Source organism: Corvus cornix, chromosome 1, assembly GCF_000738735.6.
Source record: "Corvus cornix cornix isolate S_Up_H32 chromosome 1, ASM73873v5, whole genome shotgun sequence".
In the NCBI taxonomy this organism is placed as follows: domain Eukaryota; kingdom Metazoa; phylum Chordata; class Aves; order Passeriformes; family Corvidae; genus Corvus; species Corvus cornix.
In genome coordinates, this window is record NC_046332.1 from 41,519,978 (window position 1) to 41,808,335 (window position 288,358).

At 40.2% G+C, this 288,358-nt stretch overlaps 1 protein-coding gene and 1 long non-coding RNA gene across 6 annotated transcripts; one reads left to right on the forward strand and one right to left on the reverse strand.

Moving 5' to 3' along the window:
• Positions 1 to 54,628: 54,628 nt before the first annotated feature.
• On the reverse strand, positions 54,629 to 200,811 carry PDGFD (platelet derived growth factor D). Of its 4 annotated transcripts, none has more exons than XM_039563961.1 (8): positions 200,260 to 200,811; positions 118,745 to 118,931; positions 114,801 to 114,981; positions 114,091 to 114,132; positions 89,938 to 89,997; positions 84,463 to 84,664; positions 71,454 to 71,668; positions 54,629 to 60,142 (listed from the first exon to the last, which is right to left on the reverse strand). In XM_039563961.1, exons 1-8 carry the CDS (start codon positions 200,387 to 200,389, stop codon positions 60,008 to 60,010), a joined length of 1,152 nt encoding a protein of 383 aa, XP_039419895.1. In that variant the 5' UTR covers positions 200,390 to 200,811; the 3' UTR covers positions 54,629 to 60,007. The 4 variants fall into 4 exon arrangements, with proteins under 4 accessions (XP_039419895.1, XP_039419889.1, XP_039419903.1 ...); XM_039563955.1 differs by having other exon boundaries at positions 118,745 to 118,949; positions 200,260 to 200,810; XM_039563969.1 differs by lacking the exon at positions 114,091 to 114,132.
• Positions 200,812 to 245,533: 44,722 nt separating this feature from the next.
• LOC120410710 lies at positions 245,534 to 253,734 on the forward strand. 2 transcript variants are annotated; one of them, XR_005603030.1, is made up of 3 exons: positions 245,534 to 245,588; positions 247,011 to 247,166; positions 253,502 to 253,734. It is a non-coding gene; the product is annotated as an uncharacterized LOC120410710 (long non-coding RNA). The 2 variants fall into 2 exon arrangements; XR_005603032.1 differs by lacking the exon at positions 253,502 to 253,734 and adding an exon at positions 248,009 to 248,127.
• Positions 253,735 to 288,358: the final 34,624 nt, after the last annotated feature.

The following is a 288,358-nucleotide window of genomic DNA, read 5'->3' on the forward strand; positions in this document are numbered from 1 at the left end:
TTCATGCAGAAAACATTTTACCTTAGCAGAAAACTGAGATCAGTGCTTGGCATCATAATGATAGAATCATAGAATTCTTTGGATAGGAAGGAACCTTACAGATCATCCACTTTCTCTGCCATGAGCAGGGGCACCTTCCACTAGACCAGGCTGCTCAAAGCACCATCCAACCTGGCCTTGAATAATTCCAGGGATGGGGCAGCCACAACTTCTCTGGGCAACCTGTCCCGGTGTCTCACCATTGTCATAGTGAAGAAATAATAGTTTATTTTATTAAGTGATACTTAAATTAGCTCCATCAGTGTCAATATTTTTTTTCTCATGAGTCCGAAAGAGAGTTTAAAAAAAAAGAGAAAATGAGAGGTAAATCAGATAGGTAGACATTTGTGGTCTGGCTTGCTTGGTGATTGATTTCTCTATGCATTTTCCAGGTTGAAATAGAGTTTTCTGGTCAATGTCATTCTTTCATGCAGCAGCACATTTTTTAGTGAATTATGTATTTGCAGAAAGTACCTATGAGTCATGAATGGTGAGCTTAGTAGTCAGGTGCTTCTTTTTCCTATAAACTGGATAATATGTAAATGAAACAAAGACTGTAAAATTTCATCATCAATCTGTTTGGCTGTAGTTTATGGCTCCTCTACTATTGATGTGTATTTATTCTTTGCTGGTTTTTTGCTCATCTTTTTGCGTGCAGGTTTTATGATATCAAGTTCCCTTTCCAGGTCCTTATGAAGCATTATTAAGCTTTCAGTTCAGAACTGCTTGCATAGGCAAAACTTGACTTCACATAGAGATTTTCTTCAGTGAGACACACTCCTAGTACTTCATTTTCCCCTGCAAGAAGTTAGAGGGGGAATGGAAGAGTTTAATTTCTTTTAAGAGAAGTGAGTCTAAGACAATATGATTAACAACTGCTTACAGAACACACTTAACACCGTAATAGAATATTTTTACACCAAAAGATATCTGTGTGTATTAACAAATACTAGCTGACTTGTTTGCCTTCCAGATCTGTATGCTGACTTTGTACTACTGTTAATTTTGTTTCCACTGTAAATCTAAAATATAGGTCGCATTGTACAAGCTTTAATTAGCATTTGACGTTGCGACTACAGGCCTTTTTTGTTTCCTTTAATCTCTTTGAGCTTTCACTGTAATTTCAGGTTAGTATGTGCCTTGTTTGCTTCTGTCTGTAAAACTCACTTCAAGTCAAATGATACATATATTAGAAACTGAAAGAAACAGTTTACTACCTGAAAGAAGAAAATTTGAAGCCAACATAGGATAACAGCAGACAAAGAGGATCTTTTTTTCATTTTGATGCCTGTAACCTGAGGAACTGCAAGGAAGTTACAAATCCACATTTCCAAGTCCATGCTTGCATATTCAGTAAGTTCAGTACTGACAGTGGACTGGAAATAGCCGGTGTTCCAGGGTTGTGTCTAAAAAATCTTTAGCAGAGGGATATAAGACAAATAGCATAAAGGATGGGGTCTTGTTCTAGCATCTCAAGTGTGGAAAGATATGTGTCCCACAATGTTTTGAAAACTCAGTGGTCTCCATAAGTGGCTGATTCTAAGCTTTAGAAACCCCTTATAGAAATGGATTTCATAAATATATATTTTATGACAAACAAAACTAACCTGTTTTACCAGCTTTGTGTTTCCCTCTCTGTAATACAAGCTGCATTGTTCTATAAGACAAGGCTGAAGAAGCAACTGAAGCTCCTTTGGTATTCTGTGTTTGGTATTCCATGCAGAAATAAACAATTTTGGTAAAAAGATGCAGGAGTTGCTAACTTTAAAATGAAAGATTCACCCAAAGTGACTTCCCCTATTACTAAATTATATCCAAAACAAATTTTGTTTTGATGTGTTATGTTTACATATTTTTCTTTTCAACTTATTTAGCCTGCTGATGGACCTGAATCAGACTATTAAACTAAATTTCCTTGTGATTCAGTGGGCACAGGTGGCATTGTGCATGACTTGCAAGTCATCCTGCCAGAGGAGATGCGTACCCTGAAGCTTTTGTGTTGCAGGTGGACAGCAGCACTTTCTTCTCCTTCCCAGTGAAGCAGAACAGCATTGCCTCCCCTTGCCCAAAGAACAAACAAATGTTCTTTTGCACATTCTATTCTTCTTTGTGCTTGAATTAAAAATCAATGGAAGTTGCATGACTGGCAGCTTAAAGGCAAGAGCATCTTGCTGGCTATAAAACAGCATGTGGAGCACTGTTGGAAATCCCTCCACCCCACTGTGAGACTTTCTGAGAAGCTCCTCTACTGGTTCCCTACAATGACTGCCAATTATTTTTCCAGTAAAGGCTAGTTTTAGTGTTACCTTCTGTAAAGGAAAGCCACGAGACTCCTTTCAATGAGCCATTGAGCAGGTTTTATGCACCTTTTCATTTCTGTCACTGTCAATAGGAGCTGACTCCAGTAATGACCTAACTTGCTGTCATTCAGATATTACTGGCTGTGTCCCAGGCACTCCTTGTGGTTACTGAGGTGTTGTTCAGTTCCAAGGGAACCTAAGGCTCATCTATCACTTTAATATTGCTCTGCTATTATAATTGCACAGATGACTCATCGTGGACTATAACAAAGTCTTCCAAGACAGTTAATGGGAACAATAAGGACTAAAAGACATTGGCTGCTGCTCACTCAGTGGATAAGTTCCACTTTGTTGTTATGCAGGGTACGACACTGGGTTCTGGCTGCCCCCTATTCTAGATGTGAAAGCCTCGGTATTCAACCAGGATAGACCAATGCACTGAGATTGGGATGGATCTCAGTTCTTGAAATCCAGAACTTGCTTCCAACAAGACTTTGCCCATGACACACTTGCTAAATCTTTTCCTTTGAAGCTACTTCCTAAGCCTTCTTATCACTATACATTTAGATACAGGCATCCATCTTGAGTCTTACCTACTCCCACCTATGTTTAGAAAACAGTGGGGGCCATTAAACCAATTAAACACACTGTGCAATTGGTTAATAAAGGAATAATTTTTTGGGTACTGGACCCTATATGAAGAGTCACCCGTCTATTAGTCCTAAAAAATAGGGAAATTCAGATACATTCCTGTTGAAGAATTTCCTATTGCTTAGTATGTGTCTTCTGCTGACTACCTGAGTATAGCAGATTACTTTTCTGAGGTATTCTGTTCATAAAAACAGTGGCCTTTGGGTTTCCCATTGGTGCCAACCATATAAAGTATTTGTACTATGATATCCAACTTAAAGGTAAGTAAAACCATCCTGAGGCTTGTTCTGAAGTCTACTTCTTTTCCCAAATCAAGTGAGCCAATAAGGCAATAAGAAAATATAGTGCATAGAACTGTGGTTGAATCTTTATCACTTCTGAGATCCTAAACAAATATAGCAGTTAGGCTAATGAAGAGCTTATCACTGAGACAATGTATCACTTTTTCTTCCATTGATATGTTGACTTTTACTTCAGCCTGATGGTCAGGAAGCCTGAAGAGACGATACTGTGATAGCAGCTTGGCTCTGTCTTCAGTGGGTCCTTCATGGTGGCTGAATAGAGGCTTGTCACAACGAAAATGAAACTTTTTTTTCAAGAGTTCTTGTTAGTAGAAAATTTGTGGATAAAATTAAACCTGAGACTGAAAAAAAACCCCCTCTTAACTAACTGGAGCTGCACCAACTTAATTTTTCTCCATACTGCATGCTGAAAAGTGCCCAAAGAGTTAATGTATCTTTTTCAAGGCAAGTATTATAGGCAAAGTTTTAACACTTTTTCCTTATTCTGTCTCCTAAAATATTCACCTGAAAACTCATTCTTCCAGCTAGTTCTAGCTCCCTGCCTTATAATTTGTTCAGTACATTTTTTTCCTGCTAATTTTGTATTGTCCCTCTTTGCTGAAATATGAAAGAGACCTACCAGCAGAAACAATTATTGTAGCTTTTCCCTCCAACTTCACAACATAATTGTTATTCTTTTGTTTTGTTTGGGTGCTATGGAAACTCTTAATTGACTTTTAATTAATAACCAAGCCAGATACAGTTGAATACTGTTTAACTGGCATATATACCTTTAGGATTTCCAAACCACCACTAACCCACTTCAAACTGTACTTGAGCGTGCTAAAGATTATGCAAAGTTATTCAGAGAAAGGAAAGCTAAGAAGGGCAAAAGTTGCAGCCATATGCTTCCTGGGAACTTATCAAACAGAAACAAAGTCTATTAAAAAAAGTCAAGGTTATTCCTTTGCCCGGACTAATCTGTTGTGCTCTGACAGATCAAAACTTGAAGGCACAAACACAATTTTGGAATAGAGAACTGCTGTAAGCCATGAATTTGCAAAAGTGGAGCTGGCAAAGAGGGGAAGGTGAGCAGGCTGGGCTTAGCTTTGTGTGTGTTTTTAGACTACCTTCCTCACCTTCAGTTTCTTCTGTAAAATTGTATCTGTAGCTGTGGAATTTTTGCATAAAGGACATTGCTTCAAAGCTTTGCATAATTTACGTTCCTCTCCCTCTGATCTTCTGTTGGCTGCTTACAAAAAAATCCATAATAAATTATCACTGGACTAACCAGGAAAATGCAAGGATGCCAATGCTAAATTTTGACATTTACAGTATCTCCTATGCTTATATTCAGCAATCTCAGATAATTTCAAGCATTTTCATATAGACCACCTACAAAAGTGTACCCACAAAGCAATTACGGAAATACTTATCCATTCAGAAGCTGTCAACTTCCATTCGGTGTACTGGATCCAGACTTCCAGAAAAATTTATCTCCATAAGCCTGTTCCCTCCTGCCTTTTTATTTCAGAAGCCATCAGACATAGGTAAAAGGGTAAAGCGATGGCTCTCAAGTTTTGGCCATGTGACAAGCACTCAACCTGTTATGTGATGTGCTTGAGTAGAGGTGTTCTGAATAGTGCTTGTCACAGGTAAATGCCCTCTGTTTGTACAGTTATTTAGCCAGAGAAAACTGAATTTGCAAGAGAAATTTATGAGTTCTACTCCCATTTAAAAAATCTGAGTGGATGACTAGAAACCCTTTGCCCTTGGGAATCTCTCCCTCTAAGTTGTGCACGGCCATATGGTGGCTCAGCAGCACGATGCAGGACCAAGTTCACACACTTCCTGTGTCCTCTTTTCTTCAACCATATAGCTTCCCTATCACCTTTAACTCTAGTCCAGTATCTCAAACTTGTTTTGGTTCATAGAACTCTTAGGAACTTAAAAGAGTCTGGGCAGTATTTGTGAAGTCTGATGTAGTACACAAAAAGCCAGAGGGTTTGGTCATGCCTTAGAAAATCATTCTGATGACTGTAGAAATTTCTTTTTGAACCTTCACGGAAAGGGAAATAAGGTGTATTAACTTTTATGAAATGATCAGTTTCTTTGATAGTAACACTTCAGAAGTGTTGTTATCAAAGAATTGGAATAACCAGTTGATATCTTGTACTTTCTACACTATTTTAAATGCTTTCATTACATAGGTTAATCTGCCAGTGAATGATTATTAATATAAATTGATGTCATTTTTTGGGTGTGAACTTTGATTTCATGGCATGCTAATTTCCCTGGAATTACTTGCAATTTAAACTGGTGAAAAAGGAAACCAGAATGAGTCAAAAGTTTTTATGAATCAAAGAGATTTTCTTTGATTTTGATGGGTCATGCTTATATATTCATAGCAGAATTGGTTGTGCAGCAATCATCCAGAATTTTGCAGCTCTCACACTACCTGAATACAGAAAATGAGAAAGAAGTTTCTGTAACTCAAATAGGTCTCATTACTAAGTGATGCATGAACACTCTTGTGTGCACAGCCTGCAGCACCTAGGAGATATGAAAAATTAAGAATGGCATAAAATTAACACAGAGCTTGCTGTTCCTGTATCTCTTAGGATGTAATTTAATGATTAATTCTCCTGCGAATAGACTGTGTCAACTGATCAATGCAAATGAAAGCTGTCGAGTGGCTAATACCTGCAGTGATGGTTTGGAAAGTGGATGGAGCTAGAAAGTCTTAAGCACCAGAAGTAAAACTTGTATTGCATTAAGAGACACAAAGGAAGTCTAGTGTGCCCATGGAAAACCAGGAACACACTTATTGCAAACAGATATCCTGTGTAAACAAGGTTAAGTCAAAAGGGTGTGATGGGACACCAAACCATGTTGAGTATGCCCCTATGTCTTCTGTAAACTGTCTTATCCATTTTTTCCTGTGAAAATATAATTTTCTGTACCTGTCCCTGTATATCTTCTCTCTACCTTGTTTCTGAGAGCCTGGAATTGTCAGTTTGAACTTAAAGCAGGATATCATAAGGATCTTGATATCTAAATATCTTTCACTGAGATACATTGAGAGACACACAGCAAGTAACTCAAGTTACTTGTCTAAAAATATCTGCATGTTGTTTTGTGTTTGTACTGCACAGTGCTGTTTAAAGAATTTCTTCTTCAGTAAACTTTCATATACAACGTCATCATGATGCATATTGACTTGAAATCCTAAAAAATTAGCATAGTGGTGGCCATCATTTAATAAAAAAAACCCCAAACAACCAAAGCCCAACAAAATAAGGGGAGGTTCAAATATGTCATTAAGAAACATTTCTTTACTGAGAGGGTGGACACACAGTGGAACAGGCTTCCTGGAGAGGTGATAGATCCCCAAGCCTGTCAGGCATCAAGAAGCATTTGAACAATGGCAATAATAATGTGCTTTTATTTTTTGTCAGCCCTGAAGAGGTCCAGGAGTTGCATCAGATGACTGTTGTAGGTCTCACAACTGGAACTATTCTATCCCATGTTGATCTTAAGTTGATCTGAGAGCACTTGGTGAATCTTCATTAGGAAATTTTCTTGACTGATATTGCATTATTGGTCATTGTTGCTCTTGTCCTTTATTAGCTTGTCTCTGTCAGTTGATGTGACTCTGAATCTGCAGCTGCCTATGTCTCATTCCACTGTTTTCTATTTTTCTTCTGTGATCTTTATAGTTTTAAATTTCACTGATTCACATTTCACAATTTTCCATTTATTTCCCTACATTTTTTTCATGGACCATTTCTAGCATAAGTTTTAAATGACTCTATGGACAAACATCTTTCTTGGATGAAGATTGGCAGTAAACCATATTCATTCAGAAAGTCTTATCAGATATTATCAACTTATTACACCCCTTTTTTTCTGAAAAAGCCTTCCTTGCTTTTAGACCGTTAATGAAAAACTGCATTCCTTATTTTTTTATGCTTAGGAGAATGAGGGTGAATTTAAAATTAACTATAAAGACGAAATAGAATTAAGAGCAGAAAATGTACAAGACCTTTTCACTGAGATTATGTACTCACAAGAGCAAAAAGTAGAGGACAATATGGTGTGATAGAGTGTGGTGTGATATATAACTATCTTATGAAAAATCTGCTGAGAAATGGCATCCTGTTGATTTTAGCTTTGTCATAAATACTGAGATTTCTCCTAAATTGGGCAACCTACTGAGAAAGCAGAAAAGATTGCCTGATGCAGATTTCATTTGTGCTACAAGAACATTGTGCAACCATTATAAGCATTTAGATGTCATTTACGGTGGAATTCTTAGAGCAAATCAAAATATACTACCTTGAGCTCAGTGACCTCTTCAGTTGGAAGCTGAAAGCTTGTTTGACTTTTACATTTGGCTACACATATAAACCGAGATAAAACTCCCTGACCTCATGGGATGGACAGCACCACAGCAGCGCTATATGGTCCTTTGTGAGTTTGGTTATTTTTTTAAACAGATGAAGACCAGAAAGGGATTTTAAACACATCTAAGCTTTTTTCAAAGCTACCTTAGCAATATAATCTATGTTGGAATAACCTCTGGCACTTGTGATTATTGCTGTTGGATGGGTCACTGAAGCACTTAAAACAAATCTGCATCCAAAAAATCAACCCAATAGTGCCTAACAGCTGCAAAGCAAATGGCGAGACTAGTTTTGGCAAAAAATTACAGGACAGGAAATCATAAAGAGCTGGTTTGATGCTCACAGCTGTTGCATCTGCTCCTGAAACTCTTTCCAAGAATTATTGTATTAGGAAGAACAGAAAAATTTATATTACTTTTTCTTCTTGCTCCAATCAAATTCCTAGTTTAAATTATACAAAAGTTGTTTCAGTTTAACAATTACTTAAATAAGAACTATAGATTGTGTTAGGTATTGTAGACTCAATCAGCAACAAGATGGCTCTTGTGAAAGTTTATTGTTGAACTATAATCTGGTTACTTTGTATGAAAAACCCATAGTTTTGTGTCAAGGCTGATGAATCGAATGCATAGCCTGACAAGAACCATATATGCACAGGTGGAGGCAGTTTCTGGAAAAGCTCTGGTTGTAGGGAACTAGCCAAGACCACAGATCAAAGGTTGTGAAGACATATGTCAATTCTTAAATATACATGCTGGGTGTTTTGGTGTTGCTGTGACGGCCAAAAAGTGCATGAATTTGAGGAGTCTGTTGCCATTTCAAACAAGCTAGGACAAACGGGGTTCAGCATCCTTGTGATAACCTGGAACGATGCCTAGAGATTTGATCCAGGCAGCAGTCTCCCAACTACATGACTTCATTAACTTCTCTATGTGATTGATGTTGATGAATGTTGTGGGTTTGGACTTTATACACTTTAAGTCACATCAAAGACTTTAAGGAAGAGGGGAACCTGACAGTAGCTGGCTTGGTCTTCTCTTAGATGCCCTAGTGGTGCTCTTGTGGAAAAAAAGACTCCTGAAATTGCAGTGTCATGCTGGATAAAGCGCAAAAAAACAAGCACCATTTTTTGGAAGTGTATCCAAGGCAATATCTAAAGATCTGAGCATTTGTAACAGATTTGTTGACATTTGGCACAGTGGCCCAATAAGCCAGCCTGGATTTCAGAGCATCATGCTAAGACTGTCCTAGACAAAAAACTTCTGTTCGGTTTTGAGACCGAGAGTTCTGTGCTAGTAGAACAGACCTTTCCAGTAAAATAATAGTCAACAGTAATTAAAATGAAAATTCAGTTTCTTATGTGAAGATTCAGAAATTATTGTGGATTGTTTTCTAGTACCAAAATCAGCTTGAGAGTGTTAAAATCCTTTCTGTATTCTTTTGTTTTTCACTAAAACTGTTTTGAGTCCATGTTGTCTCTCACACAATGAAGCTCCAGCTCAGCAGATATTTCTGATTATTTCAGCAAGCCATATCAGCCACCTCAAGTAATGCTTATCAACCACACTCAGCTATGAAATTCTTTTACTTCCCTTGTTTCAGTCACTACCAGTCAGTAAAAACCACGTATGTGAGAAATTTTTTTCAAGGAGGGCCTACCTAAATATGGATAGTTTATGGTTTTGGGAACCAGTCGTGTAAGTTTCATACACACTACTGGAAATCATATACCCAAACATTCCCTCCAGCATAAATTTTGGCAAGATCCTACCAGTTTATTATATCAGAAAAGTTGAATTTGCATGTACAGGTTTACATTATGTTTACTTACATCATATTGCTAAATATCATATGATCCTGCTACAGCCATAAGAAGATAAAGGCCAGTTTTTGAGATGTCTTCAATGGAATTTTCCCATATTGTCATTGGTCATTTCTTTGTTTGCTAAGTTTCCCTCAGCTTCAAAATAAACAAAAAAAGTTCTCGATTGCGCAGAGAAGTTGTGGCCACTGAAAAATAATGTTTATACGAATATAGTGAAAATGCTCATGCTAAAAACTTCTTTCAGACTTCCTGCTTTAGCTGCTCATACAATGTTGGATGTGTTATATTTGTGATCTTATGGCACTGAAAAGCATGTTCAATGCTTTCCAAAATGCCTCAGTTCACGGTCACTCTGACTCCAAGACAAAAAAAAAAGGCTCAGATATTTACACTTGAGGATTTGAAATAATTCTGTATTGCTGTATAAGGACCCAGTTGGTAGAGTCAAGTAATTGCATATAAATGTATTGGTCTTATAGAAAAATTTTCTTAGATTTTACTATTACAAAGATATAAACTCAAGAGCCAAATGTAGATTGAAAAATATAAGAGAAATATTTGTTTCTTCAAGGAGTTCTCTCCGAATATGTAGGCTTAAGTGATGCTTTTTTAAACACTGGGGTGTTTGAGATTATTAAGAAAGGATCATACAAAATATTTAGCCTGACTTGCATTTTCCCAAATATTTAATGGGTGTTAACCCATTTTTGCCCTGTGTATTTTGTGATCAAAGGTGATGTTATTGAGGAAGAGGGAGATTATTCAGTCAAATGCATCTGGTATGATCATAAATATTTTCCAACAAAATTTGCAGTAATACCTAAAATGTGCACTAATTATTGTCCTCTTATTCTGCAATGCTCCAGCATATTCTTGTGTATATTTATAACATTGCTATACACTGAGTCTTCTTCCTTCTTTTATCTGAATATTCATTGTTACCTATTAAAAGGCATAAGATCAAAGGAGCTCCCTCTTGCAGGGCTTCAATTCATTGTGGGAGAGCTGCCTGGCCTATTTGATGTCATTCATCAGAAGCACAGGAGGGATTCATCCTAACTAGCTGTAGACATCCCTACTAATAGCTATAGCTGAGTTTGTGTCTCTAGTGTGTTCATAATGACTGGAGGGAAATGGTAATCTGTGGTGTGCATCAGCTGGTCCATTCTAGACATCTACTCAGGATAAAATCCATCAGAGAAACACTAGGCACCCTAATTTCTTCACTGATTATGAGAAGAGTCTGAGGCCTCTACATGTCTGAATTCAACATATTGGCATTCACTCAGATGACTTATTAGTCCCTTGGTGCATGTTGTCAGCCGATAATTTGTTCTGCTGCTTAGGGTAGAGCAAAGTGATACTCAGGATGAACATCTTCAGCAGACAGGCAAATGTCCCACACAGCATAAAACACTGGTCTCTCAGAGCCATAGATGGATTGGGTTTGATTGACAAGGAAGGCTGAGAGAAGGGTTTTGTTTGGAGAAGTGTTAAAGCAAAAGATGCAAATGTCATTTCTTGCTATATGTGTGAGCAAACTGTCAGCTAGCCATACTTTTGCTTGGTTTTGGATATTCTTCAGTAACCCAAAATAAGGATAACCATAATTTTCAGAGTGCTGTGAATTTCCATTACCTTGTCTGACATACCTAATTAGCATTTAGGTAAAAGCAGCCTGACATTTTGATATATGCCAAGCACCTAAACCTTCTTCACATTTTAATGGTTCTTGTTAGCCAGAGTCTCTAATAGCCAGGCAAAGAAGAGATTTAAAGACTAACTTTAGGCACTAAAGACAGAGCCTGGGCCATGAGAATCTGTAGCATTTCTAAACTAATATAGCTATCTAGGATGAGAGACATTAAGTGACCCTAGCCAGAACTGATGCAGTAATCCAAGGCTTTCAGAGGGACTTGGCCAGCTTTCTGGCCTTTTGACAATGGAAACTCTTATTCACATATTTCAGCATCAATGTCTCTAAGACCAGAACTAAGAATCTGTAAGAACTGTAACCATGGAACTCTAAAGGCCAACACACCTGTAATATCCTATGGTAACATACTTTAAAAAAAAAAAATAAAATATAACATTAACCTGAGGTTGGAAAAAAAAGAATTCAAGCACTTTCCTGGACTAATACAAAACTTAAAAAATGCAAATGATTTACAGCAGAATTTTGCAGACCCCTTGTCTTCCACAGAATCTAGAATACAATCTTGCACATGTCTAGAACACAGGTTTACTTAAGAGTTTACATGTGTCTCAATGCATCCTTCATAAGCATTGATGTAATAAAGATTAAGTAATAAATATGCATTTTATGAGGGGTTTGTATGAGCTGATAAGAGAATTTTTTAATCCCATTTTACCAGTGTCCTGGTCACAGTGAGTACAATGTGCCTTAACATGGCCTCAGGGAGGTGTCTATTTGTGGTTCATTAATAAGGGCTGTTTTCCAAAGAGCTATCTGTTATATAATTACAAAGAACTCTGAAAAATGACCTCCCAATTTCTGTGGTGGGGTTGTTCAATGTTTCCTGATCGCATGAGTACAGATTAAAACCTCTGTGCAGTCCTAGCTTCTTGCCTAATTAGGCAGCTCTTGTATATTTGTTTTTTCTTAAACCATGCAAACACATTTTGCAATTTCATTATCTCATTTATAGTCTGTTGGGTGTAGAGATGAGATGTAAATTCCTGTAGTTAACCCTTTTTGTTTCTGCAGAGAGGTAGTAATTCTCCTTTTACGTGCCTGTAAGTGATATGCTGGGTGTTTTCTGTGGGACCTCAGGAGGTAACCGTGCCTGATATATCATTAAGGGGAATAATATGCATCAGGACCAGCAAATGAGAGACAAAAGTTCTTTCTTTTGACATTTGCATCACATCTGAGAAAAGAAGGAGACATGCCCTTAGGCTGGGCAGGAGCTTGCTCAGTAGATTCAGTGAGCAGGGTGCATCCTACTGATCTTCACTGGCATAAAGCACTCCATTGTCTGTGTGACTCTAAACAAGGGGGTGGATTCCTTCACCACTGTGTGAAATATTAATGCCAATATATAAACACCCTGCCTGCTGTGAAAGGGTAATTATGTTTGTAATGGGCTTTGAGCTTCCGGAACACAAGGTGCCCCAGCAAACAAAATATATGATGGCTCTGAGGTTGAATTATATTTCAGGCTGGGTAAGTGAAAGAATCCCGCTGTAGAATGCATAGTGCTTCCAAATACTCATTTCTCTGTGGGTTTTCCAGGAGAATTTGTTTTAAAATTCCTTGGACAGATGTAAGAAACAATGAGGTGACCAGGTCTTGTGTTGTTTGTGCTAGTAGGTGATTGGATTATCCAAAAAGGAGAAAGCCCATCTTCTTCCTCCTAGCTTTCCTCCAGATTCACAGTGTACTTCTCAGTAATGGAAAATCAACACAAATACCACCACATCGTGTTGTCTTTTTCAGCTCTGTAAAACAAATCCTTAGACTCTTCAGATCATCTTATAACATGTACTGCACTGCTCCATAGTAAACATTATTAAATAGTATTGCAGGCTGTGTTCTGAGTCATCACTGCATGAGAAGGAAAGGAGGCATTTTTTAAACCTTCATATATAAATTTCTGTATAGGGGTTTAATAGATGGTTAATAGATATTTCAACAAATAATGAATTATTACAGAGTTTATCAGGTCATTATTTTGCCAATTTCATGTATTTATGTACATGATGCATTTATAACCATTTGGTACATGTGCAGCATAGACCTGTTGCATGCTCTTCACATCTATTAATTATTATAAATAATTTTAAATTTTAATATTTTAATGATGTGTGGGTTTTAGCATATGAAAAACAGCCATTGCAGGTTTCTTAAAAGGAAAGAATCATTTAGTTATTGGTTGTGTGTTCAATATGTTCAGCATCTAATTTAAATTTTTGCTTCTCTTGGTTTATGACAACATGATCTTTTCCTGACAGCTTTCCTTTGACAGTGCCAATACTTGCAGTTGCTTGTTCATGTGTGAATACTATTTGATAAGTCTCTATATTCATATGCTGTCATTATTCTGCAGTAAAATGAACCACCATGCTTTTCAGACATGGGTAGAATTGGATCAGAGCTTTTCTTTTCACATGATGATAAAGTGAAATGCTGAAGGACAGTATTGCTGTGTTTTGGGAGCTTTGTGAACTGAGCTGATGAGGAAGCAATTAAAGACAGGAAAAAACAGTCCCACTGAATCCATCTCATACAAATTACAGGAATCAGAATATCTTTCTCTATGTTGGAGCCTGATTTAAAAGCTCTGAGCCGTGAGGAGTGAAAAAACTGTATTTGTGAGCAATGCACAAAATGCACTAGTGTAAACAGGCATTAGCTCCTGGAGCTTGGAAACTGTGATTCACCTCTACTGTGTACTAAGTGTTTTGGCGAGCTAGATGTCCAAGTCCTTCCAGGTTTGTTCACAGAATCTGAACAATAAAGAAGAATTCTATTATGATTGCAAAATATTAAATATTTCTTACTTACATTTCCTTCAGGGTCTAAAGGCCAGCTCTGCACCCTTCCTGACTGAGACAGAAGGCACAGGTTTAAAAAGAAAGTTTAATTCCTTGCACACTGGGAGCAAGTAGGAAGGGATAGATCTTCATATTAAGGACTACAGATAATACTTCAATCTGGCATTTAGGGACTCACATATGATTTGCTGTGAGCCAAAGTCAGGCAGCTGCCTCTGAAGGTACTTATTGCCCAACCTGTTCCCAGGCTCAGGCAGACTCACACCACCAGAACTGCTGCTGCTGAGGATGTTACATATCTTATACAAAGGTTTGCAGGGCCCTCCACAGCCACACAGGGAGGCTAATGCAGTGCTGGCCAGCACACTGGGTAGGATTTTACTCAGAAGACTGAAAGATGGAGCAGGGGGTGATAGAAATGGTATTTTAGCAATTTTCTGTGTAGCTAAGCCATGTGTAGGAGTCCATTTTGCCTTAAACAGCTTCCACAGGGTTGTAAATTCTTGCAGCTTCCAGGGTAAGGATAAAGGAACCTCCAGTGTAATGGAATATTACAAAAATATAGTAGATGCTTCTCTTCCCTTCCTCCACCACAGATGACTGTGGATTAAACAGTGGTGAAAAGATGTTCGTGGGCACAGGAGCTAATCTGACCTGTTAGTAGCGTTTCCTACACGCTCTTCATTCTTGCCAGTACCCTCACCCACACTATTCCAGGATATGACACAAGGGCTATTTCCAAGGGGCTGCCTGGATACAGCCACTCAATGCTGGAAGCTCTGCGAGGTAACTCTGTGGGCACAAGCTCGTTCAACCCTGTGGTTCTCAGGGCCAAAGAAAGACCCTGGGCACATTTAATTTACTCATACATGTGCACACTCTGTGCTTAAGTGGTACATTAATGAGTCAGGTCCCTCTGTAACCTCTCAAGATGGGAAATATGGAACTCAAGATGGGGAGGACTGTTACCCTGGCTCTCCCAGCCCCAGGTGGCTTTGGCAATGGGGGTGCTATGCACGGCTGCGTAAGTGGGATCCTCACCTGCCTCTTTATGCTCTCATTAGGGACTGTTCTTGTCAGTCCCACTGTCAAGACATGATTGTGTAAGAGTAATGAAAGCAGAGAATAAAGCTCCTGATCATCACCAAATTAGCACAAATCAATGAAAAGGTGATCAGCAAAATGTTTTGTGAAAGATGATATTGAGTGCATTAATCTTGTTAAAGGATAAATTATACACAAACTGTTGGAAAGCAGTGCAAAACCAGGCATACAAGAAGTAAATCCTGGAAAAAGATGGGGGAAGTCAAGGGGCAAAATGCCACACTGTGATACACAGAAAGGAATGCCACTGTGGCATTGATGGGGCACTGCATGATAGCACAGGGTTGCACCAGACGAGGAGGATGGAGGTGGAGAATGCTGCAGCTACTGCTGTCCCCTCCAGCAGAAGCACAATATGGGTAGAAGAGGCAGCTCCCCATGACAGGACCAGATTGCTTCAGTTCATGATTTCGTCAGGGCCTTGGTGCATGGACAGACTCCTAGGCATCTCCAGTTTCAAGATTTGTAAAAGCACAAAAATATGGAGTAAATTGATGTCTAGAGGTGAACAGCACTAAGTATTCTTACAGTGTTTAGTGTGAGGATCTCGATACCATGGAAACTCGTCACCATCCAGAAAAGCAAGATTTTTTTTATGCCCAGATTTTTTCTTGAACAGATAAATGGCGAAATCTAAAGACTGATCAGATAGCAAAATCTAAAACACAATAACTCAGTACACCATCACAAATGAGCACCTATTTACAATCCTAGTCCAACAAGTCATTTTTCAGCTTGTTTTAAAGTTTTCTTTCTTCTTATACACATGATATTGGCAAATAAACTTGATAGGATAATATGAAATCAAGCCTATTTAATACAGGATACCATATACATGCTAAATACTCTTAATTGCAAACTATCTCTACTTTACAAGATTACTTACAACCATAATTTTCCATTGCAATTTCTTCATTTGGCCTGCCTATGGGATCGCTTATCTGGGACTGATCTGGTGATCTTGCATTCCTGTGGCAAGACCAATTAAGTAAGTGAAGATCAAGCCCAGCATTATTTCATTTAAAGGATGAAGTTCTCTCTATCGCTTACAGGAGTCCTAGGTAGTTAGTGTACATTAGATTCTGAATTTACAGATATCTAGACTCATCTGTACTTCCTCCCATTCTGCTTGCTTGGTTTTTCAAATGCATCCTCCTAATGATTCCCCATTCCTTCAAGATGAGTTTCACTCTCTCAGTTGAAACAGCTTCGCCAGCATCTGGATGTTTCTGACATCTGGAAATTGGCAAAAAAGTAGAGATTTAAAAGAATTACATGCAGTTCTCTCTTATAAGTAATTGCCAGCTCTGAAGGCCTTTTTTCAAGATAATCAGTGATGAAGGAATTTATACGGCATGTAATTAACTGGGTTTGTTTTATGGAACTAAGGATAGGCACCTGAAAAAAAGTGCATTAGCAGCGATTCTGCTTCCACAGAAATGGGCCCATCTAGTGCACAGAATTTAGTTTACCTGGGAATAGCACCGGTGTGTAGAAGGACTTGAAATGACACTGATGTAAAATATGGAGAAAAGAATTCTGAGTTCAGTTAAGGGGTAATGTAATAGTAAAAAAAATCAGGCAAACAGAATACTTTGTGCACGCAAAATATATTGCTTCAAATTAATAGCATAGCGCAGACATAGATGACAATGAGCACAGCCAAGTATTTGTCTTTGTCATAATTGTGTATTGAATACTAAATTAACTCAAAACCCAAAACAAGTCAGGGACATAGAAAGCTTGTGCCTAAGTCATCAGTACAGGAGTGCTGCTGTAGAGCCTGAGTAATATAGTTAGAACTAGGGACAGTGGTTAAATCAATTGTCCTGAGATGCTGTAGTTCTCATAAAGAAAATAATTTATTACTCTTCTGTGGGTCTCTGAGTAAAGACAGAGAAATGCAGTGGAGTTGTAAGCTAACAAGCTTGGATGCAGCAAAACTGTAGCCTGATCCTTCATAATTAATTATAAAAGAATTATAAACTCTCCCAAATATTGAAAGATAATGAAAGAAACAGTATCTGATTCCCCTATTTGTCTTTCCTGTTCAGTTTTGGTCATATTCATGTTTACTTTACATATAAACAATGATAACATCAAGATCGTAAAAATGGAGGTAAGGCAGGCCATAGACAGACCTGCCTCACCTCCATTTGTGTAAACAGAATGTGGACCTCTGACAGCATCAAGGAAGAAATTGTCTGGGGGAAATGATAAAACACAAAGAAGACTGATTTTCCCAGGGTGGAACCAGACTTCATCTGAGAAGAGCTGCTTGACACAGTATGGTCAGCTGCTTTTGTCTGTGGTTTAATCTCCCTAGAAGTCAGGAGATAGAGGTCAGGATTCAAAATGCTAATAGTGAAGGAAATTAATTTCCTCCCTCATCCTCCAGAAATTAATTGGAATGTCTTCAAAAACCTGACCAGAGTGGTGGGATCCTGCCTGGTTCAAGAGCAGTAAGCAAACTTCAGCGTGGGTGGTTGTGGAGGAAAGAGCCAAACATGGTACAGGAACCAAGTGCCCTTCTGCTGCTTGGAGACATTTGAAGTTTTCAGGGTTGGTGTTGAAAAAGCAAAATAAGCTGTGAAATGTAAAGTGCTCTCTCAGCCTAGATGTTGCAACAAACAAAGAATTGTGAAGACATGAACAAACTGTGTTGGCAGTCATCTAGGGGGGCGGAATCAGCTCCCTTAACTCCAGGTGTCCAAAGTGTCTTATTTCTGGTAATCACAGTTTCCTTTGGGATGACTATAGGGACAGAGGACTGTTAAATAATACCACAAATTGCTCTCTGGATGCACTTTTCTTTTTCACTGACTAAAGGAACTCAGACAACCAGCTTGGGCCGGACACTCAACTCAAGATGCATGGAATTAGGTAAATCCTACCTTTAGTAACCCAAAGCACACCAGAAGCTTGCCAGTCAAAGAGGGTGACAGAGACATGGGCCACAGCAGGCTTGCAGCTATCATCAGGAGCTCCAGTATTTCTGTGTAAGAGTGGATTTGGGACAAAACCAGCTCTCCATGTCAGCCTATAGTGAGACAGCTCTACCAGTTCAAAAGCAGGTTTGCACAGCTGCGTGAAAGCTGGTCAGCCCAGGCTCCTACAACATGGCTGGTACTCAAAATTAGTGAGTCAGTGCTGTTTTGAGTGAGGATGGTAAAGCCATTCTGCTAAGAGTTTACCAGAGCTGGTAGAAATTTTTAACTTCTGGAAAAGGAGATTTGAAAAAGGGGTTTCAAATATAAAATCTGTTTTCACATGAACAACTTTTCCACAAGGCCCCACAATACATGTTCTTCACATCCCCTGCACATCACAGAGTATTCTATTCATTTGATTCTTCATTTTAAATTGTGATCTTCTGATACAGACTTTGTAGTATACTTTAAGCTCCATGGACAAAAGATCCAGGGATGGTTATCCTCACTATTATTCCTTAATCCCCCGAGAAGTTTGCTGAAATGACTATTGATTACTTTTGGATGGTTTTGACTTAATATTCCTGTGCACACATGTGAAGAGACAGGTACCACATCTTGACTACAATATCTGTATGATCAAAATTAGTAACCATTGTGCAATATTTGTTTCATCAGCACTTTGAACGTATAACTCAGAAGCTGACTGTTGAGCACTGGCTGCCATGAATCTTGGCAGCGTGAAGAAGAAACCTAGAAAATATTTAATTATGAGTCCAACACCTCACTAAATGAGGGACTGGAAAGAGGTAGAATGAAACAGCTATGAGGCTGAAAATAAAGAAAATGTTTCACAAGTTTGTCCATACTCCAGGGAATAGGTCTAGTTCAAAACACAAAAAGGATGCTTTGACTTACAAGCATATGGCATGCTTGTTCAACTCACAGTCATTAAATCTGCAAAAATGAAGTAAATATTCTGGCAGTTTTATTAGGCATTCTTCCTACTCTAGAAAATCATACCCTGGACTGGATTCAGTTCAGAGAGAGGTTCTCAGGCTTTACCAAAGGCACAAAATGCAGCAATTATATCACCCAATGGTTGGAGCTGCCATCCCTTCCCTTGGGAGGCTTTTCACAGTCTGGTGGACCTCACTACAAGAAAAATCACACTAAAATGTCAGGTTGAGATCCAATCTATTTTTTTTCCTTTTTAAATTTTTTTTTTTAATATATCTTCCTCCCCCTTCAATTAATGCCAAATATTGTTACAGTCATCAGCACTGAGGCATAAACCCTTCAACTTCTGACACTTAGTTATCTTTTTCTTGATTTTTGAGAATTTTGGGTTAAGTTATAATAATTTCTAGTGTATTTCCTTTGACAGAATCAATCAGGACCTTAGCTGCTGTAGTGACCAGCTATTACTGCCAGCCAGGAAAACTCTCTACCTTCAGGGCAGCCTGTGGACTTCTCTGTGCAATGCAAGGAGACATATAGGCATGTAAGCAGGGCATTTTCAGAGAATACAGTGAACTAATTATGATGTGTCTCGCAGGAGTGGACCCCTCATGAATCCCTGCCATTTAAAAGTAGTGTATATCCACCAGCACTTGGCATTCCCAGTCAATGTATACAGGTCAACCCTTTGCCATGAATGACCTCAAAGTCTCTTGCCAATGTGTTCCACAGCTGAGGTCTGTGTCCTCTCTTCTTTCCCATCTTTTCTGTGGAGTGTATTTGGATAACTCATAGCTCAATCTCTGTCCTGCTCCTGTGTTTTCTTCCAGACAGAAGGAATTGTCACATCCCTGAGCTCTTGGATTTAACCTGCTCCAAGAAATGTATTTCTCTGTCTTCTGTGAGGACAGAAAGGGCAATGACAATGTTTAACCTCAGGTGGGGTCAGTAGCAGAGGCTGTGATGGGAGCTCTGAGCAGTTCAGCAGGGACACACAGTTGGTGGGCTGGAACGACCATGCAGACATGAACATAAGCACCTAATGGGCATTGCTGTCTGTTTAGGCTCTCAGATACTGTAAAATTAGTCTGTAGTTGGGCAGAGGGCTTGAGAAGTGAAATGGTACTCAGACAGTCAGTCCATGATGTCTCTGGAGAGACCTGAAACCTGTATCTGCCATGGTGTGGGTGTTCAGTTTCCTGGAACTGAGAAATTGTTCCTTGAGCAGAAAGGAAACACACCTTTTGAGGGAAAAGGGGGATTAAAAATGATGCAAGAACTTTAAATTACGTTTTTTTTCCCCAAAAGGATTGAAACAATAGCTGAGTAGGCTTTGACAGAGGTGAGAAGCCTGTGTGACTGTGGTACAGATTTATTCTTGGAGCTGAAGTGGGTTTTGCAGCAAAACAGCACTGTCTGTGGTGACACCTGGCCTCTGTGAAGTCAGTGGGAAAACTCCAATGACCCCAGAAGATGAGAAGCCTTGAATGTAGGAACCAGTGAGCAGGATTAGATCTGCTGTCTGTCCTGTCTGTTTCTGAATCTCTGACAGGTGGGTCCTCAGTTACAAGTACTTTGGAAGAATACGATAAGTATAAAATACTCAACTCCTAGGCCAGTATCTTGTAGCCAAGATATTGTCACGGCTTTTTGTCCTTAACCATGATTTTAGATTATTTAGATATGTTTATCTCATTGCATGAGATATTACATGGATTCTTTGGACATGGAAAAGCCACAGCCTCAGCCTTGGAGACAAAACAATTTCACATTTCAATTCCTTTTTCACTGGGATTCAAGTGACAATTTGGGCTCTCTCTGGCAGAATGCATTTTTTCATGGTCCAGACTACAGTTTTGTCCTATGCCTTCTGAACCAAACAGCTTTTCCCTTCCAAACCCCAAGGACTCATCATCCAAACCCACAAGATACCCAGAGCACTATGAAGTTTGCTTCTTTCCATTTAGCATTTAACATGAGTTGGACAGGGAAATAGAGAGTATGCAGAGCCCCAAGACAGCCTGGCACAGTTGCTGAGACATGTCAAGTGCAGTAGTGCATGTCAGCCCGTGCCAGGTTCTGCACTGGTTGGGAAGTAACGCAGCTGCAGTCCTAATCACCACTGCCCTCCCAGGGGAATTCCGTGCATGTTTGTGAAACTTTTCCTAGGGGATGTCGCTGGCTGGGAGGGTGTGAGAATAGAGCAATGGACACAGCTGTTTTCCTCATTCCGTGTGCCAAATGTTTTCCCTTCTTCTTTACAGTGCTATAAATTATTTTTTAGTTGAACCTTTGTTCTGGGCGCAGCTTAGCCTTGAGCTGGGCTTGCTTGTTTGTTTCCATTCCTGCTTAATTTCCTCTGCCTGCCTCCCAGCATGACTAACACTGTCTGTGCTGCTTCCCTTGTCTCCACAGCTTCCCCCCCAGTTCTCTGTCCTGGACACGGGCAAATGCCATGCTGGTACTCTGTGTGCTGCCAAAGAGCGACCTGCTCAGCGTCGAGCAGCGGGAAGTCTGCTAACAGCGGCAAAGAGGCAATGACTTCACAGAATCACAGAATTTTTTAGGTTGGGAAAGACCTCTGAGATTGCTGAGTCCAGTAATTGACCCAGTGCTGCCAGATCCCCCACTTAAGCATGTCCCTAAGTGCTACATCCACACATCTTTTAAATACCTCCAGGGATAGTGACTCCACCATTTCCCTGGGCAACAGACCTTTGTTTCTTGTTAAGAAAATGAAAACTTTGCTAGTTTGCAAATGAAAACTTGCACTACGTGAGCAAAGCAAGATGGATGTGTAACAAAGAGAAAGAAGTCCTGTGTTCCCCGATGTTGCAGCCTAACCCCCACCAGCAACTAATCCCCACGCAGCCACTTGCTCACTGCCTCCAGAGGAATGGGGGAGAGAATCAGAAGGGTAAGAGTGAGAAAACTCCTGGGTTGAGATTAAAGACAGTTTAAGAGGCAAAGCAAAAGCTGTGCATGCAAACAAAGCAAAACAAGGAATTAATTCTTCCCTTCCTATGGTCAGGCAGGTGTTCAGCCATTCCCAAGAAAGCAGGGCTCCATCACACGTAACAGGTTTTTTTTTGGAAGACGAACTCCATCACTCTGAATGTGTTCCCCTTGCTTCTTCTCCCCCAACTCTGAGCATAATTCCACAGGGTCTGGAATGTTCCTTGGATCAACTGGGGTCAGCTGTCCCAGCTGTGTCCCCTCCCAACCCCTTGTGCACCCCCAGCCTCCATGCTGGTGGGGTGGGGTGAGGACCAGAAAGCCTTGGCTCTGTGTAAGCTCTGCTCAGCAGTAATGAAAACATCCCTGTGTCATCAACAGTTTCCAGAACAAACCCAAAACACAGCCCCATAGTAGGTACTAGGAAGAGCATTAACTCTGCCCCAGCTAAAACCAATACCTGATATACTTTTTGATGGATTAATAGGAGTCTGGGAGATGAAAAGCGGCACCTGCCTTCATTTGATCATTCATATTCATTTGAACAGATATGTATTTTTCTTCTTTCTCATTGTCTTATATTTTGCTGGTCTGGGACAAGCTTTTTTGCTCTCCTATAATCGATATGATACATCTTCATAGATGACAACTCACTTTATCATTTCAAGCCTGTTAAGCCTCCCTGCAGACCACCACAGTCCTTCAGACTTTGCAGTGCCTTTGCTGCCTCTGCAACTGCTGGCAGCCTCTGAGCTAACTTCTGGTTCATGGGTTCTCAATGCTTCTCAGAAAGTGCAGACACCCCCTTAGCACAGGAAAGGCTTCATGCAATCATGGGTGACCATGCACTGCAAGCATGGACCTGGTGAGCTGAATGGCTTGAGCAAAAAGGGTTGAACTGTCTTCCTTATTTATTACTCCTTTCATACCTTTTGCGAGTTTAAGTGAAAGTGAACTTGAACCAAATCCCACTGTGGTTGGTGAAAAAATTCCTGCCTATTCCTGAAACGTACAGCTCCTCAGGGTACCTATCTTGACCAGCTTTGTACCTCAAGTTATCCCACTGACTTCAGGCAAGTATTTAAAAGCTTTGCTGAATCCATTGGGAGCTCACAAAGACCATGCCTCAAAGCTTGTCTGGCAATGGAGCGATGACAGCTCAAAATGCAGCAAAGTAATGGGAAAAGCAAGAGTTCTATTCCTTAACAGGAATGATTCAACAGAAGCAAAATGAGTCAGTGTAATTTGCGAGTGGATTTAATGAAAGTTTTGCCAAACCTAGCACATTTTGCAATGTAGAGATTTTTCCAAAAGAGAATGTTTTATCTCTGTTCTATTTATTTCTCTGATATAAATTAAGATGTTGATGGCAGTATTTTTTACTCTGGACTGTTACCTGTGTCCTCTCAAGACTGAAAAACATTTCTGTGGAGTGATTGTATCCAGGGCCTGGGACGCCTGTTGGGACTCAAAGGATCTGGATCATTCTACAGCTTCATCATGGACATCGTAGATGGTCTGTGTCAGCTACTGCATCTCATTTCCTTGTTTATAAAATATGGATTGCAGCGCCTCTCTGTTTAAGAGAATGCTGTCAGGATAATGCCTTCTAATGATTATGATACACCTGATAGTGATTGAAAGCACATATGCAGATAGATGAAACCTGCTGAGACAGACTGACAAAAATAAATGGGGATAATCTGAATCCAGAGAATTGTTTTCTGCTGAACTACACTGTAGCCAATCTGTTATAACACACACCACCCGAACACAAAAATACATACATCGTATACATCCTGTATAGAAATCCTTCTGAATGTGTATACAAGGTCCCAACAAACAAGGGAAAGTATTTTAGGATATTCTCTGTGCACAATCTTAGTCATTACTCATTGGCAGGAAGCAAGCCAGCTAAGCATTTCCCCAGCTTGTCAGCTTTCTGGGAAGCTGAAGCCAGGCCCTATTGCTGGGCAGGACTGCCAGCTGCAGGCTTGTCTTTCTTGTATTGAGGAGCCCAGCACTGGACACAGCACTCCAGATGTGCCTCACCAGGGCTGAGTAGAGGGGCAGGATCACCTCCCTCAACCTGCTGATAAAGCTCTTCAATGCACCCCAGGAACCCTCTGGCCTTTTTGGCTACAAGGACGCTGCTGGCTCAGGGACAGCTTGTTGTCTACCAGGACCCCCAGATCCTTCTCTGCAGAGCTGCTTTCCAGCAGGTCAGACCCCAGCCCATGATGGTGCCTGGGATTATTCCTCCCCAGGTGCAGGACCCTGTATTTGCCTTTGGGTATCAGTCCCTCCTCACAGTTCTGTACCATCAGCAAACTTGTTGGGGGTACACTCTGCCCCCACATCCAGGTCACTGATGAATAAGTTGAACAGCTTGTTCAGTTTAGGCAAGGCTGTGCAGCCTGCTGACCATATATAATGTATTTCTGATTGCACATTTCATTTCTGGGTAAGTCTGTTAAAATGCTCTAGCATGGAGGCACAGGAGCTTAAATAAGTAGTAGAACAGTGTGCAAAAACTACTGGTATTTTAAACAATAAGTTCACCACGCTGTAGGGCTCTTTTATGTATCATTCAACAAAAGGGATAAGGAACATTTATCCTTATCAATTTAAAATGAACTACAATTTAAAATTAAAAAATAAAATTTAAAATAATATTAAAATTTAAGTAGCAATGGCTGTTACCCTTCCTGGCCTAAGCCCAATATTTTGCATGAAGTCCAGTTGCCAATTATAAATTGTGTAGTGCAATGCAAGTTCCGGGTACTGGAACATTGCATTGCCAAAGTGTTTTATTCAGAGTGTCAAACAACATGTTAATAACTTATTTAAATGCCAGTGCATCCAGTAATTTTATGATATTAGGATTTAATTTATTCCCTAATTAAACTGAGAAAACTAAGGCAGGAGAAGAAAATAAAAAGGCAGAGAAGGTGAGATGAGATTTGAATGTAAATGGAACTCCAGCAATGATTTGGGGCTGGAAAGAAAGTGTGCATCCCATAATCCATATTCTTTTTAAGAAAAATAAGCATAAAAATATGGTTTACCTAAAAAAGGTACCAGCAGGACAACTCATTATATAGACAACATGGAGTGAGACAAAAACTCTGGCTTGCTTGAAGGAACTTGTTCAGGAAAATAAGTTTCTGAGGTCCCAAAGAGAACAGAACAAAGCCAAATAACTTGGAATTAAAAAAAAAAAAAAAAGAAAATTTATAAAAATGGCACCATGTACACCCCAAGACAGGACAACTATCCAACCTCTCCTGAAGAAAAGGAGGAAGACATGTCTGCTCCCAGCCCTTCTCTGTGCAAAGACTCCAGGATGCTGACACCCCAAAGAGTGACTGTCAGCATTAGCACCCAGGACAGCACTGACAGGGTGAGCATAACACCAAAGAAAAGGAGGACATACTAAGAAGGCTTTTCTATATAAAATATTTTAAAGATATTGCAGTTTTTCTGTATTAATTTGGGTTAGTGTATAGTGTGGAGAGATGGATTTGATGGGTAGATTGTGAGATGGATAGGAAAGTGGTTGGATGTCACATCCAGAGGGTGGTGATCAATGACTCAGAGCCCCAATGGATGTCAGTGACGAGTGGTGTCCCCCAGGGGTCCATACTGGGACCAGTGTTATTTAATATCTTCATTAATGACACAGATGAAGGGATTGAGCACATCTTTAGCAGGTTTTCAGAGGATACCAGGCTGAGTGGTGCTGTTGCCACACCTGAAGGATGGGATGCCATGCAGAGGGACCTGGGCAAGCTCGAGAAGTAGGTTCATGGGAATCTCTTGAGGTTTTACTAAACCAAGTGCAAGGTGCTGCACCTGGGTCAGGGCATCCCCCAGTATCAGCAGAGGCTGAGGATGAGCAGATGGAGAGCAGCCCTGCTGAAAAGGACTTGGGGATGCTGGTGGATGAGAGGCTGGACATGAGCTGTCAGCACACACTGACAGCCCAGAAAGCCAGAGGTGTCCTGGGCTGCATCCAAAGCAGCGTGGGCAGCAGGGCCAGGGAGGGGATTCTGCCCCTCTGCTCTGCTCTGGTGAGACCCCACCTGCAGTGCTGCATCCAGCTCTGGGGTCCCAGCACAGGGAGGACATGGAGCTGTTGGAGCGAGTACAGATGAAGCCACAAAGATCATCAGAGGGATGGACCTCTTATATGAGGAAAGGCTGAGAGAATTAGGATTGTTCAGCCTGGAAAAGAGAAGGCTTTGGGGTGACCTAAGTGCAGCCTTTCAGTACCTGAAGGGAGCTTACAAAAAAGACAGACACTCTATTTACAAGGGCATGTAGTGACAGGACAAGGGGGAATGGATTCAAGCTGGAAGAGCAGGTTTAGATTACATATGAGAAAAAGACTTTTCATAATTATTCTTTACATTGTAAATGATGTATCTGAGTTTCTGAAAATAGCTTAGCTGTTCAGCAAAGCAACTAAAGTTCCTCAGACCATGGGGAGCCTATCCCTTTCTATATGACTGATTCACACATTGTAATCATTCTTCTTCGCAAGGCTATGATGTGTTTTCTTTCTCACTGGTAGGATTATATACTATGATATAATCTTTGGAGTACAGCATTTCAGTTTAAGTAAAACTTTTTTCTCTGAATCATTTGCAACAAAGCTTTTTTCAGTGACTAAATTACAATTCTGTTAGTAGCTTCCTGTTCTATTTTATTTTTATAAAAAGAAAATAAATGAGCTTTAAATAATAAAAAAATAGGGTTTACTTAGGAGTCCAGCTGCATCAGAATGGATTCATTTTTGACAACTTGTTCCTGAACAATTAGTTTGGCTGTTTAGAGGGTTCACGCAGAGGTGAGGTTTTCAGGTACTTCATATTAGTCCTGTAGGTAGAAACATGATACCACAGGAAATACATGTACTCTGCAGCAGCATTTTTATGAAGAAACCCACTTAAGCCCGAGAGCAGGTTTTAGGAAATGAGGACCTAAGTGACTTTCTCCAGATGAGTATTTTCAAACCTAGTTTTTTTTTTTATCAAAATTTTGGTGACTGAAAATAGGGCTAAGTTTTTAAAAGGCCTTAAACACTCCAAAGATTTAAAGTGAAGTATGACCCACTGTAATTGCACAGCCTTTAGGAAATCAAGTAATAGTTTTTGTGCTAGGGTTTGTAGCATGAAGCTGGTCCCCACACATAGAGAAGCCCTCAGAATCGGTGTGGGGAACCCCAATTACATCCCAAGTGGCTGCTCTTTGGGCATTGAAGGAACTCCCCAAAGGCTTGTTCCCTACTATGAAGGACCCTAAGGCACAGAGACATGTAGACTCCCAGTGTCCCCATCACTGACATGAGGCCCAATTCACTCCTCTGGGCTGTCCTGGGGAGCCTCAGGCCCTGGGCTGGAGCACCCCATCACCACAAACCAAAGGGAGAGTTTCCATCACCCCACAGACAAAGAGGTCACTGCCAGGGATGTAAGGATCATCACTGGGGGGGGGCGGGGGCGGCAGAGAAGGGGTATTCTAGGATTGCACAGGACTTAATGGGATGTTCTGTGAAGGATGGGAAAAAGGGGGACCAAGGTGTTTTGGAGAAAGATGAGTGGGAAAACAGTAGGATACAGGAATGCAATATAAAAGTATGGGCTGGTCAGTGCATCTGCCTGGCTGTGCCCCGTGTGTGACCAGTGTAGTCCACCCTGGACTCTGACTGAACCCCACTTCTAGCCATTTGTCCAGGCAAACAGCCCTGATCTCTGTGCAGAAGGTCTCAGTGGCAGCCCATGGATTGAGACCAGGGGCTGGAGGCCCCTGCATCTCTGGTGAAAAAGACACTGGTGTCTGGAGAGACCAAGTTGGCTGCTGGAGGGACCAGAGTGTAATGCTATGGAGCAGTGAGGAGTCCCCACGTGGGTGCAAAGAAGGAACTTTATTTACAAAAACCTGGCCTTTTTATGCCATTCATTGATTGTTAGTTTACACAGTTCTAAGGCACAGCAAACCCAATTTAACCAACCACCATACACCACGGTGCAGGCACGAGGCATTCCCGCAGCAAGCCTCACTTCCTCTATTCTACATGAGTCCCTCTCCCACAGCCCATTTCTACTTAGGCTAAGTAACAGGTCAGAGCCATGATTTTACCAGGCCTTCCCTTTACAAACCTTTACCTACCGGTCACACCACAGTGTCCAGGTCAGAGAGACTCTGGGATTTGGATGTCAGCTGAGACCCATCTCTGTGTGTGTGTGTCGTTTTGCATATCAGAGAGTTGTCCATAGCAGCAGCTGCAGGGTTGCAGCCTCAGAGGCTCGTATGTCCAAGTGCCAGCCGCTGGGGAGACTGGGAGCCCAGGGCAACTACTGAGACATCTGAGTGTCTGAGCCCAGCTGCTGTAGGAATTCACCTTGCAGGATCACATTTCCCAGCAAGGAACATTCTGCCTGAGCTAACAGACAGAGGACAGGATGAGGCCACCGGTGCATTTCGTGTCTTTTGGAGTGCCATATTCTCTGTCGATCTGTGTGGCCAGCTAAGTATGTATGCACATGTACATATGTGTTGTATATGTGTGCTCCAGGCACATGTGCCTTCTGGGGACACCAGTGCACCCTCACTGATGGCTGGAGCTGGGGCTATGGAGGTGTGGCAGCCTTACCTCTGTCAGGCCACAGGATTTAGCAATCCCCTAACATCACACGTGGCTTCACCTGTAAGTGTCAGTAGCAAGGCAGTCCTCCATCCTCTCACATACAATCAAAGTTCGAATTAAAGAAGTTTTCCTTAAACAATTTTTTACTTAGAGCAAAAATCTGGTGTTTAAAAGACTCAAAACAATCTATGATTCTGTGATTGTGCGGTCTCTGAGCTGAGCTGAGCTATGAGGCCAGGCAGTTCAGGTGAATAGGGAAATTACCTGGTTTCCAGGAATGGGAGTACAGAGCCAATCTCAATGAAATCACTTGGAAACTCAGGTAGAGACTGAACCATGAGGAAGTTATGGCTATTGGAGTCCAGTCTTTTTTATGCAAATTGAAAACCTAAGTTGTGTTAATTTCCTTATCTGTGTTGTGATTTTGTTTCATGAGTCAGTGCAAATAGTTGTCTTGAGAGTTACAGTAATTGCTGGGAAACAAAGCTGAAATCTTAGACGGTGACTCTTGGGTCAATGCAGCCTTGACATTTATCAAAGATTTTTTTTTGGTCCTGTACCTAAGCTGTACAGATGTGACAGCTTCCTCTGCACCAGACAATGGGGCATGATTCCTGGGACTGAAAACACCAGACTTAGACAATGACCAATTTTCAGTTTCTTTTTTTCCTTGACATAAGAGGGTCATTTTCTATTTCGTATTTCTACCCATGTCTTGCTGCCGAATGGCAAAAACATTACTGACATGAGAGACAGATTGCTGTGATGGATTGCTTGAGCAACAGAGCCAATGTGGGGAGAATACCAACAACATACAAAGAGAGAGAAAACAAATAGAGGAGGAACCAGCAGATGGCTGGGATACGCATCTATAAAAAATCTTTGTCAAACACCAAACAGAAGCTCTAGAGGGTCATTTTATAGGCACATTTTATGCATTGTTTGGTGCTAGTTTGAAGACTCACCACATCTCTTTCCCAGTAAAGCCAGGTTGCTGAATAACATACCATGCAGTTATATGTGAGATTTGGCCCATGGATTCTGGTTTAATTTGTACTTGGTGTCTAATGGGCAGTGGAAATTCAGTGATGTAATAATAAGTATTAAAATTAAAGGACAAGGATTTCCTGTTTCTCAGGGCCTCACAATGCTGTGGGGTGTATCGCCCTATCTTTGCAATCCTCATTTCTGGATAATTTCTGTCCCCCATAACAAGAAAATCCTGACCTGACGGCATCACTTTGACATTCCATATTCTTAATTATTTCTCTGTATCTCTCACAAGCACTATTTTTCAAACTTGTAACAATGTGCTTAGACATGCCATTTGATTACTCTGTTGTGGTTTTCTTATTTAATTACAGAGCCCAGAGAAATCCAAACCCATGAAACCTTTGTTCTTCATTCTAAACTATGGACTGAAGAAAGGTGAAGGGGCTGGTTGATAGACCCTTTTGAAGACAAATGCAGCAAGGGTCAAGTAAGCAATATATTCAGCTTATTGCTGAGTAGGATGCTGTTTGTGGGAAAGGCACTTGGACTTCCCATGCAGTTCATGCCACATGCTGCTTGGACAAGCCAAAAAATAGAAAAGGTGTGGCAGCTATGGGCCTTTTATGCACCCAGTGGTGAATTTACTGTATAGTGGTGCAATACTGCAGTGCTCAGTTATAAGCATAGGCAAGGGAATGAACAGGAGCCAAGGACCCTCATGTAGACAACACACTTTATAAAATGTACTTTAACATTTAAAACTTAAAGCAATTTCTTACAACCCTGCAGATTTTTGATGCAATATCTTTAAGAAAAATGCTTTGCCGCAGAGCGCAGCCATGCTTGCCTATCCTTGTCCTGACTTCCCAGAATCTGTACATTCCATGAGAGAAGGTCACCAAAGCTTTCTCTTCTCTGGTGTTAGCTACTCAAACCTAAAAACAATATACAGGTTGCAGCACCTAAAGGCCTTGGGTACCACAATTCACACAGAGCTGTGTTACAGGATAGATTTGGGTCCAAAATGTCATTCACGGAAAAAAAAAAAGATTGAATACATCAGTCTCAGAGTCTTTGTTTTTTGGGTTTTTTTCTCAGAGGGGAACATGAGCTGAATTTCAGCAGTGTTTTTCCTCATGATGACTCCTCATGACTGCCAGAGCTTTGAGTTTAGAAGGTTAAAATGGGTTAGTAAAAGTGGCACAAGGTTAATCTACCAATCCCCATCCTGCAGTAGAGTGACTGGACTAACTGTGCTGAGTATTGCTGACTGCTGCAACTTGTGTGGGTCCATGCTCATGGCTGCGTTTTTTTTCCATGCATGTGCACTTCAACAAGGGCACAATGATACGTTAATTCTGCAGCTTTTTCAGTTTGGGGAGTTTCCATGATGTTCTCAGTATTTCAGGTGAGGAGGGTTGCCCTTTGTGCACACCACCAGTCTCTCCAGCCCCCACTGTGCTGCCCCCAGCCCCATGGTTTGGCCACCCACAGACAGCAGCAGGGGCAGTGGGCTCTGCTGGCACCAACAAGGCCTCTGCAGTTGAGCTTGCACTGCCACGGCTGAACTTGCATCTGGTTTAGAGCAGGGCAAGCTGTGAAAATGCAGACTGTGATATTCTTGGGTTTAGATCACCTTTTATAGAGAGGCAGGGACTGCTTTGCACTGGTAGCTGTTGGGGATGAAGCTTATGTAGTCACAAAATCTTAGCTCACGGTATTGGCATTGCCACGATGGGCACTCTCAGATTTGTTATTAGATGAAGGTATATGACCCTTAGAGACAGAGAGACTATACAGTGACAGTGATTTAGTGCCTGGGTGTCCAGATGCATAGAGCTCACTGAAATCAATACCTGTTAGTTATCTGACCAGCTCTGAAGATCCGGGCCAATAGACTCTAAAGCTTCATCAGCTCAGAAAGCACAGCTTTTGGTCTGAAAAACAAGGACAGAGGCTCCTGCTGAGTGTCTAATAATGCCTCATTATGCCTGCTGATTTTACATAAAAGGTGCTCAGACCATCTGCAGATGGACAGCAGCACAAATCTTTCCAGAGCTGCCTAGAAAACTCAGTGTTGGTGTTCGGCCCATTGGATGCTGCTGTTTCACATCGATGCTGCTTTCGCTTCTTCTTATTACAGCAGTGATAAACTGCCAGGCTTATCAGCAAGTTCTTGCCAAAGGTGTGACTTGCATGTGCATTCAGAAGTCTCTTTTTTCAGTTCTACTCCAGAGTTATCTATCAGCATAAATTTTAATCATTGTTATCTCAAGAGGAAATGCTATACTGCAATTAATGGCTCAAATAATTGTGCTCAGTATGTGATTTGGCTGACAGTCACAGCTCCTGTTAACTATATGATCGCTGTTTCGGCGGGTACTGGAAAATCATGTTATTACCATTCCAAGATAATCAGCATTAACTCTGTGAATTCAGAGGCTGAGCAGGGTAGAGTGGCAGAGACCAGAGTTACTCGGTGTGACATACTGCATTGCAGCAAGGCAGCTAATAACAGTGCAGCAAAGCACATTAGCTGTCAAGCAATACACTACGCTGTGGAGAACAGACTGACACCGTGTCATATTTTGTAATCATGCATCCACTGGGGGATTTTTTAGGAGCTGAGGCATATTTCTAACAGGGATGCTAATATAATGAACACTCAAATGCATTTCTTTCACTTCTGTTATTTGCAAAATATTATCACTCTGCTCTTTGTAGATGTTGGTGAGATAATTCTTATCTGTTAGAGTGCACTGTTTGTCTGATGGCACATCCCACTGGGGACAGAGAATGATGTGATGAGCCTGTTGTAGGAGTTATACCCTGGTTTAAAGCAAAATCCAACAGCAAGGGTTATAAAGACACAATATTTTAGGATGATAAGACCTTTTCTGTGAGGATTTTTTCAGTCATACAAACCAGAGCTGGACATTTGTTTTCCATTAAGTATCAGTTGTTCCTCTAGAACAAGTGGAAATTTCACTGGATAGTAGTAACTGCTGTGATGGTTGTCACTGTTCTGCCCCATAATTGAGGATGCTTGCAGCAGAGAAAATATGAGAACTAGACCTACTCCTGTGAGTAAAAAACTACAGACCACACTACACTTTCCCATGTCTTTGCAGGTGATTTGGGAACCTCCTGTTAACTCAGCTGTCCTAGACTTTCCCACTGGCCAGTGCATTAAGGGTGGTGGTGGGAAGAAATATAGGCCAAGTCTGATGGGTGCTCAAGCACCCATGCACCTCTAAGCACAGTAATCACACTTTGCAGCGCCTTTAAGACTGTGAGGTGACCTGCACCTGCAATTTTTGCTTTGCAGCATTTCCTTACAGAAAAATGTGTGCCAGTCCCAAGAACTGGAGGTTTTTCCTCCCTAGGGCATGTCACTGTAGCCTATTAGTAGTTACAGGTGCAAAAGGAGGGGCTAATAAATTGCTCTCAGACAAAATATCCCTTAGCCTGTCCTTTAAAATCTGTCCTGAGAAACTATCCTTCCACTTTTTACACATCCAAATCACCTAGAAATGCACTGGTAGATAAGATTAAGTAAAGGCTGACCATTGCTTTACTGCATAGTTGTACACTAGCACATATTTAGTGTTACTTGGAGAAAAATCTGCTAGTTTTCCATGCATACCCGGAGGAAAATGTTCAAAATACCTTCAGAAACATTAACAGAGGATGCTATTTAAGAAATGGGACATGAATTAGGTGGCAGAAGTTTGCAGATTTGATTTCATTATGACAAATAAATAAAACAACTTTCAGAACTTGTGCTGAAATACTGAAACTGCTTTTAAAGAGCTCACATAACCTACATAGAGATCCAAAGAAATAATCAGAAAATTTTACTAGAAACACTGCAGCCAAGTTTAGTAAATTCATGAGGACATATATAACAAAAACACCCTCATTTATTGGACAGAAGAATAGTTAAGAAGAAAACTGAAGAAAGGAAAGCATCTTTCTGTATTATATATGCCAATATATGGTTGCATCATATATATACAAGTTAGGTATACCAAATTCTAGTGCAAAAATAAAGAAAACAGAGAAAAGAAAGAGACAACTGCTGCCTGGCTGGCTTCTAAATTTCTGATGAATCAGAAGTGTGTTATTGTGGAGAGGAATTAAACTGGTCTGTAGTCTATATGGTCTTTTAAACTTTGTCATGAAACAAATCGAGAATCATGCCTAGAAATGTTGATCTCTTTAAAAGTGCTTTATATGAATGGAATATTTTAATAATATTTTAATAATATTTTAATAATAAAACAAAACTAGTAGCAACAGCTGTTTAATGACCTTGAAGTGATTTAGCTCAAACTCTCTCCAAATACCCCTCTTGTCAGAGATAAATACAGGAAGCTCCAGGTTCATAGACAGCTTTTTGAGAAAAAATGAGGAGTGCACGATAATTGTTTCCCCAGGTTCATAACCTCAAATACAGTGGCTTTTTTCAAGAAATTTGGACTATTTTTATTTTGAAAATACAGATTTGCCTTTGCATCTTTGCATTCATAACTTCTATTAATATAATTATATTTTTATTAAGGTGATTCCTGAAGTTGATTAGTCTTTATCAAACACATTTTAGGTTATGGGTAATTTTTGAGTGTTTCTCTGCACTATTTCTTCAAGTGGGTGACAGTTTTAAGCCATCATGATGCTTGTTTCACTACTGATGAAGACAGAAGGTGAAATTAGTTGGGTGCAAGGAATCCATGCACATTATTTATCCCTGCCATGAATAAATTGATCCTGATTTCCCCAGCAGTGTATCTTGAAGTATGATCAAGGAGACTGGTTTTTTATGCTACTGCTGCCATTTGTGTCTTTGCAATGGGCTTCTGTAGCATCTATGAATATTTTGTCTCTAATTATTTTGTTAACAAGGCAACCTGCTAATCAAAGTGTATTCTGCTCCATGTTCAGGGAGTTAATCTTTCGGGATCCCTCTTGCTGACCAGTTAAAAAATCTCCTGTAAAGTATATGTGAGAGGAAATAATAAGTTAGCTAAAAAATATGGAGATGAACAAACCACCCTTTATTTAACAGTATTGATTTCCTGAAGTGTTGAGTTGTAGAGCTCTGTGCTTCTTATTTTAGCCTCAGAGTGAGGTTTTTATTATCATTTTAACAATTCTTTAGGATTTGGTTCAGAGAAGAAACAATACAGCTCAGCTAGGAAACACCCCTTTCCCCCCAGTAGCCTTGAATATTTTATCACCAAGTAGCTAACAAAATGAAAAATACTGAGACAATATTCTCTTTCGTTAAAGTCATTTGGGCAAAAGAATGGCCTCAAAGAACCGTTTTCTGCAGAGGATAACAGGCTTCTGGGCTGGCTAGTTGCTAGCAGAGCTTTTTGTGCTGTTTTGGGGTCCATTTTGGCTCAGATTTAACAAGCTAATGTCCATCTGGACCGGAAAATGAAAAACCATCATGGTCTGAGAATACTCTGGGCTCCATCTTCTCTGTAATATTCCATCAGATAACTGTAGATGACATCACCTGTTTTCCAGTCTCTTTTCAGGGTGAACAGTGCCAGCTCACTCAGCTTCTCCCAGTATGACAGATACTCCAAAACAGCTTTATTTCCCCTTACTTTCAAGAGCTGCACTCTGCAAAACTTAGTCAGAACTACCACACCAATGGATCTAAGCATTGGCTGAAGAAATGAAGGATTTGTGTGTTCAGCATTGATCTCCACTGTCATAGGCCTGAAAAGTAATAATTTTAACAAATTCAAAATGATTAGCATCTCTATTTGAAAAAAAAATATAATGCAACTAATTTTGAAAATGGTCTTGACTCTCTTTTGGTCATAGACAAAGCAAGTGTGGCTTTGATTCACTTAGCCATTCTTGTGACTTATGAATTTCTTGTGTTCTTGTTTACACAGAGGCCTGTTAAGGTTCATTTTCCACCTGCTCTGATTGGAAACAGGTGCTGAATAGTTACCTACAACAGAGACAATGTCTCCTATGTACTTCTGCAAGTTGCTTTCCTGGGCACAGGTAAGATGAAGCATCCACAGATTAATTTGTTCCGTGCTCAATGAAAGAGTGTTAATCATTATGAACTAATGTGATTTTAATGGGAATGTCATAAGTACCCCAATGCAAATTCTATTTTAATGTAGCCATTAATTGCACTGTAATTTCATCAAATGAGATAGCTTGCAACGCAGCATTTTGGCTGGTGCACTGAAATGATGCAGACCTGTGTTACTGACAGGATCTTTCTACATAAGCCTTGAAAACAGAGTGGGGGTCAGGTGGCTGGAAGGGGGTATGTACAGACCAAATTTGATTCTCTACTCTTGTTTCTTACATAGTAATTAATCCAGCTGAAAGAATCAAGAGTAGGCTACTAGAGGATGACTGGCCAATATCTGTGATGGAGAAACTTAGTTTATAAATCATTTAAAACAAGAATTCCTAATTCCCACAAAGAAAAGGACCTCTGTCTCCACTGACCAGCATGACTTATTCCTTTGCACTCACTCACGTCTACTGGCACTTTTCCCATTATTGTAGTATTTCCAAGAGGCATAGACAAAAGAATAGACCTTCCCATTTCACAAAGAAATATAAAAATTCCCTCTGTAGTGCTGCTGAAAGAAACGGCCGCCTTCCCAGTGAGCTAGGACAGTAACAAGGTTACATAGCCCTCAGTATCTGCATCAACAGCTGAGAAATAGGTGTTTGGAGAGGTATTTGGAGGCTGACATGCTCTGTCCCACACTTCTATGACCACCTTATACTAAAGTGTTCGTCTCACACCTCCCCAGCTCGTGGGATATCAGTCATAGAACTACAGTGACCTTCAAAGAGAAGAGAGAGAGGCGTGTTAACTCTTCACAGCTACTGTTAGACACAGGTGGTTGTCCTGACTTTGAGCAACAGTCTTCCTTATCAGTGGGTAAGGGAAAGGCTGATGTTCAGGTCACTGGATACAAGCAGGAGTCAGGCTCTCTCCCAGACATATTCTGTTCTGTCAGGAGTAATTTTACTTGCCTTCTTGTGTAAAACCCCCAGTTCTGCCAGCGCTGTGGCTTTTTTTTGGTGAACTTAGGGCACATTCTGGGAAGGGAATGGAACCAAGAGCTAGGAATTCAAACCTTCAAAGCCTGAGAAGGAGAAAAATCTCAAACTTCTTTTCCCTAGGCAGCAATCTGGTTGATAAGTAGTCTTCCAAAGCAGACCTCTTTGGAGGAGATTTTGAATGGTCAAAGGTGCTACTGTGTATGAAAAGGGTTTAAAGGTAGGCTGCAAATTAATTGATGCTGGCTCATTGTAAAAACATGGGTAATATTTCTGCAAATTGGTTAAGAGTCACTTGAAGTCTAGGATTTCTCTGGCAGAAAAATTAATTGGTATAAATCAGTTATAAATAAAAATAGGTTAGAATTTACAAGAAATTTCCTAAACTTCCAAAGACTGAATCTTTGGTAGACTTTTCCAAAGCTCTTCCTACTGGGGAAAGAAAGTCAACACTCTTTAAGGCAGAGTTTGTTAAAGATAATTAGGAGAATCTTATAACTTGGCTGAATGTAACATCAAGAGACTGGACTGAGTGAATCAGGAAGACTTTTTGGTTTATATTCTTATAGCTATCATCTTAGCAAGTGCCTTTGGGGTAAGACTAGGCAGCCTACATGAGAAGATTATGAGGGAATTGCTATTTTTCATCCAGTCACTTTTGCCTCTTGTTTCTGCCATTTCATTTCCACTTTTCATCCAAAGTGATACCAGTGATCAGGTTTTGTTGTTCTTGTTTTCAATCAGGATGAACAGAGGCAATAAACACCTGAGATAATCCCACAGCTGTTAGCAATTGGATTTTTTTTTTTTTTTCTTTGGGAAAGCCTTACAGCTACTGAATTGGAATCAGAAATGAATTTGGAAGTCAAACAGTTTCCTGACTGATGCACATTCCTGTTTTCTAGATGAGACTCCCGCCCCCCAGAGCAATGAGAACTACACGCAACTCATACAAAACTTGAGCCTTCGCTTGTGGCTGTTTCCTGCAAAATGTTTTCAGAGTAAATTCATTCTGCAGCATATATCTCAATTACACTTTTATTCCAATTGTTAGATGCATTGTCAGGAGGATAATAATGATACTGGGGACAGGGAAGATTTATCTGGCTAGGAAAAATCACATTGTGTTCAGACTCCCTGTAAAGCTTTTATTGACTCTGCTGCCAGCACAGATTAGTGCAATGCAAAAATGTTAAATACAAAACCAGCATTTCCCATTTAAATGGTTCAAATAATTAGCAGTTCTGAGCCATTCCACTTACATCTTTTTTAACAGCTGGCAGACTTCATTTTCAAAAATATATCTATGTGGATTTCTCTGCCCCCTTAACATTTCTGAATTCAAAGTCTTTTACTGGGCAGTCAATAACTTTGGATAAACATCTTGCCCAGTGCAACATCTTCAGAAGAATAATAAAGGCCTTAAGTCACTGCCTCTTCACAAAATTAAAGAAGCCACATTTCATATGTAAATTAATTTATTCATTTATATCAGTCATATAACTCCTGTACCTACAGGGTTTTACATTTTGTGGTAGCATGAATACAATAAATTGCTTTCTGATTCTCTTTCAATGAAATTTCTTTCCACTGACAATAGAGAGACCCTGAAGGTATTCAGTCCTATCTTGACTTCAGTATCTAATATTTTATAGAAAGGTCTCAATGTTTGCTCTCAGGTGTGAGGCAATGCACCCTTTCAGACAGCCTGGTATTTAGCACAGGGTGGGAAGGAAGTGAAGGAAAGATGAGGCTAACTCTCCAAAGTGTATTACAGTGTATTGAGTTTTCATGGACAGGTTTTGGGATTGGGAGGGACTACAGGTGTGATTTCTGTGAGAAGCTCCCAGAAGCTTTACCCATGTCTGAGAGAGCCAATGACAGCTGGCTCCAAGATGGACATATAGCCACTGGCCAAGGCCAAGCCAATCAGCAATAGTGGTAGTGCCTTTGGAATAATAGATTTGAGAAGGAAAGAAGAGTTATTGCACAGATGTAATTGTTGCCAGAAGAGAGAGGAGTGAGATTATGTGAGAGAAACAGCCTTGCAGACCCCAAGGTCAGTGGAGAAAAAGGGAAGGAGCTGCTCCAGGCACCAGAGCTGAGATTCTCTTGCAGCCCCTGGTGCAGAATATGGTCAGGCAGCTGTGGCCGTTTCCCCATGGAAATATATGATGGAGCAGCCCCTGGAGGAGCCCCACACTGGAGCAGGTGGATGCCCAAAAGAAGGCTATGACCCTGTGGGAAGCCCACACTGGGGAAGGCCACTGGCAGGACCTGTGGCCCCATAGAAAGAGGAGCCCACACTGGAGGAGATTTTCTGGCAGGACTCATGATCCTGTGATGGACCCACGTTGGAGCACCCTGTTCCTGGAGGACTGTGCCCTGTGGAAGGGATGCATGCAGGAGCAGTTCATGAAAAACCGTAGCCTGTGGGAAGGAGTCACGTTGGAGAAGTTCACAGTGGACTTTCTCCTGAGGGAGAGATCCCACACTGGAGCAGGGGAAAGAATCCTCCCTTGAGGAGGAAGCAGCAGCAGAAACAACATGGTATGAATTGACCATTAACCCCGCTCTCATCTCCCTGCACCACTGGAGGGAAGGAGATAGAGAAATGGGAATTAAGTGAAGTCGAGGAAGGAGGAAGGGGTGGTAGAAAGGTGTTTATAAAATTTGTTTTACTTCTCATTATTCAATTCTGATTTTGATTAGTAATAAATTCAAGTAATTTCCCTAAGTCAAGTCTGTTTAGCCTGTGACAGTAACTGGTGAGTGATCTCTCCCTGCTCTTATTTTAACCCATGAGAATTTCATTATAATTTTTTCTCTCCTGTCCAGTTTCAGAGGTGAGTGATAGAGAAGTTTTGGTGGGCACCCGGTGTCCAGTCAGGGTCAACTCCCCACATTCAGCAATCTTGTTCTCAGCTCTATCTCAGATCCAAAGGGTTTTACTTCAAGACAAGGATGGTACAGGAGTAAATTGGTTTTGTGTGCTCTTGGGTGTTTCATTATATTGTGTATGAGCAGCACTTTCTCTGCATTGGGCACTTTCTCTGCATTGGTTTGTGCAGTGCCATATAAAATTTTCCTTCTGCTGCCTTCTTCTTGTCTGGCTGAATGATACTCAAGGTTCACAGTAGAAGAGGCTCAGCATTTCAAAGATATGTGGAGAAAACCGTGATGGAGAGGAGGTGCTGTGTATAAATTGTCTACCTAAGAGCAAGTATTGCTTCAGAGAAGGTGGGACCCTGAGAAAAAAAATGAGAAATGAGACTCTGAAATATTCTTAAAAAAGAAGATACCAATGTGACCCTGCCAGAAGCCTATCCACCACACAGGCCAACTTCCTTTTCTTGTTTGCATAAGCTCACTTTCCCCAAAAAGCAACAGCAGAAGGACTAAAGAGAACAGCATATACTTTGGCTGTAGCATGCGACAACTGCAGATCCAGCACTAAGTGTGGTGGTAATTTTTTATCAGTTTTGATTTATGCATTGTCTTGTGCCAGACTCTTTTGAGTCTGATACTTGACTTTAGAGAATTGTCCCCATGAATTTGCAGGGACCACTTTGCTTAATCTGTTTTGAAATTGCAGGTGACATCAGGGTGTAAAATGGGAGACATTAATTGGTCATAGTAATCACCACATGGCTGAAGTCCAACCCTGTAAAAGTTGCTGCCGTTCAAATCCTCTGACCTTGGTATCATTGTATGCTCCCAGGCAAAAGGTCTTTACACTGGTAGCTGTGGAAAATCGATCTCAATTCCCTAAAGATGGAAGCACTGTTGCTAAATGTCACTGAGAGTTGGCAGCCGCTTTTCACTGGCTGTAGTTTTGAAGAGAGGTATTAAAAAGCAAACACTGGTTTGGGGATTGTATACAGGTTCAAGTGTTTATGTTGATGTTTCAACTGTGATTTTTAATTTTTGGCATCCCTATCTGAAGAGATTTCACCTCAGTGTACACTGTTGTCTTTTCCTCTCCTAAGTTTTTAGTGTCTTTTGGGAGTCATCCATAGAGCTGTGCGTGTTGTAGGTTCTCATTCCAGGCAATGAAACTGAGTGGCTTGACATTCACGTAATTTTGGTCCAATAAATTCTCCATGAATACTTGGTAAAACAAAAGACCTGAGTTCATGAGAATATCTTCTTCTATTTAATTTAACCAAATCAACTCAGAACCAAAACAGCCTGGGAAAAAGACCCCAGAAAGACAAATTAGCACGACTGACAACTAGAACTTGCAAATGTACACCAGTGTATCTGCATTTGTGCTTCCTGCTGGGTATAACATGCAGTGGCTGAGTTAAATTTTTATGTCTTTGTTTGTTTCTGGATGACTAATATTTTAGAAAAATAAATAAATAAATAAATAAAACAAAACCCGAATATGACCAAAGGAAGAAAAACAGTACAGGTGTTTAAACATGGAATTAATAATGAAAAGTTCCAGAAGTCCCTAGACTCAGCTAAATCCCTATATTTCCTCAGTTTCTTTGGCAACTCTTGAATCCTTTTTCTCTGTGGAGCATGGGCATAATAAGAGCTATTTGTCTAATTCATTGTGAATTTGAGGCTTTCATAATAAATATTTTTTTATGTCTTAACTGTTGTTACTCCTGTTTTTTTAACGCTCAAAACTGCTGAAGCAGCCTGTCAACACAATATCTTGAAAACAAATAGCTATGCTTGTCTTCTGTTTTTCTGTGGATATTTCATTTCTCCTTCAAATTCTGAGTTGCACACCAGCAAATTATAACCCTGTCCAGATAATTCTGTATCTTTCTTTTCTTCCCAAATTTGTAGTATTATAGTTACTAATTTGGATGACTGTTATTTATAATTACTGGTGTTAATCTTGAATACACAGATTGCAGGGTTAAAGGAAAATAGTGGTTAAAATGTAGTGCTCTCCAGGATATTCACAAATCCTTTTCAGTGTGTTTGATGACAAATACTTGAAGGAAATACCCTAAGACCCTGAATTTTTTTTTAAAGGAGATATTGCAATTTTATGTTTTAATATGCAATATCAAATTATTGCTAGCATTAACTATCTGCCACAACTGACACATTTAAAGAAAAAAGCTTCACTGAAATGCTGGTCTAGCCATGCTGCCACTGTGCTTTCTCAGAATTACAATAAATTATTTCACTAATAGGGTGGGATGCAGTCTTCTAAATACAGGTTTCAATTTGCCTTTCCAGAAGGGCTTGGGACTCTATAGACCCTGTTTCATATCTTCTGGTCCCAGCTGGGTGTGTCAGATACCACAGAGATCTGAAAAATGTGGTTCTGAGTATCAGCATTCAGGCAGCTGCTCTCCTCTCACCATGTGTCTTATCTAGCAGTTGATCTCCCCTGGGGGAAGGAAGGTAGAAAAAGAGGAAGAGGATAGAATTTAGTTTCTATTTCCAAAAGTGGTACAATTTTAAAAAACCTTGAAATTATTTAACTAATTTCTGAAAATTAAGTTCTCAGTCATTTCTACTTTTGCTATGCATCAGGACTATGTGGAAGTCTTGGAGAGTCACTTAAATGGTTGGGAGGAGGTCCTGGAGTCTTCTTGTCCAACCTCTTGTTCAAACCAGGATTGTTGCTGACACTAGATGATGGCTCTGTGGCTTTAGTGAGATGAGCCTTGAAAGCCTCCAAGGATGGAGGTTTGAAATACTCTCTGGGCAGCCTGTGCCAGGGCAGCACTGCTGCAAAAAAACCCCTTTTCCTCATGTCCATGCAGAATGTCTCATCCCAGGAACTGTGACCGTTGGTCCTTCTTCCACCATCTGATGCCAAAATGAGTTTCACACTGCTGCTTCTCTAAGGCTCCTTCAAGCAGCCACTGACAACTATTAGCTTTTCTTTCACTCTCCTCTTCACCAGATCAAACAAGATCATCTTCCTCAGCCTTTCCCTATGGGCCATGAGCTCAAGGTTTCTTCACCATCTCGTGTTTTCTCCAGCCTTTCAATGCTTTTCTTGCACTAGGGGGACTAAATCTAGACATGGGATTCCTGATGTTGCCTCATCAGTGGTAAACATGGGGGAACACCACCTTCTCTTCAGCTGATGGCAGTAACCCTAATGTATCTCAGGATGCAGTTTGCACTATTTGCACTGAGAGCACACAGCTGGCTGATGTTCAGCCTGGTGCCAACAGTAATTGTCCTTTGATCATGGCTGCTACTCAGCCAGTCATCTCCCAGGTTGTACTGGTGGACGGAGTTAGTCCACCTGGGCACAGAGATTTGCACTTCTCACTGCTGAAATCCACATGATTTCTGCTGGCTCAGTTCTCAGGGTCCTTTTGGACTGAGACTTTATAATGCACTGTCTTCACAGTGCCTTCCTTTTTTTCGACTCCTATGTGTTGTCATTTAAAGATATGCTAAAGTTTTTACTTCTCCACATACAGGACAATGATGAAGACACTAAACAAGACTGCCTTCGTACTGGCCTTTGGGTATCATGTTTACAGTCTTGCAGAGAATTCACAACTGTTATCTGGTTTACATTTTATCCCAGTCAATACTTTGCTGTTTGTTCACATGTATCAGATTTCACTGGCACTGCATATTCTTAAACTCAATAGACCTCTTAAAACCAGACAGTTAAGGTCTAAGTGCTGGGAACATATGCTTCCTGCAGAAAACAAAGACAGCTGGGTGAACTCAGCAACTTTGAAAGAGTAGAGAAAACACTAGTTTAAATATGGACTTAGGTACTAAATTTTTTGCAATTAAATGTCATATTATTCATGAAATTTATGGCTTGTACAGTCTCCAGATAATGCACTAATTTCCACAGTCAGATACTTAGCAGATGTCTAAGGCAGAAGCTGTATTGCATTGCTAAATTCAGTAAAGGAAGATAGGAAGACAGGAACAGAGAACCACACCTCCAGCCACACACAACTTTGTCCAGCAGGTACTTCGTCCCACCTCAAAGGCACCTTTGAGTCCAACAGTGGGATCCATCTCACCTGTTGTTAGAGCTCTACAGTGCAGATACTGAGCATGCTGTTAAAATTGCCATAGGGAAATAAGCATTTTCGAGGTATTATTCTTCTAACTATCTCAGTTATACATGGGGTGTTCTTATTGTTGATTTACTTGTGGAGGCTTACTTGTGGATCTACACCTGGTCAACTGAATCTCACCCTTGTCGACTATAGAAGGATCTTGTGGTTTACACAAATTCCAAACTTCCATGCCTAAATGTAATTTGAATAAATATGTTCCTTCTTTATGTTCTGCAATGAAATGAAAGCTGTCTCTTACTGATTTCCTTGACCTCAGATAAAGTAAATTTCATCTGTTGCTGTCAAATATCTCATCTAAATGCTTTGTAGCAACTTAGAAGATCCATCTTTGCTGTACTCATTTCTGTTCTACATTTTGGTCATTGTAAGAATGGGAGTACCTCCAAATACCAGTTATCCTTCCTCCTGTACAGCCCTGATGAGAGGACACCTCTGGAGATTATCAATATGCAACCTAGAAAGACATGTGGTTTATCCAAACTATAAAATAAAGAGTGAGCTAATAGTAGTTGAAACTGCAGGTGATGAAAAGAAAAATCTTTTACAGAATCAGAAAGGAAAGCAGTCAGGAGGAACCTCTAGAGGGATGACAGAACTCAATAAAATTCAGTATCTAAATGGAAAATGAAATGAACCTTGCTTTTACTCAGGCAAGACTGGCTCCATCACAATGAATAAGCCAGTTACATAGCTGTCATTTTAGCATTAGAACACATGAAAAATATTTTAATTTCTTGTAACTGTACACAAATGAATAGAGACCTTGAATCACTGATATTAACAGGATTGAAGAAGATACCTGCTGGTATTGCCATGTGGGAAGAACAATAGGCTGTCTCTAGAAACAATACAGTGCAATACCATTAGTAGCATTAAGTAATGACTGGTATCAAAGAATCACAAAATCATAGAATATCCTAAGTTGGAAGGGACTCATCAGGATCATTGAGTCCAACTCCTGGCCCTGCACAGGACACTCCAAGAGTCACACCATGTGCCCAAGAGTATTGTCCAAATGCTTCTAGAACTCTGTCAGGCTGGTGCTGTGACCACTCCCCTGGGGACCCTGTTCCAGTGCCCAACCACCCTCTGGGTGAGAAACCTGTTCCTGGTATCCAACCTAAACCTCCCCCAACTCAGCTTCATGCTGTTTCCTTGAGTCCTTACTTTTTCTCAGCTATTTCCTGTTACTTTGGATCTGCTACCCAAAAAAACTTGCTTTTGCTTGATGTGGAACTTCTTTTGCAATCCTCAGCAATGTTCTAGTATAGAAGAGCCCTGACACAATCCTGAGAGCACTCAGAGGCCTTTTTGTGTTATGGAACCACAACTTTGGACTTCAGTGGGGAAACAGGATCCTTCACAAGGCAATGTCAGACACTAGCTAGAAATCATAATTTGTTTGAAGTAAAACTATTTTCTACTTTTTCATATTCTGTTTATTACATAGAATTCCTAGTCTGGGAATTGGGCAGTTGCCCAATTGATCTTAGTGGGATTTTTTTCAGTGAAAAAAGAGATAGTTTATGTAGTGTTGCATATGATGAAGTTCCTTAATGAAATCATGCTTTTATTGGCAATAAAACACACCACTCCTAGTGTAGTAAAATTCTGTAGGTTCTATGGAAGGCTCTGGTGTGTACTGCTCAGATAGTACTTCTTCTCTGGCAAGCTGTTGAATTCTGCCTCAAAATCTAAAGTGGTAATTTATGTTTTTGGCAACTAATAAGGTGGTTAAAGTTACTACCTCTTTGAAAGACTGTGTAAAATTTACAGCATATTTGTTCTGACTGCAGAGTTTTAAGAATCATTTGCTGACTGCAAAGCATTACTCAAAAAAAAATTGTTGAGAAATTGGCACTATTTACTGTGCAGTCAGCAGGGGTGGCCCGTAACACTTAATTACATATTTAAATGCCTGCATGTTCTGCTGTGAAAATTCAAACAAGAAAAAATACCACACTTTATTAATAACACTAATTCCTGGCCTGGCTATTGTTCCTCATGGCAGGTGGTTGCTCAAATCACAAATCTGTAATCAAAAGGGTATTAAAGCAAGATTGATCATTTTCAGAACACTTTTTTCAACTTGCAGGATTTTTACAGTTTTTCAGAAGTGCCTCACTTTGTACCATTGCAACTCCATGCAATGCATAATTTCCTGCAATTGCAGCTCTTTCCTTAGGCATTGGATTTTAATTTTTTTTATTTACGTGTTTCCCTCTCCTTCTAAGCAACCAACCTTCCTTCCTACCTTCCTTCCTTCCTTCCTTCCTTCCTTCCTTCCTTCCTTCCTTCCTTCCTTCCTTCCACTTTAAATGGTTACCAGTAAACTTGAGTTTAGCTGGCTAAAACAATTAATTATTAAAATTACCTTATTTATGATAAAGAATTTACTTCCAACTGCAAAAACATGAGGTTGACTAAGCTCTGCACTATGCTGTCAGGGAACAAGGTGATACTGCCTTCCCCAGCCAGCCTTTCCTAACAGCTTAAAGTGGTGATTCTGAGTTTTTTGTTTTTCTTTCTTTTCAGTTAATTTTAATCCAGATACTTCCATGGTGTAGCTCATTTCATGACTATGTAAGTGTTAGCAACAGTGGAGGTGAAGCAGAAGAAGCTAAAGGCCACTAGACTGATATCAAAAATACTGGAACTTAGCTTTTTGGATGAAGTACAAACAGTCCTAAATCAAAGTGACAACATTACCAAACCTCGTTACCTTCAAGAAATTAACTTAAGCATGCACACACAAGCTTTGCTGAAATTCCGTTGTGAACGAGTCTCTTTGAGATTCAGAGGTTGAAGCTGCAGCCTCTAGACATACTCAGATCCATGAAACCAAATCAGAATTAACAACACACAAATTAACCTGTTTTCCAGCTTATGATGAATTTTCTTCTCAGCTTCCAGCTTTGGAACCCTTCTACCCCTCTGATGCTTCTCTTTTTCTTTAAAGGTATACCTTAAACCCAATATCTTTTTAAATGCAGAAAGCTGATGCTTTATATATTCTGCATATAAATAGTGTTTTACTATTTCTATCTCATTGTGGAACAGTTCTTGCAAGTGGTCTTTCTGGATAATGTTGTTTTCTGTCTCAAAAACTGCACAGGTAATTATTTTTAAGCTCAGTTATGATATGTCTATAATTATAAGAGAATGTTTTGAGAAATAGACTGTAGCACAAATTGGTTTTAGTGTTTAGAATCTGTCTCTGTTTACTAGATCAAAACAAAATTAATCCAGACTTTCTCTACAGTATGAAAGCAGCACTAAATTAAACAGTATCTTCTCTATCATGCTGCCAGTGCTGCTAAGAAATACAGCACTAGAAATAAGATGGCACAGTAACTCTCTTGCACTTTAATTCCTGCAAGGCTTCTATAATTTGTTTCTCTGCAATCTAGGATTTCTTTAGCACAGTAAGAAACACAGAGAAGATTTTTGAGAGAGCAAAAGCATAACTTATAGCATGGTCCTTGACCCATTCCTCAACTAATAAGATCAGTTTTACCCTCTGTGATACCTGAATGTCATGGGGAGTTAATCATCAGAGCTTTTGGTTGTTGCACAGTTCCCATCAGGCTTACTGCACCATGGTTTCTCAGTCTAAAATTTCTTCTCAAATTCATGTTGCTTACCCTGTCCATATTATCCCACTGAATTATTTCTTTGGGCTTTTTACTAATGCATCGCACTCTCCAGCGGGCCTGATGCCATGATGATTTTTTGTCTTTTGTTTTATACCCCTGTTATACCTTTTTACAACTTCTCTATTCCCAGTGCTTTTTGCCTACATTCTTGGACTTGTTTGTTCAGCCAGGAGACTAAACATTTTAGAAGCTCCATAGCTAGGGATCAGTGTGCCCCAGACCCCAAGGTCCTCTCCAGAAGTCTTAGTCTCTTAGTCTGTAAGCTAAGATAGAACCATCCAGGGGAAGGCTCCCTGGGGAGGGGGGCTCATTTGAGCCTCTCATTGGGGAATTTTTGGAAAATATGCTAATTAGTAAGACCTATAATGTAATACCAGGTCTTTGGTGTGGTGTGCATTGCAGTGGGCATTGAGGTGCATTTGACCTGGGCATGGTGCACCTAAGGATCCTTAAAATAAACACCAAGGTAAAATCCCTTTTTGCCTTCTTACCGTGTCTGACTCTTGATTTTAAGACCAGGAAAAGGCATCAGGCCCAATATTGAGTAAATGAACATATTAGGAGTCTACAAAAATTCTGAATTTTGAAGGTGGTTTTCAATATCTGGTTTGTCTTTAATGTGACTGGGAATTTATAATCAGCTACACTAGACAGCTATTAGATAGATACTTTTATTTTTATTTTTATTTTTATTTTTATTTTTATTTTTATTTTTATTTTTATTTTTATTTTTTATGAAACCAGAATCAGCATATCTATGTCTCTTTAAACATAATCCTGTAAGTGCTAGCTTTCTGCCATTACATCTGCAATGTCTAGAGTTTCCTTGTGTGCTCTGGAGTTCTGCCTCTTTAGGCAGGTTTTATGGGCACCCATTGTCCAGGAATGAGCTCTGGCCGATGACAATGAGGTATGACTGAGCAATGTTCCTGCAGGGACAGTAGGTGCAATCAGGGCTTGCAAATCACCAGCTGTGCACAAGTTGGAAATGAACCTGTTTAAAAATTGGCTCTTTTTCTCAGAAAAATGTTTTCAGGTGGGATTTTATCTTCAACAACTCAGGAAAACCTCTACAGTATATAAGTATTAGTGAGGAAGGTATCAACATATTCTAAGTTTCACTATTTTTCCAACTAATATCACACATCAGGAAATCTGGGGAAACTGAAACCCTGATTTGTGTTCATTTTTGGATGTGGGCTCTTGGAATGTTTTTCTAGCTTGCGGTGATGTCACATTGATGCATGTAAATAAATATTCAGCACAAGCTGAAAAGTTTGGCTCAAGTGAAGCATGACTATTCTGAATTCCACAGAGGTTTGCCCTGTCTTTTCACCAAAAATAACTTTCTTGCAAGAAAGATCTAATGTAAAATAATCATCGGGACTATGACAGAAAGAATAACTGTTTATTCGTGGACCAGAATCAGTGAACTTGTGAATCCAGTGGGAAAAAAAACTGACATGGACATGGGGTTGAAATTAAATCTTGCTTCTGAACACTACCTGATATGGATACCTGAAAAACATGGAGCAAACTGATTGTATTGGAATAGAAATAATATTTAGAAATACCAAGCTGTGAGCTGTAAGCATGTACCCAAACTAAGCTTGGAAGCTTAGGGATTGGGATTTTGCTGTAGAACTGCCTCTCAAAACAATTGTAATGATCCACACCACGAATGACATGATATATGACACTGTATGCCTGAATAGAATTAGTACTCTACAAGCGTGATAAATCCATCTGCCATCCTTCCCAAAGGAAAGAGGAATTTCTATAGCTTCCTCTGCCTCACACAATCCATTTCAGCTGAATTCCAAACAACGGTAGGACATGGTAGGTTTCCCAGCCACTTGTACATTCTCTTGTAATAATTCTTTTAGGCAAACTCAGTCTTCCTGTTATTAGTCGGAATGTACTTTATAATTGCCCACTGCTTCAGTCTGTCCTAACTGTTCATAATGGAGACAGTTCAGAATTAATAGACAGGAAGTTTCTGTTTTCTGCAGTTTTTATGACTTTTTTGTTACATTGCATCCTGCCATTCAGTCATCACTGGAAAGAACAGAGAGTGTTGTTTGCCAATAGACAGGGGAGAGGACTTTGCAGTGATCTGTCATTTATTTTTAGTTTCAACAGATTTTAGTGTGAAAAAATGGATGATGTAATCGGTTTAGTTGGCAAACAGTGCCTTGGTCTAGGCAGTGTGAATAAACAGCATTGTGTTAGTAATTTTCTTCAACGAGGAAAATGGTTTATTTGCAATGCAATAGTGTGCTTGTGCTTGAATTTACCTTGCTCTCTACAGAGCATGCCAACATATCTGCAGTCTGGTCTTATAAATGCAACCTCAAGACCATATTTAACAAATATAACTTCATTTAACATGGTATTCCAGTTCAGGCCTGTGTAGCAATAGCATGTAAAACCACTGTTTTAGAAGGAAAAGGTGGGGAATGGTTACACAATCAAGTAGGAACAGTTAATCTAGATGACCTTTATTCAAAGCCCAGGGAGAGGTGTGTTTAGTCACCAGTGACAACTCAGTCCAATTATTCAGCTTTCCATCTACAAACATGTCTACTGGGACCAGCCTTCAACCTTCACCAAAAAGACTTAGTAACCCTTTGTATAACCTTGTATGAGCTGCTCTTCCCATGCCTCACAAGTCCCTACTTCTTGTGGTACCACCTGCTTATTAGCCATATGCATTAGGAACTGAAGCTGTGTGGATGCTAAAAGGCAGGAGCAGAGGAATTTTCCAGCTGCTGAAGCATTTTGTGAAGTTTTCCTTTCTCATGCTTTAGCTGAGAAACAGTGGAAGACAGTTCTGTAAACTAACTCTCTATCTCACACCTGCACTGACTTGTTTTGGTTCACTAGGAAAATATTTTGGAAATGGGTGTTATGCTGTTCAGCCAATCCCTCTGTGAGGCGGATGGTCAAGCATTCAATGGTTTTATGCCACCTTTGCGAACAAAGATGAATTATATAATTAAATATAGCCACTTCTGGCCTTTGAACCCAATCCTGGACTTGTGTAGTTTCTCGCCATCCCTGGGGACAACAGCAACAAAGCTGTAGAAGTTGTACTGAACTGAGTTTTGGGTGACCTTGACAAGGGAGCGCTTCTTCCTCTCTGTTCTTCCCTGACCTGGTTTAGATATTTGTGTTATGGTCAAGAAAGCTTCCCTGCATGGATTTGATTCTCTCCTGTGACTGTCAGAGGATGAAAGGCCAGGCCAGAGATGTCTTACCAGACATCTTAACAATGCTAAGTTTCTGGGCCAAAGACCCTGTTAATTATCCAGTGCTAACAACTGATAAGCAATATACAATCATGATATTGAAGCAAGGAGTCTCAAAGCCAGACTAATCTTGCTGCTTTTAGAGGAAAGAAGGCTTATATTCATCATTCATCCTCTATATGTCTTTTCCCATTCTGTCAAGACTGCTGTAGTACATACTGGATAACTTCTTTGAGGTTCCCTCTCTCCGTAGGTGTGGTCTTATGAACCTGAGACAAATTATCACCTTACATGAAAATGATAGTACTAAAGGGTTTTCTAGGAGTTACAGCTCAAGGTGATGATGCTTGCAAGTGAAATGAGGTGAGGATGTTCATGCTTTCATAAAGTTCACAATTTCCCTAAGATCTACAGGCTTGCTGTATCTTGGAACAGTAAGACCTCAGGGTTCTTCTAACAGATATCTGAGGTCAACATCAATGCCTAATTCAAAGACCTTGGCAGAGGAATATGTAGCATTTCCTCTTTTCTCGTGCACTGAATTTCTCTATCAAAGGCACATTTCTTTGATGTCTTGTAGGTTTAAACACCCAAAAGACAAAGCATAGCTGTTGGCAATCTTTCAAGGCTTGTGCAGAAAAGCCAGACTGCAAAATTCACAAAAAGAAATTCAGCTGAAGAGTTTCAATGAACTACAACTAACAACCTTCAGTAAGCGTGCTGAGCAGACATCTCAGGATTTCTTGTGTGAACAATGGAAGCCCGGAAGAGAAGGCTGGAAGAAAAATGAGACTGTCTTGCAGAGTACTCATATTAAAAGCCCTCAGTGATTTTCAAAGAAAGAAAATTTACCTGTAGTGTAAGGATATTTCTCTTTGCCTGCTGATGAATTTCATCCTGGTGGGGGATTTGAACTTTTTCTGCTTATTTTTAAATGTAGAGTTCTGGAATATTTTATATATTTGTATATGAAAAAAATTATTTATATACATGTGTGGCTATATTTATATACATGTGTAGCTATATTTATACATACACAGATATAGTCCCAAGATGTATTTGATCAGAGAATTGTTGCATTTTTTTATTGAACTGAGGAGGAGCAGCTGCTTGGAACAAGATACAGTTAAAGAAATTACTCTGGAAACTTCCTGAGACCAGAAAAATCACTACAAATTAAGAGTAATTTATCATACAGTATTGTATAGCAAGTTTCTCAGTTATTTGGTACCCTATCAGGTGCTCTACATGCAGGAAAGTTCATAAGGTCCTTTGCAGTTTTCAAGGACCACCCAGATAATTTTTTTTTCCTGGAGCATGCAGCCTCCGTAAATTTTCTCTGAGTTAAAGGCTTTAGCATGGTCTTTTAAAATTTCCAGCATTTATCTACAGGCAACTTTTTACCTGTTTTATGCTGCATGTAACTGTATGGTTCACACAGGTTTTATAAAGAGTAAATAACAATATTGTGAGTCAGCCTTCACTTCGATAGGCTAAAAAAATGTCAGGTTGATTCTTTGGTCAAAGCAGTTGTCGAGTGTTTACTTGCATGTCCCTGAAGGTCGATGTCATAGGGGACCAGACATTGCAGTTTGTGTAATGTCAATCTGGTTTAGTGTCAGGATGCAGTGGAAAAGGCAGGAGGTGTCAGTGGGAGGAACAGTTTCACTTAGGAGATGCCTCACAAACATGGTTTATAGGCTGGTTATCACTTTCAGCTGGGTTATTACTTTGCCAGCCTGTAGCCACTGTTGATTATTCAGTAGGGTCTTACATGAATATTCAACATGGTGTTTTGGAAACTAAAGCAAACTTCTGCCTTTAAACATGTCAGCCACAAGAAAACTCCCTCAGCACACACCCACAAATCATTCTAAACATACTGTGGTTTTTTTAATGTATAGATTTGGGCGTCCATGGGAGCTCTGGTCTATTCAAGGAGTGCCCTTTGGTCTCTGTTTTTCAATAAGCACTTTTTTGAGGGGTAAAGAACAGCAGCTTGGTATTTGATGAAAGTTGCATAGCTTCTTAAAATGCTTGTCAGACAGAAGAAATTATATACTCAGATAAAATAAAAAGCTCTTGATGCTGGCTACAGCTCATTGCAATCAGCTATGATATTAAAATGCAAGGACTAGTTTTAATTTGCTCCTTGAATTAGCTTTATGTAGAAGGACTTTTCAAGGGATACTGCCATTTTGATTATTAAAATTGCTGACTCGTTCACTGCTGAAGATTTCAGGTATGCTGTAGCTGCATTTCCCAGTGAAACTAATTTGCTTACCTTTTCTTGTCAGGGTCTTAATTTGGACCCAAGTGTCTTTATTTTAATTGAAAAAAACAATTAGTCTTCTTCATTCAAGCCTACATGGCTTATCTTCATTTAATAATCAGTCATGTAATCGGTGTTCAGATGCAGTTTAACTGAGAAAATTTCAGTGTTTTGCCTATGTGAGGTTATTTGAATACTGAAAGTGCAGCTTCCTATAACGCAATCAATCCCTTGAGGGCACACAAATCCTTGCCTGACCTTTTGAAATAAATTAGCAACAGAATCCAAGGGTTGGTATTTTGATGTAAAGGTTGTAATGAATGCCATCTGTCGGGTATCAGAACAGTTTAATGAAGGCCTCTTACATCAGGTGCTCTACAAGTTCAGGAAGATGCTCTGGGGGCTCTGCTCTGAGCTGCATCCAACCTGTATATTCTGGCAAAGCTGGACAATTTGCTTTCCTATGCCTTAATGAGAGAATCTATCTGAAAGCTGTAAAATACTGCAGTCTCCAGTCTTTCCACAATGTATGAGGGATCCCTGGGGTGGCCTGCTGAACAGTGTTAGTAGCTCCTGAGTCTGGCAGCAAGATGGAGGCTCATGCAATCGTCCTCCCATGATGGTCCTTGCACCCCTGGCAGTGACCACTCCTCCCTCTGTGGGGTGATGGGGTATCCCACATCCCTGAGACTCTCCAGAACAGCCCCGGGTGAGTGTGTTGGGGTCTCCATTGTTCTGGTGAGGTGACTGGGGCTCCCTCCTGTGCCATGTATCCCTCTGTCTCGTGCGTGGGAAGAAGCCTTTAGTCATGTAAGCTAAACAATTGTTACAGTACCTTGGGGGAAAAAATCCTCTGGCATGGATGTCTGGCCCTTCTCCTCACACCACCTAAGATATGTGATACTGTTGGATATATGTGGCAGGGAGAAAGGCCTGGTTGTCATAGACTGAAGAGTCTTCCATGAGCCACAGCCCTCAGTGGAGCTCCAAGAGTTTGTCAGACTTTTCTCTGCCTCCGCAGAATTTGCCAAAACTAATGCCTCACTCTTCCTCTACACAAAGTCGAGTAAAAAGTGCTGAGTCTCCATCCTTGATGAAATTCAAAACTCAAGTGGAGAGGACTGAGAACTGCTGTAGTGCTGTAGGATGACCCTGCTTTGAACAGAGGACTGGACAAGACCATTTCCAGAGATCCCTTCCCACCTCAGCCCATCTGGGATTCTTCAATGTAAAATGGTCTCCCATTTTGGGGGAGGGAATCTTCTTTCTTCCCATAATACACGCAAGTGGAAATCCAGTATTACCAAACCAAATGAATTTGTTTATTCTTTGACAAAAAGTGATGACAATGGGAGCACACAGAAAGATTTGACAGAATCGCACTGATATGAAGGGTGGTTCTCCAGACCACCTTCATCTCAAGAAAGGGTAAACTGATTTCAGACTGAGCTGAGAGAGCTCATTTCAGTGTATCCCGTACTTGAGATGATATTCTCCAAACTCAGAACAAAAAGGTTAAGAAGTCTGCTCTTCTTATTTTCCTAAGGAAATGCAATGAATAAAAGTTAAGGGTTTTTTTATTATGTCAAAGAATTTGACTGTTTATGTCAAAATCTTTGAGGGTATCCTGTCCTTTTTATCCTGTTTGCTTTGTATTAGTTCTGAAACTGAAATTCTTTCAACTGAACCAGAAATCTTTGTCAGCTTGAAATTGGAGCATCAAATACACTTACTGTTATTACATAACTATTTCCATTTTTATTAAAGCATGTCTGTGCCACAGCAAGTTTCTATAAGCAATACATAAATGAGGTTTTGAAACTCAGTTTCAAAAATCAGGTTATATAAACTCAGCTTTGAAATATACAACTTTTTGCTGCAAGAATTTCAGACCGTCTTAAGTCAAATCAATTTTAGAAGACAGACTGAACCTAGAATATCTCCCTCCTACTAGTCATGGCAGAACATTTGCTGGTTTGGAAATTCCATCTCTAGGAGAAGTATTTGGAACTAGATGATCTTTAAGGTCCCTTCTAACCCAAGCCATTCTATGATTCTTTGAAAAGGAATGGAAAATTGAATTTGCGCTTTGAACACTTAAAGCAGATCTTCATGGCCTGCCAATGAATGACCAAATAAACTATGAATGTGATGTATTTTAGCATATTTGACCAAGACTGTCAATAAACAAAGTAAAAGCTCCTAGAATGAGAGACAAGAATGCTAATTTCTAAATTTTCATTATCTGCTGCACTGGAGTCCCTGGGAGACTAAGTACAAATCTGACATCTGCAGAATTTACATTACAGCAGTGTGTATGTGCAATGTACTCTGGACAAGAGCAAGAGAAATCTTAACTGAATTTGCAGGGAAGTATTTTTACAGTTGTTACAGATCTTAAAATCAACTAGAAGCAGATTCTGTGTTCTTCAAAAAGGAGAAGATGAATGTTTAAAAAACCCACAATTTTTAGAAAAAGGTAATGGTGAGTTTCTGAATGACCTTGGGAACCACATACTTTTGCAATGAAGAGACACAGAGCTGCTTTCAAAGTTTCAGACTTACTAAAGCTTTCACTCACACATTCCTTGTCCTGTGAGCATAAGGACAAACTGGTGTTAGCTAGCCATTAGTTACAGAGGTGTGTAGCAATGCCAGCTGGGAGGAGCTTTATGCCATCCTTGAACATTTAGCAGTTGCTGAGCTGCTGTCTATGTAGTGTATTCAGTGCATTTCCAAAAGGCAAAAAATATCTCCTCTACCCATTAACTATGGCCCTGCTCACTGTACTCAAGAGAAATGATTCCTTTGTTAGAAAATGTCTCTTCCGACTGCCTTTAAAAAAAAAGGAAAAAATATATAGTAATATTTTTCTCTGAGTAACAAGGACCAAACCAAGGGGGATAAATATGCTCATCTGAATGGCTGACTGTTCCAGATCAGTGGCATTACTGTACAGAAAAAGGTGCTCATGCATGAGGAAAGACTACAAAGCTGGGTTCCCAGACTACTGTATGTTATCTGTATTTCTCTTATCAGACAGGGCATCTAGCTCTTGAATAATCAGTTAGGGAAAAACTTCATATTCCTATTCAGTCCAAGGTCCAGTGAAGGCCTAAGGCAGCTTCAGCTTAACACAAGAACCTTAAATTGAAAGTAGTTACCAAAGTTATTAAGGTTATTATTTGCTACAACACAGCAAAATTTGCTTCTGGCAAAGCTGGAGGAAATGCCCAAACTTAGAAGCACAGCTCAAATTTGCCCACCTTGAGAGGCCTTAGGCTCCTTCAGCTGCCCTGCACACATTGGATGCTTAGCTCTGCCCTTGCTCAGGTGAGATGCAGAGTTTCTGCAGCAGCTTCCTTTGGCAGTAAGGAGCAGCTATAGCAAGTGAGGACAGCTCTCCTGGAGCCAAGCCAAGCCTGCAGGGGCTGAGATCAGCACCAAATATGGGGGGATGCCCTAATCCAGCTCTTAGACATGCTGTGCTGCTTCCCACTGCTGCTGCTCCACAAGGCAGCTGTTAGCTCTGCCAGCTCAGGGGTTCAAACTCCATTATCCCAAAACTGCACTTTGGTCCTTCCCTGATGCTCCTGGGAATGACTGCTAAAATTCAAAAGGAGACCTTGTGAATATGGATGGTGTCATGTTGTGGAAATGTCTTTCAGCAAACAACAGCTTTTCTTCATCCAAATTATGAATAATCAGAGTACTTTCTTTCAAAAGCAGTATTTATTTTTTCATCAAGATAAGACACATTACATACTGCATAAAGTAAAAAGTACTGCTAGGAAAGCTGCATTTACTGAGATAACAAAAAAATATACATAAATTGCACTTGAGAAAGTAGGCTTTATCCCAGAAGAATATAGTAAACAAAAAGCTGATGAGTGGTTTGAAATTAGGACTCTTTCTGAATTGCCAATGAAAATGTATTTATTTTGGGGTGTTCCAGTTCCACCAATAAAACTGAACCAGATTCATTTTTTTAAAAGCTTTGCTCTTTAAGTTAAAAGTGTGTAAACAATGTAACAACTATACGTGGACAAAAGAGGGGAAAAAAAATGGAGATACACCTTTGCAATTTCTGCTAATAAACAAAATGGAAAAATTTTGCTGATATTTGGATTCACCAGGGTCATTGAAGCTCGGGGCTTGGGTTTTGTGGAGTTTTTCTTAGTCCACATGTGTGCTATCATCCCCACACTGCCACACGAAGCCCATCCTCCTGCACTGGCTGGGAGCATGGTGTCTGTATGGCAGCGGGAAGCAGTGAATGGTTGCATTCATTAGTAAGTGTCCCAGGAGTAATACTTTAAACTTTGTGACAAGCTTAGCTTATATTTAAGAAGGTAAACCCATCATTAAGCAAGAGGATGTTTTTCACTTTGCATCTGAATTTTTCTGCTGGACCCTGGCATCCACTGCTGCCATTAACTAACTCAGCTAGCTGAATTCTCAGCTGTTCAGACTTTAAAAGGAGTATCCATACTATTTACCTTTGTGTATCACACTTAGATGTCCAAATCAGATTTAGAATTTTTCTATATAGTCAAAAGACAGAAAAGAAAGCTCCCAAACAGGGTGCTTTCAACCTTTGGACTAAGGCACACTATGGGAGAGCCTCTCCCAATTGCCTCTAGGGGTAACTCGGGCTCCCAGACAAGGCTGAATGCCCTCGATCAGGAGGCAAAAGCACCCCTCACAACACGTGGCTGTTGGGGTGGGACCGGGCGAGCAGGCAGTGCTGCATGGCACACACCTGGTGCAGCACTGCCTGCTGCACAGTTCCCTCGTCGGGTGGGAATTAAAGGACCATTTAGAGCACAAAGCCTTGTGAAACTTGTGTATCCTGCAACCAACACCAGCTAGGAAGTCAGAGTGCTTAGGCAGGATTCAGTCAGAGATATACAAAGAGTGTGCTGTTTCAAAAACAAGCCATACTGCCAAGGTCTTGCATGCAAATTTCTTCCAAACTTAGCTAAAAATTATGGAAGGGCTGGGTCAATCTTGTTATTAAGCTAGAGACAGAAAAAGAATGAGATGTTCTTTAAACAGTCCTGAACTACAAAATGAAGGTGGTAATCTTTGGTTACAGGGCTGTTCTTTTAATGTGAATTGCTTTGAAAAATGATGAATCACTTCCTGAGTAAGCATTCAGGAGCATTTTTAAATAGACATCTGGGAGCCAGAGAGGAAAAATTAATATAAATAATAAAACCCCCACACTTTCTGAATCTCCAAGGTTAAAGTACAGGAAAGAAAGTAACACATTTCTAAGGGTTCTTTCAGCAAAGTTTTGCTAAAATGATAAAAAAGTACTTAAAAAATACTTGAGCTGATGAAGAGAGAAAATAAGAACATTAGGGTGCTTTTGTAACAAACCTGTAGAGTACTAAAACATACTGGTTTGAAGGCCTTGTATTATTTTATTTTACAGAACACGCCATTTTCCACTAATTATAATTATTATTGTCAACCTACTTCACTCTTTCAGAGAGACAGAAAGACAAGAGCCAACACAGACAAGATGATTCAATGCAGCCTATGCCTACTATAAAACATAAAACCTCAGTCATTAAATGTGCCACCCTATTCCCTCTGTTACATTCATGATCAAAACTCCAAATTTCTTTGCCAGACTTAAATTTGCCTGTTCTTTTACATTTTTGGAGCAGCATTTGAAAATCCTTAAAGCTAATTTGGAAAGATTTTTTTTTTCTTTTTCAGCTAGAGCACTTCTGTAATAGTTTAAAAGGCATAGGAAGCTATGCTGTAGCTTTTAAAGTGCTAATTTTATTATGAGGTGGTATATAGTAGTATTCTTCTGGAAGTTAATAAATGATGCACACCTTTCATGACTGACAGACATTGCTTAATGAGTTAATATGCTTCAGCAAAATGCAATTTAAAAAAAGAAATTCACTGTCAACAGTTTAACCATGGCAATACACAGAGCTGGAATGAGACAACTAACCTCAGATAACTAAGATTAATGCATATATGACAAAGTTATAATAATCCATATTTAAAACAAACAAATAAAGAAACCCCAAACCAAATAATGATAATTAAATCTCAAACACAGTTTTGTTTTCCAGTAACACAACTGCAAAACAAATCAATATTTTCAACAAACAAGTGCCCTATTTCATCTCCACCACAGGAAAACACGGCACTCCTCGAACTGCTGCGAGGAGGATCCAAGCAGAGGGCTCTCGCCCCTCTTGTGTAGAGGGGGCTCCTCTTGGGCAACTGTGCGGCCACTCTGGGCAAGGGGCAGGAATCCAGATCAGGTAGATAGTGACCAAAATCAGTTCCAGCCTGCAGGTATTTACCTGGGGGCCTGGCAGGAGCCCCCTCTTGCAGAAGCACCTGGGTGATGGCTCCCATGGAGCCACCACAGCAAAAGTACCAGCCTCTGCACCCCACTACCAGCCAGTATCCTGGCTTCTGCAAAGCATCTACTAATTTCAGCACATGATTTGGTCGAGTGTGAACACTAAGATTTGACTTTACTGATGCGTTATTTCATGTAGTGAAAACTATCTGCATTCTATCTCACTCTGTTGGGCCAGAATGCTGGAAAGTTCCCTCTGAGAGTGGGGCAAACCATTTTGCACTCCTACAGGCTCAAATTCTCCCTTCATTTATACCCACCAGAAAACCCTACCTACCATCAGGAGAGCTGAGGAGGTAGAAATGGCAGCAGAATTTGAGTGTAGGAACTGGTGAGTGAAAAACAAACACAACTCTATTTCACTGCCAGCTACCACAAATACCTACACACCTGGTATTTATATTCAGGTGGGCACTGTGTACCTAAGGGCTGCAATTGAGCTTTTAAAATCTCAACCCTCAGAATCTAGCTACAGATAACCACAATCCTAAAACCTTGGATGCTGATACATAAATGTATGATATACCTGTTTAGTTGCCATGGCACTAATCAGCACAGCAATGATTTTTGCTAATTGCAAAGGCAGGCTAGTAGCGAATTTCAAATGATTAGTGAGTAAAGGTCCTCAGAGCAATCCTGCTTGAAAGTAAATGTCCAGTAAGATGAAATTAGTGTGTCTGGCTTTTTCTTTTCTTTCTTTGTTTTTCCTTTTTTATCGGGGTGGTCTTGAACTGCAGACACAATCACAACGCTCATGGTGATCCAGTTGTATATCTACCAAGGACATGTTGTTCCTGATTCTGCCTCTTCTTCTGGTATGCCCAGCCTCAGGGACGAATTTCAGCACCTGGGAGGATCAACAAAAACACAATGAATTAGAAAACGCTGTTGGAGATCTGAGGAGATATGAGTGTTGGGACCCCAAGGGCAACAATGGCCCTTAATGGCCCTGACCAGCATTAATTTGGACACAGTTTTGTTTTATTTCCAGCTTTTTCTTTGCACCCTTTGACATCCTGCTGTACTGTTTGTCCTGGAGCTTGGACAGACTGTATTATTTCCTACATCAGGTATCTTTATATCTTGCAGTTTCCTAACTATGTCCAAAATTGCTCCTTTGCATGCAAATTATCCAGCATGTTTCCTTTGGCTCATCTTTGCAGTCCCATACATATTTGAAGCATCCTGTCCCTCCTCTTCCTTGTGCATTATTTCTCCTCTAAAGAACAAGGATCACTTTTCTATGCAATTTGAAATTTCTGAAGCACGTATCACTAGAATTGGTCCAAAAATTAAATACTTGTGGAGGCAGAAGGAGATGAAGGAGCTTGCACAAAATATGTGTCAGATCCCTCTGAGCTTCTGTGGAATCTGAGTTTTGTTGGCTTATCTTAAAAATCTCTGGCTCAACCTAAATGATTTCTGAAGAATTTACTGTGAATAATGTCAAACAAACAAGCAAACAAAATTACTTCCTAGGGAAGTATACATTGTACAAGATGCTTTTGAAAACAATGCTATCTAGGCAAGGTGATCTTCAGACCTGGAGGAAGGGGGCTGTAGGTTGTAAAGAATATGAGAAAGAGGCAATAAACACAAGATGCAACAACAACAAAAAAATCCTATTTGGGTATAGTAAAAAAATACTGAGAGTGGTTAGACACTGGAGCAGGTTGTCCAGAAAGGCTGCAGAAACCCTCAACACAGTCAAAATAAACAGGATGAGACCCTGAGCAACCTCATCTAACTTCAACATTTTTCCTGTTTTTATGGGAGATTGTAGACCCTCAGAGACGTCTTCCAACCCATATCATTATATGAATCTGATTCCCTGAAAACGATCTTGTATCTTCCCAAATCTCACAGCACATTGGCCAGAAAGAGATGGTAATTGTCAGACTTGTGTACATGGAGAATCTGAAACTGGTTTGCTCAAGACTATGCCACACATTAGTAGAAACACTACCAGTGCCAGTATACAGTCCTTTCCATTTAGAAATTTACTGACAGGGAGCAGGACACGGAGATAGCAAGGCTGCAGCTGCACAGCTGCAGAAGCAGGTGGGTTGGTTCTGCGCAGTGCGGCCTCAAGTGCTTGAGTCCAGAAACCACACACCAGTAAGACATTAGAGCTAACAGGTCTCACCTCCTGGCAGGCTGATGTGACTCATGCTAGCTTGGCCAAGTGACTGCTAGATCAGCTGGATTTCTCTTGCTTGTTCCAGGATGGAGAGATGTCTGTTAAGTGCACGACCTCCCAAAGCCAGTGGCCAACTGGCAAGTGGGACCTAAACCTCTGAAACAAACACCTCAACCACCAAAGCACCCACATTTCTCCTCTAACAGATCATACTGATTTATAAGTAACAGGTCGCTCTGTTACTCAACAAACCTTTTTTTTTTTAAAGTACTTTCTGATGTTGTAACACCATACAAGAGTTGAGATGGTTTTGGAAAGGACAGGGAATAAGAGACTGTGTGCCAGATCAACAGCGTGTGAGCATTTTCAACAGAATTAGAAAGTCCCAAAACTTAAGTGTGAAGCACTTGCCAAAGGATAACCAGAGATGCTGTACACGGTGGGTGGGGAAGGGCAGGCAGGTTAGCAGCTCTCAGGACGAGCCCATTTGTTCTCTGCCATTAAGGCCTTGACGCTAGAAAAGTAATGGAATGTAACAAAAGTGGTGAGCACTGAATGCAGTCTATTATTTTGTTCTCCCTTTTGTGATGGAATTTATATTTTGCCTATGTAATACTGAGAGTAAGGACTGTGCCTAAGCAAGGTCCTTCATGCTGCTGTACTGTGTTTGGAAAATACAATTACTTTGTCCTGTTAGAAATGCAGAAACATGTAATTATTTTTTTAAAGCAACAAAAATATAGTGTCTCTGAATTGATTTCAAACACTGGCTGCATCCACATATGCAATAAATCCTGATGGACACTAGGAAAATTTGCTGTACCACACTGTAGTCCCAAGCACAAAAGGACTGAACCTAATCATATTGCTGCAATTATTACAGAGATAAAAATAGACCACATCTTCAAAGATTTTTTTTAAAGAAAACTTACTTTTAAAATCAAGCACAGATGCTGACGCTGAACCCATGATAAATTCTTTATTTAAAGAAGTCTTTCAGCAAAATCTGACAAATCCAGATGACTGGCATTTTGCAAGATCATGGGTAGGCAGATCTGATTTTTCCAGCTGAGAGCAAATCAAAGTATGCAAGGGGATGTGGACTGTATTTAAGTTAACAGACCATCTGACAGCTTGGGGACTTTCCCTGTGTTTTTTATAAGGAAGCATGAACACAGTATATAGGCTTTGCTGATAAGAAAAATGAACTGTCAGGCAGTTCCCCAGACAAGACAGGAAAACAGTGATTGAACACAGCTGAAATTATCAAATCATAGAATCATTTAGGCGGGAAAAGACCTCTGAGATCATTGGGTCCAACCATTATCCCAGCACTGCCAAGTCAACCACTGACTTCTGTCCTGTAATGCCACATCCCACATGCTTTTTGAATACGTCCAGGAAAACAGAGACTCCCATTTCCCTGGGCAGCCTATTTCAATGTTTGACCACCCTTGCAGTGAAGAAAATTTCCCTTATATCCAATCTAAACCTCCCCTGGTACAACTTGAGGCTATGTTCTCTTGTTCTGCCACCTGTTATCTGGGAGAAGAGGCCAACCTCCACCTGGCTACACCCTCCTTTCAGGCAGTCAGAGAGAGAGAGAGCAGTAAGGTCCCCCAGTGAGCCTCCTTTTCTCCAGGCTAAACACCCCCAGCTCCCTCAGCTGCTCCTCACAGGACTTGTGCTCCAGACCCTTCCCCAGCTCCGCTGCCCTTCTCTGGACACGCTCCAGCCCCTCAATGTCTTTCTGGCAGTGAGGGGCCCAGAACTGAACACAGGATTGGAGCTGTGGCCTCAGCAGTGCCGAGTACAGGGGGACGGTCACTGCCCTGGTCCTGCTGGCCACACCACTGCTGATCCAGGCCAGGATGCCATTGGCCTTCTTGGCCACCTGGGCACAGCTGGATCATGTTCAGCTGCTACAGACCAGCACCCACAGGTCCTTTTCCACCAGGCAGTTTTCCAGCCTGTGGCACTGCCTGGGTTGTTGTGACCCAAGTTTAGGACCCAGAACTTGGCATTGTTGGTTGAACCTCACACAATTTGTCTCAGATCCAACCTGTCCAAATCCCTCTGCAGAGCTACTTTAATAGCTGATCACAGAACTGATATTCAAAGCTCTCTGTCTTACTTCTGCCTAACAGTTTTGTTTTCATCTAAGTACAAGGGAATCTGGAAGTAAGGCCATTTCTGGTGACCGCAGTTGATGGAAGACAACCCTTTATTCTGCAAATAGCTGCTGTTTATTCCATGGACAGGTCCTTAAAGCTGAGGATCTACTGAATTAATGAGAATAGTTCAAATAAATTCTGTTTAGGGCATTTTATCACTCCTTTTTTGATGGGATCAGTAGCTGTAAGAAAATATGCATATGACAGGTCCAGAATGCTCAAAAGGTTGTTTTTTTTTTTTTGTGGGTGAAAAAGAACAACCTTGTAGTTTTCAAATTAAAGGATCAATGTCTGTCACTTCTCATCAAATTGCAGTGCCTCAGCTATTCAGATCATTGCCTCACAAAGAGCACGTAACTACAGTCATACCCCTCTCATCAAACACCGAGTAAATTATGGTCATAAAACTATTAAAACAATTAAAATAAAATCAAGACAGATTATTTTGCTTCTGAGCTGGATTTGGTGCTTATAGGTAATACAAAAAAAAAGTGCAATAGGGCATTTTCTGTGTGGAGAGCCCCACAGGAGCACACAACATGCTGGATGGCATTTTAATTTCTAGATATGCCTGAGCATCTGAGAAGTTTCAAGGTGAGATGACTGTAGCCACTGCATCACTTTCCTTGGGGACAGTGTTGTAGGAAATATAAAGAAAACGCTTACATGCATTTCCTTGCCAGCAATCTTGCTCATTGATCATGTATTGAATTTGGATGCCAGCTTCTGAAACCCTCTTTAAACCAGAGAGCAAAGCCATTACAAAAGCCAGGATCTGGAAGTTGAAGCCAGAAAAACTTCAAGTGGAATTAGGGCACACTTATTTAAGTAAGGCCCACTCACCACCTGGACAGCCCTCCAAGGAACTGTGGGGTTTCCAGCCTGTTTGAGGACTGCCTTTCCAGGAGGTGTACAGTACCAATTTGGGTTGTGCTCTGGGGGCAGCAGGTGCTCTCCAGTGGCCTGTGGAGCACAGGGGGTCAGGGCTGATGGCCCCTATCACCTCAGCAAAAATTAAGAACACCTCAACATCAGGGGCTGAGGAGAGCAGAGTGGCAATGACTGCCAGGAAGAGGACCCAGCTGGAGATAATCTGTTCACCCTGCTCCATACATGGCATGTCTCCAGTAGAAGCTGCAATAAAGTAGTGACTATAGAGAATGATTCACCTGAAACACCCACCTCTGGTGGTGCTAGCTCTGGGGACTAGGAAAGGAGCCCAAAGCTTGGACTCACAGTGTTAGATGGGTAGAGCCAGACTGAGGTGAAGCATCCCCTCAGCATTTGCTGATGATCCTAGCCAGGTATCACTGACCCTTGGAGTCAGGCAACATTTAGCCATGACAGTACATGATGGCTGATTTCTGTTTTATTAAAAAGCAAAGAGTGATACCAAACCCAGTCAAAACTTAAAAAAGGTCTCCCACAGGCATTTCCGACTTATCATTTACTTATTAGTAACAATAGTGAAATTGTTTTCTGAATTCTTGACCAGTATTTTGAGCACCAATAGAAAAATAAAGTCCCACTCAAAAATCAGCTTTTTTTTTTTTTTCTTTTTGATTAGCTTAAGAAAGCTACAGAATATCAATAACATGACTATGGCTTACCCAATTCTAATTAGCTTCACATTCTTGTGACAGAGGATGGTGAGCAACTCTGGATGCTATTTTAGATACTGAAATTTGTACTCTGCAGAACTTATTTTAAAATTCTGCTAAACAGCATTATCTGATCTCCTTCTGCACATCTAAAAATAACACCATTCTAGCATGCAAACCAAATTATATTTGTCTGAGATTCATGAAAGAGGAAGCATCAAAAGTGCAAAAGATTCAACACAGATCCAAGTTCTGATAGACATAAAAAAATCTTACTCCGCAATTTTTGAAAGTTATCTAATCCAAAGGTCACACACAATTTAGCTGTGCTCTGAGTCTAAGAAGCCAAGCATTATGGGAATGTGGTTCATAATTTAGCACAAGGACCTTTACTCTACTAGGAACACAGCCTAAACCAATGACATAGACCCAAAGATGTATTCTTTATTACCAGAGATAATACCCAGGGTATCAGGGACAAGAAAAAAGAGTTGGCTTGATGATCAGCAGCAGCAGGCAAACTAAGGGATCATTGAATATAAATGGGATTATTGTTTCTATTTTTTTTTATTTTTATGCATAAAAAACACCTGGTTTTAATACAACAAACATGGGAAAAGATTAACTGGCTCAAAACTCAAGTACCTCAAGTACTTACTAAAGCTATGATATTTTTGACATATGTGACATCAATAAGACCCTCACTTTTGCTGATCTTGTCAGGAATTAGGTGTGCATTATGACACAGCTATTGTTTTATCACTGACTAGATACAGATGTTCCTCCTTCACAAACTGCTTCTCTGTCCTGACATGTATCACAGGATGTCTCACTTGCTTAACTTCCACATGTCAACCCAAGAACTTTCATTTTCATCTAGTTAAAAATGAACCTTTTTTTTCTCTCTCTGCACTTCTGCGCTCTCTCTCCTCATCCCGTGACCTAGCAGTCATTTCTGACTCATTCTGTTTCCTTGTACTTGCATTCCAAATAAATCCCATTGCTGCTTCTTGTACAATATTCCATGAATTAATTCTTTTGTCAGGCTAATTCTGTGCCTTTATTACCATAACAACCTTTTATCTCCTTTATACATGTACTATCAACTCCAGGACATACAACAGCAGACCATACTCCTTGAACACTGCTTTGATGATTCCAGCTCTTTTTAATCCCTTAGCAAATTCCCTTTGTCGTGTCAGCATCATTTGGATCATTTTTTGACCAGTTATCTTATGTTTCCCTGTGTAAGGACAGGATGAGAATTATTGTCTGTTCTCTCAAGTGCTTCCTTAAGGTTTGCTTCTCATTTCTCTGAAAAATAAAAGAAAAAAAGGAAAAAAGCCCGCACAGCATCGAATTGTGTTAGTTAAATTTCTTAACTCCATTGCAGTAACTCTGTCTTCTTGAAGTTCCATGCCACTTTTTTATTTTCTGTTGTGCTCCTGTGTTCTTTTCTCCCATATAATATTCCCTCAGTCTTGTTTTCCCTTTGCAATGTTGGTTTCAGTTGAAGCTGTTTCTATGCCCCAGCAACTTGTGCCAAGATATGGTATTGTGTGCTCTGGGGTACCTACTGCCTCTCTCAAGGCAACCAGAGGTTATGAAATTGCCACCCTAACACTAATCAAAACGTTGTCTCTGAGAATTAACTGAATGTATGTCCTGTGAAGGCATCAGACAAGCTCCAATCAACATCAAACTTGAATGGAGACATAATGCTTCAAAAAGGGGTGGGATGGGGGGTGGGGAAGAAGCACCTTATAGACAGTGAAAAACACATCAGTCTTTAGAGGAGAGACAAATAAGTAGGTAAAAGATGCAATCAGCTTGATAGCTGATTTTTTTTCTTTTTTTCTTATATGCCCTTTAGCTGTGCAGCTCAGCACTGCGTTTGCGGAGGTTTACACATTCTGACAAATTCTGGTTGCTACCTTAAGAGCACTTATTCCCCACGGAAACTCATTTCACATCTCATCAGTTACAGCAATGAGATGGGAAAACCGATTTCTTGTTTCTCTGAGGTATGTGCATGCTGGCTGGATAGCACAGCCACAGCCACAGCTGAACTGAGTCCTGGTCTGAGTTCCCCACACCTTCTCTGTGCTGAGTAATCTCCAGGTTTAGAGCCTGTGCCTCTTTAACGAACAGTTCCAGGCATTTTAAAGGAAATTAACTGCAGTGGGAAACACTTTTATTTCAGGTCCCCTTTAAAAAGTCAGACAGCAGTAGGGCTGAGCATTTGTATCACCTACGGCAGACTATGCCTTAGAGACGTTCTCAGACACTGCCAGGACTTGGCCTGTTTGGTTTGAAGGGATTGTGACACTATGTGGTAAGTCATGAGTATTTGTCCAGAGTATTTGCTCTGCTCTAAAGCAAACCCAGAAGCCACAGAAAACCACAGAGCATTGCAAGACTCCTGCAAGAAAAAAAAAAACCCACCAATAAAACTGTTTACCCAAATTATGACCCCATTCATTTCTGAAAACTGCTGAGTATTTTGGTAAAGTCATGGCAAACTTCCAGGCCATAAAGAAGACCAGAGAGCTCATGACTAACATCTCCCAGGGCAATAAAGAAAAAGCTACCCCTTTCTGTGGCATTCTCATGTTCGCATTTTCCCTGCTGTTGCATCACTTCTTATAGTTGGACATGACAGAAAAGAGCTGTACATTCCATTCAGGGAACTGGAGCAGCAGTCTCAGCTTGGGAAAATTAAAGGCTATTAGTCCTGAGAGTCTAGGCTAGGAGGGAGCGCTCAGTGATTACAGTGAGAGGCTTTGAACAGGAACTAAGAGGGAACTAAAAAGCATTAAGAGCACACGGAGAAGATAACCTTGAAATCTCTCTGGACTAGAAGCCTCTCTTTCAAGAAACACCCTGGACTTTAAGGTCCCCACAGCTACCAACATGCAGCTACTCCAGCACTTGCTACCAAGCCAAAAAGGAGCCTATTGCTTTTGTAAAATTTGCCTGCCTGTCTTTCTCACTCAGAAATACTCAGTAGCTCAGAAATGCCAGGGAACTTTTAAGTGATCTCCAGAGACATTTTTACTTTTGAGGACACGCATATCCACGTGCAAGACACAAAGCTCTTGCAGGTTCAGGAGCTCAGTAGATGAAGCTCCAGGATGGAGGTTAGGCAAAATCAGTCTGGCAAGAGAAAGGGTCTGGGGTCTGCAGGACTCAGTTTCAGTTATTCAAACACCTTCTTTGTGCCACTACTTAATATTTCCTTCTGGTGTCTTCTGTAAATCAAGTTAACTGGGACTTGTGGTTGAATCTGGCCTCTGTCTTCCTGCAGGAGAAGGCAGAGCTTTTTAACCAAATTAATGGTGCTGGGGATTTCATAAAGTGTGAAGCTCCATCCTTCGTTATGCAACTAAAGGCTCTTTGGCTAAGGTTAGTGGGTTTCAAATTGGCTTTTAAGAGAGCAAACTGGCTCCATGGTTCTAAAACTGGCATGTGGAGAGCCTCTGCTCAGTGCCTTTTCTACCTGGTATTTAAGTAAAATTAAAGTGTCAAAGGAGAACAAGAATGAAACTGATTAACTGTGCGTGGCTAATAATAATAATAAAGTGGAAAACATTTTGGACTAAAATTAATGGATACATCTTTAGTATGTCATACATGAATTTATCTGCATGACTTCCACTCATGTTAATGGGAGATACTTGGCTAAATACCTACTCAGTGAGCTGTTTATTCATCCCTAAGGGATGAAATTTAAATTTAAACTTACAAAGGCCATTTAATGTTAAAGCTGAAACACTGTCTTGAATTCAGATGGTTCTCAGAGAAGAAATGAGTAGGAAAATAATTTAGCAGTGATGTATAAGTGTGAATGTTGAATTTCCTGAATTTAGTGATTAATTTGGGGCAATTTTAAGTCATGACATCCTGGTGCTGAGCAATACCTGGCTAGTTTGATATTTTGGTGTACCAGCACTACCTGTTTCCAAACACTTGAAAAAAGTAAGTGCTTGATAACATACTCATAATCAGCACTTTTCTTTCTAGCTGCTGTCAACAGTTGACTTAAATTCTGACACAGGTGTAAGTCAGGATTCCTTAGTTTATTCTTTACTTGAGTTCTTTCAGGAATCTTCTGAATTATGCACACGTCATATTTAAGTGTTGAAATTCCACACAGATTTACTGTGGAAAAAAACAATTCCTTTTTATAATTTTAAATTAGTTCCCTTTCAGTCTCCCTCTTGTTATTTTCTTAAGGAAAATATCATTTAGGAAGATCCAATTTTCCTTTAGCTACTATTCATTATTTTCTACCTTTCACTGTGTCCTCTCTTTCTACCATTTTTTTTTCTAAATGAAATTATCCAAAACTTTTGAGCCACCTTCCTTACAAATATTTTTGATCTATATCTTCCCCTACATCTCTCATGATGTATATTTGCTGCTTCTATTTATTTTTTCTAGTCCTGCCTTTGTCCTTTTAAGTACCAATGGTCAAAACCCAGGATAAGTCCCCCACGAATTTATCCTGACTATATTTGCTGTGTTATTACCCCTTCATCTCCATTCCTGCAGAAGACTGTCACTTATCTTTTTCTTATCACTGCGCTGAACAACTGTTTTCCTGAAGCTCTTCACAGTGATTCACTACTTAACCTTTGGCCCAATTTCCACCCCTCATTTCTCCCTCCTCCCCTCACACATCCAGTGTTATATGAATAAATAGTTGAGACCACTCATCCTAATGATTGCTGCTCTTCTAACCTGCATTTATAAGCAGTTACAAAGGCCTTCTGAAATTCCTCACAGCCTTTTCTGCTGTTCAAGTATGTTATGTCCTGTGCCACCTGACATTTTTGCCACCTCCCTGTGCACCTCCCTCCAGATTGAACACATGAAATAACAATCTGTGTACTGGGGGCACCCTCAGATAGCCCTTTCCCATTTAGAAAATTGCTCATCTCTTCCACCTCGTTGCTCTTTATCTCTTAACCAGCTTCTAATCCATGTCTGATCTTGTCTGGCTGACTGTTTGCTCTCTGCAGGAGGTGCCAGTCCTTTTAGCATTCTTGTACAATGTTGTGGTGCTGTATAAATATTTATTCATATATAAGGCATTCTGAGTTAATTTTATCAGCTCATAGTCATCTAGGTGCTTTATACCTATTAATATTTTTTCCAATTCACTTTTCTACCACTGAGATAAGGCTTTCTGCTCTGTAATTAGGGTCATTACTAGGGTCATCCCCTGCATCTTCTTTAAAATTAGAGAAAATATTATTCTCTAGTCCTAGCACGTGGAGTATGCTGTATTCTGCAGTTACATGTGAGAAAATATCTCTTACCTTTGAAAAGAGTAACCACACTGCTCACAGTGTGGGCAAGTTCTGACCTTCACCAACCCTCTGCTATTGCAGCCCCAGGGTCTCCCAAGACAATGCCTTAATGTTATGAGCCCACATCACATCCAGGTTTAAAGTCCATAAAGTTCATTTTCCCTTGGGACTTAAGCCAAGTGGTAAATCAGGCTCTTATGAGAGATATGTGTCAGACATAAGGCGGCATGGCATGCAGCTACCCTACCTTCTGACAACTGAAAGGCAACTACCAAGTAACTTCCCTAGATATGCTCACTTTAGGGGACACTGCTCATGTCTTGATCTGAAAAGACTGCATTAGAGGCAAGAACAAAAAATGCTCTTTCCTTGTGCTTTTCGTCCCTAAATGTGTTCTGAATGGATTAAAATAATGGGCATTGTTCCTATGCAAAAATTTTGCCTTCCTAAAAAATTGCTGAGTGGGGAAAAAGCTAAAGCTGAATGATTCAGCTGCCTCCTGTAAGTAATAAATCTGGAAGGGAAGAGAGTTTACAAGAGACTTAATTGTAATTTCCAAGTGTGAGCATAAGTTTAAAGCAAGAGGAAGTGAAGTCAAATAGCTCAAGGAACACATGTTCCAAAAAGTGTATTTCCAGTGGTATATACATTTACTCTGTATTTGTCCTTCACTGGGAAAAATCAGTCCAACATAAGGCTCATTCTTGCGACAAAGGTCACTAGGATGCTGTGGTGGCATCCACTCAGAGGTGGCAAAAGTTCTGTCCAATTTCTCCTAAATTAACTTACCCACAAATACCTGCCTACACCCCTTTCTCACACACACATAGCCAATTAACAAGCAGCACACGCAGGTCCGAGAAAAGACTTCAGAATCCGTGGAAGCAATACATACCCAAAAGGAGTAACAAAGAACAAATGAAAATACCTCATGATATTTTTTCACTGTTTTCCCTGACACGCAGGTGCAGGATTTCCAATTCGGAGTCCCACAGCCGCAGTTTCCGCCACAGCGCTGGACAAGGAGGCAGCGGGGGAAAAAAACTACATTTGTCAGCTTCAGCTCCTCCCTTAAATTGACAGAGTAGTTCCTTGGAGTGCAGCTGTAACGCTTCACATCATCATTCAACCTGTCCAGGTCAACTGCAATGCAAAAGAAGTTTCATTAGTGAGGTTTGAGCGGGACATTCCTCTGGTTTATACTGCTCCCCAGGCAGTCAATAACACAGAGTGATAGGGTGCTGATTGAAAAATATGTGAACTATAGCGGTGATTTCTGAACAAATAAACATAAACCTACCAATTTTAAATCATTACAGGTGGCCATCCAGGCTGTCATCCTTCTCCCACTGACTGCCATAGCAGAGATCACACTTACTATAAAGGTGAAGGGAAGGTTTGCAGTAAAATATTGGCCTGAAAGCTGAAGACTGGTCATTTTATTTGCTTTGTCACTCACCTGTTGGATCCTTGGGCAAGAGATTCCACCACTGCTACCCTCTTCCTTCCTTGGTTTATACCTGGCTTACTTAGATGCTAAGATCTATTTTGTTATTTTTAGCAAAAACAAGGCCCTTCCTGTGGTCAGCAGAGAAACATTTTTGGGGAGTGATTCATCCCTTCCTTGCAAAATCACTTAGGACAGGCTGCATGACTTTCTTCCTCAAGTTGCCTGTCTGTATTGTTTATAAATAGAATTTAGATAACTCACTTTTAGATGGAGAAACCAATCTAAGCAATATTAATTTAATCTGGTAAAAGTTACTACAATAGGCATACAAATAAATACAATTAAAATTAATAGGTTTATTGAATGCCAGTAATTGGTTGATGTTTAAATGCCTAGTATCTGAGATGTGTCATGTAAACAACTAATAAAGCCAGCCATAAAAATAACATATAGACTATCAAATGTGAGTTTAAGCGCCGTTTCTAGCTTTAGCTTGTAATGCTAAAACAAAACAAAACCCCACTTTTATTTCCACAATTGTAACACAGACAAAAGTAACAAATTTAATGAGTTCTATTTCTACAGAAGTTTTTTTGATTTCTTTCTCCTTCCTTTTCTGTTTTTTTTCTTTCCTTAGGATTCTGTCTACCAACCAGGTGTTCAAAAGTTCAGTAATTCATTCAGGAGTGGGGGACGTGAACTTGTGTTGAGTTCGACTCCAAACAGTATTTGCTAACAGAAGTATCAATAGGAAAATAGGGATGGCTCAAGTGAGCACTGAGGTAACAGTCTAGTGTTTGTGAACATATCAGGTTTTAAGGGCTTGTTTAAGAGATCAACATAACCTCTGGTTCTGAGAACACTTACGCTTGTGCTTTAATACAAATATGTGAAAACTTACAACAAAGACACTTCATGCTTTCTGTGACTCAGATCTTGTCAACATGACAAAGTTAATTGTGGAAAAAGCTGTGATTTTTGAGTATCATGCACCCTTTACATTCTGACCTGGAGATATTCACAGGGCTGATATGCAAGTGGCAAGGGTGCATAAATTTTAGAAGTGCTATTATAGAAAATCGTAGCAGATCCACTTTCCTGGCATGGTGTTATCTCAGTCAATGGGAATTTAGCAGATAAATTGCTATTTTATAGCAATTATGATACATTCCCCCATGAAATCTCAGTGGTTCTCTCCAGAGAGCTAGCACCTCTCCAAAAGAGGTATAGATCGTCCTCCTGCTATAAGCACAAAATCAATGGGGCTGGTGGTATACTCATGCACTGAGAGAAAAATACACTGCGAATGTCCTTAGCCAGGACTGACAAAGTCCAGGGTATATTGATTTCTTTGTTTTAACTGATGGTACTTTCTTCTCCACTGTCATTCTTCAAAGCCAGCTCTTCTCACTGCAGGCTTTCAGGCTAATTCCTTCCACAGGGAAGTGTTTCCCGTGTTCCCACTCCTCTAAACCTTTTCATCAGGACCTTTGGCGTCAGCTTTTCTAACTGGTAAAGCAAAGCACTATCTGGCTTGTATTCATTTCAGCTGACTGATGTGAAGAAAAAATCTACTAAAGGAAGAAGAGGGCTGAAAATTTCCTGCCTTCATCATTAATGAGATTTCTTGAGGAGAAAGCCTGGATCATCCACACTCTGACACTGCAGCAATCCAGGGGAATGAATACTGATATGAGCAGGCTGCTATCAGGACAAACTGGCTATGGACTATGATGGCTTTTACTGATTAGAATAAAATACTCAAAGGCTTAATTCAGACTTAATTCAGCTGAGGTAACACAGGAAACAAGGCTTCCAGTAAAAAAATGGTCAGTAAAGAGGGCCCAGACACAGCTCACATGAACTGACATCTGTGTCCAGAAGACAGTTGGGGGACTGAACGAAATTTGCTCTATCACAGATGACACTTCCCCTCAGGCTCAACACTCCTTCTTCCTGCATGGAGCTGATACCTATTGGCACTGCTGTGTTATCACCACAGAAATGAGTCTTTGCAAGGGGACTTGAAGAGAGGGAAAGCACTAGCAAGGAAAGGACCTGGGTGGGGGAGCTTTCCTGCAGAGAGGAGACTATATCCATCACAATGTTACTCATTCTGGCCTCAGTACTTAACTACTCAATTCAAACAGCAAGGGTTGACCTTGCAAAAGGCTTTCACTGGGGGGAAGGCTTCGCTCACTGCCTTCAAATGCACAGTTTTGATGACCTTCCAAAGTCACTTTGCAGGGTCTCTTAGGCTGTAGCTGAGTCAGGGCTGTTGAGAGCTGCTGATTTGCTTGAAGCATAGGAGGGGATAACAAGATAATTAGCATAATTTTCTTTCTCTATGCAGTATGAAGAAATAAACCATTTATAATGAGGGCTCAAAACTTTCTCTGAATACATTCTTCAGGAATTCTGAAATCAACCAGTAGCAGAATACATTTTATTTAGTGTATTTTTTTATATGCCGAACTATATTTGAAACACCTATAGAAGATTTTCCAATGGAAAATTGCATGAATTCTTGGTATCATACTCAAGGAATTCTGAGCTTGACTTACTATCAGTTTTTAGAACTGCCAAATCCCAGAGTTATCAGTTAAGATGTGAATTCTCTCCATTTTGTGTATGTCAGGGTATCAAAGTATCGGAGTCCAGGCTGAAATGGACTAGTACAATAGCAAAAAGGTCTTATTTTAGTGATGCTGAAAAATTAAAATAAGTAACTTCAAGCAGAGAAGAAAAGCCTAAATAAATATATTTAAGAGATACACAAGTCATCCTCCATTAAAATTCATTTGGAGGAAAACACCTACACTCTTTTACTCTGCTCTGCAGAACTGCAGTTCTTGGTGGGATAAGGTGAGCACCCAGTGTATGCTGCGAACAACGTACTCTGTACTCTGCTAGCACCACACTGACACACAAGAACAGCTCCCATTGCCTAATTAAATCCTAAGCTCTAGATCATGGTTTACTGCCTCCTAACAAAAGAACACATTTTATTCTGAACAATCTTCTCTGCTGAAAGCTTCAATATGCATTTTTCCCTGTCTTTGGATTGTTTTACTGTCTGGAGCTAGTCCATTTCCTCATCCATATAACAATGAGATTTTACAGTACAGTCAGTTTCATGCATCACTTCACTGCTGTGACTTAAATGTAACCGAGCCTTGGTGTGATTGGTGTGAAATCCAGCTGCTTTACTTATCAAGGACTGAAACCACTGGAGTCCTTAATTTAAAACTAGAACTAAAAGGTTCTTTAGACTGGATGCAAATAATTCCCAAGTATTATTACAGAATGTCTGCATCAGAGACTCAGCTTAAAGGTAAAGCAGACATAAAAGAGATGCAATGGAGCACTAAGCTGGATACTTGGGGTCCAATGTTTACCCCTTCCTTCCCTGAAATCCTCTGCTTAAAACCATCCTCATTTCACATAGCTCAATGGCAAGTGTTTACCTTGAAGCATTGATCAAAATATTCTGCGATTCTGTGATCTTAATCAGAGGTAGGCACTGAAATCAAGAGACTGCAGCTAATGCCATGTTTTATTCAGAAAAAGGGAGGCCTTAAAGATTGAGGAGAAAATCTTTGCTGCTGGTAACTGATTAATTTTAAAAAGACAGGTGGTCTGTTAGGGTTGCTTTTAACACTTTATGTGTTCCAAACTTACACATGGTCCTAACACTATCTGAACATTTTACACTTTTTCATGCATCAGTCACAGAGCGGAGCTAAGGTGTAAGAGATGGCAGCCACCTTGCCATGGTATTCCTACACCACATGTCAAGGCCATCTACAAGCAAGGCAAGGAGGATCTGGGCAGCTGCAGACTGGTCAGCCTAACCTTAGCCCATGATAAAATTAAGGGGTAAATCCAACTTGGAAGCAATGCCCAGGCACATAATTGACAAGGGGATGACTGGGAACATCCAGAACAGATTTAACAAAACCAACCTCAGAGTTTGCTATGATGAGACAACTGTCTTGCTGGATGAGATGAAAGCAGCAGAGGCATTTGCTGACTTTTGACAGTGATCCATAGTATCCTTGCAGCCAAACTGCCGAGATATAATAGAATAGGTGGACTACAAATTCAATAGACAACTGGAATATCGGAGAGACTTGAGGAAAATGGTCAGCACTTCCAAGTACAACTGGAAGCTGGCTATTATTTGTGTTCCCCACAGAGTAACGCTGGGGTGAATACTGCTAAAGATCTTCAGGTAGACTAGAGGTACTACAGAAGCCATCAAAGACATTCAGAGCAGTGCTATAGCTGACTGAAGCTATGGTGTGGCTGAACTTGAGTTGGAAAATTCACAAAAAAGCTGGAGAGGGACTTTTTTACAAGGGCAAGTAGTGATAGGACAAGGGGATATTGCTTCATACTGAAAAAAGGTAAGTTTAGATTAAATATTAGGGGGAAATTCTTTACTGTGAGTGTGGTGAGACACTGGAATAGGTTGTCCAGAGAGGTTGTGGATACCCCATCCCTGGAAGTGTTCTAGGTTGGATGAACAACCTAGAACAACCTGGTCTGGTGCAAGGTGTCTCTGTGGCAGGGCATTGGAACGAGATGATCTCTAAGGTCCCTTCCAATTCAGACAATTCTATGATTCTGTGATCTCAACAACATAACAACGAATATTGGGATTACCAACATAATGATATCCTCACAATTATATGATAATAACACATCAAACATTATTTTCCTGTTGCATCTTCTACTGGTTAAATCATCTAAATGTGCTGACACTGATGAAAAAATTCTTCTCCATACCAAATTTTGACCAAACCCAGTGGCTTTTAGACTTCAACACATATGGCTGATGGTTTTGACTGTTCTACTGCACAGGGTAATGATATCACAATAAGCAATTTGTTGAATATACCTGGAAAATTGGAGAGCTATCTAAATCCTTCTCATGAGAGCTAAGAAGATCTTGCAATTTGCATTTACTGCAGAATCAGAGCACCAAGACGAACCTCCTCAATACAGCAACTATTATTTTAGAGGAACGAAAGACCAGAATTTCAGTGGGATTATAGTTGTTTTCATGGAACAAAGTGGAAAATATATAGGTCTATTATGGACTGGCAAACCGATTATCTGCTGTGGTACAGGTCAGGTAGCAAAAGCAGGCAAAACTATTGGACACAGCTTCACTGAAAGTAATGGAAAAAGAGCAGGTTATTCCAGTGATAAATAACACGCTACGTGCATTTTAAAAAAGGGTTTAATAAGAAAATCTTTCACTGCAGTGACCAACAATTACATTGCATAACACACGAGGGAAAATCTCATTTGTCACAGAGGGGGAAGGTATGAATGTAGATTGGAATTAGATTGTAAAGTGAATGAATGTGTGCGCAGATTGCATGCAACAGACAACTGAGTTCCTAACTGAAGAATGGTGGGAGAAATATTCTGGGTTTTAAGCACAGGGAATACTTTAAATTATCAGCTGTTTAAGAAGGTATTCCATGTACTTGGAATATTCAAATTTGCCATGAATGAGTGAGCATTCAGCATTTGTGATGCCTGCACGCCCTGTCTGGTGCACTGAAACTTGCTGGCAGCCATCCCAGAATCTTTCAAGGAAGACTGCTTGGACGTTCACAGTAATTTATTGACCACTGCTTGCAAGCCTCTGAGAAATTACATTAAAATTTTAACTTCTTGCTAGACCATTGTATGTAATGACAATTAGAGACTATTGTTAAGGACATGGTGAAACTTGCCTGATCTTGGGAACCCATTTGGCAATGAACAGCAGAAACATTCCATGAAGACCACTGGTCTGAGCTCACTACTCTCCTTCCAGAGAGCACTGTGGTTATGCCAGCAAGAGTTTATTTATTTAACTTGTAAAGCTGTCACTGCAGACAGATGCTATTGCAAGAATGTCCCACCTGATTAATTTCCTCTGATAGCCAAAGGCTTCTTGCATACTATTTCCAAAAAAGAAAATGAGCTCAGAGGCAGGGGTAGTCTTGTTAATTACCAGAATGTATCTATCTACATGTGTTCCTGCCTCCTAGCTTTATTTATGGGAAAACAAAACAGAACACCCCATTCCTTTCTAAAGACAATCCCTTTCTTTGGGTACCAGCCCCATCACATTTGGATTTACTTCTATGATGAGAAACAGTGAACTTGTTCTTTTTCCTTTCTTTCTTCATTTGTACACAAACCATTTCACAGGCAGAGGTCTTTTTTTAATTAAAACCCCTTATTCAATGGGAGGTAAAAAATCAGAGACAACAGCAAAACATAAATGCAAACAAGCATGTGGGAAAAGTTAAACCATGTTTAATTGATGGTTGGAACTGTTTACAACAGTATCTCTTAGAAGCTCTTCTAACATTATTAACCAGATAAATTCATGTGTTCAGAAATTTAACTAGGATGAAGATGCTTTCTTGAAACATGTCTGAACTCTCCTTATGACTCTCTAAAAGAACAGAAACCTATTTGTGGAGAAGTTCAACATAATTGGGAGCATGGATGTTTACTTCTTTACCTGTGTTCTTTCCATGAACAGTATTAAATAACCCAATAGTCAGTGACATCTTTTTGGAGATGCTTAATATTTGTAATAACCAAATTACTGTGACACTGAGGTCAGCAATATATTACATCAATGCAAAAGGAATTATTTTAAAGTATATACTTTGGTATGACCTGCTTTTTTTCTAAGAGCCTAGGATGAACATAAGGCTGAATATTCATACTTTCAGAGTTTCCAAAATGCAGCAATTGGTAGCAAACCTTTATAAGTATATTTACAACTGCTGAGGTTATTTGAAACGTCTATCATATTTTCATGTAGGTGTACACCATAGTTTATAGCTTATACATGGGCCCTCATTTAAGGATTGTGAAAATCTGAATGTGCGTCTTCCCCTTCCTTTCCTGTCCTGTTCTGCCAGTCCAGGTTGCACTGTGATTTTACAGTCAGCTTTCACTGGAGTGGTTAACAGCAAACCTTGCGGAACATATATAGAATTAAATTTCAAACTTCATGTGGTTATTAGTGCGACACATCTCATGCCAAAATCTCACTTCAATAGTGAGAAATGCAATAGAAATTTCAATAGAAATGCAATTTTGATTTCAATAGAAAGAAATGCACTTAATAGAATTGCATCAGTATTGTAGAGATGTGAGATCAGATTCTGTAGACTGAATGGAGTTATCGTAACTATAGATTTAATCCACATACTCTTCAACTTTCAGGTACTTTTAAGAGATATGCAGGAAGGGATTGATCTGTCTATGTATTTATTAATGTGTACAAATACATAAAATCATAGAATCCTTAGGGCTGGAAAAGACCTCCAACATCAAAAATACAACCACAAAACCAGCACTACCAAATCACCTCTAAACCATATCCCCATATGTCACATCTGCACACCTTTTGAAAATTTCCTGGGACGGTGACCACCACTTTTTCTGGGCAGTCTATTCCAATGCCTAACCACTCTTTCTGTGAAATTCTTTTCCCTAATATACAATCTAAGCCTCCCCTGGTACAACGTGAGGCTGTTTCCTCTTGTCCTGTCACTTGTAGCCTGGGAAAAGGCTACAAGACTGACTTCCACCGTGCTACACCCTCCTTTCAGGTGGCTGTAGAGAGCAATAAAGTCCCCCCTAAGCCTCCTTTTCTCCAGGCTAAACACCCCCAGCTCCCTCAGCTGCTCCTCACAGGACTTGTGCTCCAGACCCTTCCCCAGCTCCGCTGCCCTTCTCTGGACACGCTCCAGCCCCTCAATGTCTTTCTGGCAGTGAGGGGCCCAGAACTGAACACAGGATTGGAGGTGTGGCCTCAGCAGTGCCGAGTACGGGGGACGGTCACTGCCCTGGTCCTGCTGGCCACACCACTGCTGATCCAGGCCAGGATGCCATTGGCCTTCTTGGCCACCTGGGCACAGCTGGATCATGTTCAGCTGCTACAGACCAGCACCCACAGGTCTTTCCCAGCCACTCTTCCCCCAGCCTGTGGCACTGCCTGGGTTGCTGTGACCCCAAGTTTAGGACCCTGCACTAGGCCTTGTTGAGCCTCATATAGTTTCCTTCAGTCCATCAATGCAGCACTGATGTGAGGAAGCAAAGATGGAGCCAGAATCTACTTTGATAAAAGGTTCTGGACACAAATTTTAATATAGGAAAACCTATTCAAATGTTGAAAATTACTTTTTTTGTTTTCTTTTGTTCAGAAAGTGGTTTCAGAGAGATTGAGCAGCCTTCATTCTTGGAGATATTAAAAACCTGACTTGACATGATCAACCTTCTATTGATGATCCTGCCTTGGGCAGGAGCATATAAGTTCTTGAGGTGTCCTCCCACTTCATCTATTCCCTGATTCTGTGAGTTTCAGCTACGATAAAATACTGTCTTCTTATTTGCCTGACCTTGATATTTGTAGATTATTAATTGGAAAATTAAGAAAACATACCATTTAAATATAATTTATCACCTATCCCTGTTATCAGAACTAGTATTCAGCAGTACTGCCTCTTTAGCTCAATTTTGAGCCAGAGTTTGGTAAGGGCAGAAGGTTGTATAGGAGCGAAATTATTAGTGATTAATTTATACCATTTATATGGCATGATCTGAAAATGCTGTGAAAGATAGGCAGAGATTACATAAAATTGTTCTTACCTGCCTCAGGGCTGTTCTAACTTAGGATAAAAAAATAAAACCCAAGCTGGAAGCAGAAACAGATAGGTATCTGAAATAAATTATGATATAATCTATTGCTCTCTTTGCTGCAAGGTTATCCCAGTGCCTATAAACATTCCTCAGAGATCCACACTGTCTGTGTTTAAAAGCCACTAAGCATTTCTAATTTAAGGATTTGTTAAAGCTATTCCCTACTCCTCACATCATCCAAGAACAAGCCTTTAATCTTGTCAGAAGTTTATGACTAAATAAAAATTCTTAACTGAAATTTTAAAAAGATTTCATTGTGGTGAGGTACTTTAGCCTAGAGAGCTGGTAACAGTCAGGGAATTTGGCCTTTAGTTTGAAGACAAAAGGAAAACTGTTATCAAACTTTTCTTCTTTTTCCTGTATCCAACCACCACCACCAAAAATCCTATTAAAATAAATCAAGTAATAAAATTGTAACTGGAAAAACGTTTAGCTTCTTGCATAGCAAGAAGCTGAATTACATTTATAATAAACGGAGAAAATTTGATGCATCTGAATTTTCTGAGCACTACCAGATCAGACTGATACCTGTAGCCTGCCTAATTAGCATCAATAAAGCATCAAATGCTATTTTATATTCATGTGTTTATTTAAATAATATGGGATACTAGGCAAAATATGATCTGAGAATGAAATGAAATCTGGAGAGCAGAACCAGTACAGGATCCCGGTTTGTAATCAGCTTCTATTTTAAACATACGTAGTGGTTTTGGTCCAAAATACTCATTACTTACTTACTTTCTTCTGTGAGATAAGAATTAGGAGAAAACAAAGCAGGCATAAAACTTAAAAGAACATAAAGAAGTTTATTAACAGATCTAAAAGAAAGGGGGAAAAAAAAATCATACCACACCTTCAGAACACTTCTTCTCCCCCTACCTTTCTCCCTTCTCCCACTGACAATGTAAAAAGACAACCCTTGAGATGTTCAGTCTGTTTACCACTTCCATAATAACCTTGTTCAGTTCACTTAGGCACAGGAGTCTCTCTTGCTCATGCTATGGAGACATCTCCACAAGAAGTTCTCTCATGGCTCAGTATCACAGCGAGCCAGCTGCCTGGGTTGGTTCTCTGCTTGCATGTGAGAGTCCCTTCCTCCGACTTACAGCTTTCCCCACAACTGCTTTTGAGGGTCCAATCTTGACCTACTGGGGTACCATTTTAAGGTTGAGCCGTTCAGAAACAAAGGTTCTCTTCACCCATCTCTGGGAGCATCTTCATCTCTAGGAATAGAGGCCCTCCCCCTTCCCTGGGAGAAAAAGGGTCCTCATCATCTTCATCTCTAAGACTATCTCTGGGAGCATCTCTAGGAACAGAGGTCCTTCTCCTTCCAATTTGGAGCAAGAGTCCTCATCACTTCCATCTCTCCCTTTTCAAACTTCTCATCAACTTACAGCTGCTTTAGCATTTGCTTATTCCAGCACAGGTACTTTTGCTCACAAGTACAGTTTGAACACTCCACCCTCCATGCTTCCATGAAATTACAACGGGTACTCTAATATATCATAGTCTATCACCACCATAGCTTTACAGCAGAATTTCAGCTTTTAAGCATCTCCTCTTTCTCCTCCCTCAGGGTTTCAGCTCTTCCTTCTTTACTTAATGTCTGCAGGCTTCATCTATTCTGGAGGAAACTTACAGCACTAAAAGGGTTAATCTCACCCAGGCCTTGCAGCTGGAATTTCACTTATCATTATTGGTCACATGATCTTTTGCTGGGCAGCAGGCAGCTTCAGCTGAATCTTCGGCCGCACTGGAGAGAGGGAAGAAAGCCGGGCCGCGCCGTCTGCACAGAGCAGGCTGTGGGGAGGCCGCGGGTGGCCCGGATCCGGCCCAGCAGGTCCCGGCCTGGACCCGGCCCGGACTGAGCAGGGCCTGGGCCGGGTCCGCTGGGCCCCGTACAGGCTGAGCCCAGTTACCTGTCCCAAGGCAGGAAGCAAGAGAGAGCTTCCTGGGGTTTGTTCATTCTTAAATGTGGACCACAGAGGTGGTGAAAATTTTAAGTGGCTTAAAAAATTGTCAGTATTCAAACTAGCCAGTTGATAGGTTCTGTCAGGTCATAGAGGAAGCTTGTAAGCACCTCTTTGCAAGAAAATCACTTCCGCAGCTATGCTAACCCATGACAACAGAACAGGCCCTTTATTTCTTTTTTATACATATCTATTGGTGCCAAATCCAGCCTGGATGAATAAAGGACACAGAGATCATGTTCTACAGGCCCCCCCCAGAGATCAAACCACCCTTGAAAGTCACTGAGGTGAAGTTTTTCCGCAACAAGGGTTGTTGTGGTTGCCTGAAATTTTTGACGTGCCAAAAGGGAGCAAAGTAAAGGGGTTCACTTTTTGCTGGATGGGAGCTCAGGGCTTTATCGCAGGTTCCTTTGAAGTGCTGAGCCCAGAAACAAAGAAAGCCAACCTGTCTTGGAAATCGTACACCAGTACTGTGTCTACTAATACACTGTATGTGCCTGAGGTTATTCTTGTGCTCAAAGGACAACACCCATGTGATAGCCCACGTTCCTACCATTCACCTCTTACTCTCCAAGTCAAGGTGGACACATGAATGGCAGGTGGCCTCTGCCAGATCCTGGTTCACACCCAGCAATGACCTGGGTTAAACAGGCTGACAATTTAGCAACGTGGTGACTGTATTTCAGGGCCTGGGAACACTTCCTGACAGTTTTCCTGAATACAGATACAGTCTATATATCCCTTTTAAGAGCACAGCCTCATAATTTAATAATAAGTAAGTTACAAACATGGAACTACAATTCTCTCTCCCTCCTTAGCACATGCTTAATGTATGGGGGGATATAAATAAATAAATGGGGGAAATAAATGGTAAATTGCACAGAATTGGAACTGTGATTTGGGAAGTATAATTTTAAAGTTATAAAGAAGAATGCATGTGAATACACAACTTGAAAATAGATGACAACAAGAGAAATCAAATAAAATTCTTCACTTCAGCTCTTCTGTGAAAATTACAGTGATTGTCATCCTGGAGAATCCTAACGGACCTCCTACATCTCTATTGAACATGAAGGGCAATTTCATCAGACCCTTCAGTGCATGGTTACCCTAGAGCACAACTCTGTTTCTTTATCATTATGGCTTTGTACTGCCAGCTAAATGCCCTTTTGCTTTACCATTTGGTGGATGATTTGAACTAACAGAAGCAAACAAGAAACATAACCCAGAAATGTGTGCTTTGCTCAATTACAGACGAAGATGTTAAACCATAATAATATTCCCTGCCAACATAATGAAAAACAGTGAGATATTCACATCCTAAAAAAACCAGCTGCACATACAGGTGTCTGCACCAGATGCTTCCCTAAGCACAATGTGATAAAAGTGATTATTCCTCACTCAACAGAGAACAGTCCCTAAACAGGGTATTTAAAGAAGGATGATAACACAGGTAATTAGGAGCCCCATGCTTTACACACAAAGCAATGCTTAAGAGGGTAAAGCTGAGAACCATCTGTCTTTACATGTGGACCTGTGTTTATACTTGTGAATTTATCCTAAAAAAGGGCAGTTTTCAGTCTGATTTCTCAAGTGAGATTCTACCTAGAAATTGATTAAGGATTAAACAACACATCCATGGTTTTTATAGGTGGTACCTTGCCCTGTGACTCCAACAGGAACATGAGCACCAGAATGTAATAATACCTGACTGACAGACTTTTCTATGAGGAGTGAAGGAATATCCTAGTCTTGCCCCAAAGTATGCATATAGTGTCTTTTCCTACCTTTGGACTTCCTGTCATGGTAGCTCCTGCCTCGATAATGGTGCCCACTGTCGGTGTAAAGATTCTCAAGATCTTCTTGCCAGGAGTCTGGGTTAAAGTGTTTGAGCAGATCCTCCACTGTGTCAAATGCAGCAATGGTCTGATCCAGTGCTTCTGCCGTGAGCGTAGGGTCAGTCACTGATGGAGAGGGATAGGATACCCCCTAAGAGTGACATACATCTCAGTGTACTTGGAATAAATTACAGCACCACTTTAAACAACTGAAAACAGTTATTGAGAAACTTGTCTCATTATTGAGTGAAATGGTTACTTCAGGCCATCTCTGCAAGTCTTTGGGCCAGGACTTTCTTTTACCTTTTTTTGTGTGTTTTTTTTTTTTGTAAGGAGAAGAGATACCAAGAAATTCCCAAGCAAATCCCAGAGGAGATGCAAGGAGCAAAAGCACTGCCACTGGGGGACTGTCAGTATTTACATGCACTCCTCAAAGGGAATGATGGTTTGCACGTATACAAAGATGTAATGAAAATGTCTTTTGAAAGCCCTCTGATGGCCAGGGCCACAGAAATGGAGATGCCAGCTCTGTTGGTTATTTCACAAGAGGCAGATCAGAAACCACAGCACAGAAAGACAAATGCAAGAAGTTCACTGGACTGTCTTTCTCTGGTCAATTTGGACAACAAATTTGGCATGGTTAGAGACTTGAAAAAATGGCCCTTTATTCCCCAAAATTAAATGTATTACAAAACACTGATGAATTGACACTGAATTGGCCTCTTTTACCAAAAATACAACTTATTAAGCAAACAGAAAAAACATGATATTTGGATCTTGGGGGTGCTGGTGGGTGAGAGGCTGGATATGAGCTGGCAATGTGCTTGCAGCCAGGAAAGCCAGTGGTGTCCTGGGCTACATCCAAAGCAGAGTGGGCAGTAGGGCAAGGGAGGGGATTCTGCCCCTCTGCTCTGCTCTGGTGAGACCCCACAGGGATCAGAGCATCCAGCTCTGGGGTCCCCTGCACCGTGAGGACATGGACCTGTTGGAGAGAGTCCAGAGGAGGGACACCAAGATGATTAGAGGGCTGGAGAAAAGACTAAGATAATTGGAATTGTTCAGCCTAGAGAAGAACAGGCATCAGGGTGACCTGTGGTCTTCCAGTGTCTGAAGGGAGCCTACAAGAAAGATGGAGAGAAACTTTTTACAAGGGCATGTAGTGATAAAACAGGGTGGAATGGATTTAAAATGAAAGAAGGTAGGTCTGGATTAGATTTGAGGAAGAAATTCTTTACTGTGAGGGTGGTGAGACACCGGAACAGGTTGCTGAGAAAGGCTGTGGATGCCCCATCCCTGACAGTGTTCACGGTCAGGTTGGAAGGGGCTGTGAGGAGCCTGGTCTAATGAAAGGCATCCCTGCCCATTACAGGGGGTTTGAAACTAGGTGATCTCTAAGGAACCTTCTAACACAAGCCATTCTATAATTCTATGATCTCAGCAATGTAACAATGAATATTTGGATGACCAATATAGTAATATCCTCACAATTATATCATAATACCAAATGGAGGACCAAATACCATTGTCTGACTGCTCCCACTGAACTTCTGGCACAATTTGACTTTGAAAGAATGACTGCAGCAATTTCAGTTTTATTGGAGAGGACTTGAAACATTTTTAAGATTCTTTATTTAGAATCACAATATTCACTATCTTGATATCACTTTTTCCCTTGTCCAAGCACAAGGCCGAATAGTATGCAAATACTATGTAAAATACGTATAAGAAAAGCTATTAATGCAGATCTCTTACTTTCTGAAGGACCACAATCAAAATACATGATTTTGGCCAACAACAGGCATAGTATAGCACAAGAATTGTTTGGTCTTGTAAGTTAAAACATTGGGGAGAAACCCCTAGAAACCTAAATTCTTTCATTAAAACCCAGCTCTGAAGTAATGCAGCAGAAATATGCCAGTTAAAATTAATGGCTTCCCAAAATATTTGTTTTGCCTCATCTCCCAAGTAAATGCATATGTTAAACTATTAATCTTTGTGATTAACTTCACTCAGTTGGGTCGTAATGGGAGGGTCAACTCATGTGAGTAAATTCACTCACTCGTTTGCAGGATTGTGCCCTTCAATTCCTACTATAATAGTTTTACAGCATATATATCTTTTAAAATTAAACACTTGTCTCTAATGGTAAGCTATATCACATAAGTAACAATCCTCGACATTTTCCTGCATATGTTTGCTGAAAATATGGACAGTCCAAATTATTAAAATTCAGAAAGAGAAGAAACAGCAAACACAAACAATAGTGCAGTCAAGAAAGCATAGGTGTGCTTTACTGCTTACCACCAATAGCCCTAAGACGTTTCAGAGGGCCCACTTGTGACTGCAGTGCCTCTCTAGTGCAGTGCTAAGACACAGTGCAGAGCCCTGTAAAAATTCATGACCCCTTAAAAAGCAAGGCATACCTCAAAGCCTCTCTCCTGACTTCAAAGTGGCTTGGAATAGAGACTGTCAGAGAGATGGAAGTCCCAAGAGTGGAAGAGCTCACACCAGCAAAGTGAACACAGCATTGCTATCTAAAGCAGTGGTGCAGCCAGCGTCATGCAGTGTGCTAACACAGGCACAGAGGTTACAAAAGGAAAAGGCACCCAAACGCTACTTTATTACTGAGGAGAGCTTGGTGGAGCTGATGGCAATCAGCAGGGAAAGATCAGACCCTGACTGCCTTTCAAAAGCAATGGAGAGAGTGCAAGGATGCTGAAAAAACAGGAGCATAAAAATCAGGCCACAGGTGTGTGACTTACTCAATGCAAGAGGTTTTAATTCCATATGTTCAGCTGTACATTTCATTACAGAAGTGGAGGTCAGGCTGTGAATATGCAGGGCATTTCACACTCATACAGGCAGCTGGGATTCCCCATTTTCTTTTCATATAAAAGCTCCTACTCAAGAGATTTGTGCAGCCTCATTCAAACACTGAAGAAAGCTTAACTCTTTCTCAGTGACAGCCAAATCAAGAGGAATTATTTCAACAGCTCAGATAGCCTCCTGGCAGCAACATCATGTGACAGGCCCAAAAGCAACTTTAAAGCCGCCAACCCAACTGCCTCTCTTTTGTCCTGCCAAGAATGAGGCGCTGGCTTTAGGAGAGTTTGTGCTCATCATAATCTGACTTCTGAGATCACATCCAAAGAGGGGGCAAGAGGAAGAGTGAAATGTAAGAAGTAATGAAGAGCAAAGATTTTCCATATTATGTACCTCCTCTGCATTTCTTGAAAGCACTGAATAAATTTTTCAATTACTGGAACACAAAGGTATCTTTTTTTGGTATGTGCTCTTGCCCTTAATTTCTGTTCGCTCATTCTTTTCACTTTCCTATCTCTATTGTGAGCCTGACAGGCAATTCAATGTGCATCACAGTTTTTTTGTTGTTCATAAAATTACTTTACATATAATGGAAACTAACCTTACAAGGAGTGGATTTTGTTTCTTTTTTTTTTTTTCTGGGTTTGCCAGGATGGGTTAAGGAAAGAAGCATTTGTTTTAACTTTCTGAGAAAAAAACCCAAACAAAAAACCAAAACAAAATATAACTCTGTAATATGACCTTAGACATGGAAGAAAGAATTTTCTCACTCTAAAATTCTGAGAGCTGTAATGTGTCTAGGTCCTAAAATGAGTCCTTGGGTTACTTGTGGGCTTGAGAGAAGAAACTTAGACCTGCCATGAGCATCAGCAGAATTGTATGTCATCTTGTCCAACACTGACAGGTCTGAGTTTGTCCTTCTGCCTCTCAAAACCTTAACAGAATCCCTGAATCTTTCTCTCCTGAAGAACTTGGATGTCCTCAGACATTCTCCTTGGTGCCTTTGTAAAAAATTGCTCAATCTCCCAACCTTATTTTCTCTGAGGATAAAAAGGACTTGTGGGTGCAATGTGCAATGTGCTGGAGAAAGTATATTTTATTAGATAGGGAATGGCATGGGAAAACCAATGAAACTGAGGTTCTGCTTCTGGTTTAGCTGTAGGTTCCCATGTGACCTTGGGCATCAGCTTGATACCTGTAATATTTGTATTGAACTTCCTTAGCTGTAATGAACACATTAAAAACAATTTTTCAGAAAAAAAAAAGGATGCAAAAGATGAACTTAATTTTTCAATATGAAAAGGACACTGGGTTATTGTTTGGTATATTGTGCATTTTATGATGTTAAGAATGTTAACTAACATGGCGTTTACCATATGCTTAGTCTGATTTACATAGTTACCTGATGAGGGAGCCCTAGGCTTACTTTTTCAAACATCAGCCTACCATATTTTTAAACAAAATATTCCATCACATTGTTTTTTTTTTCCCAAGCCCATATTAGAATGAAAAATGAATTCATATCTTTTAGTAAAACTGCTCTAGCATCTCCTGCTTGGCACATCCAGTAGATCTCAGCCGTGCTAACATCACTCCTCAAGACTTTCAGCACAGTTGGTTCCAGGCAATCAGTGAATTGTATCATGAAAGGCAAATGCCATTTGCAAATTCAAGAGTAAACACAAGTGTGATTGGCTTAATATCTTCTAATTTTGGCAGCACAGAATTTTCTCTCTACTTGCTGCCTTGATTGAACCCTGATCAGTAGAATTTACCCATATTTTATTTATTGTTCCTTCACCAGATACTCCTGGTAGCTACTGTAGCAAAGGTGCTATCACTAAGCTCTCTTCCATGAATGCTCCAGACACTGGTGTAAAGTCTGCTTTAAGCACTTATCCCCATCTCATGTGTTTTAAGAGGAGTTAACAAGAGCTGTGACGCGGTGCAGAGCAGGCAGCAAAGCACACAGAAGAGGACTGCCCATATTATGAATTCTCATGCTACTATGCCATTCCCCAGCACTGGGAAATGAAAAGAGAAGACACATTTTTTGCCAATGACACGAATCAAATGTAATGAAGAAAAAAATAAAATTTCACACTGGATTACTCTTCTTTTTTTTTTTTTCCTTAATTTTTCTTCCAAGTTGCAATTCACTGCTGAATACAGAGTAACTATATCTGACTTCATATATAATATTTTATTGGAAACACTTAAAAAGAATGTCTCAGTATTGACAATGAAAGGCTAGACACATTTTCCTGCCAGCCTGTTTTATGTATAGTCTTCCATGTAGGTAAAGACACTCTATGATTAAAATTTTTAAGTTTGTATCTTGTATTTTCATACTGGCAGGATTAGTTTGAAAGCAAGAAATGTTTCCCAATGACTGCCTTGTGTGTTTACAACAGCTAATGGCATATCCTGAATCTTTTATCCCTAAAAACATAGTTTCACTCCAGTATGAGTTGGATAAACACTTTATTCATCCTCTTTCAAAGGTGAAAGAGGTTTCTCTGTGCAAGTGCCATTTTATTGAGTTGGATTCAAGCCACCCTACCAATCCATCCATGGGCAAAACAGTGAGAAATTACTTACTGAGACAGAGCTTGTGACTGACTCCCAGTTGGTTTCTGAGGCTGCGTGCTGGAAATCATCCTAAGGGGGAAAACCACACAGGAAAAATCACCATTACGGCAATATCCTAAATTAACTACAGACTCTACAAAATGTTTCAGCATTCAACATCTGTTACTTTTTCTAACTCTTTTTAAGGCAGAAGTCCCTTGCCATGAGTCACTCCTAAATAAAGCTACTTCCATTCAGGTTCCTCCCTTTTCAATGTTTATAAACTCCTTGTGAGCTTGCTTGAACAAGAATGGGTGAATATTATTATTGTTGTTAATATTATTGTTATTATTAACAACAACAACAACAACAATAATAATACCAATCTGATATATACTGCTTTTCATAGTAGGACCTAATCTGGTCAAGGATACTACATTCATCTGCCAATATAAATATTAAACACCATCTTTCTATTTCAACAGTCAGATTATTAATGCAGTTGCCAAACTGATCTGTTGGAAAGAACGTGAACATGCTAATTCCTTGGTACTACTTAGTCAAGGTGAAAAGCAGGGTAATCTAATCCATTTGAAAAGTAGTCCTAACATGACTGTACTGCTTTTGGTGCTTGCGCTGAACAGTACATGATCATCACTGCACTGTGTCCTTCACATCAAAAAGCACAGCCACTGTACATTCCCATTAACAGTGTCATTGCACAGAATCTCTGGGCATTTATTATTAATTTGAGCACGGGGATGGGATTCATATCATCGATCTTTGGACATCTACAAAGCCAACATTTAAGCTAGTTTGTCTTGTTTCCATTTACAGTCAACTAAACCTGGCATTTCCAGGGTGCAAATCATCTGATCTGTTTTAGAAGCTTAATTTGGGATGACAGTGCACCCTAAAAATGCATTTTTTGGTCTCCATTATCTCTATAAAGGGAACTTGGGAGGATGAGCTTAGATACAGATGTCAAAACTGTAGCTGACATGTGGTCACCTAAATTCTAATCCACTTATCTGACCAGTGATGAACAACCACTACTTAAATAAAGAAGAACCCATTTCTTTAATCTTTTGGCAGCTTCACTCATTTTCAACTGGAAGAACTAAACTGTGAAAAATGGAAAAAAAAGGCAGCATTACAGAATGGTTATTAAACACACACATGCAGTGAATAGCTAATGATCAGAATGAATATGCAGGTAAGGAAAGTGGACTGAAGTGACAGCATACCGAGATTTTAATTTCTAATAATATAATTTATAAAGAAAAAGTTTAAGGAAGATGGATCAATGCCTTGGCTCACAATTTCATAGCGACTCAGTACTTGATAAGCTTTTTTTAAGCTGGCAAGGGAAAGAGAAAATGGAAGGGAAACTGCACAGCTGATGCTTCCTAGACTTGATCCTGGATTGGACCATACATATATGCATATATTAAATTATTTCTTAGGAATGGAAAACAGAAAATTGATCTCATAATCTGCTAATTCACCAATAAAATTTTTCTTTATTCAAGAAGGAACAGAGCTGCTTTCAGATCCAGAATCAATATACTTGGCTTTTTAATGTTTTTCATTTGCTATAGAAAAATATTTAAATGCCTCAAAAGTCACAAGATTGTTTATTCAATACTGTTACTGTTTCTTCTTCTTCAGTATTTAAGATTAGCAGAAATTAAGAAACCCCATCACTAAGAGACCACTGAAGCTGCACGGCAATTAAAACATTAATAATTATGTGATCATTTTCTGCTAAGAATACAGAAGCAAAACACTGGTGAAATTTTTAATGCAGATTTTTTTTCTTAAAAACAGTAAAGAAATCTGCAAATGCTATAATCAGGTCATATATAATTCTGAATATGCCTACCTTGGCCACACTGTCTACACATTTGGTTGCCCAGTTCTTGACAAGCCACAATTTAAATTAAATAAAAATGTATTTGAAAAGTTCATGAATCCTCTGGTAAAGGCTGCCAGTTGCAAAACTTGGAAATAATTTCCTCTCTGTCATTAGCTTCTATTTAGCACTTCCAGGAAAAAAAGTGGCACTGAGTTCTAAAGCATTATTTTAAAACAGAAACAATTTGCTTCACTGGATGTTTTGAGAAGACTGTAGTCTTGTGTTCAAAGGGATGGTCCAATTGTTTTATCTAAACATGGATATCAAAACTGTTTCTTTAGTCTGTGATTCTTTGAGTTGGTTCATGCCAGGAAACCCCTCCAAAATCCTGATATAAACACGTGTACCACCTGCTTCTTGGATCCCAAACCTGATGACTGCACATTTTGACTCTGATTATATTCAATCTGCATAAACTATTCACAACTCTATGGCTTTGTTCCACTACCACTCAAGGCAGCTGCAGTCATTCTTGGCTCCTTGGTGCTTTCAACCTCTACAGTTTGGAAATTATTATTATCTACGGCTTCTGCTTGCAGCTATTTCAAATAATAATATCAAAGTGGTTCTCATCATTACAAAACCCTCTCCTACTTTCTCACCATTGCCCCTAGCAGAGGCTGAAGGACAAATCTATTTTCAGTGCTATCTATTCAATTCGTACTACCTCGTTCATGTGAATTCGTCTATGATTGCTTTGGCTGTTCTTTGGCTGTTGTTTCTTCATTACTTAAAAACATATTAGAACTTTTAGTTAAAACATTTAAAAAAACACCAAAATTTTCACATCTTTTATAACTGAATCCTGAACAACAAGGTGGAAATAATTTGGATACATCACCTTGACAACAGTGTTTCAATTTTTGTATTTTTGTCATGGTAACATATAAATTTTACCAGAGACTTCAGGAAAGCATTGAATAAGCTGTTCTACAAGCAGCAAAAATACAGGCAAAACAACAGGACTACCAATCACCTTCTGATAGCAGCTACATTTAGTGAAGAAAAATGACTTCCAAGCATCAACTTCCAAAACTACACCTCAGCAAGACAAATCCTGAATCAGTCCTCTGAGTTAAATATGTATGGACATTGATATATTGTTCTTGGCTCTGTTTCAGACAAAGAAAAGCTACTCTCTCCTTTGCAGACTGACTTTATAGCCTGTCTCCCACCACTGATCACCAATAAGTGACAAGGAGTTGCAGGGAATAATCCGTGTTTCACCCAGGACTTTCACAAGTGGAGACCATGATGCAAAATCACAGCTATTAATGATCCATGTGATTGCATAGCCAGATAGCACTGGTTTCTGAGGAAGATGATTTGCAGCCTGGGGGTCCATGACCTGCAGCAGCACAGGCTCTGCTGTGTTGAAGCCATGGGGCTTGGCAGGGTCAGTAGGAACAGAGAGGCATCAGGAAAACCTCTGGGATGTGGCTGGGAAGCTCACCAGTTTGAGAAGAAGCATGTTGTCATGACTCACTTTGTTGTACCACCCACGTGGCAAAACATGTGAGTCCTCCCAGCTATGCTGAGTTACTGCCTGGTCCTCAAATTAAAAGCAAGAAGCACTGTGATTCTTCACTTCTTCACATAGGTTATCACTGTAGGTTAGTTTTTTGCCATCTTGGTGCATGACTACTGTGAGGAAGTATGCCTGGGATAGGCAATAACCACCACAGGACTGGCACAGGACACTGACAGCTCTCTCCAGTGCAAAGAAGCCCCATATCTCTGTAAGCTTCTCTCTCCACTCTTTTTCTTAATCTGTAGGTTTATAGGGTGATTGGATTAGATTTGGTAAAAAATTGTTTATCTGACAAAACAACTACAAAATATTGCTAATGAAAGCTGAGGTGATGCTCTCCACTTCAGTGTGTGGGAAAGGTTCTCAAAAGAGTTGCGATTAAGAAGAGTCCAGGCAGCACCCCTGACTGATGCTTAGGGCCTGCTGGTTCAATAAGGTCCTGTCCTAAAGGAGCCACCTTCTCTACTGTGCCCTTCTACTCAGAGGAGAAGTGAGGGAGAAAGGGTCAAAATGCAGGCATGATCTTGGGGAAAGTAAGCATGAGAAAGGGAAAGAATGAAGTAAACTAAGAAAAAATTAAGGCAGAGAAGCTGAAGTGTTGGGCTCTGCCTGTTGTCACCCCATTTGTGGTATTTAGACTATAAATGATCCGAAAGAGAAGTGTTTTCCAGAAATTTACAGAAGAATGGGACTAAGAGATCCACTGAAGAACACAGTAGATCCTGCACAAACGAATCATGGGTGAAATGGGGCATGTTCAAAGAGGTCCAGTACAAAACCAAAAAGAAGTTGTGAGCCCTCCCTGGAATGTAAGAATTAGGGACAAAGGACAATGGAAGAAGGTCTCTAAGGAAAAATTAGGGTAGATCTCAAAGAAAAAAGAGACAAAATTATCCTAACATTTAGATTAATAAACAGAAACTCAATTGTACCCATTGTTGAACAACGGTCAACATGTATCTATTGCATTCAGTTATGTGCAGACAGGTAGCTGATAAGCAGATAAACTTGTATTTGTATATAGTAATAACAAATTATAACCACCTGTAAATCTTTCCTTCTTTTTTTTTCTGCCACAAGCAATAGTATCTATATTTTCGCTAACAATTAAATTTATAGGCATTACATTTCCTATACAAAGTGACACAGATTTCAAGCAAATAAACTCCAAACTCAGAATATGCCGTATAACAGAAATGGTGCTATGTAAGTTAGAGGCAAAAGAAAAATCACAGTTCCATTCAAAAAAATGCTGTGATACATACTCAAGGTTGTACACTTCAACTGATTAAATTTAATTTCTCATGTAGCATTTTAGTACACTCCAATTTCTATAAATATAAGCATATAGATTTACCCTTTGAAATATCTTTTTCTTGCACCATACTTTCATTTTGTCACATTGCTAGGTTTTAATTTGGTATCAGAATAGTATTTATTAACACTTCTACTAAGGATGCTGAAAGATACCTACAGCAGACTACTCACTAGGAAGCCAGAGGCTGCATTTTTCTTACAGTAATGGTCAAACCACTGCTCTGTTCAGCTCTGGTGACCAGATGTTAAAATAAAGATTACTGAATTTGGAAAGTGTGCAACAATGATGGTTCGTAATCTGGGAATGATGCCTTGTAATGAAACAATCAGTGGAGGCCAGTGTCCTTCAAGAAGGTTAGACGTGACTTGACCTTGTCTCTCCAGATAATAATCTATACTCTGCTAAAAGAGCCTATTACCAATGTCTTTCATTTGGCAGTGCAAGCATTAACGAATTCAGGTAGCTGAGATGTGGAGGCAGCAATATCCAAACTGGAAGTACGAGCAAATTTTACCACTAATGCCAGCTATTACTGAAACAGCTAAGAAATTAACAAATAACTTTAATCATACTGAATTGTCTTCTCTATTTTCTGATGCAGTCCCATAAAGGCAGGCCATCCATGACAACAGTATTTTAAAGTCAGTAAAAAAAGGTCAGCCGGCCACCAAACTGTCTGATCTCAAATGTAGTAGTGTGATTCCTACCCCCTAAGAAAGACATAAATTGAGTTTCTGAAGCCCAGTTGCCACTACATATCAGTAGCCACAACCTTATCAGTGAAGTTAATACTAGTGCAAGGCGACATATAAAATCCCTCCTGATTTTTTCTGACACATTTACTAGCTATAAATGAACAGGAAAGATAAGATACTTAAAATTTTAAAAGTTTAAGGCTGTAATAATGACTTAGGTTAACTGCAGTTTGTTGCACTTATTTATGAAAAGCTGAAGTAAAAATGAAGCAGAAGAATATATTTAATAACAGTTATGTTTCATCAATACTCCTCTTCATCCTTCACCTAGCTCTGGAAATAGGCATTGCTGGGTGCATACTGGAAGAATGTCCAAGACACTGACTTAAATGATCTGCCTAAAAGGTCACATAGTACTTGTTCAAATGAGACAATAGTTATGCCTTTGAAAAATCAGATGTCATCTGGCACTATTATGCCCATGAGCATCCTGTTTGCTACACATACCCACAAGAAAGTGTGCAGGACTTCATTACCATGCTGTGCAAATTGTGCATTACCTTTATTTTTTCCATTTATCACAGAGTCCTCATATCTCCATGTACAAGGGATTTGCTAATAGCTAATCTGCCGCATACTGCAGTTAAGCAATTGTAAACAAAATACGAATCAACTAACATTCACTGTAAATATTCTGCAATTCCTCCTTTGCCATTTTTATCTGAATAGCAAATTTTGATTCTGCAATTAAACACCAGGACACAAAATTTGAAAGGCTCTCCCAGGCTGTCTCTTCCAAATAGCTCAGACTGGTTGGCTGTTTCTAAGCTAAATTTATCTTTATTCCACTTATGTAAGTACCAGCTTTATCCTTTTCTTCCCCTCCCAAGTTTGCTTCCTGCAGTAATTCTGAAGAGATGTTATATCTCCTCTCACCATCCGTTTTATTACACTAAGCAAGCCAAGTTGTCTTGGCCCTTAGTAAGAAATGTCCTTTCTCCTCCATTGTCCCTGAACTCAGTCCAAGAAAAATGTGGTCGCTCTGTACCATGGAGACCAGAACTGTACAAAGTATTCCAGAAAAGATGCAACTACAGCCTCATTGGTCACATGCCTAGTACACTGAGAAATTTTCTTTTCCCCTCTTCACTAACCAGTGAGATGCCATTTAACAGCAAATACTTTTGCTATTAATCTCTACATGAGTGACCTCTTTGCTCATTTTTGGGCCATTCCATTTCACTGAAAATCAGTTCTGTGCTGCTCAAGGTCATCCAGCTTGCCTCTCTGATACTCTGATTTTCCCATTCACGAGCAATGCACTTCAGCACTGTGTGTGCTGTAAAAGCCATCAAAATGCTATTCTGCAGGTTGTACTTTGGTCCTAAGACGTCCCAGAAATAAAACTGACCATAAGACCAATCTTTCAGAAACTCCCATTAGCGAGCTGTCCCTGGCTGGATACTCCCTTCTGCGTTACAAGACACTGCCTTCCCTTTGACTGCCTCATGCCATCCTCTCCAGCACAAGGGACTGTTTCCTGCATGACATTGGGTGAGATGTTCCTCTGAAGCGCAACTATACTTGCTGGACAGCATTTCCTTCCATTCCAGGCTATCCTTCAGTCTGGAAAGAGTTTCTTTGATAAAGAGATGTGGAGTTTTTTTCTGGTTTCCTGCATCCTTAACCACCTTTTTTACTGACAAGTGCCCTGTAAGCGTTCTAGGTCGGACTTACAAGTGTGAAGGTGCCCTGGCCACTCTCCTGTCATTGATGCTTTAGGCTGCCACTGCATTCACCGTCTCCACGTGAGCCCTGGCTCACCTTACTGCAATCCAGGGATGCAATCCAGGTGCGTTAAGCTTTCACTGCATCTGCTCCCTATTCCCTTTCTACTCCTGTTGCGTATAAAGGAGACCTGCTTTCAGAAGTGACTCTTCGTGCCTTACGGTCTGCAGTGCCCATCCTTTGGCAGCAACAGTGGAGAGTTCTGAAGGCAACTGGGCTCCTTGCTCACCTTGGGTCCATGTCTAAGCACATCTGGGCCATGGTGGCATCCCCTTTTGCAGGGCTTTCTGGTCCCCCTGTGATACCCCATGCTGGCTCTGCCAGGGCAGCGGGGAACAAACATCCAGAGGGGTCCTGATCAGGGTGATGCTGCACATCAAAGTGGTGTCCAGGGCTGTCAGGTGGAAAAGAGCTTGGGAAGCGTGATCCCATGGGCCAAAAACTTGCTGTCAGGTCAGTGTCTAGTGCCCTTGTGAGGACTTCGGTGAACTTCTGCCATGCTGACTGGCAGGGTTTTGGAAGCAGCCTCCCTGGTAATAGGTGACTCTGCCCTGAGCAAAACTGAAGAAGCTGATACTTCACTTGCCCGGCAGTGTCCAGGTGGGCAAAAAACTCTTTCAGAGTTAACAGAAGGCAGTGACAGCTGGTTATTTCAGGTCCTCCTTCTTGGTGTGACTCATACCAAATGGGAATGTACTGAAAGGCCCCAGTACTAGGGATAGAAGGAAAAATATTATTGAGAGAAAACCTCCTAGGAACAAGGTATTAATTTTCTGACTTCTTTCCACTTGAGTTCTACACATACTTTATAGATTTAAACACGGTCCATAATCAGAGAAAAAAAATATTAACAAATACAGTGTAATTTAATTTAATATTCCAAGTTTTCCATTGTTCTACCAGGAGAATCTGCTAAGTGCTCCGACATGCACATTTAGATTTTCAGACGTGATTTGGGAGAAACATGGAAGCAATAATAGTAATAACGAAAAACTCTAATGCAGCTAAGCAAATTTAATTCTAAAGCTGAGGACACAATGTAGAAGGGTACTGGTAAGGGATATTAGCTACCCTAGCAGCAATCCCAGCCTATTGATTTTTTGGGAAGGATCCATTTGTTTTTGAGCTCTCTGACAGAGGATGCTGTTTAATTCTGCAGTAAGCATGCAGCAGGAGCATGTGTTGTGTTTCACAGATAATGCAAAACAAAGCAATTTGTTCACCCTCCTGCTTTGACTGGAAGGCATTGCATTTTCTAGGACAACAAAAAAAGACTGCTATCCAAGCTTTCTAAGATGTTCAATAATCATAAAAATAGCAAGGATACCTAATCTTTGAAGAACAAAAGAACCATTTTCTCTTCGCTTTTCCAGGTTTTTGATGTGATCAAAAGCAGTCGATTTACTGCACACAGCACAGGATACTGCTTATTGGGGATATAGTTTAACTTGAATTTCATCGAACAGCTAAATTAAGGAAAAAACCAAAGTATTCCAACTGAACTTCCAGACCCAGATCTACTCCTCAGAAACACCACTGCTGTTAAAGCTAAATACAAGTACCTTAGGAGCAGTTATGCTTCTCATTTCTCTTATGCATTATTTTACAAACACCAATTGTAAGTGACACCATGAATAAAGACCAGGTAAAAAACACATTTGCCACCTTTCTGTAAACAATCTAACTAAACGATGTTATCAGTTTTGGGAACAGCTTACCAAAAAATGGCCTTGAAAATCCTTCTAAACACCAAACTGAGGCCATAATCTCAGGACCAGAAAGGTGTGTACTGGGCCACGATTAGTGCATGACTTATTTTATTTGAATTCTGACTAAATACAAGCATAACCAAATAGACTAAGGATGGCTGTAGAATTATAATAGGCTAAATATTTTCAAGCAGTGAAAATCAAGACAAGCAGTTTAATTCAGTTTTATACTAATGACCTGGAAAATGTCACAGAGAATTGAAGCTGGAAAAAAAATAAAAAGAAGTTGTAAACATCATTTAATACAAAGAAATATGGTAGGACTACCAGAGGTCAGAAGCAGTGGCAGGTAAGAAAAACAAGCTTTCACTTAAAAGAATGTAAGTGGAGAAAAAGGTACAAGCCATAAACTCCATCTGATGGCACACATGGACTCAGAAAGGAACTGGTACCAAGAGCCTTTATGGAACAAAGATAAAACCCCAAGAAATTGTTCTGAAATGTGACACAGCGGCACAGCATGGAGGGTGACTTACACCTGCACAAACAGATCTTCCCCAGGGCACAAGGAGATGCTCTCCCCATACCAAGGGGACACCCACTACCACAAATCACCAAGAGGATGCCACATGACCACAAATTACCACCTCCCAGGGGGCCACAGGCACAGGTGGGGCCTCTCCTCACTGGCAGGCTTGTGTGAGCATTTGCATGTCTTCACTACCTTCCCATGAATGCAGAACAGGGTTATGGTCAGAAAAAACGTGATGTTTGTGTGTGCAAGCAGCTCTTCTGGAAACTGACGATGGTATTCTCCAGATAACAGGCAAAGCCAGGTTTAACCTATGTGGGTGTGGTATCAGTATTGATAAAATTGCAGGAAGTAGGTACATACCCCATCTATGGAGACACCAAGCTGACACCAAACCCCTGCCATCCTGGCCTTGCAATGCTGGTCTGCGCAGGCCAGATTTTTTGGCAGCCCACCACCATCAGCAATGCAGGCTTATGAGGAGAAAACACAGGGAGAGTGCTCTCACACACTCTGGCAGAGACACTTTGCTCTGTGGTTCAAAAACTCTGAGTCTTTCCTGAACACCAGACAGCATTTTTAAAGTACCAAACACACTGCTGTGTTTAGTTTCCACTGCTGGTTTTTAGTACAGTCCTCCTGGCCACCCTGTTCATCCCTGTCCAGGAATACCAGCCCTCCTGGGCAGCCACTGCACCAGCAGTAGGCCAGCACCCATGCAAGACTCCAGATTTCAGCAGGTGATATTACAAGCTTGTTGTCTCTGCTTTTAATCTATCCCTTAATGCACCTGGAAAATGTACCTGAACCAGCACTGAGCTAGCACTGTCAGCAGACAAAGTTGCTGCTAAGGTGGGAAAACAGTGTTTACTTTCACATATTTCTGATGGAGATAAATTATGTGTATAGAGAGCAGAGTGTCCTATTTTCCGCTGCCTTACATTATCTCCTCTGAGTTGGTTTTTTTGGTCTCTCTTCAGAGTTTAATAATGCCAATTTTTCTGTATAAACTCATGCATATGCAAAAAGAGGTGGAAGGCCTGAATAAGAACATGACTGATACGTCCAGGTTCTTTCCTAACCATCAGCGTAAGATAAGCACACAAGACTTTGTGTACACCGCGCCTGCTGAGAGGACAGGCAGCTCAGAGCTAATACACACATGTAAATACAATGCACATTCTGAAATAGGATCTCATTTCCAGTCAGGCACAAAAGTTTCAGCTCATCTGTAGTGTTTGGTTTAGCTTCCCATACCTACACAGCATTCCCAATTTCTCTTTACGTGTAGAGAAAGCAAAGTTTTCAGCAGCTTATTTCCATCACTAGCAGCTTCTTCAGCATTCAACACAAACCACACAGAGCAGTCAGACTACTTGTCCTCATGGTGCCCAGGTTCTTTCAAGAATTTTTTTTTTGGTTTCAAGTTTATTGGCCAGACCTTGGTGTGAGATAAATTTTTGCGGTCCCAAGGTGGTTTATTTTATTCTGCCCTACAGCAGTGGAAAAATTAGCCTCATACTTTCTAAGCTGTTTTCTCAAGTTTCAGGGTTTTTTTGTTATTTTCATTTTTCTTTCCTCAAAGATAAAATTCTTTTTCAAACTTACCCATAAGCCTGCAAACAATGAATCCCAGGGCTCACAAATGCCATTATCTCTGTCACTCACAGTGGTGTGAGGAGAGATGAGAAAATGAAAGAAAAGACAACCTCCATGTAAGAACTTTTGGACTACATCTAAGTTAAGTGGTATAATGAGGTAGAGAGTGATCAGATACAGCATGACTCATGTCTTCAGACACAACTATTACCCTGCAAAACAGAATGGCCACAACAAACTGCACACTGGAAACAGCCCGAGGCCTGTGCTGGCTCCAAACTAGCCATGCTAAAAATGTGAATCATGCAAACAACCTTGTGCCTATGCCTTGGCTCATATCCACCCTGTTGAAAAGTCTCTACTGACAATTCTGGATACACAGACTTCCTTATCAGAGGGTCTGATCCTGGAAGAGCTTGCATTTATGGTTCATTTATATCATTGATGGCTGGACAACAATGGTGCCTAGAATCAGGAACACATAATGAGACAACGTGGTGCCTAATTCCTACAGTCTGAGGAAGAGTTTCAATACTGTTTTTTACAAAATATGACCTACGAAATACATTAAGACACAAATATTGATTAAAAGGAAGCATTTTTATAGCTGCCAAGATCAGAAGCATTATTAAAAAAAAAGGCTCCTTCAGGTTAAGAAAGGGACCTGGAAAATAAGCTTTATCTGCCACAAAACACCATTTTGTACAATTAAACTATATTCCCAAACAACAACTATTAAAATGAAAAAAACTCCTGTTGTTACATGTGGAGGGCTGTGAGCCCTTGGCACAAGAGCCCTCTGCAATCCCGAGGAGAAGAGAGACCTGAGTGCAAACAGACTCTCCCCAGAGATAAGCAACCTTCCTCTGGGTCATGGTGACAAAGTGAACCACCCCCAGCATGCCTTGTTTCTCTATGCTAATAGCCTGTACCCGGCGGGCTAATTGGTTTCTACTCCACCCCCTGCCTTTCCCAGAAAAAGCCCCCGTTTCTGCCCCTCAGGAGGGAGTCTTTGTCCCTGGCCTTCCTTTTACAGGGGCCGCTGGGCAATAAAAGCCACGTCCGTGAAATTGCCAAACGGGGCTCCTGCCTCTCTGTCCCCGAGTTTGCCTTGGGTGATTTCACAAAGAGCTGATATCACTTGTAGTAGAGAAGTTGCTACACTTGCTGGAATCCCCTGCTGCCCAGGGAGGCCTGCCACCGCCCCTGGAAGAGCTGTTCTTTGCAGGATGCTCTCTAGGAAGGTCGCGGCACATCGGTGCTGACCAGCATCGGACCCCCTGTGATAGTTACGGGTCACAGAAAACTTGGATGTTATTTGATTCTGCTGAAAATGATCTAACAGGAAGATACACTAATTCCAGGAACCTAAAAACTATTTTTTGCTTTCATTGCTACAGATGAGTTGCAAAATCTGACCCTGGGCTGGAAGAGGTGTTCAGTTCAGTAGCACAAAGCTCAGCACCATGCAGGCGGTTATTTTATGTAACAGTGCCATTTAGCCAAGAATTTTCAAGTAAGATTTATCCTATCAAGTCTAAAAATAATAACTAAATATAATAATATTAAATTATAAATAAAATATAAGTAAAAATAATAACTAAAAATAATAACTGCAACTAATAAAAGATGTGTGTGAATATATACGAGTAAGGAAAGACCAAAATCACTCTGCCATGTCTGTCACCCACTTTATTATGAAGACATGCATGGACTTTATCAAGTGCTCAGAGCAAAACAGAAGGTTCTAAATTTAATAAAGGTGTATGCATAGAAAACACAAGTACGATTTACACAGCACCGTGACTGTCTTTGGAAATGTGTGTAGAGTGTGAAGGTTATTGAAGTCAGAACCCCTGCGCTGAGCAAACAACAGCAGCAGCCTGTGAGCAAACCAGCTTCCCCAGCAGGGAGGAAGGATGACCTGTGCCTGGGGCTACAGAGTCAGAATAAAACTAAGAATTGTTAAAAGGAAGTGTAGAGATCCCACGAGCTCCAGTCATCATGCCACCTAAGAAGGAGGGGAGGGATGAGAATAGTGACAAGCTTTCTCACACCCACCAGACCAGTGGCTCAGTGTGGTCTGAAGCTGATTTTTGTTCTTCCACCGTCTTGGTTTGGAATCTGGGATTGTTGTTCTCCATTTTGTAGACATGCAATTTCTTAGACTAAAGAGGATCTCAGGTAAATGTGGCAGGCACAGGAAAAGTGAGCATCCAAATAAAACAGCACAGCAGACAAACCCCTTTGTTCACTCTTGGTTTAGCCACACAGCCCACCCTGCTGGCACAGTGTCCCAGACTGGAAGCTGGAACACCACCATCTGCTTCTGTACTGTCTTTTAGAACTTAATCTCATGGCATTTTACAGTTGTGCCTGTCTTTGAGGTGGCAAGGTCTCAGGCTATAAGAAGGTGTCAGGGCAAGCAGTGGTGGAGCCTGGCCTGGAAGCCAGCACCCTCCCTGAGGTCACAATGCTGCATCCAAACCCATGGACAATGCAACTGCAGGCCCAACCATCTTCGCTGAGGACATGCAAAAATCACTGGTATTATCATAACCCAGCACAAAGAAAGTTTGCTGTGGAAAGAAGCAACCTAATGTGTTTTTAAATTACATGCTGGATAGAAGGAGGAGTCTAGGAAACCTGGGAGCCCAAAGATGGACTGAGCTGACAAAAGAAAATCCATTGAAAGACACATTCCCAGTGTTAGGGCAGCCAGGCTGGCAACTGTCATACAGACCTGCCTAAGCAGGTTACCCTGGCAGGTGACACTGATGCCAAAGTGATTTTTGGCAACACCACCACCCATAAAACAGCCCTGGTGATGCCTGAACTGCCAGACTTAGTTCCATTCACTGCCACAGAGGCATTGTAAAAAGTTAGGAAAATATGGGGCAGTTTTGAAAAGAACATCAAAAACTCTGAGGGGATTGAATAGCCTGAATTTTTGGGTAAGATTAAAAGCTAAATATGGAGATCATTGCTTGACTAAGCAGAAAGCAAAGAAGTGTGAAAGTAAACTGCAAATATCTGAAGGAGATATACACCCACAAAAAAAGAACAGACTTTATCATAAATCAGGAAGGAATATAATTGCAGGCAATGGTATGGCATTAAAAAAAAAAAGGGAAATTAAAACTTATTATGAAAGAAAAAATGTCTTTGCAACAGTGATTTATTAGTCCATGGTTAAATGTTCTGTATGCACTTGTTATATTTAAAAATTATACTAGAGATCATGCAATGAATTTACAATACAGAAAATTCCTCTCCTGAAGGAAAATTGACTGCATGACCTCCCATCAGAATTCTAGGTTTGTCTGCATCAGACATTACCAGGGGAAAAAAAGCGCCTAAATTTAGATTCAGTAATCTTAAAACAATCAGTATCATCTGATCCAGACATGTAAGCAGTTTACAGCAGTTACAGCTGTTGCAACAAACAAGGCAAAGATTTATTATGTAAGCAATTAAACACCCATTACACACAATGCATTGAAAATGCAATTGCATTCCTTGCCAAGAATGACAAAAACACATTGAACAGTGCTAAGGTTGAAACAAACCCTGCAACCCAAACTTGGCTGGAACAGTACAAGAGCAGGATTGTGCTGCCAGGCTTTGCAAGGTGCTGACACACAGTCAAATAAATAGCATTGGAGGAGTACAGAACATGAAGTTGTGCCTTGGAGACCCTCTCCACACACAAGGCTGTGAAGACACGCAATCCTTGTTTTGATTTAACAGACAACTTGCAACCAACACCTGCTGTGATGGGTTTTCACAAGTTCCTCAGTGCAGGTTGGAGGTCTAGCATGTTTCAATGCACCATACCACTTCTGGTATTTTCTTCTGACAGACTTCCAGAGGAAGCAGACTGATTTCCTACTCTTCTCCAACGCAGTTGGTACACTTAAATCAAGCTGTGCACCTTCATCTTTTGTACAAAATCTAGAGCAGAGGCTGCTCAACAGCAACAGCGCCTGGGAAGAACAGGCCATTCATTTCCTCTTCCCTTGTGGCCACAGTAGTAGGTCAGATTAGTCCTGCCACATTAACCAGGAGGAGTTAATTAACACCTCTTTGCAGCATTGCAGTACAATGTGCTCAATTAAACTTTTTACAGAATCAAGCATGGCATCTCTCTTCTCCCAACAAATCTGACATTTTAACTAAATTTTTAGAAAACACCTTCCAAATTTACCAAACCAAAATAAGTTCTTCATATATTATGATCATTTCACATATTAACATTCTTCAACTGTTGCTGAAGTGGAAGTAAAGGACAGAATATGGATTTACAGAGACAGCATTATATCCTCAAGTCAACAGTCTAAAACAGTCCCACTTTTCAAACAAACAGCTAATGTAATCTACAGGTTAATGAGTGCTGTTAAAAAAGTTTGACAGTGTAAACTCACCTCATGTTCATGCATACTGATGTGTTGTTGAGGGTTAACTTAGGGGAGAATGGTTGGATTTAACCCTCCTCTTTAGTGCAGATGCAAGAGAGGATCACACGTCTATCAGCAGCACTGTTTGGGTGTTTATGGCAGGCTCAGTTTGCTACTGCATTTGCCATCTCTCCTTCTGGTGTCTTCCTAATGGTCAATTCCAAGCAGACAAATTAGCTATGAGGTCTCTGTCTTCTAACATGAACTGCATTAAAGCTGTGACTGGTGTCTCTTGTACAGTGTCAAAACACCAGGTCCAAGCTACTTATATTTTCTGTTTGTTTGCACAGACATGGGAAGAAAAGTCAGGGAACGGGGTGGCCTTTGCCCTCTCCCAGGTTATGCTCATTATGGCACATAAAATGTACACTTCTATTTCATGCATTACGATTTTTGGTGGTTGGATCCATCCTAACTTTCTGCTACCTACACATATTTAATATTAATTAAAATATTTCTTTACAGATACCATGAGAAAGCTGTCCAACACACCTGGTAAGTAGAATTATGGGTTTTAACACTGAAAAGCTCTAAAAAAATCTTAAGTATCAAATTTTTTTTTAAAACTGACTGATTTGCCCAGAGTAGTTTTAATACAAAATACCTTGAATACCTTTCATCCATTTTCTAACCACAATTCATTCTCAAGACTTCCAGACTGTTAGGAATCATTGATTTGTTTCCCTAATTAAAACAACTAGGTAAGATTTTCCCAAGTTTGGAAATGGGTTTAATTTCTTACTTGTCCAATAGAACAATTTTGCCACACACCAGTATTGTGAACTCTGGCTCACTGGAAGACTATTTGTTGTGTAATCTGTATTTTTGTTTAACAGAGATTGCTTGACTGTCACTGACATATGAAGAACAGGGAAAAAAATTAGCTTTCATATAGAACTTTTTTATGTATCCAGATCTATTATGACTAAAACATGACTATGAACCAGGAAGCAACATGGGCACATGTCCTGGTTTCAGCTAGGCTACAGTTAATTTCTTCTCAGTAGCTGTTACGGTGCTGAGTTTTGGATTCAGAAAGAGAATGGTGTTAATAACACACAGATTCAGGTTTTCACTAAGTCGTGTTTATCCTAAGTCAAGAACTCTTTTTTCCCTCCTAGTCTCATGCTCTGCCAGTGAGGAGGCATGCAAAAGAAACTGGAATGGAGATGGGACAGGTGACCTGAACAGACCACACTTTTTGTTTCCTTTTTGTTATCATCATTATTATTGTATTTTACTTTATTTTCAATTATTAAACTGTTCCTATCTCAACATACAAGTTTTACTTCGATCCTCCTCCCCATTCCACCAGGGCAGCAGGGTGGAGAGAGGAGGCGGGTGAGTGAGCAGCTGTGTGGCACTTAATTTCAATCTGGGCTTAAACCACAACAGCACGAAAGCTAACGAGACAGACAATTCATCATGAATCTTCATACATGCCCTCACTTAGTCAAGTACAGTGGCAAGATCATGGCCAGTTGCTATGATACCGTGGCTCCCTTCATTCAGTTAAAACACTGAAGTCACTTCCCAACAACTGCAACATCCCTATGGCTCTTACCGGCTACTCTTACATGCTATGATCCCATTGCTAATATGATTGTGTGCTTCTTGGAATTTGCATCTTCAAGTTTGCTTCTGCTGTATTTTGCAAGAAATCATGTTCATACTGAATGAGGCTTTTGAGTCTCTGGTTTTTTTTTTCTAACATGGGTAAGTAGCCCTCTTGTACTGCACATGATGATCTTTTCCTTTTCCTGTTGGTGTCTTTTGTACATCTAACTTATCTTGGAAAAGTGGAAATTTCCTCTGGGTCACTAATTTCCTTAGGAATTCTTTAAACAAGTAAGTTCTGACTGCAGGAAATGCAGTCCTTCAAAATCTAAAGCTGTCCTAAATGAACAATGCCTCTAAGTCTTGTTAGTATCAATTATTTGAGACAGGATACTGGATTTGAAAATAACACACTTGTGTTTGTACAATCCTTTGAAGGTGTAAAGTGCTGCATTTCCTTGCCCTTGGCCAATGCCACGAGTTTGGTGAATTCTCATCCAGTGTATAGCACATGGCTGGGGTTAAGATGCAGCATTTTCAGCAGGAATTGGACATTAACAGGACTGCTGTTATGTTAAGACAGATCGTTGACAACATCCTGCAAAGAAGCCACACTTTAACTGAACTGTCAACAAATCAAGGACAGAGCAGAGCAAATGGCCAGTTCTCCCTCATGCTGTTCAAACAACAAAACTGCCAGGAACACATGCTTGCAGCTGAGAAAACATAGGCATTAAGGTCTATTTTCCTTTCTGATTAAAACAATTGTTTTATCAGTTGAAGTCTGACAGCTTCCAGGAGCTTCTGTGTGCTTAAATGGTCCCACTGCTTCTGGTTCCGGTATCTTCCTTGCAAGAAGGTCTGTATTTCCCTGGCCATAACTCAATTCCTCAGTCATGTTCCCAGTTGACTCTTTTCACTTTTGAAATATATTGAAATCCAGTCCTCAAGTTCACAGTCAGAGGTTTTGCCAAAAGAGGCTGATCTAGTGAAATGGTCTTACTTTTGTCTTGCTTTCTACCTGATCCATACCTGCCCTCCCTCCTTTCCTGGACACAGTCTTTCTTATTTCAAGTCCACTGCCTCTTTAAAATCTCCCATTCATTTTCCTCTTTTCCTTCCTAATCGTGCTGCCATGACTCTTCTCGTTTACACAGATCATTATTTCCCTTCATTACCTTGCTAAAAATGTTTCCTTATTGCCATTCACCCTCTTGAGTCCAACTGAAACTGCACTCATGTGACTGTAACAAACAATTGACATGTGGATGCCTTCCTAGTAGAGAGGGAAGGCTCCTTCTATCATGATGTGCTTGCCAAGTTTGATATTGTTAGTCACAGCCTCTCCGCCCTTTGGTTTTGTAATTTTCCCTTTAACTTTCAAGAATATTTGCTTGTCTGGGGCTTCACCTGCCTCTCTGACCATGATATTTTGGTGTTTCTGCTGCCTTCTCTCTCTCTGTGGACTTGACTCTTCTACTATGTGTGTTTGCCTTACCCACAAAAACCTTTATTTCTGATCTTGGACTACACTTAACTGTCCTCCTTTGTCTTTGCTGCTGCCACTGTTTCGTTGCCATTCCTGGATGACCCTATATTAGTCCTTCCCTCTAGTACTTGTAGCATCCTCTAATGCTAAGCTGATAGGTGATTCCTCTTCTCCCTGAAATCTCTGAATTTTGAATGGCTTTTGAAATTAAGACACAAGACAGGGAAACTCCTAATGAAGTTTAAAATTTGGACAGTCACATAGCAGAAGGATTGGGGCCAATCTTTGTGTCTGAGACAAGAGCAAGCATGGAAGGGGCCTCAGACCTTCAGAAGAGACCTGCCAAGAGAAGGACTACGTTAAGACCACAGTCTAGGGAACAGTGGGGGACGATGCAATCTGGGACAACTGACTGTGAAGAGCTGGGTCACGTCAGGTTTGGCTGCTCTGGCTGCAGCCCTCAGGCTTCCTGTGACTCATATGCTGCCTTCAGCTGGTGCATCTCAGACTTGAAAATCTGCAAGTTTTCTCACCCTGGAGGAAAAGAGATTGGGTGGACAAGACTTAGGAGTTAGGCAGTAAACATTCAGGGTTTTGGAAAGTGTGACAGGATGCTGAAGGGAGAAAAAGCTCTTGGTTTGATGCAAATGTAGGAGTGAATCTTTTAATTAGAAACTTTGGCTGCCCCTGCAGCAGCCAATGCTGCCTGTGAAACTGACCATCCAGACATGCCTTCTAAACCCAAGAACACCCTTTCCTTATTGCCAAGCTGACTCCCACTTTCACTTTTTTTGTATCCTTCACTATCTTTTGTTCTGCTCTGAGTGCTGGGAGAACCAAAATGTGCCTGCCTTACCACACTGCTTTGCTTGTCTAACACGCCATCTTCCTTTCTTCCTCAAACTTTGCTGAAGGACAGATTAGGTCCTGTGAATTGAGCAGAAGCTTGAGGATTGCTGGATTCTCAGGCACCCCTTATTAAATGGAAAGCATTCCTCCTTCCCATATAAAATTACTCTGAGATACTCCATGTCTCAAGATGCACCGAGGTGTACTATCCCTTTTTAACGTGCTGTCATTTTATGTTGCTGTTTAAAAATTTTAACACCTTTCAAAGTAAAAAAAAAAAAAAAAAAAAATTGTGCATAGATAATCTCCTGAATTCCCTGCTTATGTGAAGTTGGAGAAGTAATGTTAAAGATTTTGAGCAGGTTTTATCTAATTAGAAGCTAGGACCTAATTACTTCTCTCCTGAAAGATAAGCCTCTGGCAGATAATTTTATGAGGATAGTATGCCTTGAGCAAAACAGAAAATAGTTTTCTGTGAGAACTTAAGAAAATAGAAGGTTCATCATTACACGTTTTGCACATGGGTTGTATTTATAAAAAAATCTTTGCTGTCTAGCATAGACAGGCAATCAAAACTGAAATCACAGAAAGCAGAAGAACTGATAAAAGGTCCCTGATTAATTTCTTCTTTCTTCATCATGAGATCTATTTCATGTTCCACCCCTTTATTAACCAAGACATACCACCCCACCCCATTCCTTTCCTTATGTACTCCCAGCAATTTACTGGATTCCTTCTGTGGGTTATATACTAGAAAGGAAAGTATAGATGCACTATTATCACTCCTGGTGTCACATGAGATATGTGACATGGAGTTTTAGGCAGAATATTTTGTCCCGGATATATAAAGGAATTATCTATCTATTCTGTGAAAGAAGTGACAAGCTAAACCAGAAGCACAGCAGCAGACTGATGCAGCTTCCAGACTGGCTTCAGCTTAGAATTAATCATTCCGTATGATATTTATGAATCTGTATTCCCACTGGTGAATCTTTTTGTGATCCTGTTAACTCCTAAGAGCATTTATTTATTGACTTATTTTAAAAACCCCTTAAGCCTGCTGCTGCACTACTTGCGCAGACAAGTCTAGTAAAATACAGGGAACCAGTCGCTTAATTCAGAGTGATAGCAGTGAGTGCCAGTATCAGGATCAGGTTCATAGTTTTCCCATTTTCATTTTCTGATTGGTCTTCCAATTTTGTTTGTTCTCTTCTGAACTTAACAGGCAAGTATCAAACAGTTTAAGCCTAGAATTTGAGCAAACTTTGACTGGTCAATATTCTTTGCATGGGAAAGTAATTGCATTTTATTGTGGTGTCTTACCCCTGTTTGTGACTAATGCTCTCTTTTTGATCATATGAGTGGTGACCTATATCCAGGGTGTTGAGCAGAAAACTATTTTCCTGTAAAATTCCAAATATGGATCCAAACTCAAAATTCCTCGTTCCTCCATTCCATTAATTTCTTTATGGCTCCCTCATCCAAAAAGCTTCATTTTAAACAAGGCAAAATTATTTCGGATTTAACACATTGATACATATTTTGACACCTAAGCTTATCTTGGAACAAATGCTCTTATGTTCTCCTGTTTAATACCACGTGTATGTGTATGTATGTAAAAAGACATATATGTAACCTTATATCTTTATATATATATGCATGTTTATGAAAGTCCATATACATATGTTCCTAGCTTTTTGGTAGCCTTTGTTCCCAATAATGATTTTAGTCAAAAGTTCCAAAATATGGATTTCATTTAGGATTAACTGAATAATCAGTAAAGCAATAGCAATTTACTGTTATAAATGTATAATAAATAAGTGCCTTTTACAATAAACTTAAAATAATGTTTGTAATTAGCAAATGGAATCCAACATTTTCTATCTGTCTCATTAAAATGGAATTAGGTGAAGAGTTGAGAATTTTAATTCAAAACATTCACCTTTATTGTTGAAACATGTTCCTGAATGAATTCCTAGACGATTTCACTAAATGCCCATGCAAATGAAGTTGTAAAACATGGGATCCAATCTTGTTAACACTCCCTTCCAGAATTATGACATTGGAAAAACTTCAGAAGGAAAAAGGGGAATATATGAAATGATCATTTATCTTCCTCTGTTTCATGTATTTCTACACTGTTGTGAATAATTATGTCCTTAGAGTAAAAAATAATATAACAACCACAAAAAAATACTAGAATACCTCAGTGCCTTCTATAATACAATTTAATGTTTCTACGGCAACTCAATCAAGAAAAGCATGAAAAAAGTACCAAGAAATAATGGCTTTAAGTGATAATGATAGGGAGGAATTTCAACCAAATTTGCAATCAAATGAGGCTCACGCATAATAGCTATCTAGGTCTTGCTCCAGACCATTTTTGCTCTACAGATCTGTGAAGCTTAAAGGAAAAGGCAATTTTTAAAGAGGTTCAAGGGAAACAATTTACTATGCAGATACACAGACTAAGCCAACAAACTGCACAGTTACAACTGGGGGCTTTGAATGTGAAGTGTCCAGTGTAGAGACCAGACCCCAGCTGTGCACACCCACCTCCTCCTGAACCAGCACAGAGGAGGAGGGACTTTTTCCGGAGAGGTTAGGACACTTTTGACTCCTAGGCAACTTGAGGTCAGCAGCGGAAAGCAGGACACACTCGACTCACTAACAAACTCCTGGAGTCAGGTCCACCCTGGAGCTCCCACTCCAGGGAGTGCTATAACTTTGTCAGAGAAGAGCAGACCTGGGACAGGCAGCTGGCCACAAGCACGCTGGACCTGTCCCGTGCCTTCACGACCACCATCACTGCTCCCCCTCCAGCTTTCCAAGTCCCTCAGACCCAAGGAAGGGAGAGCAGAGGCAGAGGTGCCAAGACACAGGGGATGTGGGAAGAGAAGGAGGAAGAAGGTGGAGGGCGACTGCCTTGGCAAGCCGAAGTTGCTAAATGCTGTAACTAGATGGTCAGACTTTATTTCACAGATTTTTCTCCCCTGTCCCTGGTCCCTTATCTTATATTGGGACAGCTAAATATTCACATGTATACATATAGTTTTCAACCTTATACTGTTAAAGACCATCCTTGTATCTTTTTGTATTTTCCAGAATCAGTCTGAGTTTTAATCCCATTGAACCCTTTCATCTGACATGGGTTGTTTACTATCTATACCTTGTTTCAGAAGGGCAAATGTGCTACAAGTGATACAAATCTACTTTAATTATTCTCTAGAAAAATAATCCCCTTTTGTTTCTCTAAATGGTACTGAAATGTGAAGTTAATACAAAAACCACAAGTACACAAAGATAATGAAGGATGTTTCTGCTAAGCTCTGTGGTGCATTATTTGTGCTTCATGTAGAGTGCTGAACTAAGTAAAAGCTTGATCTGCATCAAATGTAGTGAACTTCACTGACTTCCTTGAAGATTTATAAACGAGAGGCCAAGGAGTCAGGCTGCAAGGCTGCTTGGCTGCGTGAATAACAGTGAGAAATTCCCCCAGTCATTCTGGCACGATGCACAGGAGATGGAGCTGATCAATAAATTCCAAATCACTTGCTTTATTTTCTCCGGAAAATTTTCAGTCTGGTATACAAATAAACAACTACCATGCAAATCCAAACTCCAAACATAAGAAAAAGCAAGGGAATTAAGAGATTTGCACGTATCTTGTGCACCATGTTCCAAGAAAGGCCCCAGAAGTAGCCCTTTGTTGGAGAAGGTTACGAAGGGAAGGAAAAAAGGCAGTGTAAAGGTCCTTCATTTCATCTCATGCACAATACCATATGTTTTTGCATGCTTCATTAATGCTCCCTGGTTTACTGACTAGAAACACACTGAGTCCAACCTTCAGGGGTCAGCAGTGTTCAGCATAACTATGAACTGTGCTCTAGGCGACTGTGGGGACTATGGCATAAGGGCTGACTCTGCACAGTATTAATCCTGCAGTTTTAGGTTGGACAGTTTGGAATCTGAAAACCAGCTAAGTACAAATCATCCCCCATCTCACAAATACCACCAATAACCTGTACAGGGCTCTTCTCTGAAATAAAGAAGTATTTCATTCAGAGGGTGCACTTAGAGATTATTCTTGTAAATAGATTTTCTAGATTGCAAATTCTCTGTTTACTCATAGTTTTGAAATGAGATAAATACAGTAGCCTTTCCTGAGCTTTTTAGTGCAGAGAGTCCTGTGTCTTAGGAGTGATAACATTCCTTTTTGAAAAGTCTAATACTATCTGCCTGTCTTTATGTTCTTTGGAATAAAACATGCTAAATTCAGCAGTGTTTCTGTGGCTGTGCTGAAATACAAACAGCATAAAGAAAGGCTGATGCTTCACTGTCTCATTTTTTATGCCCAGTGGTCTTTCATAGACTGTTCTGCCTGAATTTGAGTTTTAGTAGATTACCTTCAAATTAGAGCTCAGGACGTACTTACAATTTAATGCCTTATTCCACTGGAAGCCTAACAATTTAAATGCAAGGGAGCAAAATCTTTATAGTTTTGCTCTGTCTTGAGAATGTGCTGTTTATGAACTCTTTTTAGCATACACAGGCATACATGCATGCAAAGCCAAGAGATGGAAGTGAAATGACTCAAACAATGACTCTTTCCTGTTACAACATTATTGCTATTCCAGGTTTTCTTATTCTTGTTAAAGGACAGTGCATTGAATAAAAAGGGAGCAAGAAGTGTGATGGATAGGAAAACGAAAGTATGACAGTATAATAAATTAATGCTTACCATTTCCTGAGTGTTTGCAAAATCTGCCTCTTTCGAGCTACACTGCACCAAAAGCATTATAATATTAATCAGGACAATACAAAGGAATACATATTTGTATCAAAATCTACTTAAAGAGTACTGAGCATTCCTGCTCCCTAAAAACAAAACCAAAATAAAAAAAACAAAAAAAGAGGAGGTTTTCATCTCGTTGAAACAGTACATGATACACTACTAATGCTTCTGCATATACAGAGGTATGTTGACATCTGGTTAAAAATACAGTCTGAGCCTGCACATTGTCTTGCATGCAGAATTTTATTGCATGCAGAATAAACTACTCTTTATCTGAGAATCACAGCCATAACCCCTCAAGGTATTTTTATTTGACCTCAAATGAACATGAAAAAGGGGTTCACAGGGCAGCCATTTCTTTGCTATTTCTGCAGCATCTCTCAAGGCAGTGGCAGTGCAGTTTCAGCATAGAAAGTGTTAGTGCTTCTGAAACATGTTATTAGAGTAAATCTTGAACTGAACTTGACTTTATTTTATATTTAATGACATGATGTCAAAAGTACTTTGATCTGCATTAATGCAGTTGCTGGAATAAAATTACTTTCAGTCATTTAGTGTTTTGATACCACGGTTAGCTACACCATCCAGTCTTCAAGAACTGATGCTCTTTTACACTGCAATCTGTCTCTCACCCCTATTATCCCTAGGAGACTTACCACAAGAGAGTAACATATCTTGAATCCAGGTTTAGCCACAAAGTAGTCATCAGATTTGAAGGTTATCTTTATGTGATTTGTTCTTGATGTTATTCTTGGAGGTACTTCCTTGTGTCCGCACCACCGTCCTCGAATAACCGTGCTGGTCTCTGATACATCTTCCACTTCCACAAAGTCATACCTTAAAAAGAGTATGAAGAATTAGTTTTTGCTAACTTTGGTTACAGAGGGTGCTTGCAAATTTACAGGAGCACAGCTGGAGACACAAAGACAACTGTTCCCTGTTCTCCACTCCAAAACATCAGACTAAATATTACAAATGGTGGACACGCTCATGTGGCACAAAATAAACTAAGCTGCAAACTACTGCCTGAGTGCTCAAATGACTGATTTCTGTGCTTCTGGAACATGACAGTATTTGCTACCACATTAAAACAGCAGTAAGAGGCACTTGCATGCGCTTAGTATACAGTAAGCATACACATTGCATTTCATGTGGTGGGTAAATAATTTAGAGACCTGATAAAATATTATTTAAGGCAGGCTGCCCAACCTGAGCAGCTGCAAGCACTTGTGCACTTTCTGGTGGTTGCCCAGCTCCCTGCAGCAGCAGCCACAGGCTCCCGCCTGCTGTGTCAGTAGGAGGGCTAGAGCGGGGCAGCCACTGTGCCAGGAGCAAAGGGGGATGCTGGAGGGACACAGGGCAGTGCATGCTACCGAAAGGTGCTTTTTAGGACCTTCCTTGTAGGTGTCACATTGCTCCTGTAGTTGGTTTGGAAAGATTTATGTCTAGCTTTCAAGCAGGAAAGTATGCAGCCGCTCTGTGTGCTGCAGTGCGGAGTACAGTTATTAAGCTGGAGAGTAAAGAGGACAGAGAATACAGTTCTGATCTTACTAAATCTATGACAAAATGTCTCTCAATATCTTTGGAGCCAGAATTAGGCCCCACACATTGCAGCCAGAGAGGCAGAGGTGATTACAAGAGGGGCAGGTTGAGTGCCATCCTCGCAGTACAGTTAAGCCTTAAAACTCTGGAGATCTTTATCAGGAATGTTTTCTATTATCAAAGCATCTGCTCCCTCCAAAGATGGAGTTCAGGACTGTTAAGTGATTCTTGCTAGCAACGCACTGCTTCCCACCCCCAGGTCTGTGGGCCAAGCACCCTCCTCCTTACCCAGTTGTGGGAGCTGAATAGCTCTGTAAATAACAGACCTGCTTTTCTTTTTCTGCTGAGAGCCCACGAGAAAAAACCCATAAGTACTATGTGGTTTGAGAATATCGACCCTGGTGCTTTTATATTCACCAGCCCCAAACTGCACAGAACAGAAAATAACAGATCCACCGTGACCGAATCACTTAAACCTGCCCGAACTCTGCTGAAATATTATTTCTTTGTAACACACCAAAATTTAGCTCCAGGCAAGGGTAAACTTGTCTCAATCTCTCTCCACTATCCCCAGCTCCCAGTCCCTGGTGGTAACAGATGTAGTACCCAGCAGAGCTCCCAAGAATCCATTCCAACCCCCCGGGCACCAAAAACTGAACGCCTATTGCAACACAAGGGGTTGTTCAGCAGAAGATAACCTTGTAAGCTTTGGTGAAAGCTGTCCTGACTGGCCTCCCCACTTTTGGAAGCCCAGAAGCCAGACTAACTAGCAAAACCAGGGAAAATCCATGGACTTTTGAGATGGGCTTGTATCTCTTTCAACAGCAGAGGTTTTGCTGCAATGATCATGGAAGTAGGTGTATTCTCAGTTGCTTCTGTGCATCCAAGGAGCCTCAGAGGCTGGGTAATTTAATTGCTTTTCAGAATCATCTCTTATCAAGAACCTGTGGAAATGCTAACAGCACTTCTAGAACATTCTGTAAGACCTTGAATATTTCCTCTCCTTCTTCAGAAGCTGTGAAGAAATATAGCTCTGCTAAAATATACCTTTTCATTCCTCAGCCTGAATGAATTTCAATCAGTTCAGTCTTAATAGTATGCAAATTACAATAATTAGCATTAATGAAAAATCGAAAGAAAACACTAGGAATTTTCTGGAGAAAAAACTTAAGGTCAAAAGCAAATACAAAAGCAAGGTAAGGTGCAGAGGTCCTGAATTACTTGTTCAGTATGCCCAGCCTTCAAGCATATGCTCAGCTCTCGGCATTCATTTCAATTATAACAGTCCTGGCTGTCTCTCTAAAGCAGCACTGCAGGGATTGTCAGGGACTGAAGTTGCAGAAAGGATCTAGTTTTGAAAAATATATTGAGAATTAGCAAAAAATCTAACTGCACACAGTACTTAGCAGATTTAAAGCTATCACAAGCTATCTGACCAAAAACTTCCTCACTCTGGAAATAATACTACCCAAATAAAGGTCTTCCAGAAATTCTAGGGAAAGCTTTATGGCAGAAAAGGATGTGGTATTTCTCCAGCTGCTATAGACACTATGGATGATGGAAGGTCTTTGTTTTTCCCTGCATTCTAAATTAGCTGCTCTGGAAAAAGCAGGCAGCCTGTCTTCCAAGATGTTCTCCAAGCACATAATGCCAGTAACAGCTTGACTTTCCCTCACTGTGCCACCACCTTTCATGGCTTTTGACAGTGAATACTTCATCTTTTTTCCACAGTAAATTAACCCTCTGTTTCAAAGTTGTGATGCTTTAAGGTCAGCTACAGTTTATCCACTATGTAAATATTAACAGGCCGCTTCTGTGTGCATTAGGCTCTGAATCTGGGAAAGCATTTGGGGTACTGGGAGGATACTGTTGTTACTGACTCTGCTGCTGATCTTGGACCAACATCACCAGAGCAGAGCAGACCTGCCAAAGAGTAGGGAAGGAGAGCCAGTTTTAGGCTGCATTCTTTTATTACTACATGGAAAACAAACCTGCAGGAACCGTTCTCTCTGTCAGTAATGCAGAAAATTTAACAAAGAAAAATAAAGGAAAAAAAGTCCACCCTGTAAGATGCCTGCAGAGATGCCAAACCCTACAAACACAAATTATTTGACAAAGATAAGATAAGAAGAGGCTGGGTGTGCAGAAACACTAACAACCCAGTTTTCTGCACAGATAAGGTGCAAGTAACAACATGATCAGGCAGAATTGGAGGCTGAGACTTGAGCATTTTATGTAAGTAGCATCACAGCAATCTGCCTTTTGGAGGGCATGGGAGCCTGTTTTCTCCCACAGAATAGAGAGCTGAATAAAAGAAATACAAACACATGGATTTATACTGTTTTAGTGAGTGTTGGCAAGATTCACCTCTGTACTCTACTAATGCAAAGCAGTTTATCCACCTAGGTTAATCAGTCAGATCAGCTGAGCTTAAGGTCACTTTTGTTTAAAAGGGGAACTAAAGTAACTGGGATATAGCAGGGCATGCTTAAATAGATTTATATATATCAGCACGCACCAGCACACTGATGTTTGTGGACCTATATTCAATAGTTTTAAAAGGAACTGTAGCACTGAAGAGTAGCAATAAAGACAAGCAAGTACTTTGAACATAATTATATTTCTCAATGCATTTTTATCTGTCCCTCTCACCCCAATATAAATGCTTACCTACTCACTCAAACGTCCTAGAGCCTTCCACCTACTGAAAAAGATGTTTCTTGCCTGGCTGAAACATGACAGCGGTGATAGAGGACAAAATCCTATTAAAGTAGTACCTGTGTTGTCAGATAGCTGGATTTGAGCATACAAGTACCGTGTGCTTAAAACGCTATAGAAGGACTAAAATCTGAGAAAACTGCTTCAGGTCCAGGAAAGCTCAGTTTATTTATAAACTCAACGATAAATTTCAGCTGGGAGGGCCCCTTAAAGGTCTGTCCTCCTTGCAAGGACATCCTAGACCCAGCCAGAGATGCCCTGGTTTTGCTCTGCAGTCTCATGCCAGTGAGTTCAAATGAGGTCTTAAGGAGCCCTTTGCAAACTTCCGCTTGCTACTCACCTGCAGATCTCATTTTCAGGTTCCTCCAGTCCAAACTGATTATCAAAAGCCAGCTGGATCCTGGTGCTCTCTGGGGAGTGGAGCCGCCACGTCAGCAGGAGGTTCCTGGGGTAGCTGCTGGGGAAGCGAGGACTGTGGATGCAGCCATTCCCTGCCACGCTGATGGTCTCTTCTTTTCGGTACAAGTCTGTGAGGTGATTGCTCTCTGTTAGTAGTCACAACTTGTAGAAATTAGTATGTTGTTCCAGTTACAGGAAGGCAAAAAACACAACAGTTTATAATACAGCACAATTATTTGCATTTCAAGTCTATAAAAAGTTGGGTCTAGGAGCAATTATTATTAAATAGGAAGTACAGTGTATTTTCTCTTAATTCAATCCCCTATTAAACAGTAAGAACACCAGAACTCAAGTATACAGACTCTTTATTTTATAAGAAATGTATCATTATTTTTACATTTATATTGAGTATATAATTTCCTTCTCACCACTTTGGTTTTAAAAGAGAATTAAACTTTAATAAAAGCTGCAAGCTTGAGAACAATGAAATAAGACAGACTGAAATAAAAAAGGTAAATAGCCCTGCTTCCCAAATTTTGTGCTCTGGGGAGCAATGCCCTCTGAACAAAAGCAGCTATGAAGGGCTGCAGGAAAGTGAGTATGGGTGAATTTAAATTTCTTTACTGTGTTTAAGTATTTCCTCCCAGAAACACGTGTCAGGTCACGTTTTGATTTTATTTATACGGTGTGAACCATTTTGCTGCCTATCGTTCATTAACACAAACAGATACTCCATGCTTATACCGATGTAACTGAGGCCAGATTCTGTCCCACCAATCATCCTACTCAGTAATTTCAAGACAAATAGCCAAGTCTTTACTTAATTAAAATTCCACAGCTTCTGCCTGAGCAAATATTCAATTGTTCCTAAAGTTTACTTATACTGAGGTAAAGCCTCTGCTGCTGTAAATCCCTGGCTCCAAGGATTACAGGAACTTTGGCAAGACCCAGCTCTCTAAAAGTCAAAATGTCTTCTCAGTTGCACCATACACTTGCATGGCCCAGCTGTTTCTGACACTGGAATTCGGGTCAGTTTGCATCAAAGAACTGCAAACAACCACTCTCCCATGCATTAACAGCTTTAGTATGGGGAAATGTTGAGGATTAGAAGCGCCAAGGCAACATGGAGATCACGGCAGGTTTCAGTTCCCAGTCAAGACACACACCTCCGAGCCTCCACCTGTGGGACAGCTACCTGTGCTCCCTCCCCATGTAATGTTTGGGGATCAACATGAATTTGGACACTTGTTTTCATGTAAACACCCAACTCTGGTGTCTTTATCTTAAACTGAACGTCACTCTGCTGAATGCCAGGTCAACCTCCAGTTCCACTGCAAGCAATAGAAATAGAAAACTGGTGCCTTCTCCTGAATTTGGCTACTGAGGAAGAATAAATGAGGGAAAAATATCTCCTTCAAGCCATTCTGTGAACACTGGAAACATGAAACCAAACCAACCAGCCTCAGCCATCTGTCACACACACTAATCTAAGTCTTCACTCTTAAAATAAAATCTAACATGTGACTGAAGTTTTCTAAGCTCTTTATATAAAATAAATATACTTGTTTTATGAATGCTCATTAAAAACAGGAATCCAGACAAATGGTACAAACTTCATGATTAGCACATCTATTTTTCAGGTTACTTTTCACTGCTTCCTGGCTGTAAATACCTCCCTGCACACAGCTGTAAGCAAAGCATGGTTGTCTAACAACAGTTCATTGTACTCTTCTGACACGGAAGTAATTCTAGCTTCCAAACAAGCCGAAACTCAGAAGACAAAAGCCCGTGTTTCCTATAAAACTATCTCCACAGATCTAATTGTGACATCTTTCTAAGATGCTTTCACACCCTGAGTCACCCTTTCAAAGCAAATGCAGCCCTACCTCACAAAGCACAGAAGTAGCCAGTTTTGTTTTGTTCTGCTTTGACCAAACAATTTGCATTGGAAAAGTACCAATTTGGTAAAAATAAAGACCACCCACCTATTAGTTTTGTTTCGATTTTCATCAGGGACATCTATGCTGAAGTCTGTTTTGTATTTGCTTTTATTCTAAAAAAAGGGGAAAAAAGACATCTGTGGGGGTTTTTTTCCCCTAATCTGGAATGAAACAAAATGTCCAGCCAACACTACTGAGCTCTTACTGAAATGCTGAGGACCTTTGGACTCTGAAAACACCCAGTACACCAAGAGGACAAGATATTTCACAGGACTTTATCCAAAATTTCCAAGAAAAGGGATAAAAATAAAACAGACTTGATGATAACAAATTCTAGTGGAAACAACCATTCCCTAAGTCAGAACAAAAGTTACTGCAGTAAAACATGGCAAAACTCCTCCTGTGCCTGAGAGTCCTTTACTCTTCTTTCTTGGACAGCAAACTGTTGCCATTTTCCCTCTGTCACCATGCATTTCACTGTGTGGTTCAATCTGGTTCATGATTCTGAGGGAGAAGTTCCCTTTTCCCAGGTAGTCCTAGCACAGGCTTTACCCTGGTGTCGTCAGCTGCTGAAATTAAGAGTTCTGGGGACAGTATCTCTTAAATGTGCTCATACACACACCCCCAAACAAAACATCTGTGCACTTTACACAGCACACCAGCTGAGAATGAACACTACCTGCGCTCTTGTACACCAAGAAGAGGGTCTGTCATGGCTTTTCATTTAACTTCAACTCTGAATCCCACAGACCATGGTGCTCCGCCTGCAAGTCAATCACACCTGACCAAGACCAGGGCTGAAATGTCATGGCTGGCACAGCTCTGCAGTATCCAAGTTGAACAGGTACATGGAGCAATAGAGCTGCATGTGTCATGAAGCTTAAAAATCAAAGCACAGTGACTTGTTATTTGTATCATGGTAAATGCAGCAGTTATAAAGTCATTTTAGAGGAAAGGCTGGAGAGAAGCATGGGGAGAAAATTCTCACGATAGTAAAATAAGAGATATTCAAATATTGCACTCTGAGGAAAAGTTTTTTCCACAAAGGAAGAAAGTATGTTTGATGAGAATGACCACACGTACTGTTTCTATAGCCTACATGGGATGAAATCTAAAGCTACTTGGAGCCTTCCCCTGACACTGGAGCAGACTCTTCCGGAGCTCGGAAACAGCCTGATTCCCTCTCACCTCCCTCACCATGCACTAAATTACAACCTGAAGTGGTGTAGCCAGCTCTGGAATCAAACACGCTAGAATCTTCTAAGGGGATTTTCATTGGGATTTCACAGTGTAATCAGGCTTAGACGGAACACAGTCAATCCAGACTCACTCTCAAGAGGTTGGCTCCTTGTGAATCATCAAGCATCTGGGAAACAGCTTGAGGAGATGCGAGCAACTCCCGCACTTTTTGTATCAACAAAGCTATGAGACTAAAATAAGACCTTTCCAAGCAGATAAGCATTGTCCTCATCAGATACACTGGGGGAACTCATGGAAATTACACATTAGGCAAGGGGAAAGTCAGGATAAAAAACACTTAATAAAAGATACAGGCAAAGGGAGAGACAGTGCATCTTTCAAGGCACTGAACTGTCCCATGTTGCAACACAACACAGTGCAGCACTACACAGTGTCCTCAATGTCACATTCTAACTGTATTCCATAACGCTTCATGGGAGTAAATAAAACACGACAGTGCATAATGCACTGCCTGTCACATTTACTAAAAAGCATATAAAATCATTTCACAAGGAATAAAAGCAGGTGTTAAGTCATAAGACAAAAAGGCCATTTAGACCATACACAGAAGGAAGATATTTTAGATGGCAGGAGGCACAAACACATCCTTGCACTGGGGGAGAAAAACTATCTCATAAGGAAGATGAGTGGGAAGGAATCTAGAAGACATCCTTTTTGTGAGGCAATTCCCTGTAGAGACTCTGAGCTAATTGGGAAGCAGCTTGGTCTGTATTTTATTTATCTGAACTAATCTCTCTTTTTTTTCTCTTAATTCTTTTGCAACCACTAATTTTAAACATATTGGCATACGTGATAGTCCAGGTGTCCAAATTAGAGGAGCACCCATTTAAGTGCTCAAGGCAGCTGCATTTTCCGAAGTGCTTGCCTTTGTCCCCCTGCAAGGAGTGCAGCTGGGTGTCAGAGTGGGAACTGGGAGGTTCAGTTCAATATTCAGGAAAATGTGCTTGTCTCAAAACTGTCCCCACCACAGGTGCCCAGCACACCTAATGTTTCCCTTTCCCAGCTACGCCATGCTACACGAACAGCAACAATCAGAAACACAAATCTCATCCTGTGTTTTCTCTGGATGCCTGCACTTCCTTTGGAGCTTTAGCAGAGTATCAACACTTTCCTCTTAAAGCTACTCCTCCTAGTCATGACATGCCTATTACTACAGACAGAAGTCTGATTGTATCATCATCATCATCATTCAACAGAAAATGAATTCCTTCACTAAAACTATAGTCATAATAATACAAAAAGAACCCCAGCCAACCCAAAAGGCAATTTCTACCTGATAATAGCTAATCTGACATCTGTTCTAGGATATATCCAGCAAGGAGAGTCTGTAAGTTTCAACTCCTTTAGAAAGAAGAAGAATTCAGAAAATAACCTTGTCTAAGGACCTAACCAACAATATGGAATACTTAGTTTCTCTTAAGGTTTCTGGAATTTCAGCTTCACTTCCTAAGGTGTTGTGTGTAAGTTTGCTTCTGTCTTTCTTCCCCTTGGGGAAGTTGTCCAACCAACACTGATACAGTGGTAAAGGCTGAAAAAATACCACACTCTGACATGTTTTATGACAAGAAATATACCCTCTGAAATGCCATGGAGTGTAATCTGATGAGCTCATCCTCTGGTACAGCTGAGGAGAGAGTTTCTGAGAACCATGGTGAAGTTCATTTTACTATTTACGAAAGTATTTGTTATTTCAGGAAAGGACCTTGGGATTTTGCATGTGGGAGTTTTCCAGATATAACTCTCCACCCCCATGGCTGTTGTCTTAAAAAAAAAAAAAAAAATACAGCAGTCAGTGGTTTGCCACCAGTTTTTAAACAAATGAGATAACCTTCAGGGAGAATAATAGCTCTTCAGTTCCTCCAGTTGAAAATTAGCCTGATCTAAATAGCTGAATCCACAGAGAAGCAAAGAACAGTAAAACACTTTTGAATCCAGACCACAAATCAGTTCATCTCGGGGACAGGCATGCCAAGTGAGCTGTATTTATGGCAGCCTGTTCAGACAGTCACTGGCTTTTTTTTTCATTCCCTCCCCTCCTGCAATAAGCAGAAACTTTACTTGTTATCCATAAAGTTCTGTGTAAATCAGATGAAAAGATGACAGAGTTCATTGTCAAAATATCATATTCCATAGTTGGTCACATCTTGTTGGGAAGATGTAAAACTGTAAGGTCATTTTCCTTGTTAAAAATGGAGGTTTTCTGGATTTGCATTTTTATTTTTTGTGGGTTTAAGTTGACATAAACAATAAAATAAATTCTCGACAGTGAACACAACATCACAGTTCTGCTCTCTAATGCAGAATATAACACCATGTGGTAGTACCAGTCCTAGACATCTCTGCCCTTTTAACAACAGAGGCCTAACACACCTAAGTCAGCTCTGCTCCCACCACGATTCACCAGCAGTTCTCCAAGAAGGCAAACCAAGGGAGGGAAAGAACTGAGATGGTCAGTGATGAAATGGGCGCAGCACAATCCCAGCCAGGCTAAAAGTTGCAAATTGTCTCTTGTGGAAGCATTAAACTGAGAAACAGCCAATCTGGTATAAGGATGCATATTTAGGAGTATATTGGGATAATGGATCCATCTAAAACATCACTTCAAGTTGCTTTCAGCTTTATACAACTGCAATAACCCCATTTATTTCAAGGACAAAACAAACTTATAGTTGAGCTCATACTTAAGGAGTTTGCTGGATCAAGACCCAAAAAAAAAAGAACAGCATTTTAACACCACCTCATGTGTTACTTACCACTCAGCAGATGAGCAATTAAAAAGTGAACCTAAATCCCACTGGAGTTGATGAAAGACTATCAGTTTCATTGGTTTGCCACTGGACTTCAAAGAAGAAGCTCCAGGTACCTGCTCCTTCTCTTATCAACAGGCCTCTTCTTTTTATCAGGAGCATGAAAGATACTCCAGGCAACATCAGAGTTCATATATAAAGCATGACCTGTTCTGTCACAGAGACAATATCAAAAGATGATCTCAGCAAAATTCAGACCTCACAAGCAATCAGCTCCCTCCAAGTCCCTGAGCTGTGTGCAGATCATTGCTAGAAGAATATATCCAAAGAGGATTTACCAAAGAAACAAAAAATTGAGCTGTACTCGAAGTAAGTAAAATTAGCCAGTGCACAACACCAGAAGAGAAGGCATCAAAAAATGAAAACACTCCAGACATCTAAAATTCAATTCAGAGCCATCATCCATTTGATAACAGAATGGTTAGTAGTCTGCCTGTGGTTCTGTGCAGAGCAACCCCACTAGTCTTGGTCAATCCGTGGTTGAACACGACCTCAGCAAAGACCACTTATGAGAATATTAAATGAGCAATTGATAAGGAAGTCCAGGCACATAATTCAAAGAGACGGCCTGTCTCTATGCTTCTCACTATAAGAAGCATGATTTTATTTACATTTAATAATACTATTTTCCCCGTGAAGTGGTCACCGTCATAACTGCACTTTGCATACAGAACTAAAAAACAGTCCTGAAATGAAGAACAGGTGGGACTCCATTTTGGTGGGGTGAAGGCTGTAACACTCCTTTTGCCCACTTTGGTGAGGTCCTTGCTCAGTCTTCCACAGATGAATAATGAGAAAAAAATTCCGTAATTATTTTTGCAAAGATACCACACTCAGTGATGTTTGCTTTTAGCAGTGACTTATATTATTTGCTTTTATTTGAGTTCTTGATAGAGATTTTCTTCTACACAGAAGAACATACTGAATATCTTATAGTAAATCAAAAGTGTCTTTAGAAAAGTAACATGTGTAAGGCCAACATCTAAAACAGTTTTTCAGCTGCTAGTTCTTTCATGATGGGTGGTAGTGCTGCAGTGCATCTCTCTGTTGGACTCTTAAACCAACAGCAAACTGAGTATTTTTTTCTTGGGATTTCATAATTAAGTATGAAAGAGGAAAATGTGGATATCAAGAATATGTAGCTCTAATGATGTGCGGTAAGACTAATGCATATATCCCCATGATCATGACCATAAAAACACATAAAACCTTGAGAAACCGTGAGAAAAAAATACAGAGGGAAATGATTCTCCTGGTGCTGCAAAGAGCTTAAGGGAAACATGATAACTGAAGCAGATGTTTGCAGTGAGTGCCAACGTCTTTGGAAGAAAGCTGGTACATAAAACTTGTGTAGTGCCTTGGACAAGATGATGCCAAGTAGAGACACAATTGCTATTAAGCACAAATAGCAACACTGGATATTGGCTCATACCATTTTGCAAAGAAATAGCACATTGTGGACTTAGACACTCAGAATCTTCCTGTTGAGGCAGTGGCTTCAAGAAAGTAATCTTTTATGGGAAGCTTCCTTCTAATTCTCCTGGTGCAATGAAAATTTATTCCTTTTCTGTTTTCCCTTCATTATTTTTCAATTTTTTACTACCAAGCAAGGACTTTTTGCCTCGTAAGTCTGGCATAGCTCAAAACTTAAGATTTTTTTTTTAAGATATTGTTTTAGAAACTGTTTCACTCAAGCACTTCTAAGTCTGAAAAAGACATGGAATTTCCTTATAGAAAGAAAAATGTTAGCAGAAGGAAAAAGAAAATTCAGTCAAAAGGGAAAAGGCTTCTCATGTTGAACATATTGTAGCAGATAGGCAATTAGAGTGAGGGTCACATGTTGGAACATTAGGCAGTAAAAGAAGATCTCTTTCAAAAGACAAATCAAAGCCATTTTCTCTTGTGATGTGAATTTCCTTATCCTCTATGTCAGCACTGGAGATCTGAAATCTCTGAAATGGAGTGAAAGGTCATTTCTTATAATGGAAAATCTGGCAATAGTATTCTAACAGACATCCTTTGCTTGGACTGTGTTTGTCATGGGCATGTTTTTTGTCTCTTAGAGTCCATATATCAACCAACTGCGCAAAGATAAATGCTTATGGGGATATTTCAGTTCCTCTAAGGCCGGTGCACTAAATACCTAATAGCTTAAAATTACCTAAATCTTTAAAAAAAAAGGCAGATCTCATTGTATTAAAATATGATTATTGGTAGTCTGTTCCTTTTTATGCAGTAGCCTAACAGCTAAAAAATGAACTCTATTCCAGTCAATATCAGGACACAGCTTAATCTCCTCCAAGAAAACAGGAGCCTGTGTTGTGATTCTTCTATTTGCTTCAGAGAATTCAGATCACTTCTGTCTCCTCTCAGGGGATGGATGGGTTCTGAATGCTGCTTCAAAGATGGCTTGTCCATTTTCCAAGGAGTGGATGGAGGTAAAATGCAGAAGAAATTCTTGGCACAAGGACCAGGACTCAAGATTTAGCCAAAGAAGTAAAGACCCAGAAGCTTTTCTACTTTCTACTCCAAGGCACTTTGTCATGAGTCTCTGACAGTTTAGACCAGAGCAGACCATGCCGTGGCCCCCTTTTTGCTCCCATGCCTCAGTTTTCTTCTGCTGAAAACCACAGCTCTGGTGCAAAAAGGGCAGAAGATACTGAGATCTTTTCCCGGCATGAAGGCAAAGCACGAGTTGGGCCACAGGGGTAGCTTTACATCATTTACATAAGACCCATGTTGCGAAACAAAATTCCCAGTCTGGAAAGTAATTTAAGTCATGCAGACTGAAAGTACTGAGGACTTGAAGTGCGGGGGATCTTTCCTGTAAGCGCTTAGGATTTTCTCTGGAGGTCTGGCATCAGAACGCTGCAGAGCTGTCATGTGGATGGATACTGCAATTCAACGAAGTTTCCAGGCACATAAAGTTCTTGGCTGTGGCCTTCTTTTATTGTTATGATCCTGCACCAAAGGACCGTCTAGACATTTCCTTAGTCCTTCACCTAGGAACAAAACTACATGTGGTTAAAGTGCAGGAGAGCTCCTTCACTGCCAATATATAGGGACCAGCAGCCGGGAAGATGATACCGGCGTGTATCACCACAGCCCACAAGCTCAGGAGCTGCTGTGCCATAGGCACAACCATCTCTCATGCCAGTACAGACACATCCTGACCACCATAAGCCAAAACCAAAACTGGAAATGGAGCTGGTTCCAAAGGTTTGATTTACACACCTCAGCTTCCCAAGCCCTTTCTGGAAAAACAGCTGTTTGGCTGGTTACCAAGAGGAAGCGACTGGAAACATTCCTTCTAGGTTGTATGGGGGGATGTTGTTAAAAAAGGGAAGAGCCTAACCTACTCTTAGGTTTGTTAAGTTCAAGGCACAAGATATCGTGTGAGCAGATGAAAACACACTGAAACCTGTGTGGAGGCAATGATAACCAGGCCTTTGCTAAGACTCCACAGGGAGCAGACATTATGTATCTTTATGTTCTGAGCAGGGCTGAGTATACTGTTGGAAAATCAGGATGTAATTAAACAATCCTTCACTTTCATGGACCTTCAATGAACTCTCACTTTTAAACAGAAATCTGGAGTCCCCCGTGCAATTGCGCTGGAGACAAAGCCAAACTTCAAAGTCGTCCTTTGACTGTGGATTCAGTGAAATGTTTGACTAAAAAAAAAAAGAATTGAGCAGTTACAATGAAAAATTCAGCCAGCTTTGGCTACAGAATTCACCAGCAGGAACACAAAGAGGCACATTTCCCTCCTCCAACTTTCAGAAGACATGTGAGATGACTTAAGATTAACCAGCAGACACCATCAGCACCCCCTCACATTAAAGCTTCCAGAGAAACATGGTGAACCAATCAAACCCAGTTTGCCCCCACATTGCTGAAAGCCTAAAGTTGAGGAGAAATGCCTGTAGATATCATGGCAGAGGATTTAAGGGAGCAATCTCAGGTTCTGCTTTACACTTCCTGATGTAGATTGCATTGCAAAAAAGGAGAGATGCACTCAGTGGTGGTACTCATGTGGCTGGACAGCAGGGAGGACTTGGCTGCTTGGCTGAGGCATAACCAGAGTAGGTCCCTAAGAGCATGTGGAACCCAAGAGATCAACGCTAGGCCACCAAGCCCTGCAGCCTGCAGGTGAAAAGGTCTAACCTCCATCTGTTTTGGACAAAGGGGACTATTTTACTCCTGCCTCACCCAAGTTCTGTGCTGGTACTGATGCTGCACATCTGGGTGAACAGAATGTGCTGAGGTCCTGTCTGCTCAGAGGGCACAGCTGTGTGTTGACTATTAAACACAGCTCCAAGCAGCTGTTTGGCCAAAGAGGAGTCAGATAAGAAGCTTATGTCACTGAGATAAAAAGGGTGAGAAAGTCCAATAAATACAGTACTCTCACATCATTTAATTTCACGAACACTCTGTATCAGAGCTACTGAAGGGAGACAGGGACATACTGCACCATTTCCTAGGAAAACTATTTTCCACACTAATGCTTGAAACGCAGATGGCTACCTTGTCACTTTCTGGACTACCCAAACAAGTGACTTTTACTCAATTGTCTTTGCATATTTTTTGGCATCTAGGATTACAGTCCACTAAGACAAAAACCATCTCTACTTATAACAACAATGGAAGAGACAATGTCAGAAAAATGTTTTAGTTCATGTGTTTGACACAAGAAAGAAAAAAATTCATCTTGCAGAACATATATGAAAGTTGAATTAATGACAAATTTGGTGTCAAAATTGTATTTTTCTGATTTCTATTTACTGGCAAGAATTCCAGAGACCTTTTTGTTGTTTGCACTTCCAGCCTGCTTCATTTATTCCTGCTTAGTTTATCTCAGTCTTATTTCTATGGAAGACATGGAAGAATAGTCCATGAAAGGATAAAATTTTATACCTTTCTTGATTTAGAGACTTCAGAAGTCCTACTTAGCAGCAGACACTCTAGATTACTCTGTCAGAAGGAACAGCAGCAACCAATTTTGGATTCCCTGGGGTGAAATGTTCTGGATCTTTTTATAGTTTAGACTGTAAATAAGAAAATACCACAACTATGACCTTAAATATCATCTGGTAAAAACTATAAGTAAATGACAACTTTGGTAAATGATAGCTTCATTGTGTGTTACTAAAATCAGTTGTGAGCAGTGTAAGTACTCTAAGTAGCACTACTACCTATCATTTGCTGGCCTCTGTATTTATTTACTTTATTTAAAGTTGTTAATTTTTTTGCATTTTCGTGGTGCTCCCCACCTCACATCAGCTCCATCCTTCTCAGACCTTCACTTCTGATTTGTTACTAAAACAAAATTCCCACTTGGTAAACCTCATGAGCTGTTATGGACACTGATACTCCATGATTGGCTATTTATCCTCTCTGCTCACAGCTGCACTGGGCAGCTGCAAGGACCAGTGAGATGCTGGGCTTGGCTACAGCGGTAGGGGAAGGGAGCAGATACCAGCTCAGAGAGGCTGCCGGAGCACTGGTGGAATCACAGTGAGACATTTCATGCCACCTCCTTTCCACACAGCAGATTTGCCAGCCCAGTCCTTGCCCTTTCACTGCACAAAACGTGGGGCACCGTTTCAGAGCCATCACTCTCGCTGCATCACGGGCTATGAACAGGATGGAGTATGCAATGGCACAGGCTGCCCACATCCATGCTCTTTCTCCCAGTTACAGGTCTGTATGCATTTTTTAAGCCCACACTGACATATGCAAACACTACCAAGATTTGTGCAGCAAATATTTGCCAAGGAGAAGGCAATCCTCCCTCTCTTCCTTCCTTCCTCCCTCCCTCCCTCTCTCTCTCTCTCTCTCTGCCTCTCTGCCCAGGAGCAGCACGGTGAGTCCTTCCTTGCATGCACTGGCAGAAGGTGGTGGCATTCCCCAAAATGCCACAGGAAAGCCCAGCAGAACCCCAGGTTCCCACTGACTGAAGGTTTGTCTGCTGAGAGTCTTCCCTGATTCATTCACTTTAATTAAGGGACTGGTGGTCCCCTACCTGCCAATTCAAGCCTAGCCACATACACATTTACTTGGTTATTTCATACATAAAGCTTTAAATAAAAGGCTTTTCTTTTTTGTTCCTACTTTTTAATGGATGCAGAGAACCATTCTGTCAAGAACAAAACAAATGCCCCACTAAACCCATCTCAATGGACAATTTGTTTCTTCAATGCAGCCTTTAAGTAATCAAGAAAGAATAAACATAACATTCTCCTAAGAAATAAAATGAAAACACTCTAAAAAATACCCTCACTTGTCTGAGGCATATTAAGATGTTAATAAACTCAGCTCAGACATTTACAGAAGAAGCTTGCTCACCAAATCCATTTTCATGGAGCAGTAAGACAACCTGGAACCAGACCACCTGCTTGTGTAAATCAGCAGCATCCCAACAGTGATCACAGCTATTTACACCAGCTGAGGATCTTACCAGAGCAGCAGGTGAAAAGGAGAAGAGAAAACTAATCCAAGCAGGAGCAGCAGCAGTAAGTGCCCAGTGCAGTGATACACAGAACTCATGAGAAACTGAACTAAATCAGCTCACAGGGAAAATTCAAGGTGTGTTTGACCTATTAAACAGAGTTAAGAATTTATGCATGTTTTTTATTTGTAGGTTGAGTTGGGGAAGATTCCTAATTATATAAACATAGACTGAGTTGTTTGATTCAAAGGAAAACATTTCCATTTATTTCAAAACAAGTATTAATACATTGTTAATATTTTTGTAATTTTCAAATTATCTTCTGTGCATAAATGTAATAGCTGAATTCAGCAAAATCTGTGAATTTCATTCACTCTTTTCACACTTTCAGTGCTGTTAGAATTCGCTGGGATCAGCAAGTCAGGCACCCTTGAAAGTCTCACTTAGGTGCACTGGGGACTCCCATGTGATTCAAGAGAATGTCAGCCCATCAACCAGTGCAAACCAGTACTGTTCATGTGACCCAAACAGAGCTTTCCCCCAAACAACATTGTTCCTGTCATGGCTTTTTCCTTTCCTGGTCACACCTTATGAACAAAATTTGCACTACTGCACAGAGCTAAAACACAGATCTTGAAGTAAGAATTTGACATTAAAATACATACTTTACCGCTTATAAAATCACTCAGATGCCATACCATTTGTGGATTTTTAAAAGCTACTATAATGTCTGTTACTGACATAAACACATAGATACTTTCAGGGCCTTATTTCAAAATTAACCTAAAATCTTGTCATAACAGATTCCTGTATATGATACTTGACTTTGGGTTGGTTTTTTTTTTCCCCCCTTTCTTTAATCATGTGAAGTATTTCCATATGGCTATAAAAAGACTGCTTTTAAGAAGCAAGTCCTGAAAGAAATGCTAACTAGTCATTAAAAGCCTAGGAATCAATTACATATACTGAGGTCTTCACATTCTCCAAATACATGTTGCTGTTTTGTCAAGATGCAGAATTATCACTCTTTGTGTACTATAACAATTAATGAAGAAATCCAAGGGCAGAAGGAGACAGCTCAAAAAAAAAAATCTGGAGGAGGTGGTTTCAAAAACGTCCATTGGCAACAGCACTTTGTTGAAAGAAATATTAAAGGAAAAAAAGTCAAGCCAACTACAGGTTTGAAAAAGAAAAACAATGGAAAGAGAAATTAAAAAAGCAGGGATTTATTTTCTTAAATGAGAATGAATAGAATGGATGTAGGGATTAACTTCTTTCTCCCCAAAAAGACAAGAACTCATAAACTGCACCAACTGTTTGCAGAAAGTTTGCAGAGAACGACTTTCTACCAGAACTTAACACATGGCTGATTATGAGGAAGCCAGAAGACTGTATTTTCTCTCAGAAACTAAAGGAGCAGGACACAACGACTGTCAAAGCACTTGATACTACCATAAATATCTAAGGTTAGTGGAAGGACATGAAAGAAAGTATTACTCTCCAAATTCAACAGTGGCAGATAAGAGAAGGGAGTTTTCTTGGCTGCTGGAAAAGATACGAGACATGTTAGCACTATAAATTATTAGCATCATGGTAGTAGCAGAAATATTGTTAATATATAGTTACTTCCTGCAGACTAAGACCAAGGCTCTCTTATGGCAGGTGTTGACAAATGGGGAAACGACTGTAGTCCTAGGAGGCCATGTATTGAATAGATATTACCAAAGCAATCTAAATTTCCTTGGGATTCAGACAAAATTTGCAATTCAGGGACACTGGACACTGGATTGCTTTATAAGAAGAATCAATACATTCATCATTACTCACATTATTTGTACTCCAGATTGTGGCTACATCCAAAATACCACTTGGGCATCACATTTGTGCTACAATTCTGGCAGAATTGTATTTCTTAACTTCACTGTGAAACGTCCACCTCTCTTCTTAGGAACCTGTGAGCACCACACCTGCAGGTCTTTACTCTTCACCTTCTGCCCCAGCCCACCTCCAGGAGATCCCAAATACTGACTGACTGGACACAAATTGCCCCTGATTCTGTGTTTGTAAGAGATAATAGTTCTCTTCTGGCAGATTACAAAAGCTTTTCATCAGGAATGCCATGGAGCATCGCATACCGTGACAGAAGTCAAAATGTTGATAGTCTGAATTTCTGTGCATGCAGAATTATACATTCACAGCCCTTTTTTTGAGAATCTGCATACACAGCTAAGACATTTCTGCATGCATGCCTCTGGGGATTTTTTTCCCCCTAAATGAGTACATCTATGATTAAATTATAACAGTTTTCTACATAGCATTCTTAATGTTTAGACAGATTGATAGAAGAATATATTTTACTCCCATTACTTGAAAAAGCTCTCTTACTGAAAGTAAACAGTGATTAAAGAAACCATAAACATTGCTTCATTCAGAATTAAAGCCACTTCAGCTACTTCTTTCGTAGAAGCTACGGAAAGAAGAGAGGCAGACGTGGTGCTGTTACTCCAGAGAATCTGCTCACAGCACAAATAATTTTTAAGTTTCGTCGTATTTTAACAGGAAGAAATGCAATTATCAGAATAGGTCTGGATCTCAATATGTTTTACTATCCTGCTCACTTCCATCGCCAACACGAACAAGAGAAACCAAGCAGACAGAAACTGAAAAACTCCAACAAAATTAAGTTGCAATTAGTCATTATGAAAGGCTCTCTTGTTATAATATCCTTTATTCTAGATTCTGTTTGATTACTGCAGAAGACATCCAATGGCTTAACCACATTTTGAACAAAAAATAGAGATGTGGAGAGAAAAAGCCTCATTTTCTTGCCAAGCAGAATTAGGGGAGGACAGTATTAGTGGATGTTCATGTAGACTCCTTACTCTTGTTGAAACTGTGCTAATTGCATCAGTAACAGGACTGGGCTCCAATTTTTCATTCATGATGGATTTTTGTTTCTGTGCTTCTTCTCTTCTCATCACTGCTTCATAGCTGGGGAAGACGTAAACCATATAAACAGATGGGATTTTGCTATACTAGTTAACATGTTGATCAATCACATCATCTGCTGTGTGAGCCATCCTTCTCCTCCATCCCCTCCTTTCACAATCCCACAAAAAGCCCCAGCAGACTGCTCGTATATCATTGGTCATGACGACAGGCAACACATTTCTCAATGTGTTCCCCCCTTTGAACATAATAAGGTCTACAGAAGGTTTTCACACCTGACTTAACCACAGATACGCAATACTCAGGACAAAAGCGTGGCGCTGGTTTCTGCTGTGCAGGGTACAATGCAGGACAGACGTGCCCACAGCTTCCTGGAAGCCTTCCTCCTGGATTGGCAGAGGAGCACGCCACAATTGCCTGGGGACACCTTCAGTGACGAGATGTCTCCTCAGGACGTGGCTGTTGCTCTTAAAATGCATCATGGCAGCAACCTGTAGCCCTCAGGATTCAAGGTGTCCCCTGAGCTAGGCACCATATGGTTACACAAATCCCTTCTGCAAAAGCTGCCGTGATGACAACTGGCAGGACAGGAAAAGAACTGGAGATGGAGCACAAAAACCAGATAACTGCAACAATGACAAGTGATGGAAGAACATATAAAAAGCAAGTCATATTCACATCCATTACTAATTATATGCTCAGTGTTTGCCAGTAGAAAAACTCTATGTGGTCTGAGGGTAGAAAAGAAAGTTTGCAAGAAAAAGTAACTTTTTAAATTAGACTAACTGAATTTAAAAAATCAAAATGCCTTTGGGCACACAGGATTTTCATTGATCCTCTCTTTTTTTGTGTCCATGTCCCGCTGGTGAGGTTTACAAGTGGATTTTTTGAGGTCTCCCTTCTTCTTATGCCAGACTGGGGAGTGCAGGAGGGGCAGATGAAATACAGTCTCCAGACCACTGGGACCAGAACTTTTCTCCTGGAAGTGAGCACCTTGAGGAAAATGGAGAAGGGCTAAACCACTCCTGACTTAAACAACAGGCTTCTCACTGCATGCCAGTGAGATGTCAGGGCCAGACTCCATTTTTAACGAAACCCGTAAGTAGAATCACACCTACTTTATTACAAGCATTTTTAGCAGTAATTAACACACATAGATTGCAAAGCTCTTCTAGCAGCTGTGATGCTGCTGTTCTCTAAAGATGCTCAGGAAGACATCACACTGCTCCCTGCCTTAAAAGCTGCTAATAAAAGCAGACTTTAATTCTGAAGTGCATTCAGAGCACATGGGGGAGGAAAATCAATGCTTGGTCAAACACATCAAGGAAAACAACTCCTTGGCAAAGTAACTGTGTTTTTCAGACTCCTATGTGCTCTGTTCAAATGCTACTGAAGTCAATGCAAAAACTCCCTTGGGAATTTGACAGACCAAGAAAACAAGGAAAAAAAATCAAATCCAAACCCAAAACCTTGACCAAAGCACATTTAAAATCCAGCCACTATACAGCTCAGATTCTCTGGACCCAAGTGTTTTAGTATGAGAATCAGATGAAGGTGCACAAGGTCCCTTCAGTTGGTGCACATATTAGTGAGAGAATTCTGCCAACCAGCAAGATTTGAACACATTTATCACTTCTGTTTAACGTTACCTGAAAGAGCTATAGCTTCTAATATTTAAACATCAAAGGAACTCAATATATCCCAGCAAAACTATTAATCTTTAAAGGCAGAATAAAGCCAGTATTTTCAACACAATGAGAGACTGAAGATTTCTCTGTATTATCTTACTATTGTTCAATAATCTGTGTCCATTCAGGGGTAGCAGCACATGCTTAAAATATTGAAGAAAAAAAATTGCATTCCAGCCGTGGCAACAGTATGGATACAATCGACTCTTGACTTTGATTCTTTTGAAGGAAAAAGGCTGAAAAATGGGTCTGTATTTATGGTAAAAGCAGTGCAAAAGTAGTTAGAGAAAGATAGGAAGAAAAAATGCTAACATTTCCCCTTTTAAAGTGGCATCTGATCTTGAATATAAAGATTCAATTATTAGTTATAAAGCCGTGTTTTCAACAGACCTTTTCATAAACCCATAAAGGAACAAACTCTAGCATTACATCAATAACTTTTATTTCACCATTTTGTCATTTTTGTGAATAGTTTACCACTAGAAAGTGGTTGCAAAAAACATATCTTAATCTCTGAATTTCTTTTAAAATCTTGCAAAGTTTTCTTTAAAAAAATACAGGCAAAGAAATTAAAGAGAAGAGAAGCAGTGGACAGAATTCATAATATCAAAAATTACTGATCTTGTGTAAGCATTATGCACTATGTAAGAAGAAGGACTTGCTCCTCTTCAGAATACAATGTTTTTATGCAATACTCATTCATTTCTCCTAGAGAGAAACCACAGGCAATGCTATTTTGGTATTCTTAACTTCATCACCAAAATGTGAAAATCTTATGCCTATTGTAGTCTTACAAGTATTTGCATTTTGCAACTGGATTCAAATCATTCAGAGCATTTTTCTTATAACAATCAGGCTCTTCTGCAACATTTTCGATGAAATTTTCCATGTCTGGATATTGCAATTACATTAGAGAAAGAGACTCAGAATTGACTAGGGACCCAAGATCTGAACCTGATGCACTCTCTCCTGCACCGTTTGCTTCAGCAAAGTCTCTGCATAATACCAATTTTCCAGAAATAAAAGTTAACAATAGGGATTAAAAACATTTTTTGTGACAACCAACAAGATTTATGGAGCACTAAGATAAATAATTCCCAAAAAGAAAGAATTTCTGCAGAGGACAATCTAGTTGCAACCAAAACTCAGAGCAGTATTGTTTTCTGTGTTTTATATGTGCCACTGACTCAAAAACTGGTGAATACTACTGTGAAGAAGAAACTTGATAATGTATGAAGAAACTTATTGTTCATGTCTCTTAATTGTTCCTAAAGGTGCTAATATATGCTACAGTAATATCTAGAGAGGTCTTGGGGACACAAAGGACTGCCCTCACTCAGAAAGTCCACGGCTGAAGACAGGGTAAAATACCATGGGGAAAGGAAGTAAAATTTGGGATTCCCTTTTCTCAAACCTCACTGAAGAGGTGATTTCAGTGCAGTTGTGAGATAACAGGCAGCAGTTAGCTATCTAATTAATAAATAAACTGATAACTAATCACGCCAAACCCAAATCATTATTAAATCTGTGATCTACAGATCCCAGTGTCAGTAAAAAAAGGAAAGAGAAAAATGGGGACAAGGTAAGTATTGATACATAACCAAGAATCCACAAACATATTATTGTTAGACAATGAGTTCACAGATGATAAAATCAAAACAGAGCATAATGAACATCCATTTTAACTTTGGCAGGATACAGGCTATAGCCCACAGTCAAAATGTATTAGGTTAGAAACAGTGGTTCTGCAAACAGCAGAACAAATGAAAACTGGTTTCCTACTGTCTCTCTCTTGCTTGCTCAGCTTCTGAGCTGACTTATACTAAGATATTCTGTTATCTTTGCCTTTCTCCTTACAAATTTTACCTCACATCATTTGGCAGCAGTCCAGCAAAGAGGTCCCAAAGATGCTATGGCTGCAGCACTTCCCTGATCTCTTCAAGGTCGTGCAGTAAAACACTGGCAGAATGGGCAGAATAACCTGACATGAAGAGCAAGCACCTGACCTTCAAGGGCTCATGGTGAGTATTTTCCAAGGCCAGCCCCAGTCTCAGTTTCAGACTGAGTGTTTAAATAATAGAGATTAGAGAGATCTGCGGGATCAAGATGATGCCAAAATTGACTTTTCTTAATCTTAAATGTTAAGATCAAAGACCAGGAGTTAACTGAAAAAATGTTGTATTGGGTTTGCATAGCCAGGTTTTGGTAGCAAGGAGCTACAGGGGTGGCTTCTGTCAGAAGCTGCCAGATACTTCCCTCAATTCCGGCAGAGCCAATCCCTGGCAGCTCCAAGACAGACGTGCCGCTGGCCAAGGCTGAGGCAATTAGAAATGATGGTAATGCCTCTACAACAACATTTTTAGAAGAAGAAAAAGAAGCTATGGCACCAATGTAATTGCAGCCAGAGAAAAACAGAGTGAGAACCTGTGAGAGGAACAGCCCTGCAGACGCATATCCTTGTGGTAACCGATACCTGCATATGGGAAAGAGAGATGGCACTTGGCTACTTACAGAGAAGTACTAACAACACAGAGGTGTCTCCCAGCTTGATTCCAGCAGCAGGATGGAATATATATTCGTGAATCTGATTTCTTCTAGATGCCTCCAGGGATAATGAGCAAAACTAATCAAAACTGTATCAAAAAAGTAATGGCATTTTTAATCCACTAAATTCAGGTATGACTTTAATTCTCCAAATGCTGTATCAATGATGGACTCTGAGAAGGACATAATCTCATCTCAGGGACTGTACATGGTACAGTCGGCAAAAAGTCAGCAAAATAATGGATGGAAAAGGAATTCAGAGAAAGTAGTTCCAAGCTACATTAATTTCTAACCCTGACCTTTCCCAGAAATTATCTAGCAAAGCAGGCAACATCTTTACTTCCATTTCATCCAGTGTCACAGCATATTTATGTGTTTGACAGGTATGAGGATCATTACTTGTCACCATTCATTATGGACCCCAACCACTTCTACTTGCTGCTTTGAAAGTACACACATATCAAAAAAGCAGAAAAATAGATCAGCAATTGTATCAATTTATTCCACTTTAGATCCTAAGCATTGGAAGGAGTGTGTTTGTCAGTGGTTGTTCTGTTGATGGAAAAGGTCGATGTGTACAGAACGAGCAGCTGCTAGCACAGTATTGTCTATCTTTCTGTCATAGGTACTTTTAATGTACTTTTAATAGGGAACCCACATTTAGGAAAATGTCAACTTAACAAAAGAAGCCAATTACAATATTGGGTAAAGAAAAGAGGGTTAGAACAAATAACCTAACTCACAGTTTTGGTGGCAACATTGTGAAGTTTTGCACAATCTAGACAATGTCTTAAAACAGCAGTAGTAGCAGCAGACAAGCAATAAAGATGTCCATTACTATGAGAGGAAGAAGGTTTTGTCTGCAGTCTTTTTGTGAGTTTTATTGTTTTCCTCCAAGCCCCCCATTTTATATAAATAAAGCAAAAATTGTGAATTTACAAGACAAATATGAACAGTTCAATTACAGGGGAGATAGTTTTCTGTGACACTATAAAAAAAAAAAAATCCAGGAACCTTGCAGGATTTTTCTTTGCAGCAGCACCTTGGCTTTATAATATGAGTCAGATAAAACTGTTACGGGACCCAGATGCTACTCCTCAATATTCTGAAGACATTCAGATCATGTTTAGTCAGGCATATAGCATGGGAAACATTTTTATTTCAAATAGCTGTTTTCATAAGTCTATATTCAATAAGCAGCACTTTTGTGCTTGAGAGCCGGCCATTCATAGAGCTTCGGCCATGCTCAGGGAGAGACTGAGGTGAAGGGAGTTCTGTCCTTTTCCAAAGGGATCTGAAGTCCCTCAACAGCACTTGATGCAACCTCTCATGTCTCTGAAGTTACTTAGTATGGACCTAAACGCCTGGAACAAGACAAGTGTCACTGTAGTCTCCTTGTTTTCTAACAAGCACGAATAATATATGCAAAATTAACTCCCTGCCCTCTCAGGATCATCTGTCCTAGCAGAGATAAGGTGTTGTGCCTTTGGTTGTCAAAAATTAAATAATGGGCTATACCCTATCCGTAGCCCATGCTTGGTGGAAGAGCTGTGTGTAGTTAGCCACCCCTGCAATGGACCATGAGATGACGGCCCTCTGCCACTCACAATTTGTTTGGTTTGCTCTGGGTCCTGAGGTCCAGAGTCAGGCCAGGATGCCAATGTGACAAAGCTGTCTTGCTGGAAGCATGTGGTCCTGCACACCAATGTCCACATGCACTCAAAGCAAGCAAGGCTCTATAATGGAAGTGAACACCATGGGGGACTTCAGGAGCTCTCATCTGCTATAGTAAGCAAAAAAGAAGAGCAGCTTTAAGAAAGTTATTTAGAGCTACAACACAAGTTTTTCCAAGGTAAGAAATAGCCCAAAGAAGGGGATTTGGTTTTTTGATTTCAGGAACAAATATGACCTTTATGGAAGACTTGCTTTGTTCCAAAGGTAAAACTCTAATAAAAACGACTTCAAGTTTTATTAGTCATGTTAGTCCTTTTGAAGTGCTTTAAAACCAAATGTATGACAAACATTTATTTTAAAAGGACGTGTTCATAGTTTTCAGGTGCCAGTCTGAAATTCCTTGCTTGCCTGCTTTCCCTCGTTCAAGAGTAAGTTGCAGAGTCAACAGCGTGCCAAACTGACAGAGTGCCAAGCTCCTTACTGATGTGACAGTCACAAATCTTGTACAAGTGTCACATTTCTGAGGACTAAAACCATCAATATTCTGCAGTACTAAACAAGAAGAAAATGGAGTAAATCACCAAACCTGACACTGCAATGTTCACATACTTCCCTGCATACTTTTTCACATAATACAACAGCAGCCATTAAGAAACCATCATTGCCAGGCAGTGAGACATCAAAGCCTCGCTGCTTACTCCAAACCTGGGATAATTCATTTCAATTAATAGCTGACATGATGAGCTTTGCTGTATCCAGTAAAGTAGGTATCTGTGACAAAAGATGTACTGATAAGGAGAAAAAGAAATGGGTAGTCCCTTTCATCTCATTTATTGGGGTGCTATCATCATATTTCTGTAGTGTTGGCAGCACCTTTTCACTCCAGGTCCTGTATTTGTTATGTTTGCTATGCATAAGCTGTATCTGTTGTCTCACAGCAAGCTGTAGAGCTGAAATGCAGTCTGAGCTGTCATCTCTACCTTTGTCACATGGACTCGTGCACCATTCATATCTATACTGGAAACTCCTGCAGACATCATTTTCCCAGGCCTATGTCTTTGACCACATCACATCATCTATACATCACTTACTGACCCACTCTGCTCTGCCATATCAAATATACAGCACTTGTCCTGACTTCCACAGGCTGTATAATTTATTATGGCTTACTCATAACTTCTTACGTGCTATCAAACTCTTGATTATAAACTATGTCCTATGATCCACAGTCCTTGACTGGCATAATTAGTCTGCGATGTAACTTAGAAAGATCCACGCCCCCATCAGCCACTGAGGAACTCATTTATGCTCCTTTACACTCCCCTGCATAAAATACCCACAGAAACTTTACAATGACCACATCAGACCAGATGCTGGTTACTATGCTAACTTGTTTTAGAATGGTTTGCATTGGAGGGTACTTTCAAAGACCATCTAGTCCAATCCCTCTGCCATTGGCAGCGACATCTCTCATTAGATAAGGTTGTTCAAGGCTCCATGCAACCCGGCCTTGAACACTACCAGTGATGGGATATCCACAAATTCTCTCAGCAGCATGTTCCAGCATCTCACCATCTTCACTGCAGAATATCTTCCTCACATCCAGTACAAACTTACCCCCTTCTCAGTTTAAAACCATTGTCCCTTAAACTGTCACTACAGGCCCTGGTAAAAAGTTTCTCTCTTTCTTTCAAGCCCCCTTTATGTGTTGAAAGGCTCCAGTAATGTCTCCCCTGAGTCTTCTGTTCTCCAGACTGAACAATTCCAACTCTTTCAGCCTGTCTTCACAGGAGTTGTGTTCTACCCCTCTGATCATTTTCAGGGCCCTTCTCTGGACTTGCTGTAACAGATCCATGCTTTTTTTTATGGACTCAGGGCCTCAGAGCTGGATGCAGCACTTCAGGTGGGGTCTTATCTCAACCTGCTGGCCATGCTGCTTTGGATGCAGCCCAGAACACAACTGGTTTTCTGGGCTCTGAGTGCACATTACCAGCTCATTTTTAATTTTTTACCCACCAGTACCCTCAAGTCCTTCTCTGTAGGACAGCTCTTAACAGTCTGTAAATTTAACCTGACACTGCTTGTGTTGGACTCCATCTGGTCAGAGTAACCTCCTCTCCATTTTCATCATGCCACACTCGGGACAAAAAAGATGCCCAACAGAATTGGTGGCAGAGGATAAGACTGGTTTTTTTGGGGAAATGTGACCTAAGCAGAATCAAAACTGGGATGTGAATATGCTGCAGAGGGTCATGTCTTTGCTGCCTGAAAATAAGGCATCCCACTAAACCTGTCACATAGGCTCCATTTACATTCGGTGGATTCAGAAATAATTAAGATTAATTAATTTAATGAATAATTTATTTATATAATAATTAATAATTATTAATTTTATTAATAATTTATCTGCTGGCAGGAGCACCTGAATCATCTTACTTTAGGATGCTCATCTTTTGGTGTGGCAATGCCCACCCTGAAGTAGGAGGCTGCAGGTGAGGGCATGGGGCTGTTGGTTTCTCCAATTCCTCTCTGGGGACTCTGGGGAGCACCCACTCCCCTCCACTGAGGACCTGCTCACACCTGGGCAAAGTCCAACAACCTTCTTTGCTTCAGTCTCCTTCATCACAGTGGGGTACTTTAACCAGGACCATCACAGCATCTGGTGTTACCGAGAGGGCTGAGGACTTTGGGGACCACTGCCACAAGTTTTAACCAGCTACTAGAATTTAACATCGCTTCAATAACAGCAAGTCGTATTTCAGGAAAGATTAATTGGCTTCCTGGTCTGCCTGCCCTGCTGTCAATACACTGCACTCACTGGAGTAACAGGGGGGCTTCTCACAGACAGCTTGAAGGGAATGGTTTGTATTACATTTTAGTGAGAGGCAGAGAGCTAAACTACCTCAGGAGTACTTTGATCACACCTAACTGGGGATTGCAGAAATTTAAAAAAGATTCACTATCTTTTTCTTCTGGACAAGACCATATATCTCAAGTTTTCTTCTTCCCCTCTGCTAACTCAAAACCAGACAGACAGCACTTGTGCCTCTAGCAGACTTGACACAATCTGGTACACACTACAATACTTGACAACACTGACGACTGTACCTGACTTTGTAGAAATACACTGTTTCTGTCTCTTCTTTGAAAACCAGAAGGTTTGAGTCTGTCCTCTCACCAAGTAGCACAAGCTTAGATACTGCAGGCATTTCTTTCTCCTTTTTTCTTATCCATAAACCTCCCCAAACTAGCACAGCTTAACAGGAACAAAGAGGCTAAAAAGAGTAGCGCTTGTTTTTTTTTTTTCCTACCACCATTTGGTGCCCCTGTGGAATCACAAACCTTGGCTCTTTGTCTCTTTTTTTATTAAGATAAATGTGATGGCTAGCCCCCATGCCATGTTATTACTCTTTCTGTAAGAAAAAACCCCATCTGCACACATGAGACAAAGTGCATAGCTCACCTAAAATCACGCCTGGGGTGTGTATCAGAGTTCCCTCACCCTCAAACATCCAGCGGTAGATAAAGCCACTAAGCACTTACATAGGTTAGAAACAAACCTAACAGGGCACAAAAAAAGAGTGGCACCATCAGTGGTTGGTGCTGGCTGGGGTCAATGGCAGGAGTGAGATTTCCAACTTCATGCTGCCAGTTTTGGGTATTCTGAGTTTCATGGCCTGGGAGTCAGGAGTCTGTGAGGAGTGAACCAGAGATCCCAAACACTTTAGCAGCTGATGATGCATGGGTGCATGCTCCAGTTCATGTGCTGGAGACAACACACCTGACATGAGGTGGCACATCACCCACTGCTTGGAGATGGAGGAGCATAGCATGGGGCTCCCTCCTGAGCAGTCCCTTCCTCCCGGTGATCACTGCTAAATACAATGCTTCCCTTACACAAAACACCAACATTCTACACTGCTCAGCCAGCTGGGATGTCATAGAAAGCACAGGCAGCCCTGTGTTCCCCTGGAAGCCCTGGTGTGACCACAGGGAAAGTCATCCTCTGCCTCAACCCGGAGATGCTCCATGTGGCTGAATTCACAGGAGCTCCATGGAATATCCACTGAGCGCAGACAAAGACACAGCTTTTCTCATGGATATGTGTAGGAGTGGCACAACAAAACCGACCTTTTTATAAGAAATTCAGCCCCTCATCCACACCACCAACCACCCCCTGACAAACTTCTAGCCTTCGCCAAAATACAGAGAAGTTACAGCTACTCAAAGTCAACACATTTATCAAGATCGGAAAACAAACTTTTTTTTTTTCCCCTGCTTTATTACCAGAAATTCCTGACATTTTCTGGTCATCATTTTTCTAAAGAAAATAATTAATATAATATGGCTTTGGGCAGATGTTCATCTTGGAAAAACTCATCCCAAGCTGTCAAAGTGTAGCACAGTCATTAATCTTAGGGGAGAAAAAAAAAGACAAAGGAGGAAGTGAATGAAGTCTTCCTAAGAGATGTCATTCCTAAGAGTGCTCAGTGGGACTGTGAGTGGGACCTGAGCTGAGCCAATCCTTCCTTCCAAAACACATTGGGTGGTGTTTGGTGGGTGGTGCAAACCACATGGTGGGTGGTGTGCCAGCCAGCTCCGGAGTGTGCTGAGTGGCGGCTGCCCTCGGGGGCATGGTGGTCAGCATTTCAGCTCTCTCTCCAAGCACAGAATTAAAAGGATAAACTCCAGGCCATATAAGTGAATCGAGTGTAGCTTTAAAAGCAAATGAACACGAGCAATAATCCTACAGATATTTTTAAAGAGCACTATAACTGTTTATCCAGGAGCTTCCCTGATCCATCTCCACCACAGATCCCCCTCTCCTTTGGTGTGACACAGGGGTTTATCAGCACTCCTCCAAGAAAAGTGCGTAACTGTGCCATGGCTCATATCCAGTAATACAGACAGATCCTGTAAGACTCACAATAAAATCCTTGTCTCCATAGAACACTGTTTTTTCCCCTCAACCTTCCTTGTTCCCTCTCACCCTTCTCTCTACCTATAAACACCCACAACTCATGAGTGTAATCTTGTATAAAATTTAAAAAGTAAGACCACCATGAAATGCTGATCACATTACAACATTCAGATTTTGTAGATTAAGACAATAAAATATACTCACATCCACACACATCCACACAAAACGAGAAGCTGAACACGTACTCCAAGAGAAGATGTCTTTAACTGAAAACTGCCTTCATATTTTGCCTCCTGAAAGAATACAGTTCTAAATGCTGTAAATCTAAGTAGAAAAACCTGCATTACTAGCTAATATACATCAGTCTCAACTTATTCTATTCTTCAGGCATTGATGCTTTTGCCCTTTTAGGTTAATCATTTAAGACAGTATTTTGACTTTTCAGAGCACTGTATATTAAAGAAGTGTTGAAGAAAGAACTTCACTGAAAGCCCTTGATGAAACATTCCTCTGAAAAAAACCCAAAAATCAATAAAATCTTTGAAGTGTTGTTTTGAAGTACAACTGGTCTCATTTTCTGATGTGCCAGCATAAAACTGACTTCTAAGCAATTTCTACAGAAAGAAATAAGTAGGAATTGTCTTATATGAAATTAAAGACATGATAGAATCAATAGAAAATGCATACAATCTTTTAGGTAAATGCAGTTAACAATTTCAAAAATTAATGAGAGAGACAAATTCTGGAACTCAATGATGCATGTGTTCGGCATCTACCTGGAATTCTGGACTGGGAGGAGATTTGAGCTCCCTGGTCCCAGTATCCTGACAACTGTCTTGGAAAGAGAGTTGAAGTGGTCTGTTGGTAGTGCCTGCAGCCTCCCCTGCTTTCCCACCAGGGCTGGTGTGGCTCAGGAAGATGACACGCATCCCACAGGAGCAGGCACACCCAAGCCCACAGCTGCAGCAGACTTGGAAGTCTGTGTGTGCTTAATAAATGTCAGGCTTTAATAGCATGCATCATTATTGTTAATTGTACTCAAACCCAGCAGGGCCCATGCCCATATCACATTCATCAACTTGTACAAAAGCTAACAAGCTTTAGCTTCCACATGTGCAAAAGCAGCCTGTGTACCTGGCACAAACCCAAGGAATCTGCAGCAAGGTGGGAGTCAGCCTCTTCCCGCAGGCAACCAGCGACAGGACAAAAGCAAATGGAGTCACACTGCACCAGCAGAGGTTCAGGTCGAATTCAGAAGAATTTCTTCACTGAAAGGGTTGACAAGCATTGGAATGGGCTGCCCAGGGAGGTGGTGGAGTCTTGAACACGCTGGATTTGTTCAAGAAATGACAGGATGTGGCACTTAGTGCCATGGTCTAATTGATATGGTAGCGTTCAGCCACAGGTCAGACTTGATCTTGGAGGTCTTTTCCAATCTTAATGACTTTGTGATTCTATGATTTGCACCAATGATCTCTTTACCTGTTAATTCAACCCTTGACTAGAGTGCTATGATATCTATGGAATTATATAATCTCAATTAATCCTAATAAATAATTAATAATTGCAAACCCCACAAAGACTACTAGAGTAATTTGGAACCAATAAATGACAGTACAACCTGACAGGGCTGCAAAAGACTTTGTCATCCTTCCTTACATAAAATCTGTTAAGTTACAATGAGCAATTGAAAGTGTACAGCTCACTATTATTCTTCAGAATTTCAGCAACATCTCCCCGTATTTCCAGGACTATCATAGCACTTATCGGATACTCAGAAGTATCAAAGTAATTTTTTAGCTGTTAAAAATATCACCACATTTTCATGTTGCATTGGTAAGAAATGCTGTTGATTTAACAAGGTCTTTTTAGGCATGTCACTGCCTTAATGAATTTTCACACAGCTGTTCCTTTTTTTTTTTTTAATACTATAATTTTTTATGGGTTAAAGTATTTTTGTGATATTGCTATTCAAAAGGAGCAGTTAGGAGAGGAGACTTGTACCCTTTTCTCTCAAGCATCCATCAAGAAGTGAACAAATCAAACACTGACCACTTCCAAGGCAATGCTCACAATGCCCCTAAACATGGAGCACTGCCCTATCTGTGTCTCACAGCTCCCACCTCTGAAGCCATCTGCTGAAGAGCTGCTTCCACTCCCCCTTTCATGTTCCAAATCTTTCTTCCTTTCGAAACATAATTCAGCATCAGCTCCACACTGTAGTGGCCTGTGCAACCTCAGTATTAAATAATTTGCAGTACACCAATGGGCTGGCAGCATCGACATGTCCATGCCACCCCCGGCTTATGATGACACACAGTGTCCCTCTGTCCAGCCAGACTTGTGCCACTGTGACCTTCAGGCAAACATTAATGTCAGCAACTATTAACTTTGCTAAGTTCGTTTTGCATTGAGTGTTTTCCTTGGAATTATTCTTCTTTGTAATCTGCCACTGTATAATGTTATACTCAGCATTCTATGATTTTCAGAATGGTGTGGAATCAGACTTTGAATACCATTATTACAAAACCAGAATAGCCATCTTTGTATTTCCTCAAACTGGAGATAAATAATTGCAAATAATAGAGAAGAAACAGATGGGCAATCACAGCAAGCAGAAGCAGATATGGTCTCTGTTTAAACTGTCGCTGACTCATGCCACCAGAACACCACTTGTGCCAAAACGAGACAACATCCCTCTCTTCCATGAGCTACAGGATTTCATGCAATCAGGCAAAATGATAGGAATTATGCTGATATTATCATGAAGTCTCAATGTTTCTAATTACAAATGTCATAATTTCATGGCTACTGAAATTGTACAGGGTTAATTTGTAAAAGAGAAGTGTCCATGCAGGCAGACATGGACCCATTAAGATCTCCAGGTTCCTGCAGGTGACTCCGTGCCTTCAAAATGATCTTTAAATGCCTAATCTTTTAATGATCTCTAAATACCTTTTAACACCTTCTGCAATATTAGAGGGTGCTGGTAGGGTTAATGGGAAACAGCTACTCTGAAGTAATGTGAAAGCCTTCTCAACATCTCTATTCCAGCTTGTCCTTAATAGTAGGTCCAGACTGCACTAACAGTTTTTGTGTCTTAGAACAATTCCTAAGATATTCCAAATACTCAGTCTAATATGTGTGGGTGATGTAAGGGACCTCATTGTCTTTCACCCTTTTTCATACTTCTGAGAGGGAAAAAAACCTGGCCTGATGCCTTCATTAATATTTTGCAGTTTACTAATAAATGCTATGAAATACAGCCTCAAGTGAGAGGGAAATAAATGAATTTTCTGAGCCACTGGCAACTAGTTTTGAAAGACTGCATAGATCTGGTGAGCTCCTAAAAAAAAATGAAAAAGAGAAAAAGGGAAATGTGGCCTCTGTCTTTCAAAAATAGAGTTAACAAGTACCTGAAGAGCAAAGCAATGTGCCTCTGGCCCTTCCAAAGGCAGGCAGCTGAGTCCCCAGCCCTCTACTTAACCCACAGGGTGAACACACTGCGTGGGTGTCATATTGAAGAAGAATCAAAATAACAGAAAACTGACAAACTATACATGGGACAATGACCAAACTGTGACATGGAAGAAGAAGCATTTTTCTGCATCATGACTGCTTTTGCAAGAGCAATGAAGAACCTGAAAGTTCATCTGCAGTGTAGACCATCACATCCGAGGGGAACATGCCCCAAAAGAAGTGCTCCACATGAAGTGTTTGGCTTTATTTTTAACCCATTTAATAATTCACAAAGAAAGACTATCAACAATACACCTAACCAGAATTTTACCTTTCTGAGTTACAAAAACCAGCAAGTCTGTCATTGCAAGCCATCTGTTAGACATAGCTGGCAATTCCTCTGCTTATACATCTGACGCTGCCTTTTGTGAGCCCTTGCTGAAGTCATGGTGATGAGGTTATTACTTCATAACTGAATAATGTAGTTTTATAGCTTGTAAATTCCCTGCTGAATGGCTTGAGGTGAACTTGTGGAAAACAGAGGGAGGCAGAACGGCTGAAGAAGACAACTGCTGCAGAAATCTGCCATCCCACTGCCCAGAGGCAACTTCATGTTCTCTCCCACCAAAGGCTAAGTCTGCAGATTCAGAAGGCACTAGAGATTTGAAAAATATTTCAGGATGCATGATAAAAATGGTGCAATGTGTTTTGTCCCTGTTTTCTGCATTGGTTTGAGAGTAGGAAGAGAGCACTCAGAGGCTATGCTGACTGTGTTTGGCTCATCAAAAAACATTTTGCTCTCCAAAGGTATTTCTGTTATATTTCTGAGTTACAAACCTGAAATTTTTGCAGGTCAGGTCTGGGCCTCTGGAATTTCTTGGACTGTAAAACCACCCTGCTACATACAATTTCTGTTCATAATAGGAAATGAGGGTCCTGGAAAAAATACTAGCAGTGAAAGTCTATTTATAAAGAAAAGTAAGTGCTTTATTGCAAAAGATAAAGAAGTGAAGCTGCAATACAGCATTGCAGCAGAGCAATGCATGAAATTGAATGAAATGCTATAGCATTAGAGGGAGAAGAATTCACAGAGACACACAGGAAAGAAAATTATTACAAGGTATAAAAGATTAAACTGTTATTTCTATGCTACATGTTAACCCCCCGTGTACTTCAGGGTATATATTTGCAGATAGTGTGCCCAAACAAGAGTCTGGAGAAAGTTATTTCTTTCAATGAAAGGCAGATTTTTCTGTCACCAGTGCTGAAGTGGCCATTTTATTCCCTGCCAAATTACAGATTGCTTTGAAAGAAAAGAGGTTTCCTTTTTATTATGATGACTCTAAACCAGTTACAGCTGTGAAACAAAACAGATGTGGGAAGGAAGAAGTGGAGGAAAGTTCACTGGATCAAATATAAAGGAAATAATTATGAGACAATACACTATTCTGGAGCCTGAAGGCAGTGCAGAACTGCTGACATCTTTAATGTGGGTTCCCCCTTCCCAATAGCATGATCTGCTGACAAATGCAGGCACTGTTGAATTGCATTTCCTTGCTCCTGAAAGGCACCAATGCTGTGTGTGCTGCTGGGATGGTCTGAATTTTAATGCTGCCCTATCACAAGAAGAAATGGACAGAGTGACTCTTACCATGATGGTGTCCTGCCCTTCCCTCACATAATTTTCTTCACCTTTTTTATTTCCTACAGTCAAATTGAATACCTGCAAACGAAGAAAAGCATTCTTCCTTTTCCATTTTCCATTATCTTGTTGGGTATACCCCATATATTATATAGAATACTCATTCACTGTGTAATCAGAGCACTTACTCACAGTCAACACTCCAGGAGTCACCAGAGCTCAAGGGAACATATTTGAGCTATCTTTAAATTAGCTATCTCAGTATTGATAGCAGGGTAGCTATCATAACACAGAGCACATCACAGCATGCCAAATATTGCAGCTGCTTGAAAGTTACCACAGGTATTTCTAAGAGAGCTACAACCACAGCAGCATTTCTAATGAGGGGTTCTTTTTTTTCCCCTCATATTTACTGTCTCTACTATAAGTTCAAAAATGAAGCAGGGAGGATAATGAAATAGAGAAAGAGAATAAAGAATGAAAACCAACATGAAATAGCTGAAGGAAGAAAACAAAAGATCAGGCTTCTTCATCCCTTAAGTTATTCAGGTATTAAGTAGTATTTTTACCATATTACCAGGTAAAAGAATCTTTTGGCCTAGATCTGCTCAAATTGAAGTCAACAGCCAAAAATTTTAAAAAAAAACCACAAACAAAATGAATGGGATGACACTATCAGGCAGAGTGACTTCCCAATGCTGGAAACTACATAGAAATCTGATGACAAATGCTAAGAATTTTGGAAAGTTGTTGCTTTTACTAAAACTTAGGATTCTGAAAGAAGCTAAATTCGCAGTTATGTAATGGACTCTTACACATTTGCTGAAATATTCCCAGGAAATAAGAAAGCATAGGCTTACTTTTGGGTGAAAAAGGGACGTAGTCCTGATAAGAAGGATGAATGGATATGAGGGAGGCCCTCAGGTATGATGCAAGCAACATCTACGACTATTACTTATTTCTTCAAGATAAGCACATTTCCAATTTATTAGTGCTGGGAAATTGCCCACATCTGGAAAGTTGTATCAGGCATCATGTACACAACAGAAAGAATATCGGTGAAATGACAGACCAACTTCCTAAACAAACTCTTGAAATCTCTTCCTGGTCAGCCCTGTTTGACTTAAACCATTATCTGAGTGACCCAGTGTTCTGGATCAGAGATCTTCACACAAGGGAGTACAAATAGACAGATGAGCTGTCAGTCAGTTCCTTCTCCTCAAGTTTTGAGACTTTTGATCTATCTACTTTTCTTAAAGAAACATCCCTACTGATGCATTTTCAGTATCTCATGCACCTAATCTTCATTTTCACCCAGATTGCTTCCTTAGCTAAATAACTTAAATGATCAATACATTATGAAGCCAAGAATTACCACAATATATTATGAAATATCCGGAACACGATACTGAAAAAAGTTTGAATTATATCCCAAAACTTGCACAAAGCCTCAAAACTTGTGTAAACCTATATTAAACTGAAAACTCTTCTCATTCCACTAGATTACCACATGTCAGAGGTCTTGTGCAACTGAAGTAGAGATATGGAATAAGAATGAGCCCAAAAGCCAAAGTCTATCATAAAAGATTTAGTTTTAAAAAGAAATACTGCTATAAATACCCATGAAAAGCATTCCTGGCAAGTATGCACCAGAGGGAGTGCCACAGATCTAGGATGAGATACTAAAGATGAATGTTGAAGCTTAATTTTCTAAGAGATATCAGATTTTTAATCTCTGTAGCCTCTAGACACAGAAAGTGAATTTGATCATGTAAAAAGATGGTGATCAAAAGCTTGGACAGTCATAAAAATGTTCTGTGGGAAAGGGATAACACTGAATAACACAGTATTTCATGTTGTCCTACGGTCTGCACAGCTTCTTACCAATAACAAATTTACTTACCTGAACATATCCAGGACAAATATTGTCCCCAGCTTCACCAAAGCCACTCAGCTGAGGTCCATGAGTTCAGACAGACTCAGAAAAAGGCAGGACTATGTTATTCAGTGCAACTCATCATTTATGAACCACACCAACAACATCCACTTGCAATAAAAAAAATAAATGGAAATATCTACATAGACAGTTAGTGGTTAACTTTTTATATAAAATTATCTTTCTCTTTTGGAGAAATTACTCTTTTTTAAACTAATGCAGCATATTCATGGGTGACTACGTCCTCAGAGAATAGTAACATTAGAAATAATTATGAACCATCTTAATTCATTAAATCTGGTTTTCCACCCACTTAAGTTTTTAATCTATTGCTGTGCTAGCCAACTGAAAAGTGACACACTGACAGTAAGGAACTGATTATATCACCACCAGCACTTTCTGAAAAAGCCAAGAGCCAAACATCAGCTTGTCCTTGGGAAAGAATTCAAGTCTAGGAAAAAAAGTCGAACTAAACTTGGTAAAAGCAGTATCAGATGCAAGACTTGAGGTATTTGTGTACTAATGTCTCTTCCCAAAGCCCACTTTCAGGAAGACATGCCCATACTGGCACAGGTAACAGGCCAGGAAGAGATCAATGTGACAAGCACACACAAAAGACAACAGAACCGACTTAAGCTCTCTGCAATGTGAGGGAACAAAGACATGATTTTCTGTACATCTTTAATTATGGCTTATCTTTAAAAAGGCTTTGCAGAAAGAATGGTGCTCATATGCTTCACATTCAAGGGCTCATTGTCTCCAAATTATGCTAAACATTTTGGCCAGGAATACTGTGGCTCTGCTTCCGTAAGAGCCACTGCATAGAAATACAGGGTAATACTCAGTGGATGAGAGAAGTAATGCTCATGCAGCGGCACCTACAAAAACAGAGCAGGCCACAATGCAAATTTTCTGGATGAAGACTTGTGGAGAATGGTGCTGTGGATTTTCAGTCACTCAAGAAAAATAAAAAGTAACAAATAAAAGACACCAATGGCTCAAGAAAATGTAACTCGTTTCACAGGCAAGCTTAAAACCCCTGATGTCTAAGGATTCCTCAGTTATGTCCAGCTCTGCTGGACCTGATCTTCCTCAACAAGGACAGATCAGAAATGTGAAGGCTGGGGGCAGCCTTGGCTGCAGGACCATAAAATAATAAAAGTCAGGCTCCTGAGAAGATGGAACAAGGCAAACAGCAGGATCACAACCCTGGACTTTGGGAGCACCAACTTTGGCCTGTTAGGGGATCTGTTTGGAAGAACTCCATGGGATACCATCCTAGAGCAAAGAGGTGCTCAAGAGCTGGTTGACTTTCAAGGATTACCTCCTCCAAGCTCAAAATTAGTCCATTCCTAAAAAGCATGAAGTCAAGTTCAGGCAGCAGGCAGCCTCCATGGATGATTAAGGTCCTGCTGACTGAACTCAAACAGGAAAAGGAAGCATACAAGAGGTGGAAGTAAGGACAGGAGAAATGTTGAAACAGCCTGAACATGCACAGATGGGATTGCAAAAACCAAAGCCAGTCTAGAGTTGGTATAGACAACAGCAAAAGCTTCCACAAGTATATCCTCAACAGGAAGAAAACAAGGGAAAATGCAAGCCTGCTGCTGAATGGGGATTGAGACCTGCTGACAAAGGAAAAGGAAGCAACTGCGTTTTCTACCTATAAACTGCTGAAGTATAGTCTAGGTAGGTGGACAGTGAGTTGGACTGAAAACTGTCAGGATCATGGGGTTGTGGTCAGCGACAAGAAATCCAGACCAGCCTGAAAGCCAGTCACTAGTGGTGCACCCTATAGTTTACACTGGCATCTACTAAATACTGTCTAGTGTCCTCATTAATCACCTGGATGATGGAAGAGAGTGCACCAGCAAGTTTGCAGATGATACAAAATTGGGGGGAGTGGATGGTACGTCAGATGGATATGCTGCCATTCAGAGGGACCTTTAGGAGAATGTAGAAATCAGATGACAAGGACCCCATGAAGTTCAACACAGAAATTATATGTCCTGTACCTGTGAGGGAATAATACCAAGCACCAGGACAGACTGTGATCAAACAGCTGGAAAGTAGTTATTCAGAGAAGGACTGGGGGTCCTGGTAAGCACCAAGTTTAACATAAGCCAGCAGTGTGTCCCTGTGACAAAGGTCAACAGCCTCCTGGGCTCCATCAGGCAGAGCACTGCCAGAAGGTGGCCCTGCCCCTCTGTACAGCACTGCTAAGACCCACCTGGAGTGCTGTGTCCAAATCTGGGGTCCTTAGTTTAAGGGAGACATGGGCATACTGAAAGAGGCCAGCAAAGATACAAAGGTGATTAAGGTCTTGAAGCACCTGTCATATGATGAGAGGCTGTAAGAGCTGGTTCTGCTCAGCCTAGATAAGAGAAGGCTCTAGGGATCTTATAAATGAATGTAAATACCTGATGGGCAGGTAAAGAAGATGGAGTTAGAAGCTTCTTACTGGTGCACAGTCAAAGAAAAAGAGGTAATGGACACAAACTGAAATGCATGGAATTTCATTTAGACATCATAAAAACCAGTTAGTCTCAAGAATGGTCAAATGTTATAAAGGGTTGCCCACAGGAAGTGTGGAGTTTCCTCTTTATAGATATTCAAAATGCAACTGGTCATAGCCCTAGGTAACCTGCTCAAGTTGGCTGTCCTTTGAGTAGCCTTGATGATTGCCAGAGGTGCCTTCTGACTTCAGCTATTCTGTGACTGTAATTCTGTTTCTCCTAGTATCCTGACAGTTGGCTTTCTACAGTGTGAAAGTACGCAGCATTTTAATAGCACAACAGAAAAAAGAGCATACATGCTTGCATGCACACAAGCAGTCTACACAAGCAGAACAGCAGATGCCTTTAAAGGCCTGCAATACTGCATGGAAGTTGTACCACAACCTCTATTCTTTGGCCAAGAGAGAGAACTGACCCACGTCCCTACACAGCTGAAAAGCAGTTATCCCTTATTCATCATTTTTCAATCAAAGGAAAAGAGAGAAAGTGTGATGTGCATGCTGCACAGACCAGGAATGTTGGGAAGCAAGCGCCAGCCATCAAACCACATCTGTACTCCTGGTGTATCATTTTACACTGCTCACGGCTGGAATGTGCTGCAGCAGCATGGCCCAATTGGCAGCTGGCACGTCAAACCCAGTGCCTACATTCATCTGGCTGCCTTCTCCCTGGGCAGCACAAAGAATGGCTGGCTGAGCAGCCAAATGCCTCCTCCCACGCCAGCTCACAGGCCTCCAGGCTCTGCTGCCTGGCTCTGAGGAAGAGGTTGCTATTTCTGGGGTGAGAGAGAGGGAATAATCTTTGGTTGCCGATGGGGTGGGCAGGATAGCTAAGGAGGGAAAAGGTGTGAGTGGGTTGCTTCTGCCTACTGCTGCCTTGGGCTGGAGGGGAAGGTGGGTTCTTGTGCAGGAAGTGTGGATATGGGAAGATGCTGTTAGAAGAGTGGGTGGTGTTTCAGGTGGAGAAATGGGGTAGCCCTCTCTGGGATAACACAGAATGGATCCAGCTGTTAAGATTACTCTGCACAAGTACATCTCTCTAAATTCCTTCTAGCAGCACTAGTGATGAAATGCCTTATTTCTAATATCACAGTCCTGTGCTATTTAATTCCCCACCTTCCCACTTCAGGTGTGAGCACATCACCTCCCTGCCCCAGTCGATGCCCAGCTTCTCTGGTACATGCACAACTGCAGCCACTCTGCCACGCAACCATGCATGTAAGGAGATCAGAAGGATGGAGCTACCAGTCTGGCAAGCCTCTTCCAAACCTGCACGTTCCTTCCTTATGTACTCACTTCTTTGACATATGATATTGCTTAAGCACCTTCAGTGCTTTGACTGAATCCTGCAAACAGGAAGAATCCTATAAATAGGAAGAAGAGGCATTAACTTTTTCTCTACCAATAGACTGTTAATAACTTTTACTGGCAGTTTCCTGTCCTCTCAAGTCCATTTTTCAGGTTAATTTTACTTTAATATAGCTATGCAAAATTATGAGGTAATTTTCCACCAATGCATGCAAACTTATCTAGATACACAGACATACGCAGTATTAGACAGAAGAGACACAGCATCACAGTTTATATTAAAATATAGTTAGTAACTTGATTGACCCAGGAGAGAATGTGTTGGACACTGACAATCACAGCAAAATGTACTTGACACTGAGATTCTACACACTCACCGTGCCATAACTACACACAGGTACAGAAATGCCCGTGCTAACTTCACCATTCCTAGGCAGGGTAGTACTCTGGACAAATGCATAAGTCTGCTTTCAAAACAAAGGCAAATTCCAGGTCCTAAAGCCAATTTGCTTGTAAGACAGACTCACAAAGCTAATTCCCCACAGAGTATGAAGTGAGGTGTCCATCTGCTCTTCTCCACTGGAGATACACTTCCACAATGATAAACAGCTGCTAGAAAAACTTTGAGAGACAGTAACTGAGAACAATATAAATTAAGTTATATCAGCAAAGTCCCTAGAAAAACCCATGCATTTCTGATAACAAACCAAAGGGCCTGTCCAAGATGTACATACCCTCTCCAGCTAGTGGCCCCATAATGGCACCCCTAATCCCCTATGATCCAGGGAATATTTTCTACCCCACAGGAAAATTATCCATCTCTAATAGCTGCAGGATGCTAGACAGATGGGGAATTAAGGCCACACACTAAAGACATTGAGTTTTGTGTGGCTATCTTTCTTGTTTGGCAGCACAACTGTTCTGCCAGACAGGGTGATGTGGCCTCAGCTGTCAGGAACAGGAGAGTCCCCACAGGAAGTGTCTGGAAACAGCTGGGAAACCTCCCCACACGTTCTACCCCATGATAAATCAGCAATAAAACAGAGCTTTGTAAATGAAGGAAATACCTGGATTTAGTGTGGGCTTTCTTTGCAATGACCCTTGCAGCATTGTACAATGATGGGAAAGTGCCACAGTGTTCATTTTACATCAGGGGAACCGGCAGCTCCACTAACGGCAGTGATGGAAACTAAATCCAAAGCTGCAACACTGGCTCCATGGTTATCTAAGTTTTACCATTAATATCACTGAAGCCAAATTTCGCTTAGTTCTTCTGAGTCCTCCACATTCCTTTCAGCATCTTTTTTTGGTATGAATTTGCTTTAGCTTTTTTAAGGTGTGGAAAGAGCTGTTCCCTTGGATTCCTCTTAGCAGTACCTATTTCTTTGTTACAAACACACTCACTATATAGCAGGGAAACAAAGACCAGTTTTGCACTCTTAATTCAGGAGTCCAAAGGTGGACATAGAGAGAGATGAAGACTTTGAGAAGCTGAGAAAAGAAAAATAGCCTGAAATTTAAAACAATAACCTGCAAAAATTGATTAACTACTTTTGCTTGTATTTCAACTGGCAGTGTGCACAAGACACAATGCAAACTTTCTCCATGATATCCCCAGAACACACTATCTCCTGGATCCACTGGAGTCAATTCTAAGAGCACAAAGACAACGAAATGCCTGTAATCATTCAGGTTGAGGCCTCTGAAGTGAGGCATATGGCAATGTCAGCATTACTGTGCCTTGAGCATGATGCAGCACATCCCTGTTATTTTCTGTCTTACAAAATAGTCATCTTTTATTTTTCCATCCGATTACTAACTTCTGCTGAAAGTTTTCTCCCATGGTTGACTCTCTCACCTTGTCTTTGATCCCTCTCAAAATGTGCCCACGACTTCCTGTTCCCTGATCCCACCATTTTAACAATTCTGCCTTCAATTTTCCAAACAGTGCAGTCCCAGTGCCAAGCCCTCCTTCAGCCTCATGGACCCCCATTCCTGCCCCCTGCCACTTAGATCCTTTCTGCCATGGGACTTGAATATGGGTGTTGCCAGAAGCCCGGGATTTTGCTCACTGAGATTATACACCTCTAGCAGAAACCAGCTCATGGATTCTGCCACAGAGCCAAAACACTAAACCTGATACATGGATAAAATTTATTTCTTGAATTACAGTCACAGGACACCAATTTCTCTTGTCATCACAGACAATCAGAACATTCTCTCTCCTTACTCCAAAATGAAAACTTAAACAAGCAAAAACACTCAACCAACCCAACCAAATCAAACTCAAGCAAACCAAACCAAACCAAAGCAGATTTTTGACAAGTCAAGAACCGTTCTCAAATACATCTGTGCCCCTACAGGAAATACCATACCTTTGACCTTTCGAGCCACATCACAACAGCAGGAACTAATTAATTTCCAGTCACCACAGTGCTTTAAGGAAGGTTGTAGGGAACAATCCTTAAAGACGGAAGCCCCACTCCATCCCTGACCAGCACTTGGGGCAGGGCCATCACTCACCATCACCTGGAAAAGCAGCAGTGTTCACCACTACCTCTCATCATGGGCAGAGAAGTAAAGCAACTCAGTCTGGCTGATGCCAGGATGCACATGTGATGATGGCTCGGTCTGGTCAGCCTGCATGCAGCATCATATGCCATCAAATACAGTCCACGTGCTACAGAATTTTTAAAAGCCACAATGAGGAGACAGCATGCTCTTCAATGATAGATGGCTCTAAACAAGCTCATATATAAAATTAGAAGCAATCTGTAGAACTGCAATTTCCATTCTGCCATGGAATTGAAAGGAGGATGATTATTACAGCACCAGTTGTTAGAGCTGCTATATCAGAAGGTCAACGTGCAATTACCTACACCCCTCAATACATACACACAGAACAAACAGCAAACCATTCCCATTTCAAGAGCTTGTAACTCCTCCAGACATGTCATGTAGTATACAAATCTGAGCCCAAGAGCACTCACTCGCCATAGTAAAACTGGAAGGTCTATTTGTAGGTTTATTTGAAGTTGAGAAGGGCTTATAAAACCTTGGTACATTTTCATGTCAGCTTGTTTCAAGCACTTCAGCAAAACAGCTTTTACTTTTTCTTATCGAGAAATTTTGCACCCTATTAACCTTCTTTCTCTTGTATAAAGAACATGAGCACAGCAACATTATTCTCTTGTGCAGGAACCAGAGGCCAGACTTTGACCAGGGACTGATCCTTCTCATTGATCCTTTCACTCTCAGTACATTTGCAGAATGTAACCAACTTACAAACCACATTCCTAGAGGACTGAAATGTCTATTGCTACCTGCAGTAAAAAGTGAACTACTTTACTGAAACAAAAAATTTCAACTGGTATTGTCCCTTTAACATTGCAAAAGTTTCTTCTAAAATCGAAGCCATATTAGCCACTGGCTTCAAGACATTTTTAAAATTGTTAAACGTTTTGTGATTGTGATCAGAGAAAATGAAATTATTTTATTTCACATAACAGCTTCAACTTCTAAAAATATTATCAATGACAAAATAATACATTAGTTCAATAAGACGCTCCATTACAATGCCCTACAAGAATATCACTGAAATTTTGGGTGATGAACACTGCAATATTGAACACTATATGAGACTGAAGAAAAAAAGCGAGGGAATCTTCAGTGCATTAAAAACAATTCCCAACTAAACTAAGATCAATGACGTGACAAACTACAACCCAGGAATGATTTTGCTTGCCTGCACTGCTTCATCTACTTTCAAGTTCCAAACAGAAATCTAACTTGGAGCTTCTGAATTTCATGATCGTCTAGTATAATTTGCTTAGTTCCCAACAAAACCTTGCAGATAAATGTATCAATATAGTTCCTCTGATGGCATAAAACTAGTCTGATCTGTCACAATTCATTCTGTTACACAGCAACAGTACACCACAGATCAGACACTGACATTATCTCAACATAAAATGTACATTTACTCTTGACACAAAACACGGTATTTGTTTTTAAAGGGCAGTTGTAGTTAGGTCATTATACAAGACTACAGGAAAAGAAATCTCCAGTGTGTCAACAGCATCAAACGGCTTGGTGTCGATGGCAAACTTTCTGAGAGTGCACTAAATCCCACTGTCTCCTCTGGGACACTGAGCCACTGAGGCACTGGCCATAACTTTGAATGCAACCATCCAGGCATTCCCTTTTACAAGCAGTCATATTCCTCTTCCACTCTACTTATGCAGACCTATTACCTTCGAACCTCTTCTGGGCTACCTATATTTGTCATCTGCATAGGACTTCACAGCAGACTATTACTACAGAATTACTGCTCCCCCAAAATTATCAGTTTAAGAAGAGAAAGAGGAACTCATATCAGGAACTCAAGGCTCTTGTAAGTTTTTAATGAGGAAGGAGAAAGAACCTAGGAAATCAATATGGAACTGTACTTTTATTTCCAATTTATGTCTGGCATCTTTTGCCTTATAATGACTGTTTCTACACTAAAAGAGAAAATAAAAAGGCTGCACCTCAGTTACTGTCTACTGCCTAAATGCATTAGGGATATTTTGTCTGAGGTGTCAAAAACTATGGCAAAAGCTAGGTCATTTAAAAAAAAGTGCATATCTAAATAGCATGGTTATGTTAAGGATAAAAGAAAAACGTATTGCGGTTGAAGTCTGGCATGTGTTTGGGAACATAAAACAGAACCCTCTTGCAGAGGAGACATTGGCAGAGTCTCATATAATATAATTCAGATATTTCAAATATTTCAAACATTTATACTTTTTGTACAGTCACAATACTTCTGAAAATCCACTGTGTTAGAGCAGTGCATTTATGGGGCTGAAGGACAGGACGTGGCAGGCAGAGACGACATTCATCAGTCACAGAGCAGGGGGATGCCTCTGCCTGAGGCGATGACACAGTTCTAACACACATTTTTAAATGCAGCTATAGAATTTCAGACTCCAATAACAGAGTCCGCTTTTACTACCCTGTGTCTAAAACAGCTTTGTCAAAAGATGTTAAGTACACTGGTCTTTTGCTTTGGAATAACAGTTTTTGCACAGTAGGTGCAATTTCTTCTTGATCACAGCTAACCATTTAAAGTAGTATTAAATTTTAGTACAAAAATGGTAAGGAACTTATGAGTATTTCCTATTCAAAAATTGAACAAAAAAACTTGTAGCAAACAAAACTTAATGATAACATCTCTACCTATTCCTATTAAAAGACTAAATTATAAATAAAACCATTTAAGCATTTAATTCCTTAAACAATGAAAATATTACTCAAAAAAAGGAAAGAAAACTGAATATATTTAACATTGATTCACCTTGCACTTGATGAAATGCAGAGCAAACCAGAGGTATACCTACCTCTGAAACCAGGTTTTAAATATGACTGTGCTTTGTTTGCTTTCCATGCAAGGCATTATCTAAATCATTGCTCTACACCACCCACACAGCCATACTCTCATGCCCTTACCAGAACCCAGCTTTATTCTTGTCATCTCAAAGAGACTCAAGGATAAACCTTAGTCCTATGAAATCAAGCTGAAGCTTCCCTTGCTGTCACCAGAGCACCAGAAATACCAGAGATACTGATGCTAGGACTGGATGGACCCCTTTAAAGAGGTACATAGCTCTTTCCATCAGCTGTGGAGAAAGACTGAAGAAGCCTTCCCTAGCTTTGATGCGTAATTTTAAAATCTCCAGAGCCACATGGATACCAGAGTGACCAGGAAAGAGATCTGGTGCTTGTCACAAAGGAATGTCAGAGTACAGCAGTCACACAGGACTGGCTGGTGGAAAGCCCAGGACAGTCACTGGGCTCCACTCCCTGGGAAAGGACCAGCCCTACTGGGGCATTTACAGCTGTGACTTCTCAGAAACAGTGGTTGTTCAGCACAAATTCATAACGACTTAAGGAAATCCACAGAGGGAGGTGGGGTACAGCAGACACTGAATAAAAAGGTGTGTGTGGTCCTTAAAAAAACAACCCTTACACCTCAAGTGAGTTACATCCTTCCTTGGTTATCCACAATTGTTTTACCATGTGTCCTCTTTACAATCTGGTTTCCCCTCCCAAATGCTAATATATAACTGAACCATGGATCATGACCCCCCTGATTCACTCTGCTACTGACACCAGTGTTTTTGGAGCACAGGTAATGGGTGTCAATGGTACCAACACAGTCCTGCAGTTTCTTGTGTTGTTCCCTCCAAATAACCTTAATTCACATCATGTCAGTGAGGCCACTCCCTTACAGTAGGAGTCATTCATACAAATAAAGGTCACTTCCTTGACACCAAATGGAAAAGAAGATGTCTATAAGAGTAGCATAGCAATTCCAGCTGTCTGAGACTGTGAGAGCCCTATGATTAGTTTATTAGGGGGCTGGAAAGTGCCTTGCAACAGTGCCAAATTTCTCATATCTGACAATATACTATATAGAGTGTTTAGCTCTATATATTTAAATGAAGAGAAACCCAAGACACACTATTCAATTACTCACCAAGATATGAAGAATCTCTCATCTCATTAATATAAAAACAAACAAAAATTGAAACACATAATCTTCTGAGAACAAGCCATGGTTTGTTCATAAGGCTTTTGAATTGTCTGGCAAGTCCTTTCTGCATATTGACAGGCTGTAGTTGCTGCCTTTTAGCTAAAGTAAACCTCCAGCCTGGTGCCTGACCTTGTGCCTGACCCCCACTTTCATCTTTTATATTGACTTAGATAAAATCTGAGCCTAACACATTTTAGCAAAGTACCACAGCTTGATACTGTTTTGCTTTTGACAAGCTTCTCCTAACTCTGGCCACTTCTGTGGTTTCACTCACTGCAACTATCTGGTATCATCCAGGGATCAAAATGCGCAAGTGGTGTATACTTCCGGTAAAACAAAAAATCCCCAAAAGCCTCCTTTAGGCCAAAGGAAATTCACTTGAGCTGAGCTCTCCTCATTCTCGATCTCACTGAGCTTGAGTGTGGCGGCAGAGATTGGCTCCAGGTCAAAGCAGAGGCTGCCAGCCCCCTGCAAGGCTCAGGTCTGGCACGGACCCCAGCAGAGACCTCGGCAGCAGGCGTGACAGCTGGGGCCTATGACAGAGGTGGAAAGGCTGGAGCTTCCAGAGCAACCGCAATGACAAAGCTGGCAGTTCTGCGGTTAAACAAGATTTGAAACAGATATTTTGGCCACTCTTTGCTCATAGGTTTGGAAACAGAAAGATCATCAATAAAATTTCTCAACAAGAAAAGCCACAATGGAATCAACATTGCGATAGAGAGGAATGCAGGCCTTTGCAAAGATCCAGGATTTCTAAGTAACAAATTCCAGAAAAAGAAGGCAAAGCTGACACTTACTTGGTCGCTGATGCTTTCTGATCAGAAAGACTGAACTGGCTTCTTTGTGTCATGCAATCGTATCTGGCCCAAAAGTCTCCCAGAGGGGAATGGGACACTCCTTCCCCTCTCTTCTCACTTTGAGTCCAAGATACTTCCCAGCTTGAACCCACACAGGTAATTTTCTCTCCTCTCTCCCTCAAAGTAGTAGAAAATAAATACATGTTACGTTACCCAAGGTGAGGTTCATCCAAGTACAGTCATCTAAAGCCGAGGTATCTCTGTCACCTCAAGGCTTTTTCTGTAGCTAGTCAAGAGGGGCTGCCTTGGAAAGGGGCTCAACCTCCATGCATCTTAGAATGGGAGGCATTTACTTTTAAATGGACAAAACTGGACAACAAATTCCCACCAGACTAAGTGTGCCATTTTTCAGGTAACTTCTTTCCTACATAAGACAATTGTGAGGAGAGAAATGGTTGCCAAAATAATACTAAAATAAAAATGGTCTGCATCAGTTCAGGGTAATCCCCAGCTGCAAATGAGGTCAGGAATTTCTGTAGCAGTGAATAGGAGCTCTCCGGATTTCACAGTGGGGTCTATGGCAGTGATGTGACAAAGCTACCAAGCTGTTTCTGTGTCAGAGGATTGCTCTCCTAGCCCTATTGCAGTGTGTTTGTGACACTTCCATGCTGACAGGAGAGCATACACAGACTGTGTCTGGGATGAGAATCATCTGCTATAATTTGCTGTGTTCAAATGTTAGAAGGCAGCTGGCTTCAGCTCTTTCATGCCAAGCAAAGTGATGAAGAAGAGAGACAGAGGGGAAATGCACTACTTTAGATGTTCCTTGCAGACTCACTCCTCTGCTCCCTTGATCCTCATTAAATGTTTGCTCAATCCATCAGATTTATTCAACTATTGTTTTCCCAGCTCAGCTGTTTTGCAGGGACTCTGACAACAATACCATTTCTGACGAACATCTGGGATCCCTAGCAATGTACTGCAGCAGAAAGAACAACATATAGTACAAAATAAAAGAACAAAAATGCCAAAAGACGTGGCTTCATCCATACCATAGGCCACAAGATTCAGAACCTCTCTTTTCCACACATAGAAACAATTAAGAAAGGCTAAAATGGTACCCTGAATGAGTACTACCATGCAGACTGCTTTGTAGAATACATACATTTTGAGAGTAGTTTACATGTATAATAATAAAAAGTGAGCTGGAGTTGATACATGATCCCTGAAACAGAACAATTTTAAAGCCTCATAAAGGCTAAGAAAGGCTACAACAAAGAGGAGATCTAAATAAAAACCACTAACTGACTAAAAAAAAATCACTAAAAACTGAACTGGGAAGAGTGGCTGGAAAGTTGTCTAGTAGAAAAGAACGTGATACTGTTAGTTGACAGCAGCTGAACACAATCCAGCAATGTGCCAAGAAGGTGCCCAAGAAGGCCAATGGCATCCTGGCCTGGATGAGCAGTGGTGTGGCCAGCAGGACCAGGGCAGTGACCGTCCCCCTGTACTCGGCACTGCTGAGGCCACACCTCCAATCCTGTGTTCAGTTCTGGGCCCCTCACTGCCAGAAAGACATTGAGGGGCTGGAGCGTGTCCAGAGAAGGGCAGCGGAGCTGGGGAAGGGTCTGGAGCACAAGTCCTGTGAGGAGCAGCTGAGGGAGCTGGGGGTGTTTAGCCTGGAGAGAAGGAGGCTCGGGGGGAACCTTACTTGAAAGCAGGTTGTAGCAAGGTCGGAGTTGGTCCCTGGTCCCAGGTAATAAGTGAAAAGATGAGAGAAATTGACCTTAAGTTGCACTAGGGGTGGTGTAAATTAGATGTTAACATAAATTTCCTCATTGAAAGGGCTGTCAAACAGTGGAACAGGATGGCCAGGGAAGCAGTGGAGTCACCATCCCTGGAGGTATTTGAAAGACTTTCATGTGTGGCACTCAGGGACATGGTTTAGTGGCAGACGTCGTAATGCTGGGTAAACTGTTGAACTTGATGACATTAAAGATCTTTTCTAACCTAAATGATTCTGTGATTCCATGAATGGATGCTTAAGGTTCTCAAGCCTCTGCACAGGCTTCAGCTATCTATGGCCTATGAACTAGATGGAACTTGGCTCTCCAGGGTGTCTTGTCCAACTACACGTGAATAAGGGTCAATTAAAAAAGGACCAAGGAGAACCTAATTGCTATATTTTTAAATTATGCTATTGCATTTTAATTCATCTGTCTCTAATAAGCCTATTTAAACTCAAAAAGAAAACAATTATGTCTATTAAAACATGTAATATACTGTTTTACTTACACTGAATAACTGAAATAATACATGCTTGTTGTCAAAGGTCCAAAACAAGTCAAATACCTCAAGTGGTTTATTAGTAACATGTGAAATGGAAGACAGTGGTTAAGCACCTACAATACAAAGTGCTGAAACCGATTCTGACAGCACTAGTCTCTTCTGCAAATACAGATAATGTATCTTGCTTGACAGTTTATTTAAGAATTTTTGGTTCACTGAATAATTCATTCCAAGAGTTGAAGAAATAAGAACCAAAACAAAAAGCTTCAGAGAGAGCTTGCTTTCTAATTTCATCTTGTGAATAAAAGCACAGGATGAGAGGATGAGCACTGCAGTTCTGAAGCCTCAAATGCAGTTAGCAGAAATAAACACATCAATTAATTAATTACACTGTTCTTTTATTTAATGAATTACTTTGTTATAAATGATAAAACTTGCAGAAAAAATAGTGAAAGGCAAAATATATTTCACATATAGTGAAATATAGTAGTTCTGACTTTTAAACACTTTAGGAATGCTGCTTTTGAACATTATTTAGTAAATCCGCTATTTTGTTCTTGTGCAAGTTGGGACAATAACTATTATGCAGGAAGAATTGCATTATTCCTTTCGGTTTGTTTGTTTTACTAAAATATATAGATCCAGGATCTGAGAAGGATTAGCTCCTGCCAAGTGTAAGCCAAGTCTGTAGACCTCATGCTCAACACACAACTGTACCACACCCAACACCACAGCCCTCCTCTGCCATGTTTCCCCACCTTCCTTGCAGCCATGCAAGGAAAGTGACTGAGTTGAGGCTTGGGGGGCACGGCTGAAAATGTCATATACTTTAACTGACTGAAAAAACAGTACTTAAATGAACTGGAAAAAGAAGCAGAAGGAGGTGTTCAATACTGCTTCTTGCTCCCTTAGAAGCAGATTCACACCTGTAAATGATCATTATAACTAAGTGCAAAAATAGAAGAAAATGAGGAAAGTCAATTTGAAGGAGTCCTCTTTCAGAGATCATGTTGCTGAAGTATTTGCTTTCTGTTAAAATTCTTCAAGCTGTAAATTTAAAATATCACGTCCTTTATCACTCAGAAAACAAATTTATGCCGCTTAATTTGCATCCAGAAGAAATGAGGGGAAAAAAGCTTCACCTGACACTCAGTCATGTAGTCTTTTCTTAGCTCTACTGTATTACTGCACAAAAGAGATAAAATACCATCAGTGGGGAAGCTTTGAATACTTCAGTGTAGCAAACAGCCTCCTGGGTGCTTGTCTTTGAACAGCCTCACACCAGCTTCCTCGGAACGTCATGCTGGAAATGAAGGGCTGGCAGACTCCAGGAGTGCCTGCCCACTATCTGCAGAGATTCAATTGCTGGAAAGACTCGAAACAGTTTTCTTCAAAGAGGCCACTTCATTAAAACTTCAATGTATAAATGAAGTTTGGTCATGTCAAACATTGTCTGGGCACAAGAAAAAGACTGCTGTTGTGACAGACAGAAAGTCTGCCTGAATTCCATGGTTTGGCACTAGAAAAATCCCAACCCCTTTCTATACTGCAAGAAGAGAAACAGCAGCAAGAATTAGTCAGTGGTGGGTCACAAAAGCTCAAACAATGCTGGCCTGCTTTATTTCCACTAGCAGAAACCAGAAACTATTCAGGGCCATACCTGTATAAACAATCTCTTTCAACGTTTCATGCCAGAAAAGTAAAACAAGAGGTTTTACTTCACAGCATATGACTGCAACACCACTTTGCTATTCCTGAGTTGCTGGAGAGGAGAGGAACAGTGCCCACACACCCCACCGCTCTCCGCACAAGGAGCTGCCCACTTCCATTTTGGGGTCAGAAGGAAGACAAGTGGTTCATCGATCGACTCCAGCTCCCAGTGCAGAGCCAGTCACAGCCCCAAAACTGTGGATCTTGGATAGTCCTAACTCCTCCTGACTCTGCCACCACAGGCAACACGTACCTGGCAGTGCCAGGTACCTGATACAGACCCGCTCACTGCTCTTGTGAGCTCCAGCATCGCGATCGCTGCAGTGTTACCCCCGCGACGCAGGTCTGAACTCAAGCATCCTTAATTAATTCCCAAGTCCTCAGTGAGATAACAAGCTGCTAAAGCATCTTGGCTTCCCAAGGCAAAGCAGGAGTTAGCTGTGTTGTTTATCTGGTTGGCTTCTTTCAGGGTGGCCCTGTGCGTCTTGAGCACAAGGAGTTGCACAAACACAAACAACATTCCTGGGCCTTTGAGGCTATTTCTGGTGGGTGTGGAGCCACTCCTGGCCAACACTTGAGCTGCTCCGCCCAGCTGAGCTTGAAAAAGCAGTTACCTCCCAAGGCCAAGCTCTATCCTACAAGATCATCAATTACCTCAAAGAGGATCATCAACTTAAGGCAGAATTTAGTCTCTGAGGTAGGGAAAAAGTTACTGGGAGAGATGCCATGAGATAGCACCACGGATAATCAGTGCACCATAAAAAAAACCACTACAAAGCAAGCCAGGCTGTAGCAGAGCAGTCCTACAGATCAGGTATTCCACATCCAGGATTTACAGAAATGTTAGGAGTTCAAGAGGAATTACTCTAAAAAGCCACAGGATTTATTAAAGGTGTTAAACCTTCTGTTAGCATTTTGACCTATCACATATAAAATACAACAGGTATGCAGCTTTAAAGAGCTTGTTCCCAATATAACTTTTTTTTTCTTATTTTCTATTAAAGGTTTCATGAGCTTTCAGCAAGCATTTTATTCCTATACAATTTATTTGAGATCCCTGTCTGTTAGTCCAGTGGTGGTCCAACACCACTTGAAAGGTCTCTGGATGACACTTTTCCCTCTGCAAAGAGATCTGTTAGATCTCTGCCAAAGGTGATACATTCTCCACAAACGGCTGGCTAGCTGCCCAGCACCGGAAAGAGATGAAGCACCTGCCACCTTCCCTCCTATTTCTGTAAGGAGGAGAGAAAGGGGAATCTTTCATCCTGAAGGACATGAGCTGAGCTGCATAGACATGCTACTGCAGGTGGCTGCTGTGGGAAGACATACGGGAAGGTCTCCAATGAACAATCAAGAGGAATCAGGAAAAGTGTCATCCTCAGACAAAAGGGAATTCCACCTAAAAAGTGAACCATGCAAAAAGATCTTGAAAATTTGCATTTAGTGCTTTTGAGCATTTCAGGGCAATGCTGGCAGAGCTGGGAAGATGATGTATTGCAAAGCTGATGCTGCTGCACTTGCAGTGTCCATCTCCTCCCAGAGGGACCCATTACTGCACAAAGAGGTGCACCAGCTCTGCAGGAAGCATCACAGTCACAGTGAGTTTAGGAGAGAATGCAGCCTCCTCCCTGCTCCTTTCTCTGTGAAAGCTAAGAAACCAGTCTGGCATTCAAACACAATACCAAACACACACCCTTCCCCCACAACTTGGTATTAAAAAGAAACAATAGAAACCACTCAGATCTCAATGGATATTAATCCTCACCTTGTATACTATTGCTATCCACTGTTTAAAGTACAATTGGTTGTGTATTAAAAATACTTTATATGTGACTTTTTAATTATCAGGAGTAAGTGCATTTAGGAGATTTAACTAAAACTCACTGAAATAACTGCCTGGTGGTTTTAAGAATTAAATGCTTTTCAATTCCTAGGCTGAAAATGGGACAGCATGTTTGCAACACAGAGGGTGTGGGGAAGGTCAGATACTTCACTGAATATGACTTCACTTCAGTCACTTTCCAGAAAGTCGGCAAAAGTGTCACTGACACCTTTTTCTGCCAAAAGAAAGCAGGCCAAGAAATGGTTGGGCTGAACTTAAAATGAAAAGGATATTCCTTTGCTTTCCTATAGCCAAGGAATGTCACGTAAAGAGGCCAGTCACTCCAGTCATGCACAGTTTGGCACAGAAGAGGCAAAAGGATGGTGACCACGTGCCCATGTACAGCCAGGTACCCTGAGCCACACTCTTCAAAACCTCTTACCATCTGCATAGGGACAGGATGAAAGTCGCATCACAGTGAGGAAAACTGATATTGTGGAATACAAGCAGAACATTTACAGACAGCAAAATCAAATAGCTTCCATGCAGCATATAATTACCTTGTGGAGCTCACTATTACAGGATATGGAAAAGGTTAACTGTTTAAATGAGTTTAAAAAGTATTAGACATTTGTAGGGGATGGTTTCATCAGAAGCTGTAAAATATGATGGTTTGGATACAAACTATGGCTCAGCAAGTCTCCATAGTGCTATTGATTACTTAAAGTTGGGAGAGTAGAGCAGAGAAAATGTCTCCAGCTTTCTTCTGATTTTATATTCCTTGGCTCGACCTTGTGTTCTTGCAGTCTTTGCGCAACTGAAAATAGCCTCTCTGCATGCAAGAGGCTACACCAAGAAAGCCAGAAACTACTTTGTATTAGGCACTGAATGTCTTTATGGCCCTGGGCAAGGCATGTGACCTCTGTTCTCGTTCTGCAGTCACCAACTTGCAAGTAGTTTGTCAATAACTAATTACCTTATGTTTCTATGACTTAAAATAGAATTATAGAATCATTTAGATCTAAAAAGAGATTTAAGATCATCAAGCTCAACCATTAACCCAGCACTGCCAGGTTCACCGCTAAACCATGTCCCTAAGCGCCATGTCTTTCAAATGCCTCCTGGGGTGGTGACTACCATTTCCCTGGAGAGCTTGTATTTCCCCCTGTATCCAGTAGATGATAGAGATTCTCTTTGACCCTTTCTTCTGCTGCTAATATATTTGAAAACATTTTTTTTTGTTGTTGTCTTTTATGGCACTAGCCTAAGTTCTACTTGGGCTTTGGCCCTTTTTATTGTCTCCCCGCATAACCTCATGATACCCTTGTAGTGCTCTTGAGTTGCCTTCCCCTTCTCCCAAAGGTCACAAACTCCCCTTTTCTTCCCAAGTTCCATCCAAATCTCTTCATTCAGCCATCCAATTCTCTCTGTTCCCTGTTGGCTCATTTTTTGACACATGGGGACAACCTGCTCCTGCATCTTTAAGATTTCCTTTTCAAAGCACATCCAGCCTTCCTAGACTCCTCTACCCTTCAGGACTCACTCCCAAGGACTCTGTCAACTGGGCTTCTAAAATGGATCAAAGTCTGCCCTCTGAAGTTCTGCTGGAACCAAAAACTGTCACTGCATGACTGCTGTGTCGAGGATGGTCTCCAACCACCACATCACCCACCAGTCCTTCTCTGCTCACAAATAGCAGCTTCAGGGGGGCACCTTCCCTAGTTGGCTCCCTCACCAGCTCTGTCAGGAAGGTCTCTTCCGCAGACTCCAGGAACATCCTGGGCTGTTTCCTCTCTGCTGTGCCGTACTTCCAGCAGACATCCAGTAAGTTGAAATTCCCCACAAGAACAAGTGCTAGTTATTGTGAAACTTCTCCCAACTGCTTACAGAATATTTCATATGCCTCTTCATCCTGGTTGGATGGCCTCCCACCACACACTCCCACCAAAGCAGCTGCCCTGTTGGCCTTCCCCCTGGTTCTTACCCATAAATACTCAACCCCATGGTTACCATCGTTAAGCTCCAGACAGTTGAGACACTCCCCAACACACAGGGCTACCCCACCACCTCTCACTCCTTGCCTATCCCTTCTTAAGAGCTGGTAGCTGTCCATTGCAGCACACCAGTTGTCCTGCAGGAGTCATCCTGCATTTCTGTGATGGCAGCAATGTCACAGTTTTCCTGCTACACTATGGCTTCCTGCTTGTTACCCATGGTGTGCCCATTGCTGTAGATGCACTTCATGGGCTTCTGATCCCACTGCATTTCTTGGGGGATAAGTCCTAATTCCTACGTGACCATTCTCAGGCGCATCATCAACCCTTGCATCTTTGCTGCTGATTGGATCCCGATCCCCAACTTCCGCTGAGACAGCAGACAGAAGGACCTTGCTAGCACACCATCTCTCTCATATCGGTGTGATGTCCCCAGGCTTATCTATTGTGACCCTGGTTTTAATCCTTTCCCCCTTCAAATCTAGTTAAAGGTCATTCAACGAGCCCTGATAACATCTGTGCAAAGACCCTACATCTCATATTCTACGTATCATCACTTAATCTCATTTAACAAACCCCGAAGAAAAATATGTATTAAAAACCCATTTTCTTTAGGAACTTGTACAATAAAGTAACTGTTACAGCTTCTAGCACAGCAACCTGGCATTTAAAAAAGAAAATCATCAGTCTATTAAAATACCATATTAATGCCGTACAGCCTTGAGGGGGAGATGCAGATAACACAGCCACTTCTACTCAATTGTTACACAGTACTAGCTTCAAAGTCACAACACTAAGTTTACATGGATACATGCCAGGTGTCAGAAACTTGCAGAGATATCACAAAAGCAGTTATCTTCCAGGTCGATCTCATCTCAGAGACTGTAGAACACAGACATGACTATGTCATGGTCTGATGCAATGGCAACTCATGGAAACCACTGCATGATCTTTCAAACTACCTAAATCTTGATACCTGTAACAGTACAGGTGCAGCACCATAAATCTGAAGGTGAAATAACTACAAGGCATTTGCCCAGTTCCTTGGGAAAGCTTCCCCAGCTATCCTGAGCTCTATACATATGCTGATGGCAAAACATAATCAACGTAGTCCAACATTATACTGGGTATACACGAATGCAGTCCCTGCAGTCAAGGAACTTACTAGGTGGGATTAAGCCATCTGAAGCTTCCTACCCAGTCTAATGCAATGTTTGGGTTTCCTCCATAGTCAGAAGAGCTGGAATGTCCAAGCACAGACCCAAAGCTGACATTTTGTGTGTAATAATAAATATCCACTTCTGGACACAAGATTTTCTGGGTATCAGATATGAACTACATTTGTACCTCCATCCTTCTCTCAGGTTGTCTGCTGTTCTAATTGAATAAAATAATAAAATTATCACTGTGCTATGTAAAAAGCCTTAATGTGGCTGCCAGAGCAAATTAAGAGACAAAAGGACCAGTAGTTTATCACATCATTTATTGCTGAGAAAAACAGTGCATTCAAGCTATTACCACTATTATGCTACAAGTTATAACAGGAAATCAATAAGGGTAAGAAAGAGAAATGTCCACATTCATCCCCAATGCACAGCAATCTCCTCTCCTTTATGCAAAAGGCAAGGAGAGAATTGAATGACTGCAGTGTTGCTGAATGATGTCAAAGGCACAGCTGTTACTCACAGGAAAGTGTTGCCACTGCAGCCATTTAATGAACTTTTGAGTATTTCAAATTCAGTGAATTTTCTAGCAGACAAACATCACACTGTAGCAAATGGGGTGCAGAAGCATATCCTCTGCCCAGCAGAGCTCTCCCCAGCCCTGACAATGACTGGAGCTAGCACCTGAAGATGCTGACAGTCAGGTCTAACACCCATCTTCTGTGCAAGTGCCCAGAAAGCAGCTCCTCTCTCCTCCTGCTCTGCTCCTTTTCTCTCACCAAGGCCAGCTATGGCACAGGCAACTGTTATTCCCTCTCCAGTTCATTGCTTCCTAACCTTCAGGACCTTTTGCTGAATGTTGCTACTTGCTATTATCATTGGTATACTTAGAAAGAAATACATATGTACTACACAATAGTAGTAGACCAGCAAGTGACAGACCTCTGAATGAAAGGTCAGTTCACTCTCCTTGGGGGGAAAAAAAAACCACATTAAGAATTACTTTTATGCAACTATCTTGCATCCATTCTGTTTATAGTGTGGCTCTCCTGAGGATGTGAAGGAAAGAGAAATATAGGCAGTGAGGTCACTCATGATCACACCTACTGAAGTCCCTTCATTCCACTCTGCAATTTCTGCTACCACTCACATTAACCCACTTTTGCTGCATGATTTTCTCCAGCCTGTGCTGTGCAAGAGTTAAGTCACCAGAGTTACTTCTGCTAAATTACAAGGGAAGTCAGATTTAACCTAAGATATTAAAATTATTGGGGGTGAGGGTGAGTAAGGGGGAAGATGGACTCTCAGAAAATATTCTAGACTCCCATTTCTTTTTCATTTTTGTGCATCCTCTACTGTCTTTTCACAAGATTTTTTATCATATATCAAATATATTAACTTCTCTCTAGCAACAAGACACAAACAAAGAAATTGGCGGATTATCACAGCTTTCACTTTTTCCAGCCATTTTTGATCCCAGTTGTGCAACATCTTGCATGTGCTACAAGCTCTTCAGAGCAACACATGCCCTAGCCTATTCTTTAACAAAGAGACAGAAATGAAGTTGAAAAAATAATGTAAACGAGTATATTTTCCCTGGGGACTAGGGCAAATAAAATAAGGAAAAGAAGGAAGAAGACAGGTCATAGATCAAAGAAATGCCCTAACCAAAGTTTTTAATTGAATGGAAATTCAGAAACAGCTAGCCTGCTTTGAAATGCTAATAGTGGGATGCAGACTTCTGTTTCACACAACCAGTCCCACGGGACAGTCAGAAGGTTACACAAAAAAAAGGAAAGAAGAGGGGATTAGTATTACCTTGCTTTAACATCAGTCTGAGGTGGGGTAAAGACTTCTCAGGATGAGCCCATCATTGTTCACTGCCCTCAGACAGAACCCAGATGACGCGTTTCATGTACACACTGAGTGAGGTGAATTCAAAAGTGTCACCAACTCTGCCCCATTTCAGTGGGACATTCCCCAGTGAGGAAAAAAAAATCTGTAAGGCAGCTTCAGGGAACATCTGTGCATATATGTGACTTTGAACCCACTGCAAGTCTGTGTTCTACCACATCTCCCTGTAAACAAGATGATATCACTTTCTATTTTCATCCTCTCTGACAAACTATTTCATCAGCATTTCTCCTGCAGTCACTAACTGACAACACGTTAGCATTTTTCAGCACAATATTTAAAATTGTATACCGAGAGATCCCTGCCAAAGTTTCACTGTCTCATTGGCATGTTAGGTAATGCTGGAAATATTCTCCAACCACAAAGCTTGCCACTTCCACAATCTATGCTTTTTTTTTTTTTTTTTTTTTTTTTTTTCTGGAAAACTACTTGATATTCACTCTTTCCTGACTCTGCAAGACTCTCAAACTTTCTGGAATATTATCTTGATCTTTGAAAGCTTCATTACAACAATTAATAGATTAATATAATTTCCAGTTAAGTTCACAACGTCCTTTTTCCATAATGACATCCTAAACCAAAATCCCTTGCTTCTGTTAAGCAAGAGGTAACAGCTCAGACTAGCTATGTGTGGGGCTAATAAAGTATCATGAAGCTACCCCAGATCTGAAGGATCACCACACTGGAGACTGGCTGCTTTCAGATATTTCCCAAACAAAACTTAAACATGTCTCTTCATGATAGGAAAGAAAAAAAAAAAAGACTTTACACATAAAATCATGTCCTCCAGACGCCACAACTTAAATTACTGCGTGTCACTGTCTCACAGCAATTCAGGTTTCTGGGGACTGATAAGCATGAATCATAAGGGTCCACAGTTTCAAAATTTTATGTGACATTTTCTTCAGCAGTAAGGAGGGCAGAGGAGACCAGACATCAGAGGGAACACAAGATGCCTTAACAGGTAGAAGACAGGAGATAGAGGTCCCCTTTTATCAGCCAGAAAATAGCTAATTCAAGAGTTCTCCCATATGGAAAGGAGCAGACCCAACATCATGGGGGAAAAAATTCTGTTCATAACAACAACCTTCATGGAGGATCCAGGATATAAAGCAAGTAATGTATTTTTGGCAAAGCAGCTGTGTTCTGACCATGCTTTTCACTGGTAGATCATAAGCTGCCCTGAGTCTGGAAATCATCCTGACACATACCTCACATAAGTATAGCAGGGCTATTTGACTTCATGTCACATCTTATTTTAAAGTTTAGTAATAAAGTTTAAAGTTATCTTGAAAAATCTGAATTCCAATCAGTCTCTTAAGTGACAAAACTGTATAAAAATGACATAAAGAACAACTTATTTTATTGCTTTAAAATGCTGGGAGTAGTCTCTTACAATAAAGCAAATTCACAGACTGAAAATTTTCTTAGCCAGTACACATCTTCTATTCTCATTAGCATTATCACAAATATTTATATTTGAGGCACAGCAAACTGCTACAGTTCAGACAAGCCTAGACAAATTCAGACTAAAAACAAGATTAAATTAACTCCAAACCAGTGGAGTAACTTAACAATGGATTCTAGCAAGTTTAAATGTTTTAAAATAGGATTTTTAAGTAATGAAACAAAAATTTCCTCTAAACCTATTCAGAAAGATGTCATTGCAATGAAGTAATCATTTGGTGAAATACTGCACTCTGTTTAATGAAGAATTCCAGAATCAATCTAGTGGCTTTTTCTGGTCTATAACTTGCTAACCAGCTCTGAAAGAACTCTTCTTGTAGAATAACTACTGTGGGATGAAACCCCCTGCATTTATAACAATAATGTGAGCCCACCACAATGGCATTATTTGAAAGGCCACTGTCAGCATTACAGATGTAATGCATCAGGCTTCTCCTTTGTAGTACCCTACTTCTGCTGAAATCATTCAAGCTACAGTAGCATGAAACAAGAAAAGGTCTTGAAGACTCAAAAAAACATAGCCTTTGTTGAGAAATGAGAGAGGTGGTGAGATCAGTCTTTCAATTCAACATCCACATGGCGATCAGCAACCACAGTGGGAATAATGGTAATACACAGATGGAGTGGAAAGAGATTTCAGTGTAAGAGAAAGATTCCTTAAAGTATTTCCACCCTAAAAAAGTATTCAGGTTTCTTCTTTGTACTGTTTGTGTTAGCCTCATTCATTCTTAAATCACTGTGTCCCTCTCAACAGAAAAAAAACCCCCACCAACTAATAATACTGAATATATTATTTCAAATATTGGTAACATTTCAGCTAGCAGTAACATGAAACTTTTGCTGAAAACCCCCCTTGTTCTAGCTGCTGGCGCATAGCAGCACTGTGATCTCATAAGTATGAGGATATGACAGTGCATCTCAGAAGGAGATTTTCACCTTTAGACCACTGGTTCATGTAACTTCTGCAATCAGCCCTTTGTTTACGACGTACACATACGGGCACAAAGAAGCTTAATGCTACTGAAGTCAATGGGATGGAAGTATGTGCTTGAGTGTTATCTTGATTTAGGGCCAAAAAATAAGGCTCTTGAAAGCAAGACATTAAAAAAATGGGTGTTGAAAGTTGGGACTCACTCTGATGGAGAATTCTTCTAAGTATTCAACACACAGTAAATCATGACAGTCAAATGCTCTTGCTCACTTTCTTCCACTTAAGCAAACAGAAAATCCAAGAGGTGCAAAACTTTAGAGCTCTAATACTTAACCACCTTGATGGATTGTGGATGCCTGGTATTTCAAGAGCATCAACATTATCTCCACTTTCCACAAAGAACTGTGATAAACAGACAAAGCTCATCCAGGTAGGAGACTGGCCTTCAAACTGTTTCCACAATTGTCATATATATTTTTTGTCAAACTATTTTACTATTTTTAAGTATGTGAGATGTGCACTTGGTGAGCCATAATTTAATAGTTATACTTTGATTGAAGCATGAACAATAGCATTCAATATCCAGAAGGATCCTCTACAAGGCAGCACATTTACAGGCCGAATTTTAGAGCTGGCTACCAAACTTGGAAGCACACAAAGTCTCCAGGCCTCCTTGTCAATACCCACTACTGCATTTTTAACCTTCAAGCCAATTGGAACCAAGGTGAGGTAGGAAGAGAGGCTGCAAGGTACAGTATTTCTGCAAGTCAAGAGAAAACAGGACACCAGCTAGAAAAAGGGACTCCGCTAATGACGCTGGCTCAGGGAAAGGCTGCACAATTGGAGGACCCTTACCAGGTATCAGGAAATCCACAGTGGCTCTCATAATAAAGGCTGAAAACCCTAAAGAAACCAATGTTTATTGGTTCATTGCTCATAAAACTACTTATTGTTATTCAGAAAAGCATTTTAATAACTTAGCACCCAAAACCTAATTCATCTGTCATCTCTGTAAGTCTTCAACCTCTCCTAATACACTGTCCACTGCTTTAACAGCAGTATAGCCCTCGTGTGCTAAAACTGGAGACCAGCATGCTAATTCTGCATTCCAGAAGGGAGTAGGAAACAAAACAACTCAGAACATCTTCCTATTAGCAAGGGTCAGTTTATCAGTACACAACATGATCATTTTCTATAAATACACCACGGTGTTAATTTCAAAGAAAGAGAAACACCCAACACGGAAGGAAGAGTTCATCTGGGAGCAAACAGACGTAAACTTGGCACATCCAAATCATGGTCAGAATGGCAGGAAGGTTGCTAAGCAGCTTTGTTACAGCCCCCAAGTAGTACCAGTAGTAGAAAAGAATATACTATTTTTAAGATGAATTTCACTTGACCTGTATACAGAGACTTGGACTGAGGCAAGCTTTTCAACTGCAGTGTAAGCTAAAAAAGGACAAAGGGGAAGTACTGACATGAATGGAGTACGTGAATTTTAGCAAAGGATTTCATAGAAAGTGTGAAGAGCAGGAAATTACCTTAGGAATATTGCCTATCAGGAAGACAGATGCAGCTTTGTTAAAGGGCAAAGCCTCAGACCCCAGAAAAATTAGCTTAATACAGCATAATAAAAAAGGCACGAGAAGAGAAAGGTAATCTGTGGGTGTTGAGGGCTACTGAGGGCTACAAAGTGGAATGCACAGCACAGGAAAATGAAGGACACAAATAGTTCGGTCAAAGAATGGGAAAGCACAATCAAGATGAGAAGACTCTGGGCATAAGGCATAACAAGCCTCTGGAAGTGGACTATAGCTTAGGGTAGAGAGACCACAGGCCTGCAAAACGTAAAGGACACTGAGTAATCTACTCCCAGCATTAAACACATTTAAATCTGTGGCTGTATCTGAGCCACAACTCTCAGCATTTTCAAGATCAAGCCAGAAAAGAGGAGGAAAAAGCCACCTAACAGTTGTGAGCCTCGTGAAGACGTCAAGTGAAAAGATGGAGAGCTGCAGGAAGAGAAAGGAGGACTTTAGCTTTACTTTTAATGCATGTTGAAAGCCTTCAATGTGCAGACTAAAATTTAGGTAGAAAATGCTATTTTCTCTTCAGTTCCTTCATTCTGAACCAGCCTTTCCCCGAGTGGACAGATATGCAGTCCAAGAGAGGACTGATGCTTAGATGCCTTGGTTCTGATCACTTCCAAGTGAGAGTGAGTTTTTTCAGTGTGTCAACAGATAATAACCAGAGGAGAGGAAAACCAGCCACATCTTGTCCAAACCATTATCTCCAACATATTACACACATCTGCCTTTGCTTTTCTGTTTAATCTAAGCTCAATAATAGAAGCCAAGAAAGAACTCTGCTGAAACAGGTCAAAACAGTCATTCAGTCTGATATCTCTCTTCTGATAGTGCTTGTGCCAAGTTCCTCAAAGGGCAACTTAAAACAACAATAGGCATAAGCAATTCTGTAATATTAGATAACAAAGGAAAACATCTTTTGGTTCATAGCCTTTTTTTTTTTTTAATTCTATTTGGATTCCTAGCCCTATAAACATTTGGTTAATTTAATGACAGTTTCTATTCAATTTCATTCAGGGTCAAGCACTGCACTTTGGAAACAAAGATAGTAATGTCATTATCTTTCAGGGCATATGGTCAAGTCCAGAAGTGTCTTAGCATTACTCAAAACATATTAAACCATTTGTCTCACATTAGATGCAATCAAGTACCCTTTAGAAATATTCTGAATCAAGCCTTCTACCACATGAACTTTTGCAAGTGAATTTATTGAGTAAATAAATCCTTATGAGACCTCTACAGAAATACTGTTTTTCATTTAAATTGGGTTCCATCATATTCCCAAAGAAGGTCAAGGAAAGATTCCCATCTTAGTACTTCTGAACTGTGCCATTCATACATCCTCTCACTTCTGCATTTCTATTTACTAGCTCTTTTATTATTTTTTATATATATATATATTTTTTTTTTTTGGGTGCAGTTCATTTAACCAAATAAAAGATTCCCCACAGCAGTAAGACAAAAAAAACAACACTTGGATCCCACTGGATGTTTCTGTGTATCAGTTTTTCAAGCCTAACTTTGAGAAGACAATTAGTTAATAGTTATACCATTTAAACTACAAATTATTTGTGGAGACAAACATACAAGTTGCAAATAGTTTTTTTAACATGAGTAGTTGAAAGAAAATAATGTAAAGCCTGGGTAAAAACTGGCTGGGTATTTTCCTGAAAAGAAAGAAATGGGGCATGATGAGTTATGAAGTTTTAGTTGTGTTGTAAATTCAGTATGTGTGAACCAGAAACAGTATTTGTATGGTCAGAAAATACTCAGTTTCTAGCTGCAATTATTTTGGTTTCAGAGCCATTGCACAGTACTAAACAAACCTTATAGACTCATGGTGTTCCTAACACAATATAAATCTCAGTCTAATATCCAAAATGTGATTTACCTCTCTACTACTTCTCCCATGCAAACTGTCATTTATAAAATTATGTTCTACTTTCAGATGGGAATTATACATTACCTACCTTTACTGGCAAGTTTAGATATACAACCTTATGTTCATTCTTAATGGAACAGAATCTCTCCAGACTCTTACTTTCATTAATTTCTTTTAAATATTACCATTTTAAAGAGACATTAATTTTCTCTTGAAAAAGAAGAGAAGTTTTCTACTTTCTATGATTCTGACTTTCTTCCTTTATGTGTTTAAATTCTAGTATCTGAAATACTCATAGCACTGTGAGAAATAAAAATATGACTGGATGGGGAATTCTGAAAGCTCCCAGTACTCTGTTCCCATTGAAGTCACTGCTAGTTTATTCCACACTCCTGTGAGATGAGAGCTTAGGCAGCACTGGGGCCTGATTTCATGCTGTAATGTTTCCATAAATGGACTTCTAGGTATACACAAAATCTTTTTTTTTAATCCTTAAGTACTCAATAACATCACCAGTGCGGATTTGCTCTACGCCTATATTCCCATTTGTGAGTTTCCCTAATAACTGTTGAACCTGTTGGCTAAATTGAGGATAAAGCCTCAAAGGTATTTCAGTTCTGTAAGCTTTCTGAAGACTAGCAGGAAAACAGAGAGAAGAGAGACTATTAATGTCTCCCAGGGAGCTGGAGAGAGCCTCATACTCACTGTTCAGCAGTCAATCCAGGGGGAGAACATTACAGTATGCCTTAACACTGGGAAAAGTTTAGATTGCAGCTCACATTCAAAGAATCACAGAATCAAAGAATCACAGAATCACAGAATAAACTGAGTTGTTAGGGACCTACCAGGATCAAGGAGTCCAACTCTCAGCCCGGCACAGGACTGTCCCCAAGAGCCACAGCATGTGCCTGAGAGTATTGTCCAAACACTTCTTGAACTCTGTCAGGCAGCTTACCAATGAGGTACAAAGCCTTAAGGTTGCAATACTTCTACTGTTAAAGAACTACACTTGATTTCAATGAAATATATTAAATAATGTTTAAGCCTTAACACAGTAAGATTTAGACATTTTATATCTGCATTTAGGTAGGTTTATTTTAAGCAAGAAAATGATTTAAAAATTTCTAAATATATTCGGGATTTTTTATTTTTTTCTTTGCTTTTGCATCTTCTGATCAACAAGGAAAAACAGTATCTTACAACATGTGAGCAGTAGACAGCTACCAAGTATCTCCCACTACACAGTCTGAGGTGCACAAACACATGTAGGAGCCGGTGACTACATGCACTACAGCTGCTCCAGAGAGGAGATCTGCAGACACAGATCTTTCAGACAGCATTATGCCTGAGTGGGTTTAGTCAGGATGAGTGAGGAGAGGGAAAGGGAAAGAGCTAGCTGGGCAGTGAGACAAACACAACTGAAAAGATTCCGAAGGTAGAGAGCTCCTGGGCTCAAAAAATGTAAATTCATGTCTGCACTTCAACGTTCATGCAACCAGCCCACACCCAAAGTATCTTCCTACGAATGTTACCACAAGATTTATGATGTTCTTTGCAGTATTCAATCAATCCCTTTTCCCATCAGTACTTGCAACTCTGCAGCAGCTCCTGGCTCAACTTTTGTGACTATGTACCTTCAACCAGGTGTTGCCAAGAGCTGCTTCCTTACAAGCAGTGATTTCAGACCCTGCCAGAAACCTCTGACAAATTCATTCTCCATGAGTCAGACCCTAATGCCATTATGAGGTCTAAACCAGCTGGCAGGAGTGAGACATATTAATCTCAGCTGACCTCTGTACACATAAAAAATTGCTAACATAAGATCTTCTCAAGTATATGCTGGCCTAAGTCTATTAAATAACTGCCTGGGATCCTGGGGGGAAAAAAAAACCAAAAAGAGAAACCAAATCTAATCCTAAATCTCCTCTTATTCCAACAGTAGTGTCACTCTCCCCATTTTATCCCAAAAGCAGTGGTAGTGAACGTTTATTCTTGAAGCTCACATTTCCCAGAGTAATGGACTGTTATGACTTGCTAGTCAGAAATAACGAGTGTAATGCCATTGCTCATCACTCTAAAGAAATCTTTAACCTTATCCTAAAGATGCAGCATTTCAAAGAGATTAAGAAGATTCAAACCGCATTTCTCAGACAGTAATAAAAACTGGAACATTTTTAGGTACTTTTGTGAGCTTGCTGTGCTAGTGACCTACTTGCCCTAGACTTGCTCTGTGTTGAGTGCAAAAAGACATATGCAGAAGGTAATTCATCCCACCTGAAGGTGGACATCTAAAACAAATGGGATGAGCAGTTCTCTGCAGGTGTCCCTCTCTCCCCCTCAATTATAAGGGAAGCTTTGGCAAGATGCCCCATTTTTCAAACCACCGAAGTCTTTTAAAATGAACTTTTCTCTACCAGTTGCATTTCAGCCTCATTTAAAGGGTAAGGCAGACTGAATCTAAATGTAAATGTGTATGAATCCCTAAAGCACAAGGCAAACCAACACGTACATACAGATGGCTGTACACACATACACACACACACACACACACACACACACTTTTCAAAGGCCTGCAGCCAGGACCTGAAATAAAGTGACTGACTTCATGACATAATTTCTGATCTACTATGGAGCTGGGCAGATGGACTGAATCACATCTGAGATTTCAGCTGGGTTCTAAAGGTACTGGTAGGAAACCTATGTTTGTATCTTTAATTTTATTCTGAGTTTTCATTTTTAATTTTCAAGATTGCTTGTTTTAAAAGAATATTTAAAGACACCACCATCAAGAACACACTGTCTGCAATTAAATATAACCTAGCATAAGATCAAGTAATTCTGCTCCCCAAGAAGATGAGCTATGATTAATAGTATTTAAAGCTATTTTGTCTCATCATACATGTATTGTGCAGCCTGAAATTTATGATTTTTAAGATGTCAGAGAATATATTCATAATAATGAAAGTTATTTTGACTACGGTTTGCATCAAGCCCCATTTAGACAGAAATCAGAATTCAATTAAAATGTGTATATCCCAGCACTTTAAATAGTTCTTAGTTTTACAGAACTACCTAATTGTGTTAAAAGTATCAGAAAAAGAAGTATCATAACATGTTTGACTTAGTAAACATAGAAAATCTACCTATTAGTCAACTCCCATGGCTCCTATTCACACTAAAGCAGCCCTGTTTCTGAAATGATTCATAGGCCCCAAAATAAAACAAAAATTTAAATCTTTTTGAAAGCATCTGTTCAGGTGTGTTCCTATTTTTATTTTGGATGTTTTTCTCTGCAGCACTGACTTCATATATTTGTTTTTTACTTATGGACTGGACGAGAAAACTAGTTGTTCTGTTTGTGATCTGTTTGGTTTGGGGACTTTTGTAAGCCCAAACTGATTTCTCAATTTTGAGGGAACTGGACAAAATGAAAAATGAGCATTCACTCTACAACTGTCAGGTAAATTGAAACTAGGAATAATGAAAGCAAAATTTCTGTACAGTAGCAATTGAAGACTGCAGATTTTGGAAAAAAAAAAAAAAAAGCCAACACCATTATTCAATCTACTGTAAATGTGGTCCATACTGATATTTAATGAACTGCATCCCACTGTGCTATGGTTCCAAAACTTGAGCTGACCTCAAGAGATAAAATTAGTTCTTCAATTCCATACATAATTAAGAAAACAGCAATATTTCAAGTAGAATTTGACAGATCTCAATGAAAGCATTTTGCAGATATCCAACACCGTGTCTTACATTTTGCAAAGTATTACATTTTGCTCACATCTTCAAATAAGCTGCCATGATTTCAAATGGGTTTATTTTTCAAACTAGATAGCATGCATTTTTTTATTAAGAATGTTTTTATTACACAATTGAGCCCTATGTTAAAAAATATATATTCATATTTAATCACAAAGAAAAGTTTGCAGATTTTATGGAGATTCGTGCAGAATAATCTCCAGAGTGTAGCAGCATCACCACCATTCAGTTTTCAATGCAACAGATGTAAACAATACAGAAAAAGTAAACAGACTAATTTCTAGCTACTAATTTCATCAAGATCATATGATATCAATTCTTCAAAACATCATAGGATTAGAAAGATTTTAATTGAAATATAAACTGGTATTATATCTAAGAACAACACATTTATTTTTGTAGCATAGAAGTTTTATGTCCAGATAACTTTAAAACTGTAGAAGCAAAAAAGCATGACCTCCTTCTCAATGTCTATCAGAACAATAAAAAGTCCTGCATAGATTTTAAATAGGAGGTTGTAGGGTTAACAAAAATATACCATTTTGACACCTGAATTCGGAGTTTAAGTCCCAGCTCCTGAGAGATCAGCATCAGCTTAAATCCATGCATACTACCAGGGGTTTTGAAATGAAATGAATCTATAAAACTTTGCACTTATTCGAGAGAAATCCTAACTGTATGTGACATATAAACTTTCTCACTGGCTGATAATGTCACTTGGTCCATAGCAGGAATTCTTTGCAAAACAGAGGAAAACAGAAAAGGATTATTCTGAAACTGTTCTGGCAGGAAGAGACAAAGGAAAAAACGCAAATGTTACAGCATAGAGACTGCATATTATCTTTGTAATGCTCTATGGAAACAGATATTTGCACTAGAATCAAGCAAGACTGCATGGTGTTTGATTACCTTTCCATACAGGCTACCTGCTATGCACACAGGCACAGGAACCACCTCTCTTAGACAAACAGGATGTGGGAGATGGTGGCAGAATTTGGTTAAGGTCTTAAAACTAGATCCTTGAGAGCACTAGAAACCAGAGAACTCTAGAGAATCCCTAAGACTTCCACTTAATACCCCCAGCAGTGGCATGATGAATGCAAGCCTGAATCATGTTGCAGCAGAGGATTTCTTTGTGAGGAGCTGTCTGAGGTATTCATTTTTCCAGTTAAGAAATTACCAGAATAATCATAGGGACAGAGACAGTAACTACTGAAGGATAATACAGATTGTAAAAGAGCAACTCATAATTTGTATTTCAAATTAGACAGTATCAGCTGCTGCCCCAGTATTGACTGAGTGATCCTGATGGATTTACAAGACACAATGCTAGATACTGTATTCCTCAGTCAAATGTTTCTTTGCATACAGGACAGGATTCACACACCAGATCTAGACAGGAGCATGTATGAAGACATTCCCTCTCATGTTTTCTGTAATATTCCTTTCTCCTCTGCCAACCACAAGGGTGAAAAACCATGATTGTTTTATACACTATTCCTTCTCTTCTCTACTAAAAGTCAAATATGGATTCACAGAGTGTGAATGTAAAGATACCGGTTAATACTGAAAAGACAGACCTCAAGCCACAGTGGCAATACCAGCTTCATTACAGTTTGACTACTTTCAGCAAAGATGTCTAAAAACTGACAAATTTCAGAAATTAATCAGTGTACTGGGAAAATTAGTGCTAATTAAGTTATCTGAGTACCTGAACTTTCTCAACACAAAAACTGTAAAATAGATTAGCATTTTATTTACCCCTCATTATTAAGAGGTGAGCAGCAGCTGAAATCACACTATATTAATAAGTTCAAAATTACAATAAATTACTTTTTTACAAACTGAACACAATCACACAATGTTTAAAATTGCATTATTACCAGTCTTGGGAACAAGGTGAAGACAGGATCTACACTTAGTGTCCATTTTCCACAGGAAGCAAAAATGGCATGCATTGACAAAAAGATGCACAAAATATACATATACCTCACATGAGGTGCACATGGACTGTCTCTCCCACACAGCTCAGTGAGGAATACAGAGTCTGAACACAACATTTGTTTTTCAGAGAATCATATATCCATAAATTGGTTGGAAGGGACTTCTGAAGATCATCTAGTCCAACCACCCTGAAATGAGCAGGGGCATCTTTTTCTTGGTAAGAACTTCAGTACCACATGGAGGAACTGTGAAATGTCAAATCCAGCAATGTATCAGATTGCTTGCTGACACAGGGCTAAACCATGTCTTCAGTTACACAGACAGGGCAGGGAGGCAGGAGGGATCTCCATCCTGTGCACACTGAAACAAGGGAATGCCCTTCCACATTCACCAGCAAGACTTGGAGCAGTTACTTCAGCAGGGAGCAAGGAGGAGTCTTAGCAAACTATCCAACTCATTATTTACAATGACCTCCCCTTCTACTGCACTGTTTGTATACCCAAGGGGAAGATTATTTGGGAAGGTGAGGCAGGGCTGCAGCTGCTTCCTCATCTTCCCTCTGACACTCAGGACATAGCTGGTGATGCACCTGGCTGAACATGCATGATTTCATCCTTTACTCCTGCTGTGTCTGGCCCTAAAATGCATCTAACAAAAAACAAAAACAAACACAACCAACCAACAACAACAAAAAAAACCCAACAAAAATCCACCACCATAACAACAACAAAAAACCCCTACACGTTTGGTTCTTCTGTTTTCTTTATTTTGAACATGTAACAAGGCTGCATAGTCAATTCAACTTTGTACCTAATGTGATTTTGAATTTCTCTTTAAAAGTATGTTTCAAGTTAAACCCACATGTTTAGTGATCTGACAGCTTTTTTTTTTTTTTTTTTGTCCTGGCAAAAACTGACATGAAAATGTCTCTGATGCTTTCTTTCTTTCTTTCTGACTGCTTTCCTTTGCTTTATTTTAAAAGCATATATTTAGGGAAAAGTTTGTGAGAGCAGTACTTTGTTTTGAATATAGAATATGTGGGGATTTGACAAGTTCTAGAAATCTTCAGCTTTGAGTACTGCCAGTCTATTCTCAATTTTCTTTTTCTGGGCATCAGATGACAGCATCAGACAGTCAAAATTTACCAGCTTTTTAACAGAAATGCTTTGCATATGTGCAGGAGAAATTGGACATTCCATGTGAAATTACTCATCAATCATCATGGGCAAGAACTCCTTGTTAGTATCCATCATAAAGAAGCACAGTGTATCTTGCATGTCATATGTAACTCTCTGACAGAGGTTCAGCCAAGTCCCCAGTGGGAGCTCTCTGGGTTTCTTCACGCCGGCTCTTTCACCAGGCCCACTCACGCTCTGTGAAAAGCTTTGCCAGCTGCTGCTGGCTGCACAGGAACCTCTGTCAAAACCAGTTTAGAAAACTGCCTGGTTTCACATGCTGGCATCAGATCCTCTGTTTTATCTGGCAATTTTAAGCAATTTTGAACTGGCAAGAACAGCAAGTCAGCAAGATAATGATAATACTGTGGAGTTCATGGTGGTTTGTCTCTTAAGAACAGGCTTTGCTTTAGCCATGGTGAATGTAAAATGAAAATAAAAAAATCGACAGTACTGATTTATAATGAACAACCAAAGGAAATGCTTCTCTCTCACCCATGAAAACAGAAGGGAAGCAGAAGTTGCATTAGGTAACTAGTCTGGGCACCTCCCTAGAAAGAAAAAGTCAGCTCACAGTATTTTTGTTCTGGGTTGGCCAAATACCTTTGAAGGTACCTTCAAATAACTTTTTGAAAATGATATGCTAGGAATTCATTGTCAAAACTACAACAACATGTACTTAAATTTGCAATCAGTTCACTGCAAAAGCATAGATACAAATACATTCTGTCTCACTTCTGATAAGAAAAACAGGTGACACTTTTTTCCCTTGTGTAAGGTAAGCTTTAAAAGCAATCTGCCTGACAAGGTTTAACTTTAGGTCCTGCAAGGGCTGCGATGGCACAAAAGACAGCAGGAGAATCAGGAAATGGCATAGTCATTGGAGACAAATCCTGAGACAAGATCCCTGTACAAAAATAAAAGAGAGGTCCTGCAAACAGTGAAAAATATCCTGCACACATTGATAAAAAAGCCTTTAAAGTCATTCTTCAAAAAAATAAACTGAACTGACATATCAAGTCATTATGATTTCTTTTTTGTGACCTTCCTCTACATCCCTATGCACTAGATGAAACCAAACCCAGGGAACAAGAGTGCAAAGTTACAACACCAGAATAATAGCTTTCCCTGTTTTATTCTGGGGTTTCTCTGGAGAAGAGACTGCTATTTAACTCCTGTGCCACTGAAATCATATTCAGACAAGCATGTGAAAACCAAGATATTTGATTTTTATACAGGACATCACACTGTCATTTTGTATAATTCTTTGTTCCCCAAAACTGGCTATTCATGTGCCCTGTTATTTTACCTCAGTGTGTCACACAGCTCTCAGTCTGCAAAAACAGTGGCAGCTCTGAGAAGGAAAGTAGACAGGAGGCAGGACAGCACAGACGGCAAGGCCACAGCATTTTAAGGATGGCTGCACCCTGGTAACGATCTCCCACATGCAACAGTGGCTGTGGGTGGCACTTCTGCCTCTCCAAGCTGCCAGGGCTCAACCCCTACAGTGAAACTAAAGATATTTACATATAGTGATATTGCCTGCAGGAAAATATTGTCAAATGCATGAACACTGCCCAGGAAAATCTTGTGCTGTGAACAATCAAGAGACTGGGGAAAGAGCAGGCTGAACAGCCATGATAATCCACTTCTCAGCCTCCTTTGCTTGCCAGTGTGGGAACAACACAGGTGCAGGATCAGTCCCCAGATGCATGCTAGAGTGTAGCATGAGGTTCCTCTAGAGTGCAAACAAGTTTATTTCTGCAGTGATGCTTGTTTCCATGTTGTCATGTGGCCAAGGGAATTACTTGTTTCCTGAAGTCTGTTGGGAGGAAGGCTGTATGTACGGAGATGGGGCTTTGACATGCAGGTGCAAGGACAGACCCAAGACACCTCAACATTACTCAAGGGTGCTGCAACGGTGGGATTGTCACTGCAGCCATCTCTCAGATGCCCCACTCAAGACACCCTAAGTATACTGCAGAGTTAACAGGGTGTGCACCATCAGAGAACTGACTCTGGAGGTTCAAATGTTTGCACATGCTAATTATGTAACAGCAGACCACACATGTACTAGGATCAGCCAGATCACTACTATATGATGCAAGTTTTATATTCGGTTTAAAAGAAGAGTTTGATTTTCCAGGATCTTATAAATGACAGAAACTGGTGAGAAATGCATGCCATATCATTAAGCTCTCCTGGGTGACAAGTGTTATTTCCAAACAAAAATAAAACCAACCCTAACTGAGGTATAGAACAGCTCTCTTCTATTAGGAGGATGAAAGAAGCAAAGAATCCCTTTCACCTTCTCACGACTTCAAAGAAATCTTTCTAGAGTTAACAGTGATAACATGCATACCTGGGGGCTTGGGAACCCCAGGTCACACCATATGGACAGTGACGAAGAAAGCAGCATCCCCCTGTGCCGACTGCCAAACATTCAGAAACCTAACAAAGCAACGTGAATGTGACTAATGAGCAAGGGAACAGACCTACAACCTGATCCACTAAGAGAAACAGTGCCCTAACTTTGGGGCTTTCTATCAGTTTCAAAGCAGCAGATTCTCTGTAGGCTTCCGCAAGGAGGTCTTAAACCCTCTTACTGACATCTGGATGTGTGAGTGAAATTTCTCCTATCAGTGATTATCCCTGCTGTGGTATTGCAATTAAGAAGCTGTGTTAGTCCATCTCTACAAAGAATCTCAAGGCATTATCACCACCTACTTGCTGTTCTCACTCAGCATTACTGCCACTGGTTTGTTAAGGCAAAGGATTTATCTTTCGAGAAAATTGGCTGAAAAATTAAGGGCAGAACAGTACATAAAGGGTGTCCAGATCCCACAGTACTTCCGGTGATCAACATTCTGTGTAGCTATTTTTATTCCTTCTCTCTAACCAGTCTGGGTCTCTCCTTTGTCCTCAATCCACTTTTTTCGTTGAGTCACATCAGATTAGAAATACATTCAACTATGAGAAAAATCTTTTGCAACTGATCCAAAAAGAAACAATAACAGAAACCCACGCGTATTACATTTGGAAACTCTTTAAAAAACAAACAGAAACAATGCAAGACACTGAAAAATACTGACAGGTTTCCTTACAGCCTTGTTTAGAAATGTACTGCAGCTGAAGTCACTAGTAGGATATCCTGTGTGTGACACATCAGGTAGTCAGTATAGGAGAAAAAGAAAGCAGACATTTGAATACAAGGCTTTGTTCTGTATTTTTGCTACACAATCTGTAACTACATCAGTGTGGATACAAAAATGCTGCTAGCAAGGATTTTCTTGCTATTTTCTAAGCCTGTGAGAGATTTTTCTCTCTCACAGAAGAGGTATCAGAGTTATGCGAATAACCAAACACCTGCAACCTTGAAAAGTCTTGTTTATAGTACAGTAGAAAAATATTTTGACAATGGATGTTTTAGGATTTTAGCCAATCACCCTAAGGGGTGGCTGATCCTTTGTCCAATTATACTATGAAGAAAAAAGTCTATAAAAGAGTTTGTAAAATAATTAAATCAATCAATCTTGCTGCACAATTCCTGCCTGCTGGATCTTCTCCTTCCTATGGCTGCGGGACATGGTAATATACCTTAGGGCATTCTTTTTTTAATACATCAGTTACCCCTCTGTCTCTATCACTGCAAAGGATTTGTCTGGTTTTTCTCAGTGTATGGACACTAACTGAACATCTTAACTGTGAGTACTGTAAATCTTACCTACACAAGCCCCTTACTACAAGAAAGAAAGTGAGGTGCTGAGGCACATCCAAAAAGAAACGGAGCTGGGGAAGGGTCTGGACTACAACTCTGATGAGGAGTGGCCGAGGGAACTGGGGATGTTCATCCTGGAGAAAAGGAAGCTCAGGGGGACCTTATTACTCTCTCCAACTGCCTGAAAGGAGGGTGTAGCCAAGTGGGGTTTGATCCCCCAAATAACAAGCAATAGGACAAGAGCAAATGTCATCAAGCAGCACCAAGTGAGGTTCTAATTTGATATTAGGAAATATTTGTTCACTGAAGGGGTTGTCAAACACTGGAACAGGCTACCCAGGGAAGCGTTTGAGGCACTAGACCTAGAGGATTTAAAAGATGTGTAGATGTGACACTAAGGGATATGGTTTAGTGGTGGGCGTGGCAGTGCTATGTTTATGGTTGGACTCAATCTTAGGGTCTTTTTCAAACTAAACATTTCTGTGAGTCTTTGGTTTTATTACAAACTCATCACTGAATTTCTAAGCATTTTATTTTATCCTGTATTAATTCATGTGAACTGTGTGCCAGGTGTTTCCACAAGAAGCGCTGATGGAAGTTTTGTCATTGATTTTAGTGCAACAAAAGTCAAGATGGCTATTTTTCAAGTTCTTCATAGACCTAGTGTTTAATGAATAAGTTTTACAGAGTCTCAATATCATCAAGTCCCAAGGCAAAGCAGGGCTAAAATACATTGGCAGGAAGTTTGATCAGAAGGTAAAAGTGTGTCCTCCTCCACCATCTCCAGATACGCAGAGCTCTAATTGCCAAAGCAGAAATATGGAATGTTGGCCTTCACAGCATGGGATACAGATCAAAAAAGAAACATGAAACTGAAGATTACTCAACTACAACAGGAAGCTTGAGATCATGTAGGATTTTTTCACTACCAAAAATATTAGAGCCAAACCAAAACTCCCAAAAGAAAGTATCACCAGTTTCACACTGTAAACAGGACACTTCCTTAGCTTTGTAAACAGGAGACTGATTTGAAACAAACTGCCAAACAACATACGCAATCCAGTATTTTAGCCAAGAGAACCTCACCAGAAGCAGTGATATAAGTGCTCTCTTTTATCCAAAATATGCTATAAGGTAATCAACCTCATAAATACAATAGCAGGGATTTTGGAGGCAATTCTTGAATACAGCTTGAATCAACTGACTAAAAGATTACTACTAAATTTCTCTGCATTAGTGGGCAAATTCTTACTACAGAGAATGCCAACACAGAGCCTTCATAGTATTTCTTAGGATTCCTTTAATATCTTGATGTCTAATCCCTGTAAGTGCACAAAAGCCCAAGCAAGCCAGGGCAGCCATTCTCTAGGGTTGGGATCATGCTACAAACTTTGAGTTAACCCAAGGTTTCTCAGATGGGTAGGCAAAACTGAGTGCAGCTACACGAGGAATGGAGGAGGATGACAAGGAAAAGGGGCACAGCTGGCCCCAGAGATGTAAAGGACCGGACTCCATGTTCCTGCTACTGCTGCACATGGGGGAAGCGGGAGAGTGGGAAAAAGGAGGAGCAGGATGGAAGAGATGGGAAAGGCAAGCTCTACTTCTTAGGACCAATGTGTTCCACCCATCACCACTCCTCTCTCAGCTGTGGTAGATGCCATTGTGGAATGGCTGAGGTTGGAAGTGACCTCAAGAAATTGCAATTACTGCTCTGGAGACAACAAGGAGATGGTATTTTGAGGCCTTTGGGACTCTGGTATCACATGTAAATGCCTACCCTGCGTTGAGTGCCAGTCCTGCAAGATATTTTGTTTTTAAAGAGATCAGTCTGTAATTTGCTGCAGATATATTTTAGTATTAGCAAGATGATCCATAGGAAAAGACTGGAGCATAAAACACATTAATTCCTGCTGTATCTTTTGTACATATAGTATATTAGAGTTATGAAATAAAAGCCATTCCCTGTCCTTATAATTTACAACTCCCCAAAGGAGTTTCTTACTGTATAAATAATATACATTTGTGGCTATATTCCTTTTACATAATCTAAACACAGTCTAAAGAAGGAGTGACAGAAAGACATTGTAGTTAATTTGTATATTATTTTGTTCAACAAATTTCTGCCTTGATAATCCTTTTCCTAATAAGTTCCTTTTTAATTAATAAAAATTTTAATAATGTGAAAATTTCTTTCAGAATTTCAACTAGCAACCTGAAAACCTGACATTATTAAACATAACTGGTTTCAACCCAAATTCCATAAATTACATAGCTACCAAAATCATGCAAAGATCTTAACTAATAGTTAGGTTCAAATATTGGTCTAATAGTTCACTGTTCAACTAGAACTTCAAAAAATTATATTCAACCTGGGGTATGGGGGCTTTTTTTGTACTCTAAAAAAAAATTCCCAGGTGCAGTATTTTTATGATTTTAATGCTGATTTGGAACCAACTATATCAAGTGTGCTTAATCTCACTTCCTTGTACTTCTGTCCTTAATTTATGCGTTCCGTACAATCATTTGGACAATGCTCTCAGGCATACAGTGTGACTTTTGGGGATATCCTGTGCAGGGCTTAGAGCTGGACTCAATGATCATTCTTGGTCCCTTCCAAATCAACATATTTTGTGATTCTGTGATAGGTAAATATCTATTTTGCTATACTAGACAATATCCTAAAGATACAAATTATATTCTGCAAAGGCATGTACAAAAGACTCTTGCCTACGATATATATACTTTTTTTATTTTGATAGACTAAATACAACTGACAAAAGCATAGCAACAAAGCCTGTAGAAAAGCTGAAGGTACTTAGCCTTCTTTGCCTCAGGCTTTGATAGTAAAACCACTTTTCTTTGGGTATCCAGCCTCCTGTGCTGGAAGAGAGGGACAGGGAGCAGAATGAAGCCCCCACAATCCAAGAGGAAATGGTCAGATCCACCTAAGGGTCCTGAGAGAGCTGGCAGAAGTGTTACCAAGCCACTTTCCACCATTTACCAACAGTGCTAGCAAATCCAGAAGGTCCAGTTAACTGGAGGTCAGGAAATGTGACACCCGTCTATGAGAATGGACAGAAGGAGGATACACAGATATATAGGCCTGTCAGCCTGACCCTGGTGCCAGGAAAAGTCATAGAACAGCTCGTCAACAGGGTGTCTTCACACAGAACATGCAAGACAACCAGAGGATCAGGCCCAGTCAGCATGGCTTTAGGAAAGGCAGGTCCTGACTTGACCAACTTGATCTCCTTCTGTGACCAGATGACCCACTCAGTGGAAGAGGGGAAACAGATGTGGATGTTGTCTGCCTGGACTTTATGTAGTGGGTTGACCTTGGCTGGACAACAAGTGCCCACCAAGCCTCTCTATCTCTCCCCTTCCCAGCAGGAGAGGGGAGAGAAGATGGAAAATAACTGGTAGGTTGAGATAAGGCAGTTTACTAAAGCAAAAAAAAGCTGAAGTTTGGTGTGCATAGAGAAAAAACTTTATTCTCTACTTTCCATCAGGGAGTGGTATCCAGCCACATCCCAGGAAGCAGAGTTTCAGCACATGTAGTAATCGCTCTGGAAGGCAAACATTGTAAAATAACGAATGCCTGCCGTTCCTCCTCCCTCCCTTAACTTTACAATCTGAGCTGATGTGATATGGTATGGAATACTCCTTTGGTTAATTTGGGCTTAGTTATGTCCCCTTCTGGACCTTTTCCACTCCCAGCCACTTGAGGGGGACAGAATGCTAGAGACACAGCACTGATGCTGTGCCAGCACTGCTCAGCAGTAGCCACGACACTGCTGTGTCATCAACACCTTTCTAAATACCAGTGCAAACCACAGCACTGTGAAGGCTTCTGTGGGGAAAATTAACTCCATCTCAGCCAGACCCAAGACACTTTAGTAAAGCTTCTGACACCATATCCCACAGAATTATCCTGGAGAAACCAGATGCTCATGGCTTGGAGGGGTGCACTATTTCCTGGATAAAAGACTGCTCAATTGTCTGAGTCCAGAGAGTGGTGCTGAATGGAGTTACATCCAGCTGGCAGCTGCTCACAAGTCAGTTCAACAGAGATCAGTACTGGGGGCAGTCCTGTTTAATATCTTTATCGATGACCTGGATGAGAGGAGAGAATGCACCCTCAGCCAGTCTGCAGATAAAACCAAGCTGGGCAGGAGTGTCGGTTTCCTGCAGGGTAGGAAGGCTCTGCAGAGGGATCCGGACAGGCTGGATCGATGGCCCAAAGCCAACTGTATGAGTGCTGAGTTAACAGCTGGGCTTGATGATCTTGGAGGTCTTTTCCAACCTAAACAATTCTACAATTCCTAATTTTGCAAATAACTTGGTACTCTTGGTTCATCATAAAATATAGGGTTTTTTTCTCACCTCATTTACATATAAGCTATTCCAGCTTTCTTATTACACCATCCTGTATGACTTGAACCCCTTAACTTTAAAGGAATTATGAAGATGGTCGAAGTTAAGCACATGATAATTATTACTGTGCTAATGATCCCCTGTGAATTTTCTATGTATGCCTATTCCTAGATGTTTTATAAAACACAACATTTCCGTGGCATGACAGTGGAAAAGAACTCCCCACATTATTTTAGATTTTCAGCACTGTTCAGTTTCTACAAATCAAAGCAATACAATTATCAAGTTTTTTCCTCAGGCCCTTTACAAATTAGCTGGCCTAATTCAGCTTCATACTAATACTTAAAAAAGCCCCAAACAAAACCCAAGAAGTTTCAAGAGACTGAAGAATTTACAGTGACTTCCACTACATGATACACATCTGCCTGATAAAACATATTTCAAGTTCCTTTAGAGAATTCCTCTATGCTGCTTGCTGCTGAGTCAGGGTTGGAATTCTCAAGCAATATCCTTTGATATTTCAGCCCAAACTGTTAATTATACAGATAAGAGACATCATCAAAGTCAGATAATTGTAGACCAAAGTGCATTACTGCAGGGAAATTAGTAAGACTTTTTTTTAAACTGATGAAGCCTGAAATACACACTTCTATATAAAATCTAGAAAACGGGGAAATGAAGCCTATAAAACCCAATTTATTTTTTCCATTTTACAGTTGACACAATTTTATGTTACCAGAGTCCTCTAAAAAATGTATACAAGCCTATTATAAAAGAACTCAGTAAGTTCATTCCAAAACTGATGTTCTATACTACTACTGATACCAGAGACATTTCATAGAATCATGGAAACATAAAATCATAGAATCGCAGAATGATTCGGGTTGAAAGGAACATTGAGGGTCATCTAGTTACAATCCCTCTGTCAAGAGCAGGGACACTTTGCATTAGATTAGCTTGATGAAACCCCTTGAGCAGGCCTCTCTGGGCAACCTGTGCCAGTGCCTCACCACATCCACAGTAAAGAATTTCTCCCAATACCATAAAATCATAGAATCACAGAATGGCTTCGGTTGGAAGGGACCTTAAAGCATCTAATCTAAACCCACCCTCTTTAAAATACCAACCAATCAAACAACCAAAAAACAGAAAACAACACCATCTTCTCCCAAGAGCAGACACTTAACACTTATTTGGTGAGAGAATACTGCCCAAATCACCATATACTTTTCCCTGTGATTAGGCATCAGCCAATACAGGGAAGAAGAGGACAGAGTTAATGGCACACATCCATTTGGACTGGCCCTTAAGGAGCCAAAAGCTACTGGCAGTTCCCCAGAACGATATAGTACAGTTTTTCCTTTGTATTTTAGTGGTGCACAAGCAAATCAAAGTTTGAAAATTCCTTTTTTTCTGGATTCATAATGAAAACCACAAGAGTGCAGAATCTTATCTCCAGTCATCTAATGTTATGGTTTCAAATCCACATCAGAAGATACTGATTCCATGTCTTTCAGTTGTTTATATACTAAAATGATTTGACACTATGCTGTCTGTTCTGTCTTTTCTTTAAACTCTGGAGTTTGAAGTTTAAAATATGTATGGTGACGCTTAGTCTGAAGATACAGACTAGGCATACTTTCCTAGACTACACAGATGTTTGTTCAATCACAGATAAGAAGAAGCATGTGATATTTCAGATAGAGATTATATAGTAAATAATATTATTTAGCAGTTGTTATCTCCCACTTTTCATCTCCAAGTACACATAAACAACAAAAATAAGAGAAACAAAACATTAGACTTCTTGTAATTAGGCAGTACTACCTCCAAACTGCAAACTGGGAAACTGAGTCAAAAGAGAACAATGGAGGCATCTGGAAGACCTGTGTGTTATTCTGATGAACTTCAAAGTACTTAATAGCATTAATAAATGCTCTAAGTGAACAGCAGTACTTGTGCGATAAATGTTGCTGGCACCTCCAGGACACTTTAAAAAATTGATTAGTGCTACACTGGACTGCTGAGTCATCAATGACCGTCCTTCCACTAGGACAAGAGGATGTCTTGTAAGCAGGTTATTTATATTCTTAGTATCTTCAGCAGAAAGTACAGTCTGGTTAGATTTGGTAGGCATTAAATGGCAATTTTTTGTATGTGCTGCCCTCATCTATAGATTCTTATCAGAGCAACTTCAGTCTTAAGTAAGAGCAATTACAAATAGGCCAACTTCTTTTAGTCTGGAAGAAGAAAGGCAATATTGAATCATGCACACTGCAAAGGTTTGTTTTGGCCAGAAGCAAGAAAAAGCCTCCATATTAAACTCTGTGTATGCAGAGTTTATCCTGCTTGGAAGCAACTGAAAACTGAATTAAAAAAAAAAAAATTAATAAAATGTGCAGGTGGTCTTGCACTTGCCAAGATATTTTTTGAAGCTGAATGGGCCTTGTTTCCTCTTCAGTATCTCTTTTAATTTCACAACCCAATAATCATGATCATCAACCCAGAACATAATATTAAACCTTTTATGCTTGCTGTGTGTTTGAGAAAGACTGTTGGAAGACATTTACCCCAATGTATTGTGTGCTCTCAGATCCCATTCTGTGTTGTCATGTCTGCAAATATTTACAAAGCAAAAAATACTGTCTGACTCAGCAATGCAACTCACATGTCTTTCATGCTGTTCCATATCATTGCTTCAGACCAAAACAACACAAAAACACCACTGCGAATTATGAAAGACAGAAATACTATTAGTGGCCTACAGCCAACCATGGTCTAAACAGTTTGCTTGTAAGCTCATCACATGCATTCAACATTTGGAATACTGCTCAAAACCTCTGGCTGCACAAATATAGATCCTCATTCAAGGAACTCAAGCAACAGTTTCATTTGACTAAAATCAGGGGGATCAGCAACTGATCTGCTTTAAATGTTGCAACCCCACACCCAGCTCCACTGGTCACACAAGAACGCATGGTCCTTTGCAAAGAAAAAGCAACAGGATTCCCAAGCACAGGGAGAGAGCAAGCCTGCAGCATGCTAGCCTTCATCAAAGTCTGTGACCTCCTCAGAATGTCCATAACATCCATTCAAGAACTGCAGAAGTGTCTGACTTCAGCATGGCACTCTTCACTGTAGGCTGCAGGGCTCACTAGCACATGTCCCAGCAAAGATGAAAAGTAGGATGTAATTACATATAGATCTGCCACTTTCCAACAGCCCCAGTATTAGTCCACCTGGTACCCATGAAGATCACCCACTACAGGTTGTCTTAGGTAATTTTAAAGGTACAAAGTTTAATCACAATGTTGAATGATCACAACTAGGAAGAGAGCAATTAACTAATAATTTCAGATGCTTGTTCTCTTCATCACTCCAAGAAGCAATTTACACCACAGGAGTAAAACATCCATCATACTGCCATTAGGATGAAAACCTTATTTATATTAGGGGTTAATGATTTCTTCATTGACTATACAGAGAAGATCAGTGTAACACACATTTTGATGTTCTAAGTATGTAAGTTTTCAAAGAAAAAGCTTGTTTGAAGTTTGAGTTGGACGGAAGCTTGCTTAGCTTAGTTCAGAGATGGTCTCAGTTCTTCTATGAAGTTTCAGATGACAGGCTAACAAGTCATGAAGCTTGATAAAACACAAAATAGTTTTAAAGAATGAAACAGAAATAACAAATACATACTTTTATTACGAACACATACTTTTCTTTTTTTTAATGAGAATAAATCTGATTTCTGTATCAGAAGGAACTGCAATTCTGTCCTGTTTCCTGACTTAACATTTCAGTTCTAAGAAAAAAATCCTCCACCTTCTCTAAGCCTTCTTTCAGTGACTAGGAAAGGCATACAAAATATTATTAAGTTCAATATGGCTCCAAACTTTAAACAAAAACATCTTCCCAAATCAACTGTATACCCATTACATGCATTGTATACATGCTGGAAAATAAACACTGGCAAATACAGTCTTGGAAATGGCTCAAGTGACTGGGGTTTTGGAAAGGGTTTATAGAATATATAAATGCTGTCAACTGGAAGATGTTAACAAGAAGACTAATGTTAACTCTGTTCATTTTCAAGATGCATTTTTGCATTTCGCCATGTAAGAAGGTACATGGCAATGTGCAAAAGCAGGTTCTCCCACGTGAGGCTGGAACACATCAGGCTGCTCCCAGGCCAGAGGCTCATCACTTTTCCCAAACTGATAATCGTGGATCCTAGAGGTGAAGTTCAGCAGCGCTGTTTTTATGCAGTCTCCCCATTCATTCCCCGTGGGGCCACAGCACACGGCCACGTTCACTCGAGGCACCTGCGTCCCGCACTGCTGCGCTGCAGACCCTGGGCAGCACCTCGGCTGTCCAGGACATCCTCTGCCGGCAGCTCCCGGAGGGAACCGCACCGGAGTTCAGGCTGAAAACACCCTTCCTACGGGGCGGGCGGTGTCCGAGGTCTCGCTGCGGCCCTGCTGCGTGCTCACCATCCCCGGGCATCACAAGGGACGAGGCCAGTCCTGGTGGGGCAGTGTCCACCAGAGCCAGAGGAGCATCGAGCCCTGGGCTCAGACCCTCCGGTCGATAAAGTCCCCTACCCAGGAGAGCAGCACGCCGACAGCCCTTACAGGAGCCGAAGGCGGCGAGGCTGTGGCAGGGCCGGGAGACGATCCCGCTCCCGCCAAGGAGCCCTGGGGCGACGGCGGCGCCCCGCACACCCGGCCCCTGAGAGCCCCGGCAGCGGAGCCTGTGCGGCCGGAGCCGCCCCGGAGCCGGCGCTCGCCCCGCTCTGCCCCGCCGCCGGCACATCAGAGGCACACGGAGGACACGGGCCGCGGGTGCTGAGGGACGCCCGGCGGGGCCCGCCTGGTCAGCCGGGACCGAGCACTCCGCGTTGTCGGGGGCGAGGTGCCGCCCGCAGCCCGGAGGGGATGCTGGAGGTTCCGCCGACTCCCGGGAAACCTCCTCGAAGTTGCCCCGAGAAGTTTGGGACCGCCGGGAGATGCAGCCGCCGGGCAGAGCCGCCCCCTCAACCCACATCTCCCTCCTGCCACCTGGCCACACGCTCCTGGACCCCCACGCCCTGGCCGATCCCCCCCGGAACGGGACCCCACCTAGACCGACCCCCGTCGTCCTCTCGGGACAGGGCCCTCGCTCCCGGGACAGGGGAACGGCAGCCCCGGGGCGCGCTCAGGGCATCCCCCGCGAAAGCAGCCCTTGGGAATAAATAAAGCAGCAGGACACTTACCATCTCGCCTGATGTTGGAAGCCCGCAGGGCTTTTATAGATCCGCTCTGAGCAGGGGCGGTGGTGCCCTGACGGCTGCAGAAGTTCGCACAGACGACGGCGTAGAGCAGGAGGAGGATGAGCAGTTGCATTGGGACCAGCTGCGAGCGGGACCGTGTCTCTGCGAAGAAACGGGCTCTCCCGCCGAGGGTGCTTCCCTCACTCGTGTTCTCTTCCCCCTTACCGGACTTTTTTTGGTTGTTGAGGGTTGCTTGTGTGTTTGGGGGAGCTGTATGCAGGGGGGGAAAAAAAGGCACGATCCCCGCCAAAAAAAAAAAAAAAAAAAAAGGAAAAAAAGCAGAACCCCAGAGCACGCGAAGCAGCGGTCACCGCCGCCGCGCTACTCTCCGAGCTGCCTCCAAACTTCCTGCATGCTGAACTTTCGGCTGGCCTTCTGGGCCGGCCGAACTCAGCAGAGGTGCGGAGCTCCCGGGCCGGGACCGCCGCGCACTCCCCTCGTCCAGCACGGCCGTGCCCCAGTGGCAGGCGGGGGCTGCCGCAGCCGCGCTCCCCCGCGGCCGCCGCCGGGCTGCACCGCGCCTCGCACCGCCCCGCCCGCCCGCCGCGGGAGCGCCGCCGGGGGCTGCAGCGCCGGGAGCGCCCCGCTCTCCGCGCCGGGGGCCGGGGGAAAGGGGGCCCGGGGGAAGGGGTGGGAGCCGTGCCCGGGCCCTCCCTGAGCTACCGGCCGCGCCGTCTCCACTCTGGCCAAAAAGTGGCAGGAGGGGTGGTGCGAGGAGGGGGCTGTCCCCGCTGCGGAGTGAACGCCGGGCTCCCGGCGAGTGGGGTAGGACGGGCGCCGTGTGCCAAGGGCTCTCCGCCAGCAAAGGGGCCACGCACCCGAAGGTCCCGTCACCCTCAGGCTCTCGGTGGCCACGTAAAAGTCATCCCTGGGCCGAGTGACTCAAATCTCCGAGCTGTTCCACGGCGTGTGAAGAGACTTAGTGGGATAACTCGTGAATAACCCGCAGTTGTCCCTGGGAGAAACATACGGGCTGTTTCTGTCATGCCAAGCACTGTCCAAAGCCTTTCATAAAAAGTTAGTTCTTACCAATTTAGACCCTCTAAATTTGGTCTGGTATTAAAAGATTGTATTACTGCCTGGAAGAGTTTAGGTCTAAACCAAAGGCATGTGAGGGTTGTGGTCAGATTGCTAGTTTAATACTCTTTTTCCTTCCATTAGCTGCAATGAAAATAATCAAAAAGAAGATGCAGAAAAAAGCTCGCTCAGATTTTAACAGTTTTCTAATAAATTCTTCCCTACTCAGTTTATTTCTTACAACATTTCATGCAGTCTTAGCCAGTCTAACAAACTGTTACACGCTGCCAGATCTTTAACAACATGAAACATACGTCACTAGCAGAAGAATGTCAATATGGTGCTGTATCAGGAGTCTTGGATGAGTCCTGCTACACTCTGAGGACTGCCTCTGGCTGTGCGAAGCATTTTCTCCAAGAGTGTGCTAAGATGACAATGGGACTGAAACATCTTGTATGCCTTAAGAAACAGTAGGGTGCAATTCTGTTATGCATAATTCATGCTTCTTTATCCCTTTCATGTTCCCCAAAACTGACAGTGAACCTAATCCTGCTCCCATGTGGTAGATAATGGAAAGGCTCCAACAGTGCTTCATTTGTGAGCAGATGTGCCTGTATTTTAGGTGCCCATTTCAGGGGGGGAGCTGGGTGAACAGAGGGAAGGTGGCCAATTCAATCATCCTAATGGAAGCAGAAAGTCAAATAGAGGGCACAGAGCAAATGAGTATGGGGGAGCCTGGGAGATGTTCTCTGTTCATTCAGTCAATGTGTCTGCCTCTTTCCAGTTACCTTACAAGGAACTGCCAGAAAATGCCAATAGAATCCCAGCTCCCCAGCTCTCTTCCGAGTGGAGGTACCTTTTAAGATAAAAGGAGGTGGTCAATACCCTGACCTTTACCACAACCCCGTGGTGAAGTCTTGCCTTTCTTGGTGCCTTCAGGCCCTCAGTCTCTTTTAGTTTCAGGATGCTGGAACCAGTCATTGGTTCTCTTTGGGGGAGTGGCCATTTTAAGAGAGGGAGAGAAAGAGAAAGAGGGACGGATTACCTTCCAACCAAAAGTCAGACAAAAGGTGTTTTGACAGTATCTGAGCAGTTGCACAATTCAGTCAAGAAAGGGCACTGTTTCCAAGACTGTTTCTGTATCCAGCTTCATCCATATAAATTTTCTTATATAAAATTCATTTGTCTTCCCAAGACCTGGGTCTGGAGAGAGAGTCTCTCTGGCCCCATGCCTCCCTGGCTGCAAAGGTCCAACTTTAACAGAAAAGTAGAACAGGCTTTTGTCTTATACACTTCACAGCTGTTTGGTTGATGTGCTCCCTGGCTTTATAGAGACTATAAGTTTAAACTTCCTCAGGCTGACCAGGGCACAGAACTGAGGTTTCCTCAGCACTTTTTTTTTTTTTTTTTTTAAGAGTACATACTGTTGTGGTACATAAGATGAAGCTCCTGTTTATGTAGCAGAGATACCTGGTTGCTTAGAGAATTCTCAAGCAAAACAGCATGAGGCCTCATAAACTAGATGATGATGGAGACAGCAAGTGGATTCCACCACCAGTGGCTTTGATATACATTGAGAGGAACTGTGTATAACTCCTGTCATATGCTCACAGTACATTTCTGTTTCTCTCTGTGCAAAACACGGGATGGTGCCACTCTTTTTTCTTAAAGCAAAAAATATTTTTGTAGCAGAACAGACAAGTGTCTTTCTCAGTTCAGAAAACAGGGAGTAATATTGTGGGGTCCAAAACAGAGACCTAGTTCTATGAATTACCAGGTATTTATTTTAGCCCTAGTATCAGAAAACCCTCAGATTTTCCAATTTGGTGTACAGAAAGATTTTGGGACAGAGAAGCAAGACTAACATGCATTGGTAGACCATAGTAGGAAAGGCCTCTATTCCAATGACTGTTGCTACAGCTTCTTAGTTCACTTTAAAGACCACTAAACCCACCAAAACCCAGAAATGTATCTCTATAATAAAGTGTCAGAGAACCCCCTGTCAAAGTGTGAGAAGTTTGGATTATACTCAGACATTTTTATAAACACATCACTGTGTCTTTCCTTTCTGGAAAACATTCTAGCACACTGGCTAATCTGCATTCTAAGTGCTTGGGACAATTTAAAGCATCAGGTGGCTTCTACAGGAAGACCTACAGCAAGTCGTGGTTACTGCACAAAAAGACACACTGATGTATAACTGTGATAACCTAAACTGTACATTTATCTGCTCAGCTGGGATCCTAATAACAGTCTTCACAGTTGGCATGAAGCTCAATTAATAGAAATTAAAAAGAAAATAATATAATTATTGTTAATCAACCTGGAAAAGCTTATCATGCTAACTTGGAAATCTGGTTGACAAGCAGAATAGTGTCAAATTATGGCTTTCATAAGGTACCAATTGGTATTGCACAATTTGAATCATATGAAATGAAATCCATGCATACTAAATGTTTTCAAAACTTCTTAAATGACAGGCTCAAAAATGTTTATGAAAAGAGGAAACATTGTTAAATGGATTCTCTTTGAGAGAGTGCCACTTAGGCTAATTTTTTAATTCTGCATTGATTTGCATTTCCAACAATGACCTGTGAAAAATGCAGCTATTACTGATGACTTTTGAAAATGACAAAAACTTTGGGGGAGTAACAATGGGATGATTTATAGCATTGGTGTTATCTAGAGACAGATGTGTAGATGCTGGATATGGCTGTAAAGCTGAGCCCTGACACAGCTCATGCTTTAAAATAGCCACTGGCAGCACTGCCCAGTGCCTGTGACTGGGCAGTGCTATCCACCTCACCTCATTTTAGTCCTCTGAAGGTGCCTAGAGTTAGCCAGTCACACTGATTCTCATTGTTCATGGAGAGAATTGGATACCCATCAGAGGGCACTCTAGCCCAGCGGTTTTAGGCAGCTGTGCTGGGGTGGTCTGGAAGGTCCAGTTTCTCTCCACTGACTATGGAGTAAGTGCAGGGAACAAGTACATTCATAGTTGTAGGATAGAGTAGTTAATCCTAGAAAGCGCTGAAGCAGAAAAAAGTGATGGGGGTGGATTATCAAGGAAGTCAATGGGCTGTAGCCATCTCTGTTATCACTTATTGTCTGGGAGATGTTCCAGTGCCATAGAGTTTGTCTGTGCAGCACAAATGCACTGTTTGTTCAGAACATTTGAACTATGTTGATTAAGTAGCAAAACCCAACTCTGTGAGTTTTCTCTGGGATCCCTGAATATTTATTTAGATAAGGGAATATCAATTAGAGTAGGGGCATTTTGCTTTCTTCTGTTATTATTAGACTGCTGCATGGAGTTCCTGTGCATAAAGTCTTAGAAAGGATCATAATAAAGTGAAAAAAATCTGAGAGGAAAACCACAGGGTTGGCTAGAGGTTGAGAAACATGCCACTCAGGGAAAAGCTTAAAAAATCAAAAGCCATTTAGCTTGTCAAGGAGAAAATCAGAGGGGTCACAGCTACCTCCCAGAGGTAGGATATTGATTCTAGAAGGCTATTCTATCCAGTGGACAATGATGTATCAAGGGGAATGCTGGAGATAGACAAATTAAGGTTAGAAGTAAAAGGCGCACTTTTCGCTGTGGAAAGCTATGGATATACCAAAGTTCTTCACCACTGAAAATCTGAAAGGCAAGATTTGGTGTTTTCCTAAAACCAGTCAAGTGGTTTCAAGCTGTGCTTAGGAACTCATGGGGTCTATTGATCACTTTTAGAAAGTCTGTAAAGGCAACAGAGAAAAGCATGTTCATATGTGCCATACTACAAGCCACAGATAAAATTTTAAGTGATTCTGCAGTTTCTTGGAAAACAGCAACTAAAAACAATATGCCTCCAGGGATTAATTCCAGGCACTGTGATTTCTGTTATATAGGAGGGCAGTCAAGTGAGGGCAATGACCTCATCCTCCAGTTTGTAATCTGTGAATAAGATATAAGAATGAGCAGAGGTGCATAGAGTAGGATGGAGAAACATCTCATGATTGCTAAAATATGTGTCTTAAGCAAACAACTGTAACCATGATGGAAGACCAAAAGAATGTAAGGAAAATTAGACCAAGCAATTATATGTCTGGAATTAGAAAACACAGGCAGAGTTATATGTTACTAAGAAAATCACCCCAGGCGATTTTTCTTGAGACATCAAGAAAGAAAAGTGCAGCACAGGGATCCGTGGCCAGATTTACTACCTGAGCTACAGGCAGTGATTCAACAACACACATAGAAAATCCCCAGTGAAACTGATCGCTTTAGGTGATCAGACCTATCAAACACAAGTACTGCTGCCTGGTATCAATACAAACATAGCATTGATTTGTGGATCTTCGTGTTAGAATGCTGAACGTTAGATATGGGCCACAGACCTGCAAGTGGTGCTGCTGTTTGTCCTCCTCCAGAAACCAGCTGTGCAAGGTCACTTGTCTGGCCCATTCTTGAGAACAGCTGCAGGTAGCTTTGATTTATCCTGTCTTCTGATTTTCCTTCTTGTGCCTGCACCGCTGCAGAATGCTGTGCCCTTCCCCCTTTCAGTGTATACCTCCCTCCCCTTCTCTTAAATGACTTTTGCTGACTTTATGTAACTTTTGGATAGTTCTCCACTGCAAATGTTAAGAGACAAATATTGCACCAACATGCACATAGGGAGAGAAAGAAAAAACAATATCCCAAGCTGAACACGTTGATATATTAAATTTTGAGAAACCACTATATCATTCAGACTGTCTCACTGGTACGTAGTGACAGTACCAATTGACATATAGTGCGCTTGGAATATTCAGACTCATGCTTTCAAAAAATGGGTATAAGCCACAATGAAATAAGAAATGTGGCCCTCCTGAAGTTAAGTAGGATTTTTACCCCCCATTTATATCAGTGGAGCCAGCATTTAGACATAAATTCAGGTTTAAAAATACTGTGCTATGTTTTCTCCTAAGTTTGTCATAATAAGAAAGTAATAGCTTCAGAAAGACTGCATTTCTTCTGTAGCCCAGTTCCCAGGTTTATAGATTTAAAGACAAAGAGACCTTTCTGACATGATACAGTTTTATTTCTTGCATTTCTAAAACCATTTTGCTGTCTGACCTCCTGCTTAAAAGCATGGTATCTTTTAGAAAAAGAAAAGATAAAAACTTGATTTTAAAATAGTAGGAAATCAATTTTACAGTATCTTGAGACAGAGAATCACCCACCATCAATGTTAGGTAATTCAAGTGATTAATGACTGATTTTAAAGATTTTTTTTTTTTGTCCCTGATCTTGTGCTGTGAATGAACAGCAATGGTTTATCAGGATCCTCTGCTTAGTTTTAAATATTTGGATGCAAGTAATCTGAAACTATTGGTTTGGACTTGGTAAAAGATCTGTCCTCAAACCCTTGTGTCTACTACCTAACTGCTTGTGTTATTTCTGTGATCAATTTCTTTGCACCTGTCAAAATTATGTCAGATTTTGTTTGCCTTCAATACATTTGAGTTAGAAAACTGTCATCTAAAATTTTAGAGAAATTCTGGGAATGTTTTACTACTGGTAAGGTGAGATCGCTAGGATCTGAGGTTTCAGATGGAATTTTTCATGATAATTCACGCTTCCTCTTTTCATGTTGCAGATACTAGTTCACAAAAAAAGCAACAAGTTTAAGTAAGACAGAGAAACAGTGTGGTGTAGGTTCCTGTGTGTGTAATACTGCCCAGACATTCCTTCTGGACTACTCTGTGTTCTCTCCTCTGGGGCAAGATGCATTTCCCGTCTCTTGACGTCAGCATTTGTTTTCTTCAGCACGTTTTCAGCATGGGAACATTTTTCAAATTCTGTAAATTATTGTCTTGTAAAAAACTTAGGAGATACCACCTGAGCATTGTTGCAAAGACTGAAATGCATCTCGATACTGGAGCCTGGGAACAATAACTCATGTCTTGGCACCACAAAGATGGCACATGAACTTCTTGCTATCCACTGTGTTACCATTTGTATTCAGGTCAGAAAACATGTAAGAGATCAAATATCTTCCCTTGTTGATTGAAGATTTCCCCTCAATTTCCCAAGGCTGAAGTTCTGAGCAGCCATCATACATACAGGTCCCATGTAAATTCCTCTACTCAGCCACTTAGAGGATCAGAAGTTTATTGAAATATTTTAAGGATTTTATAGGGACTGAACCTTCTAGTTATGTAAAATTCTTCTTGTCCTCCTGAGTTACAGCTTGCCTGTATTCCTTTGTCTTCAGTTCAATAGAACACCACTTACTCATATTGTTGACAGTGTTTCAGAACTGCCAAGCCATGATGCTGGGCTTTTTTTTGTCATTCCTTTGTGGGTAATTTCATTCCTCTTTGAGGTCTGGGCACACACATGCAATGGAGATACTTCCTAAATCTGATTGTCCAAAAACTTCAGCCCTTATTTTTTCTGTTTTTCTTTCTCTGTCAAGAATTTTCCCACACTGCTTTATACGTAGGGAAGATTCTGGCTTGCAGTGAGAAATGTGCAATGCAGAATGGTGAACCCTTTATCCATTGCTGACACTCTTGGTACTGTGTTTGGTTATGTTGTTGGAAAGTAAATTGGTCATATTTCCTCTTGATATGCCTGTATTTCACAGATATAGCAAAATGAAGCCTTTTCAGTTGTTTAAAAATCAACAATTTGACATCATTAAATGGAAAAATCCAGAACAGAAAGGTCAAAAATCCAAAACGCTGAGGCTTAGAATTCAATGCACAGAGCTTTTATCATAGAATCATAGAATGGTTTGGGTTGGAAAGAACCGTAATGATCTTTTAGTCAAACCCCCCTGCTGTGGGCAGGGACATCTTTCACTAGATCAGGTTGCTCAAAGCCCCATCCAACATGACTTTCACCATTTCCAGTAGTGGGACAACCACAACTTCTATCAGCACCCTGTTCCAGTACCTCACCACCCTCACAATGAAAACAACCAAAACAATTATTCCTTACATCCAATCTGAACCTCCCCTCTTTCACTTTAAAACCTTTGCCCCTTGTCCTGTCATTACAGGTCCTGGTAAAAAGTCTCTCTCCATCTGTCCTATAAACCCTGTTTAGTTATCGGACGACATCAATAAGGTCCTCCCTGAGACTTTTCCATGCTGAATAATCCCAGCTCTGTTAGCCTTCATCCATAGGACAGATTTACCAGCCCTTGGACCATTTTCAGGGTCCATGTCTGGACCTGCTCTAACAGGTTGCTGTCTTTCTTGCACTGGGACCTCCAGAGTTGGATGAAGCACCTCAGGTGGGGTCTCACAAAGGTAAAATTGAGGGAGGAAAACACCTCCCTTGCCTTGCTGGCCACATGTCTTTTGATGAAGCCCAGGATATGGTTGGCTTTTGGGCCATGAGCACACATTGACTGGTCACGTCCAGTTTTCCATCCACCGCTATCCCCAAGTCTTTCTCCCCAGGGTTTCTCTCAATCCATTCATTCCTCCAGTCCATATTCATGCTGGGCATTGTCCTGACCCACATGCAGTCTTCCACTCAGCCGTGTTGTAAAATGTACTCTGAACTTACCGTTTGTTTTTTTTTTTTTTAACGAAGATAATTTTAGATCATAAGGAAAACAGAACCCATATACAATTGAGTAAAACATATAAGCATATAAGATTTTCAAATGGAATTTATTTATAAATATTGGAGAAAGTACATGAAGCATATTTAAGCTTTTCTTTTAAATATATACAGTTTGTAAATCAGCTTGTTAAGAAAAAAATCTTTTGAATCTGCTTTGGATGCAATGCATGACTGTCTTCACTTACTTTAGGGGCACCAGTGAAAATGACTTGTCTGTGGTTCCAGATTAGTGGGAATACATTCAGGCTGCCCAAATCTTTCTTGAGATCACATTGTCATACAGACGAGTTGAGTTCACAGTTTTATTCACACAACACATTAACACAAACTAGTTAACCACCTGGCATTGGTTAAGCAGAATTTATGCTGATACTCTGCTAATGACCTTGCACTATCATTAGACTAAATCAATCTCCTGGGGGAGAACCCAACAAGGCATACTAATTTGATGCATTCCTAGGAAGCAGCATGTACAGTAAAACATATTTTGCCATTTATCGGGCTCGATTTTATTTCAGAAGTACGTTCTAAATTAAATACCAAGGCCTCTCCAGAGACCACTGGAATGGCAGAACAAGATAAAAACATGCAGTAGAAAAAGACAAGGAAAAGAAAGATTTGTGCACACCTACAGAAACTGTGGACATTTTGAAGTACTGAGGTACTCAATAAACAAATGTCGGAATAATCTGCTCTAAACATAGATTTAAAAACCAAAATTTAGAAGGGTAAAAAAAACTTTGAGGGCTAAATCTGATGTAGATGTTAGATTCCCTTTACAGTGTGAGAGAGAAGCAGGTGCCACCAGAGGGTGTTTGATCTAACATGCCAATTTCAGAATTAACTTAGGAAGTGTTGAGTTCCCCTTGCCCTTCCCCTACCTCCAATGGCTTTCTTTTTACCCGGTAAGACAACTATGGATGATTAACCTAGACTTAAATGTCTAACTTAAGAAAACCTAAGTTACCAATCAGGAATTAGAACATTCCTGAAATAAAATACTTTATGACACTTAATTCTGCCTCCTTTTATGTATGTAGGGCATATGTTGCAATTACTATGCGTGAAAAGTACCTTTTTCAGAGGATTAAATACACCTCATGAAGGAGATAAATCATGATTTTGCGGTAAAAAGGGAGATTGTAGAACCTTTACTTCATTTGTTGCAGAGCTTAAAGTTATGAAGTGATTGGGGCAGGAGATAGATGGAAAAGAAAACTGAATCCCTGAGGGAGTTGAGTGACATGGAAAGGTTTCTACACCCACACATGTTGCTACAGGGATGATGCAAACCAGATTTCTCACAGCTGGTCTTCAGCTCTATGTTTCTCATTTTCTGGATGCCCAGCTGGAGACAGTAAAGTCTCATTAGAAGAAGTTCAGAGCATGTATAACTGTATTTGAGTTAGCAGATATTGTTCGTTGTTTCTTGAATATATTTACAGCTATATAATACCAAGCATTACAAATCTTAGTGTCCAGAACTAATGGAAACTGTTTACCTTAACCTTTCTGCACCCCAATCCCATTTGAGAAAAGGGATGATGATGTACTTCACAATACACTGTAGCAACCAAATCAAATGACTGATACGTGATCTGCCAAATAAAATCCTGCATCTAACCATAGATGTGTCTGTAGCATAGACAAAAATTGGCAGTTTTTGAACGGGGTTAATGTGTCTATCTAAGAATAAGCTGAGTTGCACCCTGGAAATACCTTTTTTTTGTTGTTTTCAGTGAAACTAAGGGAAACACAAACTGATTACTTCAGCTGCAGACATCAGGGCTCCAGATATCTGAAGGCAGTGCAGGTGAATCCTGCCTTCCATGCTGACCTCCATTTTGGGCCCTGAAGGAGGCATAGACTGTAAGAAAATATAGTCTCTGGTCATGTTATTTGTTAGTTGTCTTCGTAATAGCTATGCACAAAGGACCAAACTATGGTTGCCCAAAATGTCTTTTGAAAGTTTGGCATGGCAATCTTAATAGCAATATGATAGTTATTCAGTGGGAATGAAAAGACATCAGCCTGAAGCAGACGCTTGGAATGTTGCATTTCAGTTCAAACAGTTGAAGTTTGAAAAGAGAGTTGAATAGTGGGGAAGGAGAGCAAATTGATAATAGGTATTTTACCAGCTCTCCCTGAGAAACTTGCATCATTTCTCAGTCCTGTGGCATGCAACAGAGCTTGCAGGGCAGCCCTGTAAGCCTGTGCATATCGCAGCTCTAATACCTTTTTCAGCATTCCTCTGGAGTTAGTAAGGACATTCATTTTCTAGAGTTTTCACAAAAATGGCCCAATCCTCAGAGCCTTTCTCTGGAAGCTGTCTAGGTGTTTGGTAATGTTCACACTGTAGAAATGGGGAAAACATAAACTGCAATTATTTGTCCAATGTCACATTGAACAAAATTAGCAGGTAACAAATGGAAGTACGAGTCAGTGTTTAACTCATTAGGCTAACATTTCCTAAAAAGTTTTCTCTCTGTTTCTTCCTGGCAAAGCTGCACTGTCCCATTGCATGTGGCAATGACTTTGTATGCTGATTTTACAGGCTTGTCTAAAAGGAAAAGGACCTTGACTAAGCACTGAAAACTGTGTGATATGATCACTTAAAACAGCTCAGGGATAACAGTGTTTGGCAGGAGATGACTGTACTGCTTATTTCACAGTTCCTCAGACACAGTTTATGTTAAGCTTACAAGGCCATCTTTCATGTGTCTTCCTGGTGTAAGTCTTGTGGATATTTTTTGAGCAAGAAAAAGTCTTTTGATCTCACCAAACAGCATTATCTGCCATTGTATGTACTTCCTAAATTTCTTTCATCTGAACTTTGCTTCCTTAGAAGCTGCTCTGGATGGGGGAAGTCAGTAAGATCAGGCATTAGAGGCTCTGCTGTAGGCTCACTCTGGCGGCATTGCAATGAAAACTTACTTTAAGCAGGGCTAGGCCATGTGAGCTCCTTATTAGCCATTATTAACTCACTGAACGGTATATGAGAATTTGTGACCTTCCTAGGCAGGGCATAAACATCTAGCATATTGTGAAAGGGCTTTGGAGGCTCAGTTCTGAGCCTAACTTGATTTAGTTTACCACAGGACACCAGAAAACTGATTTTGACCTTTATTGCCAAAGCTGCCTACTAATTTTAGCAATCTGATTTTCAGAAGAGGGCACCATCTTCAGTGACAGTAGATATCCAAGCATTACAATTTTATCTCTATTGCAGTTGCAGATTTATTTAGGAAGGAAGAAGAGAAATGGACCATGAACTTTTTAGTCATTCTGTTAACACTGACCAATTCAGCACAAGATTAGATGTATTTGCATTACTACCATACTACACTCAGGTTAAATAAGAACGATTGGACTACTCATTGAGTAACCAAGATTTTTTTGAGAACTGCTATTTGTGTGGCTATAGTGACAGCTACTTTATATCAAAAGTCACTGGAGTTGGGAATGAATTTTATTTATCAATCTGACATATGAATTTACCCTATGCAAATTTGCATGACAAAAAGTCACACGGTGATGCTATACACAGAAAGGTGTTTTAGACTGAGCATATCATGGTGCTGGTGCAGATCTAAGACACCAAGCAAAAACTGCAACAAAGAAATTTACAGATATTTACATATGAAAGAAATATCCCAGCTTAAAACTTCAGGACTGTTGGGGTCCCTTCCCCCTGCCATGGAGCCCTGGGAGAGGGGCCCTGAGGGGAGACACGGGGTTTCCCTGCCCCTGGTCAGCCTCATTCCCCGTTGGTTGTTTTGTGTTTCCCTGCCCGGCAAGGACCCTCGGGTCCCGTGATTGAGCAGTTCCTCGGCAGAGCCCCGGCCATGCGGCTGGAGAAATAAACATCTCTGAAACATCTAGCAAGAATCGGTCCATACGTATCTCTTTTCCACGGGCCTCGTTGTTTGATACATCGTGTAACAGAGTCCCCACTGTAACACAGGACTACAGAATCTGCAGCTCTGGTCTTCAGTCAGGTGTCAAAGTAAACTAATCTGGAGCAAAATCAGCTGAGTCACTGAGATCTGAAAAGAACAATTTGTAAAAGGAAAAATGATCGGTCTCTTTCTTGGATTAAAAGACGTAAAAGAGGTTTACTGCACATTTTACAAAAGCATTCAAACAATGTTTTCTGATCAATTCTCACAGTTTTAACAGAGAAGGAATTTATTAGGTAATTGAAAAGAGTATTGTTTGTGTAAGATTTTTTATTGGCAGTTACATGCCTATTTTTACTGTATTCTTAGAGCTGACACTTTTACCTCTTCATGCAGTACTGGTTGTTTACTGTTTGTTGGACTAATTCGCTGCACACACCTGCAGAAACACACAGAGAGTCGTATATTTGCATGAGAAAGATCCTATTTTATGCCCCTCATTGGATCTAGTCAGTAATGAAAAGGACCTCAGTTCTAGTAACGTAGCTCTGTGACAGTGAGGCAGGTAACCAGTCTATGATTTACAGTCTGGCTATTTTTATATCACATTTTCTTAAGAATTTCATAACAAAATAAGGATAATAACTCTCTACAGAAGCAATAATGAATTCTTCTAAATTCTGTTGCTGAACTCACAGAAGAAAAAGCAAATGAGGTGGAAGGGACAATTTTCTGTTTTTCTGAAAATGCCCTTCAAAGTCTGTTTTGCTTTAAATAGTGTAAACAGAGATTTAGAAGAAAAATTAGAAGAATTGCTCTTATATTAGGTGTTTGAGAAGCACTAAAGAAAAGATGAATCCAAGGAAGATGATCATTCTTAGCTTGTAATTCAGTACATAATTGCAGAGGAAGGAGTTGTAGTTTACAGAAGTAAATCAGCAATGGTAGTTTGCTGTTCATAAAAGTTGAACAGTAGGTGATTTTAATGCTTGACTTCCTGCTGGTATTTTCAGACACAGTCTCAATGAGATTGACAGCTGTGAGCTGTAGTCCAAGTAAGTAATTGTTAGTTGTAGTCCCAGTAACAAATTATTAATGTACGTTGAACTACCCTGCACAGCATTTATGTGCTACTTTACCTTCACCCTGAGTTTTAAGATACCCAAGGTATCATTTTTTCCTTTCTGAGGGAGTGATGGAAATGGCCTTGGGCTTATTTACAACCAGAACTGATTCATGAGCAGTACTTTACTTGAAGTTTTTTGTTAGTCTCCATAAAATATTATTAATTTAAAAAATGGAAATCCATCATGTTAGACATGCTTGGTTTGGTAAGAATATCTCACATTTTGAGTAAATTAAGCTTTTGGGAGCTTACAGTAATTTGTATCTTTTCAGAAGTACTGAACATCAAGTGACAATCTACCTGGTAACAGGATGAGGTGTCTCAAATGTTCCACACCCACTGAATAACTGTCTTAGGTAGAGTCTGTAATCAGTAAATTCAGACCTTGTGTGGTCATACAGAGGTCACAAACAGGTGTAGTGAAATAATAATACATTTGTGCCTTCCTTTGATTTATAATTAGCATGGCCTTCATTTTCCTCCTATCTCCCAAAATTCACATTTTCTTCCCTTTTTTTGTAGCTATTCTTGAACTTTGCCATGCACATCTTAGGCTTTCTGAAGGCAAGTATATTGGCCTATGCTGCACTAATCTTCCGTAATTGATTTGGGATGTGTGCCAGTCTCTCCTATTATTCTGTGCTGATATCTTTATATGGCTGGCTTTTATCCAAAAGCTGTCATCTTTTGCATTCTCTTTACCCTTTTGCTCTTTTTGTGCTGAGAGACCATATTTTTAGCCTTTGAGTGTTGCCCCTTCTTCCCTCAAATTTCCAGCGTAAAAGGTACAAAGGGCAAACTTTCCAAATATTGAGATCCCCATGCTTGGCCTTTCAAATATTTTCTCCACTCTTTTTCGTTAAGGCCATTGTTGCATGTAGTTACTAAAATGACATTTAAAGGTTTCATTCATTTTATTCTGATTTAGTGCTTTGGTGAACTTACTTTCATTGCCTTATTTTTTTTTTTCTCAGCATTTTACTTTGTATTTTCCACACTATATTTGATTTATTAAAGAAAAGGATGTGATACATAATCAGAACACTGTACTCTCATCATGGTCCCATATAGGCTTCTCATGAGGCAGCTCCTCTGTGACTGCTCTACCCCTCCATGTGCCCTGACATGATAGGGCACAGACTTTTTAGGAGTTCAGTTGATAGAGTCCCTCGGGAGGCAGACTTGGAGGGCAAAGTAGTGCAGGAAGGCTGGACATCCTGCAAGAATTTCTAATGGCCACAGGGGAAAGCTGTCCCCATGTGCCAAAAGATGAGCCAGAGGGGCTGGCTAAACAGAGAGCTTTATCTGGAGCTCAAGAAGAAAAAGGAGAGTTTATGAAACACTTCGGAAAAAGGGGCAGGCAGCTCACAAGGACTGTGAGGCTGTCGTGAGGTTATAAAGGGGAAAATTAGAAAAGCAAAAGCCCAACCAGAACTTAATCTCTCTACTGCCATAAAAGACAACAAAGAATGCTTTTTCAAATACATTGGCAAAAAGAGAAGGGCTAAGGAGAACTTCCATCCTTTATTGGATGCAGGGGAACACATAGCAACAAAGGCTGAGAAAAAAGGCTGAGGTACTTCATGCCTTCTTTGCCTCAGTCTGTAATACTAAGATCGGTGGTTTCCCAGTCCTCTGAGCTGGAAGACAGGGATGAGGAGCAGCATGAACTCCCTATAACCCAAGGGGAAGTGGTCAGCAACTGCTACACTCCTTAGACACACATAAATCTATGGAGCTGGATGGAGTTTTCAGTGTGTGGGGTGTGGGTCAGTCTCTCCTCCCAGGTAGCAAGTGACAGGACAAGACAGGCCTCAAACTGTGCCAGGGTAGGTTTAGGTTAGATGTTAGGAAAAAAATTCCTCACCAAAAGGGATGCCAGGCACTGGAAAAGGCTGCCCACAGCAGTGGTTGAGTCACCATCTCTGGAGGTATTTAAAAGATGTGTAGATGTGGCACACAGGGACATGGTTTAGTGGAGCACTTGGCAGTGCTGGGTTAAACTTGATGATCTTAGAGACCATTTCCAACCTGAACAATTCTATGATTTCTGTAAAAGATGTTTTAAAAGAGATGACTTTATAATTAGCTTTAATGTAATGGAAAATCATCTTGGTTTTATACTGAGGACCATTGTGTTTTCATCTTCATTATATGTTTATTATATGTTTTCATCATTCATAATATATATGACTTCAAGGCTCATAATATGCATGACTTCTTTTTGATTGAAGGAAAAAAGCTATTCCTAGACGACAGATAATTTCTGCATTGTTTGTATTTGGTTGTTTTTACATAGTCCAGCTCTTTCTTCATGTGTCATCTGTTGCAAAAGGAGCTCTTCTCTAGATAATGTAGAAGAAAACTAGTTCTTTGGTATCTTGCTATGAATTTTCAGCAGTGATCTACAGAGGAAAAAGATATAAAATTCAATTTAATTGTGGGCCAGGAGAAAATCACATATAACCAATATCCTTAATACACATTTTTTTAGTTTTTAATCCAAATTCCAACAAACCATTTCTCATTTCAGACCATGAAACCTTGGATAGTAGAGCAGCCTTATTCAGCACAGTGCATTATCATTCCATTAGCCAAAAATGTGTGCCTAATTCAGTCAGTTGAACTACTATGATTACTAATAGGCCTGTATGCCAGGTTGACATTGATAAATGAAGAATTTGCTAGAGCAGAGGGCTTCACAAACTTTCTTTTTTTGGATTTATTATCAGCCAGATGCCTATCACCAACTTAATGAAGATCTTGTAGCCATCTTCTGCTGTGTTCAGTTCATGACATAATCAGTGATTGCATATGGAAAAGCTTTCATGAATGAACCCAGCCAGACCCTAGCTATTCAAGTAGTGAAAAAGTCAGTTTATTACATTCTTTTTGTAAGCAAGATTATGATTTCCATATCTATGGTTTTAGGGTTGTAAGTACTGGAGAACATACATTTAGAAGTTTGAGATCTGATTCTCCCAAATAGAAGGATTGTTGCCTGAATGCTTTGTATATTAAACCATTTGGATGCATTTCTGGATTATTAGATTTCCTCTTGTGTCATTATGCAAAACTTAATATTTGCAGGTAACACCTTGTAACTGCGCATGGGTTGTTTTAGTAGTACTAAAAATAATAATGAATTATCATGTCTTTAATACAATTTATGCAATATACTATGTGGAACTGATGCAGTTACAATCAGTCCCCATCTAAAATAATATCTGAGCCATTTTCCAAATATGTTAATCTCCATAATACCTCTGTTATGCATTATTAATTATAATTTGACATTGTTTTACAGAAGAACTGGAAAACAGAGATTCTGTGTACACTGTTCTTTGAATGTAGATTCACTAATTGACCATGTTATTCATGAGGAGTGATGCAAAGGCCAGGTTTAGGGTAAGCCAGCTGCTGTACACAGTAGGAAAATCTCTAGTACCTCCTGCATTGTAAAGTGCACCCAAAGGCACTGTTATCTGCAGTGACAGCAGATCGACCCCAGCAGAATGTGTCTGGCCGTTTTCATATTTCTTGCCTGCCTTTGCAGTGGCATCACAGGACTAATATCATGCATGCAAGAGAGAACAAAATTCTTAGAAGGTACTGATTTACCATTTGCAAGAGAGAGTGGGATTTTCAGTCAGTCCTCATTTTGACTTCTTATAGGGGCAAGGTAGATACCTGGAACCAGAGTATGAGTATATGAGCATGTGACATTGTTGGGACCAGACAGCTCAGGTTCAGTAAAGACTCCATTACTGAGGCTACATGACTTGCCTTGTATCACACAAGGGGGTATGTGATAAAATAGGGAATTAAATTTTCTATTTCCATATCCCATAGTAATATTGTAGATATTTGGCTTTCTGTCCTATAACTGAAGCAATTTATGCTTGCCAGTTAGTGTTCAAAACATTCTTAGAAGGCAGGAGATTATAATCCTGTGTACACAGGTATTAGCCCTGAACCCAGAGGCTGCAGTGTTTAGCTGATTTAGATCATGGGTTTGAATTTTCTGAGCAACTTGAAATTCAAGACATAGCATTACAGAAGATCAAATCCTTGTGCAGTCTGTCCAAATGATTCAGTAGGCTATTTTGCCATCTTGTCCTATGATTAGCTATGGTGAGTAGTAATTAGCAAGGGTGCTTTAAGCTCTTGATTTAATGTGCTTTTAAAATAGATACAAGGTAAATGGAACCCTGGACAATCTTTCTGGCTTTCTCTTCTCTAGCATTTCAAAGGCACCTAGAAACTTGGCTTCTAAGTACTACTAAGCTGATTTTAGACCCAAAGGGCATGAGATACATAAAAATTAGTCTGGCTGTAACAGAAAATGGTAAGGGCAGATTGGCAGCATTACATCAGAGAACACCATTTCTTCAGCATAAAGGAGGAATAGAATGTGATACCAGGTTGGACCATCTCTTAAAACTCTTAGACTTCATGTGACATGAATAAGCTAATTTTTCTCTCATGATAGCATTATTATGCACAGGAGAAGAATATAATGCTTTTATGCATAATTTATTCTTTCCCAACCTAATGTAATACTCTGGGGAGAATTTTCAGAGTTTGACTCCAAATTCACAGGACTTGAAGAGATGTTGAAGTAAATGTGGTTGCAGACATGTGAACGTGAGTAAAGCTGATATTAAAAAGAAAAAGAAAAGCAGATAAGTAAGCAAGCTACCAGTGTAAATCACTGCTAGAAAATGTACTGAAACTAAGAATTCAGGAGGAAACAGAAAAACACTGGGTGATTCCTGAGTAAGCATATAGCAGCCTTCTAGTACCTAAAGATGACCTAGATGGAAGTGGAGAGGAATTTTTAAAAGGACATGTAGTGAGAGGACATAGGGGAATAGTTTTAAACTGAAAGAGGTCAAGATAAGAGGCGATATTAGAAGAACTCTTTACTGTGAAGGTGATGAGATACTGGAGCAAGTTGTCCAGAGAAGTTGTGGATGCCCCATGCCTGGAAGTGTTCAAGGCCAGGTTGGATGTGGCACTGGGGACACGGTTTAGTGGAGAACTTGGCAGTGCTTGGTTAACGGTTGGACTGGATGATCTTAGAGATCTTTTCCAGCCTAAGTTAATCTGTGATTTTGTAATTCTTGACTGATAAGTCACAGAGAAGCAGTGTGATCCACCATGAAGTTTAATGTATAATATCATCTCAAGCCAGCATACAGACTTTTATTGCAAGCTCTGTAACACCCCCTGAGCATTAGTGTTATTTATTTCTCACAACATAGCTTTTACAGTATTTTCCATCAAGAAATTTGCTCTGCACTTTGCTTTCTATTCAAGATTTAAAAGGGTGAGGAATTTGGCTCTCTTTTAAGCCAAAAATTGTTGATTCAGTTCATTAATCAATTAATCTGTTATTACTATGCAAAACTGAAGTGAAAATTCTGTGAAGATAGGATGTGTCCAAAATATTGTGGAAAAGGACTGCAAAAGATCTGTTAGACTGAATTATTATATAAAATTAGTTCTTGCTGTGGAATGGGATAAAAAGCTAGTGGTTATAACTGGTCTTTCAGAAAATATTCCTAATTAGAAGTAGCTCAGATTTAGTATCAGATTGGTTGTATAATTAAAAGTAGAAAAATGTAAGGAAATAAAAATGAACTGCTGTTCATGAAGTAGAAGTTCCTTACTCTCTCCTTCAGTGCAGTTTAGCATGTCTTATTTTTCTGGGAAATTATATTGTCAGACTTGGTAAAACAATCACTGTCCCAGTCTCAGTCACTATATAAACATCTACATTTAAATACACATATAGTGCATATAGTGCAGGGGACAAATTTCAGAAAGTATTTGGGCGACAAATTCCTACCCTTGTGTCCTCCAGTAACTTTCCTAATCAAGTCACATTAATGTAGCAAACACTTCCTATACTAAGAGAGGCATCTATTTTGCAAATATTATTTATTAAATTCTCAGGGCCCTGTGAGTTTGGCAGGGTTTAGGGCAGCTGTGTTAAAGACCAGCACATGCGAGTCCAAAGGAGCTAAATTAATGATGAGGCACATCAGTGGAAGAGCTGTGTCAAGTACCTATCAGACTTAGATGCTAGTCCTCTCCATTCAAAATTTCTTTATGAAGTTGCCTGTATATCATATAAAGCCCCAAAAATGTGCACTTTAATAATATTTCTTGTACTCGCTAATCTCTACTATATTTCTCTGTAGTATTCTCCTGTACTTGAGATTCAATACATAGATGGTTTCCTAGAAGTCAAGGCAAATGAAATATAAATATGAGTTTCAGTATGAGTTCCCAAGGCATAAGTAAATGGGATTTTTCCAAAGTTCATCTTGCTGCCGGAGTTTATTGTGACTTTTTAGTTATCAGGGGTATTTTTCAGTCTTTTGTGCAATGATTTGTTAATCATTATTGCCAAAGAATATGGAGCTGTTCTATGCAGTTATCTTTGCTTTATGGATGACAGCAGGAAGACACTGACGGAGGTTAGACATGGCAAAACTTACTTTATTTGATACAAAATAAAATAGGAAAGATACAAAATTCTATTTTTTCACTCTATAAGAGATACTACAAATTACCTAAATTGCAAAGTACCTTATCATTGAATGCTAAATGGCATTCAGAGCTGTATAAATTATACAAGGTGCATAGGACAATTTCACATATAAAGCATTTTTCTTTGAACTTTCTGTATAGGCAAAGAAAAGCCGTACGTAGTTTCTAGAAGAAGTTCATACATATTGCTCAGCTGCAGTAGCTTGCGTTACAGTAAGTGATATCTAAGTACCCCATGTGCTCTCATTACATATCCACTCAAGGGAAGCAGAAATCGTGCAGCACTGGCAAGCCATAAAATTGTAAAAGACCCTATGTAAAGGCCCTTCTTCATCTTTCCTGCTTTTCCAGCTGTACTATTTTGACTAAAGAAAAGCTTTGCCATTATTTACAGATTTCTCCATGCCTGTATTCTCAGGCAGCTATGATTACATTACTGCTGGACGATTTTCTGGGACCCTTTGATATGGCATGCCTCAGATATAAGGAAAATAATGAGTCCCTGAGTCTGAAAAATGTCTTGAGCCTTATTTTAAACCTTGCAGCATCCATCTTCAAATTGAACCACTTTACAAGCCTAAGTATAAGCACCCTCTTAATTATTTTGTGGAATGGGAATGCTGATGAGCCACAGAAGTAGTAGGGAGGGAAATCTTACTGAAAGCTTTAAACAGAGCTTTGCTCTGTGCCCTGCCTTCTCAGTGTATTGTAACGCAAAGGGTGTAGACCAACAAACTCCCCCAGCCCACCAAAAAACAAAAACAAAAAAAAATCACCCAGAAAACAATTGGGGGAGAAAATAAATAAAAAAAAAATTTGCACAGTTGCTACTATGAAAAACATTAAAAATACGTATGAACAAATATGTTATATTTTTCAGATACATGTTATGTGAAACAGAATTATCTTAAGGAATGTGAAGGCATTGGAAATGTATTTCAAGTTCTATTAAAACAAAAAAAGGTGTAGTGACTAAAAATGGATTATTTTCAAAGAGCTAAGCCAATTCCAAATTTCCCTGAAAATCTACCAGGTGCTCTTTTAGATGCGCCAAGTGTATCTCTCTGCTATTTTTCATTTTAGTCTTCCTATAGATTTTTTACAAAATTTGCTATGAGATAAAAAGTGATAACTTCCATTTTTTTTGTGGTTGATTGATACCACTGTCAAGATCCAAGTTTTTGGGCTGTCTCACTGCTATGAGAGGAAAAAATCCATCCCTGTTGCCTTTTTTTATGAATTTCATCAGGTCAGTATTGTATGTCATGTACAACTTTGGAACATGGGGTTTCTAAGAGAAGCACCTGAGTATTTTTCAGGTGAAACTGATATATGGAAATATTAATGGAAGTCTGGGACACCTCCTCAAGGCTGCATGAAATTTAAACATTCCAGTGCAGAAATGCAGATAGTAATCCCGTCCCTCTAACAGTAACGTCCAGCAGATGCTTTGTGTTCCTGTCCTGGGCAAGACCAGACACGTCAGTCTTTAATGAGAGCTGAAATGTTTGGCTCCTGACTCAGTAACAAGAGTGCAAGCATTCCCACAGTCTGTACTCGTAAGCAGCCCAGCCCGGCAGGGGTGCCTTCAACTTCCCTCCAGAGGATCTACAGAATCAGCACAACAGCAGAACAAATGACCTCTGTGGTCATACAACAAGACTTGAGAATGTTTTATCCACTGACTTAGCTATATTTAAAAGGTACACTGTTCCCCCTAAAACAAAAAGATAAGACAAGACTTAAAAAACAAAGAGGTTGGGGGTTTAATTACTTGAAAAAATCTGAATTATCATCCTTTACAAGCATAAAACCAAGATTTCTTAGGAAAGGAGAAGTTATCAAGTAAAGGGTGAAAGAGAATTTTTTTAAGTAGTGGAAAGCATTTTACAAAATTCATTGCTGCTACTGCAGAAAGGGAAGAACAGAGTATGTATAGAATTTTAATGATCATCTCTCTTCTCATGAGACACCACCTGGAGTAATGTGTCCAGGGATTATTCATCCTGGAGAAGGCTCCAGGGGGAATTTTATTGTGGCCCTTCCATATGTGTAGGGGTCTTATAAGAAAAATGGAGACTTTTTAACAGGGCCTCTATTGACAGGACAAGGGGCAATGGTTTTAAAACAAAAGAAGGGTGGTTCAGAATGGATGTAAAGAAGATTTTTTTGTTTGTTTTACCATGAGGGTGGTGAGACACTGAAACAGTTTCCTGAGAGACATTGTGGATGCCTCACCACTGGAAATGTCGAAAGTCAGGTTGTATGAGGCTTTGAGCAGCATGATCCAGTGAAAGACGACCCTGTCTATGGCAAGTATGTTGGACTAGGTGTTCATTAAGGTTCTTTCCAACCCAAACCACTCTGTGACCCTAAGTTATGGAGTACTTTGTGCAATTTTTAGCTCTCAAAGCTGCAGCTTGCCCCACTGACAGAGCAATCATTGTAGCATCTCTTCTATATGCCTGAGAGTAGGAAAGGATACAGAGGCTGGAGAAGTTTGTTGAAGTGGTCTGAGTCCCTCCTTAGGACTCAGCTGACCTCATGCTTTTAACAGCTTGGCAGCACAGACATGGCAATGATGCAGAAGCTGTTCTCGATGTCACACCAATTCTTTTTAATTGTTTGGAGCATGCATAATATGATTCAGTTATCTAAAATGTATGTAAGATTAGAAATGTTCTAGAGAATTCCTTGCACCTTACTGGTACCACTCAAGATTTGTAGAAGTCTGTGCCTTCTGCAGTAACATCTGAAGGCCCAACCGGATACAGAAGGCATTTCAAATGGCACCAAATACCTCTAGAAAACAAGCCTCATGCCTAATGCTTCACTAAAACACCACTCACAAGACAGATTTTGGGGCAAAACATCCAATCACTCATTTTTAAGCAGTTTTAAATCACAAAGTTACTTTCTTTAATCAGATTTACTCTCATAATTAAAAAAAAAAAAAAACAAAAAACCCAACCTCTAACAATTCTAAGTTGTTACAATATCCACGTAAATTACTTCCTGGCAAATCACATAAGGAGTTTCATTCTGATTATTGTTGCACACTGAGCTTGAGTGCTTTTTTTTAAGACACCAATATGTTCTCATGAAATCACATTGTAATATATATTTTGGATTTTATTTTTATTATTATTAGTGGCATAACGTGTTGGGAATTACTGTTAGAGGATCTCAATATTTAAAAGACTTTTTTTTAGGGTACACAGTCCTGAAAAGCCAATGGATAAATAGACAAATTCCCTTGTATCCTTTGAATTGCTTCTTTTTTATTAGTGTGATTTATATGTTTCATAGCAAGCATTCACTTTCTTATATTTCAAGCCAAAATTACTTTGACTTAGAGAACCAAGACATGCGTTTAGGTGTCCTTAAGAATGTCTATTTAGGATTCACAAGAAAATGAACACACATGTCAGGAGAGCAATTCACATCCAAGGAAGAAGAAAAAAAGCCTTTCTGTGACCGCAACACCACCCATTACTGAATCATATCCTAGGTAGCCTGGATTCTATAAGGTGGGTGGAAAAAAGACTTTTTGAAAGAATATTTGAATTTGATCATTGCATCTGACAGTTGGCAGCCTTCCCAAAGCCTAAGTGAGAGTGCCCTGATCTTTATACCACTGGTTTTGTGATCCAGTGCAGAAAAGAAGCAGAGGAAATATGTGGGTGGAAAAAAAAGGGCAATGTTCACAGATACGAGTTTAGAAATAGAAAATGGAAAAGTCAGACATCAGAAAAATATTTGTAAACTATGAGGAATGGTACAATTTTTGCAGGAAAGCAACATCATCTAAAATGCAGTGTGGAATTTTTTCAAGTGCACCTTCTGTTGGATTTTTACAGATATTAAAAAGTAACACAAGGCTCATAAATGTCACCTGGGAATAACACATAATCTAACTGTAACAAATGGTTTTCTGAACAGCTGGAGTCTACCAGTGTTCTTTTACATAGTTGGGGCTTTATTTCCCTAGTGTTTGATAACTGTGCTGGAGAATTGATTCCTATGTGGGATCTTCTTCACTAGATGACTTTACTGAGCTTTAACAGTAAGAAAGAATGGATTAGGTAATAAAAAGAAGTTTTCCACTGATAAAAGTAGAGCTGTGCTAATTTACCTCGACTGGTTCTAGGTCTAGAAAGCCAATAATACACATAGGAAAAAAGGCTGTGGTTTGGCAATGCCTAGACCTGCAAGTGAAATGGAGTCTCCGAAAAGTAATGCCATGGTAAGTGTGACAGAAAAAGCCCTTGGATGCCCTGAAGCATTAAGCACACAGCTTTAATCATGTGCAGGATTATTTGTTGGATCAAAAAGAGAGCCATCATGCTGGCCTAGCACAGTAGATATTACATACATTAAAACTCACAAGCAAAAGTTAGAACTGAAAAGTTGCTGCAGGTACTAATAAGAGCAATGAAAAAAGTTGTCTTTGTGTAAAAAATACATTACCTTTGGTGCCACAAATATTATTTAGTGATGAATTATTCGTTATCCATGACCAGCATAAAATAACCAAGGAACAAAATAATTGTTTGTGCTGGATACACATTATTTAGTAATGCAAGTCTGTGATTAAAACTAATAAATTCATTCCCAAATGGCACTTTTCAGTGGAATTCTAAAGATAAGGACAAAATTGGGCATACTTCCATTATATTAATACAAATACCGCAGTCCCTTAGGATTAAAGTTTTCGCAGGAGAAGTACATCATATAACACAAGAGTGAATGGACTAATTATGAAATTATGAAACTGTACCAAAGCATATAAAGCTGCAAAGTTTAAGTAGTTTAGTGGAACAAGTCTTTTAAATGAGATCATCTGGGAAAGATACTGCAGTGTTGGTTCTGGGACTGTTGGGTACAAACTGATCCATCAGGAAGAGGATTATTTAGTTCTATGAAATTGTGAAAAATTAAGGAATAATGAGAGATAAAGCTCTCAATTATTGTTTAGATAAGTCATCACACTAAGACCAACAACTGTATCTTGCCTTCTGCTCAGAAGATGAAAACACTGGATCCAGAACTGAGAGCAGAATGAAACCCCACTAATGATTGCTTTGTTATATCCAAGATATTTCTGACTTGGAGTGTACCAGAGACCTTACACTGTGCATAAAATTATTCTTAGATATTAAAATTCTGGCATGAAGGATCATTCTAATGTGGAACTACTTGTCTAATAGGTGATTAAATGGATGGAGAGGTTCATGCAGTTGTGATGACTTTGCAATTTGGCCACAGAGATATAGAAATAAGGGTCTGTGAACACCCTGACACTTTATAAAGCATGTGTATCCAGTATAATTTTATATGTATATATATATACATATTCTGAACTCCTCTCCATAAACATTAGTTCAGACACAGTTACTCCCATGTCTGAAGCGGAGTCTGTATCTTTGTCTATTTTAAAGCCCTAAATCATGACAAAGGCGATATCAACTACAAACGAGCTTGCATAACAAGAATTTAACTTGTTTCAGTGAGATCATCGTTGTATAAGAATACCAACTCACCACTGAAATATATGAAGTAATACAGTCCATTTGACCCAATGGTCAATTACTTCACTTCAAGTATCAATGTTAGTTTTTATTTGATTTTGTCTTGTTTGAGCTTCCAGTCACTGAGTTTCTCACTTTTTTTTTTTCCCAGATTCTGCTTATTGTAATTTTCAGATTTTTTTCCATAAATACTGAGTTTCTTTTTTTAGTATAATGCAGGATTGCATGAATTTTATAGATTGCATTCTTGTGATCTCTGATACCTTTCACTTTCAATCATATGTTTTTAAATTAAATTAATTTTTCTCCAGACAGAGAAGGAAAATCACCTTCATCTTTGTTACTGTCTTGCTTAGAGAGACAAAGTTTATATTTGCCCAGTTAGCTGCTGCAGCTTTGTTTTGGGATGGTACATTCAGTTCATGACTGATGGTTTTTCAAACACATTTCATCTCTCTGATGATAAAGAAGATGCCTTTTATAATAATATATCCAATAATTTATCCAATAATAACTTCATTTCAATATGATATAAACTCTTTGCTTCTGGATTTGTATTATTTGATTTAAAGCAGTGGGATAACAGAATAAAAACACCAAACCCAAGCTAATTCTCAGTGAAAACAGTTCAAAGAATGGAGAAGTCTACTTTCAAACAACTATATGAAATGAAATGGCAATGCATATGGCTCTGGTCTTTTGAATAGTGGCCAGAGTACCTTCCTCCCTCTAACAAATTATAACTACAGCACTTAAAAAAAGCTCTGTGTAGTCATCATATTGAGCAATCCTTCCCGTGTTATCTGGGAATTACTATTTCCTTACCTCCTCTGATGTGTCTGAGTGGAAAACCTTTCTCTTGCCTTTATCACTGCATCCTAGTACACCTGTCTCCATAGGGAACATCCAAATGACAACTTGTGCAATTCTCCATCCATTGGCATTTGATGGTCACTTCTACAAAATTCTCAGGTGGATGCTTTTGTACCAAAGTCAAAGTGTTGAAGGTTCACAGTACCTTCCACTAAGACCTCTTCTCTGAACAGCATACATTTGTTCTCCAGACAACATTCATAAATGAGCTGGAGGAGTGTGTGAGCTCTTAGGTCATAAAGTCTGATGATGATATTAATCTATTCAAAATAAAAAAGACAGGAGATGACTATGAAGAACTACATAGGGAGCTTATGAGATTGAGTGACTGGGCAATAAAATGAAAGCTGAAATTTGGTGTAGATAAATGTGAAGTGATGCATGTGAGGAGAAAGACATTCAGTTTCCTGTATAAAATGATGGAGTCTGAGGTGATCATTAATGCTACAAAAGTAAGACTTGAGGTTATAAGAGATAGATCAATGGAAAAAATGCATTTAGTACCCGACAGAACAACCAACAAATCAAAAAAACCCCAGAAAAACCCACCAAACCAAAATCAACAGATCATGTCCCAGAAATTATTCCTTATGAGGAAATTACGTGGGATAAAACAGAAACCAAAACTATATCAATGTATAAATTCGTGAGTTACCCTCATGCTGAATCCACAGAGCATTCAGAGCAAGAGCATTCCCGTCTACCCCAAACAGTATCCATTTTGTGCAGAAACCAGCACTCCAAGGAAACAAAATTACAGCCTAGTGCAGGGTCAGTTTGGAAATGAATCATGCTGACAACCATGATCTGAAACGGTCACTGAGTAGAGTAATAAAGCCTTTGTTTTATTTGTCTTGCAGAAGGAGAGAAAAGCACTTAGTAAAAAGTTTGTGGGAATGAGGAATATTTGTATTTGTCTAGCTTTTGTGTATATACATGTGTATGGATATATATGTATCTAAAGGAAGACAAGCTTTCAGAGGAACAAGCTTTTCTCTAGGAGAAACACTGTAAGTATCAAACTAAAGTGCAACTGTGAACAATTGATAATTTTTATACCAGACAAAAACAGACTGGTGCCATCTGTGGGCAGAGGGAAGAAGTGACTGGAAGATTGTAAAGGGTTGTGAACCCATGTCCCTATTCAGTCTATAACTCCATTAGTTATGAATTTTAGTTCTCAGGATCGTAGATGACCACTGAAGAACAATACTCAGATGTAGTGATTGGTGGAAAAGAAAGGGATTGGAAAAAGTCCATATCTGACCAGGAACTTGCCTATGGAAAGCAAGAATGTGATTTTCCTCCATAAACAGATGTGTTTGCTTTAAACTATACTCTTCTCCCCCAAGGATTTAGGAAACTTTCTTCATTCAGAAGAAAGAGACTTATAATCATAAAAAATTTCATTAAATGAAGTGCCTCATTCAAATTTCTTTCACAAAACATGGCTAAAGAACTACTCAACATACTTTATTCAATGACTCTCAGATTATTGTACCCATCCAACATGTGTAAAACACTTACAGCTTCAGTTTATTCCTCCATGTGAGGGAATTGTAACAGTGATTTACCTATGTAGATTAGAGATATTCCTGAATGGGGTACTCAGCCAGATACTTTAGTGAAGCTGCTTCCTGCTGTCTGAGACAGGCAGGTAAATTCTGGGCAGGCCTTGGAATATCCATAGTGGTAACAAAGGCCAAATATAAATAGAAGAGCCAGAATTTTATTTTTTTACTGAAAGATTATTATTACAGTATGGACAGTTTTCCAGATCTTTGTGGTAGGTACAGCTCTAATCTTTCCCTTAAATATTCTAGGACTTTTTTTTTACTTTGTGTGAAATTTGGTTCAGAATGTGTCCTCAAGACCTCCCACTTCTGCCAGGTCAAACCCTCATAGTGACATGAGCAGAAGAACTAGTTTGAGCATCTGAAAAAGCACAGGCTTTCTCCAAAATTTTGTTTAGCACTTTCAAGACTAAATCTGTGCTGACCATGGCAGTAATGACATTTACATCTTCTGAGGGGAAACTAAATAGCATTATGTATAATTTTTGTACTAAAATTTGTAAATTTTAGTCTCCCGATGGGTATGTGTCGCATCTCATGTTCTCAGAGACAGGCCAAGTTAGCACTGAAGTGCTGTACTTTGCATTACACAGGTGAATTTATAAAATATGTGATGGAGTGCTAGATTTCATGTCTTAACACTTATAGAATCGTTTGGGTTGGAGAGGACTACCACAGATAACTTAGTCCAACCCCCTTGCCATAGGAGGAGATGCCTTCAACGAGGTCAGGTTGCTCAAAGCAGCATTCAACCTGACTTTTAATGTTTGCAGTGATGGGGCATGCACAGCTTCTCTCTGCAGCCTGTTCCAGTGTCTCACCACCGTCATCATAGGAAATTCCTTCCTTATCGCCAATATAAACCTACCTTCTTTAAAACCATTGCCCTTTGTCCTCTCACTACAGGCCCTGTTAAATATTCTCTGTCCATCTTTCTTTTAAGTCCCCTTTACATTTTGAGGGGCCTCAATAAGATCAGCCTGGAGACTTCTCCAGACTGGAAATACCCATCTCTCTCAGCCTGCTTTTCAGGGCACTACTTGTATTAAAGTCAGGAGAAAAACTTTCAGAGTATTCCAGGGGCACAGACCAATTGTTAAAGATGAAATTATTTTTGGATGACAGTTAATAATGCAGTGAAATAGCATTTAGTTTTTCCTGGTTTCCCCTTAATGAGTCTGAATCTTCCATCGGGAAAGAGCAAGAAACTGAATGAAAGGGAATATAAGTACGCCTAAAAAATTTAAATAGAGGAAGAACACAGTCTTTCTGTTTGCCTATATACTTCTGTCCTGCAGCAATGTACCAGCTCACTAGGGAATAGGAAGAAATAGTGAATAAGAGGGAATTATATACTAGGGAAGTAGAAATTATTAATTATTTCTATTGCTAGAAGCTTTTCATGGACTGTCTTATATTGGTCTACAAAGGAGGAAATGCATATAAGGGGCAAGAGTATGAAAAAGAATTACTTTAATTTCCTGTGATGGGTGAGCAGCTGGCTCACGGGTAGGGCACAAAGAGTTACAGTGAATGGGGTGACATCAGGCTGGTATCCAGTTGCTAGTGGGTTTCCACAGGGCTCCATCCTCAGCCCAGTTCTCTTCAACATTTTCATAACTTGGATGCAGAACTTGAAGGAATACTAGGTTTGCCAATGATACTAAATTGGGAGGAGCTCTTGACTCCCTTGAAGGCTGAGAGGCCCTGCAGAGACACCTTGACAAATTAGGGAGCTGGGCAATCACCAACCATGTGAAGTTTCACAAAGACAAGAGCCAGATTCTGCACCTGGGGTAGGGCAACCCTGACTGTGTGTATAGACTGGGGAATGAGATGCTGGAGAGCAGGGCTGCACAAAGGGACCTGGGGGTCCTGGTCAATGACAAGTTGTACACGAGTCAGCAGTGCCCTGGCAGCCAGGAGGGCCAACCCTGACCTGGGGGCACCAGGCACAGCATCACCAGCCGGGCAAGGGAAGGGATTGTCCCGCTCTGCTCTGCACTGGGGCGGCCTCACCTCGAGTGCTGGGGGCAGTTTTGGGTGCCACAATGTAAGACAGACATTAAACTATTGGAGAGTGTCCAAAGGAGGGCCATGAGGGTGGTGAAGGGCCTTGAGAAGAAGCCGTATGAAGAGTGGCTGAGGTCACTTGGTCTGTTCAGCCTGGAGGAGACTGAGGGGAGACCTCCTTGCAGTCTTCAACTTCCTCATGAGAGGAAGACGAGGGGAATAGGCACTGATCTCTTCACTCATGAGCAGTGACAGGACTTGAGGAAACAGCATAAAGCTGAGTTAGAGGAGGTTTAAGTTAGATATTGGGAAAAGGTTTTTCACACAGAGGGTAGTTGAGCACTGGAACAGGCTCCCTTGGGAAGTGGTCATAGCACCCAGCCTGTCTGAGTGTTTGGACAATGCTCTCAAGGCACATGGTGTGATTCTTGGGGTATTCTGTGCAGGGTCAGGAGTTGGACTCAATGATCCTGATGGGTCCCTTCCAATTCAGCATATTCTATGGTTCTGTGATTCTTCCATGTTTTACATATTATCTATCTTGATACCATTCTTTCTCACTTGACGCTTATCTCTATATTCCCCTTTCTTCTGTTCCTTCTCGTAATTTTTGGTGTCTTCAGCCTCCATGTTGACCACTACTACCAAAATATATCTGCCGACATCCTGTCATAAGCTTGCATGAAATAAGTTGCAAGTAACTGGTCACAACGTGTTTGTAATTATGGTGAAGAGGATTGTTTTGTGCTACTGATGTTGTATAGTAATTAAATGGTAAGATCTGAATTGGAAAAGTGCTGGGAAATGGCTTACTCCAGGTCAGAAGGCAATGACACCTATTGGGTTCCATGGACTTTTTGAATTTCCTAGCACATTGTCTTTTTCCTGAAGGGAAGGGAAAACTATGGGGAGTGAGAGGACAAGAAATTTTTGTGACCTATGTCAAACTGCAGCCAAATAGAGTACAGTAGAAAAGTGGACTTCTGTAAAGTGGGAGTGATATAATTTCCCACACACCATCTCTTAATGTCCTTTGTATTTATCTTCAGAGCTGTTTGGGATCAGACTTCTTTTTTGGCAGGAGTTACAGACAATGACTGCTAGGCTGATGTTCTTGTGCAAGGGGATGGATGCCAGCAGCAGAGAAACAGAATCTGCAGGGACCTCTCTTCCAAGATTTGCAAAGGTGGAAATAGATAAGACCCGCACCACGCACAGTAACATACTTTGAGCCATGCAAAAGGTAGAAGGGATATTGAATTGCTTGGTGCCTGAGGAATGATACACCTTTTGCTGACATGTGTAGAACAATCTAAGAAACTTGGATTTGGGTAATCTAAATGGTGGTGTTTGAAAAGAGATCATAGGAAAATAAAAGTCAAATTTTCTGGAACCAAAACTACTAGCAAAAAACGCTAGCACACATCTTTTATTTTCTGTTAAACCTCTTTGTGTAGAATTTGGCTTCAAAAACCTGGAATAGGTTCTCTTGCTCTTAAGGCGAGGGCATGATAAGGGGAGAACAGTAGATTTGGCAAGTCTGAGAAGCAATCTATTGCTTGTTTTTGTTGACCTTTGCATTCACCTTACTGCTGAAATAATATTTTTTCAGAATTATGAAGAGAGGAAATCTGTTCATAATAAAATCCTCATCCTGCTCATATTTTATCCCTAATAAAGGGTGTTGCTACATAGTACAAATACCCATGGGAACTATAAACATAGTACTGAAGTATTTTCTTACTGTTTGGGACCCTGAGTCACGTTAGGGTAGAATAATAAATAATATATTTTCAAAAAAAGGCTTTTGATGCTACTGTTTATATGTATTTTCCAATAAATGTGCCATGCAGACTGCATAAATAGCCCTGGTGACACCCAGAACTTGCCCCTCTTGTGTGAGCATGTAAAATATTGGTGTACAGAATCAAGGCTTTGGGAAGCAGCAAAGTTCATGCAGTTGGAGGACTTGCTCCACAACCACAGTCTATGATGCTGAAGAGGCATCCTTTGTCCTTAGGACTGATTGCATTAGACTCTTGTTACAGTCAGTGGAGAGAAACAGGAACATTTAATGCTGCTATTCATCTTAATCAAAGGGGTCATCCTCTGTAGAAATACTAACTGATCACTCTCCATTGACTCAATTGTCTACGTGTCTATAGAGACAGACATCTCTATAGATGTCAATAGTATATTTTCCTGAGGTGAAAGGAGACGAATACCAATCCCCAGGGATTTTGGTGGCACATAGATGTTACAAAAACAAAGTCAGTATGGGATGAATGATAAATATTGTGCCAGGAGACCTGTAAAACCAGGCCTTAAGATTTTCAGTCTGGGCATCCCAAATTTGCAGACGCTTTCAACTTTCTGTTACTAAAGATCCTCTCTATCCTTGTGACTAAAATTAGTGCTGATTTACCTTGGAAGGAGTTTATAAAGACTGTAAATTTGTATAATTTTGACAAACATCACAGGAAGACCAGAGAAGAAAATATGTGCACTAGCTTTGGATCAGGACAGAAGTACCTTGCCAAGAAAAAACATGTCAAGCTGTATACTGAATAACACTTTGTCATCACTCTTCCACTGAATACAGTTCATCCTGTGCTGTAGCTGCCAACATGGCAGTCATTGTGTTTTCAGGATTTACTAAAAGATGGGAGTACTGTTATAAATGATTGAACACCCATTCATATAATTATGACTTGTGAGATGAAATGCTCTATTTAGAGAATAAAGGGTCATCGCTAGTGCTAAACCACTGTGAGGTGACCACAGCACTGGCTTAAGAGGCTGTCCAGAGAGACAGGAGTGACAGCAGCTCTCTTTGTTGGCCATTTTCCCTGGACCTGAACTGTGGGGTTTATCCATCTCACTGCATTTAACAAGGCTGAACAGCAACAGCCATTTTTCTCCTGGGCATTCTCTCTGGCTCTGGCTCCCTCCATTGATATGGCGGCTGTGTCACAGCAGGGAGAATGCTGGTGGTTGCTGTGACACAGGGGCCCGGGGTGTGTATAGAAAAGGCTGTGTGAGAGCCTGCCCAGAACGGAGGTGAAGAGGCCGGAGCATGAGGCGAGAGGGCACGGAGGAGGGCAGGGAGGGGAGGCCAGCATGCTTGCTGAGCCCACACAGCAGGCAGGGGTTGCACATGGTGTGACAGATGGCAGCTACCCCTCCTTTTCCAGAGCCAGAAGTCCACACAAGGCTCTAGCCATGTGTCCTTAGACACACAGCCAGAGATTCACTACCTTCTCTTATGACACTGATGCCAAGTTAAGGTATTGGGAGACTTGTAGAGCCCTGGGCTGGAGTAGCCCATGGCCAGGGAGTGTGGGTGCCCTGTTGTCTGTTCTGCCTTTTACAGCTCCATGCCCAGAAAAGGACAGGACCAGACATGGCACATACTGATCCTCAGCCACACAGAGAGAATTTCAGGGGCATCAGATCAGAATGGAGCAAACTCCTTACTTTCTGGTATTCATAGCTGTGTAATGTGCCTGCAGTAACTCTGAAAGTTGCTGACATGATGTAGCGGGTTTGGTTTGTAACCAGGGACCTTTCGTGTGTGAGGTGAATGTGATAACCACTACACTACAGAGCTCTTCTCCTCCCCCCACCTTCCTCCCTTCTCCCACTGACAATGTAAAAAGACAACCCTTGAGATGTTCAGTCTGTTTATCACTTCCATAATAACCTTGTTCAGTCCTTTTAGGAAGAGGAGTCTCTCTTGTCCATGCTATGAAAACATTATCACAAGACGGCTGCCCGGGTTGGTTCTCTGCTCGCATGCGAGTCCCTTCCCCCTGACTTGCAGCTTTCCCCACAACTGCTTTCGAGGGTCCACTCTTGAAATTACTGGGGTGCAATTTTAAGGTTGAGCCGTTCAGAAATAAAAGTTATCTTCACCCATCTCTGGGAGCATTTCATCTCTAAGAACAGAGGCCCTTCTCCTTCTCTGGGAGCAAAGGGTCTTCCTCATCTTCATCTTTAGGACTATCTCTGAGAGCATCTCTAGGAACTGAGGTTTTCTCCTTTTCCATTTGGAGCAAAAGTCCTCATAGCTTCCATCTCTCCCTGTTCAAACTTCTCATGAAATTACAGCTGCTTCAACATCTGCCTATCTCAGTGCAGGTGCTTTTGCTCACAAGTACAAGTTGAACGCTCCACCCCCCATGCCTTCATGAAATTACAACAGGTACTCTGATACATCATAGCTTCACAACAGAATTTCAGCTTTAATCACCTCCTTTTTCTCTTCCCTCTGGTTTTCAGCTCTTCATAGTACTAAAAGGGTTAATCTCACCTCAGCCTTGCAGCTGGAATGTGGCTTATCGCTGTTGGTCACATGATCTCTGCTGGACAGCAGGGCAGCTTCAGCTGAATCTTGGCCGCAGTGGAGAGGGGGAGCTGAGCCGCTCCGGCTGCCCATAGCAGAGCTGTGGGGGGGGTTCCGTGGGTGGAACAGGGCCCATCAGCTCCAGGACGGCCTGGCCCAGCCTGGCCTGGCCTGAGCAGGGGCTGGGCCGGGCCCTCTGGCCCCCACACGGGACCCGCAGCCACCTGTGCCAGCACCGGAAACAAGACAGAGAGGCTCTGCCTCGGAGTTTCCTATTCTTAAGTGTGGATCACAGAGGTGGTCACAACTTTAAGTGGCTTAAAGAATTGTCCATATTCATACTGGCCAGCTGATAGGTTCCGTTAGGTCACAGAAGAAGCTTTGAGCACCCCTTTGCAAGAACATCACTTCCAGGACTATGCTTGCTAACCCATGACACATGACAAACTAAAATTCTTCCTTTCAAGAAAGGAAATGAAATCTTGAAATCAGAGAACCAAGTGGAACAAACACTCTGGAAAGGAGATATGATAAAATAAAATGCAATTGAAAAAAAAGAAAATTGGGAAATGGAGCCACTACAACAAAATGGACTGAGATGAAATGAGGTGCAGTGAAAAGGACCAAAACTTGCCAAAATTATTCCCATTGAAATCCTGAAATCAGGGAAGAAAGGTAAACAAAGAGACAGGAGACGAATTCGAAGAAATGAAATGCTAAAAAAAAAGAGAGAAAATTGTGAAACCAAGTGAAAACAGTAAAGTGAATGGGACGACATGAAGTGCAGTGAAATGGACAGAAGCTTGCCAATTTATTTTCATAGAAATCACAAGATTTAATTTCCTTTTCTGAATGGAAGCTCCTTGGTATATTTTAATTGTCACACCTGGATTTAGTTTTTGGAGAGAAGGTATAGAATACTGTGGTGTCTCAATGGAGATTAGATACCAGTCGTTTTATGTGACTGGAAGCACGTGATTCATTTTAGGATTTGATGTGCCAGACAAGTACTGCGTTATCCCAGGCTTTAATGTGACACAGCTGAAATTTTCTGCACTCTGAAGGAGGGCATTCTGTATGTGGTGCTGAGCACCCACCAAGTGATCCCCATCCCAGAGAGCCTGACTTCCCCATGGGCTTTCTCCCTGACTGAAGAAGCAGGATGGCTCCAGCCAAGGCTGAGCCTGTGTTTTTCTTCCCCTCCTATGCCTGTGGCACAAAGGTGTTGCCTGCACTAGTTCTTGTTGAAGAAATGAATGAGGTTTAGTCAACTTCATCAGGCATCTGCTTCTCAAAAGCATGACCTAGCTTCACATAGTTTTGCCTCCTGGCCAAAGAATTTAAAATAATTACTTCTCAGGATTTAATCAGTCTTATTAAATGAGTCATTTTAAAAGACAGAATTCTTTCTATAATAGTGTTCAAATCTGGGCACAGTTACTGTTTTGGCCCAGAACACAGCAGAAATGAGAGCACATAGTATCCAGACAAGAAAGTATTTTTTTCCACTTGAAGCAAACAGGTTTTCATTAGTGTAGCGGGTTCAGTTCGTAACCGGGCAGAAACACCAATTTAGTGTAGTGATTCTGTTCAAATTATCACTTATTTACTTTCTGTGAGATAAGAATTAGGAGAAAACAAAGCAGGCACAAAACTTAAAAGAATATAAAGAAGTTTATTAACAGACCTAAAAGGAAGGAAAAAAAAAATCATACCACACCTTCAGGACACTTCTCCTTCCCCTACCTTTCTCCCTTCTCCCACTGACAATGTAAAAAGACAACCCTTGAGATGTTCAGTCTGTTTACCACTTCCATAGTAACCTTGTTCAGTTCACTCAGGGAGAGGAGTCTCTCTTGCTCATGCTATGGAGACATCTCCACAAGAAGTTCTTTCATGGCTCAGTATCACAGCGAGCCAGCTGCCTGGGTTGGTTCTCTGCTTGCATGCCAGAGTCCCTTCCCCTGACTTACAGCTTTCCCCACAACTGCTTTTGAGGGCCCAATCTTGACCTACTGGGGTACCATTTTACGGTTGAGCCATTCAGAAACAAAGGTTCTCTTCACCCATCTCTGGGAGCATCTTCATCTCTAGGAATAGAGGCCCTCCCCCTTCCCTGGGAGAAAAAGGGTCCTCATCATCTTCATCTCTAGGACTATCTCTGGGAGCATCTCTAGGAACAGAGGTCTTCTCCTTCCAATTTGGAGCAAGAGTCCTCATCACTTCCATCTCTCCCTGTTCAAACTTCTCATCAACTTACAGCTGCTTCAGCATTTGCTTATTCCAGCACAGGTACTTTTGCTCACAAGTACAGTTTGAACGCTCCACCCTCCATGCTTCCATGAAATTACAACGGGTACTCTAATATATCATAGTCTATCACCACCATAGCTTTACAGCAGAATTTCAGCTTTTAAGCATCTCCTCTTTCTCCTCCCTCAGGGTTTTCAGCTCTTCCTTCTTTACTTAATGTCTGCAGGCTTCATCTATTCTGGAGGAAACTTACAGCACTAAAAGGGTTAATCTCACCCAGGCTTTGCAGCTGGAATTTCACTTATCATTATTGGTCACATGATCTTTGCTGGGCAGCAGGCAGCTTCAGCTGAATCTTCGGCCGCACTGGAGAGAGGGAAGAAAGCCGGGCCGCACCGTCTGCACAGAGCAGGGCTGTGGGGAGGCCGCGGGTGGCCCGGATCCGGCCCAGCAGGTCCCGGCCTGGACCCGGCCCGGACTGAGCAGGGCCTGGGCCGGGTCCGCTGGGCCCCGTACAGGCTGAGCCCAGTTACCTGTCCCAAGGCAGGAAGCAAGAGAGAGCTTCCTGGGGTTTGTTCATTCTTAAATGTGGACCACAGAGGCGGTGAAAATTTTAAGTGGCTTAAAAAATTGTCAGTATTCAAACTAGCCAGTTGATAGGTTCTGTCAGGTCATAGAGGAAGCTGTAAGCACCTCTTTGCAAGAAAATCACTTCTGGGACTATGCTTGCTAACCCATGACAATTAGCAACATTGTACTATTGCAATTTAGCAAGACATTCTGTTTATTCTTAGCAAGAAAAAGGAGCTTGAAGAGTGCAGAAAGTGTGTGTAGTTTCCAGGAAACCCTATTCTGTGTCTCTTGAACTCTGTTCAAGAACCCACTCCAGACAAAAGGTGTCCAAGGCATGTATCCAGATGGTATAGACTGGCAGCAGTATGCACAAAGTTCCTTGGGCTTTAGTCTAAGGGCCTTTGCTCTTGAATGTAGGTGAGACTGAACAAGATGTTCTAAAAATAGAAAATGAGTCCTTTTCGTTGTTATTTTGTAGCCACCAGGGTGCCTATGCACAGAGGTTACTGAGATAGTGTATAGACCTTGTAACACTGGAGATAATGTCACCTAGAGAGAGCTGTGAATGTGTGGCTAATGGGACATCATCAACAGGAACATAGTCACTGTCTGAGTTTGACATCCTTACTAAAGCTACAGAATTCATGGTAAAGCTGGATAATTTAGAAGCGTTACATCTCTTCACTGTATTAAGTGACATAAGTTAGAGAACAGTTATTTCCTTGCTGTAAAGCTACTGATAACAGGTAGGATTTTTCAAAAAATAATAGGAAGATAGATTCAATTGAAATTATGTGAAATGTAGACATCCTAGTTTCTTTTGAAAAATTCATGTATACATCTTTTTGCTTCTTAAAAACATGTACTGTCATGTAATGACTTCATTCATTTCATCCACGAAAGAGGAAAGAGAAGGATGTCAGTTCTTGTGAGATCTAAAGGAGAACTTTCTGCTCTGGATGTTTTTGCAATTAGGTGGCGCCTTTAGAAATTAGCCTGGAGAACCACAATGCTTTGTGCTCCTGGTAGGAATGTATACTATTATTAATATCCCTCACTGGGGTTGATGTACCCTTATGCACTTCATCTGTGTGCACACCTACTAAGTCAAGATAACTGTAGTCTTAGCAGTGACCCAGCACTTAAAGAGTCACTATGAAAGTTAGCTGGCAAAGTCAAAACTGGAAGATGTGGCTGTGCTTGAGTTGTCATGACTGAAACTTCATCCCAGATTATTTAAAATGAGACTCTCATTTTGTGGAGAAGGTAGGTTCTCATTTGTTTGTAATATCTCTCTGAATGACATTGAATGGTGCTCATGGGCAATGTGCCTTTTTGCTTTATAGAGTATCATGTACTACTGGTGTATTACAAAAGTGAAACACAGGTTCAAGCAGCTGAGAAAGAGGTTGGCTAGCATATGTAAACTGATCTCAGAGTAAGCTTGGAATAAGGAAAAAAAGATGGTAAAAATCATTGAGGGGAGTACTTCAGCAGAGACAGAAAAATCTTTTAGCCCAGTGAAACAAGAGCTTAGAGGATATGGAAGTGCTGCATATAAATATACTGGGGGAAGAGAAGAAAAAGGCAGACTGCTTTTGGTCCAAAGATGGTCCTCAAATATGAAAGGAGTTTTTCTGATCTTGTAATATGATGTCTTGGGGTGACAAACTGGCACATATGACTATGTAGTATACAATATTAATGCATTATAAATACAATATTATAAATATTATAAATATTAATCAGGAGATGCATCTGATAACCTCAGGGTTTCTTTTCAGGCTTGGGAAGATCTGGGAAATAACTAATTTATTTTATTTTTTAGACTTTGAAAGTTTCCTAGGGCAAGAGCCTATCCTCATGTTCAAGTGAGTCACAGCTCTGAGCCCTGTGTCATTTCTCCATTGGAGTGAACATCAATACTGTCTGCATTTTGGTTGCCTCTGAGTACAGTCACAGTTGGTAGTAGCTTACAGCACTTGCCAGTCACGAGTGAGATAAGCTGTGGAACAACTACTGAACTTGTGCCAGTGCTAAGAAAACCAGGCTAACCACCTTCCTTTTTGCACTGTTGAAAGGCCCTGGAGTTGTAATGCTTTCTGAATGGAAAAGTTTCTGGTATCACTGTGTCCATCTCTCCACATCCAAAGCAGTGAGTCTGGCTCTCCAGGTTTCTGTCTCATCTTCATCCCTTCTCTCTTAATCTCCTTCCTTCACTTCTCTGACCCTTGTTTGGATCCAATCTTTCATCTTCAGGGAAAATGCCAAACTGAATTTGGTTGCTGCCAAGAAGCTTTGAGTCAATGCTGGCAAAGGAGAAAAGCTTCAAGTTGTACAGCATGGCACGTGCCTGAAGCCTTCTGCTGTCTGGTTTCAGTAGAAACACTTTGAGTTGCGCAGAACAGCCCTGATTCATGCAGCTGTGTGGTAGTCTGGCACTGAATTGAATTATAGGCTTGGGATTTCTTTTTGACCTATTACCATCCCAAATACATGTGTGCTTTGGGTCAAGTTCATCCTTCCTCTTAATTTATTATGGCTTTATTTGGTGCTAAACTGATGTAGTGGTAAATTGACTGTGTGCTTGGTGGTATGGCATCCTTGTCTCTCTCCTGCTGTAAAGCAATGACTCAAAATACTTCATCAAAACAAACCTTATAAAGAATTTAAAAATGTGTCTTTGATGCCATAATGTTTCTGTTTCTTTGTTTCTGGGAGATTTTCTTTTAAAATTATTAGTATTACAAAAGTACAAATGGATCTTCAAATATTTATGGATGCTGGATTTTTCTAAAAGGTATTGATAATACACACATGATATGAATATCATGCTAATTAATCCAATAAAACTAAGTATGGTAATTATTATCCAGCAGCTAGAATTAGTTTGTAGTCTAGATATGGACATTAAAAAAAAAAATCTGAAAAACAGCTATCAGGTGTATTCTTTTAGTTGAGAGAAGTTAAATTAGAGGGGAAATGTATTAATATTAAAATGGTACATATTGAAGCAAACACTTGGAAGTAAATGGTCACAATGGACTTGGGCAGAAGAAAATGGATGGGCAGAAACAGAAACATGAGAGGCTTAGTCTAGGAGAAAGTAAATTATTATAATGGTGAAGGAGCCTGAACACTGAAATAGATTGTTTGGGGATACTGTGAAATCTCCATAACTAGGATTTTTAAGAACAGGATAAATAAACATAGGTCAGGAGTGATTTAGGCAGAAATAATTGTGCCCAGGGACAGGATGTACTACATGACTTCCCTTTGGGAATTATGTCATTATTTGTCTCTTTATTGACGACCTTTGAGGAGTTCAGGGATCGTGTGAGTATGGAGAATGACTGCTCCTAGTGACAGTATAGTTGCAGTTTATATTAATGGTGCTTTTCTTTGGAATATGTAATATCAGATGACTCTGATAGAATTTCTGGTATTTCATAAGCACTTTGGAAAGGGAACACTGTAATTTGTACAAGAGAGTAATCAAAAATTTTGGCAAAAAATTTGAAGGGCTTACGCTTTTTTATATATGTTTATAACATCTACAGTCATTCTCTTTATGTAAGAATTCCAGTGATGAGGCTCATCAAGGACTTCAAAAGCACTTTAGGTGAGATCTGGAACTTGTTTATGAAATTTTCATATTACTTCTTAATGGCCTTCCTGTCAGCCTTTTTGTGCACTGTTCATGTAGTGACTGCTATTTTCTTACTAGGAATGAACACACAGTATGACAAATATTCCTTTTACCTTGGTCAAAGGAAGTTTTTTCCTTTTCCACAGCCAGCTGCATGTGTCCAGCACCGTGTTCCTGGGCTGTCTTGAGGAAAGCTGTGATATATCTCTTGAATCAAATCTGTCTGCCTTAGTGACTGCAAGGGACTTTGACTATTTATGCCTGTTAAGAGATCATGACACATCTTATGAAAAGACAAGCTGTGTTATCAAAATAGTGCTAGCCACACAGAAAAGCATCAACCCTCCTTATCTTGTTTCTTTAAATGCATCTCAGACTGAATTTAATGGTGCTGCTATTTTTACTCAGACATTTTTCAGACTACACCCACTCTGCCTGACATAGACAACCCCCTTAAAAAACACAAGAAAAATTTAAAAACTTGACTGCATTTGAACCCATTTACATTTTTTATCTTGTCAAGTCTTGTCAAGACTACAAGTTTGAAAACATGTAAATGCTGTTTAAGATTGCTACTAATAAATATTTTTTTCCCCCTCCCTATGCCTTTAGGCGGGTCTTTCCCCCTGCTTCCCTCCCCCTACCAAATGCAGTTATTTGCTGAATTTTGTAAACTAGAAACACCTGTTCTCAATGCATTTTTAGAAAATAATTATTATTAAAAAAAAAAGCATAGATGTAAGAATTAGAATTACAGTAGGATGAAGTACCTGGAGTGTCCAGATTAAAACCAGTATAACTTAATGATGCTTTAGGAGGAATATTAGAGAACTATGAGAATAATTATTATTGAAGAAGGTATAAACGTAATGAATTTGAAAGTAGATTGGTTCAGACTCTGTATGGCATTTTCAAAGCTTCTCTGAAGTCCAGAAGAGTTGCTATTATCTCTTCAGATACCTTGTTGGTATCTTTTCCATGAAAAGCAGGAAAATTTGATAAAATTACATACTTCCAAGTAGTCGTGTTGCCCAAAGCTGCATTTATCTCGTCTGTTTCTGATAGTGAGCTGGTGAGTGATCATGCCTTGAAGCTGGGATGGTTGTTCTTCAGCAAAATCCAGGGGTCTACAGGAAGGTATCCCAGGGCGAACACAGCCTGTTGGTTGCTGAAGGCACAGCCTATGACTCTGGGGGTCACAGCTTGGGGCTTTCAGAGTTCCTTTCCTTAGAGATGCCTGCTGGTTTGTGTGGCCAGAGCTTTGAATGTCTGCCTGCCTCCCTCCCTGTGGCTTGCTCTTGAGTAAAGCCCAGCACCTGTGCTTACTGTTACATTACAATTTCAGTCAGGTTGCAGGAGCTAAGCAGGTGATGGCAGATTGTTATGGTTTTGAAGCAGTGTCAGGGAGACATGTTTAATGTGTGTAAGTGATGCAGGGAAGAGGTAAGAGCCAAAGGTTATGAGGGAAAGACAGTTTTGTTTTAAATGTTTGCATTTCTGACCGCAAAAGTGGTGAGTGGCTGGGGACACTACAATGAGGAGTGATGGGTTCTTCATCTTTTTGGATATTGAGAGTCTGCATACTTTATTTCAGGTAAATAATGGGAAGCAGAATTATAGGATATGCTATGGAAAAGGTTGGAATAGATGATCATATATCTTGTTCTGGCTTTACTTACTTCACATGTAATGACTGCTCATTTACTGCATGCCTCTCAAGACTGCTTGCCATGTGCTTCTGATAAACAGCTAATGACTTTTCGTAAACTGGAATATTTTCTGCCAATACATTGAATACAGAGACAGTCTCCTCTTCAACAGTCCCAATAGGTGAGGTGGATGAGTAAATCAAGGTGTCTGGGCTTGAAGCAGTTGTGAGTCTTCTTTAGTGCATTTGCTGGAATCACAGAAAAACTACTGTAGCCATTCTAAACCATACCAAATGTAAAATAAGGATCAGGATTTCTTTCTTCTTGGGGAGGAATAAGGTTTTGATGCTTATATTTCAGTAAAAGCTACTCTTGTTTCTCCAATGTAGTCTTAATAGTTAAATTTTCTTAGCTGCAGTCTTGAACATAGTGCATATAGATTTATGCTTGACTACTGATACTGTTATGCTATCTTCATGCCAACTGTTTATGGGGTTGCACTGTAAGCTGCTACCAGCTCACTGCATTTGTCTTTTTTCTAGATATTCTAGACAGATTACACTTTGGTTTCCTCCCCCTGCCCCCCCCCCATCCAATTTTTAAAGGTTTTTTGGCTTTCTTTTCCCAAAATTTTTGAAGTGTAGGAGCAAGAATAACATTTGAACCTTTACATAATAAGGAGAAAATAGTTTAATAATTTATCATTGTTTCAGTCACACTGAAGTTCACAGTCTTTCAACAGTAGTGCTGCTTAGAGTGAACTTAAATAATCATTTGATTATTTATCAATAAATACTGAGGAAGCTGTAACTCAGTAACTAGTAGAGTGTGTGTCAAACAAAATGGCCAGGTGGTTTGGCAAAATTAGCTACAGTATTAAACCACAGCCAGTTGTCTCTCCTTGTATGTTTCTCCTTAGATTTATAATCTCTTAGACATCCAGTTGCAAGTGATTTTTTAAATAATTTTTTCACAGAAGTCTACAATGTGATGTAGAGTATTTTTAAAACAGACCTTTTTTGAATGATTCAGTCAGCTCCAGTTACTGATAAGAAATGGCTGAAACTCCTGCTTGCTTTGTGGAAAATATTTCAGAAGAAACTGAGAACCAGAAGGTATTTCTGCCTACAAAGTAGTCTTGTTTATCTCTTATAAAATATATATATATATATATAAAAATATATATATATATATATATAAATACCCTTGTCACCTGCTCAATGTTGAGGGTTTAGTTTATTTTATTGGTGCTTTTAAAAAATTCTTTTCATTGTTTTGGGCAACTCTCAAAGATTCACTAGAGCTGTTTAACAGCAAAATAATGTAGCCAGAGCAACTGGGCCGCTATTGGACAGGGTCTAGTCCAGATATTAATGTGTATTCATTCAATAGCCCTTTGCTAGGATATTTGCAGAAACGATGACGTGATTTTACTTGGAGGCAGAGGCAAGAGCAGGGTGCTGTTGCCATGTCCTGCACATGGACCAAAAGGGGCTTCTGAAGCCCTGATTTGTTCTCCCAGGTGATGCTGAGCACGACAAGGAAAGACTTGGTGTTCACAGGTTTGTTTATGAATGAGAAAGTGTAATCCACCCTATCTTAACCACCTTTGATTGTATGGCTTTATTATAATGTCTCTTGTTTCTTTTTTCCCCTGAGATAAATCTGCTCATCCTTCTTCATGAGTTTCTGGGAGTTTTACTATCATCCCCTTGATCTGTTGCTCTTCTTGTGTTTTAACTCTCCTTACTTCTAGAAACCAAGAGACGGCAGCAGAACAGAGTCTTCTTTCTACCACACTGTTCACTGCCATATCCATATGGAAAGTACAAGCAGAGGCTTTTTAACTGAAGCTTTTTCCTCTCTATTCTGCAACATAAAGAGATTTGTTTTTCTTCTGCATAAATCAGGCTGTGCCATAAAAGTTTTGAGAAGTTAAAGATCCATATTTTCTCTGATGAGTGCCTGCAATGAGTTGAAATCAGGTAGTTTGGGAACTGAGAAAGTGTGCTCACCACCCAGCCAAAACCATTCCTATTTTGAACACTCCTAATTGCCATTCAGAATAGATTATTGGAAATGATCTAACAAAGAACTTTGAGTAGCAGCTGGACCACTGAAAAAACTCCATGATCTGCTAAGGGATAATTTGTAAACTGAAAGTTTATGCAGGAATGTAGTATAAAATAAAGCAATCTCCATAACAGCCACAGTCAGTTTTCCTATTTGGTATGTGTTTTGTTACGTTGCTACAGTGAAACAGCCAAGCTAGAATAGCAGAAGCAGGAAGTGTACAGATGCTTCTGTTTAGCATAGTTCTGCAGAGCTCACCAAATTGTGCATCAGCTACAGGCAGCAGGAGATCACTCAATTATTTTTTCAGTGTTTCTCCAAATGTCTCAGAAAGAAGCTGCTAATATTTTGCAAGTTCCTTAGAGAATTCCTCATTGAGGTCTAGGTAGCTCCTCTGGTACCACAAAGGAAGTACTATATTATTGGGTGCCAGCAGTGCAGAGAGCAGTCAGCATCCCATCATTTCCTGTTGCTGTTCACTTGCTGCAGAGAAGCGGTGCTGACAGGTTACTGTAGAGAGCAGAGAGCTGTTGGTAAGCCTATTTGATTTTCAATTTTCCTTTGCTATGTGCAGCATAACTGGGTATCCTGCACTCTCTTGTATATTGTGAATAATTCCAGTCAGCTTCACAGATGAATCAGAATGTAAAGATCCGTCTCAAAGGATGAGATGTAACTGAAGTAGGAATGATTGCATTTGAGAAAGGAGGTTTTAGTGCATATGACTTTGTGTGGGATGCTGTGACCTGGAGGCAATTTTTCCACTGGCTGTTGATAAATATGTCTGCTGAGGTCACCAAGGGCACAAACAGGTATTAACACAAGGAGAGGGCAGGAGACCAAACCTTCCCTCATTTTCCTGCTGTAAACAAGGGCACATTCCACCTTTATCTCTGCAGAGGACTTGGTTTTTGAACTGCATACTACTATAATTGCTGAGACCATATGCACTCTGCTTGTTGCGCTGTATAACCCCTCTGAGTTTCATGTTTGCACTAGAGATATTTTTCTTCATGGTTGCCAAAACTCAGGTTACAGAGTATGAGCACCAGCTTCACCACCTATGTCTACCATGCATCTTGGTGACCTGGGCTTTTGGTGAACCCCCATTTTTGGGGGCCTCTTGGTGACCTCCATTGTGCCAAAGTGGGCCTCCCTCTGTCCATGCTTATTGTCTGGAAGATGCACAGCAGATGCCTCTTACGAGGTGCTGTTGTGATGAGCCACTGCTGTTAACGCTTGCTTCTCTGCCCTATCTTTGAACTTACAGTACTGTGCATTTTTAAGACTGTAATCATGCCAGAAGGCTGATGTCACTGCAGGGCAAAACAGTGGAAAAAATGGGGTTAGACTGAAAGCTTTTATTCCAATATAAATATCTGAGATAACACAGGCACTCCCAAGTCTTGACAATGCATTTCTCTTTCCATGTGTTTCCTTTTCTTTTTAATAAAACATGATCTGTTCCCAAATTCCCACTTCCGTGATGGAAGTGTTAGAATTGGACGAGCTTCATGTTAACCTCCTGAAAGATTAGTGATTATCTACACATATTTTAATGGCTCATTAGTGTAAAAGGAAGTGTTGCTGGACTGATGGGACACCAACATTATTCATACTCAAAAGTAAAATCTTGCTCTGAGTTCACTTGCTAATTCCCTCTTGGTGAAAAGGACAAAGTGCAGCCATTAAAAGGTAGAAACCAAGAAAACACAGACAAGTGCTTCTGACCTGAGTGATATGCAGGCAAACTCATCACTGAAGGAAGTTAGATTGTTTTACAGGTCTAAGTGGGTGCAACTCTCTGGGATTAAGTAGAGCTACTTGTCTTTACAGCAGCAGAGAATGTAACACCAAATGTTTAATAGTTTGATACACAGTTCAGAGAATAGAAGTCTACATCCATCAATTTTATTGAACATTTGAACCGTCCACATGTTTTCTGGTGTCTCCAGGTCACATTGCGACAACAAGGGAAAGCACTTGGAATATAAACAGTGAGATCTAGTCTAAAAATGAAGTGTTGGAGATGGATTTGAATTTGAACTGTTTGCTCTGTTTCTTCTGTGTGCATCCCCTGTGTGCATCTGACTCAAGTCCCTTTGGCACAGGTATGGGTGTAGCTGTTTTAAAGTCTACATTGCCTGTAACCACTGATGAGCTAATCACCGCTGGCTATACACTGCTAGGGTAAAAGTTTATTTGACATTGGTCTCTGCTGAGAGCTGACTGAGTAACCTGGTTACTTCTCTGATGTCAATGTTTGGCTCTAGAGACACCCTGGTAACATTTCCTCTGGCACTTTGGAGGAGGTATTGGTACGTTTGGCACCTCCTTTGACATTTTGAGGAAACTGCAGGGAAAAAGATGCCCTGCAGAGCTAAGCTGTAAGTGCCTCTGAAGTGGGAATAGGCTCACAATATCGCTGTGCTAGCAAGATGTACTTAAGAATGCTCACATCTTGCAGGTACTCAGTGGCATTACTTTAATTTTGGTAAAATTTTACTCCCGTAATTCACTCAGGAGTAATTAATTTTTTGACTTGCCGATATGCTTCAGTTTAGAAATTACTAATTTGGGTTTTACCTGCATTTGGACCAGTGGCCTTGGTTAAATAGTTCTCCCCTGATTTCTAGTGCAGTGATTCAGTCAGGAAGCGTTTTGCCAATATCAGTAAGTATCTTAAAATGCCATAATTCATTTTTAGTACAGTCAATAATGGCAGATTATGATGAAGGCTCAACAATTCTTTTACTCTACCTCTCCCAGTGAAGCTACATATATGTACATTTTCTCTTTAATAGCTGAGGCAGAATGCCTCATATATTGTATGTCTTGTGAATATTTTATTTACGCTGAAAAAGTTCATTGAAAAATTACTTCTCATTGACTGTACTGCCCCTTTATGTACTTACATTATCTTTTTTCCCTTTCTGTTGGTCTTCCACTACAGATTTCAAATATTTGTAGCTCTGGTTCATGTTCCTTCCTCAGGGTAGATTATAGATGCAGACAATAAATTACGGTGAGTTAAGAGCTTTTCATTAATCTCTGATGACTGATATAAGTCAGTCATGATGTCAGTCACTGATGAAGCAGTTTCAAAACAAGTAAGTTTAACTCATGCAAAAAGTCTTCCGTAAATAATATTTTTTTCTGTCCTGTTCGTGTCAAGAGATGTTAAGGATCAGTAATAAGAGAGGTTGCAAGTAAATAACTGGTTCTTTAATAAAAAGAAGAGTTCATGATAGGGAAGAATGCTTTGATTGAGAAGTTGCAGTAGGATACAGGATGACACATGGAGAGCCAGTGAAAGAAGGAGGCAGTGCGTTTATCTGACCAAATTCATATTTCTTATATGAACCTAAATTGGCTGTTGAACCTTGTTTTGTAGTCAGTGGAGAAGAACAGGAGCTTCTGAGATTTAGCTTTTAGACAGCTAAAATAGATCAGATGAACCAAACCTAAAAAAATACCCTTTTCTATGTGTTTATAGGGAGCACCTTGAGTGACTAGTTACAGAGCAGACATCTCTGAGATGTCCCACCACATGAGTCTTGATGTTACCTGGCTTACTTTTAGAGCAGTGGCTGTGATAAATGGAAGGTGTTCTGTTCCAAATTCACCCAAGTAGATGTGGCTCTAGCAAGGGTCTCTGTTGCACTGAGCTGATGCCATGAAGTCTGATTTTGGCTGTGTGGGGAGGCAATGCTGAGTCCCATGGTGGTATTGGAACCTCAGTGATACTTCTTGCTCAGGTAGCTCAGATAGCTGACTGAAATTAAGTTGGATAAATCTCAGTCCAACATGGTCAGTGTGTCTGTTTGTCTGCCCCTCTTTCATAAGGAAAACTGAGAAATCTTGATTCATCTTGAACAAGAAAAAAATGTTTGAACTATGCATGTGAGCAACTCATGGTAAAACTGCAAATGGTCAGGAGAGAACTGATGAGGTCTGACTTTTTTAAAATGAGGGATGATTTTTCAACTACTTAAGAGGATGCCCAGAAGTAAGAATGTTAGTCTTTGGAATATTCCTGTAACTTCAAACAGTTATTATTTTAGTACTGTTGCATAGTGGTTTTTTAATCATCGCCATTATGAATTTAATAGGCATGCTGTGTCTGTTCCTTAAAAAATATCCTGTTCTTGGAAGAGCTTAATTATCTGTTTCCTCTCCTTTTCTCTTTTTTTACTATCATCCCCTGCGCTATCAATCCCTTCATGTTTGTTTTTTTTTCTTTTTTTAAGAACACTGAATCTATTTGTGTCTCTTAAAGTCTACTGATTGTTGTCTGGAGTCCTGACAAATTGAGATGGTTTCCAAATGGAATTTCCACGTATATTAACATAATGATGGTATTGTGTCTACATTTATTTTCCAAAGATTTATGTTCCCTCCAAAATGTGAGCTTTGTAGATAAAGAGAGCTTATGGCAGATAGCTGAAATTAAATTTTTCTCTAAGAAGTTCAGACTCAGCTTTGGAAATGTAGCTCTTAACAGAATGGTGGAGACGCTGCTGCAGTTGATTGCTATGATGTTAGCCTAGGAGATCAAGCTAACTGCACTGTGTAATTATTACATTGCTATGAATGCTCTGGATGATATCACTTAATAGGAGGAACATCATTATCAATACTCCTTTTTCAATTTCAGATTGTGGTTAACTGATTTGACATTAAATTCCCCTTTACTTTTGTTCTGCACTGCAGAGATTAATTGTTTTGTGGCCAGAGATCAACAGAATATTGATCCACAAGTCAAATCTGTCTACCCACCTTTTACACGCTTTTTGCTTACTACATGGCAGAGAAAATTAAAGTGATCTGCTACTGTAAGCTTCTATTTCAATATAAATCTCTCCTTTTATCTTAAGCTCTTTATCACAGTGAATTCTGCTCACTCAGTTACTCCTGTCTGTTCAGATTCACCAGTCCTAGGATCCTTCATGCCAGACAGTATCTGCTTCAGTAGGATTGGAATAATTTAGCAGCTTTGAAAATGCTACTGTCATTTATTCTAGGAGTCAGCTGTCTTAGAAGGACCCAGGAAAGGCCAAAGTAGTTTGCATTTATTGGAAAACTATCGCTTGTGTTAGTACTACTGACTTTTAATTTAACTGCAAAGATGAGAAAGTAAATATTATTTTGGAAACTTTAGTCCATAGACATTGTTGAGGCATTTTTTTCCTTATTTAAAAAACAATAAATCATGTGTTAATACTGGAATTCCAAATTAATAAAAAAATGCTAATGCTCTAAAAGGCTGGAATTCATAAGCTAGAAAAATGAAAGTCTGTAAAAAATATCCTCAAAATTCTTTGGAGACAAAGCTGGTCATTGTATGCACACATTTATCTAATTGAAATAGACTGTTTCATGAGCAGAGGACCAAGGTGCATTTAAAAAAAAAAGGCAGAAAAGAGCTATCCAACATTATCCATCTTGGGAAAAATACAAGATCTGTCTTTAAGTCAGAATAGTGACAATTCAAGAAAATTCAAGAATGAATCCAGAAGGATCCAGTCTGTGTGTCTTGTTTTGCCAAGGAGGTTTGTGAAAACAGCCCTGCCCCTGCTTAGAGAGGAACTTGTGAGTAAATCCACAGCACACTTTGGCCAATGACAAGTGTCACCAGAAAGAATCAATATAATTCTGTGATTTGTGCACCCATATTCCTTTGAAATTACTGCAAGAAGGGCTTGGGAATAAAAGTTAGCATTCAGTTGAGAACTCCGAAGTCTTTGTACATAAATTATGGAAAAGTCCAAATTTGGTCACTAAATAAACATCATCACCCATCTAGAAAGATGGAGGCAAAATGTAAACAGTTTCTGCTGTAGAATATACGTAGTGTAGAGTGGAAGGGAAACCCACTGGTTTTAGTAAAACTGTACCTTACTTGTCCTTCCAGAAATGAGTTTCAGCCGCACCTGTTCATATAATAAAGTCAGTGATATGATGAGGACTTGGTTCTTTAGAAGTGTATCAATTAAAGCTATCATAAACTTTAGAGGTTTCTAAACTAAGATGCATGAGGTCTATTTTAAGAGCTTAACATATCATGATATATCAAAATGAGCTGTAATATGGCAGATAACCCTCACTATTTATTCAGCTTTTGCTAAACATTCATTCTATATATAAAGTGTGATGGAGGGATAGTGGTGTTGCTTATCAGTGCTCAGTCTTAGCAAGACTTTGCAGATGTTATACCAATTAATTTGTATTGGAACAGGAAAAAATGGTTTTGCTCCTGATTTTGACTGCAGAGATTATTAATAAAGCCTTTTGCAAATATTTTAGCAGCACAGATAAGAGATGAAAATCCTGGAGTTTATGATGTTTTCTGGGAACCATAATTCTGCATTAAGTTTTTTTGCATATATGCTTTCAGCCAGGTTGGTCAAAATATTCCACCACTACTGAAGTATTCTGGAGTTAATATAAGAAAACAACTAGTAAACAAAAAAGATTTGAGCAATATTTGAACACAGTAACATGTTGAAATTTGTTAATGGTTTTAGAAGTCTTGACCAGTTATTATTTTGATATTCTTTCTAGCAGTGCCTGTGCCTTTATGAGTAGGAACAATGAGTTCTTGGTATCATTTAGATCTCAAGTACCTAACTGTCTCTCCCTTCACCCCGAATCAAAGTTTTCTTGCAGGTGGAAGAGAAAGAGTTTATTCCCCTGCAAAAATAAGAAAACTTTTTAAGCTCTTTAGTCTACTTCTGCAATGGACAAAAGTTTTAAATTTTTCAGTATTGTCAAGTTTTATTAACTTTGTAAATTATTGGGGGGTTAATCATAATGAGATTTAATATTCTTTTTGGATTCTGAGATCTGGGAATTTGGGACTTATATTAAAATCCTGGCTTGTACCAAAGGAATTTTTTGTTTGTTTTTGTTTTTTCTGGGGGTTTAAAGTGTGATCCCAAACAGCTCCATGTTGCTCAACACCTTCTTCACTTTTATTTCGTTCTGTTTGGTCACAAGAGAGGAAGAACAGAAGGCAAAGCTAAGCTTGATCATTTAAGAACAAATACTGACTTTCAACATGTTCAGTAAGAAAGTAAATTTTATTTCTCTCACTCTGACTTCTCTGTGGGATCTGTCTGGTGGACAACACAGGTATCTTCTAGAGGAGGTAAAAATAACACCATTACAAAAGTCTAGTCTTGAGGTCTCAGATTCTCACTTGCATAAGGGAAGCTCACTATGGAAGGACATGATCTATGCTATTAGTAGTAGTAGTACTTTAAGATAGTGTCTTTTCTAAAAAGTCAGTGCACACATGTAAGATGGTAGCAGAAATGTTGTACTTCCTCAGCATGAACAAGTGCTACTTTCAGTAACTTTGTTTTCCTACAAAACTGTAGGCAGCAAAAAGGGGCACTATGTCATCTCAGTGACATTTTTATAATCATTAACATTTCAACTTGAAATTCCCAATAGCTGCAGAGAGGCTCAGTAGCTGAAATAAAAGTGTCCACAACACTGATTAGAAGCTGAAAGGATTAGCTTGATGTCTCTGATGTTAATGCTTGCTGAAATGAAAAGGAAAAAAATGTTCAAAGGCCCAGACATAATGTACCTGACTTCCTCAGACCTATCAAAGGGTTAGCATCAATAACCAAGTAATGGCTGCTTTATAGTTTGAATTTTCTTACCCAATGTTTTCAAAAGGCTAATAAAAAGCCACACTGCTGAGAGGAAATTTTAGGTTGGAATGACTGTAAAAATAAAATAGTAATGACAGAGCAATTTGTCTCAGTCTAAGAGTGGAAGTTAAACCTGCAACTGTGCCACTCTTGAAGAGCAAGCTGGAAAAAAATAAGTTGCATATTTTCATGTGCATGTCTAAGTATGCTAAAAAGTAAGGATTGCATAGGAATGAAAGTTTTTTAAATGCTTTTGTTAAAGCTCTGCTTCTCATGGAAAATGCCCCTTTTTGCTGTACTAGAAGATCTTAAACACTCTCAAAGTCTAGGTTGTTGAAAACAGGCATTTTAAAGATGTTGACTGCAATGTCATTTTAAATGTAATATCAAACTTCATATAGGCTGCAGTCATGCAGCTAATTGTTCAACTATTTAATTTTTATGTATGCATCGGCCTTCATGGAACTGGAAGCAGAGTTCAGAAAATACTGTTTAAGAAGAGGAGAATTTGGGCCTAGAACAATGTGATAACACACTCATTTGTACCATGGAATCATTGTTAAAATTAACTTCATTTCTGTACCTGCTTCAAGTTTCTGTAGTATTGACAATAGCTCTTAGGGAAGGGAAAAAAATGTTGGTTATACTGCATCTTAAATAATTTGTATTTTCCCACTTTAATTTTTGGGCAATAAATGCATACAAGTGTAAAGGTCATCTGGTAGAAAAGGGTTTTTCTGTCTCAGGTGTAATAAACACTTTTGTTCTCTTTTTGTCTGAAGCTTGAAAAATCTTCCATCTAGAAAACAGAGCACAGGAAAGTAGTTGGTGAAATTATGCACACTTTTTGGAAAGCAAGCTTCTGCAACTCTGTCAGGTAATGCCATCAGCACCTCTGGAGTTCGCACCTACCCTTCAGGTTATAAAATATCATAGTGGGACTTCTTTGGATTTCACTGGGCCCAGAGAAGCTGTACCAAAAATTGAATTATCAGAAATTATATCTTCAGCTATAACAATGTGGGTTTTGAAGCCAGTGGTGTCTCTGAGTTATTATCCCCCATTCTACACTCAGAAACCAGGTCACATACTGCCAGCTGTACATTCTTTTTTCCTTCTGTATTTGGGGTTACATCCAAAAGATTTCTTTTCCCTTCATAAATGTAATCCATGGAATACTCAAATGCACTTCTTCACACAGGAAAAATAATGTGAAGTAATGAGAAGAGAAATCCTTTAACCCTTGCTTTCACAAAGCAGATTATTTCCCCCCTTGTTGAATAACTTTTTATATGTATAAACCACATTTATCCAGTTGTGTACTGTTGTGTTTGTTATGGTGGAACTGAGAAGTGATATCTGCCTTTGCAACGCCAAAATTTGTGGTGCAGCTAAGTTTCTTCTGCTAGTCCAATTTCTACACCATCTTTCTGGGTGGTTTTCACAAATACTGCCAAGAGTCACATTCTTCATTTTCCTAGCTTGTCTAGCTTTTAATTTTCCATTTTGTTAGTTGGCTGTTTTGTCCATTTTTTTCCTAGCTTGTAATTTCAGTGCATAAGGAAACTTCGTTTAGATTTATACACTTCAGCAGAGGCTTCTCATTCCAGTTTTTTGTGACACTGTATGAGAAATAAAAACCTGCAGTCATAATGAAAGATTACAGAACATGAGTCCTCATTCTTAAAGTTGTGCCATGTGGGATTTAGTCATAGTTAATAAGTACTATGTATATTCCAGTGTCTTTTATGTGCCATTTGTCAGCTCTGTTACGTAGACAAGGTCCCTTGTTAACTGGTAGCCAAGGTCATCCTATATTGAATGACAAAATAAACTTGAGCATCAAATATACTGGAAACATTGGATAATTTCCTGTGAGAACGACAAGATCCGTTACAATGGGCTAAATTTCTGGTTTGATTTTATTTCATTGAAGTTATATCTAATCAGTGGCACAGCACATAAAGTGAAAACTGTCTAAGATGCTAATTGTAAAGTATTTATAAATAATTAATCCCAAACATTTTTTGTTCAGCCTAAAACTCTTAACAAAACCTCACTTCTATTTTTTTGTTTTGCTTTCCCCTCCAATGATTAACTCATGTTTTCAATGTGCCTTCTTTGCCCCATGCAGAAAAATAGCTGTTGGGTGAGTTATGGGCTTCTGGCACGAAAAAAATTGGTCTGCAACCTTAGTATGCATGGGGACAAAGACCTGCTGAGAGCTCTATTTGAGCTATAAGACCAGTGGTGTTTTTCAGTCGCTCTGTGATGACCATAAGAGGACTTTTTGTTTTTCCACAAATTCAGCTGAGCTCACCTGACTCTTGGCTCCAATCAGCCATCTTCAGCCCTAATGTTTTTTGGAAATATGTGCCTCCTCCCACCCCCCCACCAAAAAAAAAGACAAAAAACATGGTAGAGCAGTAAGAAGATAGTTAAAACTGAAAGCTCAAAGACTATATATATATATATAAAAATGTCATTTTCAGTGAGGTCACTGCTCACATGATTTGCTTCACCATGAAACTGTAATAGAGAAAGGACTCAGTTGATTTTTACATAGGTTGGCATTTTTACCAAGTTTGAGCTTGTCTAGCTGTGGCATTGGAAGGACTGTCTTTGTTTTCTTTGCTTTGTTTTCCTAAGAAGAACTTGGAAAAAGCTTATGCTTCATCAAAAAAACCCCAAACAAACTCTCAAAAAAAGGAGAAACCCAAACCCAAAAACAAAACAAAACAAAACAAAACAAAACAAAAAAAAAAAAAAAAAAAAAAAAAAAAAAAAGAAAACCCAGTTCTGCTCCCTTCTAGTTTTTTTGACAATAAAATTGAAAGTTTATTCTCCTCCTTTGTCTGTCTGATCACATAGGATCTGGATGCTTCAGAGTGCCTGTTCTTTCTGCTGTCCTTATGAGTTACAGTAGTACTGTTATTCCTATGCTATTTTAGATGGAGAGCTAAAATTACCTCAGTGTTGTACTGATGATCCCAAGAAGGAGCAATGTTGTGGTAAGGGCTCTTCCCTTGGCAGAGCTTTGCTTTGGGGCCCCCAAACCAGGCCATAAATGCAATGGGGTTGAAACTTTTCACCTTAAATTCATTAGTGTGAAATCCTCCTGTTACACATTTCCTTTCATTTTGTCTTCACTGAGTTTAGCTTTGGAACAGTTTATGGGTGAAGGATGCCCGATACAGAAAACAGACATCTTTTTATTCTGCAGCTGTGGCTGCAAATCGATATTTATAGCGTCTGTAAATTGATAAAAGAGATATGGAAACCAGGTTCCTCTCTATTATTTCCATCCTCTCAGTAGGCCACTTAGTTATCAAAGGCTTGTACAGAACTGCAATCTTTTCTTCCAGGAAATATGGCAGGCCTAACTCCTTTAGAAGAAGCCTTGAGGAAAACAAACATATTTTTTCAGTAGTAATCCAGCATTAAGGAGTAGTACTTAGTTATACATCTGCTCTTGCTGGTTTGCAAGAACTGGTGGTTTTCAGCATGAATGTTGATGGAACCGTGACTCCGGTGTTCCCAGCCTCTGCTCATAATCAATGTTCTGTAGGATCTCCCAATTTTCCTTTAGTTGTAGGAGGTTACAGGGATAGGGAGAGCAAATTGTTGTGGCAATGTGTCTGTCGATGTACTCAAAGACTAAACAAGAAAGCCAGAACATTATTTGAAGCACCGGGACACTCATCTGTACTGCTCAACAGTTTTTTCCACGGCCCAATTTGGTGGCATTTCAGCTACCTTACTCCTAGGTAAATGGAGAGGGCTGGTCCTAAGGAGATGTTCAGATGATCTGGTTAGACTCACTGGCTCCATGGTCTGAACCAACGCCCAGAACTTTTCAGATGGGCACTAGATACAGGCAGATTTTAAATGATTTCTCATATCTCAATCTGCAGCAGACCAAAGCTGGCCTCTGACCTCCAAGAGTAGCACACCAATGAGCAAGCTACTGCTTTTCCTCAACCCCCTGCATGAGCATCATGAATGGTCATACATTATGCACTAATGAATCTGCCTGGTCCTTCAGAGTAAGAGTAATGACTACACCAGTTCAATGTAATTCAACATCAGAGGAACCTTGTCTTGTTGACTTTTGTAGATTTCCTATAGGCAGAACAATGTTTTCCTCTGGTTTTGGAAGAAAACGTAGCACAGCAGATCCTACTGCAATTGAAATAATTGAAAAAGGGGTTGTGTTTTGAATGCTTGGAAGCCTTTGCAAGGATGCATCTTGAAACAAAGCACTACAGGCAACTGTTGCGCTGCACGGGCAGAACCTCAGCAGGATGAGTAATTCCTTAGTTTTTTATACTACTCCACTTAAATGAAAAATCAACCTGCTACACAGGTGTTTTTTAGAAAATTCAATACAGTGAGTTTTAAGGCCTTGTTTCCTGTCTTAGCAGGGGTACAGTGATGATTTTCTACATGGTACCAATTATTGCATAAAGGTGAAAAAACCTAAGTACTGAAAAGAAACATTATATTTCTTTTCAGTATATTTTTATTATGATGGCTGAGAAAATGAAATGAAGACATTCCATGTGAATCTGAGGCAGAGTACTTAATTCCTACACTCATTCATGAGCAAAGCAAGACAATGATGAAGCATCATTCGTTACTAAATTTGTGCTTTCCACCGCTCAAAGCTGAAAGCAAATTTTCAGTTTGTTTGTAAACAAGCTTGTTAGGGTATACATTAAGTATATCTGTTGCTTCAGTTTTGCCTTTCATTAGTTTATCCATCAGGCCAACCTAAAAAGAAGAGGTCTAGTGAAGCCCCTGGACATTTAGTCTGCCAAGATAGCTGCTTGGCTTTTAGACAACTCCTTGATTTCTCAGTGTCCTCCCTGTTCACCATCTACTATACATCTGGACTCAAAAAAATTTATGCATCAAAAGATTTTGTGGACTTTCCATCCCAAGCTGAATGAAGCTCTGAATAACCTGGTCTTGTGGAAGATTCCCTGCCCATGGCAAGAGGGTTGGAATGAGATGATATTTAAGATCCCTTCCAACCCAAACCTTTCTATGATTCTGTGATTTTATGCCTGCAACAAACTGAAATGCTACCTCTTTTTTCTCTGGTATTTCATAAAGTTGCTTCTTCTTTTTTTCTTTTTCTTTCTATTTTTTATTTTTTCTGTGGGAACTAGGTAACATTCTTTCAGTTTTTGCTGTCGAAACCCCCGTTCTGATCTCGTTCTTAAATTCCGTAAGAGGTCTACTTCTTTTTCTTCCAGATAGGAAACTGAAGCTGTTGCTAAATAAGCTACAACTTTTCTTAACATTTGTTGCTTTCCGATAACCCTGATAATCTCTGGGTTTATAAAGTGCATCTGTTGTTTTAGAACACTTGTTTATAAGGGGCCAGAACACAAAAGTACAAGTGTTGGCCATCATCCTTCCAGCTGTATGCCAGAACATCCTGCTTCACTAGCCCTAACAGAAAAAGTGAAAATATTCAGGGAGGCATTTTCAAATTATTTACTACAAGTTTGGAAACTTTTTATGCCTCCTGTGAAAATGTGTGGGATTGATTGATTTTGTTTTGTCCAAAGGAGCCACTACAGTTAACTGTGGGATAGCAACCATTTAATCTCTTATAGTGTGAAAGTGTGAATATCCTGTACACTCTTAAAGAGTGTAAAATACCTGGTGAATTACTTCTTTAGTAGGAATCTGGCTGTGAATTGACAATGTGTGAGCAGAACTAATCAAAATCTTTCCCATAAATTATCTGCTGACAATTAGTCCTTATGCCTGCCTGATGGCTGCTTCTGATATTCTTGTGTGAAATTATTATCAGGAATAGAGTGATCCAAGTAGTGTTTTGAGTACACGAAACCAAAAGATCTTGTCTTCTGTGCCGATTTGTATCCCATGGCTGTTCTATTTTGGTGTCTCTCTCTGTGAGATCCAAGTGAAGCTTTCTCATGGGAAGTAAGTGGGGGAAAGGAGAGGAAGAAAAAGGAAATTCATTCCCCTTAGTTTTTCTAGCACTGATGACATCTTTAGTTCCTGCATCACCATACTGTTTACTTGGATGTTAATAGGTTCTTTCTTCTCTGCTTTGTCATCTGCTCAATGATCTGCTTGATCACTGCTACAAGTGTTGTATGTACAGATGTTTCTCGGGTGTTGACCTTTCCATAAAACAGGCTTGAAACTAGTCAGTGAACAGAAAAGCTAATGGTGAGAAAAGGGAGAAACATACAAATAGGGACAATGCAATTTCATGAAGGCCCCCAAGGGCCTTACCTGCCACAGCAGCCACAACACACAGATGTAGTCGCCTGGCTTCAAGAATACAATTGAGACAAAGCTGAAGGAGAGTGAATGAGGAAAGGTGGATGCCAAAAGGTGAGATTTGTGGTAGTGTTTAGTAGACTAAACCGGGAATGGCTAAACTGGCAGAGAGGGAGTGCCAAAGTGGCTGTATCCAGTAAACCACCTTTCTCCTTGACTTCCCTGCCACTATAGCCGGGAACATAAGTGTAAAAAGTGTGTAAAAGGCTCACTGTGTGGGAGAAAAAGCCACTGCCTGCCTTTTTGCAGAAGAGCTCTGCAATTAGAGCATTCTCTGGCAATATATATGTAGGTTAGATTCCTGAATTTCCTGGATGGATTTAAACCTCCTACTTCACAGTAGAGGGTCAAACTAAAGCATTTTGCTGAGTTGGAGAGAATTCTAGGCTAATGTTGGAACCAGATACCTCCATCATTCAGCTGAAAAGCTGTCTCTTGCATTCTAAGCAAAGAATCTGTCAGCTTGCTTGCTGTCAGCTGTTGCCTGTCTTCAGTAACACAACTTCGAGTACCTTCAGGAAGCTTAGTTTCCTGATAAGCCATAAACAAATAAACTGTACGTAGGAGACATGGGAAAAGTTATCAAGTTCTTTTGCACATAAGCCCTTAATTCCTGCACTTTGGACAACTTAGTACTTCTTTAGATTTCATGCTAGTTTTCTGCAAAACAATTTATCAGTGAGTGAGACTGAAGGTAGGAAAAAGTGACTATTCTTAGTTTTTTGAAAAAAAAAGTATGTCAAGCAAGTTTTCATCTATAAAACTGAAAATTTTCCAGAAGAAATAGAAATAGTTTTTTAAAAGCTAAAGATAATAGAAAGTGCACTGAAATTATTAAATTAGATTAAATAATATAACTTTTAAGGTTGGAATTACGGATAAAAAAACTAAACTGCCTCTATGTTTACCAGTCCCCTTTGCTTACACTATTTCTCCTTGGAGCTTTAGGCAATTTAATTTTCTTACTGACTACTTTAACTCTAGTGGGATACAGTGAGTTTCTGGGGTAACATGATTCCACCTCAGGGAGCATCTGTGACTAGAAGAACTTGCAACCAGCTGAACCCACTGCCCCTTAAAGTTAAGGCCTATGTAGGCAGTTATAAATCTGTAATTATATCACTCAGGAAGACTAAACATTAAGAGATATTGTCCAGAACAACAGAATCGAGAGCAGTCAGGAGTACAACCAATGTCATCTAGACCTAAGTGCTGTTTACTAATTGTATTGCAAGTTGATATTCAGTATGCTGCATATCAGGTTTAATTATCCTGGTTGGTGTTTATAGTTAACATAAAGGATTTTTGGCAAAACTCAGTGAAGGACTGTACAAGCACTGAATACCACAAAACAAATGTATAGCAGGTGAAACCACAATGCCACCTGTAAGAATACATGCAATACTGTAGATGTTAAGCACATACAGTATACATATTCAGTATGTTACATACCTAGTTAGTCAAGGAAATTATATCTGATTATTGGCATGGCCATAGAAATACATGAAAAATTCTGCCTCTATACATACAAGTAACATCAGTATTAAAAACGTTAATTTAGCATTTGCTTTAGCTTCTTATCTTTGAAAATTATTTCTCCTGAAAAAAAAGTGTTTGTAAGATGATGCAAGACCACGTCTTCATAGCACTTCCATGAAGCCTGAATTATTTATTCTGTCAGATCTATAGAACTGGTGCGGTAGGTCTGTGACATGGAATCATAAGAAGACTATCTAAGGAATATAATTTTGCTAGCCTAGTCTGATCTTTGAGTTATTAGTGTCTATTGTAATGGGTCTTGCTGAGAACAGTGGTCTACTGAAACCGTAAACTCATTTTTGTGAAGTTTTGTATCCCAGACAAGTGGTCATAACTTAGTGATATTTCTATCTTGGCTGAGTTTGCACTGTCATTGAAAAACAGAGTTATTAGTCACACAGCTATAAATTACTGGGAAAGATATGATGTCTCAAGCTCTACTGTATGATAAATAGAGCCTGAAAAATCCCTGGATTCCATTTTATGAAAAGGGATACAGGGACTAACAGAGGCAACTGAATAAATGAAAGACTTAATGGTGAGGATGAGGAGGGATTGACAGGGCAATAAAAGAATACTGCAATGCTTATCATGTGATCTTCCAACTCCCGGCAGTATTTCAGAAGTTTGGTAGAGTATTCACTTACGTGAGTTAAGATATCTTTAACACATTATAATATAGTTTATATTGTTTCCATGTGGTTTTTATGAATTTGCATTTCAGACTTACTGCTGTCATCTTTAGACTTCATCATGCAAAGAATGAAAGCAAAAAGTTGCTGGTACTGCATCCAGGCCTATTTTCAAACCTGGTGGTAAAAAGATAGCTAAAGCCAGTCAGAAGTGCATCTTCTCTACAAGGCTGTTTCATGCCATATCAAATAGACACTGTGCATTGGATTACTAGGGATGTTGTCTGTTGTAGCTTTAGAGCCTTATATGTTCTTAATGAGGGCTTCATTCCCTGAATAAATCTATACCTGGGTAATTGTGTGATTTCTGCAAATATGATCATGAGCCACTCTGATTCATGGCCTTTCTGAAGAAGTGGGAATCACGCTTGCAGCAGTGTCAGGGATGGGAAGAACATGAATGGATATTGTCAGGTTATCAGTTTCTCCTAAATATTTTTTATTATCTGAATGAACATTCAGAAAGCTAAAAAAGCTACCAGTGTGACAATCTTCTCTGGAAAAACAGTCTGCTCCAACATGTACACTGCTACCTAATAGAACCTTATACAGACAGATTTTTCAATTCTTATTGACAGCAATTCCAAAGCATCTTGGAACAGCACGTGCTAACTGGAGGCAATAAATTAGTAAATAAAATAAAATTTGATTTTTGCTCTGTAATCCTTCAGAAGCCAAGTTGAGATCCAGAGATTATTTCTACTGTATATTACATTCATTTTTCACACTGAGGTACTTTTCCTTTGTCCATACCCATGGGTAATGCAGTCTGAAAGGATTGCATAGTGTGCTTTAATATCACCTGTATATGAGCCTTGACTAAAGGAGAGGCATACAAAGAAAGGCCAGATTTAAAAGAATTATTATTGAAAGAATTTTGAAAACAAAGTGATGGCAGGCAATCCTTTGTGGATTATTAGTAGCTGGGTGATGAAATGTGATATTCATCAACATGTAAAGTAAGGCTGGAATGGCAAATGTGAGGTTTGCAGCCCTGAAGCAGTGCTATGAAGTGCTCGGAAAGAGCTCTTCGGTTCTCAAGTGCTGAAGGTAATCAGGAATAAGTTCAGTGAAATCAATTGGGAAAAGTCACAGTATTTTGAGGGAAAACTGGAACTATGGTGTTAATGCAGGGGTTTTACACTGATTCAGAGCAGGTTGTACCTCTGTTCTTTGTATTTCTTTGAATCCATAACAAATCTGCTGAGGATAGCAGAGGAGGTTTGTACAGGTAGAACAAGGCCTTAATGTAGTGGTTAAATTTATTTGTTTTATTCCTTAAAACTGGATAGATGACAACCTTACATTGTCATTTAAAAGGTATGTGAAGTCTTAGTCTCCTTCTGTAGTTATTACAAAAAGAAAAGGATAGCCAGGGAAAGTTTATTCCAATTTCTCAGGTATCTTCTGATCAAGTGGGATCATTGAGTCGTATTGATGCCTGAAGTGGCCACCTAAAAACAGAGACTAGACAGGAGTAAGGGAATAAAGTAGGTATTTATTTGAAAGGCCTTCAAAGGTACACTCTGGGGAGCCAGAGGCTACTTCCAAAATGGACCCCAAGATGGACAACAGGTCACGAGTTCTTCCCACTTTTATGTTTGGTTCATTTGCATATCAGGGTTAATTCTCCAGTTAAAGCTTCAGTCAATGATGTAATTTCCCCAAGCTTACCCCCCTTCTAAAGATGTTGATTTACACGTTTTGGGCCTAGGACGGTCTGAGTGTCCTTGGAGAGCAGGCCTGGGGAGGCTTTGTTATGTCTACCTAGCATGAGAAAGCAGAAATTAACAGGCTACAAGAAACTTCAGAGTTACACACAAAGCAGTACAGGATTTGAAAAATATGAAAGTTAAAACCTAAGGCATCACTAGAATGGTTTGGGTTGGAAGGGACCTTAAAGATCATTTAGTTCCAACTCCCCTGCCATGGGCAGGGACACCTTCCACTAGATCAGGTTCCTTAAAGTCCCATCCAACCTGGCCTTGAACACTTTCAGGAACTCAGTATCCACAGCTTCTCTGGGAAACCTGTTCCAGTGTCGCACCAGCCTCACAGGAAAGAACTCATAACTCCAGAGTAGTCCTGAACACAAATTCTCCTCTGCTGCTTCAGAATTATTGAATTCTTTTATAATTTTTCTAAGGCAAGACCTTAAGTGTTTTCTCAAGCGCCTCCAACTCAGCCTCTGCATAGCAAGATGATATAGAGGATCTGTAATACAATCCCAACCTTCTTTTGCTGTCAGTGGTGAACACTGGAAGTTTTCAGAGGAGCCCCATGTGCGTTTTGGGGCTTTCTTCAGGTAAATAAAAGGAAGTGATGGCAGTACAGTGGTGTCTGGACTCTCATGTTCCAGAGTATATGTGACCATAAATGGCTGTGCATAAGGCATCTCTGTCCATTTCCTGTTTTTCAGTGAATGCCTCAGTTAAACTAGATTCAGTCCAGAGATCAGAAATCAGAGGCCAATCCAGCCCCATGTGGTGCCACAGGAGATGGAGTAAAGACTGCAATAGGCAAGCTACCAGTGCCAGTCACAGGGCACGGTTCCAGGTCTGTCAGTCTGGACTCCATCATACTCTGGGCCTAGGCCTAACAGAAATCTGCCAGACAGGGCAGGGATGATTTTGGAGTTTGCAAGGGCTGGGGATCACCCTCAGTAAGCATTGGCTTAATTGGCTGTGGCCACCCCATTTTGGGGTGTTAGATTAATTAATTAATTAGTTAAGATTAATTCCACACATGAACAATTTTTCCATCTCAAGAGAGCCTTCAGAAGGGAGTTTAATGTTGTATGTCATAAGTGATGCAACCACCAACAAGTAGCCTTTTGGGTCATCTAAATGCCACTCATGCCTGTGCTCTACTTGCTGGACTGCAGACTCTACAGCTTTCCCTACAGACCAGTACTTAGCTCTTTTTAAAGTTATTACAGAAATGTTTTTATAGGCGTAAATAACTGATGACATCATTACCTTTCTGCACTGATTTGTGATTGTACCAGTAAAATAGATAACCAATATTAAAAGAAGTGATCTGCACAAGAAGCAATACCACGTCTCTAATTATTCTAGATCACATACTCTTGCTCAAATGGGAGGCTTGGTTTTAATGTTCTTCTTTGAGGTAGGTATTTTGCCAGCTTGACATTTCCATTGTACAATATGAACTATATTTAGTAGTTTACTGCTTGCTTTCAGGTCATAAATACTGAAACCTTGTTAGAGTTACACCCTATAAATGATAACACAGGATATATTCTGTAAATTATTAGGAATTTTGGAATTGATGTTAGTAATTTATTCTTCTTATATCAAGAATGTGGCCTGCTAGAAACTATTGGTTCATCCACGCAGCAGTGTAAGGCATTGGTATTTTAATACTCATCTGTAGTACTATTTATTTAGCTAAATGGATAATGTTGAGATGCTGAAAGAATAAATCACCATTTATCAAATAAAAACTGTCAAATCCCAAAGATACAACAGTAAACAGATCAGCAGTGCTCAAATGCAGGATAGTTAACTGCAAAGCTGAAATGACATATCTCAAAGAAATGGACATTTTATTAACTTTCTAGAAGCTGATACTATTATCGATAACTCATCCTAAGGGATGATTTAATGGGATTTAGCTAATACCATAAAACATTTATATAGCAAATGAAAAAATAGTCTAATCCATATCCAGACAAAGGAAATGCAATAGAATGAGGGAAAAGTATAACAAAAATAGGACTAGAAAGTATTTTTGGTGGTTGGAGGGGGAGAGGTAGTCCCCTGTATCCTCTAAGAAAGATGTATCTTGACAAATGCTCAGTTAGCTTATTCTTAAACAACTTGTCCCTTTCCTCTTTGCAGTTTATTTCAGTAGTTCACTATCTTTACCAAAGGAAAAATATCTTTAAAATCCTCCTTGAATTTTTCTTAGTACAATTTCAAACTCCTATCTGTTGTACTAGCTGTCATTGGCATGAAAGACAGCTTATTCCCTCTCTGTTTGGCAGCCATACTTTGTTATCAGCTACCTCCTCAATCTTCTCTTTAGACAAAACAATTTAATTTTTTTTTAGTCTTCTTGATTTTAGCTCACACCATGAACTAAACAAATGATGGGTGACTTTCCTGTCCTCTCATCATTCTTCTAGTTCTCTCTTGGACTTTCTTATTTGGAAAGTTTCGATCAACACTGATCCCAGTGCTGCAGCTGCCTCAGCATGAAATTTCTTCAAGAATTTGAGATTCTTATTCTTTCAATATGTCCTGGAGATGATGCTACTTTTTTTCACAAGTGTGGCACTGTTGACTCATACTCAGCTGTCATCTGCTGTAATCTCAGACCCTACGCTGAAGTTGTGTTTCCTAAACAGTTGTTCTGTATTCTGTTTAAATGGATTATTCCTGCACAAGTGTAGAACTTGCCCCTTACCTCTCTTTGGATTTCGTTTATTATTTCTACTCCCTGTGTCAAATTTGTCAAGATTACTTTGAATCCTGCCCTCCACTCCCGCTTTCACATTTCTTGCAGATTTCATAAGCATAAACTCTATTCCGTAATCTGTGTCATGAAAGGAAACATAAACAGAAACCCAGGTGAAACTTCATGCTAGATATTCTTCTATTTGGTTGCTGGTAAAAGATTTTTTTTTAAAGAAGAGGATGATATTTAAATCTAGATCATGTGTTCATAACTTGATTATGAAAGCATCATTTGAGCTACCTGGAGTCAAAATTCTTAAACATCAGATAGCTCACATCCAGACTTGAGTATCTGTTATCTGTGTATTCTTGCTTGTAGAAGACAGTTAAACTGATTTAACACAAGGTGCTCTTGAAAAGTCCATGATAGACATTTTTCATGTCATTTGCAAGCCGTTTACCAGTGTCTAGATTATTTATATATTACATAATCTGCTGGGAATTTAAGTTGAAATGGTCAGTGTATAGTTCATCATCTCTTATTTGGTTCCTTATTTTGAAAACAGCATGATGTTCAGTCTTTTTTTCCACATTCCAAGATTTTGCTGTGTTTTCACTTCTTCATTTCTCAGAGAGAAACATTAAGGGCTCTGATATTGCTTCAGCTATTTCTTTAGGTGCTGTAGAATTAATTTTATTAGCCCCAATGAATGTGCATTTGATACAACACTTTAGTAGCAGCTGAGTGCTGTTGGAGTCAGTGGATTTCAGAAGATGATACCAGGACGAGTCTGTATTCCTAAGTGAAGACACTACAAAAATGCAATCATGCATTTAGAACATAGTGGAACAGGTTTGGTTCTGTTGTTTTTGTAAAGACAGGGAAGCATTAAAGCCTTGGCTGCCCTCACAGCCTCTGTGCAATTCTCTTTATTCAATAGTGCCATGTGCTGGGAAAAGTTACTGGTATGATCAGGGGAATGGGACATCTCTAACAGCAGTTCGTGGCTGAAGCTTCTTTTTCTATGAAATATAAATGCAGAAGGGAATAACTCTAATACAACAGTTATAAGATAATGTAAAGGTTTTGTGTTTGTAGATCACCATGGTTATAGCTAATACTCCTCTTAGGACAGCTGCTTTTGATTAGCCAGACGTGCAAATTTATGCATTTTACCATCTTGATTGATTGAGACTATAGTTTAGACTGATAACCTTGGTTGAACTGGCAAGGTGTACAAATCCATGCCCACACCATGAAAGAAAAAAAGAAGAAAAGAAAAGAAAAGAAAAGAAAAGAAAAGAAAAGAAAAGAAAAGAAAAGAAAAGAAAAGAAAAGAAAAGAGAAAAGAAAAGAGAGGAAAGATAATAAGGAAAAGAGTGGAAGATCATTTGAAGTCAGTTCTCCTTATAAGCAGCCTGGATAATTACTGTAAGGAATGTTTACCAAATTTATCTACATCGTAAGATATGGATGGCCAAAGAGAAGGGCTCATGTATTTTCTGTATTATATAAACTGCGGAGCAGATTAATGATTCTTAGAAAAATAATGATGAGAAAAATGACAAAGATTTTCTTTCTTATAAAGATAGATACAGACAGTTTAACCTGTGTGCAACAGCACTGCCAAACAGACAGGAGCATCTGTTTGTGCTGGTTTGACAGGCAGTGGTTTTAAAGACACCAGGTGCCAGGATTATCTACCACTAAAAGATTCACTTTTCAAGCCCTCAAGTTCCATGCTGGCAAATATCTAGAAGGATAAAGATAAATTTCCTATTACATAAGTGGCATGCATTTGTTTAAACTGGAGATGTGAGATGTTCCAGTGCTGCTATGACAGCAAAGAGTTCTATTTCCCTAATTATGGACTAAAGTTTTCTCTCCTGAGTAGCTCAACACTGCTGTTAAAAGCAAGTTACCCTCACTGTGATAAGAGTTGTCATGTTACACTACTAAATCTCTGAGTAAAGTATAGCCTGCCAAAATTTAGAAAAGATGACTGAAAAGTTTAAATAGTCATTTAATTTTGTTCAGTCTATCTTGACAAAGTATTCTTCAAGAATAAGATTATATGCTTGCTAACCAATGGAAGAACATTTATATATAGTCAGAGCTCATTCAACTCATTTGGGATCAGGAACTGAAATTTGCAGTGCATATAGCTAGTGAGGTACTATTTGGATATATTGTCTGTGTTACTGGCCAGCAGTGGAAGACCACAATTTGTAGTTTTACAGTGTTCCAGTTCCCCTCACTTTCATTTACTGTGATAGCTGTGAGCTCGTCAACCACATTCTCTAGAAAGCAGTAGAGAGCAGCACTTTTACTTGGGGGAAAGACCTTTTTTTTCAATCTGCCATTCCAAAGATAATGTCTAGAGGACACTTTGAAGTACTGAAAATCTCTGTACCAGCAGATTTTTCTCAAATTAGCAGACCTTTAGTGGAGTTCTACCCAATTGATTAAATGTCTAGGATAAGTGATTTATGAGAAAAGATTAAAATAACTTTATACATATTGCTTGGTTAAATTACAATTACTATGCCTTTAATAATGATCTACAGGTATTTTTTGAGAAGCATATGTTCCTTGGATGGAGATGAATTATTCACTGCTATCCAAGGACCTATAACTAGAAATACAGTTGCAAGAATGGTACAAAACCAATAACCAAGATAATATTTGTGATGCCTTTAGTCACTTAAGATTCATGCAAAACCAATTTCCTTGACAAGCAGACAAGCAAGTTCATAGAATATTCATATCAGAGTATTCCTATAAATGGAGTATATCATTTGTGTGCCTAGATGCCCTCCTTGTATTGGTAACAGCTAAAAATCAGCTTAAAAAAACCTTAGGATTCAAACCCATCCATTGCACAAACAGAAGCAATAGCAAGTAGCTTGGCAAACACAGCAAGTAGCCAGCTATGAGTAGATGATATTCAAAGTAGTAATCAATATTTGCTTAGGGAAAGATCATCTGAAAATGCTAATACTAGCCAAAGGAACTCTAGCTAACGATGGGGGAGAAACACAGCAAGACAGACTAGTCCAGGATGTAGAAACTCATTTCCTGAATTGTTCTCATTTGGGTAATTTTTTGTTTGTCCCTGGACACTATTGGCTGGTGGCATTCCCCCCAGGCTACAGTTAGACTTTATGAACACCCCACTGCACTGTCTGAAACAGGCTTGTTAAAACCATTCATCATGCAAGAGTACAAAGACAGAGCTCTCTCTCAAACATTGTAGTGGTGTCAGAGTTCATTCAAATATCACTGCTGCTCAAATTTACATCTGGTTTCTTTCAGTTTTGCTTTGTGGTGGCTGGACTTTCTTGTTGTCTTTGGGGGCTTTTGTTTGTTTGTTTCTTTGTTTTGTTTTGTTTTGTTTTTTTTAATGAATGGATTGATTCTTTGTCTTTGATAAGTGATGCTAGGAAATTCAAGCTGTTTTGGGTAGGTGGGATTTGCCATGTGTTCTCGTGGTACAATGTGAGGCTGGTGCATTGTAGATTGTTTTCCAAGCCAGTCTTACTGCAGAAGTACAGAACAAATGAAAATAAACCATTTTTCCCTCCTGTTTATTATTTTCATCTTTTGGTGATGTTTCAGCGGTGAATGACCAGGGATAGAGGGTTGCAGTAGAACTAGAAAAACTTACTCTGGATGAATAGACTTTTGGAAGCAGCACTGAGCTTTGTGACCTGTAGACTTTACGGGATGAATAGAGAACATGGGCTGAGGAAAGGTTGTGAAGGTAGATGAGAGAATAGTCAGAGCATAGTCAGTCCTGTGATTCTTGCAAGAGCATTTATTTGTGCTTGTACACTCAGACTCTTTCCAGTGACATCAGCTGTTATTCACCTAATGCCCCACTTAATTTGAAAGTGTTTTGACATATATGGGTGTGTGCCTCATATCTACAGATATATCAACACATGCACCTCACCAACATCTGTTATAGAACAAAAATCCCTCAACTAATATTTCTCATTCATAAAGGTTCATAAAGATTCTGCTTCATAAAGATTTAATCACATGTTCCTCTTTAAAACATATACCTGCTTTTGTGAAATCAGACAGGAAGGTTAAAATAAAGGTTAAAAAGCAGAGGCCTTCCCTATTAAAAAGCCTGCCTTTGTATAGTGAAGTGATCATTACTGCCAGACCCAGGGATAACAATTTGGTACCCTATTCAAATCTAATAGAATTTAATAAGATGCAGGATTTTATATCCTTCTCTGAAAACTCAATTATCACTGCTTTTATAGACAGACAGTTCAGTGTAAAATGCTAGAGGAGACAAGATGCAGTTACTTTGATGCAGTTTCTTGAGTTGTAGGTTCCCTGAATTTTACACCGCAATAAACAGCGACTGTGAGTTTGAGAGTGTTTTACAATGAGATGGGAAGTTTTTAGAGATGTGATCATTGTCTTTTTTTAGATGTTTCTGACAGATGAAAGGAACCTTAATAAGAATGCAGAACAAGAATTTGTACCCACTTCAAAGCTCCTTTATACTGCCAAAGTGGCGATGAGTGGCTTTTGTGCAAGTGGCAATCAGACCCATGTGATTCTGAGCTGGTTTTTGATGCGTGGAGAACAACTTAGTAGCATTATGCTGTGTAGAACGGCTTCCCATAGCTACAACTTCATTAATTTTTTTTATGGTTAAATATGGAAAGGAGTGGGGGGTTAATTGTAATTTTATCTAGTTTTTCCTACTGGTTGCCAAGTGTGACAGGCTTTTTGGGGAGAAAGGGAAATTATTTCCTTTGGTTAATATGCTGGTTTTGGCTGGAATAGTTAGTTTTCTTCATAGTACCTACAGGTACCTTCATAGTATTACTACAGGACCGCATTTTTGATTTGTGCTGAAAGCAGAGCTGATAACACAGGGATGTTTTAATTACTGCTGAGCTGGGCTTACACCGAGATAAGGACTCTCCACCCTCTCACCCCACCCTACCATTGAGGAGGCTGGGGGTGCACAAGGAGTTTGGAGGGGACACAGCCAGGACAGCTGACCTCAATTGACCCAAAGGATACTCAGGACCATATGGTGTCATGCTTAGCAATAAAAAGCTGGGTGAAGAAAGAATGGAAAGATGTTTGGGGTGATGGCACTTGTCTTCCTAAGCAACATTTATGTGTGATGGAGTCCTGTTTTCCTGAGGATGGCTGTGCACCATGCTTTGCTTATTAAACTGTCTTTATATCAACCCACCAGTTTTCTCACTTTTCTAATTCTGTGCCCCATCCAGCTGAGGGAGAATTGAGTCAATGGCTGGTTGGTGCTTAGTTGCCAGCTGGGATTGAACCATGACAGTTCAAAAAATTAAGAAAAGGTTGGGTGTGAAATATCCAACAGTATTTTATTTAGTTTCCGACCTAATCTGTCTCTGTGAAGTCTTGTGAACATTTTAAAATGTGTTGTTCAAAACAGTGGGAAAGGGAGCTTCTCCTAATATTTTCTTGTTTGATTTGTTCTGCTGCAGCTGCTGTCTTCTTTTTGACAATTTCCTTGAAAGTTGTTTAGGGCAGGGAGGGGATCTCCTTAATTTTAGAGTGTAGTAAGGACTGAGTGTTTCAATGAAATTTTAAGGTGATGTAGTAAGTAAATATTTATGACTACAGTAGTATGATTGCTGAAAGAATAACCATTTTTTGGTGATGGTACAATACAAAGTGTTGGGGATACTGCAACACGTGTATCAGACAACGAGGCCTGTGGAAAAGAAATATCTATGGACCGATTCTTGATAGATGTTTCAGAGATGTTTATTTCTCCAGCCGCATGGCCGGGGCTCTGCGAAGGAACTGCTGCAATCATGGGACCTGAGGGTCCTTGCCCATGCAGGGGAACACAAAACAACCAATGGGGAACGACCAGGGGCAGGGAAACCCTGTGTCTCCTCCCCAGGGCCCCTCTCCCAGGACCACATGGCAGGGGGGAAGGGACCGCAACAACAAAGGAACAAATTAGTAATTGTAGTGGTAAGAAAAGTTGTAGTTTAGTTCGTAAGAGTCAACCTGAAGGCTTGTTAGACCACATGAGAATGAGGAATCATTTGTTATTCTAGGGGAAATGAGATATGAAGTTGTAATTACTGATGATTTATCTGTTGCATTTCAGCCTCCTGTAGTTTATTCTGACTAAACCAGGCTTCTGTTCCTAATGCCTTAAGTACACAGAGTAAGTCATGTATTCAGACCAAGGAAAACTCAGTGAGATACAGGGAGCAAAATGCATGTTTGCCCTGAGCAGGATTGGCAGTTAAGTTTTCAGTGACATTTCTGTGCCTGTGAAGGCTTAGAGGATGTTGTGCTAATTTCTGGGAGCCTTAGAAACTCCACCACAATGGTTCAGCACAGTGATAATATTTTTGCTGATGGTCTTATTGAAACACCTGCTGATGGCTCTAGATCCCAACTGCAGTGCCACCACAGGAGAGGGCTCCTGCTCCAAAGAGCTCAATCTAAAAATATTGTAAATACACAGTCGAAATGCAAGGGTGCAAGAAAGCAGTGACTTTTTACAGTGATAGAGTCAGAAGATACGTAGACATGATTTTAAAACTTTGAAGGATAAGGAAGTAGCTTTGACAATCATAGGAAACTCTTTCTAAAAGGAATAGCAGTCATGGAGAAGGCATGAAAATGCTTCTCTGAAAACACAGTAAGAAAGAGTCTTGGACCATCTGGAAAAGAAAACAGAATGTTTGATGCAGTAGAGAGAAAGGTTACTAAGATCAGCCATATGGAGGAATATGAACGTGCAAAATTTGCATGAAGGAAGGTATCTTGCCATTCTCAAGAACTGAGATCCATAGAGGTTCAGGAAAAGGAAACAAACCTGTAAGTGGGCAGGGAGAAGATGTCCCAGCAAAGGTACGGGTTCACAGCTAGTCCTACTCAGACTAGCCACGTGCTTGCCCATCTTTCCTGTTTAAACACCAACGTGCTTTTGAAAATTAGTCCTGCCAAGGTACAGTAAAGATACAAGTACAAAAAACACACTGTCTTATTTTCTGTGATATGCTGCTGCTGCCTTTCCACTATCTCCTTTTTTATTTATTGCCTGCCCCCTCCATTCCCCCCAAAAGGAGCTTTGTTTATATCTGGAAAGAAGTCTTCAAATCAAATTCCAAGGGACGTAGCTGCAAACCCCGAGGGGCATGAAGACTTCACTTTTTCACTTCTCTCTCTCCTGGGTTTGCAGTTTTCCCATCGTGAAACCCTGGACTAGGTCTGAGACTCCAACAGGGACATCCACTGCAAAGCACGCAGTAAAGGACGAATTACTTTAGTCAATACCAGTAGAAGCAGAGAATGGCTTAGATTGGAAGGTACCTTAAAGATCATTTAATTACAATGCCACTACCATGGGCTGGGACACTTTTCACTAGAGCAGGTTGCTCAGAGCCCAATCCAACCTCACCTTGAGCATTTCCAGGGATGGGGCATCCACAGCTTTTTCCAGGGCCTCACCACCCTCACACTAAAATATACTATCTAATATTATGTCTAATATAATCTAGTCTCTTTCACTTTGAATCCATTCCCCATTGTCCTATCACTACATTCCCCTGTAAATAGTCTCTCTCCATCTTTCTTGTCGGCTCCCTTCAGGTACTGGAAGGCTGCAATTAGGTCACCCCAGAGCCTTCTCTTTTCCAGACTGAACAATGCCAACTATCTCAGCCTTTCCTCATACAAGAGGTGCTCCATCCCTCTGATCATCTCAGTCCCTCCCCTGTACTCGCTCCAACAGCTCCATGTCCTCCCTGTGCTGGGACCCCAGAGCTGGATGCAGCACTGCAGGTGGGGTCTCACCAGAGCAGAGCAGAGGGGCAGAATCCCCTCCCTGGCCCTGCTGCCCACGCTGCTTTGGATGCAGCCCAGGACACCTCTGGCTCTCTGGGCTGTGAGGGCACATTGGCAGCTCATGTCCAGCCTCTCATCCGCCCGCACCACCAAGTCCTTTTCAGCAGGGCTGCTCTCCATCTGCTCATCCTCAGCCTCTGCTGATACTGGGGGATGCCCTGACCCAGGTGCTGCACCTTGTAGCTGGCCTTGTTTAAACTGCGCAAGATTCCCATGAGCACAGTTCTTGAGCTTGTCGGGTGGAGTCCTAGGTGGGATTAGGTATGTACAAGATTCATCCTGAAAGTTATTTTAACTGTTCTTTCTTCCACCATGCTGCACTGGCAATATTGTCAGAAACCATATGTCAAACCAGCCTGGAGGGAATTTTTCTATCTGAGTTCTCATCCTTTTAGCGCTGGGATTTAAACTAGGAATTTCGATACAGACTTAACCATTACAATAATTTTGAGCACTGCTGTAAGCTAAAGTGTAGAAACAGATAGGTAGATGGTTAGACAAAAAGGCTTCTGAGTAGCTTCTAGACTTCTGCTTTTTCCCATGACAGACTCCTGCAAGTGATTGTATGGACTTACATTGCATACAAATTACCCAGGACTTTGGCAGTACATTATTTCAATTATTTGCTATCAGTTGCAGAATCAATGCTTCACATGTACAAGCTTGCATGCAGAACAGTATTTTAAACCATTTATCAGAAATAAAAAATTATATTAAAAGAAAGAGGAGGGAAAAAGATAGAAAATACTGATTAATATATATGAAGACAAATCTTAAATAGAAACTTTCATTAGCTGTGAACTTATGCTATGAAGGTAATTTTCCTGTGCATAGAATTTTTTTTTTCTACCTTTGCAAATGAAACCTTGAGGTGTATTTCAGTCTTTAAGGAAAGTCATCCTGACAGAAGGATTATATAAAAATGTGGGGGAAGGGGGAGAAAATGTATAGATCTTACTTTGGAGTCATCTAAATGACAAAATGACCATTACAGGGTGTAGTTTGTTTACTAATGATATCTATCTTTTTTTTTTTTTAAATAATAGGTCCATAATTTCAGCACCAAAATAATTGCATATGTCTGTGAATATAAACAACATTTTTCCTAGGAAGTTTAAAGACTAAAATCTCAGTTGCATAGCTGCATTTCATTTACATGCTGAAGAAATTTATACAGTGGTTTAATTGTGGTAAGCTTTTAAAAATCACAGAAATAAATTCATCTTGTGACTCCACTTGATTTTCATTCTTTCTGGTTCCTCTGAAGATAGACTGCACCACACACTGCTGCAGAGGCAAGAGGTGCCTGAGCATCAGACTAAACAACTCTGGCTAGCTGGAGGCAGTCTGGCTAAGCAGCATAAGAGTCTATCCAGGGTGATTAACACCAGTGAAAAGCAGAGAGAACTGTGCTGCAATGAGTGGTTTGCTAACAGCATTCAGGATTGCAGTCCTGCATTCAGGATTACTTTGGTATCTGTGCCCACTCTCTGATCTAAAAGACAATGGCCTGGTATAATTTACCGTGCTCTCCCCATGGCTTTTTAATAGTTTAATAACACATTTGCCATGACAATCTCTGCTGCTTTCTCATCTGAAGGAACAGTTTGATTATGTTGTTCTAGTTTTGTTTGTAAGTGTGCAGGAGTCTGTGTTTTCCTGGAGAGGCCGCAAGGAAGGCAGGTAAAAGATCATCTGATGCTGTTTTGATTGTAACAAATAGTAATAAAAAAAAAGAGTGTTGAAAACAGAAGATGCAAATTGACAGAATGTTAACAATGTCAGCCACCTGCTGGGATTGCAAAGCACTGAGACAAGTTTCACACAAAATTATGATCCTGGTTCTGTGATCCATATGTAACTCATTTAAGTTTAACTGATAAATTATAGCTTTGGAGTAATTAATTTCTTCCTTTTCACACACATATATAGGTACAATATGCACAAAAATTATAAATCAGTGTGCATATTATTTACATTTAAAAAAATACTATAGAAGATTATAACAGAAATGCCTAGAAAAATGAAGAGCAAGATGTTAAAGCCAAATTTCTTCTTTAATGGGATCCTTGGAAATATAATGAAAATTATCTTTCTATAATAGTTTGGAATTACTGAACAACCTTGGGAGTTCAAGTAGAAAATCAATTTACAGCTCTTGTGGATGGATGCATAAAATTCTACTGGCCACACCAAATAGCTGTGCATACTAAAATGTATCTTAACTTTAAAGTCTATAAATTGCATTCATTAAAAAAAAAATATATATATATATATATTTATTTATATACGCACTGTGACCCCATGATTTAAACATTGACCTTATGATTTGGAAGTAGGCCATAATCTGAGCACCTGTTGGAGAACATTATATAAGATAAATGCACTATAACATGTTACCAGATTGCATATATATCTCTCTACAGTCTTGCATATGAGAAATCAGGCAGCCAGAAAATGACCATTTTAAGAAATGAATGAAGGTCTAATGCTTTTTTGAAATTTCCACTCAAGAGCTTGATTCATTAAAGTCCTTTATTCAGTCAAGGGATGAAGATCTATCCCCTGTACAAAACTGACCCAAGGTTTTTATCTTCTGGTGCAGCAGTTCTTAAGAGAATATGAAGGCAGAAGCCATAATTCCCTTTCCAAGTGGCATGTGGAAAACAATCCTTTTATGTTACTGTGCTGACAGGATTGAGCTACGTACAATCCCATTCACTCACAGCTATGAGTGACGTGACTCTCTCTTGAACAAGGGAAAAGACTTCCTACAGTAACTTTAAAAGAGACTTAATTTTTTTAAGGTTTCATGTGCATTTCTAGTACTGGTACAGTTTTGATTTTTTTTACCTCTGCTATTATTTGTTTTTATCAATCAAAATACAGCCCCTGACTTGGAAAGTTTTCTCAAGCTTTTGAAATTCATGTTGGAAATAACCCTGTGGACTGTGGTATCCATAAATTTCAGACCATGGTGGTATAACAAGACAGTTCTGCAGACTGTTGCATCATATGAACCCAGTCCTGTATTACTGTATTGCTTTAGCAGAGTATCCAAGACATCTCATGACTAAGTTGAGCACCATTTCACACTGTGTAAAACAGCCAGCTCTCATACAGCGAATGAGTTTTGGTGGTCCTTTAGTATTTGCATTCCATAAAAGAGAAAAAGGGAAGTAAAAATCAAGCCCCTGTTGGAGGAACTGTCTCCTTAAAAAGGCACTAATGTTTTCATGTAATGGTTATTCTTGGGAGGACATTCTGTGATTTTAAAATATTTTTTCACAAATTGCATATTTTTGCTAAACCAGTTTTAGAAAAAATCACCCAAGGCATGGAAGTTGCAGACAATACGAAGTCAAAATTAATTAAAAATGTTATTAAAAATAAGTAAAGTCTGTGTAAGAGAAGAACTCTTGTCCCATGATTGCCTCTTTGAAGTCTGTATTTAGAATCCATGGTAAATTATTACTTTGGCTAGAGAGGGTTCAACTGCAATGAGCTGAAGGAAGTACCAGGTGCCATATACACTTGTTTTGTCATTTTACTTCCTTCTCACTTCATTTTGTATGTCTAACACCTACCTCAGGATTTTCCTTCATAGCCTGTTCTAAATCAAATCCGGTGCCATTTTTTTTTCTTCTTCAATTCCTGCTATACAAAAAATCTTATTTTTAACAAACCCCATGTTAATTAGGATAATTACTGCTTTCTCTTTTTACCTTGTCTTTTTCATAATTTTACATTTACTCTTATTGTCTGAAGCTCGTCCCTAACATGTATGGAGTTATATATAATATTATTTTATGAATGTTTTGCTTAATTCATTGCTCAGTTTCCACAGCCTTCCTATATGCCTCTGACCCATTGCTGTGTAAGATGCTGTGTTGAATATATTGTAATTAATTAGCAATTTTTGGGATGTCAACAAGTGTAATTCAGGCAACAGATGTCTGATAGACCTATGTTTTTGTCTGTGCTACCAAGTTACGACCATTGTTTCTATGAATGCCCACTGTGCAGTTATCAAAGCCAGTAACTGCACTGATTTCATGGGGAATATAATGAAATTTAGTGTGAAATCTTAGGTATATGGATAAGTTAATTTTTTTCTCAAGTGGCAGTGGCCCAAGATACAGCTGGATGATGTGGTGAATCCTGTAGTGTACTTTGCAATACCAGTGCTGTTACTTCCAGGCCCTTCTACTACTTAAATAGGTGCATTATATGAGTTAAGGAAGTTTTACTCAACACCTGGGCAGATTAAAGGCTAAAAATTCCATCTGTTTGTGCAAGAAATCTGGTTTTTTATGTCTTTTATTCCATTTCTTAGCTTTTTGTAGAAGAAAAATTCAGGACCAAGGCTTCAGCTGATCTAAATTGAGGGAAGCTTGTTTGACTTTATCAGAGTTGCATGAGCTTAGAAGGAGCCAGGAACCTCCCTTAATTACTGTGCAATGTTACTTGATATCTAGGAAAAGTAATTCAAATTAAGTTGGAATTGTAAAGCTTCCAGGAGCTTTGCATGTGGTGCAAATTGAAAAATTTCAGTGCCAGTTGTCCTCTTACCATCTGTAAATGACAGTTGAGGTGATTTCCTTGCCAAAATAAAGTGGCTTTGAAAAGTGGGATGCAGGGGTGTGCACATGGCAAAAGGCAAAGCAGAACATTACAGAGGAAAAAAATCAGGATCAAGACTGACAAACTATTCCCTCATTTCGCATGGAAGGTAAATAGAAAGATATATTGATATTGCACACAGATGCCTGAAAACTCTGTCTCACGCAGCAGAATTAGACACACATGAATACTTAAATCAACAGAACTTTTATGTGTGACTAAACCAAACTCATAATGGTTATACTATATCAGCTATGTTGCAGCTGTCTCTGGCTATCAAAGCTTCCTTTTTCTGACCTAAGGGAATGGTAACTCGCTCATAAAATACAAGATTCAGGAAAAACTAGCATTCTTTAAAATTTTGGGAATAAAAAGCCCCAAACAGCTGCATTTTGGTCACAAAGTGGAATATGTTATCAGGTAATACACGGATCATCTGTTTGTAGAAGGCCGTCTATTTTCATCGGCTTACATTGTGTGGGAGGAAACAGAAGGACCTAAATCTTGTTAAGTACCTTAAGTCTAGCTGATGCTTCTTTCTAAGAGCAGTTTTGATTGAAGCAATTAAGGCAGACACAAGATGGGAGAAGGGAGGATGATGAAAAGTGTAGCTATTTCAAGATAATTCAATTTCTGATGTGTACACAATACATTTGTGCTCAGGAACAATGATGAACTGTGGGAGAGGTCTGGGTACAAAGAACTGTGGCTTTGCATGAGCAAGCAATGCATTTATGTCTGAGTACAGAAGGAAAAAGAGTGGAGATGCTTGAGATCTTCCCTCTTTTACTGTGCAGACTTAGAGATTGTTTTTCTTTCCCTTCTTCTCAGCTGCTTCACCACTAGGCATGGACATGCAATGAAGCTTAGGGACTTTCTGCTTTCTTCCAGTTTGCATCCTGCTGCAGTAGCTTCCAGGGTTGGGCAAGACAGTTTTACCTCATTTCTGCCTCCCCAGGTTGCACTCCATCCTGACGTGTAGCCTGCTGGCTTCAGAGAGATGATGCCTCCGGTAGGTAGGGCTACCAGTTACCTCATGTCTCTTCTGACAGGTCTGTGAAAGAGACATCTATGCCACAGTGTTTTAATGGCTCTTTCTGCCAGTATGTAATATTCATTCTCTTCTATGCAGAACAGAAGTAAAAAATGGAATTTAAAAGCTTCCAGGCTTAGATGTCAATGAAATTTTGTCAGAACAATTGTCTGACCCATGAATAATCATATCTAGTCTGTTTGACCTGATAACACAATTTAGTTATATCCTATTTGTCCCACTAAGCTCAGGGAGGCATAAGGGGAAAATGGAAGCTTCTGAATAAGAAAATCAAGGCCAGCTGACTCTAAACAATGTTTTCTACAAACATGAACCCTTCTCATTTTGCCTGTCTTAAATCAGTGTAAATGATACAGATTACTAGTAGAGCTAAGGTATTACCTGCATCCAGTACTTACAACACAAGGTGTGAGCCTTTTGGGACAGTCAAAACAGGCCAGACAGAAACAAAATTAGGCTTCTTAAAAGAACACAAGGGAAGAATACTCAATAGATTTTGAGATTACTTTGAAGGTAGGAGTTGCTTTTGAATGTGCAAGAGTATATGTTAGTAAATTCATAAAAATTTGTCACCTTCATAACGCTTTTCAGTGAAGCCTTTTCCTCCCTACTTGCACAGCAGTTTCCTACAGTTTTGGCACAGACTGGAGCTATGCACATCTAACATTGCTCTGTCTTTGTCAGATTTGGTTCCCTGAAATATAAATGTGCTTCTACTTTGTGCTGGTATTTTGCTGTAGTAACTAGAATTGCTTACCTGATCCATACTGTTACAAACATTTGCTTGGGACACATCCTCTTATTTCAGCAACTTTTATTGTTGAATATACACTAACAGGAAGGACTCTTTATAGGTATATTTGGGAGCAGAAGATCTTGTGCTGTGAGATGATAATGAAAGAGATGGTGGTAATAACATATTTTGGAGATGGATGTTTACAAAACAGTGGCATTCCAACAGTGAGCAAGCCAGTAAGAAAGGAAAAATGTGAGCTCTTTACAGATAAGCAAATTAAAATCAAATCTTTTGCACAGTTTTCAAAAAGTAATTTTAGCAGTTTGTGTGAAATTAACACACCAATTGTAAATCTGGTTCTTGGGCTAATTAATATTAGTTAATAAAGATGTAATTTGACATCTCAATGAATTTTTTTTTTTTTTTTGTAATTTCCAATATGATCACATCAAGGAAAAGATGGAGAACAGTGGTTTTGGCATCCGAGCCCAAATTCTTGTGCGGTTTTTTAAGTCACCAAACAGCTGATATGTAAAGGACTTCTTTTGCATGACATATGTACTGTAATCTGTATTGACTGAAACATCTATAAGGGGTTCAGCCTGGCCTGTATGGTGTCACAGTGATTCAGTGGTGTCTGTGAATAGCTGTACCTGTTATTAAAAAGTACCAAGTCATTTGCACTCAATTTGTATGATGTTAGCCAACAGCCATTTTTTTCCCTCCCAACATCTCTGGACATCTTATTTCACTGTATTAATATTTCACTTTAGTGTACCTCATTCAAGATATAACAGGACCAGGTATCTGAAACTAGCTCATTTTAGTTATTTAGGCCTCACCATTTAATTTCATAGACTGAGAAGAAATTATATTTGTTCTCTGATTGGATAAGTATGTGAGCAGTTATCAAATAAACAGTTACAGAAGCAAATTTAGATGCATGAAATTGAAATTTGTTTTGCCATGGACATAAACTGTATACAGAAATTACCTTAAGGTGGATGAAGAAAAAAGTAGCTGGAGAAGATTAAAAAAAAACACCTAAAACCCCCCTCAAAACAAAACAGATCCGTAATTGAAATTTTCACAAGACTGAGATGCTGGTGTTGATGTTCTCAGTTTGCCTAATAGCTGTTGGAGTGCAGAGATCCTAGTGTATCACTATTCAGAGGCTGTGGAGCCTTTGGGGCAAACAGGGATGCTTCTTGATCAATATTTAATACTTCAATAGGTAGAGAGTGAAAGCCTCATATGACACCGAGCAATGTGGTCAGAGCAGACAGCATATCATGATTCTGAATGTGCCTAATGTCACATTGCGTCAGAGTTACTATTACTGTGATATCCAGTATATTTTGGTTTTTGTGACAGGCCTATATAACATGTACAGAAAGAAATACTGAAGTAGAAAACCCCTATCCAAGAGCTCCAGCCTTTGGTAACTTCAGCTACGGCCTTCTGCCTTGCACTGCTCTGACATCCAGGCATGACCAAACACAGTGTTTTAAAAACCAGGGAGAGAGAGGGTGGAATGAAATTGTGGAATGCTTGGATTATTGCAAGGTCATACAACTTCTTTTAAACAATTGACATATTGAAGGTAGTTATCCAAGGCATTTCAAGAGAAGGGTAAGTGGACAGATTTATTTGATGTTCGTTATAAAAAATATCAGCATACTCCTGAAACTTTGTCTGGCCACCTTCTTAGTATCATTGTTCCATACATGAAGTGTAAATCTGTTCTATTAAAGATAACTCAAGGGAGGATTATTTAGCAGGATAATCTTAAAAACCTGTCAGTCAAGTGACCTTTCAACATGATTATGCAACACAGAGCACAACCTGGATTGTGTGTATATTCTGTTGTGGCAAACAAAATTCTCTTTGTTAGAAATCCACTGAAATGCATGAAAAAAACCCCTCCAAACTGAGGAGTCTTCAAAACTTTCAGTAAATAATAGGAAACTGTGCACTGAGATAATGGAAAGTATTTAAACATTGAGAGCAGTGTACTTTAGAAGGGAACAGAGCCTGCCTTTAAAATCCTGGGTCCTAATAAAGTGCATTAGACCTTAAACTTTAACTTTCTTTATGACTTTAACTTTCACTATGACTTACCATTTAGCCTTCCGCCTCTGGGATCAAAAGTTTTTGGCTCAGATTCGTTTAGTGCATTACTGGGGAAGTTGTGCACATCCAGAGGTCACATTTGGGTTGAGATGTAAAATAGAGTTGGCCACCAAATATTTCAACAACTTCCAGTCTCTTGTTCCTGTTTTGCTTTCAGATACAGTTATGTATTTTCCTCTGCAGCTCCTTGCACTACCAGAGTGCACTTAGGTTATTTATGAAGACAAACAGGACTCTCCTCTTTTCCCTTAGAATTTTAGAATGGTTTGGATTGGAAGGCACCTGTAATCCAACCCCCAATGCTGTGGGCAGGGACCTCTTTCAATAGACCAAATCACTCAAAGCTCCATCCAACCCAATTCTGAACACTTTCAATGACGGGGAATCCAAGACTTTTCTGGGCACTCTGTTCCAATGCCTCACCACCTTAATCCTAAAAAAAAATTCTTCCTCATGTCCAGTCTAAACCTATCCTCCCAGTTTAAAACTATTGCCCCTTGTTTCATTGCTACAGGCCTTGATATAAAGTTTTATTCCATATTTCTTATAAGGCCCCTTTGTATGTTGAAAGGCTGCAATGAGGTCTCCCCAGAGGCTTCTCCAAGTTGAACAACCCCACCTCTCTCAGCCTGTTTTCACAGGAGAGGTGCTCCAGCCATGTCTAAAGTAAGGTGAGGTGAACCCCACTCTACTAGTTTGCTATCACGTTCACTGAAAAAATATTTATTGTTTAAATTGATATTGTCATTTCCATTGTAAGGCTTGTACATTCTACATTCAATTCTACATTCAAATTCTGAACATCCCAACATATCATGCCCTGCTCTTGCATAATTTGAAGTCTCCTGGACCAGTGATAAAAAACCCATAAAGAATTCTACCCTCAGTTCAGAAAATTCTATGACATTCTTTTGTTACGAGAACTAATGTTGAGATTGAAATGTTTTTCAGCCCATACAAAACTGATGGGCTCATTATTCTTATCACTTTAGAGCAAGTCTCCCAAAAGCTACTCAAAGATTCAAATCTTGAAAATGCTCTTAATCTAATGATGAAACTTTGTCATACTGTCATAGTTCACTGAGGAAAATATATTTAGCTACCAAGAAATTCCACAGCAAAATCTCATATTAAAGTCTCCATCTTATCCCAATCTTGTACTAAAGTAATTCCTTACAAAAATTGTATATACTGTTCTGTGATTTTACCATATCTTGGATGTCATGGTGTATGCTCCATGACTGCGCAGAAGCATAGTTCACAAAAACTTCTGGGGTTTCTATTTTTGTTCTTCTTTATAGTGGGGTCAATAGAATCACAGAATCACAGAATATCCTGAGTTAGAAGGGATCCACAAGGATCATCAAAGTCCAACTCCTGGCCCTGCACAGGACCCCAAGAATCACACCATGTGCCTGAGAGCATTGTCCAAACACTTTGAACTCCTCTTCCCCTCATGAGGAAGCTATAGACTGCAATGAGGTCTCCCCTCAGTCTCGTCTAGGCTGAACGCACCAAGTGACCTCAGCCACTCCTTGTATGGCTTCCCCTCAAGGCCCTTCCCCATCTTCATTGCCCTCCTTTGGACACTCTCCAATAGTTTAATGTCTTTCTTATATTGTGGCACCCAAAACTGCCCCCAGCACTCGAGGTGAGGCCGCCCCAGTGCAGAGCAGAGCGGGACAATCCCCTCCCTTGCCCGGCTGGTGATGCTGTGCCTGGTGCCCCCAGGACAGGGTTGGCCCTCCTGGCTGCCAGGGCACTGCTGACTCGTGTTCAACTTGCCACTGACCAGGACCCCCGGGTCCCTTTGTTCAGCCGTGCTCTCCGGGATTTCCCTCCCCAGTCTGTACACACAGTCAGAGTTGCCATGCTCCACAAGCAGAATCTGGCTCTTTGTGAAACTTCACATGGTTGGTGATTGCCCAGCTCCCTAATTTGTCAAAGTGTCTCTGCAGGGCCTCTCAGCCTTCAAGGGAGTCAAGAGCTCCTCCCAATTTAGTGTCTAAATACTTCAGCTTCCTTTCTGAAATTGGAAATTCTTCAGAGCAACCCTACCCCAAAATTTATTCCTCCTTATTTTCCATGAACCTTCTGTATATCACAGTGGCTGTGCAGATTATGGGGCACAGGTAAATCTAGGAATATTAAACCAAATAAGATATTTTTGTATCAGTCCTTCGGTGTTTTCCATATTCTACCACCATAATTCCAAGGATATCCTAATTGTGTGCATAACTGTAGCAGTGAGATCAGTTATGACAGTGAGTGACATCTAAATTGGGAGTGAGGGAGGTGTGTAGTTCCCCTGTATGTGTTCTTGGGGACTTACAATTAATATTTTTGATGCTTGGGTGAATTTGTCAATTTCATTCAAGAAATAATGTTTCTTTTGATGTAGAAATGGAGCAGAGCCTGTCTGAGGCTGCCCTCAGCTAGTGTTCCAGGGAATGATCTAGAACCTGCATACAGCAAGAGAAGCCAGGATTACAGAACGGCAGGAACTGGAAAAAAGCCTGACATTCAGTCTGTGGGATCATAGATGGAAGTCCATCTTTAGCCTCAGCATCCCAGGAAAATGAGAATCTTTATAGACGGGTAATTTTTGTTGTGCGGAGTAATTCCCTGTAATTATCCAATACAGAAAATGTGAAAATCTGTGCCAGCAGTTAACCTGCTGGCACTCAGCAGGGGAGAGTGTGTTTTACAGGCAAACACAGCAGCAGGCAGCCAGGAAAGGCTCAGTGGAGAGGGAGAGCTGGATGACTTCTCAAAAAATGTGTCCCAACCTAGAAACAGGAAGGCTGCTCATCTAGGGTCAGGAAAGAAAGTCAGGAAAGTTAGAAGAATGAGTCTAATTCTCTGTTGCTGTTTCACTGCTGTGGTGTTCAGGAAAAGAGTAAGAATAGGAAACTGGTGGGAAGAAGTAGGAACAGAGTCCATGTGGCCCAGAGCCTGGGCTTCAGATTAGATTTAGAAAGCCAGATGCTGCTCTTTGCTTTCTGCTGATCTAACACTTGGCTTTTGGATTCATGATGTCTTGATGCCTCTATTTCTTCTCTAGTGCCTGCCTAGTTTGATTAGACGGAATCAAAATACAACAACAACTGCAACAACAACAGCACCTGATAGAAATGTGTTCAAAAAGGTTTCTTTTACATTTTGTAGGAAAATTCCCAAAAGCCACTAGTATGATACGGGCTCAGGTCTGATTACCATTGTGTGACACATGAAGACTCTTTTCCAGGGCTTGGAGCTAAGATGAAAAAGCCCTGTGTATTCTCACTTGTTCTCCTGCCCTGACAGTTGGGATTCATCTTGCTTGACTTTAGGGTCCAGATGCAGTTGCATGACCAGCAGTATCTGGGTCTGTTTGAAGCTGTTCTACACGGTCCTGAAATTCCAAATAATGATGGCATGTTGGAGACAAGAGTTCCAATAGATCTGCTCCTCTCTGAAATGGCTGTGTGAGGCACCAGGAGATGTACCATTACACTTAACATGACATGAGACATCTATACTTACATAAGTGAATTTGTGCACTGGAGATCTGTATCTGAAGTAATCATCCTGTTCTGCTTTATAGTGAAGGTCTAATCAAACAAACTTTATTGACTAGCTTGGCAGACAATGAATTGCGTTTAAACTCCACTGACTGCATTAACTCAATTTCTATTGACGGTAAAAAATCCGTGATTTCCGTTCAGATGTGCCTGCCTGCACCATGGACACCCAGAGTGAGTCAGGCAAATCACAGCTGCTCTCAGTGCATTTGCTGGAGGATGGGGAGCCAGACGCGTAACTGCTGTTCACATGAAAAATGAAGATGTGTAGCACCAACACAGTTATGTCAAACTGATGGAAAACAATGGGGTATGCCAACGTTTATGAACAGTAGGGTTTTATATTATTTTTTCTCCTCATTTGATTTGCTTATTTGCTCTGGCAGCCTACATTGCAAGCTGAAACTGTTCAACAGTTGTCTCTTTATGGATTTCAGTTCAAAGTATGTGTAGGATGAAGTAGGAACAAAGGGAAAAAAGAAATCAATTTTTAAGAGATCTCATTTAACTTTAGTTACAAACACCAAAGAACAGAAAATTAGTCTAGAATCTTTGTATTATGGTATGCCAGCAATCACATGGAAACAAATGGGAAATCTAATCTCACCATTAAGCAAACTACTAATTTTCAAAAGATATTTTCAAATTTTCTCTCCCTTTGAAACATACATATGATTACACATCTTACCTATGAAAATTTTTTGAGTGTAAGCTCTCTTGAAAATCCATACCCTTGATCTCAAAGGTGAAGTTTGACAAACTTTGAGCAGTGATTACAGCATATCTAAGAATCAGAGTATTATTAATTTAAAGGAAATAATGCTGAAAATGCTTTGGGCCTAATTCTGTACTCACTTTTCTTTCACAAGATGCTGAGCTTTGATTTTGATGGTTATTGAAGTGAAATCTGGTAGTCATCCATGACATGTTTATGATTGCTGATCTGAATCTCCTGTACGGTCTGAAAGCGTAGGGAAAAAATATACAAAGATACAGTAATGGAGATTTTTCTTTGCTAGGAAACCAAGGGCTAATCACCACACCTACTTTTTAGTCTCTTATTTGCTAAATAGTATTGTGTAGGCCATCTGTACTTCCCTTTCATAACCAAGCACATTAAGAAGCACAGATTATACCTGCAAGAGCTTTCTACTACAATTCTGCCCTCTTTCTCATTCATGTGTACCTGAAGTGATAATTGAAATCTGAAGTTCTAATATGCAGAGCTGTGAAATGTATGTCAGCCCACTGAGTCCTTTCCTCACCAGTACAGAACAGAAGGCAGCTTCCTGGCTATTTGGAAGCATTATGTTACCAACAAGATTCCCAGTCTTACTGCAGAGACTGTCATCTGTTCTCACCAAATACAGAATTAAAGTGTATATTTCAGGGTAGGGAGTAGGATGTTTAAGCTTGAGGCATGAGAAGAAATAACTGTTGGTATTTAATTCCCATACCTTTTGACTGGTTAACTGGATAAGTGGTTTGTTGCAGATTTCTCTAGACACACACCTCATTAAGCAGAGGGAGAACTTCCATTGAGAAAGGGCAGGGTCACAGGTTAAAATTAGTTTAATGTGGTTTTTCACATATACTGGTGGTATCTGCAGTTATTTCAGGTTCATGCCAATGCCACTTACTTTTATTTACCCATCAGACAAACACAAGGGCCCCCACCCAGCAAGATGCAGGGTGAGATGTGTCAAGGTCAAATGGCCAAAAAACCACCTGGAACACAGCTTTGAATCTAGAAGTTCAAGAGTAAAGCCTCCAGAAAGGGATTCTGTGGAAGAGGAAATCTTTTATTATCTATTTTTTATTCCCTTAAACAATTTTTGCATCTTCCCCCCTTTTTGTTTTGATGTGCTGGCAGGATTACTCCCTTTCATCCTTTTCTTAGCAACCCAGAGAGGTTTCCCTCAGGTCTGCACGTCTGCGGGAGGCCAGTGCTGGGTGGGTGCCCAAAGAACTCGAGCCTTGCTAGTGCCCTCATCCATAATACTGCTTCTCCAGTAATGGAGACAACCTGCTGGGGACAGGGACAGGGACACTGGGACCAGAGCTGCCTGGGTTGGTGGGAAGGGCTGGGGGCATGGGGCTTCTGCCTGTCTTACACCAGTTTCAGTGGGAGGAGAACAGTACTACGATGTGTCTGAAAAGGAAAGCTTGGCATATCTGCAGAGAGAGACAGAAAATACTAAGGCAGAGGAAGATCAGTCTCCAACATCCACAATGAAACTGAAGACTAGTCAGTCCTAATCAGGAACTAATTGTTATGAGGAAGGATGGTTGTTAGAGAAAGTTTCTCTTTAAAAACATTTTTCAACCTTTTCAGTTTGTTTACATTTAGTTTTGAACCAGATTGTACTTGCAGAACAGAGCATGTGTTTAAACTGTGCTGAAAGCTTGCAGCCAACAAAGGAGATAAAGGCATTCTGTTCCTCACATTACACAATAACAGGGAAGGAATTAATAATTCTGTGCTGAAAAACCCCCTCTATTTAGATAGCTTTATGCAACAATAACAGGAGCCTGTCCATGAGCTCAGTATACTCTCTATTTACTAGACATACTATGTGCAAATCACACAAACATGCTAAAGCCTCTGGAATTGCAAAATTCACAGGCTAATCAGAGCTTGACAACAAAGCAGAGTC

Coding starts and splice junctions, on each gene's coding strand:
- PDGFD (XM_039563955.1), bottom strand. CDS start 200,389: ATGCAACTGCTCATCCTCCTCCTGCTCTACGCCGTCGTCTGTGCGAAC. Junction 89,998..114,090: donor TTGCAAACACTCAGGAAATG/GTAAGCATTAAT, acceptor TTTCCCCCTTAG/GATGATTTCCAGCACGCAGC. Junction 60,143..71,453: donor CAGTGAAAAAATATCATGAG/GTATTTTCATTT, acceptor TGATCCTCCCAG/GTGCTGAAATTCGTCCCTGA.